Source organism: Acomys russatus, chromosome 17 (genome assembly GCF_903995435.1).
Source record: "Acomys russatus chromosome 17, mAcoRus1.1, whole genome shotgun sequence".
In the NCBI taxonomy this organism is placed as follows: domain Eukaryota; kingdom Metazoa; phylum Chordata; class Mammalia; order Rodentia; family Muridae; genus Acomys; species Acomys russatus.
This window is the reverse complement of record NC_067153.1, coordinates 53,708,191-53,996,548: the sequence shown is the minus strand read 5'-3', so window position 1 is coordinate 53,996,548 and position 288,358 is coordinate 53,708,191. Positions and strand designations below refer to the sequence as shown.

At 40.0% G+C, this 288,358-nt stretch overlaps 2 protein-coding genes across 2 annotated transcripts; both read right to left on the bottom strand.

Moving 5' to 3' along the window:
• Positions 1–48,491: 48,491 nt before the first annotated feature.
• On the bottom strand, positions 48,492–124,973 carry Muc19 (mucin 19, oligomeric). The gene is made up of 37 exons (XM_051159378.1): positions 124,922–124,973; positions 113,600–113,779; positions 109,886–110,065; positions 106,176–106,355; positions 102,467–102,646; positions 98,759–98,938; positions 95,049–95,228; positions 82,825–82,875; positions 81,757–81,816; positions 81,441–81,669; positions 80,521–80,635; positions 79,492–79,552; positions 79,186–79,283; positions 76,396–76,609; positions 75,609–75,731; positions 75,084–75,207; positions 73,590–73,725; positions 71,017–71,109; positions 69,738–69,822; positions 69,499–69,636; positions 68,206–68,355; positions 66,199–66,293; positions 65,662–65,788; positions 64,074–64,320; positions 62,701–62,753; positions 61,809–61,909; positions 61,431–61,582; positions 60,987–61,125; positions 59,860–59,964; positions 59,576–59,770; positions 55,601–55,840; positions 55,366–55,522; positions 54,030–54,155; positions 52,903–53,044; positions 52,309–52,340; positions 50,395–50,436; positions 48,492–48,580 (listed from the first exon to the last, which is right to left on the bottom strand). Exons 1-37 carry the CDS (start codon positions 124,971–124,973, stop codon positions 48,492–48,494), a joined length of 4,851 nt encoding a protein of 1,616 aa, XP_051015335.1.
• Positions 124,974–146,409: 21,436 nt separating this feature from the next.
• Lrrk2 (leucine rich repeat kinase 2) lies at positions 146,410–276,216 on the bottom strand. Its single transcript, XM_051160232.1, has 51 exons — positions 275,875–276,216; positions 275,591–275,676; positions 269,481–269,590; positions 265,967–266,055; positions 263,125–263,259; positions 260,876–261,010; positions 251,565–251,696; positions 247,539–247,658; positions 247,028–247,170; positions 246,855–246,934; positions 244,858–244,964; positions 242,737–242,866; positions 240,194–240,318; positions 236,514–236,620; positions 230,893–231,037; positions 230,637–230,776; positions 228,511–228,639; positions 228,267–228,437; positions 227,334–227,592; positions 224,562–224,750; positions 223,605–223,723; positions 220,996–221,065; positions 220,312–220,529; positions 218,557–218,807; positions 218,129–218,277; positions 216,297–216,390; positions 213,912–214,098; positions 212,330–212,511; positions 210,772–211,001; positions 210,292–210,419; positions 207,753–207,971; positions 205,401–205,602; positions 203,684–203,772; positions 197,051–197,238; positions 196,009–196,163; positions 194,903–195,049; positions 186,668–186,859; positions 185,490–185,636; positions 182,188–182,288; positions 178,117–178,307; positions 172,243–172,403; positions 165,982–166,152; positions 164,625–164,725; positions 161,521–161,715; positions 160,136–160,329; positions 158,778–158,850; positions 157,547–157,731; positions 151,486–151,638; positions 149,741–149,953; positions 147,905–147,972; positions 146,410–147,094 (listed from the first exon to the last, which is right to left on the bottom strand). The coding sequence occupies exons 1-51, from the start codon at positions 276,029–276,031 to the stop codon at positions 146,973–146,975; spliced, it is 7,584 nt and encodes a 2,527-aa protein (XP_051016189.1). The 5' UTR covers positions 276,032–276,216; the 3' UTR covers positions 146,410–146,972.
• Between the last annotated feature and the right edge of the window lie 12,142 nt (positions 276,217–288,358).

Genomic DNA, 288,358 nt, shown 5'->3' with positions numbered 1-288,358 from the left:
AAATTTGCTCAACCATGTTCACAGCAGCCTTATTCATAATAGCCAGAACATGGAAACAGCCTAAGTGTCCCTCAGTAGAAGAATGGATAAAGAAACTGTGGTACATATACACTATGGAATACTACTCAGCTATTAAAAACAAGGAATTCCCGAAATTTGTGGATAAATAAATTGAGCTAGAAATGATCATAATGAGTGAGTTAACCCAGAAGCAGAAAGAGAAAGCCTCTTAAAATGCCATTATTCTCCCTTTTCATTTGATTCATGTAAGTGCACTCACATGTGCTTAGATTTAAATATGTACATGGGAAAGTGAAGGTAACCCAGTTGCCAAAACCCATGGCTTCCTCACAACAGCCTGTACTCACGTGACTCGTCTGAAGGCTGGGTCGAATCAGTGCTTGGGGCTCCAGATGTTTTCCCAGCTGATGGTTCAGTCATCCCTGTCATGGTGAACAGTAACTGTCTGTCAGAATGTTTGGAACAGGGGTACAGATTGGCTTATCAATGCTTTCAATTCTTGCATTATCCTCTATTTCCTGCTTTTCAAACAGCAATCATGGAATCCTCCGTGACTGAGTCATCCTGCAGAGCACTGCTTGACTTGTTGGATGCAAGGGACCTTGTGCATACTAATGTGATTTAAATTAAGACACAGGAGTTGAGCGTCAGGGCCCAGCATCCTCATCGGAGTCTCCTGAATGGCTCTGATGAGATGCATCTCCCCAGATCACAATCCTATTTTCTCTGTGCATCTTGATTTGGGTCAACAACAAGGCCTACATATATTTTTATTAATATGTCTGTTTCAATGGTTGCTTTTTATAGTAAATGAGGTGTAAAATATCACTCTAATTTACCAACAGCCTTAGCTTCCACAGAACACAGCCTCAAATTACCTGCTTTATTTTCAGGTGAGGTCATCTCACTGCCTGTGGATCTAGTTGTTTCATCAAATGATCCTGTAGTTCCTTACACACACACACACACACACACACACACACACACACACACACACACACACACGTGCGTGTGTGCGTACATGCGCATGCACATGAGCATACACATGCTGCCATGATAGTCATGGAACAATAGACCTCACAGCTCTCTGATGTGTGGTATCTATTTATTTTTGGATGCTCCCTATTGTTGATTCAGTTTTTCTAAATTTTATATGATATGTGGAATCCTTTGAGCTTATTTGATTCTGCATGGAATCAGAATTGTCAGTCTTCTTTATATTTATCTATTTGAATCCTGTACTCAGATGCGTATTGAAACCAACTGGCTCTTCCAGATATATTTTGGTCTTGGTCCTTCATACAACAAAAAAACCCACATTTAATAATCCTGATAAACAAGACTCTCAAAATTTTTCTAATCCATGTGTGTTTTCAGTCAGAATAGTTAGCCTTGGCCATCATAAATCAATGTCTTAAGCTTCAAGGAAGGAATCGGGATCAATGCCCCCAAAGCACACACAAAGACACTAACTACAGCATAAGGTAAGAAAAGCATCAACTAATATAGTCCTCTTCCTGCTGCTAACTTTATGTCTCTAAATATATAAGGAACTCAACATTCCCCTGTGAACTAATAAAAAGATAACCAGCCCCTCACTTGACATCCTGAGGACTCGTAGCCTTGTAATGTACATGTCATTCTTACATTTATTAATAAATGGAGATACACTCAGCCCCTCATCTGATACATGAGGACTCAGAGCCTTTCACTTTGCATGCATTCTTCCTCTCCCATATATAGAAATGGTGATATACTCAGCTTACCATTCAACAACTGAGCACTCATACCTTCCCCTCTTACACTTACCTGGTTTACTGCTGGCAGAGGCTGGGGACAAACTAGAGGCTGTGGGGCTGGTAGTGTGGGCTGTGGATGTCACCGTGCTCCCTAGGACAGGAAAACATGCATGTTGGAGACTAATGTGATCGCAGACATCGTTAGATGTCTGAATGCACTTGCAGGATGAAACGTGAGAAGACACAGCCCTGCACTGCTTCCTGTGCCGTGAATCTTACCCACACACACAGGTCAACTCCTAGAGAATCACCTGAGACAGCAAAGAATGCATGCTCTGCTGAGGCCTCACCAAAGACCAACGAGTCTCACCTGACCCTGGGGCTCCAGTACTTGCAGGTGCTGTGGTGCTGCTCCCTGCTCTGCCAGAGGTAGCTGCAGATGATGCCGCTGGGGTGCCTGGTATTTAGCATGGTTTAAAAAAAAAATAAGTAAGAAATTTGAAAGTAGATTTTCCTTTAAAATATTAAAATAGTGTGTTTCCCCTCCTGTGAAATGAAATTGCCCACCGTTATAAAATTCAAGGACATCTTCTTTCTCAAGGAAATCGTGTATTTTGACAACATACTGTTTTGATTAAGTATTCGCTATTTAGAAAACACACTGCCTATGGAAGTAAGGCAATTTGTCATGGAGGAATGACGACAGTTTTAGGAATGACATGAGACCCTTTGAGACTCTCCGCTCACGTGTTTGCAGCTTCCATATCGCATGGCTGTTAGTTTTACACAAAACACAAAGGTGCATGAGGTCATGGTTCCCCCTATTTAGGAAATGCTGCGTGACTAAAGTGGTGCTGGACAAACAGCTGTACTTGTCCACATGAACCTCATGTCATGGAAGCTTGGTGTGGGACTGTTTAGCATTTGGAGCACCTCTCTGGCATATCTCTGAGGATATTCACGGAGAGGGAAAGCCCAGTGTGCAGGCAGTGGCAACCAATGAGTCATATACTTGTAGACAGGATGTGAAAGGGAAATAGAAGGAACGTGAGCACACCAAATTTTGTCACTATGCTTAGAGTGTGAGCATCTGCCTTGTGACCTCATTTTTACGTGTGCATCATGCATCTGCATGATTTCACTGTCATGAGGAATGAACCTCAAGCAGAGCAAAGTAAACCATTCCTAATTTTTTGAGTCAGAGATTTGTTCACAGGAAAAAAAAAAGTATCTAATATTACATGATTTTGTGATGGTCACCCCTTCCCCTGTACCAGAAATGTATCTCCTTCCATGTTGCACGAAATGCTCACATATCTGCTGCTTTGGTGGCCCATGCTGAGCTCATGCAGTACCTGCTGTTCCAGATGTGTTTCCACCAGTAGCTCCAGTGCTGGCTGCATGTGGACTTCTACTTGTTCCTGTGGTTATAAAAAGTGTGATTAAGGTCACAGAGAGTGATGGCCACAGCAGCCTCCCAAGGCATTTCAAAGTTACACTTCTGCCATTAAGTTCTGCAGCGTGGTCCCTGGTCCCTTTTCCTTGAGCTCATTGTCTCACACTGTTGTGGACATCACTATGATTACTCCCCTCCCCAGTCCACCATGGCGCTCTTGTCTTGCCTGCTGGGCTTCCAGTGCTGGCTTCTATGCCTGGGACCTCAGGAGTGGCCTCCTGCTCTGCTCCTGTGGTAACTGCCACAGACTGTGCTGTTGTGCCTGAAAAGGAAAAGACCCTTGCTGGAACATGCACTAGTCCTCAGGGGGCAGACGTGGAGAGGTTCTATTGTAAATCTCGCTCTGTGCACATGTCCATCCTTCCCTGCAGTGCACATGGGTCACCTCTACCCACCGAGCTACTCCCACTGAGATGTCGGCTCTCACTTACTTGAGACTCCCTGGCTTGTGGCACTGCTGCTGGGTTCCCTGGCTGTGCTGACTCCCTTGTCCCTTGATGTGGGCTCAGTAGTGACTGCAGTTCCTAGACACAAAAAGCATCACAGTTTCTCTTAGAAAGAAACATGCCATCAGAGAAAGGTCTGGCCATTGATATTTATCCTGCCCATTTGTTGGAAATGTTTGCTTGACTTGTTTTATAGACCCTTTAAGCTCACAACAGATTTGAGACCCAACCTCAACGTCTCCAGCCCCAGAGTTTATCCTCTAATTTGCACTCAATAATTTCTGACAAAACAGTTACTTGATTAATTTTCTTTTTTCTTTTCCATTTATTTATTAATTCAATCTTTTTATATACTGATCCTAGCCCCATTCCTCTTCTCCTCCCAGTCTGACCATCATGTCTCTTTCTACCCCATTTCTTCTTCTCCTTTTTCTCAGAAAAGGGAGGTCCCAAGGGGCATGAACCCATTTAGGAACCTCAAGTCACATCAGGACTAAGCACTTATTCTCCCATTGGGGCCTGACAAGGCAGTAGCAGGCAACAGGCTAATTTTCAATGTGTGTTGGCCAAATACTTTTCAAAACACCAGAATCTTTCTCTATCCTGGGATAGAGCATTTGATCCATCTCTGCCTCATTTCTAAGGTCTATCTGTCTGTCTACTTAAAAAGTGACTTTCGCACTGCTGGTTCACTCAGGAATTTAAGTTTTATTCCTTCTCAAGTCTCTGAGGGGGCATTGAAGACAAGATAGTATAGTTTTACAACCAAGTTTAGTTGGTTAGGGGACAAGATCATTTTAGATCAAGATAAAGAAATTAAGCTATCAGAGTTGAGATAGGATAGACATTGAATCTCATTTGGAAATTTAGACCCAACAAGACAGGAAAGACACTTACTTCAAACAGGTCGAATGCAGATGGCCAAGTCACTATGAATGTAACATGTATAGAACCCATTATTCTCATGATTGTCACATGGTTCCCTGCTGTATGTAGTTTGTTTTATACATGTGTAATAAAATAAAAGTACTAAAACAATAAAAATAAAAGATGACTTTCTGCTCAATAACGTCTACCCTTTGAAAGTAGTGTCATGTTTTCAAAAGCCTTGTCTTATTGCTGTGTGGAGGAGAAAGCCTCTTGAAATGTCATAGTTCTCCCTTTTTCTTTAGTTCTCATATGTCCATCTAAATGTTCTTATATTTGAAATGAGCAACGGAGGGACTGGAGAGATGGCTCAGAGGTTCAGAACATTGTCTATTCTTCCAAAGTCCCTGAGTCCAATTCCCAGTGCCTACATAGCAGTTCATAATCATCTATACATGAGATCTGATGCCCTCTTCCGGCATGCACGCAGAATTCTGAATATATAATAAATAAACAAACTAACTAACAAATAAGACGAGTAAGGAACAGAGAAGGTTGCCCACTTGCCAAAGCCCATGACTTCCTCACATCAGCCTGTACTCACGTGACTTGTCAGAAGGCTGGGTCAATTCAGTGCTTGGGGCTCCAGATGTTCCCCCAGCTGATGGTTTAGTTGTCCCTGTCAAAGTGAACAGTAACTGTCTATCAGGATGTTTGGCACAGGGGTGCAGATCAGCCTACCAATGCTTTCAACTATCTTCCTTATATTCCAGCATTGTCCTTTATTTATCTCTTTTCAAGCAGGAATCATAGACTCTTCCATGACCTAGATCATCTTGCAGCGCAATGATTGACTTGTTGGATACAAGGGACCTTGTGCACACTGATTTCTCTCAAATTAAGCCACAGGAGTTGAGTGTCAGGGCTCAACATCCTCATCAGAGCCAACATTAGGGCTTTTATATGAGATGCTTCTCCCCAGGCCATACTTTTATTTTATTTTTAAAAAATGCTTCTCTGCATCTTTATTTGGGTCAACAATGAGGCCTCCATATACTTTTATTAATATGTCTATCTCAATGGCATTTATTTGAAATAAATGAGGCATAAAAATTACACTCAATTTTACCAACAGCCTCAGCCTCTTTGGAAGACAGCCTCAACTTACCTTCTTTGCTTTCAGGTGACGTCACCCCACTGCTTGTGGATCTAGTTGTTTCAGCAGATGATCCTGTAGTTCCTTAAACACACACACACACACAATGTCACGACAATGATAGAGCAGTAGCCTACACAGCTCTGACATGGGTTTCTATTTATTTGTGGATAGTTCCAATTGTTGATTCTATCTTTCTAAATTTTATATAATCTGAGGGAATCATTTGGGCTTATTTTTCTTTCTGCAAAGAATCAGAATTGTTCACCATTTTTATATTCCTTTATTTGTATTCAGCACTCAAATGCTTATTGAAACCAATTGTATTTTCACAAATAATTTTGTCTTGGTCCTTCATACAAGAAAGCACATTTAATAATCCTGATAAAGAGGAATTTCAGGATTTTTCTATCTGATGTGAGCTCGTGGTCAGAATATAAACTTTAGGCCTCATGAATTAGTGATTTTAGCTCCAAGAAAGAATCAACGCCCCAAAGTACATATGAGGACATTAACTATAGCATAATATAATAAAAAACATAAACTAATTCAGTCCTTTTCCTGATGCTATCTCTACCTCTCTAAATGTATAAGAAATTTCACATTCCCATGTGAATTAATGGAGACAGGAACCAGCCTCTCATTTGACATCTGAGGATTCATGCTTTGTAATTTACACATCATTCTTACATTTCCATATTAATAAACAGACATATAGTCAGTCCTCAGTTTGACATGAAGACTCAGAGACTTTAATATGCATGCTATTCATACTTTCTTAAACATAATGAAATGTGGACACTCTCAGCTCTCCATTTGACACCTAAGCACTCATAGCCTCCCTTATAATACTTACCTGGTTTGCTGCTGGCAGAAACTGGGGACAAAGTGGAGCCTGGAAGGTTGGTAGTGTGGCCTGAGGATGTCACTGTGCTTTCTAGGGCAGGAAAACATGGATGTTGGAGATTAACATGATTGCCTTGTGTATATGAGTGGATTTGCAGGAAGAAACACGAAGTCACATTAGTGCAATACTTCCTATGCCATGAATTTGAATCACGCACATAGGACAAATTTCCAGACCATCATCAGAGGCGTCAAGGGAACTCATGAGCTGCTGAGGCATTATCAAAGGCTAATGAGTGTCTCACCTGACCCTGGGGCTCCAGTACTTGCAGGTACAGTGGTCCTGATCCCTTCCCTTCCAGAGGTGGCTTCAGATGATGCTGCAGGGGTGCCTGGCATTTATCACAGTTAAAATATTGTGTAAGAACGTTGAATTGGAGATTTTCTTTAGAACAAGAATTGAAATAGTCTTTCTTTTTCTCTTGCAAAATGTGTCTACCCACATAATAGTTAATGACAACTTCTTTCTCAATGGATATTGAATCGAATAATCTGACATATACTGATTTGGTTAAATATTGACTTATTACAAAACACTCTACTTATGGAAGTAAGTCAAATTCCTTATAAAGAAATGTTCATAATTCAGAACTGACTCAAGAACATATGAGGATCTTGGCCCATCTGACGGAAACCCACCATACTTTTATGCTTCCGTAAGTCGTGATGATATACATGAGGGCACACCTCAGAGGATATGTATAGAGAGTAAAAGGCCACTTTCAAGGTAGATGACAACCACTGAGTTATCCTTCTAGACTGACTGTGAAAGGGAGATTCAGGAAGCACTAGAACAACGGAATTATCACTTCGCTTCCTCAGTGTTTTCAGTGTGAGCATCTTTCTCGTGATCCCACTTTTACATGCGTACCGCTCCCATGTGTATGGTTTCCCTGTCAGGAGTGAAACTCAAACTGTGAGCAAAACAAACCACTTTCAACTTGATTTGCCTTGGTGGCATATTACTCACAGAAAGAAAGTAAATATACTAAAGGTCATTTGTGAAAATTGTCACTTCCCAATAGAATATCATCTTAATGTGTTTCATGAAATGCTCATATATCTCCTGCCTGGGTGACCCCTGTTGAGCTCACTCAGTACCGGTTATTCCAGATGTGCCTTCACCAGGCGCTCCAGTGCTGGCTGCAGGTGGACCTCCACTTGTTCCTGTGGGAATAAGAATGATGCTTAAGAGCAAATATAGTGCCGGTCACAGGCAGCCACTGAACTCATTGCAAAGTTATACTTCTGCCATTATATCCTACACTGTCGTTTTCGTACTCATCCTTGAACTCATTATCTCACACTGCTCTGGACAAAACTATTGCTATGCCACTTCCCAGTCCAGCATGACAATGTGGATTGCCTGCTGGGCTTTCAGTGCTGGCTCCTGTGCCTGCGACCCCAGGAGTGGCCTCTTGACCTGCTCCTGTGGCAACTCCCACAGACTGTGCTGTTGTTCCTGAAAACAAAGGAATTCATGCTAGATGCATGAACTAGTACTCTGAAGGGACGCTTGGAGAAGTTCCACGGAGAGCTCCCATTCTGTACCTCACTCTGTGTGCATGTCTAAGCTTCCCTCGAAGCCCATACGTTTCCCTTCTATCCACACCATTGCTTCTAGTGAGGTGCTTCACTCACCTGAGACCCCCTGGCTTGTGGCACTGCTGGTGGGTTCCCTGGCTGTGCTGACTCCCTTGTCCCTTGATGTGGGCTCAGTAGTGACAGCAGTTTCTGAGACACAAACAGCACTGTAAATTTTCTTAGCAATGACAATCCATCAGAAATAGGTCTTGCCAAGGAAAATTATCCTGTCCACTTGGTGGATAAGTTTGTCTAACTTGTTTCATAGACCATTTTAGTTCACAGCAGACCTAGGACCCTAACCTCATCCACTCCATCCCCAGAGCTTAACCCTAAATTTTCACTCAACAATTTCTGACAAAACAGTTACTTGACTGATTTTCAAAGTGTGTTGGATGAACACTTTGCAAAAACAACAGGATCTTCCTCCATGCTGTGACATTATCAGGGTCCAGACATTTCCTTTAGAGACTAACAACTCTGGGAATGCTCCTGGGATAGAACATCTGATCCACCACTGTGTGCTCTCTGAAGTCTGTCTGTCTGTCTGTCTACTAAAAAGGTGGAATATCATCTCAGTGTCTTATCACCAGAAGAAATGAGTCTAGTCCTTTTCTGTTTAACCAAGGCTACTCTTTGATCTTAGTATCATGTTATCTACAGCCTTGGTTTATTGTTTTGTAGCAGATAAAGCCCCCTTAAATGGTATTGTTCTTCCCTTCCATTTGGTCCATATAAGGACATCCAAATGTTGCGCCTTGATTTCAAATGAGCAAGGGGAGGAAAAGGTAATAAATACCCTTGTCCAAACCCATGACTTCCTCTCATCAGCCTGTACTCACTTGACTTTTCAGAAGGCTGGGTCGGTTCAGTGCTTGGGGCTCCAGATGTTCCCCCAGCTGATGGTTCAGTAGTCCCTTTGAAAATAAACAGCAATTGTTTATCAGGACATTTGGTATAGAAGTACAGATTAGCTTACCAATGCTTTCTATTATCTCCTTTACATTCTTACACTATCCTCTATTTCCTTCTTTTCAAGCAGCAATCATAAGAGCTTCCGTGACCCAGATCATCCTGCAGAGCACTCATTGACTTATTGGAAACAGTGAACCTTGTTACAGATTTATTTGATTCAAATTAAGACATAGGAGTTGGGTTTCAGGCCTCAACATCCTCATCAGAGCCTATTGTAGGGCTTTTAGGAGGTACATCTCCCCAGACCATAATTTTATGTTATTTGTTAAAAAGGCCTCTGTGCATTATTTTTTGGCAAAAAGAACCATCCTTTTTAACTAGGCACTCAATCCATTTGGTGTATTTCAAAAGGTGCAATACATTTTTTCATTTATCAATGAAACTAGTTAGAAATTATCCCTCCTCCCCAAATCAGGAAGTGTCAAACAAATACCCTTGAAAGTCACAGTCACATGGAGAGTGCATCCTAGAAAGAGAAGCAAGACAGCTTCCATCCAGCTTCCTGAGTTTCATTCAAAGACTGGATCCACTTATGAGTGGAGAGAAAAGGCAACTTTCCAAAAGGAGCATGGTGTTAAATGAGGCATTACTATACTCCTTCCAAAGAGCACCAAGTGGGGACAGATTTGCTACATCTCTGTGCATCTTGATTTGCATCAACAATGAGTCCACCATATACTTTGTTTATACATCTGTCTCAATGGCAGTTCTTGAAAATAAATAAGGCATTAAAAAATCACTCTCAAATTTTACCAACAGCTCAGCCTCTTTGAAACACAGCCTCAACTTACCTTCTTTGCTTTCAGGTGATGTCACCCCATTGCTTGTGGATCTAGTTGTTTCAGCAGATGATCCTGTAGTTCCTTAAACACACACACACACACACACACACACACACACACACACACACACACACAATGTCATGACAGTGAAGGAGCAGTAGACCACACAGCTCTCTGAGGTAGGGAGTCTATTTATTTATGGATTCTTCCTATTGTTGAGTCAAGATTATATGATATGGGGGCATCTTTACTGGGCTTACTTGATTCTGTATGGACACAAGATTGTCTATCTCCCTTATATTCCTCTATTTGAACCCAGTACTCAGATGCTTATTGAGACCAACTAGATCTTTCACAAGAATTTCTGTCATGATCCTTAGTACAAGAACACACATGTGGCACCAGAGTACGTGTGGAAGTTATACCCCACTCTCCACTCAACTGTGGAGAATGTTCTGACCATTGGCTAGATCTGGGTAGGGGTTTAACGTTTACCACCTGTATTGTCCTTGGCTGGTGCCTTAGTTTGAGCGGGACCCCTGGGCCCAAATCTGCCTATCATAATGTTCTACTTGTAGGTTTCTAGGACCCTCTGGATCTTTCTACTTTGCTATTCTCCCATGCTTCTCTCATCTAGAGTCCCAATAGGATGTCCTCCCCTCCGTCCCAGTTTCCTGGTAAGTGAAGGCTTTCATGGGACATGCTCCTTGGGCTAGTATGCAGATATAAGTGAGGGGGAGACCTGGTGACACTCAGAGGAAGGACAGCAGGTTACCAAGAAGAGACTTGATACCCTATGAGCATATACAGGGGGAGAAAATCCCCTTCAGGAACAGTCATAGGGGAGGAGAAAAGGAGAAAATGGGAGGGATGGAAGAATGGGAGGATACAAGGGATGGGATAACCATTGAGATGTAACAAGAATAAATTAATAAAAAATTTAAAAAAAAAGAACCCCCATGTACTAGCCTTGATAAAAAAGAATTTCAGAATTTTTCTATTCAACATGAGTTTATTGTCAGAAGAATAAGTCTTGGCCCTCAAGCATCAATGTTCTTAAGCTCCAAGTAAAAAATTGGGGTTATCAAGGCCCTCAAGAACGTATAAGGACACTAACTGACAGGACGAAAGAAAAATGTCAACTAATGCAGTTCTTCCCCTGATTCCAGTTTTATTCCTCTAAATATATTAGAAATTACATACCCCCCATGTGAATTAATGGAAATATAATGAGCTCCTTATTTGACACATTCTTAACATTCACATATTAATAAATGGAGATACTCCATTTTGATATGGAGTCTCTAATTTGATAGGAGGACTCAGAGCCTTTTAATATGCATGAGTGCTTGTATATTCCCATATGTAGAAATGGGGATATGCATATTCATCCCTCCATTTGATAACTGAGCACTCATAGCCTCACTCTTACACTTACCTGGTTTACTAGTGGTAGAGGGTGTGGACAGACTGGAGCCTTGACGGTTGGTAGTGTGGCCTGATGATGTTACTGTGCTCCCTGGGACAGGAAAACGTGGGTGTTGGATTGTAATGTGATTTCAGGTGTACTTGGTTATATGATTGGACTTTCATGGTATAACATGAGAAGACACACTACTGCACTGCTTCCTGTGCCATGAATATTACTCACACGCACAGGCTAAATTTGCAGACCATTGCCTGAGGCATCAAGGGAAAGAATGCATGAGCGGCTGAAGTCTGAACAAATGCCAGTGAGTCTCACCTGACCCTGGGGCTCCAGTACTTGCAGGTGCAGTGGTGCTGATCCCTGCCCTTCCAGAGGTGGCTGCAGATGATGCTGTGGGAATGCCTAGTATTTACCACAGTTAAAAAGACAAGCAAGAAAATTGAATTGGAGACTTTGCTTGAGAAGGGGAGTTGAAATACTCTTTCTTTTCTTTGTACAAAATATAAGTGTCCACACTCATAATAATTAATGACAAATGCTTTCTCAAGGGATAGTGAATAATTTGACAACATACTGACTTTGTTAAATGTTCATTAATTATAAAACAGCCCAGTTATGAAAGTACATTAAAACCCTTATTTAAAAATGCCAATGATTTTAGAACTGAGTCAAAAACAGAAAGATTTTTGCCCACTTGTCTTAACTCCACTATAGTTTTATCATTCATGACTTATGACAATTAATTATATACAAGAAGCTTTAAGATGTCTGATACTGTGGCATTATCATATTAATTAGTAATTACTGTGTACCAAAATAATATTAAAAGAAAACAAATACTTAATATTATCCATCTAATATTCTGGATTTTGGTATGGACTATTTATCATTAGAAACATGTCTCTGGGCAAATCTCAGAGGATATTCAGAGAGAGGGAAAGCCCAGGAGGTGGCAGCCACTGCGTCATCCTTCTAGACTGCATGTGAGAGGGAGATGCAGGGAGCATGAGAACAGCATAGTTATCCCTCTGCTTCCTCAGTGCTGACAGTGTGAGCATCTTTCTCATGATCCCACTTTTACATGTGCACCGCTCTCATGTGTGTGGTTTCCCTGTCATGAAGAGTGAACCTCAAACTGTGAGCAAAACAAACCCATTCTAACTTGCTTTGATTTCGTGGCATATTATTCACAGAAATAAAGTAAATATACTAAAGGTCATTGGTGAATATTATCACTTTCCCAACAGTAAACACATCTCGTTATGTGTTTTATGAAATGCTCACGTATCTGCTGCCTGGGTGACCCCGGCTGAGATCACTCAGTACCTGTTGTTCCAGATGTGCCTTCCCCAGGAGCTCCAGTGCTGGCTGCAGGTGGACTTCCACTTGTTCCTATGGGAATAAGGATGAGGCTGAGGGTCACAGAGAGTGCCAGCCACAGCAGCCTAAAGGCATTTCACAGTTACACTTCTCCCATATAGTTCCACAGTGTGGCTAGTGATACTCATCCTTCAGCTCATTGTCTCACACTGTTGTGGACATCACTATGATTACTCCCCTCCCCAGTCCACCATGGCGCTCTTGTCTTGCCTGCTGGGCTTCCAGTGCTGGCTCCTGTGCCTGGGACCCCAGTAGTAGCCTCCTGCTCTGCTCCTGTAGTAACTGCCACAGACTGTGCTGTTGTGCCTGAAAAGGAAAAGGCCCTTGCTGGAACATGCACTAGTCCTCAGAGGGCAGACATGGAGAGCTTCCTTCCTAAACCTCCCTCAGTGCACAAGTGCATCCTTCCCTGCAGCCCACATGGGTCACCTCTACCCACTGAGCTGCTACTAATGAGGTGCCTGCTCTCACTCACCTGAGACTCCCTGGCTTGTAGCACTGCTGCTGGGTTCTCTGGCTGTGCTCACTCCCTTGTCCCTTGATGTGGATTCAGTAGTGACTGTACTTCCTGAGACACAAACAGCATTGTAATTTTCTTAGAAATAACATGCCAGCAGAAGTAGGTTTGGCCAGGGAAATTAATCGTGTGCACTTAGCAGGTATGTTTGCTTGACTTGTTCTATAGACGACTGGGACTCACAACAAACCAAGGACCCAACCTTAACCTCTCCAGCCTCAGAGTTTATAGTTTATCTTCTGATAGGTACTCACCAATTACTGACAAACAGTCACTTGACTGATTTTCTTTTTTTTTTTTTTCTTTTATTCATTAATTAAATCTCATAAATTTTGGTAACAACCCCATCACTCCCCTTTTCCCAGTCCCACCATCATTCCATTCCCCTCCTTCCCCCTCCTATTTCTCAGAGAACAACGAGACCCCCAAAGGGTACCACACTGTCCAGACACCACAAGTCACTTTAGGACTAAGCACATTCTCTCCCATTGGGACCTGACAAGGCAGTGGCAGGCAATAGGCTAATTTTTAATGTGTGTTGGAAAACTACTTTCCCAAACCCAAGAATCTTTCTCTATCCTAGGACCCCCATGAGTGTCCAGGCATTCTTTTAGTGACTGACTACTCTGGAAATGCTCCTGGCATGGAGCATTTGATGCATCTCTACTCCTCTCTTAAACCTATCTGTCTGTTTACTCAAAGGTAGAAAGATTCCCATTGTAATATAAGCAGAGGAAATGAGTCCACTGATTTTCTGTTCAGTCACTTCTATCCTATGAACGTAGTATCATCTTATCAAAAGCCTTGTTTTGTTGCTTTGTGGGGAAGAAAAATCTCTTGAAATGTCAAAGTGCTCACTGTGGTCTGTTCCTCAGGTGTCCATCTAAACATGCTTATATTCAAAATGAGCAAGTGAAAGAGAAGGTAACACACATGTCAAAACCAGAGTTTTTTCCTCATCAGCCTGTACTCACTTGACTTCTCTGAAGGCTGGGTGGATTCAGTGCTTGGGACTCCAGATGTTGCCCCAGTTGATGGTTCAGTCACCCCTTTCAAATTGTACAGTAATTGTCTATCAGGATGTTTTGCACTGGAGTACAGATCAGCCTACCAATGCTTTCAACTATCTTCCTTAAATTCCAGCATTGTCCTCTATCTTTTTTCAAGCAGGAATCATAGATTCTTCCATGACCCAGATCATCCTGTAGAACAGTGACTGAATTTCTGGAAACAAGGGACCTTGTGTACACTGATTTCTTTCAAGTTGAGCCACAGGAGCTTACCATCAGGGCTCAATATCCTTTTATGAGATGCTTCCCCCAGGCCATAATTTTATCTTATTTTTTAAAAAAGTATTCTACATCTTGATTTGAGTCAGCAACAAGGCCTCCATATACTTTTACTAATATGTCTGTCTCAATGGCATGTCTTTGAAATAATAGGGCATACAAATCACACTTTTACAAACAGCTCAGCCTCTTTGAAACACAGCCTCAACTTACCTTCTTTGATTTCAGGTGACGTCACCCCACTGCTTGTGGATCTAGTTGTTTTAGGAGATGATCCTGTAGTTCCTTAAACACACACAGGGTCGGAACGGTGATGGAGCAGTAGACCATACTGCACTCTGACATGGGGTGTCTATTTATTTATGGATACTCCCTATTGTTGAGAACTCACAGCCTCCCTCTTACACTTACCAGGTTTACTGGTGGCAGATGGTGGGGACACATTGGAGCCTTGAAGGTTGGTAGTGTGGCCAGAGGATGTCACTGTGCTCCCTAGGACAGGAAAACATGGATGTTGGAGACTAATGTGATAGCAGGCATCCATATCTATTTCAATGCACTTGCACAATGCAACATGGGAAGACACAGTCCTGCACTGCTTCCTGTGCTGTAAATCTTACTGATGCACACAGGCCAAATGTCCAGAGCATCACCTCAGGCAGCCAAGAATGCATGCTCTGCTGAGGCCTCACCAATGCTCAATGAGTCTCACCTGATCCTGGGGCTCCAGTGCTTGCAGGTGCAGTGGTGCTGATATCTGCCCTTCCAGAGGTGGCTGCAGATGATGCTGTGAGGGTGCCTAGGATTTAACATAATCAAAAAGACAAGCAAGAAAATTGATTTGGAGACTTCTTGAGAAGGAGAGTTGAAATAGTCTTTCCTTTCTTTGTACAAATTATAAGCGTTGACCCTCATAATAATTAATGACAAATGCTTTCTCAAGGGATAGCAAACAATTTGACAGTATACTGACTTTGTTAAATGTTATTAATTAGAAAACAGCCTAGTTATGGAAGTACGTCAAATTCCTTATTTAAAAATGCTGATGATTTCAGAACTGACTCAAAAACAGGAAGATTTTTGCCCACTTTTCTTTCTTTCTTTCTTTCTTTTTTTTTTTTCCAGACAAGGTTTCTCTGTGTAACCTTGGCCATCCTGGACTCACTTTGTACACCAGGCTGCCCTTGGACTCACAGCTATCTGCCTGCCTCTGCCTCCCGAGTGCTGGGATTAAAGGCGTGCGCCACCATGGCCAGCTTGCCCACTTTTCTTAACTCCACTAGAATATTAGCATTCATAACTTATGACACTTAATTATATACATAAAGCTTTAAGATGTCTGATACCATGGCATAGTCGTATTAATTAACAACCACTGTGTGCCTAAATTAATATGAGAAGAAAACAAATACTTGATATTATCCATCTAATTTTCTTGGATTTTGGTGTGGACTATTTGTCATTTGGAGCACATCTCTAGACAAATCCCAGAGGATATTCAGAGAAAGGGAAAACACATTAGGTGTAGGTGGCAACCACTGCCTCATCCTTCTAGACTGCATGTGAGAGGGAGATGCAGGGAGCATGAGAACAGCATAGTTAACCCTCTGCTTCCTCAGTGCTGACAGTGTGAGCATCTTTCTCATGATCCCACTTTTACATGTGCACCGCTCTCATGTGTGTGGTTTCCCTGTCATGAGGAGTGAACCTCAAACTATGAGCAAAACAAACTCATTCTGACTTGATTTGCTTTGGTGGTATATTATTCACAGAAATAGAGTAAATATACTAAAGGTCATTGGTGAATATTATCACTTTCCCAACAGTATTCATCTCGTTATGTGTTTTATGAAATGCTCACGTATCTGCTGCCTGGTGACCCCGGCTGAGATCACTCAGTACCTGTTGTTCCAGATGTGCCTTCCCAGGAGCTCCAGTGCTGGCTGCAGGTGGACTTCCACTTGTTCCTATGGGAATAAGGATGAGGCTGAGGGTCACAGAGAGTGCCGGCCACAGCAGCCTAAAGGCATTTCACAGTTACACTTCTCCCATATAGTTCCACAGTGTGGCTATTGATACTCGTCCTTGAGCTCATTGTCTCACACTGTTATGGACATCACTATGATTACTCCCCTCCCCAGTCCACCATGGCGCTCTTGTCTTGCCTGCTGGGCTTCCAGTGCTGGCTCCTGTGCCTGGGACCCCAGTAGTAGCCTCCTGCTCTGCTCCTGTAGTAACTACCACAGACTGTGCTGTTGTGCCTGAAAAGGAAAAGACCCCTTGCTGGAACATGCACTAGTCCTCAGAGGGCAGACATGGAGAGCTTCCTTCCTAAACCTCCCTCAGTGCATAAGTGCATCCTTCCCTGCAGCCCACATGGGTCACCTCTACCCACTGAGCTGCTACTAATGAGGTGCCTGCTCTCACTCACCTGAGACTCCCTGGCTTGTAGCACTGCTGCTGGGTTCTCTGGCTGTGCTCACTCCCTTGTCCCTTGATGTGGATTCAGTAGTGACTGTAGTTCCTGAGACACAAACAGCATTGTAATTTTCTTAGAAATAACATGCCAGCAGAAGTAGGTTTGGCCAGGGATATTAATCGTGTGCACTTAGCAGGTATGTTTGCTTGACTTGTTCTATAGACGACTGGGACTCACAACAAACCAAGGACCCAACCTTAACCTCTCCAGCCTCAGAGTTTATAGTTTATCTTCTGATAGGTACTCACCAATTACTGACAAAACAGTCACTTGACTGATTTTCTTTTTTTTTTTCATTTATTCATTAATTAAATCTCATAAATTTTGGTAACAACCCCATCACTCCCTTTTCCCAGTCCCACCATCATTCCATTCCCCTCCTTCCCCCTCCTATTTCTCAGAGAACAACGAGACCCCCAAAGGGTACCACACTGTCCAGACACCACAAGTCACTTTAGGACTAAGCACATCTCTCCCATTGGGACCTGACAGGCAGTGGCAGGCAATAGGCTAATTTTAATGTGTGTTGGAAAACTACTTTCCCAAACCCAAGAATCTTTCTCTATCCTAGGACCCCCATGAGTGTCCAGGCATTCTTTTAGTGACTGACAACTGTGGAAATGCTCCTGGCATGGAGCATTTGATGCATCTCTACTCCTCTCTTAAACCTATCTGTCTGTTTACTCAAAGGTAGAAAGATTCCCATTGTAATATAAGCAGAGGAAATGAGTCCACTGATTTTCTGTTCAGTCACTTCTATCCTATGAACGTAGTATCACCTTATCAAAAGCCTTGTTTTGTTGCTTTGTGGGGAAGAAAAATCTCTTGAAATGTCAAAGTGCTCACTGTGGTCTGTTCCTCAGGTGTCCATCTAAACATGCTATATTCAAAATGAGCAAGTGAAAGAGAAGGTAACACACATGTCAAAACCAGAGTTTTTTCCTCATCAGCCTGTACTCACTTGACTTCTCTGAAGGCTGGGTGGATTCAGTGCTTGGGACTCCAGATGTTGCCCCAGTTGATGGTTCAGTCACCCCTTTCAAATTGTACAGTAATTGTCTATCAGGATGTTTGGCACTGGAGTACAGATCAGCCTACCAATGCTTTCAACTATCTTCCTTAAATTCCAGCATTGTCCTCTATCTTTTTTCAAGCAGGAATCATAGATTCTTCCATGACCCAGATCATCCTGTAGAACAGTGACTGAATTTCTGGAAACAAGGGACCTTGTGTACACTGATTTCTTTCAAGTTGAGCCACAGGAGCTTATCATCAGGGCTCAATATCCTTTTATGAGATGCTTCCCCCAGGCCATAATTTTATCTTATTTTTTAAAAAAGTGTTCTACATCTTGATTTGAGTCAGCAACAAGGCCTCCATATACTTTTACAATATGTCTGTCTCAATGGCATGTCTTTGAATAATAGGGCATACAAATCACACTTTTACAAACAGCTCAGCCTCTTTGAAACACAGCCTCAACTTACCTTCTTTGATTTCAGGTGACGTCACCCCACTGCTTGTGGATCTAGTTGTTTTAGGAGATGATCCTGTAGTTCCTTAAAACACACACAGGGTCGGAACGGTGATGGAGCAGTAGACCATACTGCACTCTGACATGGGTGTCTATTTATTTATGGATACTCCCTATTGTTGAGAACTCACAGATTCCCTCTTACACTTACCAGGTTTACTGGTGGCAGATGGTGGGACACATTGGAGCCTTGAAGGTTGGTAGTGTGGCCAGAGGATGTCACTGTGCTCCCTAGGACAGGAAACATGGATGTTGGAGACTAATGTGATAGCAGGCATCCTATCTATTTCAATGCACTTGCACAATGCAACATGGGAAGACACAGTCCTGCACTGCTTCCTGTGCTGTAAATCTTACTGATGCACACAGGCCAAATGTCCAGAGCATCACCTCAGGCAGCCAAGAATGCATGCTCTGCTGAGGCCTCACCAATGCTCAATGAGTCTCACCTGATCCTGGGGCTCCAGTGCTTGCAGGTGCAGTGGTGCTGATATCTGCCCTTCCAGAGGTGGCTGCAGATGATGCTGTGAGGGTGCCTAGGATTTAACATAATCAAAAAGACAAGCAAGAAAATTGATTTGGAGACTTCTTGAGAAGGAGAGTTGAAATAGTCTTTCCTTTCTTTGTACAAATTATAAGTGTTGACCCTCATAATAATTAATGACAAATGCTTTCTCAAGGGATAGCAAACAATTGACAGTATACTGACTTTGTTAAATGTTATTAATTAGAAAACAGCCTAGTTATGGAAGTACGTCAAATTCCTTATTTAAAAATGCTGATGATTTCAGAACTGACTCAAAACAGGAAGATTTTTGCCCACTTTTCTTTCTTTCTTTCTTTCTTTCTTTTTTTTTTTCCAGACAAGGTTTCTCTGTGTAGCCTTGGCCATCCTGGACTCACTTTGTACACCAGGCTGCCCCTTGAACTCACAGCTATCTGCCTGCCTCTGCCTCCCGAGTGCTGGGATTAAAGGCGTGCGCCACCATGCCCAGCTTGCCCACTTTTCTTAACTCCACTAGAATATTAGCATTCATAACTTATGACACTTAATTATATACATAAAGCTTTAAGATGTCTGATACCATGGCATAGTCGTATTAATTAACAACCACTGTGTGCCTAAATTAATATGAGAAGAAAACAAATACTTGATATATCCATCTAATTTTCTTGGATTTTGGTGTGGACTATTTGTCATTTGGAGCACATCTCTAGACAAATCCCAGAGGATATTCAGAGAAAGGGAAAACACATTAGGTGTAGGTGGCAACCACTGCCTCATCCTTCTAGACTGCATGTGAGAGGGAGATGCAGGGAGCATGAGAACAGCATAGTTAACCCTCTGCTTCCTCAGTGCTGACAGTGTGAGCATCTTTCTCATGATCCCACTTTTACATGTGCACCGCTCTCATGTGTGTGGTTTCCCTGTCATGAGGAGTGAACCTCAAACTATGAGCAAAACAAACTCATTCTGACTTGATTTGCTTTGGTGGTATATTATTCACAGAAATAGAGTAAATATACTAAAGGTCATTGGTGAATATTATCACTTTCCCAACAGTATTCATCTCGTTATGTGTTTTATGAAATGCTCACGTATCTGCTGCCTGGGTGACCCCGGCTGAGATCACTCAGTACCTGTTGTTCCAGATGTGCCTTCACCAGGAGCTCCAGTGCTGGCTGCAGGTGGACTTCCACTTGTTCCTATGGGAATAAGGATGAGGCTGAGGGTGACAGAGAGTGCCGGCCACAGCAGCCTAAAGGCATTTCACAGTTACACTTCTCCCATATAGTTCCACAGTGTGGCTATTGATACTCGTCCTTGAGCTCATTGTCTCACACTGTTGTGGACATCACTATGATTACTCCCCTCCCCAGTCCACCATGGCGCTCTTGTCTTGCCTGCTGGGCTTCCAGTGCTGGCTCCTGTGCCTGGGACCCCAGTAGTAGCCTCCTGCTTTGCTCCTGTAGTAACTACCACAGACTGTGCTGTTGTGCCTGAAAAGGAAAAGACCCTTGCTGGAACATGCACTAGTCCTCAGAGGGCAGACATGGAGAGCTTCCTTCCTAAACCTCCCTCAGTGCATAAGTGCATCCTTCCCTGCAGCCACATGGGTCACCTCTACCCACTGAGCTGCTACTAATGAGGTGCCTGCTCTCACTCACCTGAGACTCCCTGGCTTGTAGCACTGCTGCTGGGTTCTCTGGCTGTGCTCACTCCCTTGTCCCTTGATGTGGATTCAGTAGTGACTGTAGTTCCTGAGACACAAACAGCATTGTAATTTTCTTAGAAATAACATGGCAGCAGAAGTAGGTTTGGCCAGGGAAATTAATCGTGTGCACTTAGCAGGTATGTTTGCTTGACTTGTTCTATAGACGACTGGGACTCACAACAAACCAAGGACCCAACCTTAACCTCTCCAGCCTCAGAGTTTATAGTTTATCTTCTGATAGGTACTCACCAATACTGACAAAACAGTCACTTGACTGATTTTCTTTTTTTTTTTTTCATTTATTCATTAATTAAATCTCATAAATTTTGGTAACAACCCCATCACTCCCTTTCCCAGTCCCACCATCATTCCATTCCCCTCCTTCCCCCTCCTATTTCTCAGAGAACAACGAGACCCCCAAAGGGTACCACACTATCCAGACACCACAAGTCACTTCAGGACTAAGCACATTCTCTCCCATTGGGACCTGACAAGGCAGTGGCAGGCATAGGCTAATTTTCAATGTGTGTTGGAAAACTACTTTCCCAAACCCAAGAATCTTTCTCTATCCTAGGACCCCCATGAGTGTCCAGGCATTCTTTTAGTGACTGACAACTCTGGAAATGGTCCTGGCATGGAGCATTTGATGCATCTCTACTCCTCTCTTAAACCTATCTGTCTGTTTACTCAAAGGTAGAAAGATTCCCATTGTAATATAAGCAGAGGAAATGAGTCCACTGATTTTCTGTTCAGTCACTTCTATCCTATGAACGTAGTATCATCTTATCAAAAGCCTTGTTTTGTTGCTTTGTGGGGAAGAAAAATCTCTTGAAATGTCAGAGTGCTCACTGTGGTCTGTTCCTCAGGTGTCCATCTAAACATGCTTATATTCAAAATGAGCAAGTGAAAGAGAAGGTAACACACATGTCAAAACCAGAGTTTTTTTCCTCATCAGCCTGTACTCACTTGACTTCTCTGAAGGCTGGGTGGATTCAGTGCTTGGGACTCCAGATGTTGCCCCAGTTGATGGTTCAGTCACCCCTTTCAAATTGTACAGTAATTGTCTATCAGGATGTTGGCACTGGAGTACAGATCAGCCTACCAATGCTTTCAACTATCTTCCTTAAATTCCAGCATTGTCCTCTATCTCTTTTCAAGCAGGAATCATAGATTCTTCCATGACCCAGATCATCCTGTAGAACAGTGACTGAATTTCTGGAAACAGGGACCTTGTGTACACTGATTTCTTTCAAGTGAGCCACAGGAGCTTACCATCAGGGCTCAATATCCTTTTATGAGATGCTTCCCCAGGCCATAATTTTATCTTATTTTTTAAAAAAGTGTTCTACATCTTGATTTGAGTCAGCAACAAGGCCTCCATATACTTTTACTAATATGTCTGTCTCAATGGCATGTCTTTGAAATAATAGGGCATACAAATCACACTTTTACAAACAGCTCAGCCTCTTTGAAACACAGCCTCAACTTACCTTCTTTGATTTCAGGTGACGTCACCCCACTGCTTGTGGATCTAGTTGTTTTAGGAGATGATCCTGTAGTTCCTTAAACACACACAGGGTCGGAACGGTGATGGAGCAGTAGACCATACTGCACTCTGACATGGGGTGTCTATTTATTTATGGATACTCCCTATTGTTGAGAACTCACAGATTCCCTCTTACACTTACCAGGTTTACTGGTGGCAGATGGTGGGGACACATTGGAGCCTTGAAGGTTGGTAGTGTGGCCAGAGGATGTCACTGTGCTCCCTAGGACAGGAAAACATGGATGTTGGAGACTAATGTGATAGCAGGCATCCATATCTATTTCAATGCACTTGCACAATGCAACATGGGAAGACACAGTCCTGCACTGCTTCCTGTGCTGTAAATCTTACTGATGCACACAGGCCAAATGTCCAGAGCATCACCTCAGGCAGCCAAGAATGCATGCTCTGCTGAGGCCTCACCAATGCTCAATGAGTCTCACCTGATCCTGGGGCTCCAGTGCTTGCAGGTGCAGTGGTGCTGATATCTGCCCTTCCAGAGGTGGCTGCAGATGATGCTGTGAGGGTGCCTAGGATTTAACATAATCAAAAAGACAAGCAAGAAAATTGATTTGGAGACTTCTTGAGAAGGAGAGTTGAAATAGTCTTTCCTTTCTTTGTACAAATTATAAGTGTTGACCCTCATAATATTAATGACAATGCTTTCTCAAGGGATAGCAAACAATTTGACAGTATACTGACTTTGTTAAATGTTATTAATTAGAAAACAGCCTAGTTATGGAAGTACGTCAAATTCCTTATTTAAAAATGCTGATGATTTCAGAACTGACTCAAAAACAGGAAGATTTTTGCCACTTTTCTTTCTTTCTTTCTTTCTTTCTTTTTTTTTTTTTTTTTTCCAGACAAGGTTTCTCTGTGTAGCCTTGGCCATCCTGGACTCACTTTGTACACCAGGCTGCCCCTTGAACTCACAGCTATCTGCCTGCCTCTGCCTCCCGAGTGCTGGGATTAAAGGCGTGCGCCACCATGCCCAGCTTGCCCACTTTTCTTAACTCCACTAGAATATTAGCATTCATAACTTATGACACTTAATTATATACATAAAGCTTTAAGATGTCTGATACCATGGCATAGTCGTATTAATTAACAACCACTGTGTGCCTAAATTAATATGAGAAGAAAACAAATACTTGATATTATCCATCTAATTTCTTGGATTTTGGTGTGGACTATTTGTCATTTGGAGCACATCTCTAGACAAATCCCAGAGGATATTCAGAGAAAGGGAAAACACATTAGGTGTAGGTGGCAACCACTGCCTCATCCTTCTAGACTGCATGTGAGAGGAGATGCAGGGAGCATGAGAACAGCATAGTTAACCCTCTGCTTCCTCAGTGCTGACAGTGTGAGCATCTTTCTCATGATCCCACTTTTACATGTGCACCGCTCTCATGTGTGTGGTTTCCCTGTCATGAGGAGTGAACCTCAAACTATGAGCAAAACAAACTCATTCTGACTTGATTTGCTTTGGTGGTATATTATTCACAGAAATAGAGTAAATATACTAAAGGTCATTGGTGAATATTATCACTTTCCCAACAGTATTCATCTCGTTATGTGTTTTATGAAATGCTCACGTATCTGCTGCCTGGGTGACCCCGGCTGAGATCACTCAGTACCTGTTGTTCCAGATGTGCCTTCCCCAGGAGCTCCAGTGCTGGCTGCAGGTGGACTTCCACTTGTTCCTATGGGAATAAGGATGAGGCTGAGGGTCACAGAGAGTGCCGGCCACAGCAGCCTAAAGGCATTTCACAGTTACACTTCTCCCATATAGTTCCACAGTGTGGCTATTGATACTCGTCCTTGAGCTCATTGTCTCACACTGTTGTGGACATCACTATGATTACTCCCCTCCCCAGTCCACCATGGCGCTCTTGTCTTGCCTGCTGGGCTTCCAGTGCTGGCTCCTGTGCCTGGGACCCCAGTAGTAGCCTCCTGCTTTGCTCCTGTAGTAACTACCACAGACTGTGCTGTTGTGCCTGAAAAGGAAAAGACCCTTGCTGGAACATGCACTAGTCCTCAGAGGGCAGACATGGAGAGCTTCCTTCCTAAACCTCCCTCAGTGCATAAGTGCATCCTTCCCTGCAGCCCACATGGGTCACCTCTACCCACTGAGCTGCTACTAATGAGGTGCCTGCTCTCACTCACCTGAGACTCCCTGGCTTGTAGCACTGCTGCTGGGTTCTCTGGCTGTGCTCACTCCCTTGTCCCTTGATGTGGATTCAGTAGTGACTGTACTTCCTGAGACACAACAGCATTGTAATTTTCTTAGAAATAACATGGCAGCAGAAGTAGGTTTGGCCAGGGAAATTAATCGTGTGCACTTAGCAGGTATGTTTGCTTGACTTGTTCTATAGACGACTGGGACTCACAACAAACCAAGGACCCAACCTTAACCTCTCAGCCTCAGAGTTTATAGTTTATCTTCTGATAGGTACTCACCAATTACTGACAAAACAGTCACTTGACTGATTTTCTTTTTTTTTTTTTCATTTATTCATTAATTAAATCTCATAAATTTTGGTAACAACCCCATCACTCCCTTTTCCCAGTCCCACCATCATTCCATTCCCCTCCTTCCCCCTCCTATTTCTCAGAGAACAACGAGACCCCCAAAGGGTACCACACTATCCAGACACCACAAGTCACTTCAGGACTAAGCACATTCTCTCCCATTGGGACCTGACAAGGCAGTGGCAGGCAATAGGCTAATTTTCAATGTGTGTTGGAAAACTACTTTCCAAACCCAAGAATCTTTCTCTATCCTAGGACCCCCATGAGTGTCCAGGCATTCTTTTAGTGACTGACAACTCTGGAAATGGTCCTGGCATGGAGCATTTGATGCATCTCTACTCCTCTCTTAAACCTATCTGTCTGTTTACTCAAAGGTAGAAAGATTCCCATTGTAATATAAGCAGAGGAAATGAGTCCACTGATTTTCTGTTCAGTCACTTCTATCCTATGAACGTAGTATCATCTTATCAAAAGCCTTGTTTTGTTGCTTTGTGGGGAAGAAAAATCTCTTAAAATGTCAGAGTGCTCACTGTGGTCTGTTCCTCAGGTGTCCATCTAAACATGCTTATATTCAAAATGAGCAAGTGAAAGAGAAGGTAACACACATGTCAAAACCAGAGTTTTTTCCTCATCAGCCTGTACTCACTTGACTTCTCTGAAGGCTGGGTGGATTCAGTGCTTGGGACTCCAGATGTTGCCCCAGTTGATGGTTCAGTCACCCCTTTCAAATTGTACAGTAATTGTCTATCAGGATGTTTGGCACTGGAGTACAGATCAGCCTACCAATGCTTTCAACTATCTTCCTTAAATTCCAGCATTGTCCTCTATCTCTTTTCAAGCAGGAATCATAGATTCTTCCATGACCCAGATCATCCTGTAGAACAGTGACTGAATTTCTGGAAACAAGGGACCTTGTGTACACTGATTTCTTTCAAGTTGAGCCACAGGAGCTTACCATCAGGGCTCAATATCCTTTTATGAGATGCTTCCCCAGGCCATAATTTTTATCTTATTTTTAAAAAAGTGTTCTACATCTTGATTTGAGTCAGCAACAAGGCCTCCATATACTTTTACTAATATGTCTGTCTCAATGGCATGTCTTTGAAATAATAGGGCATACAAATCACACTTTTACAAACAGCTCAGCCTCTTTGAAACACAGCCTCAACTTACCTTCTTTTGATTTCAGGTGACGTCACCCCACTGCTTGTGGATCTAGTTGTTTTAGGAGATGATCCTGTAGTTCCTTAACACACACAGGGTCGGAACGGTGATGGAGCAGTAGACCATACTGCACTCTGACATGGGGTGTCTATTTATTTATGGATACTCCCTATTGTTGAGAACTCACAGATTCCCTCTTACACTTACCAGGTTTACTGGTGGCAGATGGTGGGGACACATTGGAGCCTTGAAGGTTGGTAGTGTGGCCAGAGGATGTCACTGTGCTCCCTAGGACAGGAAAACATGGATGTTGGAGACTAATGTGATAGCAGGCATCCATATCTATTTCAATGCACTTGCACAATGCAACATGGGAAGACACAGTCCTGCACTGCTTCCTGTGCTGTAAATCTTACTGATGCACACAGGCCAAATGTCCAGAGCATCACCTCAGGCAGCCAAGAATGCATGCTCTGCTGAGGCCTCACCAATGCTCAATGAGTCTCACCTGATCCTGGGGCTCCAGTGCTTGCAGGTGCAGTGGTGCTGATATCTGCCCTTCCAGAGGTGGCTGCAGATGATGCTGTGAGGGTGCCTAGGATTTAACATAATCAAAAAGACAAGCAAGAAAATTGATTTGGAGACTTCTTGAGAAGGAGAGTTGAAATAGTCTTTCCTTTCTTTGTACAAATTATAAGTGTTGACCCTCATAATAATTAATGACAAATGCTTTCTCAAGGGATAGCAAACAATTTGACAGTATACTGACTTTGTTAAATGTTATTAATTAGAAAACAGCCTAGTTATGGAAGTACGTCAAATTCCTTATTTAAAAATGCTGATGATTTCAGAACTGACTCAAAAACAGGAAGATTTTTGCCCACTTTTCTTTCTTTCTTTCTTTCTTTCTTTCTTCTTTCTTTTTTTTTTTTTCCAGACAAGGTTTCTCTGTGTAGCCTTGGCCATCCTGGACTCACTTTGTACACCAGGCTGCCCTTGGACTCACAGCTATCTGCCTGCCTCTGCCTCCCGAGTGCTGGGATTAAAGGCGTGCGCCACCATGCCCAGCTTGCCCACTTTTCTTAACTCACTAGAATATTAGCATTCATAACTTATGACACTTAATTATATACATAAAGCTTTAAGATGTCTGATACCATGGCATAGTCGTATTAATTAACAACCACTGTGTGCCTAAATTAATATGAGAAGAAAACAAATACTTGATATTATCCATCTAATTTTCTTGGATTTGGTGTGGACTATTTGTCATTTGGAGCACATCTCTAGACAAATCCCAGAGGATATTCAGAGAAAGGGAAAACACATTAGGTGTAGGTGGCAACCACTGCCTCATCCTTCTAGACTGCATGTGAGAGGGAGATGCAGGGAGCATGAGAACAGCATAGTTAACCCTCTGCTTCCTCAGTGCTGACAGTGTGAGCATCTTTCTCATGATCCCACTTTTACATGTGCACCGCTCTCATGTGTGTGGTTTCCCTGTCCATGAGGAGTGAACCTCAAACTATGAGCAAAACAAACTCATTCTGACTTGATTTGCTTTGGTGGTATATTATTCACAGAAATAGAGTAAATATTCTAAAGGTCATTGGTGAATATTATCACTTTCCCAACAGTATTCATCTCGTTATGTGTTTTATGAAATGCTCACGTATCTGCTGCCTGGGTGACCCCGGCTGAGATCACTCAGTACCTGTTGTTCCAGATGTGCCTTCCCCAGGAGCTCCAGTGCTGGCTGCAGGTGGACTTCCACTTGTTCCTATGGGAATAAGGATGAGGCTGAGGGTCACAGAGAGTGCCGGCCACAGCAGCCTAAAGGCATTTCACAGTTACACTTCTCCCATATAGTTCCACAGTGTGGCTATTGATACTCGTCCTTGAGCTCATTGTCTCACACTGTTGTGGACATCACTATGATTACTCCCCTCCCCAGTCCACCATGGCGCTCTTGTCTTGCCTGCTGGCTTCCAGTGCTGGCTCCTGTGCCTGGGACCCCAGTAGTAGCCTCCTGCTTTGCTCCTGTAGTAACTACCACAGACTGTGCTGTTGTGCCTGAAAAGGAAAAGACCCTTGCTGGAACATGCACTAGTCCTCAGAGGGCAGACATGGAGAGCTTCCTTCCTAAACCTCCCTCAGTGCATAAGTGCATCCTTCCCTGCAGCCCACATGGGTCACCTCTACCCACTGAGCTGCTACTAATGAGGTGCCTGCTCTCACTCACCTGAGACTCCCTGGCTTGTAGCACTGCTGCTGGGTTCTCTGGCTGTGCTCACTCCCTTGTCCCTTGATGTGGATTCAGTAGTGACTGTAGTTCCTGAGACACAAACAGCATTGTAATTTTCTTAGAAATAACATGGCAGCAGAAGTAGGTTTGGCCAGGGAAATTAATCGTGTGCACTTAGCAGGTATGTTTGCTTGACTTGTTCTATAGACGACTGGGACTCACAACAAACCAAGGACCCAACCTTAACCTCTCCAGCCTCAGAGTTTATAGTTTATCTTCTGATAGGTACTCACCAATTACTGACAAAACAGTCACTTGACTGATTTTCTTTTTTTTTCATTTATTCATTAATTAAATCTCATAAATTTTGGTAACAACCCCATCACTCCCTTTTCCCAGTCCCACCATCATTCCATTCCCCTCCTTCCCCTCCTATTTCTCAGAGAACAACGAGACCCCCAAAGGGTACCACACTGTCCAGACACCACAAGTCACTTCAGGACTAAGCACATTCTCTCCCATTGGGACCTGACAAGGCAGTGGCAGGCAATAGGCTAATTTTCAATGTGTGTTGGAAAACTACTTTCCCAAACCCAAGAATCTTTCTCTATCCTAGGACCCCCATGAGTGTCCAGGCATTCTTTTAGTGACTGACAACTCTGGAAATGGTCCTGGCATGGAGCATTTGATGCATCTCTACTCCTCTCTTAAACCTATCTGTCTGTTTACTCAAAGGTAGAAAGATTCCCATTGTAATATAAGCAGAGGAAATGAGTCCACTGATTTTCTGTTCAGTCACTTCTATCCTATGAACGTAGTATCATCTTATCAAAAGCCTTGTTTTGTTGCTTTGTGGAGAAGAAAAATCTCTTGAAATGTCAGAGTGCTCACTGTGGTCTGTTCCTCAGGTGTCCATCTAAACATGCTTATATTCAAAATGAGCAAGTGAAAGAGAAGGTAACACACATGTCAAAACCAGAGTTTTTTCCTCATCAGCCTGTACTCACTTGACTTCTCTGAAGGCTGGGTGGATTCAGTGCTTGGGACTCCAGATGTTGCCCCAGTTGATGGTTCAGTCACCCCTTTCAAATTGTACAGTAATTGTCTATCAGGATGTTTGGCACTGGAGTACAGATCAGCCTACCAATGCTTTCAACTATCTTCCTTAAATTCCAGCATTGTCCTCTATCTTTTTTCAAGCAGGAATCATAGATTCTTCCATGACCCAGATCATCCTGTAGAACAGTGACTGAATTTCTGGAAACAAGGGACCTTGTGTACACTGATTTCTTTCAAGTTGAGCCACAGGAGCTTACCATCAGGGCTCAATATCCTTTTATGAGATGCTTCCCCCAGGCCATAATTTTATCTTATTTTTTAAAAAAGTGTTCTACATCTTGATTTGAGTCAGCAACAAGGCCTCCATATACTTTTACTAATATGTCTGTCTCAATGGCATGTCTTTGAAATAATAGGGCATACAAATCACACTTTTACAAACAGCTCAGCCTCTTTGAAACACAGCCTCAACTTACCTTCTTTGATTTCAGGTGACGTCACCCCACTGCTTGTGGATCTAGTTGTTTTAGGAGATGATCCTGTAGTTCCTTAAACACACACAGGGTCGGAACGGTGATGGAGCAGTAGACCATACTGCACTCTGACATGGGGTGTCTATTTATTTATGGATACTCCCTATTGTTGAGAACTCACAGATTCCCTCTTACACTTACCAGGTTTACTGGTGGCAGATGGTGGGGACACATTGGAGCCTTGAAGGTTGGTAGTGTGGCCAGAGGATGTCACTGTGCTCCCTAGGACAGGAAAACATGGATGTTGGAGACTAATGTGATAGCAGGCATCCATATCTATTTCAATGCACTTGCACAATGCAACATGGGAAGACACAGTCCTGCACTGCTTCCTGTGCTGTAAATCTTACTGATGCACACAGGCCAAATGTCCAGAGCATCACCTCAGGCAGCCAAGAATGCATGCTCTGCTGAGGCCTCACCAATGCTCAATGAGTCTCACCTGATCCTGGGGCTCCAGTGCTTGCAGGTGCAGTGGTGCTGATATCTGCCCTTCCAGAGGTGGCTGCAGATGATGCTGTGAGGGTGCCTAGGATTTAACATAATCAAAAAGACAAGCAAGAAAATTGATTTGGAGACTTCTTGAGAAGGAGAGTTGAAATAGTCTTTCCTTTCTTTGTACAAATTATAAGTGTTGACCCTCATAATAATTAATGACAAATGCTTTCTCAAGGGATAGCAAACAATTTGACAGTATACTGACTTTGTTAAATGTTATTAATTAGAAAACAGCCTAGTTATGGAAGTACGTCAAATTCCTTATTTAAAAATGCTGATGATTTCAGAACTGACTCAAAAACAGGAAGATTTTTGCCCACTTTTCTTTCTTTCTTTCTTTCTTTCTTTCTTTCTTTCTTTTTTTTTTCCAGACAAGGTTTCTCTGTGTAGCCTTGGCCATCCTGGACTCACTTTGTACACCAGGCTGCCCTTGGACTCACAGCTATCTGCCTGCCTCTGCCTCCCGAGTGCTGGGATTAAAGGCGTGCGCCACCATGCCCAGCTTGCCCACTTTTCTTAACTCCACTAGAATATTAGCATTCATAACTTATGACACTTAATTATATACATAAAGCTTTAAGATGTCTGATACCATGGCATAATCGTATTAACAACCACTGTGTGCCTAAATTAATATGAGAAGAAAACAAATACTTGATATTATCCATCTAATTTTCTTGGATTTTGGTGTGGACTATTTGTCATTTGGAGCACATCTCTAGACAAATCCCAGAGGATATTCAGAGAAAGGGAAAACACATTAGGTGTAGGTGGCAACCACTGCCTCATCCTTCTAGACTGCATGTGAGAGGGAGATGCAGGGAGCATGAGAACAGCATAGTTAACCCTCTGCTTCCTCAGTGCTGACAGTGTGAGCATCTTTCTCATGATCCCACTTTTACATGTGCACCGCTCTCATGTGTGTGGTTTCCCTGTCATGAGGAGTGAACCTCAAACTGTGAGCAAAGCAAACTCATTCTGACTTGATTTGCTTTGGTGGTATATTATTCACAGAATAAAGTAAATATACTAAAGGTCATTGGTGAATATTATCACTTTCCCAACAGTATTCATCTCGTTATGTGTTTTATGAAATGCTCACGTATCTGCTGCCTGGGTGACCCCGGCTGAGATCACTCAGTACCTGTTGTTCCAGATGTGCCTTCACCAGGAGCTCCAGTGCTGGCTGCAGGTGGACTTCCACTTGTTCCTATGGGAATAAGGATGAGGCTGAGGGTCACAGAGAGTGCCGGCCACAGCAGCCTAAAGGCATTTCACAGTTACACTTCTCCCATATAGTTCCACAGTGTAGCTATTGATACTCGTCCTTGAGCTCATTGTCTCACACTGTTGTGGACATTACTATGATTATTCCCCTCCCCAGTCCACCATGGCGCTCTTGTCTTGCCTGCTGGGCTTCCAGTGCTGGCTCCTGTGCCTGTGACCCCAGGAGTGGCCTCCTGTTCTGCTCCTGTGGTGACTGCCACAGACTGTGCTGTTGTGCCTGAAAAGAAAAAGAACCTTTCTGGAACATGCTCTAGTCCTCAGAGGGCAGACATAGAGAGCTTCCTTCCTAAACCTCATTCTACGCATGTCCACCCTTCCCTGCAGCCCATGGGTCACCTCTACCCACTGAGCTTCTGCTAGTGAGGTGTCTGCACTGACTCACCTGAGACTCCCTGGCTTGTGGCACTGCTGCTGGTTTCCCTGGCTGTGGTGACTCCCTTGTCACTTGATGTGGGTTCAGTAGTGACTGCAGTTCCTGAGACACAAACAGCATTGTAATTTTTCTTAGAAATAACAATCCATGGAGCTGGAGAGATGGCTCAGGGCTTAAGAGCACTGTCTGCTCTTCCAAAGTTCCTAAGTTCAATTCCCAGGAACCACATGGTGCCTCTCAACCATCTATAATGAGATCTGGTGCCCTCTTCTGGCCTGCAGATGTACAAGCAGGCAAAGCACTGTATATACTAAATAAATAAATAAATAAATAAATAAATAAATAAATAAATCTTTGAAATAACAATCCATCTGAAATAGGTCTGGACCAGGGAATTTATCCTGTCCATGGGTGGTTAAGTTTGCCTGACTTGTCTCATAGACCATTTTAGCTCACAGCTGACCCAGGACCTAACCTCAAACTCTCCAGCCTCAGAGCTTAACCCTACATTTTTACTCAACAATTTCTGACAAAACAGTTACTTGATTGATTTTCAAAGTGTGTTGGATGACTTCTTTGCAATACAACAGAATCTTTTTTTATCCTGTGATGTTATCAGGGTCCAGACATTCCTTTAGAGACTGACAACTCTGGGAATGCTGCTGGGATGGAACATCTGATCCATCACTGTGTGCTCTCTGAAGTCTGTCTGTCTGTCTGTCTGCTAGAAATGTGGAATACCATCTCAGTGTCTTATCACCAGAAGAAATGAGTCTAGTTGTTTTCTACTCAGTATGTCTACTCTGGAACCTAATGTCATGTTACCAACAGCCTCGGATGATTGCTCTGTGGAGGAGAACACCTCTTAAAGTGGCATTGTTCTCCCTTTTCATGCGGTTCATATAAGTCCATCCAAATGTTGGACTTTGATGTAGAATGAGCAAGTGAAAGAGAGTTTAAGCCCTAAGGCTCTTGTCTAAACCCATGGCTCCCTCACATCAGTCTGTACTCACTCGACTTGTCTGAAGGCTGGGTCGATCCAGTGCTTGGGGCTCCAGATGTTTCCCCAGCTGATGTTTCAGTAGTCCCTTTCAAAGTGAACAGTAATTTATAGGATGTTTGGCACAAGGGTACAGTTCATCCTGCCAATGCTTTCAATTATCTTCCTTATATCCTTGCATTATCCTGTATTTCACTCTTTAAAGCAGCAATCATAAAATCGTCTATTCCTCAGATCATCCTGCAGAGCACTGATTGACTTGTTGGAAACTAGAGACAGTGAGCATACTGATTTCTTTCAAACTAAGTCATAGTAATAGAGCTCAGAGCTCAACATCTGCATCAGAGCTTACTGTAGGGCTTTTATTAGATGTGTCTCCCCAGACCTTAATTTTATTGAAATTTCTTAACTATGCCTCTCTGCATCTTGATTTATGTCTACAATAAAGGCTCCATATACTTTTATTAATACATATATGTCTCAATAGCAGTTCTTTAAAATGAATAAAGCATAAAATATTACCCTCAATTTTATCAACAGCCTCAGCCTCTTCAGAGACAGCCTCAAATTACCTGGTTTGGTTTCAGGTGAAGTCATCTTGTTGCTTGTGGATGTAGTTGTTTCAGCAGATGATCCTGTAGTTCCTTCAACACACACACACACACAATGTCATGACAGTAATGGAGCAGTAGACCACACAGATCTCTGAGGTGGGGTGTCTGTTTACTTATAGATACTTTCTAATGTTGATTACTGAATTATTAATTTATATGATATGGGGTAATCCTTGCTGGGGTTATTTAATTTCGCATGAAAATAGCATGGCCAGTCTTCTTGATATTCATCGATTTGAATCCAGTATTCAGATGCTTATTGAAACCAATTGGGTCTTTCACATCTATTTCTGCCTTGGTGATTCATACAAGAAATCACATTTAGTAGCTCTGATGACAAAGAATTTCTGAATTTTTCTTCTTGAGGTAAGTTTTCAGTCAGAAGAGTAAGCCTTGGGCCTCATAAATCAGTGTCCTTAAGCTCCAAGGAAGGAATCAGGGTCATCAATGCCCCAAAGTACACATAAGCACACTAACTATGGAAGAACAGAACACAGGAGACACATCGACTCACACAGTCCATTTCCTCATGGTCTTTTTATATCTCTGAATACATAAGGGATCCCACCCTCCCATGTGAATTCATGGAAATGTAGCCATCACCTCATTTGACATCTTGAGGACTCACAGTCTTGTGATGTACACATCATTCTCACATTTCCATATTAATAAATGGAAATACACTCAGTCACCTATCTGATGCAGGAGGATCCAGAGCCTTTTCATAGCATGCAATTCTCATTTCCCCGTATGGAAAAAAATGGAGATATACTCAGTCCTCCACTTGATACCTGAGCACTCATAGCCTTGCTCTGATACTTACCTGGCTTACTGGTGGTAGAAGCTGGGGACAGACTGGAGCCTTGAAAATTGGTAGTGTGGTCTGAGGACAGGAAAATATGGATGTTGGAGACTAATATGATTTCAGACATCCTCATTTATGTTAATGGACTTGCAGAATGAAACATGAGAAGGCACATTCCTGACCTGCTTCTTGTGCTATGAATTTGACTCACATACAGGACAAATTGCCAGACCATCACTTTAGGCAGCAGGGGAATGCATGAGCTGCTGAGGCCTCACCAAAGACCAATGAGCCTCACCTGACCCTGGGGCTCCAGTACTTGCAGGTGCAGTGGTGCTGATCCCTGCCCTTCCAGAGGTGGCTGCAGATGATGCTGTGGGGGTGCCTGGCATTTATCATAGCAAAAAAAGATGTGTAAGAAAATCGAATTGGAGATTTTTCCCCAAATATTAGAAAAACCTTATTTCCTCTTACAAAATGTGTCTACTCTCATAATAGCTAATGACAGCTTCTCTCTCAAGGGATATAGAATAACCTGACAATATACTGGTTTGATTAAAAAAATTCATTTATTGTAAAAAAACTCTAATTACGGAAGTAAGTCAAATTCCTTATAAAGGAATACTGATGATTTTATAATTTACTCAAGATCGCATGAGGATCTTTGCCCACCTAGTTGCACTCCACCATACTTTTGGGCTCCAATAACTCATGAGCATTAATTATATATGATATATATATATACATATATACACACACACACACACACACACACACACACAAAGATGTATGAGACTATGGCAGCCTCTATTATTTAACAACTACTTTGTGCTTAAAATAATATTAGAACAAAACAAATATTTGACAATATACATCTAATCTTTTGGACATTTGGTGTGGCATTGTTTATCATTTGGAACATGTATCTGTACCTATCTCTGAGGACGTTAATTGAGAGGGAAAGCCAATGTATAGGTAGATGGCAACCACTGCGTCATCCTTCTAGACTGCATGTGAGAGGGAGATGCAGGGAGCATGAGAACAGCATAGTTATCCCTCTGCTTCCTCAGTGCTGACAGTGTGAGCATCTTTCTCGTGATCCCACTTTTACATGTGCACCGCTCTCATGTGTGTGGTTTCCCTGTCATGAGGAGTGAACCTCAAACTGTGAGCAAAACAAACCTCTTCTGACTTGATTTGCTTTGGTGGCGTATTATTCACAGAAATAAAAGTAACTAATAGAACAGGACAGGTGACAGTATTGTATTGGCTTCTTCAGAGACTCAAAATAAATTAGGTAAATTGATAGCAAACTAAATCTATTAAGATATTCATTGATTATGAAGGAACAGGGTCATTTGAAATTCCTTATAGTGATGCTGGTGATTTTATGTTTATCATAGCACCCTGTGAATACCCGTGCACAGAAGACTGAATACATCCTTATCTTTAAGCTTCAGAATCCCATGATTGGTAATTTTCCACAACATGACATTTGTGAGATTGTAACATCCCTCTATTTGTTCACAATATACCACTGTATACTTAAAATAATATTACACACAAGACAAATACTTGAAGCTGTGATTCTAATCTCGTAGACACTTGGTACCTGTGATGACTAATCTTCGTTGTCTACTAGAAAGTATTAAAAACCCTCTAGGTACACGTCTCAGGCTATCTCTGAGTATGTTTACGGAGATGTGTGTCAAAAGTGAGAAAACCTATTATGCATGTAGTTGAGACCAAGACTGATTGACAGCCAACCCCTGACACTCTGCTACGTTTGCTACAAGAGCCTAGCATACCTGTCCTCTGAAAGGCTCCACCAACACTGGATTGAAACAGATGCTGAGACTCACAGCCAAACATTGGATGAAGCATAGGGAGTCTTGTGGAAAAGTAGGGGAAAGAATAGAAGGATCTGGAGGCAAGAGGAGCTCCACAAGAAGACCAACAGAGCCAACTAACCAGGGCCCAGAGGGGCTTGCGGAGACTGAAGCACTAACCAAGGACCATGCATGGGCTGAACCTAGGCCCTTTCACAGATGTAGCTAATGGGCAGCTCAGGCTTCATGTGGGTCCACTAGTAAGGGAAGCTGGGACTGTCTCTGACATGGATTCTGTTGCTTGCTATTTGATCACTTCTCCCTGACAGTGCTGCCTCACCAGATAACAGGGGAAAAGGATGCAGAGGATATGCTCAGGCTTGATGAAACTTGATGTACTGGGGTGGGTTTGTATATGGGGCTCCCCTTTTCTCAGGGGTAGGGGAGGATGGATAGGAGGAAGAGGGAGAGAGGAGAGGACTGGAAGGAGAGGAGGGAGGTAGCTATGATCAGGATGTAAAAGAGAAAGGAAGGAAGGAAGGAAGGAAGGAAGGAAGGAAGGAAGGAAGGCAACACCAGCATTCTTCACTGTTTCCTCACTGCTCACAGTATGACCAGCCATCTCCTGCTCCTAATGCCACAGATAGAACAGTGTCACTTATATACTTTCTCTGCTATGAAAGACTTTATCCTCAGGCTGCGAGCAGAAGAAACACTTTCTTCCTTAACCAGTCAGGGATTATTCATAGAAGTAAAAGCAATGCATGTATTACATCATGCAGGATGTCAGCAATGGTCAGCTTCCCCCACAGAACCTCATCTTATTACATGTTGAATGAAATGCTCGCTTATCTGCTGCCTGGGCGACCCCTGCTAAGTTTACTTCATACCTGTGATTTCAGATGTGCTTCCACTGGGAGCTCCAGTGGTAGCTGCATGTGGACCTCCACTTGTACCTATAGCAAGAAGAACGGTGGTTAAGGTCACAGTGATGAGCACAGAAGCCTCCCAAGGTATTTGCTTCACAGTTACACTGCTGCTGTTCATTCCTACAGTGCGGTTCTTGGCCACTTTGGTTTTCTTTCATTGTCACACTCAGTTCTGGACACCACTGGTGTTAGTCCACACCACAGTCCCAAAGGACCCTCTGCCTTGAATATTGAGATTCCAGGGGTGACTCCTGTTCTTGGGACTCTAGAAGTGGCTTCTCTTGTCTTCTCATAAAATAACTTGCACAGACTCTCCAGTTGTACCTGATACACAAGGACTAGTGCTTACAATATATACCATGTCCTTTCGAAAGAAGACATTATGTTCACACCCACACTTCGCTCTGCAAATATCAGCATTCCTCTCCTGGAGCTTTGCTTTTCTTTCTAGCCACTTAGTTGGCAGGAAGATATGCCTGTCCTGAATTACCTGAGGTTCCTTGGCTTGTTGCACTGCTGATGTGTCCTCTAGAAGTTCCGGTTTCTTTGTCAGTAGGTGTGGGTGTGGGTGTAGAATTCACTCCACCTAATTAATAAACAGTGTTCAAAAATGTCATAGAGAAGTCAAATGATTAAACCTCTTAAGACATCCTCCAATGTTGGCAACATGTTGGCAACATGAATTCCTCCCATTCGCCAAATTCAGCAAAGTCACTTGCTCCACGCCCTCTGTTGGAGAACCATAGAACAATCCAAATTCAGTTGTCTCCCTGGAATGTATTCTTTAATCTGTTTTCATTTTGAGATGGGGTTTCTCTGTGTAACAGAGCGCAGGCTGTCATGGATTTGCTTTGTGGACCAGGCTAACCTTGAACTCAAGGCGATCTGCCTCGTTCTGCCTCCCAAATGCTGGGATTAAAGGCATACACCACCACATTGGGCTCTTAATTTACTTTTTATATAGTATATTTTCATCATGTTTTCCTGTACACATAAAGTTATTAGTTATTCAAATGCTGGTTTCTGTACCTGCCCCTATCTGGTTGCAATCCTTGTTCTGAGCATCTTCTGTCTCATTTTGTCTAAACACTACTGCTCAGTTGTCCCCTGATATGCCAATAACGCAGCTTATAGCTAAGCAGGAAGAGAACAGAGCTAGACTTCCTGCTAGCCAGGGGAGGAAGAGTTCAAGGAAGAAGACGGGGATTCAGTCATGGGAGAGGTCAAGGTGACATCAGGAAAGGAGGTGGATCAGGGAAAGCTACAAAGAGCAAATATCTCTGCAATGTAGGCTAGGAGGAAACAGATTGACTTAGAGGATTAAGACTAGAGTAATAAGGGCTCAGTTCTTGTGTTGTGAAGCTTATTTTTAAACAAATATAAAAGAGTCTCAATTTAGCCAGGTTAAAAGACAAACTGAGAGGCAAATCCAATTTAATAAAAATAACTGTAAAAATAAAAATCAGAACAAGCGAAAAACCAGTAAGACCACAAAAAAAAAATCAGAATAAAACAAATAGTTCATTAAACAAACAAACAAAAAACACCACTGAGCTCATTTTATGTTGGCCCACTACTTCTGGGCATGGGCCCTGCCCTGTAGTCTGGTTGATATACCCAATGAGACTCCAGTGGAGAAAACTGATTTTCCCTTTGCCAACAGATAGCAACTACAAGTAGATTCTTGGTTATAGACTTTTTGTCCACTTTCTCTTCGCAGTCATGTGACACCATCTGACTTGGGCATGTGTAACCCCTATGCATGCTGTTACAATCTGGGTGAGTTCATATATACATGAGTCCTGTGGTGTTTGGGAGATGCTTGTTCACTGGAGTCATTCATCCACTCTGGCTCTTGCAATCTTCCCTCTCCTCTTCTGCATAGCTCCCTGAGTCCTAAGGGGAGGACTGACATGATTTTTAAATAAAGTGTGGACAAATACCATACTTTATAGTTGCTCTGAAAAAGAGCCAGAGAAACGGCCCGTTGTAATATTTGACCAATTATTATACAAGCCTGTATCTAAAACATGTTAACAGTAATCTAAAAATGCTAAATACCCCCATGTTATGTTTGCTCTTTGTTTTTGATGGCACAGGGTTGCTTTCAGTATGAGCAATCTGTTGCACTAGGAGCCCTGGCATGGAAGGACTGTTCGCTCTACTTTCTGATTTCAAAGCATATCTTTGATTTTCTTGCTCTTCAGTGTCTCCTAATTCCAATTAGTGATCCAGAACCTTCTGTGTTCCAAAGAATCCCAATATGTGCCTTGTTGAATGCGGATAAGTCTGTTCATGTTTACTTGTTTAATAGTAGGATACTGAGATTTAATATTCCACAACCTAGGACACACACAGAAACCAACTGTGGGGCTTTAATGAAATCCTTACCTGAGCCCTTCTGTCTGAGGTTCAGATTCTGTGAGTCTGTGAAGGCCCAAAATATACATGCCAAATTTTCTCTACTTGGTGGCAAGGATGTTAGTTGTTGGGGCCACCTACCAACTCAGAGCATCAGCTTTATGCCTGAAGTCTCCACCATCTCAAGCACAAGGCCCTCCAGAAGACTGACCCCAAGTACATGAACTCTAGCTAACCCATACCCCCTATGCTCCTTGCAATATGTGTATGAGGGGTAATGCTCTCTACCCCGGCTCTTGCTGCTCCTCTTCCACAGAGCAGAGCTATGCTACATAGGAGCCAGAGCCTTGCATACTCACAGGAGTCTCTTGTGTACTCACCTGATTGGCTACCAGCAGAGACTGAGGATGACATAGTGGAGGCTCTGGGGCTAGTAATGGTGAATCCCGAAGACACTCCTGTGGTCCCTGAAACTAAGAAGAGGTTTGGACTTGGGTCATTATGTGTTACTCTTGCCAATACTATGAGTACTTGGTAATGTCAGAAAAGGAAGTTCCAGGCACCACGCTTCAGATATCCTCAGACTTGTGTCCAATCCCAGTCAGAGGCTGTTCATATACACAGCACATTAAGCAGGAGAGTGAGCTTCTGTGGCAACATGTTCAGCCTAATTGAGTTGTTCGAACCCAGGGTTACACTGCCTGCAGCTCCAGGTTTTGCTCCTGGTGCCTGATGTGTATCCAAGAGCTAAACATAAAACTGCCATGTGCTCCCTTGCTGTGCCCAGAACAGTGTGTTCAGTTTAAGTTTATGTCTCCTGCTGGGATAGACAAAAACAGAGACAGACACAGACAGACACCAAGACTGTTAATGAAAGCAGCACAAGAGAAGGAAGTAGAACTGGTACAAATCCTTTTGTAGATGCTATGATAGGAGACACTAGAGACTGCACTAAAAGCTCTTGAAGCAGATACATAGATTCATCAAATGTCAGGATACAAAACTAACATAGGAAAATCAATAGCCTTCCTATGTATCAGTAATAAACATACTAAAAAGGAAATCAGGGAAATATTTCTGCCACAATAACTATAAAAAGTAAAACAAAATTCCCGGCAAAAACAAAACTAAAAAACAAAACAAAAAACATAACTAAGGAAACCAATAACGCCTAAATTAAAATTTTAAGACAATTGTTAGAAGCATAGTTGAAAACATCTTGTGTAACTCAGATCCATTTTATGTGACTTTGAAACGTTATTATGCCTGAGCTTACCACTGCTTTGATAAGCTCTAGGCCTCAGAAGCCAGGCCCTGGAAGGCTGCTGGAAACTCAGTCAGGAGCCTAGCTACAGACCAGCCTTGACATTACTAATGGACTAACGCCAAGATGGTGTAGATATGCTAGTGGCCTCAAAGGGAACTCAAAGCTATGGCCAAATGAAATGATACAAACTTGGAACTTTGGGTCTCTATGATTATCTTGTATGCTCTCTCTCTACACAGGACATGTCTAACCTCTGTAGTGATGCTAGGCATTGCAAAGGAGACTAAAGACTCTATGCGTGATCCTGCTTTTAGTAACTGTTGAGCTTCTGGAACTGTTGCTGGGCTCATACAGGCATGTGCATCAGTGTCAGCTGCTATCCTGTACTGTCAAGTGCTTCCTACGACATCTCCTAACCTGCTACATCTGAAGGGCTTTGACAGATGTGGGTCAGGCCTGCAAGCTTCCCAAGCATCTTCAGCAGAGATGATTTGCCAGTGGAACCCTGCAGCAGCAATTCTACCCAAACAACTGTTCCCTGTTTGGTGAGACATTGACTTAACTTTTATACTAGCAGGATATTATAAGGAATGTTTGCATGAATAAACTGAGCATACTTGAAAGACACAGCTTGTGTGGGCATCGTTATGGCTGAGAGCCTTACAGTTAATAGGCTGTGCTAACTGCAACATGGAGAGATTGAAGAAGACACTAGAAGGCAGAAAGACCTTTCATCTTTGTAAATGAGATTCAGTCTTGTTTAAATGGTCATCCTACAAAAAGTAAACTAGAAATTCAACGTGTCCATAACCAAAATCCAATGCTTCTCCTGAGAAATATGAAAAAAAAAAATCAATCTGAAACTTCATGTGGAAGCACAAAAGACCAAGAAGGGGCAGAATAATCCTCGACAAAAATGCTAGAAGAGCTGTTATCATGCTTGATTTCAGACTATACTGCAGAGGCACAGTAATAACAACACCTTGATATTGTCACAGAAGGAGACACATAGGCCAATGGGATAGGATGAGGGACACATATATAAATCCACAAAGCTACATATTTTTTGACAGAGACACCAAAAATATACATTGGAGAAAAATAACATCTTCAGCAAATGTTGGAAAAACTGAATTTCATAATGCAGAAAAAGGAAACCAGATATCTATCTCTCAGTGTCACAGTTGATTTTGTCACCTTGAGAGGAACCTAACATACTGGGAAGCATGACCTTAAATGAGGAATTACATCATAGATTTTCCCATAGACAAGACTGAGGGGGCATTTTCTTGAATAGGAGAAAATATTTACCAGCTACTATTTCAAGAGAGGATTCATAGGTAGAACATTCAAAAAACTCAATATATAGGTAGGTAGATAGGCAGGTAGGTAGATGGATGGATAGATGATAGATAGATAGATAGATAGATAGATAGATAGATAGATACATACATACATACATACATACATACATACATACATACATATCAAGAAAACAAACAACCAAGTTAAAAATAGACTATGGAGTTAGCAGAAAGTTCTGAAAAGAAATTCGAATAGCTAGGAAATGCTTTAACGTTGTGTTCCGTGTTCTTAGCTGACAGAGCGATGCAGATGGGAATGCCTTTAAGGTCTATCTCAGTCTACTCAGAAACTCGATTCTCTTGGGAGAGTGACTTGAAGTTTTCCTATTCTCTCTTGTGACAAAGTAGATCTGTCAGTCAAGCAAACTTCACTTGTTTCTTTACTTCTTGCGACTTCTCTAACAGTAACCGCATGCCAGTTCCATTAAAGTACTCTTTACTAGTACAATATGGCAGGCCTGTAAAGTTCCATTCACCTTCTCTTCTGAGTATGTACGACCACCAGCTTCTCCTTTTGTAGAGTGAAGCCAGAATGAGAGGTTGTAGCTGCCAGACTGTCACTGTATCCCTTACAACTCATATACAATAACTATCTTACTTTCCTCCCAATCTCTGGACACTTGCCACCATCCAAATAACCTTTCCCAGATAACTTTGGATACATTTTGAGCACTAACCCTGTATGTATGTCTAGAGTCTCCTGTTACCCTTGTGCTCCAAGAGTACCTGTTCCTCCAGATGTGTTTTCACGAGCAGCTCCGGTCATGGCTGAATCTGTTCTGCCACTTGTTCCGGGGGAAAGAACAGTGCTTCATGCGCTCAGGTAGTTATGTAGAAAACACTCCCAGGCATGCTATTACCATCACTCGAGTCACTATTGCCTACATTGTATCCATGATTAGCAGAGTATCTCATTACAATACTCTGAGATATAGGCAAGGGTTATACTGACCCCACAGCTCTACTGTGGACCTCTAAGGAGTCCTTGCCTTGCTTTTGGGGTCTGGAGTGCTAGTGGCCTCAACACCTGATGCGATAGGAGTATTCATTCTGCCTGACCCTGAGGTTGGCCTCATGGACTCTTCCCTTGTACTTAATAAATGCAATAGAAGTGCTTTACCATTTGCCAGCTTTTTAGAAGTGTGAGATGAGAGACCCAAATCAAGTTCTAATCTCCTGGCATATCTTTTATGCGACAGCCAACGTTTGGTGATTTTGCGCTCACTTAATAGGCACTAATAATGTGCATGTTCTGACTCACCAGTGTTTCCTGGGCTTGTGGCTCCAGTGCCTGGGCCCCTCGTGGTGCTGCCTGTCTCACTGCTAGAAGGTGGTGCAGAAGTACTGGCTGTTCCTACTGATAAAAATAACATGATGCTCAAGATATGAGCCAATTCACCTTACCTTCTAAAAATCCACCAGTATTAATCTCGTTTCATTTATCAGATGGGTTTAAGTGACTTGGTCCTGATAACCCAATTGGCTGACAGAGGATCAACAAGACACACTCACGCTTTCTACTGCACCTATTGCTTCTCAGATAATTGTTGAAATTATTTTTATAAAACAGTGTTTATTCGTTTTACCTTATTTCTTTACATATATTTTTTTATTTTATTCATTTATTTATATTACATCTCAATAGTTATCCCCTCCCTTGTATCCTCCCATTCCTCCCTCCCTCCCATTTTCCCCTAACTCCCTTCCCCTATAACTGTGACTGAGGGGACCTCTTCCCCCTGTATATGATCATAGGGTATCAAGTCTCAGTAGCCTGCTATCCTTCCTCTGAGTGCCAGCAGAAGGATATGCTATTGGGACTCTAGGTGAGAGAAGCACGGGAGGATGGGGAAATAGAAGGATGCAGAGGGCCCTAGAAACCTATAAGAAGAACATTATGATGGGCGGATGTGGGCCCAGGGGTCCTGCTCAAACAAGGACAAATAGTGCACTAAACTTCGAACCCCTACCCAGATCTAGCCAATGTACAGGACATTCTTCACAGATGAGTGGAGAGTGGGGTCTGACTTTCACACGAACTCTGGTGTCCTTTTACCTTATTTCTTAACCCGGCTATCACACAAATAATTGAGGCTCTTTTATTATAACAAGGCTTCACAACACAATCTGAGCAGTTTAAGTCTGTTCTTAACCCTCTGTGTTATTTTGTCTTACTCCCAGCAAACATCCCAGTGATACTTGCACTTTTGTAGCTTTCTTCTGTACTAGCTCCTTCCTCCTTTTTCCTGGACCTCTCCTGGTGGCCTACTCCTCTGGCTTCTCCCCTTGACTACTCCTCCCCTGGCTGGCAGGAAGTCCAGCCCTATTCTCTCCCCTGCTCATTGATTGGCTATAAGTTGCTTTATTGACATAACAGGGGGACAATTGGGGAGCAGAGTTTACACAACATTTAAACAGGAAATTAGAATTTAAACTATGCAGTAATCTTATGCCTACAGATAGTCTGTACCCAAAGATAAATACTAGAAAATTTCCAATCTGGCTTCCTACATTGGTAATTTAAAAGTTGCTGGAATAGACAAATGAAATTAAAAAATAAAATAAAATCATATAAAACATAAGCTTTTATTCCATAGAAATAATGTCATCACATCAAGTTTCTTTGTGTCTAAATATGTATTTTGTTTTGATTACTATCACATCATGAGTCAGTAGCAAACATATTTGAATGTTGCCTCCCACCTAAGGCATACATAAATTATGAGACAGCCCTCAGTGTACTCATAACCAGAAGGGACACAGCTGATTGACTCACCATTCTCACCCAAGTATTTCTGACTTGGATCTCAGCGAATACAATCTAAATGGTCATCATTCTAAAATGCCAATCAATTTTAATAGCTACTTAGAATGAGCCAGTTACTTATTATTTTTGCTGTTCTGTTTATTTTGATATGAAATATGCCTTGTTTCAAGAATACTTGTTATAAACTTAAATCCACAAATCCAGTCTACATGAATATTATGAATAGAACCAACCTATGAGTTAGCTAATCAACACATTAGAGTAAGCCTCATGCTTACACTAAAAGAAACACTTTTAAGAACATGTAAAGGGTGAGGGTGATTGACCTTAAAAGCTGTTACAAGAATTACACAATTTTAAGTAACATGACGGCATGATGGGAGTTAAGCATGGGAAATTCATTTAGGGTGGGTTTTACTGATAAGTGTGAATCAGGAGTGAATTCAGGAAAGAGGGATGGCAGAGCAGTTGGCTCTCTGTTTGATGGATATAAACTGCTTAAAGAACTCATTACCACACTCTCTGGGGGGGGGGGTCCACTCAACAGCTCCCCATTGTAAGCTTATGTGCTCCTTTGCTTTTCTCACAAATCCCAAAATCATGCTCTATTGCCCCAGGAACCACACCGTAAGCACTTTTGTGTTCTTAGGTGGTGAGTTAGGCAGCCTGGAAAGTCTGGACAGACTGTGGATCCACAGGCAAGGCCAACAGAGGAACGAACACACTGAAGTTCATAAAACTACTGACTGAGCAAGGGCCAGAGGACACTTAAAGCTCTGCTCATAATAAAAAATACCTCTGCTTAAAGCATAGCAATATCTTGTTCATGAAAGTTATGGATATAGTTCAGATTCAGTCATTAATGTACAAGCACAAGAATTTTCTCTTGGCCTTTCATTGCATGTGAGATCTTTTGCAGAGACCACAAAGCCCAGGCCTTACATATAAGGTGTGGGATTCTATATTACAGTCTGTCTTTGCCAGCTTGAATCTCCCTACTCGTTTCTTTCTCGTCTCATTTGAATAATGATATAGAAATTCTGTTGAGATTATGACTATTAAGAGCATATTATGCTAGTATGCATATTAGACACTATAGTATGGGATAGAAAGTACCATTTATATAGTTTGAATATGGCTTGAGTATTCTCAGTGGTTTATGTTTTAAAGGCTGATTCCCTAAGGTGGCAGTACTGGGAGTTGATAAAGTGTGGTCCTCAGTACGAGGAAGGTGATATCATTGGAGAAGGACCAGTGTGGTCCTCAGGAAGGGACCTCTGTGAAAGGCTCAGCCTGGCTTTATGCAGGTCTCCCATCTAGATGCAGACACAGTCCTTTGCATCTGTGTGTCACCATCTACCACACACACTCAAATGGGTGGGCTGTCACTAGAACAGAGACCTAGAAACATCCCAAGTGAGTTAGCCTAGGCCCCAGGCACGTATTCTCCTGTATTCTCCTCAGGGTAAACTTACAGTTGAGCAGAGAGAGGTCTACCTATCTGCAAATGTATTGCAAAGCAAAGCTTTGGATGTTCTTGGCTTACCTGTTGAGGAGATGGTTTCATTTGCACTTTGACTTTCAGCCTCTGTGGTTATACCTTGAGAACTACCGGTTGACCCTGATAAAGGATTTAAAAAAAAAAAAAAAAAAAAAAAAAAACAATTATCTGTTGGGGTTGGTCTAATGTATTTTGATGGTAACTAATAAAAGGCTGTTACACCTGGGCAGGACAAATGATATAGGTGTGGATAAGGCTCCTGGGCTTGAGGAAACAGAGAGAATCTTGGGAAGAAGGGAGACCTGAGGAGAAGAGACGAGATGAAGGTTGTGCCATCATGAGTTAGGTGGAGAAGAAGCACAGGGCTGGCGTGGATGGAGGATTTGGCCCAGATGAAGAACATTAGCAAGTATATGGGATTATGGATGGGAGGTAGCTTGATAGAAATTATTAGGAGCAGATGGCATGGGATTGGGACAGGGATGCCATACCTGCCCCACTATGAGAAGTAGTTTAGGGGATTGATATCTGCCCTGGCCGAGGTTAACTAAGGCTATTTTAAAATATAACAGTTGTCTGTGTCTTGATTGATTGTTAGGGGGTTAGAAAATACTACCACAATAATAAGTATAGGCCTAATAATAAACATTATTAGGCCACATTTATAATTTAACAAAAACAGTTAGACTAATGTGCTTTAGAGCTCCCACACACCAGGAAGTAGAAGTATGTAATTGTAACAAAATGCACACAAGTTGCTGAAAGGCTAAGATACATGGAAAAATCTATGTGAAAACTATTATGTGGGTAGCATCTCTAATAACAATTCCTTGGCTGGGACCAGGATCCTTTACCTGTTGTTGTGAGGGCAGGACTACTGAAGATCGAGCTTGGAACTGTTGAGGTACCCTCACTTCCAGCTGTGGAGACAGCAGGAGTTGAAGTTCCAGCTGAGCCTGAGAAAACAGGGAAGGACTTGTTCATTTAATCTCTACATGGACTTCCATAACAATGGGCAATCTAACTCTCTAATTTTCCTACTATGGAAAAATAAAATAAATAAATGGGGTAAATTCCTGTCCATACTTTCTTGAGAAACTGCTTATAGCATTTCAGTATTATCTTTCAAAATTTTGATCTATTTAACGCTCCTTTTAAAAATTTTTGTTGTTGCTCTTGCAAAGACATTTCCCAGCAACTTTATTGACTTAACATATTTGTCTTGATACTTTGTTTAAAAGAAGAGCCTTTTAAGCTTAGTTATGTAGGGGTTAAGACTTCTTTTGGTCTGATAGATGTTTTAAGTTGATAGAGATTAGACAGGATAAATATTGATTTACATTCAGAATTTTAGACTCACCAAGATAGAAAACATGTTTTCTTCAAGTTTGCCAAATACAAATAGCCAAAACACTATGGATGTAACATTTACATAATTCCTGATTGTTTTGTCATTCTTCTTGCTATATGTTGTTTACTGTATATATGTGTAATAATATAAGTTAATTAATTAAAAAATAAATGCCTGTTGCCTGGCCACTGCTATGCTGCTATGTTGCCCTTCCATTCAAGTTTTTAAGATACGTTTTATTTAAACTATTTAGTGTGAGTTTTATTATTTTAAAATAAGCTGACTGAAGGGGTATTTTAAAATGTTAGCTTAAGTTCCAGTATGAAATTGAAGCCACAGTTTGAATGTGGGTACTTCAGTAAATGATTTAGGTTGTTCGGGATCAATCTTTCTCTTAAACATCATCACACAGAGACACCACAACTAGAATATGAACAAATTCTACATTGTAATTCTTTGTTTGGAACTCTCCAGCAAATACCTTTAGGCACATTCCTCTCTGTGCTGTGCTCACTTGCAAATAAGAAGGAATAAATGATACTACCTCATTAGTTTTAGGCATTTAAAGGGTTGCAAGACTCAGAGCTGTCATAGATAATTAACTAAAACGGAACGTTGGGTCTGATCCAGCTTGACCGTCTCAGAAGCAATGCTAAGCTAAGCATTAGACACATGGTGGTTCACCGCTCAGGGCCCAGTTAATGCTGCATAGAGTCCTTCCTTCAGCACTAACATGAAAACATGCAGAAAACACACCGGTTCAAACTGCAGTTGCCCTGGGGACATGAAATAATGAGTACATGACGCAGAGAAAACATCTTGAAATAAGCTGGCCTGCCTAAGATTTCTAATTCTTGGGTGTTGCTGATGAAAAGCCAACAGGATATGAAGTTAGCAAGAATGACGATACAGCTGTAAGCTATGGTTTCAATAATATCTCAGCCATTTTTAACAGTTGTTATTAATTGGCGGGGAACATGCCTCATCAAGCTTGTGGTGGTCAAAGGATGACAACTGGTAATAGCTGACTCTTTCCTTCTACCACGTGGATACCAGGGATCAACCTCAGATCCTCAAGCTTGGTGGCAAGCCCCTCTACCAGCTGAGCCATCTTGCAGACCTGATGGCTGATACAGGTAACTGCTTTCATTTATTTATTTTTGTCCAATTTCATTTATTTGTATGTAAAGGATAGTGGTTATCAAATAAATAACACTAAGCATTATAAAATATTTTGAATTATATTCATGATTCCATACTATATGACTTTATAATCTAAAAGTCACCTTAGTCACAGAAAGTCAGAGGACAAGAAAAAATCAAGAAGGCTGGTGGGAGAAGGCCCTGATCATAGGAAAAGGAGGCGTTTCTGTAATAGTGTGGATTTGGAAGGGCAAATCCCTTTATGATTTCCTTAATACTGTCTGTGTGGGGAAGTGGGAGCATAAAGGTGTAAAGTTGTAGTGACACATTGGTTAGTCGCTTTCTTTCAACAATGTCTTCTCGGGTTTTCATTTGTCTAAGGCACTGAAGCCTACACAGTGATTGTACTGGCTAAACTAGGAACATTGGATGGGAGAGTTTAGACCTTAGTTGTTCAAATACACAATCACATCAATATTTATACTATATATGTTACCCTGTGTTTATACCTGAAAAGTCTTTAGATTTAATTTTTTAATTATTGATAATTTTTATAAACTTTCTGATTAAACTTCCTATCTCTTCACTTCCTAGTGCTATAATCCCTAGAATGGAAGCTGCTGAATGTGAGAAATCGATGGAAAAATGAAACTTTGTGTGGAGAAATATTAAAATATTATGCTTCTGAGAGCCGCTATGGTTATCCATAAAATAGTTTAACTCAAAACTAATACTTCAGAAAACTTTGATCGAAAAGACAAAGTAAAATGTAGAAATGACATTCTAACAATTAAAAATCATAAACAAACATCAGGAAACTGTGATTTTTTTTCAGAAGACAAATTCTATCACATTTTTTTTTTCAAAGACAGAAGCACCTGTACTTCCAAGCACACCATCACTGTAAAGGCACAAACCTTGGAAGGAAAGACAGATAGGTCTGATGTTCCCAGCTGACAAACACTTACCTGAGCTGGAGCTGCTGGGCACTAGTGTCACTGCTATGCAGAGGAGACAAATGGTTTGAAAAATGTAGGTTAAAATTACATCGGTGGACAAAGCTTAAAATGTATTCATCTAGATAAGGTGCCCCCACTCCAAATGTACATAAGGCTGATTTATCAGACTTTTACATATTTCAACATATCTTTGTAATCTACTAGCCGTGGCTTTAACTTAACTCATGGGAGCTAAGTGAGAATTTAACACAGAATTTGCTAGCATCGTTTCTGCCTCTTAGCCAACAACATGCAAGATGTTTGTTCATGCCATAGGGACCGTGCTCTTCACCTACAGTTCAACCCCCTGCTTAGCATGAACATGTAGGAAGTGAATAAACGAATACTGGCAGATCGGAGGCAGGCCTCATATGCCTCAACTTCACATACACTTTGCTATCTATGTATAAACTAAAAATAATAATATGAAACATTTTGTGCGTATTTACCTGTTGAGGTGCTTAATCCGGAAGTAGCTGTGGTCACAGAAACTGTTTGGGAACACAGTATTTAGGAAAACAAGTTAGATGTGGGATATTTGTTAGGGAATTTCATTCAAGAAGTAGGTTGTCTTCAACTACAATTAAAATTTATGAAACTATCTGTAGATAATTTCTGTTATCTGTAGAAGTGACAAAACACTCATATGTAAATCACCACAAATAGCATAGACATAAAAATAACTAATTCCTTTCTAGTATATTCTAGTGTTTGTAATACATTAAATATCAGCTAGCTGGACCTCTCAGGAACTTTATAAGGACTGCACAGAGAACAAGTGATCCCTCGGCCTCAGGGATGTGGGCAGTCATATCTACAGTGTCATCAGCACATAGACAAGGCCCTCGAACTTTATCACTAGAGTCTAAGGTCCCCAACCTCTGGATTTTTGTGACCTCCAAACAGTGGTCAGCAGGAAATAAAATCCAATCTCTTCCACACAAGGAAGTAGTGTGTTAATAGTAACCCCAAGAGTGTTCAAACTGCCAGTAAACTCAACTCTCAAAAACAAGTTAAGCATATTTGCCCAAGAATTCTCTTACATGAACATTAATCACCTTTATAAAATAATGTAATTATATGATTTAAGACTAGGGAATGAACTATTTCCATTTTCAAAGCACCTCTAAGTGAGATGATAATTTTCAAATATTTATATCATTAAGACACCCACATTTACTTCATTTTACCACTTATTTAATTATCACCTAAAGATGTCAAACTCAGGGTGATGATATTTAACTAAGTAGCAAGAAATATTTCCGGCAAGCTGTAATCACTTTCCTGACTTAATTTTGTAGAAATATGATGGAATAATATTCTGATATTTTCTAGTAACATTTTTAGTTCATATTTATATCATCTAGTTTGCCAACCTATTTTTACTGGCACAAAGCGGTATAAGACTATAAATAAGAGTTATTGACACAAAAATCAGGGCCACACTTGAAACAGAATTGGAACTTTACCTGTTGGTGTTGAATTTGTAGGAGGAGTTTCTGAAATAAACGCAGATGAGTGTTATTGGCAGGAATTGAAAATGTTGACGGAACAGTACGTCTTAAGTCATCTAGAAGGCATAGGTCTTTTGTTTTTATGTCTTAAGGTTGTTAATACTAAGGAAGACTGGTTCATGAGTTCTTTTGATAGGAACTCATTGAGGTTTTCTGTTTGCTTTGCCAAGGTCCTCAAGACTGAACCTAGGACTTTGCCCTGCCCTTGGCAGTGCAAGCGCTTTATCACTATGCCACGTCCCAAGCTTAGGACGCATCTGTAGCATATGCTTTCCCATGAGCCCATCAATCCACTTTTATCCTTTCTGTGCTGTTTCTGCTCCATCCCTTTATTAAACTGCCTTGGCTGGTGGCTCTTCGACCTTTTAATTCCCTAAACAGACAGAGGTCAAGGCATGCATGCAGTAGAGAAAACAGTCATGAGTATCAGGTGTCAGAGACTACATGTAGTAGGGGAGCTGCATGTAATAATCTGGTGTCAGGGCGTGCATGCAGTAGGGGTGGCACTCATGAGTACCATTGTGTCAGGCACACAAGTAGTAGATGCCAGGGCCTGCATGTGGTAGAGGAGACATGAGTATCAGATATCAGGGTACACATGCATTAGAGAAAACACAAGAATCCATGTCAAGGCATCCATGCAGTAAATAGTCATGAGTATTCCTTGTAGCCCTGGTTTTAAAGAGTGATCCTCTATGAACAGTCACACAGGTTGGAATGATGCCAGTCCCAGACAGGCAGTCGAAAGTGTGGCTATGTGCTTCTGGCTTGTTGGTGGTCTACGAAGGATCCCGAGTCCCTTACCTTGTGATTCCTAAAGCAGCCAGAGGAAAGGGAGTCGTTACTCACCATTGCAGTCCAGCTCGCCAGCAGTACAAGAGCTGAAAGCAAAATTGGAGAAGGAAAACAATGAGTTTGAGTTCGACTCCCAGTGTCATGCTTTTCACAAGTTGAGGACAACAGATTGTCAAGTGGTCAACGCGAGACAGAACAGAACCAAGAAGAGCACTAATCGCCTCCCTCAGCGCACACTGAGTTCAGTTGCTTATGTGCTCGACAGCCTGTCTTCCTGCTCATTTCCCCACAGAGTTTGCAGAATGACTTAATGATTCACAGTCGAGTAGCCAAGTTCTTTTTTAAACTGTCAACCTCAATTTCATTACTTAATAAGCATGTCTTCCTAGTAGAGTCTCATCAACATGACTATGTATCCGACAGTCTGCCAAATATGATCAACATCTGTAGAGTCACAGTCTTTGCCCTAAACTACATAATGACTTTTTCTGCTATCTTCTTATAAGATTTAAAGATTTTAAAAACCATGCCATGGTTCATGACTAAAAACAAAACAAAACACACACACACACACACACACACACAAAACCATGTTGTTAACTACTATCAAAGATGGAACTGCTCACAAGAAAATAGCAGAAGACATACCATGTTCTTCCACAGTCATCTACAATGACTCCTCCTGCTGGGATGACATCATTGTAGAAACAGCTGCACTGGGACAACTGGACACATTTCATAGTGTTCTCGTCCAGATAGGGTGCGTTTTCTGGACACTTGGCATAACATCCTGCAAGGACAACAGCTCACAGTTCATCTCTGTTTCTCAAAACTCATCCTACTCCATCAGAAGTCACTACCATGATTCTGTGAACTGAGGTGGAGGACAGCAAAGCATCATTCTTATGGAAATGTGAGAATGGGACGCAGGTGCACCAACCAAAGGTATAATTTTATATAATGTAACAACTATAGTCAACTTAAGTTTTCTTCTCAGTCCTTTTTGTTTTTAAAGATTTAATATGTATACAATGCTCTGCCTGCATGTACACCTGCAGGCCAGAAAACAACATCAGATCACATTATGGATGGCTATGAGCCACGATGTGGTTTCTGGGAATTGAACTCAGGACTTCTGGAAGAATAGTCAGTGCTGTTAACCTCTGAGCCAATTCTCCAGCCCTTAAGATTTCTTCTCAGGTGTATTCTTGTTTTAAGTATATTTAAATTTATTTGTTTTCCTGAATGATTTGCTACTCTAATGATGTGCATGTAAAGCAAGCTTTGGTTAGGTATGTCTCTTGACTGTGGGTGATATGTCCAAATGCCTAATTTTCCCAAGAGAGAGAAGGCACAGGGGTCACAATAAAATATCTCAGTGACTAGGCTTTGTCACAGAGGTGGCTTTAGAAAAGTTATGTCATTCTTTTTCCTGCCATGCTTTTCTCTCTAGGAGATACAATGCTAAGAATAAAGTGTGTTCAAGTGAGGCACAGAGATGCTCAGTCTCACCTCAAACTCTGTTCTTTTGCGAGAGGCATTCTGAGGCTGTTTTTTTTTTTTTTCATGTATGCATATCATCACATGACAAAATAAAGGCCAACAGCAGGGCCACATCACCATCTCCCTCCCAAGAAAGGACATTTGCATCTAAATAAAAGGTTCTATAAAACTACTGCTAAAATAAAAATGACTCAGACATTGAATTGAGAAAAACTAATATTCTTTACTTCTGAAGACAGCGTCATTTTCACAAGCTTTCAAACACGTCTTACCTTCTAAAAGCGAGGAAAACTTTTTGCCAATGACATGATCTTTGCATGTTTTGGCCGTCACTGTACCACAAGGCTCATAGTGCCAGCTGCACTCTCCAGGTGCGTTGTAGTAGTCGCAGTACACAGCTAGGATCGAATTGCAGCAAATTACTTTCTTTCCTAGTATCGCAAGTCCCACCTTCCAATTTCTAAGAATTATTTAAAAGGATACTAGATGACACCAATTATTGACCTAAATATGAGTCATTCAACCTCATCAAGCATCTGTGGCTTTATGTAAATTGTTCTACAGGCCAACAGAACACACACACACACACACACACACACACACACAGAGCTTATAGCCTTAGCAACCTCTTTTCCCTTTGCATCTCATTTGGAGATATTTCAACCCATCACCCAAACCAGTGGTTCTCAGCCTTCCTGATGCTGTGACCCTTTAATATAGTTTCTCATCTTGTGGTGTCCCCCCAACCATAAGACTGTTTTTGGTCGAAACTTCATAGCTTTAATTTTGCTACTGATAAGGATTGTAAGGTAAATATCTGTGTTCTGTGATGGTCTTGGGCTACTCCTGTGAAAAACAAAACTGATGGGCATGACAGTGGCTCACTCTTATAATCTAATCACTGAAGAAGCTTGGCCAGGAGAATTGCTAGAAGACTAAAGCCAGCCTGAGCTACATAGTGAGTTCTGCAGCAGCCTGGTGTACAGTAAAAACACTATCTCACAAAGGCTTTGAGAAAACTAAGCTCTTTTGCTATGTAGTAGTGTTCAAATAAAGTAATTGAAAAGGCTGCTATGTCACTAAACCTTGTAAGTGGAATGCAGTGTTTATTCTGTCGATGCTTCTAATTTATTTGGAACATCTCCCATCATGCCTTGCTTACAGGGGAAACAGCTGACTGATTTCTATTACAGTATGTGGCTCTATGTGTAGAGATTCATTTCATATTCACATGCATTTTCTGTAAGGCTCTATGTCAAGGAAACAATATATGTGAGGATTTTCAAGCAAGAGCAGTACAAGAGGCTGAACCAAACTCATCATTCATCTAGTGGGAGAGAGGTGCACTTCCCATCAGTATTTGATACAGTTTCTCTATGCGCAAAAGGATTTTTTTCTAACTGAAATTAAACAGAAATGTAATTCCTTGTGTTATTTTCAGTTGGATATTTTCACTATCATAAACAAATATATTAAGATGTTCTCAACCTTCTCTAGATGTAAGAAATGTGCTTAATAGAAAATCTGAGGGGAAGAACAATTCTTTACGGAAACAACTCTGTCTATCTACAACTTTTGGGAAGCCGTTAACATCCAGAGTTCACTTACGGCAAAGGTTTGGCTTTCTCCACGAGACACAGACTCCAGCTGCATTGCACGCCTCTGCATACATTGCCACGGCAGTACAGAAGCCGAGGTACTTTCCCTCCATGTCACACGCACAGGCTTCTTCAATACATGCATCGTAGTAAGTAGTGGGGTCCACCTAGACAGAGCATGACACATGAGTGTCTGGGTGTCTGGGAAGGACCCTTGCAAGCAATGGTGCTCAGAGTGGTGCTACCTTGCTGTGGCAGTCTCTGAAGGTGTTATCCCTGATGATCTCACACTTCTTCTCAGCCCAGGCTTTGCAGTATGGGTTTGAGTCACACGGGTAGTTTTGAGTTACTGTATCTGAACATTCCTGACTTGTTTTCCAACTGTTTCCAAATTCCAATGCTCCTGCAGCTATCGAAGAGTGCCTTGTTGTGAAGTCGTCCTTAAGGTCACCATTGTTATTTCCACAAAGACCACAGACTTTGTTCTGTGTTGATCAATAGGGAAAAAAAATATCTCAGTACAAAATCACAAGCAGGATCAAGTCACTCTCATTCTAGAGATGCAGAAATAAAGCAATATGTTCAAGATATTCAAGTCAATAAATATATTTTACATAATATATTATTAAACATAGGATATTAAAATATAAACAAAATATATGGTAAACATAATACATTAAATTATGGACACAAGGACAACTCACATGATCAGCTCTATGGAGAAAAGGCTTTTGAAAAAAACCCAACATCCCTTTATGATAGCAGCCCTGAGAAGACTAAGAGTAGAAGAAATTTATCCCCAAATAACAAACTATATCTATATGGAACCCAAAATAATATATATCCTACAACCATTCCAATAAGTGAGGGAAACTGGATGCATTTTTCACTGTTGTCAGGAGCAAAACAAGTGTGCGCATTTTCCCCATTCTTATTTCATATAGTACTTGAAGCCTCAGCTAGAGCAGTAAGAGAAAGTGAAGAAAATTGAAAGGACATAAATAGTAAAGAAAGAAGTCAATGATGTTTCACCTGTAGATGAAATGATTCTGTACATAAAGACTGACCAAAAAACTGATAAACACCTCCAACAGTGTAGCAAAATGCACAACTAATGTGAAGAAGAATCAGAAGTCGTCCTATATACTAAAGGTCCTAATAAGGGTTTCTATTACTGTGATGAAACATCAGGACTACAAGCAAGATAGGGAAGAAAGAGTTTGTTTGGCTTATACTCCCACACCACTCTTTATTAGTGGGATATGACTTTCTCACGTACTCTGGTGCCTCACATTTGACCATGTCCCCTGGAGGGGGAGACCTGGTGGCACTCAGAGGAAGGACAGCAGGTTGCCAAGAAGAGACTTGATACCCTATGAGCATATACAGGGGGAGGTAATCCCCCTCAGGAACAGTCATAGGGGAGGGGAATAATGGAAAAATGGGGCGGGGGAGGGAAGAATGGGAGGATACAAGGGATGGGATAAACATTGAGATGTAACAAGAATAAATTAAAAAAAAAAAAAAGATGTCAGGACACTAACTGGAACAGGGCAGGAACCTGGATGCAGAAGCTGATGCGGAAGCCATGGAAGAGTGTTTCTTACAGGCTTTCTCCTCATGGCTTGCTCAGTGTGCTCATAGAGCTCAGGACAACCAGCTCAAAGGGCTGAGCCCTTCTCCCCTCCTCCTCTGAGCTTGTGCACAGCCTGATCTTATGGAGGAATTTGTCAATTGAGGCTTCCTCTTCTCTGTTAACTCTAGCTTGTGTCAAGTTGACATAAAACCAGCCAGCACACTGCCTAACATTCTGAGAAGGAAGTTTAAGAAAAAAATAAATAAAAAGATGGAATAAAACCTAAGCGAACAAATAAAAGAACTTCTGCAACTAAGACTTAGAAACACAGAAGAATGTGAGAGTCTACACAATGAAAGGGTTTCCCGTGCTTGTGGATTGGAAGAAACAACAAAATGAAAATGGCCGTCCTACCAAAAGCAATCTGCCGATCCAACGTAATCCTAATAAACATTTAAATAGCATTCTTACAATAAATACAAAACCCTGTCATAATACTCATGTGGAAGCACAGGACACCCTGGGTTGTCAAAAAAAATCCTAAGGGGGTGGGGAAGAGAGCATAATTCTTGGTGGAGGGGGGGGGGGGGGGGAGTCACTGTATCTGATTTCAAGTTGTGACAGAATCGTATCAATAAAAACAAACATGGCCCTGGCAGAACAACAGATATGTGAATCAATGGAAGGGAAGAGAGGACTCAGAAATGAAGCTACACAGCTGCTGTGCAGTTGCCAGCTGTCTCTTTGACAAATGGTGCTGGCAAAACTGAAAAGCTACCTCTGGCAACTGATATACTAGCCATCAAAGAAATGCAAATCAGAACTATTCTGAGATCAGTCTCGCCCCCTGTCAAAACAGTGCTCATCAAGATGACAAGTGGCAGCAAATGCTAAAGAATGTGTTTTGAGAGGGGCAGCGCACACCTGCTGCTGTAATGTAAACTACAGCAGACACTATGGAAGTTAGCTTGGAGATCTGCCAACAAAAAGTAAGTCTAGCCCTGCCACGTGACCCAGCTATTCAGAGATATTTTCACATCAGAGTTTATTGGAACATCATTCACAACAGCTAAGTAATAGAGTCAACGTGGGTTCTAGCAGAGGAATGGATTAAGGAAATGTGCTTCATGTACACAATGAAAATGCTAAATCATTCAAAGAAACAAATAACTGCCTTTACTAGAAAACCAATGCAACTGAAGACTGAGTTACCACCACAGGTTAATCTGTGATAAACATTGATCAAAACCAACTTGAAGCAGAAAGCATTTGTTTATCACACAGGTTACAACCCATCACTGAGGGAGGCCAAGGTAGAAACTCAAAGCAGGAACCTAGAGGCCACAGAGGAATACTACATCCTTGCTTGCTTCCTCTGACTTGCTTAGTGGCTTTGCATATTTAGCTCAGGCCCAGCTGCCCAGGGATGGCAGTCCCACAGCATGTTGGGTCCTCATATTAATAGTAGCAATTAGGAAAATGCTCCACAGACACACCAGAGGCCAGTCTGAGGGAGGCAGCCCCTCAGCTGCAGTTCTTTGTTCCAAGGCAACTCTAGTCTGCATCAAGTTGACACAAGTGAATCAGCACTGAGAACTAAGTCAGTCTCAGAAAGACAGATGCCACGTGCTCTCTTTCAGTTGTAGATTCTAGATGTCAGTGATATGAAATATTACATTTACTGATGTGTGAAAGTGCAGGTGAAGCTATCTGGTAGACATCGCTGAATAAAGAGAGTTAGGAGAGATGAGGAGAGGGAGGGTAAGGGGATATAGGGGAGACTGCGTTCAAACACGTTACGTACTTGCATGAAAATGACCTTATATAAACCTGTATGAAAATAACAAGTGAGAGAATCTGCTGTACCTATTCAAAAGTTGAAAATATAGATGTATAAAGTAGGTAGGTAGTAGACAGAGAATAGCTGGATAGATAGGTAGATAGGTAGATAGATAGATGGTAGACAGAAAGACGTCAACATCGCAATCATAAATGCTGTTTCATATTGAATTTAAATTTTCAGGAGAATCAGATTTTGTGAGCAAAATGCTCCCATTTTATTCAAGGCATCCAATATAATAAAATGATCTAGCATCACACAAAATAAATAGATCTGGGGGGTTTCTATACCAAAACCCTGCATGTCCTGGAACTTACTATCTAGACCAGGGTAGCCTCAAACTCACAGAGACTCACTGGAACTTACTATCTAGACCAGGGTAGCCTCAAACTCACAGAGACTCACCTGCCTCTTCCTCTTGAGTGCTGGGATTAAAGGAATGTATACCACACCTGACCATAATAAATGTTTTTTTAAGAATGAAACTCATTATATATGTAATTTTAATTAATTATGCATGCACATACCCATTCTCAGAATATTTACAGCAAGGAATGTACTTAATTCAAAGCATATAGTTATTTTTAAATCATATCACATAATAACCTCAAGAAAGCAGAGGGAGTTTGACTAGAACACTCCAACTGACTGCACTCACATTGCTACCAGATTGGTCATTTGGTTATATTTAATGATAACTAAGGAGAAATGCTAGGATCATTGCAGACCCTATCTGCACCCCACTCAGCTATGAAGACATGCTTTTAAATTCCAGTTCCCTCAGCTCATGAGAGATATACATACATGCCAGCTTGGGTCCATAATAGCAGATACTTTTGTGTTTTTGTCCCAGATCAGGGTGATTCCATTCAGAAATTTCACAATCAGGTAGAGACCTACAGTGTGGATGGAGTACAAGGTCCCATTGTGCTTACAATCCGTGCTTTCGGCAGTTTGAACTGCTGTCACTTTACCATCTTGTAAGATGATATTCTGATCCTGTAAATTAAAAGGAAGATATTACAAAGTTCATAATCTTAAAGGAAAGCCAAGAGAAGAGGAGTCCTATTCGAAAATAGGAAAAATACCTGAAAAGCCACTATGACTTTTCTGGAGCAGGTAAGCCCATTCTCACAGCAAGGGACGCTCTCGGTTAAGATACGGAAGGTGCCATTTTCTTGGCCACAATAGTCCTGTTAAACATAAGTTATAATATTTTATTAATGTCACTGACATAGATCTCAACTGCAACATCTACAACTCAACCTCAACACTGACGTATTATTATTCCTTAAATTCAACACATGATACACTGTTATAAAGAATTCCTGAATGTAGTAGTTAGCTTGGCTGTTCTTGTGGTGAGGCAGCCTGAAGAGTCCACTCTGATTGGCCTGTTTTGAGGCAAAGCCAATTAATTCTATTGCTCCCATGCAAGCCCAGACTTTACTACAGATGAAGAAGTATTTAAATCATATACATAAATCATTGGCTTGCTCTTGGGTTCTACACATAGCTAAAGGTGGTTCTTTTTCTTCAGTAATTTATATGAGATATGATAGTCAATCATAACTAATCAGCAAATAAAAACACAATCCAAACTTTATCCATTAGGTGACACCTAGGAAGGAGCTAAATTGCCTCTAAAAAGCATAAATTCTGAAACCAGTCATTTCATTCTTTGACTAGAACATTCTCTAATTATCAGTTTAATCTGCGTAATCTACATGAACCTCCCCTTTTCTACCTGCAATATAGGATCAATAATAGTCTTCTAGTGTTGCAGTAATTTAGCAACAATAAATTATCTCAATTTGCTTGGCAAAGAATAACATGCAAAATTGTAGTCACTATTGCTACTGCTACAGCTAGAATAATAAAATCAAACATTCACTAAGCACTCAGTAGGGGCTACGATATGTGTTTCCAGTTGGCTTCAAGTAGGGGCCATTTCCATGTACATTTTATAGATACAGAATCCTAGGCACTGAGATGTTAAGGAGCATGCCCACAGCCATATATCTAATGGAGCCAAGCCAGAAGTCGGCAAAGCTGCCAGAGCCAGCATCACATGGGAAAATACTCCCTGTTATAGAAACATATCAAGAACTATAAAAAAAATTCTTATTTTGAAAATAAAATTCCCCTGTACTCCTGAGCATATAACAAATTATTATGAAGAACATAAAAACTTATAAAACATACACATAATTACCTCAAGGAACGTATACTGGCAGAGCCCATCAAAGCTGTAGCTTTCTCCATCAAAGGTTCTAACATGCCCTTCGCCATAGATGTGGCAAGTTGTTTGACACTCATTTTGGGTACAGTTCCAAGACCCTTTGATGCAAGTGCTAAAAGAAAGAAATGAAGAGTGATAACTATTTTGCCCCGATTCATATATTTTATTGATTTGTAAAGAATTATAAAATGTTTTTTTGCTTTAAATGATGTAGCTATCTTCATTACATTGACGTACGATATTACACAAAGTTTATTTGGCAAAAAAAAAAAAAAAAAAGTACCTTTTGCTAACTTAAGTCAGTCATTGTTATTTCAAACAACCCTACATATGACTTCTTATTCCCATGAAAAATAACAACAAACTGTCCACTTCTAAGTATCCAAAATAATAAACCGTGAATCCTTTATTACACACCACTCATTGCAGCCAACGGATGTAACACTTCCTTGTTCATATTCTCTGTCACCAAAAGAGCAGGGACAGTCATCAGGATGTATACAGATCCCTTTGGAGTTGCGGACCATTCCTACTGGACAGTAGCATCCCCGTTTGCAAGGCAAGTCACTCTACAAGAAGACATACGGAATAAACATTTCTGTTATCATGTCACATCGTGGTCATCAAGTCAAATGCATCCGCATAGCCACTGTACATCTGGAACCCACATTCGACAGGAAAAACAGATCATGTGTGCACACGAATTGTCTCATTATATTCCTTATAAATTGTAGCTTCTCTCTACCCGGAAAATTTTAAAGTTTTAGAAGACTCCACTCTGATATTTTTACTCACTTCAAAATCAGGTATGTTCCTGGTGCTGCATGTTCTTTCAGTCCTTCTCTGTGCCTTGGGATCTTTGCAGTCTACATACTCAGCCCCTCTGGAACAGTTTTCTGCAAGATAAAACATGTACATGTTAATCAAGGGATCCTGATATGTTTTTGTGCATTTCTTTTAACATGTAGGTAAGAAGTGGGAGTTATGACGCATGCCTGTAACTCCAGCACTTAGGATATTGAGGTAGAAGGACTGTTGTCCTTTCAGAGCCAGCCTGGGGTGTTCGGTGAGAATTTGACAAGACAGTATAAATAGAGACAGAGACAGAGATAGAGATATAGTGACAAAGACAGAGATAGAGTGACAAAGACAGAGATAGAAATAGATGAGATAGCCAGGCGTGGTGGCGCACGCCTTTAATCCCAGCACTCGGGAGGCAGAGGCAGGCGGATCGCTGTGAGTTCAAGGCCAGCCTGGTCTACAAAGTGAGTCCAGGATGGCCAAGGCTACACAGAGAAACCCTGTCTCGAAAAACAAACCAAAAAAGAAAGAAAAAGAAATAGATGAGATAGAGGGAGAAGTAGAGACTGAGAGAGATAGAGATTGAGCTAGAGAGATAGAGATAGAAAGATGGAGAGAAAAGGAAACATAGTGAGAGAGATATAGAGAAATGAGATGGAGATAGAAAGATAGAGTGATAAAGATAGAGATAGGGAGAGACATGATGAGAGATAGGTAGATAGATAGATAGATAGATAGATAGATAGACAGACAGACAGACAGATAGATAAAATATAGGAGGAGGAGAGGTGAGAAAAGAAGAGTATCGGGAAAAAGAAATGACTGCAGGGGTGTGAAATCAAACAAACAATCTACAAACTACAACAGCAGCGATAAAACTACTTACGTAGGGTTAAATCAAGGGGAGTTTGGCAAAGAAGCACACCATCCTGACAGACACTGGGAATAAAAACAGACATTTTGTCTCTTTTAAAAATTAATGTTTAACGATAACTAAACAATGTGACTCAGTTACAGGAATATGTTTAATATTTGCCAAAGTATAAGATATAGCCTTGTGAGTATTGTAAGAATTTGCAAGTTCTATGGACGTCTGAGAACTTCACGGGAAATTTAGCTACAGGCTCTAATCTAGTTGAGAATATCAAAAACTGATGCGTGTTTCAAAGGCTCCAACAAATCTCCTATGGATGCAAGAAAGATGACATACAGTGGGGAAAGTAACAGAAATATGTTGGGCCAGATCTTGCACAGCCTTAAACGGCTTGCAGGCGTCTTTCTGTTCTTTTGGCAACTGTCAGTCATTTCGCTAAGAAGACTAGGAGCCAAACCAATAGTTGGCTTTACCTTACACATTCTGATCACAGAATGGGGAATGTGATACAGACACAGAGGGAGTCAAAGTAAAGGGAAGAAATGTTAGCTAGCTCGGTAGTGTTGGCAAGATTTGGTGATGTTCTGGATCACTCACACTGAGAGATACCATAGCTGTGGACAACCAGCCTAGGGTTCATAATCATTTGATTATGCAACTACAGAAGGAAGAAAACTTATCATCAGATCCTAACTAGATGTTTGTGAACATGGAATCTAAGCCACAGCCTGGTCTCTCCCTGTGTTTCTAGCATAATCTTACAGAATATCCCCCATGCACAATATTTTTTAAGCATTTGCTTTCTCATTCTACTCACAGAAATCATTCACCACACATGGGTTTTCTCAGTAACAACAATCAGTTCTTAAGAGAGTTCAAATTCCAGCCTCCTCTGGCAAGTTTTCTCACCTCCTCAGACTTTGCCTGCTACTTCATAGTTGCAAACACCTTGCTTGGTTTGTGTGTACAGTGCAAATGACGACTTTCTTTTTTAACTCTAGCAATCAGTACAAGCCTTAGACATAGACACTTAACAAGATTTACGGAACGCTACATACCAAGACAGTAGTCACTATCTGAGTGTAAAATCATTTTGCATCACCTGTTTATAAAAGCTGCCAGAACACGTTTCTCCTGATATTTAAACAAGAGTAAGGCAAACCCTGTATGTCCATTATGGGGCACTGGGCCCTTGAGAATAGAAAAAGCACCAACCAGCCTCAGTAATAAATGAAAAGTGAAAAATATGATAGATCTGAGGGAGACTTCATACTGGAAAGTGACTTTATCTGAAGAAAACACATTTCCTTGTCATTGTCATAACAGACACGTCTGTAATCTGCTGTGGGGTGTCATAATGAGTGTCTGTATCATCTACCACATACCATTTATTGTCATCAATAAATATGGATTTGCCTGGTTGCACAATCTCATCATTAACATAGCAGTCACACTCGGATTTCTGAACACAGTTTCCTTCACTGTTCTGGTACATTCCATCAGGGCAAGTGCATCCATCAACTGGAATGCCTTTTACATCACAGCTTCTATCTCGTTCTGACAGAGATCGGCAAGAACTGTTGCAGGTTTTCACTTTGTAGTTAAACACAAGGCCACTTGAACAAGACACCTCTGTGGAGAAGAGACAAGAACAGTAGTTACTATGAGCACCCTAAGGAAGAGAACTTCCTTCACACTGGTGTTTATAGAGAACATAATGGCTCATTCATAATATAGATATGAATTAGGAAAAAAAATATTTGCTCATTGGCCTGATTCTCAGTCAATGTCTCAGACAAAGCCCACAGGCAGGCTGGGCAATACACACTGCTCCTGTGTGGCTTATGTTCCTGTTGGAAGGACAACTGTGCCATTTGCCATAAAACACAAGATGCGTACTGTCTCCATGCACAGCTGGGATCTGTGCTGTGGGAAGACAATTACTGGGGCAAGCAAAAAGGGAACTGAAGCCCAGGGAAGGGTTACTCTATATCAGGCCATCAGCCTAACCCTGGAGGCAGAATCATTCTCACAAAGAGCACACCAACAGTTGGAAGCTCTAAGTCCAGGAGGATTGTCTTTATTTATAGGACCCTTTAGACCAGGAGAAACAACTGATGTGTTTTAGGCAATCCAGCATTATGTGATTTTTACTTCAAAGATTATCTGATTTCTACCATAGACTATCGATTAGAAGGAACAGAAGGGAAATACCAAAGAAAGTCACTATAACTAGACGAGATGGGAAATAAAGGCTACTGCCCTGTGCTAAATTGATGGCAGAAGAGAGTTAAGCTGTGAGGAGACCCCAGGGAAGATGTGACAGGCCCTACTGCTCCTTGGACATGGAGTAGGAAGTGCTGAGTGAGCTGAAGGGCTTAGACATCTACGAGTCTGCAGGCTTTGTTTTTGTTTTTTGTTTTTTTTCCAGTTTTGTGAGACAGGATTTTGCTATGTAGCCCAGGTTGACCTACAACACACTACATAGCCTAGGCTGTCCTTAAACTCACAGCAATCCTCCTGCCTCAGCCTTCCAAGTGCTGGTAATTGAGCATCAGCTTCCATGTGACCTTTTGGAGATTTTTTTTTTTTTTTTTTTTGGTTGTTGATAATTTGTTCTCCGGGTAAATCTTTATAGAGTCATATTCAAAAAGTATGATAAATATTTAACCATAATATTTGAGTTCCTAATTCACATATGAAAAATTATTAAAATTTCAGTATATAGTAACTGAACATATCCCTATGAATACCTATCATCATAAAAATATAAATATGTTAAATCAAGGAATGAATCCAAATGCTGAAATCAAAGATTTGCCAATGATCTGAAGAAAAAAAAAAAACAGAAAATAATCTTTGAAAGAATTAGGTGCAAGTTTGTGAATGCCTGTGTCCCCCCACCCCAGAACAGGTGCATGCAGGCAGCTGAGAAGGAAGCAAAGGGGCCACATCACTCAGTCCCCTACTCACCACACAGTCCATCTCTCCAGCCCTCCAGGTATGTTTCCTTCTCCGCACATGCTTTCACATAGTTCCCTAAAACTGTACACAAGCAATCTTTGCTGTTTTCACAGGAACATGTGTACTTTTTGCATTCCTTTGAAATAAGAAACAAATATGTATATTTATTTGAAAGTTAATCAGAAGAACAGGCAACCTCAGTGTAGCACCTTAATATGTAGCCAGGCATTCCTGCCCCCAGAGCCCAATTGTACTTGGAGACATTATAAAAATGTTTGAAAGTATTCAAATAGCTAATTCCACTAGGGAAAAAATAAAAGAAAAACGTGTTCAAGCTTTATATAATTTGAGATTATTTTCCAATATTATACTAATAAAGTTATCTTATCTAATCTTAAGTAAATTACTAGACTAATGCTAATTTTAAGCATATACTTTAATCTATTGACAATACCAGTGATTTGAAAATGATTAAGATGTGAATGTCTTTGTCAAAATCACCAAAATGTTTCTATTCAAATCTGTTAGTTCTAGACCATCACATACCTCATAGTAGAATTTGGGGTTCACAATTTGATGACAGGCAGCAAAAGGCCCACTTGAATCAAGAAGAATCCCACAGTTGCTTTCAGCAAATTTCTCTGGAAGGAAGTGAAAGCAGCCAAAGTTAACCTCGGGCAACATCAAAGTTGGTGTTTTGATTATTTGGGTTTTTTGTTTCTTTGTTTTTGTTTTGTTTGTTTGTTTGTTCTTAGGAAAGCTGTATATATTTCAAAAAGTTCTTCCATGCAAAGTTTTACTTACAAAGTAGTTTGCTGTGATGGATCAATACCACTGTGTTTAAAATAACATACCACAAACAGAGCACACTCAAAGGTAAAACCTTCATTACTCCTGAAACGGTCTATTAATTCAGGTAACATTTCTCTGAGGTACAGTTTCTACATAAAAATGAAAATAAGCGAAGTGCATGATGTCTTAAGTGTCTCTGTCTAACTGAAACTGCTCACTTGCACTTTTTCTGTGTAATACTTATGTCACATGATGTAGCATGTCCAGGATCAATAAACCAAATGCACTTATTTTAGTTTTTGAAAAGTGCTTAACTAATATTTGTTTATTTACAAACATCTACCCTCACATTAAGTTCACACAAAAAAATCCATAAAAAAGAGGTGATAGCAAAATCCTTCCATAATGATTTAAAGCACAAGGGAGTCTGAACTCATGAAGGATACAGAAAGCAACTAGGACTAATATTCTGACAAATCAGCAAAAACTGTCACTACACTTTTCCAGAAACTATTACTATTAATAATATCTTCTCAAAGTTCAGCTGAATTGTGTTGTTAGTAATTCAAATATAATGCGCTGCAATCAGATTTATTTTATATACTACTACAAAATGCTGGCCTCTTTTCTGCTGAACATAAATTAATGTTCCTTACAAGAAATTCACTCTTTCGTGTAATCTCATAGTTCTCCCATGGCAATAACTTCAAACTAAATAATGTGACAAACAGAAATTATAATTTTTTTATCAACTAGTTTTCAATTCAAAATTAGTAGACAGTATATCCATTTGAGACTGCCTTAGTAATTTAAAATAATACAAAATGATCAAGCTTTGTTTCAAATATATATACGTAAGTATATAATTATATATAACTATAATATAGTCTATAGGATATATTTTATATAATTATATATATACTTATATAAAATCATATATAACTTATATGATTATGTTATAACTGTATAATATGTAATTATGTTACCATAATAAATGATTATGTTATATATAATGTTATACATATTCAATTATATATAAATATATATAATCATTTGGATACATCTGGTTAACACACTAACAAATTGTAATCTTGCTTATTTACAAAAAGATTCACATGAAACACTCGTGGAAACTACCACAAGCACAGGAGGACCCTCAGTGTGACTGGTTTCCAAGTGCTTGGATTGTAGCATCATCTGTGACCCCATGGAAGTTCACGGCCTCTCCCCTCCATCATCTATAACCATATTAAAGTAGATGATGACCTCATCATGTTCTCTGTGAGCTTATATAGGAATAAACAACACCGGTATTAGTGAAAGCCTGTATAGGATAAAGCAGGGGTGACGCATGTGTCACGTTGTAGTAAGAACTGTGCTGGGCTTGGTATTATCCACCATGTGTCTATGCAATTTGGACAGGCATCAATAAAATCCAATGATCATTTTCACCATTAAAATAGAGGAAGGAAAATGAATAAATTGAATAATTTCTTACCCTTCTATATAACCCTAATATTCTGTAATTGTGTAAGAAAGAGAGGGTAGAGTAGAAGAAAACAGAGATGAGTCACCAGTGAAAATGCATTGGCTAAGCACACACTCAAACCAGGCTATTTCTCTGTTTCTTCTAAATCTGGATGGGTATAATAAATGCTAGCTAGAGGCAAGGGGATCAGAGGTGTTGCACTGATTATCAGCATACTTCTGCAAGCACTAAGCACACTTTAACAACACAGTTTCACTCTCAGTGACTATCACCTGTTTCGATGCTGACACAGGAAGAAGGACTTCCATCAGGGCAAGGAGTCATCTCCCAGGATTTAGCAAATGCCTGAGCTGAGCTCTCCAGAATTTTCTGGCTTGACATGAAATCATCTTCTGCCTTGTTGTTGTAGGAACCACAAAGACCTGCATGACATTATTGTTAGAACAAAGGTTAGTGTTTTCACCTACTCGGTCTTATGGCTGCTCGACTGAAAATGCTACAAGAAATACTTGAAATGTGTTAGGTTACCATTAGCACACATTGAGTGAAACCTTATGACACCTCAGGCTTCGCTCACTGTTATTTCTCAGAACAAAGAAACCAATGTACCATAAATGTTATTTGTTTGTCATGGTAACTTTAGAGAAATGAATTCCCACAAGGGTATGTCCATAAGTAGAACTTTTTGTCTACATATAAATACATTACCTTTCAAATAAAAAGTGTATCATGAAGTTTATATCATGTGTGCATTTAATCCTTTTGTGGGACTTGTAATTTATCTGTTCAACATATATGATTATATAGAAGAGCTTACTTTTATGATGAGGAACTTCAGTAAAATAAACGAGCATGTGGAGTAGTCTAAAGGCAAATATTAATGTCATTTGTCCTTGAAATAAAAATGTTTAAGTTGCTTATTCTGTATAAATCAAAATTTATTCAACTACATGCCACGGTCTTACCATACATGCTATTAGTAAAAGGACATATAAAACATATTTTCCAAATATCAACTAAATGAAATTCATTAAATATTTTTAGATTTATCTTTAGTTTCATATGCATGAGTATATTGCCTGCATGTATGTAAGTACGCCACAGGAATGCCTGGTACTGGTGGAGTTGGAAGAAAGAGCATCAAATGCTCTGGAAGTGGAGTTACTGACACTTGTGAGGGAGCATGTAGGTGCTGGGAATTGAACCTGGGTCCTTGGCAAGAGCAACAAGTGTCCTAAACCACTAAGCCATTTCCCTAGCCCCCAAATAAAAGTCTTAATTGCAAAAAATTGACGACATCAATTCTTGAATCATCCTTGGGCATTGAGTCTATGATGAACAAATGTTGATTGCTATGCTTTTCTCTTAAATGCAGGTTAAGTAAACAGGCTGAGGACATAGAAGAATGTCAGACCTAAGTCTTAAGTGACCTCAAGGTGGATTATTAATTTTGGCTGAAAGGTCCAGCAAAAGTCTCTTAGAGTGTTAGTGATATTTTTATAATAGTTCATACATTACATGAATGATGTTGGATCCTTGGAAATAAAATTATTTGGAGGACTTACCTACAGTGTCATTGAATGTATTAGGAGCCATGAAGACATACAACTGCATCACGGGAGCAATTTGTATTTGCATCATAACTTTAGAATATACTTCTGCTTGGATGTACAAAGAAGATGTATTTGAGATCTGTACATTATCTGTCGAATAATTAGAGCCATAAAATTAGCATGTCAGCTTTAGAAATTGAGTAAATAAATGCACATTATATGTGTTTTCTAAATGTTGTTGTTAACCTTACCTGAATAGTGAGGATATTTAATTGAAACTCCATCCTTTGTGACTGTTCCATCATGATTGAATACAAATCTATTACCTGAAACACACTAATACATAAAAGACTTCTATAGCGCAGAATAGCTCTAATGTGCTACATGAAGCTGAATTTTATACTATTAAAACTTATTGAATTCAGTAGGATTTATTTATAAATAGCGATAAAGCCTTTCTTACATTATGATTCATGCTTCCTATATCAAGCCTGGAAAGGAACCCTTTGTCTCCAATTTACAGACAAGGAAGGGTTAACCAAGATGGTAGCCACTTGTAAGCACCAGCACCCAGTCTGTAGCACAGCCCTTAAAAGTCCTGTGAATATGATCTGAACATCCATGGCCCTCCTGCCATTCCCATACAACTGTGTAATTTATGCTTATTATGGTTATACTTCAGGAACTTGGCTCTTTCCAACTATTCTAGAAATTGTTTTTTCTGGAGCCTTAATCAGCCATTCAATATACATAGCAAAGTCATTCTTCAAAATTTAGACTCCTTGCATGCGCATGAGTATGGGCATGTGTTCTTGAGTGTGTGTGTGTGTGTGTGTGTGTGTGTGTGTGTGTGTGTGTGTGTGTGTGTGCATGAGTGTGTGGTGGTACATGCTTGTGTGTATGTGTGCAGGGGAGGGTGACTGGGGAGAGCACATAGTTGTACCACGCGTCTTCCTGAGTTGCCATAACTGAATCTGGAACTTGCCAATTTGTTAAGAGTGGCTAGTCAGCAAGGCCCCAGGCTCGACTCTGCCTTTTCCCTATCCTGCTTTGCAATTATTGACAATGCAGGTAGGATGAACCCTCTTTTTCTTCATACATAAACACTAGAGATTAGCCCCAGAACAAAGATCAGCTGAGCCATCTCTCCAGTCCCTCCTAAAAAAAGAAAAACCATTTAATTTTCATGTGTGTGCCTATGGGGATGCGTGTGCCTATGCACTTTGCATGAGAAGCCTGAGTAGGGCATTGGCTTTCTTGCTCTATCACTCTTGACTTATCCAAATGAAACAGGGTCTCTTGTTGAACCTGGATCTCACTGAGTTTTGACTGGGATAGATGGGTAGCAAGCCTCATTGGTTCTTCTTCCTTTGACCCAGGGGCCTGAGGTTATAGGCAAATGTAGTTATGCCTAGCTGCTCCAAGGACCTTGACATTGGGGCTCAGATCCCCAGGCCTCTCCAGATTTTAGTTTGTGAAACCATTGATCCTATTTTACTCTGGCTAAACCTTAGAAAGGCAAATACTTACAGAATTACAGAGAAGAATAACACTGTTTAAGCAGGATCCTGTCTGACCATTCCCACAGTTTTGAAGCTTAACAATAATAGAAATATCTTCATTCTGTAAAACAATTGGGTTTTGTTTAAGATTATTTTTTTCATAAGTTACTGCTATGTTATTTATCCACAGTCAACTTAAATCCACACAGTTTCTCCATGCAATCGGCTCAGAATCTAGAAACTTCATCCAGCACCCCCAACTTCACCCCCACCCCCAAGCACACACAGGAGCAGACAGGCATTTTATAAATGGTCTAGGCATCATGTGGAATCTATGCTCTGTGCAACATATGGACACTTTTACTGCAATGTCTTTGCTTTTGTTTTCACTCTTGCAAACAACATTGTGGTGCTTTGTGGGGACTATCAGGATTTAAACTTAAAATGGCTTTTGAATCCCTAGGTAGTCTGCAGATTCTGCATATATACAATGCAAAATGTTTGTAAGTTGGAAAACTATAAATTTGGATGTGAAATGTCATGAAGCCTCTAGCTGTAACTTAAAGGCCTCTGAGCCACTGATCTGGAAGCAGCACACATTCTATACGTCTTAGTGCATTTTTCTTTCTCTTCCCCTACCCCTAGTCCTAGTCCTTACAGAGTAAAGAAGAGCATAAAAGGAAAGAAAAGAGATTTTTTCTTTCTTTTTTTTTTTTTTTTTTTTTTTTTTTTTGCTACATGGGAATCTTCCCTGTGGAAAGCATATCTTCATTAGTAGAAATTACATTTTGAGAACTGCCCAATAATAATCTTCCTCTCTATTTGCCATTTACAGGTTCAATTTTCTTGTTTCCACTGAAGAGGCAGGAGCTACAAAATGGAACTGCCCTTTTATTGGAATTTGTACCAATTAAAATTTTAATATTAAGAAGAGTCTAGGTGTAAACCCAGCAATTTTCATACAATGGGTACCCATTGTATAATAAAGACTAAAAACATGTTTCAGGGTATAGTAAAGAAAGAAGAAGATGTTTCTGGGACATGAAGGACCAGATTATGTGCAGCACTGTTGAGCATACACAGACAAGCAGAGAGTGCAATGGCTTTCCTGTGTACTTTGAGGGTTGTTAGTAAATTAAGACTTCAGATGGACATGATATAATGTTAATAGGTGATAGTACCAATGTCAATTTGTGAGAAAAATACACTGAAATGTATAATTAAAAATCCGAAGCCTGTCTGCTTCTCATTTCTTTACCCAGTGCTCTGTACCACTGAGCGATACTTAATATAAAATGTGAATTTTTCTTCCTCCCTGCCAGCTAGCTCTCCTGGTGTGAGAAGGGACTATACACACTGCTGGAAGAGTAAAGTGATCAACAGTCTTATAAAATTTTGAACCCCGGTGAGCTACAATCAGCAAGGCATGAAACGCCTATTAGTGCAAATGTGGCATGAATGTTATAGAGGCAAATTACATCTTTCTAGCTTGCTCCACTGGAGGGAAGTCAATCCTGTTACTCTCACTCTGACCAAGAATGTGTGCTGGGGAGACCATACACCCTTGGAGAGAACTGACTACTATTATAGTTAAACACAATAACAAACTTCATTCTAAGTATCTATTCTTTTTTTTTTAATTTTTTTATTAATTTATTCTTGTTACATCTCAATGTTTATCCCATCCCTTGTATCCTCCCATTCTTCCCCCCTCCCATTTTCCCATTATTCCCCTCCCCTATGACTGTTCCTGAGGGGGATTACCTCCCCCTGTATATATCCAAATATTACACCAGTTTTCACCTTTCATTGAAGAAGCCTGTTTTTTTTTTTTTTCTTTGTTTGCTTATTTGTTTTGTTTTGTTTTTGGTAGATAGTAGTTAATACAGAGATTCAAACTTGTAAAAGTACAAAAAGTAACTACTATTTATTATCTCTAAAGGAAACACTCATGTCAAAACTTTTCCCCAAAGTGGCTCAAAGAACACCACAGAAGAGGGGGAAGAAAAGCTGTAAAATCCAGAAGATGTGAAGGACTGATACAAACTAATGTCTTCTGGGCATGCCAGAGTCAATTCACAAATGAACGCATAGCAACCATGGCTCTCTACACAAGTCCCATGCAACATCAAGCTGTCAACACTCCAGTATAGATAGGGGAGGAGCTGACAGGGCCCTATTCTAGCTGAGGGGCTACTGAAAGGTAATGGATGCTGGGAGAGGAGCAGCCAGTTTTCTTTATAGGATGTAGTGCCCAGTAGGTTGCTCCTGCTCCAGTGGATAATCCACAGGCCATATGCATAATGGCATCAGTAATTGGACTCAGTTGGTTATAAAAAGGAGAAGAAGAAGAAGAAGAAGAAGAAGAAGAAGAAGAAGAAGAAGAGAAGAAGAAGAAGAAGAAGAAGAAGAAGAGAAGGAGGAGGAAATGAAGTTGACTTGGGGGTGGGCATCTGGGAGGGGAAATGAGAATTAGACATGCTATAAATACATCGCACACATGCCTAGATTTACCAAAAATAAATAGTGTAGAATGAATTATGATTTCAATTATTTGAGAATTTGCTCAGTTTTTCACAGATGTGCTAAGCAAGTACTTACATGGACTGCCAAGAAGTGACAGTTTCCATGGTGGCTAAATTTGTTGTCATCAAAAGTGGTAAATAAGCTCCCTTCCACTCTACAGCTCCCAGGACACAGAGCTTCGGTACAGGACCACTTAGCTTCTTGGCATGTGCTGTTGAATAAAGGTGAGTCAGAGGTGAACCTTCTGTATGCTGAACTGACACCACAACACCAGAACATCTCATCAGAAGCCAACACGTAATCCATCAGGTCATGTCCCGCCCAGCAACAGCCCTGATTGGTGGCTTGTAGATGAGGTGGCTATCATGATATTGTAAACTACTTCCGTTTTTTTTTTCTTTTTACTAAAACTGTAATTTCATGAGTCAAACATATATAAAAGCTTGTAAACTGGATTTAATTGTTTGTTTCTGTGCTGTAATATTAGCAGGAAGGCAACAAGAAAAAAAATACACCGTGTATGTGTACTGTGCAATGTCCTACAGAGGAATAGAGAGACTGACGCTTGAAGAAGACACTGCTCAAAACACCAAAAGTAGACCTGCCATATGACACAGCATTTGGACTACCTGACATAGGCTCAGAGAGCTCAGTTCCCTTCACTGTAGATATTTGATCCGCCATTGCTCATTGTGGTTCTATTCACCACAGCATGGAAGTAGAACCAACCTAGCTGTCAATCAATGGATGAGTGGATAACAACAATCTGGAACACTCTAGAGAAAAACATACACATATAACTTGCAAGAAAATGGAGGGACTTCGAATGTCTACTAATCAGGTTACCAAATCTCAGAAAGAAAGAAAAATCTGCACATGTTTACCCTCATAGTCAGCTCTCAGCCCATAGTGGATACATAAATTGCTGGAAACAAGTGCAATGTAGTAAAAATACGACATTAAGGGAAACAAGAAAGTCAAAACAAAAACAAAATGCTTACTAATGAGTCCATGTACACTGTACTTTGTGTCAGTCCCTTGTATGGCTTCTCAAGAGCTAATTCATTCTCAATACAAAGTAACCCTTCAGTGAGCAGTGTCCACAAGTCATTACTTGAGGGGCTTTTACCTTCCCGGACACCTTAACTTCATGGTTTTAACTGTTTGAATGTTCCTGTCATCCTTCATAAGCACTATTAATCTTAGTGCATTTACGCTTCAGAAAGAAGTTTAGTTATCTTAAATAATAGAGTGTGAAGATTAGTAGGAGTATGTCCAAAATCATCATAATTTAAAAATTTGTGAGAATTCCTAGAAAACTGATTTATTGTTCCGAAACTGTAAGAATAGCATTCCAGAAATTTAAACAAAACAAAAACACTGACGAACTGATTTTCTGTTTGTTTGCTTGCTTGCTTGCTTGCTTGTATCTTCTCCCTTGCCCCTGCCATGGACTGTTATAATTCTAAGAAGCATCATTTTTGCTGAATAAAATTTAAATAACTTTAAACATTAAACCTTGATCTCATCTTAATGTCCATAAAATGTAGGTGAAAAGCACACACATACCATTGAGAGCCACAGGGGCCTTCTCGGACTTCTCCTGGCTTATACACTTTTCCATTAGATTCACAGGGACATTTTTCTTTTAATACACACTTTCCTTTCTCCATGATATCATCCACCAGATAACCTAGAATACACATATAAATGTAGTTTCAAAATTATATGAACATCAGTGAAGTATCTCACAACTGTAGTCCCTCCTGAACTCTTTCTAAAGCAAGTGTTAGCGTGCCCTGAAGTAGTAATTTCTTGTGTAAGTGATTGCTTTTCATTTTGACTGACAAGAATGTAATGAAAATCTTCTGAGCCTCAGTTATTGCCCCATAGAGACAGGACCTATTCAGGTCCATGTGGAGGATGGGACCACTGCGGACTCAGATGAAAGCACATTGCAGCTTTGAAAGTGTCTGGCTTTCCTCCATGGATTGCTGGAGGATAAGGATAACTCCCCTGCCTTTTGGAGCTATGACTTGCTGTGCCTTGTCCAGTTTTGTTATGTTGGTGTGAATATGCTCATAAGTAAATTACCTTCTGGGCAGATGCAGCCACTCACGCATTCACTGTCCTGAAAAGGAGCCACATTAGAGCAAGTTGGAGGATTTGAAGGTCCACATTCTTTGTAGATGTGCTTTCCTGGACACTGTTGTTTTGCTGAAGATATACAGAAATATGTATACTTGTAAATTAGAGGAAAACACACAGAGTACATATACAGTTCTCTCATGATCCTTTTCAATGTAATTCTTTGATTCTGATTTTTAATATACAAATCCATCATCATAGATACTCCATAGAACTAGGTGATGCCAATTTCTCAGGCATTAGTTCACTGAGCAGTTTGTAATTTACAAGGAATATAAGTGACATCATTTAATTTCACTACATGTTAAGTTTGGTATTCAGTTCTATAAAGACTAACCTAATCTTAATGTACAAATTGTATTTATATTTGTGTAAAGCTGATATTTATATTGTCCTAATCTTTTAAAGCAAAATAGTACTTTAAGAGTAGACTATTAAAAATATTCAGTTACTTTTTATAGGATTTACATTTCTCCCCTTACTTTTTGCTGTTGACTGTACTAATTAAAACCTCAACACAAAGTTCTGTAACAAGGCCAGTCACATGACAAAATGAGCCTCAATCTTTTCATAAACACATACTAGAGACAAGACTTCCTTGTTGGTTAGCCCCTTCCTGGGCCCTAGAATCATTCAAGAAAAATTGTTCTGAGACGTACATTAACTTAGAGAGTTCTTTAAGAAGGCATTTGTTCACAACCAATAACTACTTAAGAAAACAAAATTAACCTACCACAAACCACACCAGGATCTTCTCGCCAGCGTTCAAAGTCACCAGGACCATCGTAGGCGCACAGGCGGGCCAGTTCTGAGTAGGTGTCACATGTCACGTTCTTGCCTCCTCTGGTTCTACAGTACTCGTCAACACACACTTTCTTGTACTCATTGGATAAAATGGAAACCTTCTCACACTTTTCAAAGTAAGTCCCAATAATTTTGTCACAATACTGCAAAGCAAAGCACAATTGATTAAAACACAGGGGGCAACGGGGCAAGGGTGAATGTTGTTTGTTGTAACATAACATTCTGCAACCCCTGTGGAGTGGGGCTGGTGAGCTTGGACTGAAACTTTAAACTTAGGTAGTAGAGTTGTTAAAGACAGTACCAGAAGGAAGCTTCAGCCCTGACATTTCAGATTTCTGGGACAGCCTCAAGTATTATCTACGTATTCTTATGTATCAATCGCCTACATTACAGTGAGGCTTAGCGCTAGAGAAAATGAGAGGAGTGAGAGGAACTTATCAGTGCAAGGGAATGGCGCAGCCACTGAGGGAAACTAAATTATGCGCAAAAGAGATGCTGTCCCCTAACTGTTGATCTGCTTGTGTTTTGTAAGTAGACAAGTGAACAGGTGACTATAAAATACAGTGTCCTTTTTAGTGGAAATCATGTGATTTTTCTCCACAAATACTGCATTTGTTCTCTCTCAGCAAACAAAATAAAAGACATATATTGTTGTACCACATTTAATTTTCAACATATTTCAACTCCCACATGGTAATTTCTGTGATTAAAAAATGTTTTTAGAAACATGAAAAAAAAATCTCCTGTTTCACAGTTGTTTAGTTTGTCCTAATTTCAGCCAAGGAAGACTGACAATATCATCAAAATAAGGTGAGAATTGAAAAATGAGAATTTTTTTTGTCATAAATGACTCCTGGGATTTTCTCTTATTTTTCAATGGTTGTTTATAAACACCTAGGCAGAATTGTTATTCTGTGCAACTTATTAAAAATGGAAGTCAGGAGCATTTCAAACAGCATGCTCTGGTCAGAAATTAGGGAACCACATAGAGCAAATTTTCTGGAGCAGAAGTTACCCTGCCTTTCCAGAGACAGTGCACAGGAAGCACATCTCTCAGACAAATGAAAACAGCATGCAAAGAAAATTAATGGTGTTACACTAAAGCAGAGTACATACTGTGATGCTTTGGGGCAGCGGGGGGCTGTTGGGATCTCCTTGGCATTCATAGATGGACTGAATTGGAAGGACAGAGTACAAGCACACTAGGAGAAAGCCACGACAGAATTTGAGCATTGGGGTAGGAGTGGCCAGGAGGTGGGAGCATCTAAACGTAAACTTTTGGCTCCCTCGCTGCAGCATTAAAATAGTGCACAGTTCAGCAGATAAGAAGGCGGTCCCAGGGTTAAATCTAATTCATATGGCCAACTGATTTCTGATAAAGCACCTAGACGGCATAATGGGAGACTATGGGACCGTGAACAACAGGTGCTTGGAAAACAGGATTGGCACACACAAAAAGGAAAGACGCTGAGTCCTGACCTCACACCAGAAACAGAAATCAAGCCAAAATGGATGAAAGGCATAAGTGTAACACCTGAAAATATAAAAACCTAAGGTCAAAGAAAGAAAACACTCCTAGCCACTGGCTTGGCACTCCAAGTGAACTTTTAGATGCCATGCTAAAAGCACAGGCCACCACAGCAAACATTAATAATTTTGTTGCATGTACTTTTATTCTCAGAAAAAGAAACAGTGCCTATTTTGAGAGAAAAAATTAAATGGAAACCTAGAGATTAGGAAAATATTTTCAAGTCATCTGATAAAGAGCTGATTATAAAGTTTACTAAGAGCTCATATAGCTCAGTAATGCAGAAACAACCCAATCAGACCATGGACAATAGCTTGAGTGTAAGCATTTCCCCCAAAATAAACGAGTGCTGACAGGAATATGAGAAAGTGTTCAATGCTAGGTAAATATAAACCAAAGCCAACGGAATGGCTACCAATAGAAAGTCATAAAAAATAAACATGAGGGCAGATATGAGGAAGAAGCTCTTTAAAGCTATTGCCCCAAAACAGCATAGAAGTTTTGAACAGGGCTCTAACACAGTGCAAATCAGCCCTCAAATATATATATTTGTGTTCCACATTCATACAGCAGAGCTCTCAGCAGCCAGAGTAGGATAACAACCTTAATATCTATAGTGAGGAAAATGGACAAAAGAATCTGTGGTTACACAGTAGGACATTACTTGGCTGTATAATTAAGAATAAAATTTTACAGGCTGTTACAAGATATATGAGCCGGGGTAATGCTATGCTGTGTGAAATAACTTTTTAAAATGTATAATCTCATTTATATGAAGAATCATTAAAGGCCATCAGACATATGGTGAATAAGAAAGCAGTGGGTGTAGGTTGGGTGAGAGGAAATAAGGAGACGTATGCCAGAAGATGTAACAGAGACATACAAGGGATGAGCCAATCCTGAGCGCGAATGCACATTGTGAGGATTACAGTACTGCAAATACAACGTGCAACACACTCATGTTACATGAGTAGATTTCAACTCTTCTTGCCCCAAGTACCAATAAATAAATAAATAAATAAATAAATAACTATGTGATACAATGGATATAGACATCTTCTTCATTACAATAGTCTTCATTATTCTTTTTATATATCACATAGAATCAAGCTATGTGCCTTAAAATACACATTAATTTTATTTTAATCATTTGGGAGGAATAGTGCTAAAACTTGCTGCCACGTTTCCTACCTGTACTCCATCCTCACAAACTTCATAGTTCTTATTCAAAGCACTGGGACAGTCGTTGGAAATTTTACTACTGGCGATGTGCCCGTTAATATCATCACCTGCAAATCACAGCATTATTTCAAGATATTCATTTGTCTGTACTTTATTTCTAAGCTACATATATCATGGCAAGATAAATATGTGTTAGTTCTAAGAGTTTCTCATTCTTTAAAGAGGTGCACATTGTTAGTAAATTTATCTAAATGTGAAAGTTTTAAATTTTCTTTGAGAAAGTAATTTTCTTAGGAACAGTCCGCCCAATCTCACCTGGAGTGCTGCTGAAGTTGCCACAGAGACCACAGGTTGTGTATTGACTATAAAGGGTGAGCTTCAAAAAACAAATAACATTAACATTGGTATATTCATAAAATATTGAAAATATCTCAAGGCAATTTTTTTTTTTTTTTTTTTTTTTTTTTTGGTTTTTCGAGACAGGGTTTCCCTGTGTAGCCTTAGCTGTCCTAGACTCATTTTGTAGACCAGGCTGGCCTCGAACTCACAGAGATCCACTTGCCTCTGCCTCCCGAGTCCTGGGATTAAAGGCATGTGCCACCACGCCTGGCTTCAAGACAAGTTTCACCCAAACCCAATGGCAGGGTCTCCTCCTGTGCAGTCCTGTATGCACCAGTCAGCTAGGGGATGGGTGCCTTTCTAAAAGAAACTGTGACCCACCTTGGAACAAGTCTAATTACACTGCTAATTGTGTCCTCAGGCAGATGATTTGTTCTCTCTTATTGAAAATACATTTTCAACACAATTACAGTTTTCCCTCCCTCTATTCCCTCCCTTTCCTTCCCAATTTCCTCTCCTATCTGGGTTTATACTCTTTCTGTGTCTCATTAGAAAACCAAGAGACTTCTATGGAAATAGTATATTATGGTCTGGCATGGTATGACTATAGTATAGTATAGTATGAAGTTAAAATCAAAAACCAAACACATTGAAATAAGACAAAAGAAACAAATAAACGAGCCCAAGAAAATGTACAAGAAACAGTCACAGGTACAGGGACCCACTGCTTCATACACTCAGGAAGCCATTAAACACGTCTGGTTTTTGTTGTTGTTGTTGTTTTTTTGGTTCTTTTGCCTACATATTCTGCTCCGTCGTAAGCCGTCTTAAGAGGGCTGCATATTGAGGCGCTTTAACTCTCAGGCAAGATCGTTTTCAGCACAGTGATCATATAAAGATTTCTCAACCAGTATTACTTCAGCTTTCCTTATGTGTTTATTTTTATGATGAAAACCAAAGACCAAAACCCAAAAACCTTCAAAGAAAAATCACTTGTCGACTTACTGAGAGTGTGTTATGGCTCCACCGTAAAGACAGGGTACCTTTCCGGCTTCTCAGATGGTTGCTATTGCCTTGTTTTTTAATGTGAATCATCTTACTGTTGTGTGGCACCTCTACTCTGAAAAGGTATAAAAAGCAAATGTGTGCCAGTGATGAAAACAGTTCCGCTGCTGTAACCAGGGCTGTGGGGGAGTAAGTACTATAGGTAGCCCTGGTATTTTGGAAAATAAACAGGTAGAACATTGGTTGGGTATCAGAAAAAAAAAATTGAAATATTTCCAAGTAGAATATCAACCAGACCTCAAATTCTCTCTCTCTCTCTCTCTCTCTCTCTCTCTCTCTCTCTCTCTCTCTCTCTCTCTCTTCTCTCTCTCTCTCTCTTTCTCTTGTTTTGTTTTTGTTTTTTGAGACAGGGTGTCTCTGTATAGCCCTGGCTTCCCTGAACTCACTTTGTAGACCAGGCTGGCCTTGAACTCACAGAGATCCACCAGCCTCTGCCTCCCAAGTGCTAGGATTAAAGGTGTGCACCACCACTGCCCGGCTTCAGGCCTCAATTTCTTATCCTTAGAAAACAAAGAGTCTGAATCTTTGAAATCTGAGTTTTTACTTCTGAAAAATAATGGTCTAGGAATTTTTATATCTTCAATTTTTTAATTTGTGAGACTTTAGTTTTGTCTTTAGCATTCAGTATGACAATGGAAGTGGCAATGTTCTGTTATTTGTTTTATGGGATCCACATTTTACACGAAATCTAGAGACTCTAAATTATCATGCAGCAGAGTCACTGGGCGTGTTCTGATTTGCCATAAATAAGCATCGACACGGGGTAGTGTCACCCACTCCTTACTTGGTTTTTTAGTCTTGTTTTTGGCTCATACTACAAACCATTCTGTAATTCTTAGACAGTGCATTCTGTTATTTACCTTTTGTCATTAACAAAAATATCATTATGCAAAACTAAGATGCCAACGCCATCGATCTGAGCTTTTATTTCTTCGATGTCACCATTCTTGTCCCTTTTGAGCTCAATGTTGAAGTCTCCTCCAGATTCGGCACAGTCACGACAGAAAGTGTAAGTGCACGAAGACTCAAAGGAAAAGATGTGGCCATCGAGAGCTCTGAATTTGCCATTGCCCCATGTGGCTGTTTCACCTACACAGCAGCCAGAGAAGAAATTCACGGTTGTTGACACCGCTAAGCAACGGGTTAGATCTAAGCATCTGAGCTATGTTTACTTACCAAAGACTTTGTTGGCTTCTGAGTATGTGGGAGTTGCTTCTGGAACATGGGATCGCTTTTCTACTCAACACAAAGCATAGATAACGTTTAAGCTTGAACTTACATCCATTCAACATGTATTTAAAGGGGTACAGGAGTGGAGAGTGAAATGTTGTTGTCCACTAGTGAAGTTCTTCAACTTGAATATGTAAAAATTGCTCTTGAGAGCTAGGATTTGCCAAATCCATATGCATGATTATCTCTGAAATCCATTCTTGTTCCTGGGCCCAATCAGTCATTGTGTGTCTGAAATTCTTAAGGATGACTCACTGAGATCACGCAGAACCACTAACATGCTATGTCTATTATATTATTATATTGCTGTCTACTCTTCTTGAAACAACAAAATATTATAGCAAATCCTTATCAGAAGCCATAAACAAGCAAGCCCAGAGTGTAGCTCAGTCTACCAGCCTGTTATCTAATACTAACATGGCAATTATGTATGTACATGGAAAATGAAAATTTTCCTAGATCAAAGGGGAATACTGGATACCTTAAAATGTCAAAGCCAGTTGGGTATTTCTAATGACCTTCTGAGATAGATAAGTAATTTGATATGAAATCTCAGGGTCAGTCAGGCTTGAAAATCATGATAACAACAATAACAAAAGTAGGCATTTCTGGGAAATGCTAAATACATTCCACAATACTGTTGTTATCTGCTTATGAATTGTTTCACCACACACTGTACCATGGATTAGCTTTACTCAGATTGAAAGGACATAGGTTATATGCCTAACTTGTTTAGAACACCCTATAAATATGTCTAAAAATGATAAAGGAAAAGTGATGTGCTTTATTAAAATTACCATAAAAACTATTTTTCTCTTAGTCATGAAATTTCTTTAAATAGCTCATTGGTCCCCTGAACCTTTTACTCAGGAAGCACCAAGAGGTTCAATCTTGTTAATACAGTGACACAGAGATATAATTTCCCAGCAAATTAGTGGCTCACAGAACTTTTCAAACTTATATTTGCATGTGTCTATTTTTTTAAAAAATATCCAAAGCCACAAATCAAATTACCTGGAGTACTGGGTGGTCCAGATGTACTGTACTCGGATGAGCTTCTGGCACCTGTTTTAACACAGAATCAGACTTAGTAAAATACAGTTTTTAAAATCTGGTGGATAAACCATGGATACAAGCTCATCGATCCTAATGCTTGGACCACGAGACGCTGTATACAAAACAAAACAAAATTACATGTCAGATAAAAGTCAACTTACTCCAGGAACATCACATTAGAATTTGTTAAGAGAGAGAGCAAAGAATTATGCACACAGGGATGAAAAAAAATCTTATCTCAATGTCAGTGAGAACTGCTTTCACAAAGACCTGTATTACATTCAGATATCAATCCAAGATGTCAGTTGAACAGTGAATTCTTGGCCATAGGAACTGTGTATATGAAAAACACTAATTAAATGAGCGATGTTTTTACTGTGGGTATCAAGAAAACTAGAACCAGTGTCCAAGATATATGCCCCATCTCTAACCCAGCAGCTATTTCCAACTAATAATCAGCTGCAAAGAAAAACTTAAGTTTTCTCCAAGGTAGTCTCACTGGGGAAACTAACCATTCTTTTTTTTTTAAATATATTTTATTAATTTATTCATATTACATCTCAGTTGTTATAACATACCTCGTATCCTCCCATTCCTCCCTCCCTCCCGTTTTCCCCCTATTTCCCTTCCCTATGTCTGTGACTGAGGGGGACCTCCTCCCCCTGTATATGCTGATAGGGTATCAAGTCTCTTCTTGGTAGCCTGCTATTCTTCCTCTGAGTGCCACCAGGCCTCCCCATCCAGGGAACATGGCCAAATATGGGGCACCAGACTACGTGTGAAAGTCAGTCCCCACTCTCCACTCAGCTGTGGGGAATGTCCTGTCCATTGGCTAGATCTGGGTAGGGATTTGATGTTTACTGCACATATTGTCCTTGGCTGGTGCCATAGTTTGAGCAGGATCCCTGGGCCCAGATCTGCCCATCATAATGTTCTACTTGTAGGTTTCCAGGACCCTCTGCATCCTTCAATTTCCCCATTCTCCCATGCTCCTCTCACCTAGAGTCCCAATAGGAAGTTTTCCCCTCTGATTCACTTTCCTAGTAAGTGAAGACTTTCATGGGACATGCCCCTTGGGCTAGTGTCCAGATATAAGTGAGTATATACCATTTGACTCTTGCTGTTTCTGGGTTAACTCACTCATTATGATCATTTCTAGTTCAATCCATTCATCTACAAATTTCGGGAATTCCTTGTTTTTAATAGCTGAGTAGTATTCCATAGTGTAAATGTACCACAGTTTCTTTATCCATTCTTCTACTTAGGGACACTTAGGCTGTTTCCATATTCTGGCTATTATTAATAAGGCTGCTATGAACATGGTTGAGCAAATGTTCTTGTGTGCTGGAGCATCTTCTGGGTATATTCCAAGGAGTGTAATAGCTGGGTCTAACCATTCTCAAAGGCAGGCACCATAACCAACACAGACATGAACCCAATTACATCTTCTAAAGTTCTTTGTCTCATAATACTAAGTCATGACATTTTTTTAACCTTACAAATCCGTTTGTATGTATTATGGCTTCTAGTTCTTCTGTGTTTTTATGGAATTCCTGTGTGTCTACACATCTATATTTATTTAATGTGTTTTTTCTTTCAATCTTTTTCTTCTTTACTTGTTTTGTCCTATTATGTGTTTGTTTTTATTTTATCTCAGTTTATGATTTTTTAAAAATATCTGTTTGCTTTCTAATTAGAGACTTAGAAAGGCTTTGGATCTGGTTGAGAGGGAAGTGGGGAGGAACTTGCAGGAGTAAGGGGGTGAAAATTGCAATCACATTATATATATTCATTAAAGATCTATTTTCAATAATAGGAAAAAGGCCTAAACTTTGGAAAAGCAACAACAACAAAAGAAATACAGTACCTTTCATTGCTACTAGACTTATTGCCATTGGTACACCATAAAATAATAAATAAATAAATCATAATTCTATTTACTAAATCTCTCCTTGTTGGGAAAATCAAAGCAGTCATATTTCAACATACAAATGGAAGAAAAGTCTCTGATTGGTAATTTTCCCACAGCAGAAACATGAGGTAATTAATTCTGGTTATATTACCTTGACAAATCTATCAACAAGTAGTCTTATCAGTAAGAGAAGACTGCATAGGTCTAGGCTTTGCCTGTATTTATACCTGTTAGATGCTAAAGATGAAATGTCAGTGTTCTTTCTGTTTAACTGTAGTTTCTCGTGTTTCCATTAAAATAGCATCACTTTTTCTAAAAACTGTCTCTGTCATCTTCTCATTTGGAAAGCTACTAACCTGCACTCCGGGCATACTCCTTTTCAAGTCTCTGATGGAGTTGAAGACCAAGTAGCTTAGTTTTACAATGAAGCTTAGTTGTGTAGGTCTTATGATGTTTTTTAGGTCTAGATAAAATTTTTAAGTTGATAATGACAAGACGTGATGGAAATTGATTTACATTCAGAATTTTCGATGCACCAAAATAGGAAAGATGTTTTCTTCAAGACTGCCAAATACAAATGGCCAAAACACTAAGAATGTAACATTTATATAATTCCTGATTGTGTCACCATTGTTCTTGCTATAGGTAGCTTATTGTATATATGTGTGATAGTATAAATGTATATGTAAAAATAAATGTTTAATTAATAAAAAATAACATGTAGAGAAAATTTCTAAAATGTATGCTAGAATTAAAGGCATTGCTGATATGATTTAAAGTTGATTGTAATATGTGTACTATATATATATATATATATGTATATATATATATATATATATATATATATAAGAAATTTTATAAATAGTAAATCAAGAAGGAAGCATCAAGTAATATAAAGATAGGAAAACTTTTAGGTACAGAAATATATTTTTGAATGGTTTTAAAGAGAAAGTGGTTGAACAAGGAATTTAAGAGATGTAAAAGGTTTTGTTTAAAAGTAAAACAGAAATGGACAGATGATGAAAAAACCATAGTGTGGGCAACAAAGGTTTATGAAGGATGAAACATGTTTTTTAATCCATAAAATATACTGTGTGTGTGTTTTTAAGTTGGCAATATTTCAAAATCTTTTTATTATTAATTTATTCATATTACATCTCCTCTGATCCACTTTCTTGGTAAGTAAAGATTTTCATGGTACCTATCCCTTGGACTAGTGTTTTGATATAAGTGAGTATATACCGTTTGTCTCTTTTTGCTTCTGGGTGAACTCACTCATTATAATAATTTCTAGATCAATCCATTTGTCCACAAATTTCAGGAATTCCTCGTTTTTAATAGCTGAGTAGTATCCCATCGTGTAAATGTACCACAGTTTCTTAGTCCATTCTTCTACTGAGGGACACGTAGGCTGTTTCCATGTTCTGGCTATTATGAATAAGGCTGCTATTACATCTCAATGGTTATCCCATCCCTTGTATCCTCCCATTCTTCCCTCCCTCCCATTTTCCCCTTATTCCCCTCCCCTATGACTGTGACTGAGGGGGACTTCCTCCCCCTTTATATGCTCATAGGGTATCAAGTCTCTTCTTATTTTTTAAATTGTCATAAGCTCAGATATTGGTAGAACTTATTTTATCAGTCAATAGTCTTTAGACATTAAGAAGGAGCCTCAAACACGAACATTATAGTGACTTGCTACACCTGTATCAATTTTTAAACTTGGTCTCTGTAGTGTCAGCAACAGTGACAAAACATAAACAAAGTGCCAGTGGAAAATGGTCACAGACACAAGAATAAGCCCCAATGGTGAGAGCCCCATCCCTGGAACAGGAGTATTTCCCCAAGCAAAACCACAGGCCCTTCACAGAAACCCTAGGGAAGTAAAGGGGGTTGTTTTGTTTTGTTTTGTTTTGTTTTGTTTTGTTTTGTTTTTAAAGGAACAGTGCTTGGCACTGCTATGAAAAAGTTGCCCGATATTTCCTGTGGACGCCAGCCTCAAGCAGCTGTAGCTGTCATTGCGTAGCCGCTAAAAACCTTTATGGAGGAATTGTTTTCTTCCATAACTGATAGATAATCCAGGACTCTTTTCTAAATGAATTGATGTAGTGACCGCTGTTAAGGGAGAGCATCCTAAACCAAAAGAATTGCTGAACCCTTGATGTACAGATGTTAAAAGGAGTTAATGTTATCAGCCCGGGGTTGATTTATACAAAGAAAACTTTTTGCCTTCTATATGACAAAATGATAAAGGCATGACTTTAACAGTTGTCACTCATAACTGAAGGGACAGTCCCAGGCCAACTTCTTGATTTGATGAAAAATGGCTGTCGGGATCAAGGCAAACTATTAAATTCTGTGGCACAAAGTGTTCAAAGGACCCCATGACTCGAGTCACCTGGAAAAAGGTTCACAAGGCAAACTAATCTCATCACGTGTTGTGTTCACTATAATAACTTGGTAGTTGTGACCAAACCACTGGCTATGCAGTGGGGAGCATGGGATGCTGACAGCTTGATTTTTCTCTAACACCTCTTAAAGAATGTAAATATTTCTGGGCAGACAGAAGCATTAGCGTACTGGAACTAAAATAATTCAGGAAGGTGTTCTCTATAACAAAACCATCACTTTCTGAATCTTAAGAGCCTCGGAAACTTTCTAAGGGTAAAATGGTAATCATAGGAAACTGTTGGAAGACTTGAAGTTTTTCTTCAAATAAGAGGAAGGACATGTGAACTTCATAAAAACAATGCTAAGCATCACTTATAAATCTGAGCAGCTATAGTGTAAGTTACTTCAATGCTTTCTTTCAGGAATTGTTCTTATGGTGATGTTACAGTCATGTCCACTGTCCCCATTCCAGGCTTATCACCCACTGGATTATTTCCTGAAATGGTTCTTCCCTGTCTAACTGCATTCTCAATACATAGTCAATGTTTAGGTTTTAAGCTTTTAATTTCTTTTTAACTGATTCCAATAAGCCAGATTTACCTTGAAATTAACTCTCCTTTAGACCAGGCATAGCAGTATTTGATGGATACATGGAAGAAGCCTGTAGGGTGTATGGATTTCTACTGTCCAGGGGGTATCTGCTTTATACAAAGTATGACTGGAAATAGTACTAGCAACTTAACTTACAAAAATATTTCATCTTTTTAAATTTTTTTTATTAATTTATTCTTGTTGCATCTCAATGTTTATCCCATCCCTTATATCCTCCCATTCTTCCCTCCCTCCCATTTTCCCATTATTCCCCTCCCCTATGACTGTTCCTGAGGGGGATTACCTCCCCCTGTATATGCTCATAGGGTATCAAGTCTCTTCTTGGCAACCTGCTGTCCTTCCTCTGAGTGCCACCAGGTGTCCCTGTCCAGGGGACATGGTCAAATGTGAGGCACCAGAGTACGTGAGAAAGTCATATCCCACTCTCCACTCAACTGTGGAGACTGTTCTGACCATTGGCTAGATCTGGGTAGGGGTTTAAAGTTTACCGCCTGTATTGTGCTTGGCTGGTGCCTTAGTTTGAGCAGGACCCCTGGGCCCAAATCTGCCTATCATAATGTTCTAACCTGAACAGAACACCAACGGCCCAGGCCTTAATGTCAACCATTAATAAATGGGACCTCATGAGGCTGAGAAGCTTCTGTAAGACAGGAGACACTGTCAAGAGAACAAGCGACAGCCTACAGACTGGGAAAAGATCTTCACCAACCCTACATCTGACAAAGGTCTAATATCCAAAATATATAAAGAACTCAAAAAATTAAACACCACCAAACCAAATAACCCAATTGAGAAATGGGGCTTGGAACTAAACAGAGAATTCTCAACAGAGGAATATTAAATGGCTGAGAAACACTTAAAGAAATGCTCAACCTCCTTAGTCATCAGGGAAATGCAAATCTTTCATCTTTTAAACAGCTCCAAAGCTTAATGTTTATGGCCCTAAATGTTACGTCTCCAAATCAGGCATGAGGACATTTTTCTTTAGCAGAGAATCAGCCCAAACAGGGGTTGTGCCTAAGCCCCAATAAAATTAGTCTCCTACATACAGTACGTCAAGTTTTACCAGATGATCAGGAAGGACCACTTCAGATTTAGGATGATGGCATGTGGGTCACCCCTGTGAAAGAGCAGCTCTGTCAACTGGCTCCTCTTTAGTTAGTATGGAACCTTTGTCTATGAGGATGGATCCCTATTCACAAACAGGAATTCACCATAATTGTAAAGAAAATGGTTTTCTGTTGTTATTTTTGTTTTTGTTTGGTTTGGTTTGGGGGGGGGTTGTTTATTTGATCAGACATGGAGATCCAGAATCATGTGGATTGCATCTGTTCACACTAAATGGTTTTGTGGAAGCAAAGATTTTCCCCAGGGTGGATTAGTGAGAGTTGTACTTTAGGATCTCTTGGGGTATAAGGAAAGGTCACTGGGGGAAGATGACAAAGCATCCTGAAGGTCTTCTCATTTTTCAACATAGTTGGACAATATCTGCTTATTCAATGATATGAACATTTAGCTTCCATTTTTATTGATTAACAAGAGTTTGAGGGTACTACATGAGAAAGGACCTCTAACAGCAGCAGGAAAAATGAGCAAACAAAAGTTCCCTAACTTCAGAATCCAGGGGCTCTCACTCCTACACTGAAAAGTTACAGTGATGAGCACAGCCTCCAACAAGCAAGTAGCCTTGATCTTCTGACCACAGCTCAAGGGAAGCCCTGCCATTATTAAGGTGGAGTCCTATCTGTGCACACCTGGCACCTTCGGCAATGTGCCTTCTATCCTCTAAAGACAACCTATGCAATGTTTCCTTAAATTTTAATAGTTAATAGCAATATATTGAACTCATAGCAGATAAGGATCTTTTTATTTTTAGTGCTAATTTCAGAATGAGACACAATGATCAATTTTATATATATATATATATGTTGTTGTATATTCCCTAGATCAGAAATGTCACAACTTTTTACCTTTGTAGCCTATACAATGATATTCAACCTTAGAAAGCTTCAGAAAATTGAACTTCAGTCATCAGCAACACATAAGGGAAAATAGAAAAGTTGAAAGAAATGAAGATAGGATAGAGTCACAAGGAAAGTTAAGGGACATTGAAAAAAGAAGCCAAGCTCCCCTGTTTCCTGAAAATTGAGATAGTCTCAGAAACAAGATTATAAACCATGTTGTAGCCCAACATAGAGAGAGAATTCTTTAGGCACTGCTAAGAGTTTCATCAGTCTGAAATCCTGCCAGTGCACTTCTACATCACATTATGCCTCTGCTAAAGAAAAATTTCATAGACAAAAATGAGTTTCCAAGGTACTTTGCATAATCTCTAGTTTTTGAACAGGGTAATTTCAAAAGCACAAAAATCATACAGATAGGCGGGAGTGCTGCCACACACTTTAATCACAGCACTCAGGGAGGTAGGGGCAGGTGGATCTCTGTGAGTTTGAAGCCAGCCTGGTCTACAAAGGGAGTCCAGAATGGCCAAGGCTATACAGGGAAACCCTATCTCAAAAAACCAAATTTAAAAAAAATCATAGCACTATAGAGAAATATTGATAGATTGATCAGTAGACAGATAGAAGGTGGGTAAATAGATAGATGATTGATAGATAGATAGATAGATAGATAGATAGATAGATAGATAGCTGCATGCATGTATGCATACATACATGCTTAGATAGACAGACATACTTAAATGTCATTCTCTCTTGAGAGGCAACACCCTGCTATCAAATGTGTTCTTTCCCTAAGCATCATCCTCTTTCCCTTAATGACTACATTAAAAATTGTGTTAAAAACCTGTCTCTAATTAACTTCAACATTGCTTGTAAAGAGATGCTAATTCTGAATACATTTTTCGACAGAAAAAAAAAATGAGGCTTGGGTATCTGAACTCATGCCAACAAATACGGGATGCAAAGACTCAGTGTCTCTTGACTGCCTCCATCAAATAACAATTGAATAAAATCAGCAACAAAGGATGATTATTTAAATTTTATTAGTTTAACATATGTGGTGACTATAAATTTTTATATCCAAAGATGGAGCACAACTAAAATACAATTTTATTGCTGTATGACAAAGCCATTTTTCGCAAATTCATTAATAGTCAATCCTGAGCTAAAGCCAGCATTATAACAAAATGACACATCACCTGAATTTTAGGTTTCTCACAGTAACCAGATAGTAAACCTAATACCCTGTTCTAATGAATACTGGATATTTTCTGAATACTCATTTCATTCAAGAGTCTCAGGCTAACACTGGTGTGAGTGGCCATTTCCTGTACTAATTCCAAAGAGTTAACACTACCAAAGTGGATGGCCCACCAGTCACGAATATCATCCTATATCCTACAATTTACAGAATTTTCTACGATATCACACAAAAAGGATCAATTTGGCTATGCATCTCCAAAACACATCTGCAAAAATTACCTAGCCAGTCAACTCCACATCCAGGATATAAAGATTAAGCCAAACATAAGCACAATGACACTAACTACTACAGCAGAATCCAAATCACCTTAGAACAAAGGTAAGGAAGAGGACAGACAAGCCCTGACTCTTCACGTTAATAACTAAATAGATCAGCAAAAATCTGACTTGATTGTAAATTATGAATGTGAATGTTAATCATTTTCACTGCTTTAAAATTAGATTTCAAGAATCATGATTTTTTTTTTCAAATAAGAAATTGTTCTAAATATCTAAACCACAGAGGAAGATCCAGGTTCGGGAGTGTCAGGAGAGCATGCACCTCTGGCACTAACAGCAGTGCCAGCAAGTTCATTTTCTGCAGAGGGAGCAGTGCGGGTTGAAACATGACTTCTTGTATTATTTCCAGACACAGAGGACAAATTATTGTTTCCTGATGGAAGATCAAACATGGTTAAGAATAATTAGGAAGGAGGCCACTTGCTGGAATAGTTTAGGAATGACATGTAGATCGATCAAGATGCCTGAGCCACTCTTATTTCCAGTGTTCAAGCTTCCAACACCAGAAGAGTCACTGCTGTCTTCTCCATTCCTTCCTCTGCCCCCCCCCCCCGCATTTCCATTAAACACAGGATCTTGGATATGATGCTTTCCTAAACCTGTGGAGGCTCCAACTGATGAGCATTGCCTACTTATTTCATTTGAGTCACCAGGCAAAGCTAAAATTGTAATCACTAGGATGCCTTTGGCTATGCATTTGTCTTATTATCTGCACTCTGTGGGGACGAAGATGTTCACAGCTAGAGTACCGGAGACCCTAGGGTATCTAGAGCTCTCAGAAATATGTCCACTTTTCCTTCAAAGCCTACATTACTATAACCATGACCACAAAGTATATTCAAATCAGAAAAACTCCAAACAAACAGACAAATGAACAAAAACACTTACTCTTCCTTTTTTCTGTTGATGAATCTGGAAAAACCAGTTCTCTCCCTTTGTTGGAAAGAGAAATGCAAGTTACAAAAGAGTAGCATTTGGAACCATTTAAAATTCTTAAATTGACCCAGCAAAGTAAAAGAGGAGAGAAATAAAATCACCACAGACACTCATGGGTCCAAATTCAGAAGAATTCTGCTCTTTCCATCACACATGACCCCAAAATTCTTTTTAGTAAATACTGTACACAAAATCCCATCCTTTCCATGCTTTTCCTAAACCTCTTCCATTCAGTCATCAAGGTTAGTAGAAAGTCTTCTTTGTATTATACAAAGACAATAAAAATATACCTAATGATCACATAACTGGCAGGTAACACCTCCAGATTCAGAATTGTCAGAGAAATCTTCTGCCATGATCAGTAAGATCACTGTCAGCAAAGGGCTTTGACCCAGATCCATGACTGACCAGAATTCTGCCCTTCATTTTACTAGTCCTCTACCAAGAAACCCAGACTTTAGAATTGGCAAATATCACAAATGCAAATAAAACAGGGGTTTGGAAGCTCAGCACAAGGCAGATGTGATTGTCAAACACTAAGACTTGACTAACAGAGCCTTAATATCAGTCCTTTGGCTTCCAAATTTGTCTGTTAAATCCCTTGTTAACCCTTGTATACCATTTTGAATAGACATACCAACTGTAGGAGGTAAAGTGATCTCATCAGAAAGAAAGCCAAACATTTATTATTCATACTTTGTATTCATAAACCTTAAACTATCTGGCCCTAACCACGGACCATACATAATCTACCACCTTTTAGTTCATTTTGCTCTGTTCTCACAAACACTGAACTGACACAAAGTACAGCTTCCAAACTACATCCACCCTTGCTTCCATGTGCTTTCTTGAATCAACGCCGTGAGGATAGATTCCCAAGCAACTGTGAGAAAATGAATATCAACCAGAAATTTCAAGTTCAAATTTCTCTGTGCCATTCCTTCACCAAGGGCCATCTGAAATAACTCAAACTCCAAAACATTCAGAGAAATGAAATGCTCTAAACTCTTGGCTAGATTTATATCTCACTTAGGCTGACTGGCTGATATTCCTCCAATATCTCTCCTTCTTTCCATCCTACCTTCTCTTATTCTCTTATCACAATTTTAGTCTTTTTTTTTCCCCCCCTTCGGTTTATCGAGACAGGGTTTTTCTGTGTAGCCTTGGCCGTCCTGGACTCACTTTGTAGACCAGGCTGGCCTCGAACTCACAGCGATCCGCCTGCCTCTGCCTCCCGAGTGCTTGGATTAAAGGCGTGCGCCACCACGCCCAGCCACAATTTTAGTCTTAATGTTGCCAAAGAGCAATGTCAGGTTAGACATTAGAAGACAGCAAGACATCTGATCGTTAACCGTCTAACGGGAAACACAACAGAACTCTAACTTGTCAGTGAAATCTTCCTCCATGTTCACTAATATCATTGTCAGGAAAGTGCTTGGACCCAGCTCCTTAACAATCACAGCTGTGCCCTTTACTTTACCAGTCCTCTACCAGAGCACCTAGACATCACAACTGGCAAATATTGCATGCCTAAAAAAAAAGAGGGCTTTGCAAGCTTAGCTTACTTCAGCTTCCATTGCTGCACTGAAAGGTGACTATATGAGACCCCACCAGCAATTCCTTCGTTGGGTAATAGGTCTTTCAATTCTTCTATTAACACCATAGTGGTATTACCCTTATGTGGTTCAGCTGTAGAAGTGAAATCTTCCACAGTCACTAAGATCATTGTCAGCAACAGGATTTGACCCAGGTCCATGACTACACACAACACTTCCATACACTATTTCAGTCCTCTACCAAGACCCCTCGACTTTACAAAAGGCAAACATCTCAACTACCAACCAAACTATTATTGGCAACTTCAATATGATTCAGATTATGCTGTCACAGACTGATATTTTGAATGCCTGGGACAATGGCACCAACCACATTATTTTCAACATCACTTGTTGAGCCTGTTATGAATTGAGTTCCCTTTGGAACAGATGTGCCAACTGTGGGAAGTAAAATGATATCATCAGACACCAAGTCACACATTTAATATCCATGTGTTGTATACAAACAGCTCAAAACATCTGCCCCATCCACCTGATACTATGTAATTGGACACCTTTGAGTTGATATCTTTGTTCTCACAAACATTGATTGGACAGAAAGGACAGCAGCATCCAACTAGATCCACAGTTGTTTCTAGGCCTTTTCTTGCATCTATGCCCTGAGCATGGATTCCCAAGCAGCTTTTAGCATAGGTTATACTCAGGAAATGTATTTCAATAAGAAATTTGAGGTTCAAATTTCTCTCTACCGTGCCTTCAGCAATGACCAATTAAAATAACTTGAATTCTTTCACATTCAGAGAAATGAAATACAATGAACTATTACTGCACATAGATGCCCCTGGCTCACTCTGCATGGGCTGACTGCCTGATCCACTGCATGCATCTCTCCTTCTTGCAAGCCTACTTTGCCTTGTTCCCTGGTGGCTGCCTTCCTCTGAGGATGGCGCCCTGACAAATGTCAGGAGTGACATCTTAAGACAGAAAACCGTCCCAACACATCAACACAAATAACTTGTTCTGAAGAAGGAGGCATCGCCACACTAAGTGCTGGAGCTGAATTATTCAGGGCCCTTTCTCCTTTTGGTAGTTCATCCTCACCTAAACAATGAGATTCAAAGACCAAATCTGAACTTAATTTTAACTTTCCCTTCCTTCTTAAACACATCCATAACCATATGAGAGCAAGTATTTCCTCCTTATAAATTTTTTTTAAAACAAAAGTACATGTTATAAATAGGTTGTCCCTGTGATGGGAGCAGGTAAGGATACCTGAGGTACCCTCATTTTCATCATTTCTGGGTCCAGCCCCTATGGATGGAGTGGTAGGCTCTAGAGTTGCCTGATCACTACCAGATGCAGCTGTTGGATTTTCCTGGTGTGGGGACTGGGCTCCCAAGTGTGTGGAGACTCCAGCTGATGACTCCAGCCCATTCTTTTCACTTGAGCCACCTGGAAAAATTAAAATCATAACCATAACAATGATTTGCTTATGCCTCAATATTCATAACTACACTGTGTGGAGACAAGCAGTGTTCATAGCTTGATTTCTGGAGATCATGGGGTATCAAGAGCCCTAGAAATCATAAGGCCCATTTTCACCAAGGTCTATACAAACCAAGCCAACAGGTCCTCTCTGACCTTCTCTAGTGAAGACTGGACACTAGTTCTCTCTCATTGATACAAATAAAAAGGCAAGTTGCAAAACAATGAGTTTTTAATGCACTTAATATTCTCAGCAGGACCCAGCTTATTTCAGTGGGCAAGACATGGCACCACCTCTGAGACTCTGGGGTCCAGTTCCAGATGGCATCGGATCTTTCCCTCAGTCCTTGCCTCAAGCTCTTTCCAGTAAACAGTCTACACCAAATCCTTCTTCCACTCACAGTTCAACTATATAATTTGAAGGCCATTGGCATACTGTGTTATGCAACCGGAATAACAAAACATCTGATAATAAACTATCTGAAACAAAAGACAACCAGCATTTGCAATGTCACAGCAATATTCCATGTTCATTAAGATCATTGAAAGCAAATGGATTTGACTCAGGTCCGTGACCAACCACAAGACTACCCTGCACTCTTTTCACCCTCTACCAAGTCACCTAGACTTTATAACTGGCAAACATCTCAACGTCCTAGAAAACAAGTGTCTGTAAGTTCAACATAACTCAGATTATACTGCCACAGACTGACATGTTGAATACCTGAGACACTGGCACCTTTATCTCCCATTTTTAATGATTGTATCAAGTCTTCTATAAGTTGATCAAGTTTATTTGCCGTATGTTGGCCAACTGTAGGAGGTAAAGTAATATCATCAGAAAACAAATCAAACATTTAATACCTGTATACTGTATAGAAATGGATCAAACCATCTGCCCCTATCCACCTGACACTACGTAATTGGCCACCTTTGAATTGATATCTTTTTTCTCACAAACAATGATTGGACAGAAAGGACAGCAGCATCCACTAGATCCAAAGTGCTTTCTAGGCCTTTTCTTGCATCTATGGCCTGAGCATGGATTCCCAAGCAGCTTTTAGCATAGGTTATGCTCAGGGGATGAGAAATTTGAGGTACAACTTTCTCTCTACCTGTTCTTCAGCAATAAGCAATTAATATAACATGAATTATTTCACATTCAGAGAAACGAAATACAATGAACTATTACTAGACCTAGATGCCCCTGGCTCACTCAGCATAGGCGGACTGCCTGATCCACTGCATGCATCTCTCCTTCTTGCAAGCCTACTTTGCCTTGTTCCCTGGTGGCTCTCTTCCTCTGAGGATGGCGCCCTGAAAAATGTCAGGAGTGACATTTTAAGACAGAAACCCTTCATAACACATCAACACAAATAACTTGTTCTGAAGAAGGAGACATCACCATGCGAAGTGGTGGAGCTGAATTATTCAGGACCGGAACTATCCTTTTGGTAGTTCATCCTCGCCTAACCAATGAGATTCAAAGACCAAATCTGAACTTAATTTTAACTTTCCCTACCTTCTTAAACACATCCATAACCATATGATCAGAGCAAGTGTTTACTCCTTAGAAATTTGAAAACAAAAGTACATGTTATAAACAGGTTGTCCCTATGATGGGAGCAGGTAAAGATATCTGAGGTACCTTCATTTTGGTCATTGCTGTGTCCAGCCCCCATAGATGGAGTGGTAGGTTCTACCATTTTCTCACTACTACCAGATGCAGCTGCTTGGTTTTCCTGGGATGTGGACTGTGCTCCCAAGTTTGTGGAGATTCCAGGTGATGGCTGCAGCCCACCCTCTTCACTTGAGACACCTGGCAGAGGTAAAATTATAACTATAACGATGGTTTGCTTACGCATCCCTATGTATAACCACACTGTGTGAAGACTGGCAGTGTTCATAGTTGGATTCCTGGAGATCATGAAGTATCAAGAGCCCTAGAAATCATAAGGTCCATGTTCATCAAGGTCTATACAAACCAAGCCAACAGGTCCTCTCTGACCTTCTCTAGTGGCAAGACTGGACACTAGTTCCCTCTCATTGACAGAAATAAAAAGGCAAGTTGCAAAACAATGAGTTTTTAATGCACTTAATATTCTCAGCAGGACCCAGCTTATTTCAGTGGGGATGACAAGGCACCACCTCTGAGACTCTGAGGTCCAGTTCCAGAAGCCATCTGATCTTTCCCTCAATCCTTCCCTCAAGCTCTTTCCAGTAAACAGTCTACACCAAATCCTTCTTCCACTCACGATTCAGCCAGATAATTTGAAGACTGTTGCCATACTGTGTTATGCAACTGAAATAACAAAACATCTGATAATAAACTATCTGACACAAAAGACAACTAGCATTTCCAAAGTCACAGCAATATTCCATGTTCATTAAGATCATTGAAAGCAAATGGATTTGATGCAGGTCCATGACCAACCACCAAACTTCCCTATACTTTCTCAGTCCTCTTTCAAGGCACCTAGACTTTACAACAGGCAAACATCTCAACTGCCAAGAAAACTATTATCAGCAAGCTCAACATAACTCAGATTATGTTGTCACAGACTGATATTTGAATACCTGAGACAGTGGCACCATCCACATTATTCTCAACATCACCTGCTGAGCCTGTTATGATTTGAGTTCCCTTTGGAATAGATGTGTCAACTGTAGGAAGTAACGTGATATCATCAGAAACCAAGTCACACATTTAATATCCATGTGTTGTATACAAACAGCTCAAACCATCTGCCACATTCACCTGATACTATGTAATTAGCCACAATTGAGTTGATATCTTTGTTCTCACAAACATTGATTGGACAGAAAGGACAGCAGCATCCAACTAGATCCACAGTTGTTTCTAGGCCTTTCCTTGCATCTATGCCCTGAGCATGGATTCCCAAGCAGCTTTTAGCATAGGTTATGCTCAGGGGATGAATTTCAATGACAAATTTGAAGTTCAAGTTCCTCTCTACCCTGCCTTCAGCAATGACCAATTAAAATAACTTGAATTCTTTCACATTCAGAGAAATGAAATACAATGAACTATTACTGCACATAGATGCCCCTGGCTCACTCTGCATGGGCTGACTGCCTGATCCACTGCATGCATCTCTCCTTCTTGCAAGCCTACTTTGCCTTGTTCCCTGGTGGCTGTCTTCCTCTGAGGATGGCGCCCTGACAAATGTCAGGAGTGACGTTTTAAGACAGAAAACCGTCCCAACACATCAACACAAATAACTTGTTCTGAAGAAGGAGAGACATCGCCACACTAAGTGCTGGAGCTGAATTATTCAGGGCCCTTTCTCTCCTTTTGGTAGTTCATCCTCACCTAAACAATGAGATTCAAGACCAAATCTGAACTTAATTTTAACTTTCCCTTCCTTCTTAAACACATCCATAACCATATGAGAGCAAGTATTTCCTCCCTATAAATTTTAAAACAAAAGTACATGTTATAAATAGGTTGTCCCTGTGATGGGAGCAGGTAAGGATACCTGAGGTACCCTCATTTTCGTCATTTCTGGGTCCAGCCCCTATGGATGGAGTGGTAGGCTCTAGAGTTGTCTGATCACTACCAGATGCAGCTGTTGGATTTTCCTGGTGTGGGGACTGGGCTCCCAAGTGTGTGGAGACTCCAGCTGATGGTTCCAGCCCATTCTTTTCACTTGAGCCACCTGGAAATATTAAAATCATAACCATAACAATGATTTGCTTATACCTCAATATTCATAACTACACTGTGTGGAGACAGGCATGTTCGGCTTGATTTCTGGAGATCATGGGGTATCAAGAGCCCTAGAAATCATAAGGCCCATTTTCACCAAGGTCTATACAAACCAAGCCAACAGGTCCTCTCTGACCTTCTCTAGTGAAGACTGGACACTAGTTCTCTCTCATTGATACAAATAAAAAGGCAAGTTGCAAAACAATGAGTTTTTAATGCACTTAATATTCTCAGCAGGACCCAGCTTATTTTAGTGGGCAAGATATGGCACCACCTCTGAGACTCTGGGGTCCAGTTCCAGACGGCATCGGATCTTTCCCTCAGGCCTTGCCTCAAGCTTTTTCCAGTAAATAGTCTACACCAGATCCTTCTTCCACTCACAGTTCAACTAGATAATTTGAAGGCTGTTGGCATACTGTGTTATGCAACTGGAATAACAAAACATCTGATAACAAACTACCTGACACAAAAAACAACTAGAATTTCCTAAGTCACAGCAATATTCCATGTTCACTAAGATCATTGTCAGCAAATGGATTTGACTCAGGTCTGTGACCAACCACAAGACTACCCTACACTCTTTTCATCCTCTACCAAGTCATCTAGACTTTATAACTGGCAAACATCTCAACTTCCAAAAAAACAAGTGTCTGTAAGTTCAACATAACTCAGATTATACTGCCACAGACTGACATGTTGAATACCTGAGACACTGGCACCTTTCTTCGTCCTTTGAGATGATTCTTTAAAGGCATTTAAAAGTTGAGCAAGTTTATTTGCCATAGATTGGGCAACTGTAGGAGGTAAAGTAATATCATCAGAAAACAAGTCAAACATCTAATACCCATATAGCGTATTGAAATGGATCAAACCATCTGTCCCTATCCTTCTGTTACAACATAATTGACCACATTTCAGTTCATAATCTTTGTTTTCACATTATCTTAACAGCAAGTATAGCATCCAATTAGATCCAACATAGCTTCTATGCCTTATATTGAATCTCTGTCCTCAGCATAGGTACGCAAGCAGCTTTTAGCATAGGTTATGCTCTAAGGAAGCCTTTCAGTGAGAAAATTCAAGTTCAAAGTTCTCTCTACCCTTCCTTCAGCAATAGGCAATTAATATAACATGAATTCTTTCACATTCCGAGAAATGAAATGCTTTGAACTATTACTGGACTTAGGTCTTCTTGGCTCATTCTGCATGGGCTGACTGCCTGATCCACTGCATGCATCTCTCCTTCTTGCAAGCCTACTTTGCCTTGTTCCCTGGTGGCTCTCTTCCTCTGAGGATGGCGCCCTGACAAATGTCAGGAGTGACATTTTAAGACAGAAAACCTTCCCAGCACATCAACACAAATAACTTATTCTGAAGAAGGACACATCGCCATGCGAAGTGCTGGAGCTGAGTTATTCAGGACCCGTACTCTCCTTTTGGTAGTTCATCCTCACCTAACCAATGAGATTCAAAGACCAAGTCTGAACTTAGTTTTAATTTTCCCTACCTTCTTGAACACAACCATAACCATATGATGAGTGCAAGTATTTCCTCCTTAGAAATTTGAAAACAAAAGTACATGTTATAAACAGGTTGTCCCTGTGATGGGAGCAGGTAAAGATATCTGAGGTACCTTCATTTTGGTCATTGCTGTGTCCAGCCCCCATAGATGGAGTGGTAGGTTCTACCATTTTCTCACTACTACAGATGCAGCTGCTTGGTTTTCCTGGGATGTGGACTGTGCTCCCAAGTTTGTGGAGATTCCAGGTGATGGCTGCAGCCCACCCTCTTCACTTGAGCCACCTGGCAGAGGTAAAATTATAACTATAACGATGGTTTGCTTACGCATCCCTATGTATAACCACACTGTGTGAAGACAGGCAGTGTTCATAGTTGGATTCCTGGAGATCATGAAGTATCAAGAGCCCTAGAAATCATAAGGTCCATGTTCATCAAGGTCTATACAAACCAAGCCAACAGGTCCTCTCTGACCTTCTCTAGTGGCAAGACTGGGCACTAGTTCCCTCTCATTGACAGAAATAAAAAGGCAAGTTGCAAAACAATGAGTTTTTAATGCACTTAATATTCTCAGCAGGACCCAGCTTATTTCAGTGGGGATGACACAGCACCACCTCTGAGACTCTGTGGTCCTGTTCCAGAAGCCATCTGATCTTTTCCTCAATCCTTCCCTCAAGCTCTTTCCAGTAAACAGTCTACACCAAATCCTTCTTCCACTCTCGGTTCAGCCAGATAATTTGAAGACTTTTGCCATACTGTGTTATGCAACCGGAATAACAAAACATCTGATAATAAACTATCTGACACAAAAGACAACTAGCATTTCCAAAGTCACAGCAATATTCCATGTTCATCAAGATCATTGAAAGCAAATGGATTTGATGCAGGTCCATGACCAACCACCAAACTTCCCTATACTTTCTCAGTCCTCTTTCAAGGCACCTAGACTTTACAACAGGCAAACATCTCAACTGCCAAGAAAACTATTATCAGCAAGCTCAACATAACTCAGATTATGTTGTCACAGACTGATATTTGAATACCTGAGACAGTGGCACCATCCACATTATTCTCAACATCACCTGCTGAGCCTGTTATGATTTGAGTTCCCTTTGGAATAGATGTGTCAACTGTAGGAAGTAAAGTGATATCATCAGAAACCAAGTTACACATTTAATATCCATGTGTTGTATACAAACAGCTCAAACCATTAGCCCCATTCACCTGATACTACGTAATTAGCCACAATTGAGTTCATATCTTTGTTCTCACAAACATTGATTAGACAGAAAGGACAGCAGCATCCAACTAGATCCACAGTTGTTTCTACGCCTATCCTTGCATCTATGCCCTGAGCATGGATTCCCAAGCAGCATTTAGCATAGGTTATGCTCAGGGGATGAATTTCAATGACAAATTTGAAGTTCAAATTTCTCTCTACCCTGCCTTCAGCATTGACCAATTAAAATAACTTGAATTCTTCACATTCAGAGAAATGAAATACAATGAACTATTACTGCACATAGATGCCCCTGGCTCACTCTGCATGGGCTGACTGCCTGATCCACTGCATGCATCTCTCCTTCTTGCAAGCCTACTTTGCCTTGTTCCCTGGTGGCTGCCTTCCTCTGAGGATGGCGCCCTGACAAATGTCAGGAGTGACGTTTTAAGACAGAAAACCGTCCCAACACATCAACACAAATAACTTGTTCTGAAGAAGGAGACATCGCCACACTAAGTGCTGGAGCTGAATTATTCAGCGCCCTTTCTCTCCTTTTGGTAGGTCATCCTCACCTAAACAATGAGATTCAAGACCAAATCTGAACTTAATTTTAACTTTCCCTTCCCTCTTAAACACATCCATAACCATATGAGAGCAAATATTTCCTCCTTATAAATTTTAAAACAAAAGTACATGTTATAAATAGGTTGTCCCTGTGATGGGAGCAGGTAAGGATACCTGAGGTACCCTCATTTTCGTCATTTCTGGGTCCAGCCCCTATGGATGGAGTGGTAGGCTCTAGAGTTGTCTGGTCACTACCAGATGCAGCTGTTGGATTTTCCTGGTGTGGGGACTGGGCTCCCAAGTGTGTGGAGACTCCAGCTGATGGCTCCAGCCCATTCTTTTCACTTGAGCCACCTGGAAAAATTAAAATCATAACCATAACAATGATTTGCTCATACCTCAATATTCATAACTACACTGTGTGGAGACAGGCAGTGTTCATAGCTTGATTTCTGGAGATCAAGGGGGTATCAAGAGCCCTAGAAATCATAAGGCCCATTTTCACCAAGGTCTATACAAACCAAGCCAACAGGTCCTCTCTGACCTTCTCTAGTGAAGACTGGACACTAGTTCTCTCTCATTGATACAAATAAAAAGGCAAGTTGCAAAACAATGAGTCTTTAATGCACTTAATATTCTCAGCAGGACCCAGCTTATTTCAGTGGGCAAGACATGGCACCACCTCTGAGACTCTGGGGTCCAGTTCCAGACGGCATCGGATCTTTCCCTCAGGCCTTGCCTCAAGCTCTTTTCAGTAAATAGTCTACACCAGATCCTTCTTCCACTCACAGTTCAACTAGATAATTTGAAGGCTGTTGGCATACTGTGTTATGCAACTGGAATAACAAAACATCTGATAATAAACTACCTGAGACAAAAAACAACTAGAATTTCCTAAGTCACAGCAATATTCCATGTTCACTAAGATCATTGTCAGCAAATGGATTTGACTCAGGCCCGTGACCAACCACAAGACTACCCTACACTCTTTTCATCCTCTACCAAGTCATCTAGACTTTATAACTGGCAAACATCTCAACTTCCAAAAAAACAAGTGTCTGTAAGTTCAACATAACTCAGATTATACTGCCACAGACTAACATGTTGAATACCTGAGACACTGGCACCTTTCTTCGTCCTTTGAGATGATTCTTTAAAGGCATTTAAAAGTTGAGCAAGTTTATTTGCCATAGATTGGGCAACTGTAGGAGGTAAAGTAATATCATCAGAAAACAAGTCAAACATCTAATACCCATATAGCGTATTGAAATGGATCAAACCATCTGTCCCTATCCTTCTGTTACAACATAATTGACCACATTTCAGTTCATAATCTTTGTTTTCACAATATCTCAACAGCAAGTATAGCATCCAATTAGATCCAACATAGCGTCTATGCCTTATATTGAATATCTGTCCTCAGCATAGGTACCCAAGCAGCTTTTAGCATAGGTTATGCTCTAAGGAAGCCTTTCAGTGAGAAATTTCAAGTTCAAAGTTCTCTCTACCCTTCCTTCAGCAATAGGCAATTAATATAACATGAATTCTTTCACATTCCGAGAAATGAAATGCTTTGAACTATTACTGGACTTAGGTCTTCTTGGCTCATTCTGCATGGGCTGACTGCCTGATCCACTGCATGCATCTCTCCTTCTTGCAAGCCTACTTTGCCTTGTTCCCTGGTGGCTCTCTTCCTCTGAGGATGGCGCCCTGACAAATGTCAGGAGTGACATTTAAGACAGAAAACCTTCCCAACACATCAACACAAATAACTTATTCTGAAGAAGGACACATCGCCATGCGAAGTGCTGGAGCTGAATTATTCAGGACCCGTACTCTCCTTTTGGTAGTTCATCCTCATCTAACCAATGAGATTCAAAGACCAAGTCTGAACTTAGTTTTAATTTTCCCTACCTTCTTGAACACAACCATAACCATATGATGAGTGCAAGTATTTCCTCATTAGAAATTTGAAAACAAAAGTACATGTTATAAACAGGTTGTCCCTATGATGGGAGCAGGTAAGGATATCTGAGGTACCTTCATTTTGGTCATTGCTGTGTCCAGCCCCCATAGATGGAGTGGTAGGTTCTACCATTTTCTCACTACTACCAGATGCAGCTGCTTGGTTTTCCTGGGATGTGGACTGTGCTCCCAAGTTTGTGGAGATTCCAGGAGATGGCTGCAGCCCACCCTCTTCACTTGAGCCACCTGGCAGAGGTAAAATTATAACTATAACGATGGTTTGCTTACGCATCCCTATGTATAACCACACTGTGTGAAGACAAGCAGTGTTCATAGTTGGATTCCTGGAGATCATGAAGTATCAAGAGCCCTAGAAATCATAAGGTCCATGTTCATCAAGGTCTATACAAACCAAGCCAACAGGTCCTCTCTGACCTTCTCTAGTGGCAAGACTGGACACTAGTTCCCTCTCATTGACAGAAATAAAAAGGCAAGTTGCAAAACAATGAGTTTTTAATGCACTTAATATTCTCAGCAGGACCCAGCTTATTTCAGTGGGGATGACAAGGCACCACCTCTGAGACTCTGGGTCAAGTTCCAGAAGCCATCTGATCTTTCCCTCAATCCTTCCCTCAAGCTCTTTCCAGTAAACAGTCTACACCAAATCCTTCTTCCACTCATGGTTCAGCCAGATAATTTGAAGACTGTTGCCATACTGTGTTATGCAACTGGAATAACAAAACATCTGATAATAAACTATCTGACACAAAAGACAACTAGCATTTCCAAAGTCACAGCAATATTCCATGTTCATTAAGATCATTGAAAGCAAATGGATTTGATGCAGGTCCATGACCAACCACCAAACTTCCCTATACTTTCTCAGTCCTCTTTCAAGGCACCTAGACTTTACAACAGGCAAACATCTCAACTGCCAAGAAAACTATTATCAGCAAGCTCTACATAACTCAGATTATGTTGTCACAGACTGATATTTGAATACCTGAGACAGTGGCACCATCCACATTATTCTCAACATCACCTGCTGAGCCTGTTATGATTTGAGTTCCCTTTGGAATAGATGTGTCAACTGTAGGAAGTAACGTGATATCATCAGAAACCAAGTCACACATTTAATATCCATGTGTTGTATACAAACAGCTCAAACCATCTGCCACATTCACCTGATACTATGTAATTAGCCACAATTGAGTTGATATCTTTGTTCTCACAACATTGATTGGACAGAAAGGACAGCAGCATCCAACTAGATCCACAGTTGTTTCTAGGCCTTTCCTTGCATCTATGCCCTGAGCATGGATTCCCAAGCAGCTTTTAGCATAGGTTATGCCCAGGGGATGAATTTCAATGACAAATTTGAAGTTCAAATTTCTCTCTACCCTGCCTTCTGCAATGACCAATTAAAATAACTTGAATTCTTTCACATTCAGAGAAATGAAATACAATGAACTATTACTGCACATAGATGCCCCTGGCTCACTCTGCATGGGCTGACTGCCTGATCCACTGCATGCATCTCTCCTTCTTGCAAGCCTACTTGCCTTGTTCCCTGGTGGCTGTCTTCCTCTGAGGATGGCGCCCTGACAAATGTCAGGAGTGACGTTTTAAGACAGAAAACCGTCCCAACACATCAACACAAATAACTTGTTCTGAAGAAGGAGACATCGCCACACTAAGTGCTGGAGCTGAATTATTCAGCGCCCTTTCTCTCCTTTGGTAGTTCATCCTCACCTAAACAATGAGATTCAAGACCAAATCTGAACTTAATTTTAACTTTCCCTTCCTTCTTAAACACATCCATAACCATATGAGAGCAAGTATTTCCTCCCTATAAATTTTAAAACAAAAGTACATGTTATAAATAGGTTGTCCCTGTGATGGGAGCAGGTAAGGATACCTGAGGTACCCTCATTTTCGTCATTTCTGGGTCCAGCCCCTATGGATGGAGTGGTAGGCTCTAGAGTTGTCTGGTCACTACCAGATGCAGCTGTTGGATTTTCCTGGTGTGGGGACTGGGCTCCCAAGTGTGTGGAGACTCCAGCTGATGGTTCCAGCCCATTCTTTTCACTTGAGCCACCTGGAAAAATTAAAATCATAACCATAACAATGATTTGCTTATACCTCAATATTCATAACTACACTGTGTGGAGACAGGCATGTTCAGCTTGATTTCTGGAGATCATGGGGTATCAAGAGCCCTAGAAATCATAAGGCCCATTTTCACCAAGGTCTATACAAACCAAGCCAACAGGTCCTCTCTGACCTTCTCTAGTGAAGACTGGACACTAGTTCTCTCTCATTGATACAAATAAAAAGGCAAGTTGCAAAACAATGAGTTTTTAATGCACTTAATATTCTCAGCAGGACCCAGCTTATTTCAGTGGGCAAGACATGGCACCACCTCTGAGACTCTGGGGTCCAGTTCCAGACCGCATCGGATCTTTCCCTCAGGCCTTGCCTCAAGCTCTTTCCAGTAAATAGTCTACACCAAATCCTTCTTCCACTCACAGTTCAACTAGATAATTTGAAGGCTGTTGGCATACTGTGTTATGCAACTGGAATAACAAAACATCTGATAATAAACTACCTGAGACAAAAAACAACTAGAATTTCCTAAGTCACAGCAATATTCCATGTTCACTAAGATCATTGTCAGCAAATGGATTTGACTCAGGTCCGTGACCAACCACAAGACTACCCTACACTCTTTTCATCCTCTACCAAGTCATCTAGACTTTATAACTGGCAAACATCTCAACTTCCAAAAAAACAAGTGTCTGTAAGTTCAACATAACTCAGATTATACTGCCACAGACTAACATGTTGAATACCTGAGACACTGGCACCTTTCTTCGTCCTTTGAGATGATTCTTTAAAGGCATTTAAAAGTTGAGCAAGTTTATTTGCCATAGATTGGGCAACTGTAGGAGGTAAAGTAATATCATCAGAAAACAAGTCAAACATCTAATACCCATATAGCGTATTGAAATGGATCAAACCATCTGTCCCTATCCTTCTGTTACAACATAATTGACCACATTTCAGTTCATAATCTTTGTTTTCACATTATCTTAACAGCAAGTATAGCATCCAATTAGATCCAACATAGCGTCTATGCCTTATATTGAATCTATGTCCTCAGCATAGGTACCCAAGCAGCTTTTAGCATAGGTTATGCTCTAAGGAAGCCTTTCAGTGAGAAATTTCAAGTTCAAAGTTCTCTCTACCCTTCCTTCAGCAATAGGCAATTAATATAACATGAATTCTTTCACATTCCGAGAAATGAAATGCTTTGAACTATTACTGGACTTAGGTCTTCTTGGCTCATTCTGCATGGGCTGACTGCCTGATCCACTGCATGCATCTCTCCTTCTTGCAAGCCTACTTTGCCTTGTTCCCTGGTGGCTCTCTTCCTCTGAGGATGGCGCCCTGACAAATGTCAGGAGTGACATTTTAAGACAGAAAACCTTCCCAGCACATCAACACAAATAACTTATTCTGAAGAAGGACACATCGCCATGCGAAGTGCTGGAGCTGAGTTATTCAGGACCCGTACTCTCCTTTTGGTAGTTCATCCTCACCTAACCAATGAGATTCAAAGACCAAGTCTGAACTTAGTTTTAATTTTCCCTACCTTCTTGAACACAACCATAACTATATGATGAGTGCAAGTATTTCCTCCTTAGAAATTTGAAAACAAAAGTACATGTTATAAACAGGTTGTCCCTGTGATGGGAGCAGGTAAAGATATCTGAGGTACCTTCATTTTGGTCATTGCTGTGTCCAGCCCCCATAGATGGAGTGGTAGGTTCTACCATTTTCTCACTACTACCAGATGCAGCTGCTTGGTTTTCCTGGGATGTGGACTGTGCTCCCAAGTTTGTGGAGATTCCAGGTGATGGCTGCAGCCCACCCTCTTCACTTGAGCCACCTGGCAGAGGTAAAATTATAACTATAACGATGGTTTGCTTACGCATCCCTATGTATAACCACACTGTGTGAAGACAGGCAGTGTTCATAGTTGGATTCCTGGAGATCATGAAGTATCAAGAGCCCTAGAAATCATAAGGTCCATGTTCATCAAGGTCTATACAAACCAAGCCAACAGGTCCTCTCTGACCTTCTCTAGTGGCAAGACTGGGCACTAGTTCCCTCTCATTGACAGAAATAAAAAGGCAAGTTGCAAAACAATGAGTTTTTAATGCACTTAATATTCTCAGCAGGACCCAGCTTATTTCAGTGGGGATGACACAGCACCACCTCTGAGACTCTGGGGTCCTGTTCCAGAAGCCATCTGATCTTTTCCTCAATCCTTCCCTCAAGCTCTTTCCAGTAAACAGTCTACACCAAATCCTTCTTCCACTCTCGGTTCAGCCAGATAATTTGAAGACTTTTGCCATACTGTGTTATGCAACCGGAATAACAAAACATCTGATAATAAACTATCTGACACAAAAGACAACTAGCATTTCCAAAGTCACAGCAATATTCCATGTTCATCAAGATCATTGAAAGCAAATGGATTTGATGCAGGTCCATGACCAACCACCAAACTTCCCTATACTTTCTCAGTCCTCTTTCAAGGCACCTAGACTTTACAACAGGCAAACATCTCAACTGCCAAGAAAACTATTATCAGCAAGCTCAACATAACTCAGATTATGTTGTCACAGACTGATATTTGAATACCTGAGACAGTGGCACCATCCACATTATTCTCAACATCACCTGCTGAGCCTGTTATGAATTGAGTTCCCTTTGGAATAGATGTGTCAACTGTAGGAAGTAAAGTGATATCATCAGAAACCAAGTTACACATTTAATATCCATGTGTTGTATACAAACAGCTCAAACCATTAGCCCCATTCACCTGATACTACGTAATTAGCCACAATTGAGTTCATATCTTTGTTCTCACAAACATTGATTAGACAGAAAGGACAGCAGCATTCAACTAGATCCACAGTTGTTTCTACGCCTTTCCTTGCATCTATGCCCTGAGCATGGATTCCCAAGCAGCATTTAGCATAGGTTATGCTCAGGGGATGAATTTCAATGACAAATTTGAAGTTCAAATTTCTCTCTACCCTGCCTTCAGCATTGACCAATTAAAATAACTTGAATTCTTTCACATTCAGAGAAATGAAATACAATGAACTATTACTGCACATAGATGCCCCTGGCTCACTCTGCATGGGCTGACTGCCTGATCCACTGCATGCATCTCTCCTTCTTGCAAGCCTACTTTGCCTTGTTCCCTGGTGGCTGCCTTCCTCTGAGGATGGCGCCCTGACAAATGTCAGGAGTGACGTCTTAAGACAGAAAACCATCCCAACACATCAACACAAATAACTTGTTCTGAAGAAGGAGACATCGCCACACTAAGTGCTGGAGCTGAATTATTCAGGGCCCTTTCTCTCCTTTTGGTAGTTCATCCTCACCTAAACAATGAGATTCAAGACCAAATCTGAACTTAATTTTAACTTTCCCTTCCTTCTTAAACACATCCATAACCATATGAGAGCAAATATTTCCTCCTTATAAATTTTAAAACAAAAGTACATGTTATAAATAGGTTGTCCCTGTGATGGGAGCAGGTAAGGATACCTGAGGTACCCTCATTTTCATCATTTCTGGGTCCAGCCCCTATGGATGGAGTGGTAGGCTCTAGAGTTGCCTGATCACTACCAGATGCAGCTGTTGGATTTTCCTGGTGTGGGGACTGGGCTCCCAAGTGTGTGGAGACTCCAGCTGATGGCTCCAGCCCATTCTTTTCACTTGAGCCACCTGGAAAAATTAAAATCATAACCATAACAATGATTTGCTCATACCTCAATATTTATAACTACACTGTGTGGAGACAGGCAGTGTTCATAGCTTGATTTCCTGAGATCATGGGGTATCAAGAGCCCTAGAAATCATAAGGCCCATTTTCACCAAGGTCTATACAAACCAAGCCAACAGGTCCTCTCTGACCTTCTCTAGTGAAGACTGGACACTAGTTCTCTCTCATTGATACAAATAAAAAGGCAAGTTGCAAAACAATGAGTCTTTAATGCACTTAATATTCTCAGCAGGACCCAGCTTATTTCAGTGGGCAAGACATGGCACCACCTCTGAGACTCTGGGGTCCAGTTCCAGACGGCATCGGATCTTTCCCTCAGGCCTTGCCTCAAGCTCTTTTCAGTAAATAGTCTACACCAGATCCTTCTTCCACTCACAGTTCAACTAGATAATTTGAAGGCTGTTGGCATACTGTGTTATGCAACTGGAATAACAAAACATCTGATAATAAACTACCTGACACAAAAAACAACTAGAATTTCCTAAGTCACAGCAATATTCCATGTTCACTAAGATCATTGTCAGCAAATGGATTTGACTCAGGCCCGTGACCAACCACAAGACTACCCTACACTCTTTTCATCCTCTACCAAGTCATCTAGACTTTATAACTGGCAAACATCTCAACTTCCAAAAAAAACAAGTGTCTGTAAGTTCAACATAACTCAGATTATACTGCCACAGACTGACATGTTGAATACCTGAGACACTGGCACCTTTCTTCGTCCTTTGAGATGATTCTTTAAAGGCATTTAAAAGTTGAGCAAGTTTATTTGCCATAGATTGGGCAACTGTAGGAGGTAAAGTAATATCATCAGAAAACAAGTCAAACATCTAATACCAATATAGCGTATTGAAATGGATCAAACCATCTGTCCCTATCCTTCTGTTACAACATAATTGACCACATTTCAGTTCATATTCTTTGTTTTCACAATATCTCAACAGCAAGTATAGCATCCAATTAGATCCAACATAGCTTCTATGCCTTATATTGAATATCTGTCCTCAGCATAGGTACCCAAGCAGCTTTTAGCATAGGTTATGCTCTAAGGAAGCCTTTCAGTGAGAAAATTCAAGTTCAAAGTTCTCTCTACCCTTCCTTCAGCAATAAGCAGTTAATATAACATGAATTCTTTCACATTCCGAGAAATGAAATGCTTTGAACTATTACTGGACTTAGGTCTTCTTGGCTCATTCTGCATGGGCTGACTGCCTGATCCACTGCATGCATCTCTCCTACTTGCAAGCCTACTTTGCCTTGTTCCCTGGTGGCTCTCTTCCTCTGAGCATGGCCCGCTGACAAATGTCAGGAGTGACATTTTAAGACAGAAAACCTTCCCAACACATCAACACAAATAACTTGTTCTGAAGAAGGAGACATCACCATGCGAAGTGCTGGAGCTGAATTATTCAGGACCCGTACTCTCCTTTTGGTAGTTCATCCTCACCTAACCAATGAGATTCAAAGACCAAGTCTGAACTTAGTTTTAACTTTCCCTACCTTCTTAAACACATCCATAACCATATGATCAGAGCAAGTGTTTCCTCCTTAGAAATTTGAAAACAAAAGTACATGTTATAAACAGGTTGTCCCTATGATGGGAGCAGGTAAGGATATCTGAGGTACCTTCATTTTGGTCATTGCTGTGTCCAGCCCCCATAGATGGAGTGGTAGGTTCTACCATTTTCTCACTACTACCAGATGCAGCTGCTTGGTTTTCCTGGGATGTGGACTGTGCTCCCAAGTTTGTGGAGATTCCAGGAGATGGCTGCAGCCCACCCTCTTCACTTGAGCCACCTGGCAGAGGTAAAATTATAACTATAACGATGGTTTGCTTACGCATCCCTATGTATAACCACACTGTGTGAAGACAGGCAGTGTTCATAGTTGGATTCCTGGAGATCATGAAGTATCAAGAGCCCTAGAAATCATAAGGTCCATGTTCATCAAGGTCTATACAAACCAAGCCAACAGGTCCTCTCTGACCTTCTCTAGTGGCAAGACTGGACACTAGTTCCCTCTCATTGACAGAAATAAAAAGGCAAGTTGCAAAACAATGAGTTTTTAATGCACTTAATATTCTCAGCAGGACCCAGCTTATTTCAGTGGGGATGACAAGGCACCACCTCTGAGACTCTGGGGTCAAGTTCCAGAAGCCATCTGATCTTTCCCTCAATCCTTCCCTCAAGCTCTTTCCAGTAAACAGTCTACACCAAATCCTTCTTCCACTCACGGTTCAGCCAGATAATTTGAAGACTGTTGCCATACTGTGTTATGCAACCGGAATAACAAAACATCTGATAATAAACTATCTGACACAAAAGACAACTAGCATTTCCAAAGTCACAGCAATATTCCATGTTCATTAAGATCATTGAAAGCAAATAGATTTGATGCAGGTCCATGACCAACCACCAAACTTCCCTATACTTTCTCAGTCCTCTTTCAAGGCACCTAGACTTTACAACAGGCAAACATCTCAACTGCCAAGAAAACTATTATCAGCAAGCTCTACATAACTCAGATTACGTTGTCACAGACTGATATTTGAATACCTGAGACAGTGGCACCATCCACATTATTCTCAACATCACCTGCTGAGCCTGTTATGATTTGAGTTCCCTTTGGAATAGATGTGTCAACTGTAGGAAGTAACGTGATATCATCAGAAACCAAGTCACACATTTAATATCCATGTGTTGTATACAAACAGCTCAAAACATCTGCCACATTCACCTGATACTATGTAATTAGCCACAATTGAGTTGATATCTTTGTTCTCACAAACATTGATTGGACAGAAAGGACAGCAGCATCCAACTAGATCCACAGTTGTTTCTAGGCCTTTCCTTGCATCTATGCCCTGAGCATGGATTCCCAAGCAGCTTTTAGCATAGGTTATGCTCAGGGGATGAATTTCAATGACAAATTTGAAGTTCAAATTTCTCTCTACCCTGCCTTCTGCAATGACCAATTAAAATAACTTGAATTCTTTCACATTCAGAGAAATGAAATACAATGAACTATTACTGCACATAGATGCCCCTGGCTCACTCTGCATGGGCTGACTGCCTGATCCACTGCATGCATCTCTCCTTCTTGCAAGCCTACTTTGCCTTGTTCCCTGGTGGCTGTCTTCCTCTGAGGATGGCGCCCTGACAAATGTCAGGAGTGACTTTTTAAGACAGAAAACCATCCCAACACATCAACACAAATAACTTGTTCTGAAGAAGGAGACATCGCCACACTAAGTGCTGGAGCTGAATTATTCAGGGCCCTTTCTCTCCTTTTGGTAGTTCATCCTCACCTAAACAATGAGATTCAAGACCAAATCTGAACTTAATTTTAACTTTCCCTTCCTTCTTAAACACATCCATAACCATATGAGAGCAAGTATTTCCTCCCTATAAATTTTAAAACAAAAGTACATGTTATAAATAGGTTGTCCCTGTGATGGGAGCAGGTAAGGATACCTGAGGTACCCTCATTTTCGTCATTTCTGGGTCCAGCCCCTATGGATGGAGTGGTAGGCTCTAGAGTTGTCTGGTCACTACCAGATGCAGCTGTTGGATTTTCCTGGTGTGGGGACTGGGCTCCCAAGTGTGTGGAGACTTCAGCTGATGGTTCCAGCCCATTCTTTTCACTTGAGCCACCTGGAAAAATTAAAATCATAACCATAACAATGATTTGCTTATACCTCAATATTCATAACTACACTGTGTGGAGACAGGCATGTTCAGCTTGATTTCTGGAGATCATGGGGTCTCAAGAGCCCTAGAAATCATAAGGCCCATTTTCACCAAGGTCTATACAAACCAAGCCAACAGGTCCTCTCTGACCTTCTCTAGTGAAGACTGGACACTAGTTCTCTCTCATTGATACAAATAAAAAGGCAAGTTGCAAAACAATGAGTTTTTAATGCACTTAATATTCTCAGCAGGACCCAGCTTATTTCAGTGGGCAAGACATGGCACCACCTCTGAGACTCTGGGGTCCAGTTCCAGATGGCATCGGATCTTTCCCTCAGGCCTTGCCTCAAGCTCTTTCCAGTAAATAGTCTACACCAAATCCTTCTTCCACTCACAGTTCAACTAGATAATTTGAAGGCTGTTGGCATACTGTGTTATGCAACTGAAATAACAAAACATCTGATAATAAACTACCTGACACAAAAAACAACTAGAATTTCCTAAGTCACAGCAATATTCCATGTTCACTAAGATCATTGTCAGCAAATGGATTTGACTCAGGTCCGTGACCAACCACAAGACTACCCTACACTCTTTTCACCCTCTACGAAGTCACCTAGACTTTATAACTGGCAAACATCTCAACTTCCAAAAAAACAAGTGTCTGTAAGTTCAACATAACTCAGATTATACTGCCACAGACTGACATGTTGAATACCTGAGACACTGGCACCTTTCTTCGTCCTTTGAGATGATTCTTTAAAGGCATTTAAAAGTTGAGCAAGTTTATTTGCCATAGATTGGGCAACTGTAGGAGGTAAAGTAATATCATCAGAAAACAAGTCAAACATCTAATACCCATATAGCGTATTGAAATGGATCAAACCATCTGTCCCTATCCTTCTGTTACAACATAATTGACCACATTTCAGTTCATATTCTTTGTTTTCACAATGTCTCAACAGCAAGTATAGCATCCAACTAGATCCAACATAGCGTCTATGCCTTATATTGAATCTCTGTCCTCAGCATAGGTACCCAAGCAGCTTTTAGCATAGGTTATGTTCTGAGGAAGCCTTTCAGTGAGAAATTTCAAGTTCAAAGTTCTCTCTACCCTTCCTTCAGCAATAAGCAGTTAATATAACATGAATTCTTTCACATTCAGAGAAATAAAATGCTTGGAACTATTACTGGACTTAGATCTTCTTGGCTCACTCTGCATGGGTTGACTGCCTGATCCACTGCTGCCATCTCTCTTTCTTCCAATCTTACTTTGACCACTTCCCTTGTTACTTAGTTCATGTTAGTAGTGTGTCCTGGAAAATGTCAGGATATACCTCCTAAGATAGCAAAATTTTATTTCACATCAACTGAAATAGTATGATCTGAGGAAGAAATCATTAACAATCTAACATCTAAAACTGAATTATTCACAGCCTGTGACTCTAACTTTACCACTTCCTCTTCTCCAAACCAAGTGATTCACAGATCATGTCTGAATTCAATTTTAGCCACCCCTTCTCTCTTGAACACATCCAAAACCAGATGATGAGAGCAAGTGTTTCAAAAATGAAACACTGAGAAGGAGAGCACATGCTAGAGCATGATATCCATGGAATGGAAAGCAGGTCAGGATACTCGAGTCTGCTCACTTCCACCATGGCAAGTCCAGACCCTGCCTCTCTACAGTCTGCTCGTTTCCACCAGATCCAGCTACTTATTTCCCTGGAGGCTCAGAGGGTCTCCTGACTCTATGGAGATTTCAACTGAGGATTGCAGCCCACTATTTTATATGAGTCACTTAGAAAAGTTAAATCCAGAAACATAAGGATGACTTTGGCTATGAGTCAGTTCTCAGATCAGCACTGTGCAGAAACAACTGGATTCACGGCTTGATTTTTTTGGATACCAGTTGCCATGAAGGTCCCTGGGAATCATATGGTCTACTTTCATGAAGGTCTATACAAACGAATCTAACACATCTACTCTGGCCTTCTCTAATGGCAAAACTGGATAAACTAGTTCTCCCATGTTTATAGAAAAAGAAAATGCAAGAGACAAAACAATGAATTTTGAAGCCCCTCAAAATTCTCAGGAGAACCCAGATTAATCTTGTGGATATGCCTATGCCAAAGCATCATCTCTGAGAATTTTATATGCATCCCCAGAATGATCCCAGTCTTTCCCTCAGTTGTTACTACAAAGTTCTTTTCAGTAAATGCTCCACACCAAATCCCTTCTTCCGCTCACATTTCTACCATATTATTAGAACGTTGGAGGCAGATTGCGTAATGCAATGGTGAACCAAAGACAATTGGTCATGAAGTATCCACACTCAGACTCTACCCTGCCAAAGAAATGTTCTCTCATGTTCTCTAAGATCAGCAGCAGCAAAGGGTTTGGACCCAGATCTATGACCAACCACAACTGTGCCCTTCACTTAACAGTCCTCTGCCAAGGCACCAAGAGTTTACAATTGACAGACATCTCAACTGCCAACAAACCAAGGGTTTGCAAAGCTCATTATAATTCAGTTTTGACTGCCATGCACTGACACTTGACTACCTGAGCCACTGGGATGACTCTTTAAAGTTGCCTTTATTTCTTTCTTCAATGCAACAAATAATTTCTTCAATGCATCATTAGCTTTGCCATCTGTAGAAGTGAAAATGATTGTCATCAGAATATATGTCAGAAGTGCAATATTCCTATTTAGTATTCAGACATACTTAAAGTTATCACTTGACTCCCTGACGCTGTGTAAATTACCACTTTTTAGACAAATGTTTCTTTGAACTCACAATCACAGACTTCATAGGAAGTACAGCATCTAAACTAGATACATCCTTGCTTTTTTCCACCCAAAACAGAACAGTGTGATGTAACCATGGAAAATAAAATGAGATTAATTGAGCCAGCAGACTATATTCATTATAAATCAAAAGGTCAGCACAAGCACTGAGTTTAGATTTCCTAAGAACTGGCAATTGTCACAAGATGAATTTGAACAGGAAATTTCAAGTACAAATTTAGCTTTACCCTTCCTTCAGAGATGACTAATAAAAATAATCTGAATGCCTCAACTTTTTGAGAAATGAAATGCTCTAAAGTATTGACTGGATTTAGATCTCCTTGGTTCATACTGCCTAGGTAAACTGCCTGATCCTCTGCAGGCATCTCTTCTTCCAGTCCTACACGGCTCTACTGACTTGGCAATCTCTTCATTTTAGTGTTGTCCCCGAAGAATGTCAGGATTGAGCCTTAAAGGCAGATATTTTCAATACACATCAACTCAAAGGTTTGATCTGAGGAAACAAACATCACCACTCAGCAGGGTATAGCTGAATTATTCAGGGACCTTTGTTCTAATTTTCCTAATTCATCCTTATCTAACCTATGTGATTCAAATTCAATTTGAATTTAATCACAACTTTCTGCTCTTTCTTAAACACATCCAGAACCAGATGATGAGAGCAAGTGTTTCCTCATAGGAAACTGAAATTAGAGTATATGCTATAAGCAGTGCATCCCTGGGATGGAGTGCAGGTCAGGATACCTGAGGCACTCTCATTCCCACCATGGAAGGTCCAGACCCTCCAGACTGACTGCTAGCCTCTACAGTCTCCTCACTTCCACCAGATCCAGCTACTTGTTTCCCTGGAGGCTCAGAGGGCCGCCCGACTCTGACTCCTGATGATTGTAGCCCATTTTATATGAATCACTTGGAAAAGGTAAGCCCAGAAACATAAGGATGACATTGGTCATAAATCAGTCTTCAGAACTGCACTGTTTGTGGATAAGTGGGTTCATAGCTTGATTACTGGAGATCATGGGATATCAAGATCCCTGGGAATCATATGGTCTATTTTCATGAAGGTCTATACAAACAAATCTAACATATCTACTCTGACCTTTGCTAATGGCAAAACTGGAGAACCTAGTTCTCTCCCATGAAAATGCAAGATACAAATCAATAAGTTTTGAACCCAAGTAAAACTCTCAGGAGGATCTAGCATAGTAGAGGGGTATGCCATGGCATCATCTCTTATGCTCCTGGGCCCAGATCCAGAAGGCTTTGGGTCTTTCCCTTAGTCCTTTCCCCAAAGCTCTTTCTAGTAAATGCTCTACACCCAATCCTTCTTCCTTTCACAGTTCAGCCAGATTATTTTAAGGTTGTTGGCATACTGTACTATGGAATTTTATCTTTTTTTTTTATTAATTTATTCTTGTTACATCTCAATGTTTATCCCATCCCTTGTATCCTCCCATTCCCCCCCCCCATTTTCCCATTATTCCCCTCCCCTATGACTGTTCCTGAGGGGGATTACGTCCCCCTGTATATTCTCATAGGGTATCAAGTCTCTTCTTGGCTACTTGCTGTCCTTCCTTTGAGTGCCACCAGGTCTCCCAATTTTATCTTAAAAAAAAAATATCTGACAGAAAACACAACTAGAATCCCATGTCAAAGCGATCTTCCATGATCACTAAGATCATTATCAGCAAGGACTTTGACCTATGTCCATGACCAACCACAACACTTCCCTTCATTTTACTGCTCCACTATGAAGGCACCTAGGCTTTCCAGTTTGCAAACATCTCAACTACAAATGAAACAAGGGTTTGCCAATTCAGCATAGTTCAGATTTGACTGCCACATACTGACACTTGACTGCCTGGTCCACTGGTATTAGTAATGTTGTTTCCAAATATATTTGCTAAGGTCTGTTTCAAATTGTGCAGTTCCTTTCCATTAGACATGGTGACTGTAGGAGGTAAAATGATGTCATCAGAAAACAAGCCAAACATTTAATATTCATAGTTTGTATTCACACAAATTAAACAATCTGCCCCTAAACACCTGTCACTATTTAAGCTACCACCTTTTAGTTCCTATTTCTTTTTCTCAGAAACCCTTGACTTGATAGAAAGTATAGCATCTAAACTAGATTCATCCTTTTTCTTCTTTCCTCTCTCCCAAAACAGAACAGTGTGGTCTGTCCATGGAAAACTAATAGATCTGTCTGTTTCTATCCTTTCTCCCAAAAGAGACCATCAATGTGATCACTCCAAAGAAAATCAAAATGAAATTAATTCATCCTTTGACCGTATTTAGTAACATTTAAGGTTTAAGAAATCCTAGACAAGGCAACACCTATTATTAACACTAGCCCTGAACGTACATACCCCAAAAGCTTTCATCATTATCTATTGTCAGTGGATGAACTTCAACAAAATTTTTCAAGCTCAAGTTTGGCTCTACCCTTCTTTCTGCAATGGCCATATTAAATAACTTAGAACGCTTCGCTTTCAAAAAAAAAAACCGAAATGCTCTCAAATGTTTGAGTGTATGTAAGTCTCACTGGTCCATACTGCTGACATTCTTATTGCCAGTACTTTAGTTTCTAGTCCCTGAAGACTCACTGCAATCTCCTGTATTCCTGTATTCCCACCAGATCAAGATGCCTGTTTATCCTTAGGTTATCAATGGGCTCCTGAATCTATGGAAACTCCAACTAGAGATGCAGCCCACTCTTCAACTTATTTACCTGGTAAAATAAAATCATAAAAGCAAGTGCGACTTTGGCTATGAGTTTGTCTCCATTACTACACTGTATCGGGGTGAGGATGTTCATAGCTATATTACTGGGGATCTTGAGTCCTCAGAACCATGCCATACACTTTCCTTAATGCCTACACCACTACAGTCATGGTCAAAGTAGATTTGAAACAGAAGAAAAAAAAAAACATATACTCTTTCTTTTTCCATTGACATATCTGTAGCAAATGGTTCCCTTAATTTGGTAGAAAATGGAAATTTAAATTTAGAAAATAATTTTTAACATTTGGAGCCCATTTAAAATCCTCAGAAGGACTCAGCTTAATAAATGGGTGAGAGATAACATTGCAGCTCAGACTCATGTGTCCAATCCCAGTACATCTTCTACTCATTACGGCAATACTAGAACCTAAAGTAATTTTCATTAAATAATATATGCCAAACCAGTTTTCCCTGGTTACACTCATATCTCATCCTAAAATTCTACTAGATTATAAGAACCTATTGCCAGATGATATTAGCAAACATTATCATCCAAAAAACAATCTCTCCTCTTCATGAAATAATCTGGCAGACAACAGACTTCTGGACTTACATTCTCTGTGGGGACCTGAATAAATTCCCAGGTGAATGTGTATTCTTGACATGAGCACAGTCATGTTAAGAACCTCACTCAGTGCCTCACATCTTTCGGAGTAAGAAAGCCTTCCACTGCTCTGGTGATTGGTTTGAGTGAAAGCTTCTTGACCTTTAGCTAAAAATCAGTGTTTGCAGATGGTATTGCTCACAGCTCCATACTCCCAGACGGATGACTGCAACCTGAGCTGTGAATTAGATCTCACTCTCCAGGCATCTGAAGTAGCCTACCCAATCCACTGCCAGAGAACTGCTGCTGCTTCCAGTTCCTGCTTTGATCTGACTAATGAGATCATCTGCTGGAAGGACGTTAGGTGAGGCATTGTCGTGTGAAGACCATAGTGCTTCCATACATGTAAATGTGAAGAGAATAGAAACACCTAAAGTACTTTATTCACCTGCAGCTTCTGTTCTGTGTTTACTAAAACCATCATCAAAAAGCTTATTTGTACTAGAAATTGCCAGGTCAAGTTTCAACTCCAACCTTCTTTCTCCATCTTTTCCAGAATAGAGTACCAAGTGTTAACTCCTTCCCCCCCCCAAAAAAAAATCAGAATAAAAGAAATAAAGAAGCCTAAAGTTAAAGCCCCTGATTTTCTTAGTCATATTAAATTAAATTGTCATTACCTATAATATAAAGAAGCATTTGAAGTTCTTTGTGACCCCTGGAGCTGAGGTCTGATAGAATATTTATATTTTTGGCCAGAGGATAAAAGCTTTCTATAATAGATGACAAAATATTATTTTTTCCTATCAATGTCTTTTTTCTGCCATTTCCGTTGATTTCACCAGAAACATGCACATTTAAGCTTGCAGAGCCAAGACCAAGAGTACTTGTTAAGTTAGCTTTACCTGAAGAATATAAAAAGAATGTCACAGAGGCTATTGAAACATTCCTGAATCCCATTGCTTTATGTACAAATATTGGATAGCAATACCCAAGTCACTGACAATATCTCCTCCACAACAAATTATCTGACTTTAAAGTATTTTGCTAGTAAAAGCATTAACAACAAAAGAATTCAAGCTACAAACTCCAAAACCAACAGCAAGATCTTTCTTCCCCCTTTTCAACTACAGACCAGTAGTTACATTGCGAGCAAAAGAAAATCAGAACATTATTAAAAATTGCTCTATGATTATTTGTTGCTTATAATATAGTAATTGAAAAAATGTATTTTTTACAAGTTACTTAATTTAAATAATTCAAGTATAAGTCTTTCTGGGAAATAGACAGACACAGTCACCAGGTCCGATGACTACAGTTACCTCCAGCAGACATTCTGTGATGTTTAATCTGATCATAATTCTTGGTTACCATAGACTTTGAATTATATATGTTGGGAATTGTTCTTCTCCTCAAAGCTTGAAGCCCATCTAGAAAACCTTCAGCTGTTTGAAACAACAACATTGTCACCAGAGAATAGACACATCTCAACTCTTCATTTTCTACACAAAGCCTAAATATAATATTTAGATCACCAAAACATATTTTCCTTGATCCTTGTTTCATTTTCTTCTTATTTAATCTATCATTGTGGACTCAACCTGTGATAGAACACTTATACCACATCTTAGTTGCCCCACACACTTTTGTACCACCAATAAAAATAAGACAGATATGGAAAATTAAAGTGTTTGGATGATCAATAAACAATGAACAAAGAAAGAAACAAACAAAAAAAGGAACAAAGACATGCTCTTTGCTTTGTACTCATAACCTGCATTAGCGTTCTCAGTGCGATGACATATATGTCTTGCTATAGCTTTATCAGGCTTCCTCATGTTTCACTAGTTTCCCCCAACATCCACATCTTCTAGACTCTCAAAAATACCCAGAGTAAAAGAATTTTATTAGCCTGCATTTTCTTCACTGGCTTTAATTTCTGAATGTGAAGAATCTATGTATCTACCCTTTGGAAAATTTACCTTCTTTTAGCTTTCTTTTTCTACCTCAAAAAAATAAATAAATAAATAAATAAAAACTTCAATGAGAGTAATATAAACCCAACTATTAGCAATGTAACTGTCATGGAGAAACATGAGCTGCAAAGTTTTCTGTTTTGCTTGACGAAACAGACAAACAAACACAACACTTAAATGATTTTCCAAAGCCTACAACAGATCAAAGACGCAACCTCTTTCTCCCAGACACAGACCCTTTCGGAACAATAGTATGCCTTTAATACTGAACGTCCAGATTAGAAATCTTTCCCATAAATACATTTGACACTAAATCCACATCCACTGAAAATTTTGTACCAACCACCAACCACTATTTTGCTCATAAATATGATTTTTCTAGGCCCAAATTGACTATGTTCTTCAAACTGAAATTTCAGGCATATGATCTGATACTAACTAAACTTCTGGAAATTGAAACAGTTGCTAGAAAGCATACAACTCAATGTGAGCAGATCTCCTCTGACCTACTGACAGGTATACATTACCACAAACAGCAAAGAGAGCCTATTAAACAGAAAGCGTTTCTGGTGTGTCCCGATACAATTTGTATTGTTTGGAACCTGAAAATACACTCAAGCATATTCAACCAAAGGCCAGGAAGAAATGGCTTACATCCATGATTCCAATACAACATAAATACTTTTAAAGAAAATTTGCTTGTATATTCCTGAGTTTCTTCCTAAAAACCTACAAGAAGAACATTATGATGGGTGGACCTGGGCCCAGGGGTCCTGCTCAAACTATGGCAGCAGCCAAGGAAAATACATGCAGTAAACTTCGAACCCCTACCCAGATCTAGCCAATGGACAGGACATTCTTCACAGTTGAGTGGAGAGTGGGGACTGACTTTCACACAAACTCTGGTGCCCCATGTTTGACGATGTCCCCTGCATGGGGAGGCCTGGTGTCACTCAGAGGAAGGATAGCAGGCTACCAAGAAGAGACTTGATACCCTATGAGCATATACAGGGGGAAGTGGTCCCCCTCAGTTACAGACATAGGGGAAGGGAGTCATGGGAGGGAGGGAGGAATGGGAGGATACTAGGGATGGGATAACAATTGAGATGTAATATGAATAAATTACTAAAATATATTTGAAAAAGAAAATTTGCACTCTCATATTTTCTGTGTCATATAATTTCTGGCAATCATGAAGTATCAGAAATGTAGTTTGCAGTCAAGAATCTGTCCCTGGGACCCCCCCCCCCAAGTCATACGGAGATGCCCTAAATCCCATGCTTGAGTTCTAGCTCATTTGACTTGCCTACCAGTTAGAACTCTCACAGCCTCATCTGAGATACACATTCCTGTCACACATTCTAGTTTATGCAGCCTGGGTCAATAGTGTCCCCATGTGAGTATCTGAAAGCAGTATGAAGGGGAACTGGGAGGTGACCGCAGACAAAGCCCTTCCTGCATATGGAAACTCCATTTTAAACTGAAGCAAGAAGAGAGAGAACGTCATTCCAAGGCAGGCATGGAGCCTCAGAAACCATCGCTAGAGAAGAGACATGCATGCTCAAGCTGAAAAATCAGTGCGAACTGAGCACCTGCTCTCCCTCCATCACCACTTCGGCATTAGGAAAACAAGAGTAAAAGCTCGGAACAAGCAGCCTTGAGGACGTTTGTGTCAGAGGTGGGCGTATGAATGAGGAGGCAGGGGAGGTCAGCACAAAACGAAGCGGCGGGGGGAAGGGTGTGAATGGGGTGGGGTTCCATTTCCTTGGGTAGGCTTCAACATCACCGTGATGTCATAAATTAAAAATCGATTCTTCAGAGATACTGACCTTTTGGTATACTGAAAAACAGTCTCCCCAACTTAAAAAAGTAAGAAGAGACATAGTATAATAATATCATGCTTTAAGACAATAAAATAATTTTACATCAAATCATCCTTAAAATTTAATATGAGCAAACACTTTTTATATATGATGACAGATATTTCAATACTAATTTATCAATTTGGAGCTTTCTAATTTAATAAGATTCTTCCACATGTTTTAAGAAATACATTGGTCTGCTATACCTAAAAATCACACTATCCCAGGGTACCCCAGTCTTGAAAACACAAAGGCAAGCAAAACTCCCCAGTTAAAATTGGTCAGTATGATACATCTTTTTCCCAAGACAGCCTTGATCTAAAAATTTCCAATCTAAATTTTAACTAATGCTACTTTCCCTAATATTTTTTCAGTAATGTAATAGATTAAAATTAAAACTAAAATGACCTAATAAATCTTATGAATATTACTTTAGTGAGAATAAAAATAGCCTAAGAAAACTTATTAAAAATTTATGCACATAGTGTCAAAGCTGTATTTTATTATATTTTATGTATTTAGTCATAACTAGTATTTTTCTATACATCTAGGACCTTTAAATTTTTTTCTTTCTATACAGCCATGACTGGTGAAACTATAAATTTTATTTTGATTGACTATAAAACTTCTGCATACTATTTTTATTCTGTTCAATATTTAAATTTTCCAGAATGTTTTCAATAAACCTGGCTTTTTGAAATATTCAAGAAACTAGTTAGTTTACAAAATGATTCCCCAATGAAATTTTGTTTCAGTGATGGAGTGATCCTTTCAGAATTGGTACTTTTGAGATTTGTGAACACTGCAAGTCTCAGTGTAGCTTTCTAGATATAATGGAAATGTATATTCAAAACATTATTATCAAAGCATAAACTGGGCTGAGAATGAGCAGTGAGTGACACTTAACTCTAACACACATACACACACACACACACACACACACACACACACACACACACACACACACACACACACCCTTGAAGCTGCCCCTGAAAGTGTAAGTAACATCTGTCGTATAAAATGTGGTATTCCCATATTATCCTACTTTGAAGCACAAGAAAGAAGTGGAGAACACTTAACATTAAATATGCATGCACTTTTCAACTTAAAAAGACTCAGGTTCTTTACCTTCGCAAAAGATGCAGAGCATCACAGCCAGGTGCAGGAGACTTGGCTTCATGGTGATGCTTCGGGACCTAAGCGTAAAGACTGTTCATGCCGGAGAGTCAGGCCCACAGTGGCACCTCTAGCCTGCATATTTATAGGCCATCTCAGCACTGGCTCTCGTCAGCAGTTGGGTTGACATTCCTGGTGGGGACAGCACAGGTAAACATTGTAGCAAGACAAAGACAATCTAGTGTACATGAAGTTATTGTCCAGTTTCTCTGACATCTTCTATGTTGGTCCAAGTCCACTTCATGCCAAACAGAGAATTGCCTTCTTGCCATCCTGTACAAACAGCAAGACCGGGAACTGGAAGCCTGAGGATTAAGCCTCAAATATGTTGATGGCATGCCTTGATCCATGCCCATCAGTCATCACAGAGATGTCTTAATGCCTCAAGGAACTCAAATATTATGATATATTAAAGTTGTCTTTCTTTTGATAATAAAATATATTTTAAACTTTAACTTACTTTGAAACAAAGAACTCTTTGCATTTGCTTATAAATATGGTCATAGTTATTTCCTTAGATAGACATAGACATAGATATATAGTTATTATCTAGGCACAGACACACTAAAATACAGGAAAGTATCACTGTCACAGTCCTAGCTTTATTTTCTAAAAAGTCCTTAAATTCTTTTTTTTGTTTTGTTTTTGTTTTGTTCTGTTTTTCAAGACAGGATTTCTCTGTGTATCCCGGACTCGCTTTGTAGACCAGGCTGGCCTCAAACTCACATCCATCCACCTGCCTCTGGCTCCCAAGTGCTGGGATTAAAGGCGTGTGCCACCATGCCCAGCTAAATCCTTATATTCTAATGACACGTCTTTCCTATGTACATCAAAATCTGACACATGCACACATAAGCAGAAATATATGAAAACATTGACATGAGAAAAGTGTGTTAGGGAGAAAATAAGATTAAATAAAAAACCTGCTTAAGCGTTATATATCGGTACAAAATTCAAGTTTGAGTGCAGGGTAAGAGCTGTTTCATGCTTAACAGCATAGGGAAAGAAAATAAAAATATCTTTTGTGTTACCAAATGGATGTGCACTGTAGAAGGCCAGATATGCAGCTCCAATGCAGCTATTTGCTTCTCATTGATACCCATTTGCTACCAAGAAAAGCCAAAGAAGCCCAAGTGTAAAGAATACTTTATTATTCATAAAGAAGCAGCAAATGTGTGAGAGATGAGAAAAACTAGACCAACTTCCCTTCTCTCTCTACTTCTGTTCTCTTCTCTCAATTCCATACTTGCTTCTCACACCACCAAAGATTAAAGAATTTTCAATCTTTTTATCTGTTTTGGGTAAACCACCTACTGAATGCCATGTGATTTTTCACTCTGGATTAGAAATGTGGGGACTCTGTGGACATGGACACATTAATGTTAGAGGAATGTTCAGACCAGTGGAGAACACCTACTCCAGAACTGTAGAAATGGCTTTAGTGGGTAACATGTTGGACATGAAAGTGTGAGAACAGGACTTTAGATACCCAAAATCCAAGCAAATACCAGGTGGGCATGACCCAACCTCTAATTGCTGTGCTTGGAAGATACAGACAGAGGATGCCAAGAGCAAGGTTCCATGTTCAACAAAGAGACCATATTCAGATGAATTAGATAAATGCATTCAAGGAAGACAGCTGACAACAGCCTTCGCACACATGGATATATGCATAAACACACACATAGCACAGCACGCATACAGACGCACAAAGGAAAACAATATGACTTCATAAGGATTACAAACAACAGTTTCGATTTTGTTTTTTCAGTAATTAACAACTAAATGCAAACTTTAAATATGGGGAGGGGGATTCCCAATAAAGGAAAAACGCATCTAAAAGGGAACATTGCTCATTGATGTGCAAGGCTCAGAATAGCCATTGTCATTTCTTCTGCCTTTTTTGTCATTATACGCAAGTCCTTTAAAGGAGATGTGATGCCAGAATGCTCACTTTGACATCATTGCTATGATGGGACTATTCTGCTATGAGCCTAACAAGTGGCTGAGAGAGCATGAAGCACAGTTGCGTGGAACCCCTGGGGACTGAGAGGAGATATGAGGCATAAATTGTAAGTTGGACTCACTGAAATGCTAAGAGCAGTCCAAGAGAGCTTAGATTTCCTGAGTATGTGAGGCCCTAGAGAAATCAGGGAGCAGGCTCTAATTCCTGGACAGTAAGAAAGTAAGAATTGTGCCTGTCAACTGGGGAAGGATTCTAGTGGTAAACACACCATGGACCAAGTCAAACGCAATTTCAAATATTCTGCCTTACAGAATCTTGCTCCCTGCCTTTCTACTCCTGTGGCCCTATGCTCTCCAGAAGCCTTCATCCTTCCTCATACCCTCAGCAACACCAGCACACCTGCTTCCATTGTGTGGCTAGTCGCCGCCATTATTAGCTCTCCTTAACCCTCACCTAAGCTCTTCATATCTGTTTATAAGCTCCAAACCAAGGATTTAATTAAATTCTTTCCTTTCACAAATGACCCTGGTTGGATAAAGTCATATACTCAGACTAAACTTTCTCACCACACATGACCATGTAAGAAAACCAAACAATTCTAGCTCTTACACAGTTGGCTCTGGTGCTCTTCTATTTTATATCTACTGCCAGCATCCATAGTTCCTCAGAGTTAATGACATTACTTTCAATTTTTTCTGAGAAAATAAATATTATCAAATAAGCCACAAGTTTCCATCCTCCATTTTCTCATCTGCTGGCATTTGTGCCCAAACTTTACCTGCCTTCTTATTAATTCCCATAAACTCCTGTATCAGCATCTGAGATTCCTGTCAGATACATTTTGCCACCAGTTCTCTCATCTCCTACTCTGACATCAAGATAGTCCTCTTTTGGATTATTATCAACACATTCCCTCAATCGATGCAAGATTTTTGTTTGTTCATTTGTTTGTTTGTTTGTTTGTTTGTGTTTTACTTAATCAGATTTCAAGATATCTGTGATAGAGATCGTTGTAAGAATAAAGATATCTACGGATGAGACGTCACTGTTAATTTCTGTGAAATATTAGTAACCTCACTAAAATGTTTTGTGTAGGATGTAGACTTATTTTGTTCAAGAATTTGTAATGAGATATGCCAGTTTTGCAAGGATCTTTAAGCACTCTCAACTGTTTCACAATACTGTAACAGTAAAATAAAGGTCTCATATGAAACTATGGTACATATCTTAAGGAATGCCAATCAAAAAAGAACAGTAGGCAAATGTTGCTTTCATGAGTCAAAAGGACGTGGCTTAAGTCTATACACTCAGCACTGTGCTGCCAGAGAAAGTCAACTATTGGAAGGACAATAGCATCACTGTGGGCAAGAGAGTGTGTTTACGTAACAAGGCTTGTGCCAGGAGGAAGCATGGGACATATTAAACAATATCTACTGGGGCCGTGGAACAAGAAGTGCTCTATCGCCATTCACATTATGACCTAACATCTTAAAGGTGAATTTCTCATACTTAGAAATGTGTTGCTATATGAAAATTTTTATTCCAGGAGAAATTAAAGATAAATTCAAAATTTGAGAAACTATCCATCCAACTTGTGCAATTATGCGAAACCCACATAATATTTAACATTCTGTATTTATTCTTGATAGTGATACAGCACCTCGAATTCAATTTCAACATTTTCTTAGACTGATATTTAGAAGGCAGCAGAGACTGGGGTGGTGGGGGATGGACTTCTGTTCACAGAACAGAACAGAAGAACAGAACTTCTGTTCACTACTAATTTTGACCTCTGAATATCTTCACCAGTGGCAACGTTCCTTACTCACCTCACTCAGACTTTCACTCCCACTCTGTTGTTACTTACATAGCCCAGGAAAGCCCTTCACCGAATGTGCTGTCGTTTCTACATTTACTAATCATCTTAAAGCTAGCCCACGCTCTGCTCAGTCAGTCCGCCTTTCTTCAGAATAACAATCTTTTCTCAGCCATGTCTTCTCAATGTGGTCCTGCGTGTTAGTGTCGCCACCACCAAAACAAACAGAAAACAACAACAGGATATGGAGATCAACACCCTCAGACCTGTCAGAATGTGGCCCAAGATGGAGGTAGTAGTATTATTAAGAAGGAATTAAATCCAAATGAGGGTGCTAGGCTCTGTGCTTACACAATTTTCTGGCCATGCTAATAAGCTCGCCATGGAATAAGATCGCCATTTACAGACCCAGGAGGGAGACGATGGGATGGCAGAGTTCCCTCACAGGCTTGGAAGGGATGAACCCTGCCAAGCACCTGGGCCTGGACTTCTCCCTGCAGAATTTTGTGAAAACAGATTATATTGGTTAAGTCACCCAGTCTGTGGTTGTAACACTCTTAAAGAATAAATACAGGCAGCTTCTCAAGATATGACCCATACAAACCCACTTCTGACCCCACAATCTCTCTCTCTGTCTCTGTCATCTCTGTCTCTGACTCTGTCTCTTTCTCTCTCTGTCTCTGTATGTCCCTCTTTTATTTATTTATATTTATTATTCTCTCGTGCAATCCATCTCAATTGCAGCCTCCCCTCCCTCCACTGCTCCTCAGTTTCCCTTTAGAGGCCTCACAGAGGAGCTCAGGGTGCCAGAAGAGGGAGAAGAAGGATTGTAGGGGCAAGAGGGCTTGAGGACACCAGACAACCATGGCCCACAGAATCTACTAAACCCACAATGTCTTTTTGAGGTTTGGATCTGCATTCAAAAGTGCCATGACTTTCACAGGAACTCTGGTGCCCCATATTTGGCCATGTCCCCTAGATGAGGAGGCCCGATGGCACTTGGAGGAAAGACAGCAGACTACCAATAAGAAACCTGATACCCTAGCATCATATTCAGGGGGAGGAGGTCCCCCTCAGTCACAGTCATAGGGAAGGGGAATGGGGTGAAAGCGGGAGGGAGGGAGGAATGGGAGGATGCATAGGATGGGATAGCAAATGAGATGTAATATGAATTATTTTATTTTTCAATAATAAATGTGTTTAAAAAATGCCATGAAGTATTTCCACCTGCACGCTTTACACAAGGCTGAAACAAACATGGCAAAAATTAAAGTTTTCTGAGCCCCACTCACCATGCTTCTTGGTGTTTCTCACTGGGCAACACACGATAGTTTGCACTTCGAATTTCAATTCTCTTCATTTGCAATCTTAGTCTTTTAAACCCATTTAAGACATGCTATAGTGACATAACAATGGCTTATTTCATTACCTCGGAACCTTTTACACATGAACAATATACCCTATAACCTCTGACAGGCTAAATGAAAACTAGAGACCAAAACTGACAGGGACTACTTTTGGGAAATTTTTATCACAGAACAAGTATATTAGGATATTTTTTTTTCTTAATCTGGAGGTATATGTGAATAAGGATATTTCTAAAAAGTGTAGAACCATAAGAATTATTTCACAGCAAATATTCATATAATGGAAGGTTGTAGGCCACAGGACAGCATGTTACCATTACCAGGCTTTTTTGGAGATGGTGTCAGAACCAGGATCAGTGGAGAAGGCTCTGAAGTTTAGCCGTAAACAGAGGCTTGAAGAATTCCTATGTTCAGAGAAAGGAGCTAGAGGAAAGGAAAGAATCAAAGAGCATAGCCAAATGTTACACTATAGTATCACTACACAGGGAGGGGAAGAGACAAGTTTAATAAGGCAGGAGAAAGTCTTCCTTGAACCCAATCTGACACCTTCAATCAGCAGGGCTGGCCCTTACAGTGAATCTCACCTCCTTACTGTGAATGTCTCTTTCCTTTCCATGAATAATCACAGGGAAGTGTCAGGAAACTCTACAAAGCAACAGCCTACAGACTGGGAAAAGATCTTCACCAACCCTGCATCTGACAAAAGGATAATATCCAAAATATATAAAGAACTCAAGAAATTAAACACCACCAAACCAAGTAACCCAATCAAGAAATGGGATTCAGAGCTAAACAGAGAATTCTCAACAGAGGAATGTCTAATGACTGGGAAACACTTAAAGAAATGCTCAATGTACCTAGTCATCAGGGAAATGCAAATTAAAACAACTCTGAATTCTGTCTTACACTCACCAGAATGGCTAAAATAAAAAACTCAAGTGACTGCACATGCTGGCAAGGATGTGGAGAGAGGGCAAGACTCCTTCATTGCTGGTGGGAATGCAAACTGGTACAACCACTCTGGAAATCTAGCTGGTGCTTTCTCAGAAAGCTGGGAAAAGGGCTTCCTCAAGACCCAGCTATTCCACTCCTTGGAATATACCCAGAAGATGCTCCACCACACAACAAGGACATTTGCTCAACTATGTTCATAGCAGCCTCATTTGTAATAGCCAGAATCTGGAAACAACCTAGATGTCCCTCAGTTGAAGAATGGCTAAAGAAACTGTGGTACATTTACACTATGAAATACTACTCAGCTATTAAAAACAAGGAAATCTTGAAATTTGCAGGCAAATGGATGGAACTGGAAATGATCATTCTGAGTGAGTTAACCCAGACTCAAAAAAACATATATGGTGTATACTCATTTATAATTGCATACTAGGCTGACAGGTATGTCCTCTAACAGTCTTCACTCAGTGGGGGACTGGACAGATGCTGGCACTCACTATCGGGACTCCAGGTGAGAGTGGTATGGGAGAATGGGGAGATGGAGATAGAACTACCCAGAGGGTCCAGGAACCCTACAAGAAGACCATCAAGGCTGGCCAATCTGGACCCAAGGGGGCCTGTACAAATTCCTGTACCAACCTAGGACAATGCATGCATTAAACCTAGACCCCTCCCCCTTTTCAGATCTATCCAATGAAGAACAGGAACTGACTCTAACGTGAACTCTGGTGCCCCCTGTTTGACCACTTCCCCTTAGAGGGGAGCCCTGGTGGCACTCAGAAGAAGGGTAAGCAGGCTACACGCATGAGACCTCATAGGCTGTGATCATATGGTGGGGAAAGTCCTCTTCTTTCACATGTCTAGGAGAGGGTAATAAGTTGAAAGAGGGAGGGAGGGGGAACAAGACAATACAAGTGAAAGATAGCAATTGGGATATAATCTGAATAAATTATTTAAAAATTAAAAAAAAAAAAAAAAAAAAAAAAAAAAAAAAAAAAAGAACCTTGCATTTAACTTTGGAAGACTGGATCAAAAGTGCTGAGAGCTCCCCCTGGTGGAAAGCTAGTCTGAGCCACAATTAGGAAGAGCCTCAGGGGAGCCCTGGCACGTGCTGGCTGAAAAAGAGAGAGAAATAACTACTTGCAGGATTTATTACTGTTGCTCTATATTGCAGTCTAAAATCAGGGGTATTGATATATCCAGAAGTTATTTTAGTGTATAGGATTGTTTTGGCTACCCTGGGTTTTTTTGTTTTGTTTTGTTTTTTGTTTTTTGCTTTTCCATATAAAGTTGAAAATTGTTCTTTTAAGGTCTGTAAAGAATTTTATTGGAATTTTGCTGGGAATTGTATTGAACCTGTAGATTGCTTTTGGTAAGATGACCATTTTTACTATGTTAATCCTACTGATCCGTGAGCATGGGAAATCTTGCCATGTTCTGGTATCTTCTTCAGTTTCTTTCTTTAGAGATTTGAAGCTCTTGTCATGCAAGTCTTTCACTTGCTTGTTTAGAGTTACATCAAGATGTTTTATATTATTTGTGGCTATTGTAAAAAGTGTTGCTTTCCTAATTTCTTTCTCAGCCCATTTTTCATTTGTATATAGGAGGGCTACTGATTTTTTTTAGTTAATTCTGTATCCAGCTACTTTGATAGAGGTGTTTATCAGCTATAAAAGTTCTCTGGTGGAGTTTTGGGATCACTTACGTATGCTATCAAATGATCTGTGAATAGCTATGTGTTGACTTCTTCCTTTCCAATTTGTATTTCCTTGATTTCCTTTTGCTGTCTTATTGCTGTAGCTAAGACTTCTAGTACTATATTGAAGACATACAGAGACAATGGGTAGCCTTGTCTGAAGCACTTAAAGAAATGTTTAACATCCCTGGTCATCAGAGAAATTCAAATCAAAACAACTCTGAGATTCCATCTTACACCTGCCCAAATTGCTAAGATAAAAAACTCAAGTGACAGCACATGCGAAGAGGTGAAAAAGGAGAACACTCCTCTGTTGCTGGTGGGAGTGCAGACTTTTACAACCACTTTGGAAATCAATCCAGTACTTTCTCGGAAAATTGGAAATACTTCTGCCTCAAGACTCAGCTATAGAATTCTGGGCGTATACCCAGATGTCCCACCATACCGCAAGGACATTTGCTCAATTTTTCATAGCAGATTTATTCATAATAGCCAGAAATTAGATGTCCCTCACCCTAAGAATGGATAAAGAGAATGTGATACATTTGCCCAACTGAATACTACTCGGGTACTAAAAACATGAAAATTGCAGGCAAATGGATGGAACTAGAAGAGATGATCCCGAGTGAGGTAACCCAGATCCCGAAAGTTACACCAGTATAACAGCCCTCTGAGAGGCTCCACCCAACAGGGAATTAAAACATATGCTGAGACTCACAGCTGAACATTAGGCAGAGCTCAGGAAATCCTGTGGAAGCTTGGGGGGAAAGAAAGAAGGATCCAGAAGGGACAAGAATTCCACAAGAAGACCAACAGAGTCAACTAACATAGCCTCATGGGTCCTTACAGAGACAGAAGCACCCACCAGAGAACATACATGAATTGGACAAGGCATCCATGCACTAATATAACTATTGGGGAGCTTGATCTATATGTGGGTTCCTTAGTACATGGAGTAAGTACTGTCTCTGACAAGGACTCTGTCCAGCTTTTGCATCACTGCCCCCTAGCCGGGCTGCTTTGCTTGGCCTCATTGGATGAGGGTAAGCTGAGTCCTGAATAGATTTGATGTGCTGATGTGGGTTGGTGGAGGAGGCTCCCCTTTCATAATAAGAAGGAGAGGGGGACAAGGAACGTGGTGGGTAGAACCGGGAGGAAGAGAGGGAGGGGGCTATGATTGGGATGTAAAGTGAATAGATAAATGAACGTAAAATTAAAAAAAGAAATAATTACTTTCTCGTGGGAGTAAACCAGAGGGTTGCAATGCAGACTATGCACCCATTCTGCTCACTCCATCACCTTCACCTCCTCCTAGAGAAAATACCACAGAAAGAACTCAGAGACACAACCTAAGGTACCAGGTACCCAGACTGGCACACACGGGACAGAAGCATTCTGGTCTGCACCTACCCGTCAATGGTCAGTGGGATGAACAAAAGCAGTGGCAGCTGGTGCTGCCTCTTCATTGATAGACAGCCCAAAGGGGAAGAGAACAAGGCAGATAACACACACTCTAAGTTCTCTGCTGTTCTTCCTGTTTCCAGAAGGCTTCACCACCAAGGCTGAGAGCTTTCACGCCTGTGTCAGAGCTGACCACTTCAAAGGAGCCCTGGTCTGTATTTGTTTGAGTTGGGTGGGTTAGTTTTGTAAAGACCATGTTTCGTTTTGGTTTTTGCTTGTTTTTTTTTTTTAATACACATTAATGCTTCTTTTCTGTTATCTTCATGCCCTTTTTCATCTACTCTCTTTTTAAATATATTTTATTAATTTATTCATATTACATCTCTATTGTTATCCCATCCCTTGTATCCTCCCATTCCTCCCTCCCTCCCATTTTCCTCTTACTCCCCTCCCCTATGACTGTGACTGAGGGGTCCTCCTCCCCCTGCATATGCTCATAAGGTATCAAGTCTCTTAGTAACCTGCTATCCTTCCTCTGAGTGCCACCAGGTCTCCTCCTCCAGGGGACGTGGTCAAATATGGGGCACCAGAGTTCGTGTGAAAGTCAGACCCCACTCTCCACTCAATTGTGGAGAATGTCCTGTCCATTGGCTAGATCTGTTTGGGCCCAGAGAACTTAGCTGGACTTGGCGGGAAGCTCATCTACTCTCTTTAATGTTTCATTTTTTTTCTTTCTTCCTTTCTTTGTCCCTTGCTTTAAACTTTTATTGGATCACATCTCCCTCTTGTTTCTTCTTCTTCCACTTTTTAAAATTTTCCTTTTCTCTGATTTTTTTCACTATTTAATTCTTTAATTAGGTTGTCTTTTCCTCTTCTCTTAGTTCTCGTTTCCCGCATTTATTTATTGTTCTTATTTTTTCTATCTTTTGTATCACTTTAAAAACCATTTTTCTTAGTATTACTTTTACTTAGTACCATCTTTTCATATTACTGATTCTGCACCCTTTGTGGCTACTAGTATTGTGGTAGTCAGTGTTCTTAAATGGCTACTTTATTCTGTTTGGCTTGTTTACATATTTCAGACTGTTAATACAGTTTTCTTCTCTGTGGGTGGTGCTGAAAATTGACCCCAGTGCCTACAGCATAGCAGGCAAGTGCTAATCTACTGAGACATACCACTATCCACATTTTTAGAAACTGTATAATCTAGCCACAACACAGTCAGGGCCTCAGTAAAGGCCCTAAGGTAAATAGGAGAGACTATAACCTCTAGCTAGTATCTTAACCATCCTAATTTAGAAACAGTAAATATAAGAAAATGGAGCAACATGAGTTCTCCAAATGTCACGAATGCTAATATAAACCGGGGCCAGTGATAATAAAGTAGAGGAAATGCCACAGAAAGAACACAAAGATTATTATAAAAATGGTAGTAAACAAATTAGTAAAGCATAAAAGAATATGCTGGATGTAAGAGAGCAACTCAGTTTTTAAAAAGTGGGTATTCTGAAAACATGAGGCATAATTTTTGATAATGAAAAGTCTGTAAGTAAAAGTAAAAGCCAGTCGAATCCAAAACAAGTCTAAGGAACCAAAGAGAAGACGGTACATGGGAACTCAAAGACGAAACACCACAATGAACTTGCTGAGAAATTGATATAACAGTATCACCCACATGTCCTTTAAAATCATATGCCTATCAATTAATCTAGCCAAAGAAGTGGGTGACTTCCAAAACTGAAAGCTATAAAATATCAGCAAAATTTGACTAAAACATAAAAACAGGAATATGTTCACATTCATAGATTAACAGAATTAATATTGTGAAAATGGCAATATTACAGTGGCTGGCTTCTTACAGATTGAATGCATTCTAATGATATTCTTGACCAAAACAAGAGGAGAGCCCTATAATTCATAGGGAATGATAAAAGACCCTGAATAGCCAAGTCAATCCTGAGCAAAATATGGTCATCTCACAAAGTCGTGCAGGGCTGCAGACTTGCTTGCTCTCCTATCACTGCTAAGCCCTTACTCCCAGTCCAGGAGCTCAGCCTGTCACTCAAGTAACTCAGCACAACATTAGCCCTGAGGGTGAGCTTCAAGGTTTGAAACTCTTTTTTTCTCATCAACAAATATAAAGCTCCAAAGTCACTTTGCAAGGGTAAGCAGGCTACCAGCATGACACCTGATAGGCTGTGATCATATGGTGGGGGAGGAGGTCCCCTTCTGTCACAGGCCTAGGGCAGGGAAATGGGGTGAAAGAGGGAGGGAGGGAGGAACAGGAAGATACAAGTGAGGGGATAACAATTGAGATGGAATCTAAATAAATTATTTAAGTAATAGAAAAGCAAAGTCACTTTGGGACTGAGAAAAGAGTTCCTCTCTATGTCACCTGTAAATATGTGTATTTGCATTTTCAACTCTAACTTTGCATATTTAGTATTTACAGAGATCTCAAAACCCAGAGCCTAACTAAACAATTATTTTTAAAATCCTGACATGCTGAAGGAAAAGAAGAAACATTAATTCTTTTCGCCAGTTTAGACTTACTAGGGTGGTCTTTTTCCCAGTGATTTTATCTTTTTTTTTTTTTAGATTTACTTTTATTGTATATTTGCATGTGCTTGCAGATGTGTGTGACTTCCGTTCCCATGGAGGTTAGAGGCAAAGAATTCCAGAGCTGAAATTAGAGGAGATTGTGAGTAGACCAGTATATATCCTGGGAATGAAACTCCAATTGTCTGAAAAAACACGGAGACCTCTTAGGTATATCTCCAGGGGCGGAGCCACCTGAGATTTCCCCTTCAACCCTTGTACATGAACATATCTATTGGTGTTGTTGTCTTATGGCCTTGGTTAGGCAACCGAGTCTCTGCCCTCTGCAGTATCATATGTCTAGATTCCCTATCCTTTCTATAAGGCGCTGCCATACAGCCGACTTCATGAACCTTTGGTCTTAAAATGATTCCGCTTTTCCATAATGTTCCCTGTACTAATTTTCTCAACTAGTGATCAGTGGGGGAGGGCCCAGCCCATTGTAGGTGGTGCCATCCCTGGGCAGGTGGTCCTGGGTTCTAAGAGAAATCAGGCTGCATAAGCCAGAGGAACCAAGCTACTAGGCAGCACCTCTCCGCGTCCTCTGCACCAGCTCCTACCTCTGGGTTCCTGCCCTGTTTTAACTTCCTTTGGAGATGAATAGCAATGTTGAAATGTATGCTGAATAAACTCTTTCCCCCCTCCCCCGACCTGTTTTGGGTCATGATATTTTTGTTACAGCAAAAGTAACCTAAGGCATTCCCTGAACCATTGGTGTAGGCTTGTGTTGCATCTGTATGGGGTGAGCTTAGGCACCCCATGATCAATTATTTTTTGCATTTTTTAACCAGTTGTAGCTTTCTGTAATGGTCCTCAACCTTTGCAAAGAAAGCTTCTCTTATGAGGGTTGAGAGCTACATTAATCTGTAGGTATACACATTTAAGTATTTAGAACAGAGGTAGGAATTGTACTGGCTTACTAAACTTTCGCTATTAGGTTCTCCTTAGAGATCCAAGACCTCACTAGTCCCAGGTAGTTGTCTGGGTTGCCAGAATGAGATCTTCCCCTCCTGTTGAGTTGGCCTTAAGTCCAATTAGATATGTACTGGTTACTGACCATATAAGTGCCTCTGCATCTATATAGAATGCTAGACTACCATGCAATGTGTGAGCTCTGATGCAAGGCAAGAGGTTGAGGACAGTGTGGCTGGGGTTCACCTGACTACTTTGGCAACTTGATATGGGACCCAGGCCGGTTCTGAAGATTGGGGAATGTGAAAGCAGGTAGGATGGGATGGGCCTTGGTGCAAGGTTTAAGAGTTGGCCTGGGCCTGAAAGTTGGATAAGATACAGGCAGGATCCTACTCAGTGTCTTTTGACATATACGGCTCTAACTTCTAGTTAAAACATTATATTCTTACATTTCCTGCAGCATAAATTTGTGCCCTAAAAATTCTAGCATCACAAATATCATTGTTCTATTTACATTATTTTTAAAGCATAAAGTTATTTGAAATAATGGTATAGATCAACTTATAAGGAGACAGAAACTAAGAACACCTGGGAAGCCATTTTTCTTTAATGAAAAGTCAATATTCCATAAAGAAGTGGAAAAACGTAGACTTCCAGGAGCCAGTGGGTGGGCAGCTCATTTCTCTGTTGTTGACTCCTAGTAATTATCTTTGTAGAAACCAGAGTACATAAAATAATTCAGAGAAGCAACATAAGCTGTGACTGAATTGTCTAAAAAGCATAATAACTTAGAGTATTGGTAGCATGTGTGTTTACTTTTGAATATATGTATATGTAAGTAAAGGCATCCTATTGTAAGTGGATACAGCTGGTATTTATCTTTGATATAAAATACTTCTTGCTAAACACAGGTTGTTAAATGTCAAAGAGACACCGAGCTTTACTCAAGCACAGAAGCACATAAAAATGAAATGTGATCTAATTTATTTCATAATTTCTTACTACAAGAAGAAAGGACTATCAAGAAATTTATACAAAGCTTTGTATGTGAAACTTCACATATAAAACCTTGTGTTCTGGGTTTGGGGCCAGACACCAGACACAGAGAACAGGAAACAAATGGAATGAAAGTTGCTTATTGAAGGGTGAGGCAGAACACGTAAAGGAAGCTTCATGGTCATACATGTGATGTGTGGAATTTTCATAGAGAAAAACTCATTGTCTTGTGCTGAAGCAGTGCCACTCAATGACCTTAAACACAGATGCCATTCTCCTCTGCTGTTATAAACAGCAGACTTTATACTTTAAAAATAATGTAAGTAGAAAAATCATATTTGTGATGCTAGAATTTTTAGGACACAATTTTACACTGCAGGAAATATAAGAATATAATGTTTTAACTACGATTTAGAGCCCTCCATGTCAAAAGACACTGAGTAGGATCCTGCCTATATCATATCCAACTTTCAGGCCCAGGCCAACTCTCACAACTGGCATCAGGGCCCATCCATCAGCCAAAACCAAAATGCCCAAAATAGAACTCATCCCTCTGCTGCAGGCACTATTATCCTGCTCACAGCAGAGCACCCATCTTGGGAATGCAGTTCACTTAGTTTAGTGCTTCTTAGCTAGCATACATGAGGTCCTGAATTTGATGCCCAGCACCACATAAAACTGTAGTAGTCATACCAACACTCAGGAGGAGGAGTATCAGAAGTGCCATATCATCCTTGCCTAGATAGTGAGTTCGAGGCCACTGTGGGCTACAAGAGGTCCTCTCACAACAAAAAGAGAAAGGAATTCCTCAGTGGTTAAAACCGTCTGTGGCACAAGTATGCTGACCTGAGTTTAGCTCCCAAACATTCACATAAATGCTGTTGGGGGCAGGGGAGCACAATTCTATAACCACAGCACTAGAGCTGGTGACAGGGAGATCCACGATGCTTTAGGGGCAGTGCTGCCATCCTAAATGGTGAATTTAAGTTCAGTGAGAGACGCTGTCTCAAATAAATAAATAATAAATAAATAAAGCAGAGAATAGAAGAATTTATTGAGGAAGACACCCAATGTCATCCTCCAGTGTGTACATGCACCTGGACAAGTGAGCACACACATGCACACATCCTGTGCATGCACACACATGCACACACACACACATGCACACACACACATGCACACACACACATGCACACACACACATACACACACACACACATGCACACACACACACATGCACACACACATACACACACAAACAGGGAAGTGATAAGGAGGGAGGGATGGACAGAGGGTTGGAGGGAGAGGAAAGAAAGAAGGGAGGGAGAGAGAGGGAAAAGATGCATATTTTATTCACCAGAATAGAAAACATTGTAAATGTATCAACTGCACTGATCTTTATCATATCAAGTTAAACAGGTTTTGTCCTTTATGCCTCATACAAATGACAGGGTCACACTTAGTGTGTACAGTCAAGTAACTGAAGACCAAACAAAATAGATAAACTTCCATTTTGGTACAAAGAAATCCTCCTCTTGTAACACAGTAGCATGAAATTTTGGCCAGAGTAGGATAGAAAAACAGGTAAGTGCGTAGTAAAGAAACAGACAGAAAGGTGACGACCTGGCATGAACCTTGAGCTCAGTTTCCCAATTATACTTGGTAACTGATTTCAGTGAATGAAACAAAACTAATATCTTGGTAGCAGAGTCTTTCCAAGGTTTATAGCAGTGGCTAGGAAAAAAAAAAATAATGTTAAGGAAACAAAAGGCCACCACAGCAACTCAAGAATCATCATAGACGTCTCACATAGCAATTGCCAAGGATCACAGCATGGAACCCTGTGAAAATTATATAGAAATCCTTTATGGTGAAGTGGGTGCCAAACATTAGATCCCTATGGGATGGTACTTGTGTACAACTTGTGACCTGGACCACCAGGGTCTTATTCAGTGACAGAGTACTAAGTGAATGGTGACCAGTAGATAAGAAGACAAAGAAGAGAGAGAGGAGAGCAGGCATTGGTGGGGGGCTTGTACAAGGTACACCTTATGCCAAGCAAGCTTATTAAGAACAGAGCTTCATATATACTATTTCTATGGGTGGGGGAATGGGACAAAGTCAACAGAAACTATCAAACAACAGGACTAAGTCAGTGGGAAGCTAATCAAACAATATTGCACAAGGGGAAACACAGAGTATATGTCAACAATATTACAGAAGAGAAGGAAAAGGTTGGATTCTCAGCTTCTAAAGCCAAAGGTCTCTCAAGGCCCCATCTCTAGGCCTTCGCTACCTCTACCGAGCATGTTCCTGATACCAGCCATGTTCCTGGTTTGGAGAAGAAACTGTGTTCCTTCTGTACAACAGGGCTTCAGAAGAAAACAAAACAAACAACCCTCAAGACCTTGACCACAGCCTATGGCTGCCTCTGCCAAGCATGTTCCTGGTTTTAGACAAGGAACTACATTTCCTCTACAGACATCAGGGCCTGAGAGAAAACCGTGGTGCAGCCCAGGCCTTAGCAGACATGCCTGAGAAGGAATCACAGTTTGTATCCATGGCTAGGGACTGGACGCAGGCCTAGCAATTTACCATATGCCAATCCAAGTGAGGCAAGAAAAAGTTGAGGCAAGAAAATTGACTTTTTCTCTTCAAGTAAACTAACTGAGAAGATAGACTTTTGTCAAGTTCTTCCTCAGAGACTGATCTAGGGGTAGTTTGTAGAGACTGTCAGTGATGGCCGCCTGGCAAGCACTTTTTCTCAAGTCAGAGTCTGTGACCAGATGCTGCCCATGTGATCCTAATGTCTAGTTATGAAGATGTTTAGGTTCCGTGGATCTGAAGATAAAGTGTCATTCCTTCCTCGGCCTATTCTTCTGTCTGGTTATTTTGCCCACGTACACAATGTAGTTCCTGACATGTTACACGGAAACTGAAAGGCAAGTGTCATCTGTGAAATAGAGAGTACGGTGGTTTGACTACAAATGCCCCCATAGTGGCGCTATTAGAAGGTGTGACCTTGCCGGAGCAGGTGTAGCGTCGTTGGAGGGGGTGTGTCACTAGAAGGTGGGCTTTGAGGTCTCAGGAGTCAGGCCAAGTGTGGCACTTTCTTTCTGTTGCCTGTGAATAAAAATGTCTAAGTCTCATATAACTCTCCGTCACTATGTCTGCCCTCATGAGACCATGCTTCCCCCCTTGACAATAATGGACTAAACCTCTGAACTGTAACTCACCCCTTACTCATAGTTTTCCTTTATAAGAGCCATGGTCATGCTGTCTCCTTACAGCAACAGGAACCCTAACCAAGATAGGGACTCAGCATAAAACATGGTCCCAACACTTGCCTTCTCTCTCAGTCTGCACTCTTCCTTCCAAAAGCATTGCTCTTGACATTGTACAGGCCTGGAAAAAATGAGAAAGACCTTTGCACGGCTTACTCCAGTCTTATGAGACTATAAATGATTACTCCAGGACATAGATGAGGGCTTTTCCAAATTATAGTCTCTTTTTCTTTCCCTTCCTTTCTTCCTTCCTTTCTTCTTTCCTTCCTTCCTGTCTTCCTGCCTTCCTGCCTTCCTTTCTACGTTGCTTTTAAAGTAACATCGAAGGTCATTTTAGTATATTGATTTCATACCATGTATGTTTAAAAAATGATAATAGGAAATGCTTTGAATTAACTTTCAGGGTACATTTTGCAATTAAATGGGGTAAAATAGTTCATCATTTCCATAAAGTTCTAGGTTCATTTTATGCTTTTTAACATGTAAGATAAACTTAGTATGTGAAATATCTTTCCTTTCTTCCTAACACCTCATAGTTTAATTAATTAATTAATTAATTTTTGGTTTTTTGAGACAGGGTTTCTCTGTGTAGACTTGGCTGCCCAGGACTAGCTTTGTAGACCAAGTTGGCCTCGAACTCACAAAGATACACCTGCTTCTGCCTCCTGAGTGCTGGGATTAAAGGCATGCACCACCGTGTGCTAGTATATAACTATATTTACTCAAATGTTTCTCATATGTTAGAATAGAGTTGTCAAGGAATGGGAAATTATCACAAATGTCAGTATTTGGCAGTATACATTTTAAAAAGATATACGCTCCAAAGGCAATGCACATGGGTCCATCTGCTAGCGTGCAATCTCACTGTGGAGCCCGTGTCTGTTCCTCCCTAGGGTCTCTCCACCTGAAGACTAATTTTAATCACACTCTTCTATCTTCAGATATAAATGGGAACCACATCATCTTAAAGTGTTAAGGTACACAAATTCAATGACAGTGGATTGGAGTAACTTATATGGGGTATGGTGTAGAGTTTCGGTTTCTGGCTCAAGTTTCATGGCATAGCACATTTGCATGAAAAGCAATACCTCAGCGTGCAGACACAGATATCCTTTATCTCTCTTTAAGCCAAGTCTTTGGTGCCCAAGGTGTCTCTGAGTAAGATGGAGCATCAGACGTCAAGGGAAGAATAGACCAGGAAGCTCACCTTGTCCCTGTTTCTGCTTAGGACTCTGTGTTCACACAACAAGCCCTTGGTTCTGAAGCCTTCTGCCTATGTGGCATAGCACAAGAGTAAGCACACTCCAAATACCTTGAAAGATCAGAAGAGCCATGTGTGGCATCTGAAAAGCACATCTCATGTTGTTATGGAAACAACGGCTAGGCAAATGAAAACAGTGGCAAACAAGGTTTCCACTCAGTCTGAGGTGGAAATTTTTAATTTTAATTGTATGGCTTCTGTCTCTAGGAAAAGCATTTGTTCTCATATTCATTCTCAAACTATACATGGCTGAGGCAGGAAAGCATGACAGATAGCATCTTGGAAATATGATAGTGGGTAAAGAGGACCCTCGGTGTCAATCACAAGTCCTTGATGGTAATAAAACAAGAATTTCATCCAGCACAACTAACAACAGCTTGAGGGCATTCTCCCTTCCCTGGCCAAATCCAATGGTTTTCTAGGAATCTTAGTAGAGTCCCCATCCACAGGAAAAGGATATGGACTAAAAGCCCTTCTGGTTTTAACTTATCAGACCCAAATTCCCTCCACAGCGCCTCTGGAGCTGCCTCGCATTGGTTTCTTGAAGAAAGAAAGAAAGAAAGAAAGAAAGAAGAAGAAAGAAAGAAAGAGAAAAGAAAGGAAACAAACAAAAGAAAAGGTTTCTTAACAATCTGTTGAGCTGTAACTTGAGTCACTGAAAGGGCAAAGCAGTGAATGCTGAGACAATTAATCACTTACTCTCCCTTGAGCTGTCAGGACTGTGGAGTACTCCCGCTGTAGTGGGGTGGGGAGCTTGGTGTCCCTGGTTAAGAATTCCATGCAATTCCCTGAATCGTTTACTGGAGCTTCTAAACATGGTCCACACTGCTCGCCGCCATCTTGGAGTCCTTCAGTTTTCCTGATGAGAAATAATTGGGGTTGCGTGCACATGGGCACGTGTGAAGGGCAAAGGCCAACCTTGGGTATCATTCTTCAGGTGAATTCACTCTTCTGTTTTTTGAGGCAGGATCGCTCCTTGGCCTGGAGCACTTCGGGAACTGAGTGAACCATAGGGACTCATCTACTTTCCCATCAGCAGGGCTGGGATCACAAGCAAGTGACACTATGTTCAGCATTTTTTTAATTCGAATTCTGGGTTTCCTGTGGAACTCAGGTCTTCCTGCTTGCAAGAGAATCACTCTTAGCCCCCACTCTCAGCCTTCTGGCTATAAAGTAGTTTATACACAATCAAGATAATATTGGCCAAAATTAGATTCAGAGATACCATTTTTCTTTTTTTTTTTTTAATTCAAATTTTCTACATGAAAAGGACATTTTATATTAGATAAGTCATTATTTTTAATGTTTTGATAATGATTAGCATTTTTCTTTAAGCTCTATATTGGTCCCTGAAAAACATTATCTTTGTTTTAGTATTACAGCAACTATTTGTGTTATAGAAAATGGAATTTAAGTATCTCCTTAAATTTTCGATAAAAATCTCTGCTTATACTTTCCTATATGTATTATCCACACATGGCTGAACACAACACTCCATATGAGCTACATGGAGACTTGTCTGTGAGAAGCAGCACTGTTTCATGATCTCATGTTTGTACTTAATTGCACAACGTTCTTTTACATATTTTTGTATCTACCTCATTAAAAATTTACACACAGAGAAAAAATGAGAGAAATTATAAAAGGGTAGTCTCATCCTGAAAAATTCATCATGACTGAATTTGTAGCTAATTATGTAATGAAGCTAGTATGTATCTTAGGATTTCTATTGCTGCTGTGACAAAACACCATGACCAAATGTAAGTTGGGGAGGAAAGAGTTTATTTGTCTACATCCGTGTTCATCATCAAAGGAAGTCAGGGCAGGAACTCAAGCAAGCCAGGAACCTGGAGGCAGGAGCTGATACAGAGGCCATGAAAGGAGAGGGGTGCTGCTTACTTGCTTGCTCCCCAAGCCTTGTTCAGCCTACTATCTTATAGAACCCAGGACCACCAACCCAGGGTTGGTCTCACCCACAATATGTTGGGCCCTCCCCCATTGATCACTAATTGAGAAAATGCCTTACAGCTGGATCTCATGGAGGCCTTTCCTCAACTGAGACTCCTTTCTCTCTGATGACTCTGAGTGTGTCAAGCTGTCAGACAAAAACCAGCCAGTGCAGTACGTCACCATGAAAAGTAAAACTTCTTTCCAGGTAAGGAATTTGATTAACCATAACAGAAAGAATTATAAAGTATTCATCCCTAAAACTCTACGCTAAATCTCCTTGTTATTCTGTAATGGGGAGCAGCTTGAAATGATAACTGCTAGTTATGGTCAGTAGCCTTATCACAAGTAGTTTTCCTACAGCGCAAATGTTTCTCAAGTTATTACACAAGTAATACATATATAACAATACCCATTGTGGAAACTCATCTAACCAGGATGGGTCTAATTTAAATGATCGCATGAGCAGTTACTTTTTGCACAGCTGAGCTAAAATTCCTTCTTCAACAAACTGATGAATAAGCCGTATATTTGTCTCCATGGCTTGGTGGTAATTGTAGAATTATGTAATTCTGATAGCAAGGTTATAATTATATATATATAGGGTCACAGATTTAGGGCAAATATAAGTAGATGCATTAGGGTAAAATCAAGTAAGGAAGAGAGAGGCGAGTACCTGGAGGTGTTCCTTACTACTGAGAATCACACACATCACCTGGGCCAGAGTCAACAAGTAAGTTGAGTCTCAGTAAGTAAGGTCACTCTGAGCCTGACGGATTGAGTCCAGTCTGTGGCGTCCACATGGCATAAGAACACAAAGTTTGCAAGCAGTTCTGACCTCTATGTGAGTGCATGGCAGCTACATCTATGACACACATCAGTAAATAAGTATAAAAGGCAGAAATATACCACACAAAGAAATGAGTATGATATTTACGTTAATCATATATATTTTAGGGTATCTACATTTAAAGGTGGAGGAGAGAGAGAGAGAGAGAGAGAGAGAGAGAGAGAGAGAGAGAGAGAGAGAGACAGAGACAGAGACAGAGACAGAGACAGAGACAGAGACAGAGACAGAGAGGACTTTCATTCTCAGACACGAGTCTTCTGTGTCCACGTTATGTCTCCTTTTAGGCAGTTTTCGTGAGGTTTCCTATTAAGTCTTAGACACAAGGCCTTTGCTCACAAACTGTGTTGCATCTTCTGGGCTATTTACATGAAATTGACTTTTAGATGAAATTGTCATAGATACAGCTTGTATCAGCACCCAAGATAATTCCTGTCCTAACAAAAATCTTTATTAGTGAAAATATAGCAGTTTACAATTATGATGATAATGTATTTAAAAACAAGATATGACAGAATATATTACATAGGAAGATGCCCAAATGTTTTTATTCTACTCTGCATAATCCATCAATAGTTTAAAAAAGCAACATCTGTGTCTTAAGCAACAATTTAAAATCCATTTTGTCTTCATAATGCATAGCAAAACAAACATGATTGCCTTATCAAATTTAATATAAATACTGAAACTTAATGCTTGTAGGTTGCTTTTGATTATCCCATCAAATTAGTTAAGGAATACAGAAAATATAGTACTAAATTAAATAGTTCTTTTAAATATGTTTGCTGATAAATACTTTTACATATATTAAATTACACACAAAACATACACATTCCTTCATATACATATGAGCTTTTCAGAGAATAGGCATATTCTTTTTAATGTAAACATTTAAAAATATATTTTAAAAAGCAGAAGACCACTTTCCAATGCAATGGCGAGGATGTCTGGTGTCTTTCTATTCAACAGGAGTTTGCCTCATTTTATCAGCCAATTCTGTCCTCACTTCAATATGCTTTTCTAAATTTTGCACTTCATGTGGAAGATTGATGTCCCAAATAGACAAGCAAGATTGTATCTCTGTAATGAAAAAAAAATATATTTCAAAGATCCACATGAAACATTTTTATGAATTTATATTGATATGTTTTGAACAAATGTATAAGCATAAATTCAGCCTAAGTAATGTACTAAGTTATTGATATTATGAAAAAAAGTTCCCCTTGGAAATGTTAATAACACATTAAGGAACTCTTAAATTTCAAGAAGAGCATTTTATAATGTAGTACTTCATTTGATGAAAGAAATAGTTATTTCAAATATTGTTCAGTGTTGGACATCATAGAAATGTCCCTATGAAAATACATCATAAGGAAAAGTGTTGCACTTAACTGAAATTTGACTGGGTTCTCACTTTATAGTAGCTGTTATCACTACCACTTCAGAAAGAAGAAGAAGAAATAACTAACACTCCTAATGCTAAAATTTAATTTTGAATATGTCTGAGTTATTTACATTTTGGAGCATGAGTTGAAATTTTTGATGGGAGCCAATGAGGAGTCTCAGCAGTTGAAGGTATTTGCTGCAAAGTCTGAAGATCCAAGTTTGAACCCTGGGACACACAGGGTGGAAGAATAGAGCCAACTCTTTCCTGCTCTCCTCTGACATGTCTTCACATGTGCACTGCAACACGCATACACCCAAACATGTAGTGCACACAGGTGCATGCATACACACACACACACATGCACACACACGTGCACATGCACACACACATTCACACACACACAAATAATTAAATAAACAAATAAATAAATGTAATAAAAATTTGAAGAAGACATTGCTGAATGTAGAACCATTCTTCGGCGCAGAACATGACATCACATTTACCTTTGTGTTCCTGGGCATCTTCTGTACTCTTCCGCTTGTACCCCAACACCAGCATGACATTTTTGAGGCTTCCTTTACCAAAATAAAATATAGAAAAATTCTGTTAAAACGATACATTAAACTCATTTTTTTTAAAGTTCAGCTGCCCACATCTTTAACACAAATACACAGGACCTGCATTTGACACTGCTGTAGTTACAGAAAAACTTCTCTAACGGAGCAGTAATTTTAAAGGAAAACCTATCATGATTCTGTGAATGTGAGGCAACTGTTTAACCCTTTTTACATACTAGGTTTGATATTTAGTGTTAATTCCCTCCCCAAAGTTACAACATTAGATGAGATGAAGCCTGGGGAACTGTGTTCATCAAATCAAGACACACACATGAGGTACTTGCAAAGCAAGGTGGGTGAATACATTGAAAACCTATGATGATTTGCTAGTTGATTTGGCAACTATCCATCAAAAGTGCTATATATACTGCGTCTTTGGCAGGGCCATAAAAATATGAGACAGATGAAGACATACAGACCCACCTAATCTATGTGGAGCCTATGCTCTAATAAAGATGTGGTCAGTAATGGGGAAAATCATAGCTGCCTAATGCTATGTCAATAGTTGCATTTCAAAGCCAAACGAAGATCTCAAATGAATCATCACCAGCTCCTTTGAGCCTTTGAGGTTTAACACGTGAGCTAGTACATCACAAAGCAGGATGGGACAGGCTGATTTAACTAATTAAGCAAAGAACGAACCACATATGCAAATGTTTCAGGCAGGATAGAGCCCCGTGGGAGACTCCACTCATGGCGACAGAGCAAGAGTGTTCTTCAACTCACCTTGACTTTAAAATCAACCATAACCCACTGAACTGACTACTATGTCTTTAGTAAGAACCAACCACTTAGACACCAAAGTGCGTACACACCAAATGTGAGAAGTCAACACAGTTGGTAGGAATTGGCTGGGAATCAATCCCATAATATCTCCCTCCCTGCTTGTTTGACACATAGACAACAGTTACAGATCTCAAACACACCAAATTCCAGCTCATACAGGCATCTCTGATAGCCACAGATGGAACATCTGCACAGGGCAGGGGAAACTCTTGTTGGTGCTGTTTATTCCTCATATGTCAAGTGCTTCTTTCCCCATTTGCTAATGTCCCATAAACCTGGCTTTGGGAGCCTAAACCCTACTGTAATATTTTATCATTGGGTCTGCATACAAGGGGCTATTATTGTTTTCTAAAAAAAAAAATTATTCATCAAAGGAACACAGTGAAAATTTTCTTTGTGAAAAATATATTCCACATGGTATCTTTATTTATTCCCATTTAAGTGAAACAAATACTAACACAAATATAAACAAAAGCTTGGATAAAACTTAAAGTTATTGAAGTGTGCGGACTGTGGAGCTAGCTCACTGTGCATCGCTCCAAGAACATACATTTATTTAAAGAATAAAACCCAAGCAGGAACCTAACAAGGGTGGGAAACTTAGACCAAACTCAAAATAAACATTTGTTTGACTTATTTGGTGAAAAGTGAAATAAACACAGTGTGCACTTTCCCTTTTGCCTTAGACATAAAGACAAAAGCTCATAGCAACTAAACAATTGTTCCTCTGAAGCTGCCCATCCCTCCTATGTGTGAAAGTGTCTCTCCTCTCCAGTGTTGACCGGCCCTGTGGTTAACTGCTTATCCCACTGCTGGCTGCACTGTGTGACCTTCTGAAGCACTACAAGTGGCATCAGGAAGTCTCATCAAAGAGATCTTATTTTGTAAATGTCACATTTTGTCATCATAAAAGACATGGAAGTATCTAAAGGAGACTTGCCTAATGGTGCCGAGGCCATGGCTCTCACAGAATCACAGAAGTTATGAATGGTGCGTATGACTCGCCGAGTTGAAAGATCCAGAAGCAAGATGTGGCCTCCTCCAGTCCCAATCCAGAGAGCCGTGTTCTTCTGCAGGCAGAGTGCTTTCACCCTCCCAGAGTAGCACAGGTTGTGCTTGGATTCCTTGTTGATTTTTACCATCACCTCCCTAGAACCAGAAGGAATGTATTTATTCATAGCTTTATCAGCCCTTGAGAGACTTCCTATGTTTGCTACACGTGCGCAGCAGATGTCAACAGATCTCTTGGAATTCTGGACACAAGTTACCTGCCTTTATTTACCAGAATGACAGGCATTCTAATTCTTTCTTTAAACAACACGGCAATTCCATGAGGCTTACATACCTTTTCCCTCCAACTACAAATGATCTCCACATGACTCATTGCATGTATGCAATGTAAATTCTGTAAATAGCTGCTATGCCACATTGTTTAGGGACTAATGATGGGAATGGAGCCTGCCCCTGCTTATTCAGTAAACATGCATGTATCAGGGCTCTCTGTTGAAAGCAAAACCAAGGGAAATGAAGGGCTGGCTACCATTTTCTGAGTACCATTAAAGACTGCAGAGAGAAACTGTTTGGCACAGAAAGCCAAAGTGTACAACTTCTTTACAAATTCTCAAGGATAAGGACTATTGTGTTAACCTCTCAACTCTAAGAAATACTCAGATAGAATCGATAGTCATTTTTTGTAATGAATATTATAAATGATAAATATTTACTATAAATATAGGGAATTTTCCAAGTAATTACATAAAGGAGTTAGCATCAATGCTCTCTTTGAAGTCCAAGGATTACAAAGGAAAAACAAGCCACTTATTATTTTTGATACAGATTACTGGACTATTCACATATAAATGAATATATACATACACATATATATCTGAATTTTTGCCCAGTATGTGAATAGCCTAAAAATCCATATCAAAAAGTCATTCAGATAAAACAGAACACTAAAACTTCTGGAACTTCAATAACTAAGGGATTCTATCAGAGAGAATTGTCATCCCAACTCAAAATCCAGATGGAAAGCTGCAGAAGGGACTGAGGAAGGAAAACTGTGAAGCTCTGTCTCAGGGGCATGATGTGTCATCTACCACACTCTCCATATGTTCATAGAAGAATGAAGCCAACTGAAGTGACTGGACATGGGTTTGGCCATGGCTCTGCTTTCCCACAGTGGTAGGTGAGTGTACCTGCTGACCTGCCTGCTCGCAGTCTGCATCCTGCCCCGTCCTCCAAGTACAGGGGTCAGCACCTGCATCCTCATCTATCTTATGGATATTTTTTCTTCATGGTGCTGTAGTTTCACCTCTAAATTAATTATAAGTAACACTATTTGGTACTGTGTCATGAATCTCAAGGCAGCAGTGAATGTGGTATGCATTTATTTTTTTATTTATTCTTCTCTCATATATTATATTTGACCACAGCCTATCTTTGCATTAGAAGGTATTCTATATAATTCCATGAAGAGATAACAGTGGTCAATCCCTGCCCTTCTATTTTCCTAAAATTAAAAGTAAAGAACACTAAATGAAGTGCTAACAAAGAAGTAATAACTTTTCACCATTAAAAAATTTTCCCCTAGAAGACAGGAATAAAAGAAATAAAGGCACAGTTCCTTTCTCTGCGACCCTGACTTATGAAAACAGGGATAACATAACCAATGCACTTACTTTAAGAAGTGCACACAGTCTATTAATTCACAGAGCTTTTCAGTTTTCTTGTCCCACACCTCTACCACAGGGCTGTTCTTCTTGGCAACATAGAGAGCCGTATCCACTGCCACAGCTATGATGTTAGAATCGCTGAAGGCTGCATAAGAAAACCTAGGAAAGAGAAAGGGTGTGTATACACACACTCACACACACACACACACACACACACACACACACACACAGAGAGTTAACACTATTTTCAAATCAAACAAGCTGCACTTGTGTAATGACCACATCTTCTCCCTTAGCCATTTTGAATGGCTTTGCTACCTAATCTATTTTGGTTGTCTGATTGGATGTCCTTGACTATAGAATAAAGGCTACAGCTCATGTTCATTTCTGGGTTGCTTTTGAGGAATTTTATATTCTCTAATTCTGTATGGAACTTTATATTACCTCTTAAATTCTATAAGTAATATATTCTCTGTAAATTTTAGACATTTCAACAGAACCTTGTTTCCATGAGTATTTGGAAAATTGAGAATTAGCCATTTATACCTATAATTTAAAAGATGTGGAAATAAATTTTAGTAGCAAGGTCTCTAAACATAATAGAGGCCCATAACTAACTTATAAATATAAGTCAATCAAATACAACAAAAGACAAGCAAACAAAAAAATAACCTTCCACATACATTCAGGTGAGTACAATGTTTATAGAGCCTTGGAGTTTGAACACTTGCTATTTATTGTTTTTGAAAATAGAAGAAAATAGGAAGCATTTTCAAATATTTCTCTTCTATCCTGAGACATTGGTGCCATATATAGCTCACAGACAGATTGTAGGTTGTATTATCCACCGACACAGCAAGCTGCTTTCAGCTAAATGTCAGCTTCTTTGGAATTCTTCCCTGACCTCTGGGAAAGACTAGGCCAGCTGCTCCCTTCCCCCTACTGGCATAGATGCAATCTTGTAGTCTTATTAAAGACAAAGTCTTTCTTATTGGTGTGTCCCTCACATGAAACTGTCAATAGAACTTCCTAAACCAAATACATCTTTCCAATATGGCCACTGTTCAGCACAGCCTTATCACACATAGCTAAGTATCTTTGCTGTGCTGGGCAACTTGTTCATTGAATGGACCGAAGGATGAATCAACACAGAGCCAATTATCAGGGTGAATGGACATGTAGAAAAAAAGTGAAAAACTGTAAATTTGCAATAGACTTGGACAGACTATGTAAAATGCCATGGTCATTGAAAAACCATCAATATTACTTGAAATAGGCAGAGTTTTCCCTCCATTTTCTTTATTATTTATAGAAGATGAAATATATTCATTGTCAGAGCCATTGTTTTCAGGGGTTTGCTGAGGGGTTTGCTTCATCTAATTCAAAACTAATTTCATGAGCTTTAAAATAATAAAAAAACTTTTAAAATGCCATATTCTGTATGTCTCTGAGGTTTTTGAAGACTTTAACTATTTTACCTAATTTTCCTATAAAATCATATCTACCTGTTACACCTAAGATGCATATTCTTGTGATAAAAAATAGACTAGTAATTGATAAGACCGTGATTTGATCAACTAATTTGTATAACTTATTTATCCTAAACTGCCTGCAATAGTATGTTCAGAGGATTGGAAGTAAACGTTGTATTATAATTGAAATATATAGGTACAATGCCGCATATTAGAGTAGAAATATGTATAATATGTGCAAAGAATAATCTTATATTTGAATTCTATACCAGTGTATCAAAAGTTAAACTTATTTTGCATCTGTACACAAAATTCTATACCAGTGAATTAAAAATAACCTTGTGAGTGACAATTAAGGCATTAAGTTGATGAGTAGATACACTAATCTACTTTTTGTTCTATCTTCCCTATATATTTCTATATTCCCCATTCTTTCTTTTCAACCCCTATCCCCAAACCTAGGAATGGAAGATAAAGGAAAAGAGAGACATCCCTGAGTCCAACCTTGTTTTCTCTCTAAATAATATCCATTGACAATGAGACAGGTTATCTCCTGGTAACACCCAGCCTACCTCAAAGAGAATGATGAGCATCAAAGAACCTCCTTATGGAGATGGCTTCAAATGGGACAAACAAGCCACTGGACAAATGTCCTCATTTCTACCACAGACAGAATTCTGCCTAAAAAAGGGCAGGCTTGGATGCAGACAGAATTGATGGCCAAACTCTGCCAAGACAGGGTAAGCAAGTCCTCAATAGTTCCTGCCTCACAAATATGTCTGTCAGATATATTGGGCCAGAAGGCTGAAGATGATGCTCCAACATTATAGAGAGTTTTGGGTGACTGTTTGGGTAGCAAACTGCCTCTGTCATCTTCTCATCTGGGAAGCTACTAACCTGCACTCCCTTTATACTCAGGTAATTAATTTTTTTCCTTCTCAAGTCTCTGAATGGGTTGAAGACTAGATAGTTCAGTTTTACAATTAAGCTTAGTTGTTTAGGGGTTAAGATGTTTTTAGGTCTAGATAGATGGTTTAGGTTGATAACAAGAAGATATGATAGATATTGATTTACATTCAGAATTTTAGATGCACCAAGATAGGAAAGATGTTTTCTTCAAGGCTGCCAAATACAAGTAGTCAAAACACTAAGAATGTAACATTTATATAATTCCTGATTGTTTCATGGTTCTTCTTGTTGTAGGTAGTTTATGGTGTGTGTGTGTGTGTGTGTGTGTGTGTGTGTGTGTGTGTGTGTGTAATAATATGAATGTATATGTAAAAATATATTTAATTAAAAAATAGTTTCATGAGCATGAACATTTACACATGGTGTTAGAACTATGAACCAGTTTTGTGTGGTGTGCTTTTTGATCCTTTACCATAAAATTACAGACCTACAGACATAATTTAATGATACAGAAGTTGCCTAGCATTCATAAGGGTTCATGTTCTGTCCCAGCACAATAAATACAAATAAATTTATAAAAATTGATAAATTTCAATGCATAGCAATACAAAACCAAAGTCTTACAAATGGTAAATAATTCACCCCAGGCCACATGACTGACATGTTACAGAATCAAAACACAAAACAAGTTCATTAGGCCCTTAAAGGAAAACATCTTTTAGAACTAAATATACCTTTCAGTCAGCTGCTGCTGAGGCTGTGCCTGGTTCGTATTCTGACCTCTGGCTATGACAAAGAGGCCAGTGTAGCGGTAAATATTCTTTCAGAATAAGGTAATTGCTTCCCTGTGACTTATGTGATGTGATTCTCCATTGCTCTGGGAAAATGAACCCCTGGGTAAGACTGATCTTCATGGGTGTTTTCCAGTAAATGTTGGGGGACGTTCTAATGTATTTTGAAGCTAATTACTGCTTGTTGTCTCGATGACCCACATTTTAATTAATAAAACGCCATGCCACCTGGGCAGTACAGAGGAGATAGAGGTGTGGCTAAGGTTCCAGGGGGTGGAGAGGAGGAATCCAGGGAAGAAGAAAAGGAGGAAGAGAAGAGGGTCCTGAGGAGAAGAAAGGAAGGCCACCATTGGTTAGCTGGAGGAGAAGCAGAAGGCCGATGTGGATGGAGAATCCAGCCTAGATGAAGAACATTAGCAAGTATATGGGATTATGGATGGGAGGTAGTTTGTTAGAAACCATTAGGAGCAGATGACATGGGATTGAGGCAGGGATCCCAGACCTGACACACGATAGGAAGTAGTTTAGAGGATTATTGTCTGCCCTGTCCCAGGTTAACTAAAACTATTTTAAAATATAACAAGCATCATTATCTTAATTGATTGCTAGCCAGGCCTACTGATAATACTAATAATACAGATAATTTTAAAACAATAAGTAAACCATCCACACAAGGTAGCAATATATACCCATGATGCTATCAAGTGCTCTATATCAAATGGATGTCTCTGCTTCTAAAATAGTTAAGGACTGTATAGTTGTATTTTTTTTAAGTGAATATTGCAGAAAAGGAGGCTATCCGGCCAGGAAACACATCTGTAAATACAGAAAACATATCCCTCTTCTATACTGACTTGTAATATACTATGGTGTATCTTAATATTGATTCCCTTTTAGAATCATCTGATAGCTTCACAAAATAAAACATAGAAACTGAATCCAGAACCTTCTTAGTCACCCTGATTTCATAGGCATGAAGCATTGCCTGGGCATGAGACACACTTATCTACCTAGCAGTTTTTTATTTCAGCTCATGAGAACCACTGTGAACAACTGGGTTGAGATTTTACATAAAAAATACAATAGGGGAGGCACTGCAAAGGAAAATGCCACTGAAAGCCCAAATTGAAGACATCTAACTTACATGGGTGGAGTCAGGGCGGCCACTTTGGACTGAAGCAGACAGAACAAGGTGCTCAGCAGGGATGCAGACAGAGCTCAAGCATAGAGAAAGGCTGGGATGAGTGGTGGATGCTATCTTTGAGACTGGAGGTGATTTCAGTTCATCCAAAGCACACGGGCAGCTGTAAAATTTGAATCTAGAGAGTTGAGCTGCACTGAAGGATAAACAGGGCTTTCGGCAGGAGAACCTAGCTTGCATTCTGCAATGTTCTGAATTCCAAGTGGAGGCAGACTACAGAACCAAGAATGGCCAGAAGCTGAGAACTGGATGGAAACCAGCTGCTATCAACACAACTATAGACACTCTGGGCCATTGTAGCAACAGAGAAGTTCAACGGTTTGAGAAACAATTAGGAAAGTAGAGAGCAAAGGATAGTGACATAAAAAGTTAGCCCCAGTTTCTACAATGAAGAACCAAACAGATACAAAACTAGCAAATCCCCCAAAAAAATAAAAAGAAGAGATCTATTAATGACCAAGAGAGGGTAGCTATCATAATCATAGTTAATGTCTTTAAGAGCTCACCAGAGACTAAGCACACATTAACATTCTTACACTAATTTTATTTAACCTTCTAAACTTCTCTTTGGGATGAAGAATATGACAATATTTGAGTAAGAGTGAAATGGGTATTGGTAGATTATTGCCCAAATCAACAAAAAACCAACACACAGCAAAGCCAATTATCTGAGTTGTAGTTTTTGCCTCCATCGTACACTGCCTGATAATACTAAAGAAAACAACAAAAATCCCGTAGTTCAGTGGGTGAGGACTGGGTCCCATGGACCTCTTCCTAATCCAGGGTGGACTGTTGATGGGACCAGTCATGTGTAGACTCACTGTAGGCAGAGTTGCTATGAGGTTGTGACTATATTGCTTCGTCTTTGCTTTGCTTAGTAGTCAGCATTTCAGCTATGACCCCAGAGAGTAAATGTCTTGTTTAGGACTGAGCACTTAACCATCACTTATTCTCAGAACCCCATGATCACACAGATGATCCTGGTTAAACTCAGGGGAGGGGGGGAGCGAAGGACAGTGAAAGTAAGAGAGAGCAAGAACAAAAGCAAAAGCAAGAGAGAGAGAGAGAGAGAGACAGACAGACAGAGAGACAGAGAGACAGGGGGCCTGGGGGATACTTGATAGGGAATTGTAGGGAAGAGGGAATGACCTGGGCTGAGAGGAAGATTTGAGAGCATAGAGTGACCGTAATCAGAATTTAGTTTATACATGAATAAAACTGTCAAAGAAAGATTAAAAACATAAGATTTTAAAAATCTAAGCAACAAACTAGTTCAACACATGTATTTTATTCTCTTCTAAAACTAATTTGTTCATCATTTTGATAACCAATTATTAGATCTATAAATTATCATTCCTAAAATCTAAGTTTTCTATAATTAACACTTAAGATGATTGTAAATAATCAAATACATAAAATCCACATCTTTGAGGAAATACACATTGCTTGCATCCTAATTACAAATTTCTAATTTTAACAATAATTAAATAATATTTTAGTGCCACTGTGATGGTTAGAACTTGCTAAATGTTCTATCAAGAATGTTTCAGTTTATGAGAGACAAATACTGCATTTCAAATGATATTTAGTTTCAATTTGGTCCATGAGTAGTTTTGCTAGTTCTATTAATATGATTCTAAAGAGAAAAACGTGAGTAAATGGTAGATTGGTTGCATAGAATGAAAATAACTTACAGCTGGTTGGTTCTTGTCTCAATGAGTTTCTGAATGGTGAAATCGCTGGAGAAGGAGAAGACCTTTGTGCCACACCCTCCCCATGTGATGTGCCTTTCGGATGAACTCAGGGACTCACTCAAGCACATCAGAGGCGTACTGACATCGCCTATGTGTAGTGTCTTCAAGGGGGCAGCTCCTTTGCACTGTGGAGGGAGTAAGAAGGCAGACTAAGTGTGAAATGCGATGCAGGGAAATTTTTCACTCTACTGAAATGCTTTCCACTTCAAATGACATTAAGGTAAGAATTTTGACACCCTTTCCAAAGTTTCCAGCAAGACAGAGTTTAGCTAACCTGTCATTCAAGTTATAATCCTCATGATCAATTCTGTTTAGGAAATGGCTTGCTCATCAGAGGTGCTTTTGTTTCTCTCTGGATCAGTGGTTCTCAACCTTCCTAATGCTGCGGCCCATTAATACAGTTCCTCATGTTGTACTGACCCCAACAATTAGTTTGTTCCTACTTCATAAATGTTACTTTGCTGCTGTTAGGAATTGTAATATACATGTCTGAAATGCAAACCCCAAGGGCTTACAACCCACAGATTGAGAAGCACTGCTTTAGATATGTTGTTGTCAAGAGGTGGGAGCTGGTTGAATAGATGGCACCGGGAGGGACTGATGAGGGAATGAATAATGTAATGGCCGAAGGAGTCTCAAGAACAAGAAGTTGAATGCTGTCTTCAGTGACGAAAAAATGGTGTGTGTGTGGGGGGGGGGGAGCTAAGAAAAAGGAGGGAAGGGAGTCAGGCTGGGGAATAAAACCCAGGCCTCTTGGATGTTTATTGCTTTGCAAACTCAACTGTGCCACCAGCTGCCACCCAGCAAGTCAACTTCAGCGTCTGGATTCCGCCTCCTCCAGCCGCCCCCCCACATCCCCCGCTGAAATGGTTTTATAAGAAAGATCTTCATACATACAGGTTGAATTGTCTCCATTTCTATCATTCAGATAGGATTTAATTTCTCCTGAGTCCATTTCATTCACACTCAAGCAGCAAGTGCTTTCAGAGAATCTATTATATGCTAAATGTATGGAACAATAAATAGATAGCAGGTGAAATATATGATGCTTGCTGGTAACAGGCATCATATATTATATGATTATATATGATACTTATATGTGATAATCACATATGGGAAGAGATATGTAAAACAAAGCCTTTAAATTATGTAAAATAGATTCAACATTTACCTTAATGGTCTTATCTTCAAATATCATTAAGTTACCATCAGCAGTTCCCACCAAAAGAAAATTATTTTGCTTGCTAAAAGGAAAAAAATGTCAAAATTATTACAAAATAATAATGTTTTAAGGATCCTGGCTTCTAAGTTCCCCCCTATTGGCTAAACTTGTGGCAGGTGTCTTTCTGTGGACCCACTTCCCAGTCTCTAGGAGAGAGCAGGGACCCACCTTCAGTAAAGGACAATTAGCAATGACAGTGTTCACCTTAAGAACACTCTGCCTCCGTCCCACAGCTGTAACCCATCCCTGTGCCTAAAGTTCTCCCACATTTCTTTCCAGTCAAATTGAGTTGGATATCGTCCTCCTGCTATCATAGCTCCAGATAAAATCTTCTTGGCCTTCTTAACTCAATCTAATGAAACTTTCCTTCCACAATATCCAAATAATTTCAACTTCAAAATTTACAGTGCAGTTCATCCTTCAGGCACCCAAACTTCATATTTCACATTACTTTTTCCAATGTTTGGCTTAAATCAAAGAATCACGTCAAATATAATCCTAATTGCTCATGCAAATTATCCCGACTTCCATAAAACAGCTCCCAACCTATGACTCATACCTAAAATTCTGCTACTTGGATGTATTGATTATGGTCTATAAACAGCTCAATGCTAGAGCAATTGCCTAGGCAATTCCTTTTCTTTGGGGTATAATCCCTGTGAGTAATCAAAACTAAGAGATTTTTTTTACATATACTGCTTATTAACAGATTAAACATTTATTACAATTTATTTTAGCTTGGGGTGCACAGGAGCCATGGTATGGGCAAGGTAGACAGAGGACAACTTTCAAGACTGCATTCTCTCCACTCGTGTGGGTCGCAGGTATTGAACTCATGACTTCACCTCACAAGCACTTTTAAAGACTGTTTTACATTTTTTAGACACTGTAGATTATTTTGCAAAGCAGTATTAGATAACCCTTTTTCAATGTTGCCCATATTAAGTTGGTGTTATATTGTCTGCATTCAAGGAAAAAGAAATAAACATTCAGCACACACACACACACACACACACACACACACACACACACACACACCAAGGCAAGCTGACCAGAGGACATTCAGAGGTAATAGTACAGCTACAGCTGAGCATGAAAAATAATTGACATATTTTTAACTGCCACAGCTTTATCTCTATATAGAAAAGTGATAAGAATCATTATGGTCCCTCAAGATTCTCTTTAAAAATAAGTAAACCAATGGCAAGCACCAAAGGTCAAGCAATCTTTACTGATATAATAATTTTGAAAAATGATGAAAGCACCTAAAATTTCTATAATTTCCTTCAACTAATTGATAATCATACCTCTGCTTGGCAAAGGAATTACAATACAAACAAGTAACAGAGTCAGACATCTTTTCCAGGGTGTGCCTCTTTGTCTCGTCTTCAGCATTGATGACCAAGAGAGCCCCAGACTGTGTCCCACACACGATCCAACTCTCTTTCTCAGCAGCAAGATGCACCAAAGCCAAGCACAGTATTCTGCTATCACTAACTTCCTGTTAAGAAAAGAAAGCAGAGCCTAGAAGACATGGTCTTACTTAAGTTACCAGATTTTGTATAGAATGAAAATACCCTGCTATCAACGTACTTAAGTCCGGCTACCTTTGTACACTTGCTTTTACAATCAGTGCCTATTTTATGTAGTTTTCAACAATAGTTGATAAAAACCAGTGATGATTTTTTTCCAACATAGTTTCAAAATATATCTGAATCTGAAATTAAAAATTGAAAATAATTTTTCTCAGAATCAATTCTTACTTCGTCAAGATCATATGAAAGGGTTCTTTAACCTTGAGCATAACTTTTGACACAATATTTCAAGGAAATACTCTAAATATCAAGATACTTTTTAACTCTATTAATTAATCTGTTTGCCAATCTATTGTTCTATCTTCTGGGAGTAATATGCAAATCTCTTTTGCTCACTCCTCTACTACTGGGAGTCTTGGCTGCCAACAGACCCAGAAACGTGTGATTACACAGACACACTACTAAGCAGATGGCCACTAATGGCCAACTGACATTGGAGAATGAATGTCTCATCTCACATATAGACACCCCATGACTGAGTAACCTTAGTGTAGCCATGTTTATGACCATATAATCCCCATTGGGTAGACAGACACATAAAGACCACACGGCAAGACATTCAGTGAACATTTGGCTTTTGTGGAAAAGAACTTGATGACGATCTGATTCCTTATGAATGGACACCTGATGGTAGTCTGGCACTCATATGTGGAAACTTGGACATCTAGACACTCCATAGTGCTGGTCATACTCAGAGCTCCAGCGAGAAGAGACTGAAGGCTCAGCTTTCTTAGAAACCACATCTTTTGGGGGGGGGTGCTGCTTATCCTATTTTGGCTTTGTTTATCTCCTGCCAAACTTGTTACTCCTTAAGTCATATTAACAAAAAGGCTGTTATCTTGACAAATGTGTGTATGTGTGTTTGTGTACGTATACACACAATGTATATGTAAATATACATACATGTATGTGTGTGTGTGTGTATGTTAAAAGAAAATGACACGATTCCACAGGCACTCTGTTGTTCTAAAAGAAAGTTAACTCCACTTCTTCATTGGCTATTTTTTAAATTTCTTCCAAAGTAATTTTTATGTTATTGAGATACTTTAAGTTATTTTAAAGCACTACTTCTAATTTAAAAAAGAATTCACATTTACCTCATAGCTGTATCTTTCCATGTTTAAGTCAAAGACGGAGAGCTGTCCCTTTTCAGTGTTCCCACAACCCAACCAAAGAGTTGCACTCTTGCTGTTGGGATTTGAAGCAACCATGCATTCAACAACAATGTTCTTGGGTATTAAAATGTGACGCATGAGACAAATCAATTCAGCTGAATTCAAAATGTCAAAGACCTGAGAAAGTTTAAAAGTGACAGAACAGTGTTCATCAAATTAACAATTCCTCCGTATAGATAAAATGTGTCCTAAGGTTGTATCAAGCAGAATCTATGGTTTTCAGTTAAAAACTCACTAATCTAGATCATCAAGTACAATATTCCAAATTACAGATTAAATTACACTTAAAAACAAACACAATTTCTACTTTTTTGTATGTATATGCTATGGCATTTTTTTAAACCAATGTGGCAACTGAATCAAATTTATATACTGAATTCTATTTTTCAGAGACACATCAATTGGGAAAAAAAAAAAAAAGGTCATGCCAGAAACAGAATACAACATCTGTCAGTTGAAGGAAGTAAAAATCAAGTATTTGTCAACAACTTAGAAAGCATCTCTAGATCCTGCATTTGAGTTTTTCTTCAAGCACTAGAGAACAGAGGGCCAATGAACACACTATAAGCAAAATGAACCATGATCTAGGATGCTAGAAAGAGAACTGCGAAAGCCTCCTGATTTATCACACACAAAACCTCAAGACAGTTCCTTATTCTCTCTAAATTGATGAATTATCCATCTTGCTTAGCACCAACCCACTGTGCTTAAGGACATATTAGGTAAGTCTAAGTTTCTCAATGCTACCCTTCATTTTAGAATCTCAGGGTTGCTATGGAGCCCATAAAACACAGGTGAAGGGAAACAGTAGTTACGTTATGGAGATAATGTATAAGAAATGAAATAAGTTAGCCACATGGTTGAAACAACTGTGCAATGTTTGTCATGTTCAGTGATTTTTGTACTGAGCTACTTTTGATCAGGGCATTGAGAGTTGAATAAATCTTCAAATGTTAACAACAATTCAAAATCAACACGTAACAACAGGACTGCTTTCATTGTGATCCATAAAAATTCACACCAGCCTAAATATATCAAGGGTGTCCATTAAGATATGATGTCAGAAGATATCACTTGGCACAAACTTCCAAATACAAGCTAACTTAGAACGTTGGATGGATTTTTAAAACATATTTAAACCAATCTGTTATTCTGTTTCTTTTTATTGGGAGAACTGAGACTATTATTATTGAGAGTTAGTCAAGAGCAGTGCTTATTAATCTCATTCTATGGTGGTGAAGTAATCTCCCCTGACTCTTTGACTAATTGTTCTGGGATTATTAATTCATTGTATCATTTTATATGTAGTTAATCTTCTTTTAAGGCTGAATTTTACTTTGTAGTGCCTTCTGTAAAGTTGGATTCTTTAACTGAGCTTTCCATTTCTTCTACTTTGCATTCAAAACTTGAAATTCTCTCTTCCCCATCTTTTAATCCATTGGTTAATCTATCCTCAGTTGTCCATTTCCAGTTTTATTTCAGCTTGGGATTTCATTAGTGGTTTGATTTCTTTGTTAAATTCTATGTTCATTTCTTGAATTAACTTTTATTGTCTCATTCAACTGTTTGTATTTTCACAGTGTTCATTGAAATATTTATCCATATCTTATATAAGGTTCTTGAATATATTTCTAATGGCTATTTTGAAGTCCTTGTCTTATGCCTCAGCTAAACTATTTTTCTTGGGGCCTAACATAATATAGTTGCTGGCCTCTGGAGAAGGCATATTGTCTTAGTTACTCATATCTGTTTGTTTGTTTGTTTGTTTGTTTGTTTTGTACTGGGATCTAGGCACCTGGAGTTAGGATGTTTGAGGTATTTCTGGCTATAGATATCTTATCTCATCTTTGTTGAGTGGGTGTTTTATTCTTTGGTTGCTGTTGCCCAATCTGAGTTGAGCTAACTATGGTAACTACAGGGTCCTCAAGTTCCAGCCAACTGTGCTGGGTGTGGGTTCCCTGGTACAGGGCTGGTTCACATGTCTACAAGAGTTCACAAAACAAAGGTGCTGGGCTATAAAGGAATAGTGAGCAAGGAAGCATGGGAGAATTACGGGACCGTGGTACCACAAGGCAAGTCCCTAAGGCATAGGGATGGAAATAGAGGAGAGACTTCTCAGGCAATCTGCAGTAGGGCTAAGGGTAAGTCTGGCAAGACAAGAAAAGAGGGCCATAAGGAAGATGAAAGTCCTTTAGCTGACCCCTCCCCCAGCCTAGTGCGGCAGCTTTGGATCCCTGATAGACAGTATGTGGGTCAAAGGAGACACAAAGAACTGGACAGAGGCAAAATGAAAGACAGGAGGGAGGTTTCTGGGAAGATTTAGGAAATCCTTTGCGCCTCACAAAAAGGCTAAATCCTCGTGAGATGGGACAGAGCTGAAACTTTAATTACAGAAAGAGTAGGTAAGAATTTTTATAACCTTGTGGGAAAGGATCCCTTAAAATGTGACCTGAAAAGAAACAAGCATTAAAAGAAGATGTTAAGCATGTCCCTGTTAAAAAAAATGGGGACATTATGTTCATGAAGATGCCCAAAGAAAAATGATAAAGCAAGCCACATAAAATCAAAAAAGAAATCATTGCTTTAGATATCCAAGATAGAATTAATAACATATATGGAAAATGTCCTTCTCACATGCAATTTGCAGGCAGATCATTGAATAGGAAAAATGGGCACAACAACCAAAGGTGTTTCTTTTAAAAATATGTGCATGTATGTTGTGTGTAACTATATGTATCAGCAATGATAGATACACACACACAAATGTATGTATATCTGTATGGATAATCAATGATGGTACCTCCTGAGGTGTTGGGATTAGTATGACAGAGAATATAGAAATTATAGATTTACAATTAACATTATAAATATACTATGTAATATAACATTATAAAATTTTAACTCTATGTGTATATGTTAATTTATGTGTTTGAATATATATCTGAAATAATATGTATATGTATATAAGTGTATACAAATATATGATATTTGACACAAAATGTTAAAACTTTTTAACATCAGCATACCTGGGCAGAAGTGGGCCTTTCTTGAGGATTTTCTTTCAAACACTTTTTAATTAACTTCTCAACCATAGGCCAAGGGGCACAGCCATATTCTTTAATTGGATCTGAAACATAAAGAAGATCATTCTGGCATACCAAGTGAATCAAAATCATGTGCTTGTTATCAACATATATGTGAGTTAAAACACTGTAATGGGAACTCTTATCTCCATAATTCTATAATGTCTATGATATAATTGGTTTTGCTAACACTGGTAGAGCTGTCACGAATGTGTCATTCTTGCAATTCCACCAGTTAGGAAGCAGAAGAAGGATGATGGAAAATCCAAGGCTAGTCTTAGCTACAGAACAAGAATATGATCAGCCTGGGCTTTGTGAGATTCTCTCACAACTACTACCCCAAAACAAATAAAAGATGTCTTGGCTTTCTAAGGAAGAAAAAGAGATACAAAAAAAAATCAAATGAATGAATAAAGACATTTTATTTTATATTTGTACATAAATAGACTTTGAATACACTTTTGCTCATATAATAAATAGCTACTGTGAAAATATTTTTACTTTAATACTCAGAGTGTGCAAGTATTTAGAGCTCACATTTCTGCAGTTTGTTTAATTTTTCCTCTAGGAGAGCCATTTTTTTTGGTGGGTGCAGAGCAGTGACCAGGTCAACTGCACTGGCAAGCTAACAGGTAAGATAACTGAAGATGGACCAGCGGCATCTGAATTTGGTTTGACAATAATAAATTTCCTTTCCCTAGACTCTTTAAAGGTCCCCCAAGGGTATTTGATGCCACAGTGTCCCTAGTAGCCATGAGTACATACTCAGAAGTACATTTTGAAGAAATGTATAGTAATAGCTACATAATTCCCTATTAGCCGATGAAATAATAATCAAGAATGGATAATAGGCCACAGAGTTTCTTGGAGCCACAAGACATGCATGCAAAATGAGGCTTCTCTCATTAAGTAATTATTTACCAATTTCTGTTAACATTTATAGAAAAGAATGTTATAAATAATTTAAAACTTCTTCATGGATATGAATTATTTTGCCACAAGGAAATGAGTACATCCCAGGCTTCCATGCATTCCGCAACTGCTATCAGAATTATAAGCACAAGTCTGATTCTAATGGCAATTTTTTTCCTTTCCCAAGTGTCCTCCCAATGTAATACCAAATATACCAATACTTACTTTGGATTTCATTTAACTTAAAATAGCTAGCCTTTTTGTGTGATCTTTATTATTGTATCACAAAATTTAAGAATATCTATGCCTTAAGCCAAAGTCATCAAACTGGGAATGGCACTGACATTAAGGGAAAAAAAATACTTCTTGTAGATCAAACAGAACTTACCTGGCAATTTCCCTTGTATTGCTAATTCATCGAACTCATTTGGAAACCTCAAGCCCTCTACGATTCTACCCCCAGTTGTCCAAATGTCATACAGCAGTAAGCCGAATGAATAAACATCAGCCTGTTGGTTATAAATGACATTTCCTCTGGCAACTTCAGGTGCCCGGAACCCTAAAAGGAAGCAGATACAGCAATAAATATAGCTAATACCAGAGCCAACCATTGGGCCAACTGCTAAGAAACAGGCCAAAGAGATGAGGTCTGAGACAGGCCATATCATCTATGAGACACCTGGGGTGGAAAAAATCAGTGAGTGGGCCTGTCCAAGGTGCCATGCCACCACAGATCTTCAAGGGCAGATCTTTGATCATTACTATAAAATCTTATATTACTACCATGATTTCTTAATCTTAAAAGATGGCCCTGAAGGATAGACATACACTGAATAATAAATTATTAAGCAAAGGCTAACAAGAGAAATAAAACCCCACAGGAAAACAAAAACTCTTTATTTTTTCCTCTTTCTTTAATACAACTGTTACTAGCAAAGAGATTTATATAGAAGGCGGAGGAAAGCAATTACTAGGTTCAAAGTCACTTTAACTCATCTAAAATTCCAGTGATTTCATTAGTTCCAGAACTTAGGATTCCGTTCCACCTAATGAAATTAAAAACTAAATTTGTTTTCCTAAAATAACAGCCAAAGAGGAAGCCCAGCTTGAAAAATGCAAGCTACCCTGGATTTTACTTTTCTTACCACAAAAATCATTAGTTAGTATGATAAAAGTCTTTCAGTTTATACTGAAATCCTCCTTCCTCTCTTCTGTCTCTCTCTCTGTCTCTCTCTCTGTCTCTCTCTCTCTCTCTCTCTGTCTCTCTCTCCTCTCTGTCTCTCTCTCCTCTTCTCTCTCTCTCTCCTCTTCTTCTTCTTCTTTTCTCTCTCTCTCTCTCTGTCTCTCTCCCCCCCCACGCATGTGCATGTGTGTGTGTGTGTGTGTGTGTGTGTGTGTGTGTGTGTGTGTGTGTGTTTGTGTGTGTAACTCAGAGTCAATTTTGGGTACTTTAATGCCCTTCTATTGTGTTTTGGCCCAGGATCTCTCATGGAGCTTGCTGTTTCAGCCAGGTGCATCTTTCCGGTGCTGAGGTTGGAGATGCATGTTGTAACATGAGTGCTGGGAATCCATTCTTAGATCTCCTTGCTTCAGCATCAAGCACACAGAGAAATCCCCAAGCTTTTGAATTATTTTTAAAAAGATTAAACCTTTTATTCCATAAGGAAGATAAATTCATCAAAATAAAAATGAATATTTCAACACTGTTGATAGTGGTAAAATCATTAACAAACTAAAGAAAGGTAACTGTAGGTATAAAATGTTCAATAATAAATACTACACGGTACATTTTTAAAATGGTATTCTGTAGCGAAAATGTTTGGTGGCCAGCTAGCAATTATGTAGAAAATAAAATTAATTTTCTTAACTATGATAATGCCCCTGTTGCTATATAAGTAGCCGCCTTACAGGGAGATGTGTATGAGTATACATAGTGGCTAGAGCAGGCTGTCTGCAGCTCCATTTCAAAACTTTGGACTAAGAAAAAGGAAAACAAGAAAGGAAACAAGTTACCATCATTGAATATGTAGAGTAGATGGGGCTAGAACGCGACTATTTTTTCACCTCTCTGTAGACTTAAATATTTTCGGAATGAAACTCGATGAAAACCACGTCATAACACGGTAATGGCACACATGCCATTTCCTCTTTTATACTGGAAGGTTTTTAGTAACACATATGAATCTTACATTATGAAAATACGCTGCCACAGGAATTCAACACTGTACAAGCCCACAGTCCTCAAGGGACGGTTCTAAAATGCTGACTGGGAGGCTCAGCAGTTTTTCGGTAGGCTGAAATTGCATGAAGAATACAAACGAAGGAAACACCATATGTGAGCATGAAGGCTCGTTCTTCACTAATGACTAAGACTTGGCCCCTGTCACGTAAACTTATTAAACTGTGGGTCACAACCCTATGTGGGTTTGTGGAACTCAAGGCAGAGGTCATGAAAAGTATAAAAATGAGAAAAGGGAACTCTTTTTGTACATGTGTGTGTGTGTGTGAGAGAGAGAGAGAGAGGAAGAGAGAGAGAGAGAGAGAGAGAGAGAGAGAGAGAGAGAGAGAGAGAGAGAGAGAGCACATGTGCGTGCACTTATGGACACCAGGAGTCTATGTGTGGTGGTGTTTTTCATAACATTTTGTTTTGTTTTTGTTTTCTGAGACAGGTTTGATGAGACCACAAATCCCAGGTATATCTCTGGCTCTGCCCCTCTGGCCCTGAGATTACAGGTGTGCAGCAGCACACCCAGCTTATGTGTGTGTTGGGATCTAAGCTCAGATCCTGGTGTTGTGTGGCAAGCACTTTACTGCAGGAGCCATCATCATAATCCCCACTAAAAGACCTCTGAGCTCGCAAAGACCAAAACTGATTTTGAAAGCAGCATGGAGCTGATTGTGTCTATGGAGGTGTTAAACGGTGTTGCATTATGGAACTTTATGGCCCTCGTCTGAACACACAACATGCAAGTCTCACTGCACATGCCACACAATGTCAGCATGCACTGGTGTCTCAAACACCCTGCTCCATTCAACAAGAGTATAGGCTATGAACTGTGCTGCTGTGGAATACATGCAAAGGCTTCCACTATTCTGAAAGCACAATGGTTTAATTGAAAAAGACAGAGATGTCCTATTTTCTACCTCCATTTTCCAGCATGTATGAGGTTACTATCTTAGGACTTGTTTGTGCTAGATAAACAAGCAAACATTCATCTCATTAGTATGCAAGTATGTTATCATCTGTAATAAATTATACTATTGTAATTTTGTTATGATTATAAATGGTTGTTGAAATTTCAATTAATATTTATTATCAGTACCCATTCAATTTCTATAACTCTTTTATGTGCCTATATGTCGTGGGTCACATAAAAATCTCTACAAAAAAGGAGTCATGAGTGAAAAAAGTTTAAAAATCATTGCTTTTGATATTATATATACCATAGATATTTTGATATGTTATATTATATGTAATATACATTTCTAAAATGTTATGTATTTTTTAAACACAAGGGTAATTTTTATTGTTATTGTTTGGCTGTGAATTACTTCTCAAAGGTTCATGAGTTGACAGCCTGGCTCTCAATGCAACACTGTTTAGAAGTAAATGGAATACGAGGGTTCCTACTTCATTGATGGATTACTGAATTGATGGGTTTATATTAGAACGGACTGTTGGAAAGTGATGGAATCTGTAAGTGTTATTTTTATTTCCTCTGATGTTGGGATGAGATGAGAGCTAGACCCCAGCTTGGTTTGGGCTAAGCAGAGAACGTTTCTATCTATCCTTAGGCCCAGGCCTGGAAGCTTCTAGAACCTACAATATAAGCTTCAAGAACCTAATCTTTTGCAAGCCCAGACATTGAAGGCTTCAGCTTCTAAGTTGCATCTTCTCACCTAGGCCTATCATGTTTTCAGCCTCAAAGACTGTTGAATAAACTCACTGTTTCTAGTTCTTTGTGAACTCTGGGTGGCTGGTTCAACTCAGCTGTTCTGACCTAAACTCCTCTCCAAGCTGACTGATTTGAATTGGCTTCTCTTGGCATCTCACTGAATTGCTCTGCCTAGAAAAGTTACCTCTGAACTCCATGAACTGGACTGCACTGACTGCAAGAACTGAACAGAACTGCCTGCACAGAACTCAACCAAACTGCACCAATCTGTACTGTATTTCTGTATTATACACTGTTATCTCTACAAATTATCTCTGTCTCTTCCTAAGTAGCTTCTCTTTCCTGTCTGTTCTCTGACTCCTTTTGTTAAATCTCATCACTTTGTCAGCCCCTCAAATAGATGTTATTGTTTGGGATTAATGATGTGTACTAAATTTCAGTCAGAGGGATTAAGGGTATGTATTCCAGCCAGAGGGATTAAGGGTGTGTACTAAGGATGTGTCTGTATTCCAGGGGTATCACACAGACCTAGATTTTTGGGTCTTGCCAGAGTAGCCATGTTGCTAGATTACAATTTCTCTACAGGAATCTAGAGGTATATCCTTCCTCCATCCTCTCTTCCTCCCAACTCTCCTTGCTTCCTAGCTGCCAAGAAAGTGAGCAGCCTCTTCCACCACATGTAACTCATATCTATTTTATGTAACTTCAACCTAAAACAATGGAGTCAGTGAAACGTCCACAACTGGGAGCCAAGATGCTTCCTCCTTGACAGATTTTGTGAGGAATCTTATCATGGGGAGTGAAAGCTAACTTCTACGTCTGTTTAACTGTAACAGCATAGTAACACCCCTGAGCTAACGGACATGATGCAGGTAAATCTCCTAAGCACAGTATTAATAAAATGTACATACTACGAGAGGAAGTTTAAAAGGTTCACGGTAGATCTAACTCAGATCTGTACGTAGCATTTTGCAGATTCTTTCTGGAACATTTCATTTGACCTATGCATGTGCCCCCAGTTGACAGACTTCACAAACAGCACAAGCATGGTAGCACATTATGCTCCCTTCTTCTATTTTGGTGGGTTTTTATTATTTGTTTGTTTTCTTGAGGGGGCTCATGCACATGCCATGACATGTGTACAGAGGTCAGGGGACAACTTGCAGGAAACAGTTCTCTGTTTCCACCATATGAGTTCCAGGAATCAAACTTAAGTTTTCAGAATTGGTGGCAAGCACCTGAGCCCTCTCACTGGCCCCTGTGCCATGTGCTTTCTTAAACCCACGGACACAATCAGAGACAAGAGTCTTTAAAATGAGAAGCTACCCACAAAGCTAATTCACTAGCAATCCTTATGCTTACCTTGTTAGAATTTAGAAGGGATTTGGGAGAGTGTTTAAAATATGTTATTATTCCCTTAGCACAGCAATTGGATATTTATTACATCAACCTTTCATCTATTAAACTGTCCATTATTAAACTATTAAACACTATTTTCTGTATATTTATTTTCTTGGGAAATCCTCTAATATAACTTTCAACCACAAGATCATAAATCAGGAAGAGACTTAAAACACTTATTAGGCTCATGTATACCTTCTCATCAAGTGTGCACTTGATGCTCAGAACTTTGGAAGTTTTTGCAATTATTGATGATGACAATCAAGCAGGGAATATTGATAACTTTTAAGAGTTCTTGGATAGCACTCATAAAGCCCTGTATTTGATCTCCGTCACCCAGCACTGGACTTGAAGCAGGAGGATCAGAAGTTCAAGGTCATGTTCAGCTATAGAGTTCCTGTCCAGCTCGGGCTACATGATATGAGAGCCCCTCTCAATCAAGAAAGAAGTAAAGATAAAGATGGAGGGAGGAAATAAGGAAAGGAGGGATAAAGAGAGGGAAGCAAAAGGAAAGAAAGGAAGGAAGGTTTAGAAAATCATGAGTATAAAAAAATAAAAAAGAAATGTTTCTGGAAATGTTCTTCACTTTTATTTTCACCACTCCAGAATTAATATCTTTAGTAACATAATACCAGTATAGTAACATACTACCATTTTTTTCTATTTAGAAGACATCTAAGCTATGATACTGTTGAAATGCTTCTTGAAAATCTCCAGCGAGTTCCTAGTGACCTTGCAACGTGATATCTACCTATCATGTAACGTTGAATAGTTAGAGGATACTTAATTTGCCCAGTGACTGCTTTATTTGTATAGATGTTGACAGACTTAAAGCCAATCAGTCACCATTCACTTCAGCCAATTCTGTAATTGTCATAGAACACAGCATTAATTGTCATCCTCAACAGGAAGTCCATGATGGAGTTAAGGGTGGAACCATCTCATATTTCCTCTTTCCAAAGTAGACAATGGCACACGGTAATGCTGTCCTTGTCCATAAAGGAGCTGTTTCTCTCTGACCTTGGGTTGAACTAGTGCTGGGCTGGTGGTGCTTTTGGTCTTAGGCTGCCTGGCTTTGCACATGTTCTGTCCTATAGTCATTTTTAGCATTCTCTCATAACTCAGTCCCTGAGCTGTAGATTAGAAATAGCAATGAGACTTATATGGAATCATCTTTGTTGTTGTTTTTGTTCTGGAAAATAGGATGATAAAAGTGGCAATGCCATGGTCATCACTCTCTAGGCAATAAGTATCTATTCCTACTGTGATAGGCCACCTGTGCTGGAGCTCTCGCACACGCACATGTGAGGCCCCTGGTGACCCACCGACAAGAGCTAGGTTTCACCTCCTACCTGGGGTGCCCTCTGATGTCTTTATCCCCATTCTACAGCAGTACTGGGCGATCCCGTAGTCTGCAATCTTCGCAATGATGGCAGCATTGGGATAGAGGGTAAAAAGCAGCACATTGTGGGGTTTCAGGTCACGGTAGATAATCATGGCTGAGTGGAGATATCTGCCAGAAAAGACAGAGGAAGTCTTATCAAAGGGTGGCCATGTTATATTAGTTGGGTCATTTTTTTTTTCCAGTAGGTTATGTTACTTATGCAAAACATCAGAAATGCTATGTTAACTTTGTCCTCGGTAGTTGAAACACATAGCGGGAAACAGACCTAAAACAGGCAGATCAAATACTAAAAGCAAAGTGATGCTTCTTCCACAAAACGAAAACATCAAGCCTAGCAGGCAACTTGACCTCTTACACACAGCCACGTCCCCAGCAAGGGCTGGCCACTTTCTCATTATAACTTAGCAGCTGCTGACTGAGCGTGAATTCCAAATTCCCTCACCAATCAAAGGGGATTTGGGGCTAATTTTAAAGCTGGACTACATTAACTGGTCTGGTGATGCCTGTAATCCCAACACCTCGGAGATAGCTGCAGCAAGACCGCCCAGTGCTCAGGCCCAGCCAGGCCTGCCCAAAGGACAGAAACGACAGAGTTAAATAAGAGCAAATGGAGTTTAGCTACGTGCTTAATGTTTATTATAACTTTTATTCATCTGCTTTGATCATCTTAAAATTATGTGGAAATTGGTTTCTTTAGCTTTTAGAATTACATCATTCATCTTTGCTATTTACCTTCTTTTTTCTGATTACTTTTCTTCCTACTGCTTTTAAGAATATTTTCTTCTTTTTCAAAAAAAAAAAAAAAATCAAGTAATAAGCTTTTCCCCAGCTATTATCTCCAGCTCTGAGGCGATGCAACCCACACTGTTGTGTGTTAAGATTGACAAGGACCATCCGGACAGAGACGATGGCAAGACCTGTCCCAGGTAGTACAATACCTGGGTGTGAAATAGAGCCAGAAAGTACCCGGATGTAGGCATTTTGAGCAAATAATACAATTTACCTTATATAAAGCACAACATTTTTTAAGTTGTGAATCATTTATTTCTTTTTTTTTTTCATTTATACTCCTGAATGTTTCTTTTTTTTTATTATTAATTTATTCTTGTTACATCTCAATGGTTATCCCATCCCTTGTATCCTCCCATTCTTCCCTCCCTCCCCTTTTCCCCTTATTCCCCTCCCCTATGACCGTGACTGAGGGGCACTTCCTCCCCCTGTATATGCTCATAGGGTATCAAGTCTCTTCTTGGTAACCTGCTGCCTTCCTCTGAGTGCCACCAGGTCCCCCCCTCCAGGGGACATGGTCAAATGAAGTACAACATTTTAATCTCAACCAAGTATTACTATTGATTCTGCAAACACAGTGGAGGAGGTTGGGGTTTCCCAAACACTGAAATAGCTATTATTTCCTCTCATTAGAGCTCTTTAAATTTCTGTTTCTCCCCGTCCACTAACATCAGGGGTATATTATGACCTTTTCTGAAAGGATTTTTTTTCCAGGACTTAATGGAGAATTGTTTTTTTTTAATTCTTTATTTATTTGTGGTTTGGAATTTGATTAAGGTTATATTTAAAAAATATTTACTTCATTGCCTCTTACCAATCATTAAGAACAGAGAGTGATGGCATCTGGACCTTTCTATTGTGAAATAGCCTAGAAAAGACATGTCTTTTGACTCCATTAACTAACTACTGAGTTGATTCTTTCTTCCAGGATGTACTTAAGCCATGACATTGGATCTGTTCATTTCAGGATATAAAGTCTTAGCTGATCAATAACATAAATGCAGTAATGAAGTTGACCTTAACAATAATAATTGGCTTGAAAGGAAAATTGACTAAGGACTTACTGGAAGGCCATTAGCTGTTCTTGAGAAAAGCCAAGGGATTAAGAATTAAAAAGTCAAACAGGTAAAATATATGTCACCAAATATCATTCCAAACCTCCATAGCACATCCTTCTCTGAGTAACAAATAGAATACAAGCTCCCTCAGAATACTTTTCTAGGAGTAAAAGATAGTCCTCTTAAAATTATGTCACATGGAGATCAAAATTATTTGGTTTAATTACAATATTTAATTATAGAATTTAATCTTAAAAGTGCAATTATAATACACTGTAATAGAAAAGAAAAAAAGCTTTTGAAATTGTAATAAGCACAAATCATTTCTCAGTGACAATAATTCAGAGAAATGAATTGAATCATTGTATGGGAATAAATATTGTCAAATATTTCATTAACATAGACTATACTCAGTTAACCTGTCTTTAATCACCATTAATACAAGAATCACTAAGAGGCCCCTGTCTTTTATAATTTAAAGTCAACTTTATCTTATACTGAATATATTATGCTAAAAATAGAATACATTCATTCCTTGAACAAATAATTCATTAGGCATCTCTGAGGGTCACTCACGAGTGGACACAAAGCCATCTTTATACCTCTGCTGTTAAGAGAGTCACAGTCTAGGAAAAGGCGGGTGCTCAGCTAATAATAACCTGACAGAAGTGTGTGGGTATCAAATGCTGGGGAAGCAGTAAGAGAAAACGCACGGAGGTGCAAGCAGCACAGCTGTCTCTTCCTCCACACAGGCTCTCTAACCTTAGCCACACCACAATCTCTCCCTGTCTTTCTTCAGTGCCTGATAGGAAGTCGTGCATGTGGCAAGTGTAAGTGTCACAAGTGAACTGAGGATGCCGAGGCAGAGAAATGAAGAGCTTAAGGAAAGCCCAGCAACAACACGAATCTGTGGCTCATAAAGATACAACCAAACAATCAAGTACAAATACATGTAAGAAAGGCCCAGGCTCCTTGAAGAACTTGAGCTTTAAGGTAGAGGTGGCATGCTAATAAATCCATAGAAAAACAAGTTCTCACCGAGAGAACTTTGTGAGGGAAAAGATAAACATAAGGAAGTCTGCATGGTTAGACTATGGACCAGAGAAGTAGCAGAGTGAGGCTGCAAACTAAGAAGTGCTCTCAGGAAGAGCGTCCATGCTGTGCCACCACAGAGCTGAGAAGTGCCTGGCAGGTAACTGGAAACATCAGGGGATCTCAAGGCTAATTAGATTTTTATTTCCAGGAAAATATTCTGATAATTCCCTATAGATACTGAGTCAGAATCGAAGTAGTAGTATAAAAATAAAAACAAATCGATAAAAACTATAGAATAAAATCAATTCAATGATCTAGTAGGCACATGGAAATAGAGATAGGCAGATAAGTAGACGACAGATGACAGAGAGATGATACAAAATAGACAGATACAGATAGGTAGATATGGCTAGGTAGGTAGGTAGATAGATAGATAGATAGATAGATAGATAGATAGATAGATAGATAGATAGACAGACAGATAGACAGATAGATAGATGATAGATAGATAGACAGATAGATAGATAGACAGACAGATAGATGGATGATAGATAGATAGACATAGATAGATGATAGATATAAATAGATAGATGAATACATATATATGAATAGGTAGATTAGATTATATAGTTTATAGATAATGATATACAGATATATAAGCATCTATATTGATTAGCAGTCTGATATTGAGATTAAGTTTCACTGTGTAACCCAGGCTAGCTGGGAACATATGAAAGAATACCAGCTGTAGACGGGGAAGGAGGCGGGTTTCCTAAGAGTGTACTGATCCAATCCTAACAAATAGGGAACACAGGAGAAAACACATGCTCATCAGGGGACACAATAGCAGGGAAAATGAATTCAAGTTTGAACATCCAGAAACAGAGGAAGTTTTAGAAACTAGTGAGAATTCTGAGGAATTTTTTACATGTCATTATAAATGGCTTAGATCCTAAGAAGCCCTAATGAGAGTGTTTTTATTATTATTTTCTACCTCATAGTTATAACCACATGTTAACAATTATTTGGAATAATTTTTAGTATGTATAGATTTATTTTTCATTTATCAAAGAGGTTTTTTTCATACAATTTTTAATATTGAATTTTAGGATTACATTTAGTCCTAGTAGAAAACTAACAGCTACTGGTACCTACTACCGTCCTGCGGAACCAGATCTAGAATTCCTTCCTGACTTTATAGGAATAACAAATGAAGCAAAGGATTGGAGCATATGCTGAACTTCCATTTGATTCATGAAAATAGATTTGTTATTTGAAATAAAGACCAGAGAGATGGAGGCTACAGTGGTGTAGATATAAAATTTAAATGATAAATACACACAACAAGTCTTCAGTTTATAAACGAACACTTCAAAATTACACGACATTTTTAAGGAAAATCTGGGGCCCAGGGATCAGTTAAATTTAAAAAATGGTTGTGATGGTTTGGAATATAAGGAGCCTAAAGGGCCCTTTACTGAGCTCAGATTATTTGAAGCGCCCCCTGGTGTTCAAAAGCAGACATACCAACCCAAATCCAAATGCTTGTATGTTAGTCCATTTCAAAATCTTCATGGCTTTCAGTAGTTCTGGAGAAGATGGTTGCCCATTTTCCTTCCTGCCCATGCACTTTCTCAATGTTTACTGGTGAAAATCTATTCACAGGCATTCAGAGCAGGGGGATAATTTGCATCTACTGCTTGGAAAAATGGTGCAAGCTGTGGTGTCCCGTCTCACCATTCCCTTCCCCTCCCCCACACCCATCCCCATCCCCATCCCCTGTCCCTGTGTCCTTATCTGTTCCCACGCACCAACCCTCTACTCCCAACATGCATTTCCAAGGACTCCCTGTTCTGGAGACTGGACAGAGAGATAGGTAACAGGATAAACCTACATAAAGTGACAAGGCAAAAGAATACTCAGGAGTTAGCCACTGCTGGGTAGGCTGGCAGTGGGTATAAAACCTAGCCCCATTCAGGAACCTCAGAAAGGTCTGTGGATGAGTACAGAACTTGGGAGGTGAGGGAAGAATATGTCCCCAACAGGAGAAACCCTGGCCCAATGGCTTTGTTCTTCTAGGGCCGTTTAATGGGACACAGGCCATGCAAGGGTGATGAGAAATAATGGGGGATAAAAGAGGCTGAGGGAGAGAATCTATGAGAGTATCTGATTGAAAGTCTAGATGTGTTTGTTAATGATTAGGTGTGAGATCAGAAAGGCCGAAGAAATGAAGCATGGCTGCAAAGCAAGACCATGGGATGAAAGAAAATGGAAAGCAGTGAGAAGGATGTCAACCGTTGAATACAGGACCCTACAATTACCACAAGAGCCTTCAGTAGTAGTCATCCTAGTTTGCAGGCTAAAACAGGGTGTGGGTTAGAAAGACAAAGATTGTAGTTACTAACATATATGCAAAAGCGGTTTATCGAGCTCTTTGTTTTCAAGGATAGCCTTTCTACTCTGCGCTACTGGCCCCGCCCCCCCCCCCCCCACACACACACACAAGGTGCATCCAGCTTCAGGCCTGAGTCTAAGTTACATGACATATTCATGTAGAATCCAACAATTATTATTATTGTGATCTGCTGCAGGAGTGTGGAATAATTTTTAGGATTCGAGTTTCTCTCCTTCATACTTTCCTTGATGTCTGGTGGCTTAACATAGTTGTCATCACAAGGGGGTAGATATTTATGATTCAGGTCATGAGATCAAGAACACAAATACTTGGTTTAAGTGCTACTTCATATCACGAACTATGAAGTTCTGGGATCTTTTACCATTACGATATAAAGTTACAAAGCTGTATCACAGAACTTAATATTTGCATCAAAGTTGCTAGCAGAGTAGAAAGGGAGTGGTGTTACAGGGAGCCTGGGAGCGAACTCGTGGTTGTAATATTCATGCGTTAAGTAGAAAACAGTGCAGTGCCAGCCCATTACCTCAGGCCGTCAGCTACGTGCAATGCAATCCTGTGTTGGAGGGTTCTGGTGAGGCTGCCTTTGTCCTGCTGCAGCAGCCGATCCAAGGAACCCTTGGGGGCCAACTCCATCACCAACATCCGAGGACGAATCCCAGCTGCCAGCAAAGATATCAAGCTGGGGTGATGGAGGTGGCAAAGTACCACCAACTCCTGCAAGAGTTCAGAACCATGTGAGTGTCACATCATCAAGGCTCCATCATCTGCCTCCCTGTAGCTCTACAGCCGTGACCAGCTTTCTCTCAATGACTGGGTTGTTGGAACTGGTGCCTTGTTCCCTACTTCTATTTAGAAAGAAATTCTAACCATTTCCAACAGGAAGCAGCTAATTCTGAGCTAATGTTCAACTTGCATCTTTGAATTCTATTCTTCATTTTAATCTGCCTTTATGAGACCATTTAATGTGGGAACGGCGCGCATAGGTGGTCACACTAACAGGTAGTGTTATCCTAGCCTCTTAACTATAGTGAGTCACAGAATCTATCTCAGCCCTGGGCCCTAAGCAGACACTGGTGAATTAACATCAACTGACATAAAGGGTAAACTGTAGCCTCTAGTTTCAAAACAACAAAGTTTGCTAAGGACACACAGTCAAATCCATAGGAATAGATGGCGTCTCCTGCCTGAAAGTTTGAATAACTGCCTACTACTCTGTAATTAAAATCCCATGTTTGAGGGTGGAGAGATGACTTAGTGGTTAACAGTTTGTACTGTTCTTCCTGAGGACCCAAGTTCAGTATCCAACACCTATATCACATCAGATGACTCACAATCATCTGTAACTCCAGATCCAAGCGATCCTATACACTTTCATGTACCCATGGGCATACACACACACACACACACACACACACACACACACACACACATACACACACACCATACAGAAACATTTATACAAATAAATAAAAATAAATATTTTTAAACCTCATTTATTTCCATGTCCCCATAGCCTGACTTGTTCTAAGTCCATATCGCCTCATGCATCCTACTTCCTTTCATCCTCTTCTTTTTTCACCATCCTTCATCCACCTGAAGATCTTTCAGTCCCAAGCACGTGCCATCTCCTCTCAGCCTGGATCTTTGCCTATGCTAATACTTCGGCTTTGAGAATCCCCCCACCCACCCTTCACAGGGCTGAGAGCCTTTTCACACTCACGTATCAGCCAAACACTACTACCTCCTTAAATGCTCATCTTCCTTAAATACTGCCTTGGCCCACCTTCTTAAAACCATCTCCAAACTGCAACAACGAGCCGAGATGTTACTGCAGCTTTGGCAGTCCCTTTCCTAGATCACATTCCAGGTAGCTCAATACTCTCCTTGGTGACGTCACTGTGAGTGAAGTCAATAATCAATGGTATTCTCCATGTGCATTTATTCCCAAAGTGTAACTTAGCTGAGGTTTATTCTTTCTACACTCAAATCCTTCTAGACTACTTCTATGCCTTAGAGGACTACTCTCCAACTTCTTGGGGGGGGGGGTGTTTCTAAATTCCATTCTCTCTTTTCTCCTTATAGTCTTTATTCTGATGTCATACTTAGTTGAAATTTTCATTGGGTATGATGTTAAACTGACTTGTAGTTTACGCTGTGATAACAGAAGCTCTGCTCGCTAACAGGGGGCTTCAAAACTGTGGAGTAGCCATGCTTACTTCTTTTTCCAGGAAGATGAAGCCTGCAGAGTTCTGAACGCTAACAGAGAGGGACTGTCTATCTCAAGAGAATATTTTTCCAAGAAACCAAGCTTGACACTGCAGTCTTATTTGCTCAGTAGATAAACCTTTTCTCATCATATCTGAGTAGCTCAGCTTGTTAATCCTGACATACGTAAGGTCTGTTATTTCTCCTTAGCTTCCGGGCACAGTCAGAAGACTAAGACAGACTTTCTATATTGGGGAAGAACAGTGTCTATGATGAGAAAGAAGAAAGAATGGGTGATGGCAATCTCCCCAGTTTCCAGGGAGGAGACATAGCAGGCAACAGGTCATTCCCAGCTTGAGAACAAGGGCAGAGTAACCCTCAAAAAAGAAGACCACTATGTACACTCCACGTTCTGTGTTTCTTCCATCATACCCCCAGTGCACCTCAGTGCTGATACACTGACCATCTCTGTATGTATTCATAGTGTTTTGGTATGTCCAACATATTCTAGAAAAGTTGAAACATGTACATATTCAATGAAGAAGCCTAAAAAGTTAATGGATTTGACAAATTACCCTTCAACTGAAAGCAATTTGCTAGACTTAGTTCAAAGACTAGCTTCAGTTTAGAATAGGTTTAATTTCATTTCTGTGACTACAGTGTGACTTTTGGTGCTACCAACAATAAAATTCCTCAGCATGCTTTGCATGAATAGGGGTTTTTTTTGTTTTTGTTCATTATTCAGGCTAAAATCTTGTATGTGATGGTTAAAGGTTGCCAAATTTATTTGGATTCAGTCACAAACAATAGTTTAAATAAACCAAGTAAAGCTGTGAGGATAGATTCTAAATTTGAGTTCTACTAAAAGACAGCAGAATCACCAGTAAGCTTACTTTTCTTATAGTCCTGTCTCTCCTTGTTCTATATGTGAGCAGAAAAGAAGAGTAGCTACTACCAGTACCCAAGCAGGCACTAGAGCAACTGCTGTTGGTTCCATGGTCCCTCTTTCTTTTGTTAACAGTATGTGAACTTCTGCTCAGGTAACTAATCTTCACCTACACAGCTCAGTGACTTCAAGGAAACCTGACCTCAGTCCTAACCTCAAATTAAATTGCTGAGACTATTCTAAACAACCTAGCCCTCGTTGCCACAGTGACTGGCTCATTGACACTGCACTCCACCAATGAGCACACAGCATTGCCTGGAACAAAAGTGCTTATCAAGATAATGACAGTGACTTGGTCAAGACCAAGAGCTGCCCTTCTCTTTACTTAAAAGCTGTTGCTTAGGTAGGGATTTTTTTTTTTTTTTGGCTCTTTTGAAACACAAGACTTCACATGTCTAAACCCACATGTCTGTGGAATGTGCCTACCCAGGCTGGAACTAGTTCATCACGCTAAGAAAGGCCACCTTGAGAAAATGAAACCAGCTAGAAAGCTCAAGGGAATTATACAGAGTGACTAGACTGAATCAGCAATATAGTGAGAAAGTCCTGTAGGTTTACTTTTCAAGGCTGGAAGTGAAGGAATTTATCTGTTAAAGCTGACTGGAGAAAGCTTCTGAGCCAGGAAGAAACTCAAAACAGAGGGCTAAGTATCCATCTCCAACAAATTAAGAAGGAAAAAATGGTGCAGTGTGGAGCAGAAAGAGTGAAGTATAGTAACACCAGAGAAAAGCTTTCCTGACTATGGGAATCAGTATAACCTTGGTTCTCCTAGTGTCCTGGCCATGTAACCTAACTGGAAAAGCACACACAGCAGTGCCCAGCCTATAAAAGGTCCCACTGAGAGGGTAGAAACTTGAGCAAACAACCTTATAAAATGCAAAAGATGTGTTTTCTCTTCTTTAATCACCGATTTCATCCTTTAATAGGTAAGACATTCTATGTTCACTGAAATGTCAATATCTCTGTGGCACAGAAAATGAAGAAAAAAATACTCTGTAGAAAACATAGACTCGGGGGCTTTCCAGGCTTCGAGTGCTGATGCAAACAGAAGCAAGGGAGGGTCTAATGACTGCGTTGCACAAAGGACAAAACACATCCCTGACAGTCCTCAGGATCCTACATTCAGACAGCATTGACGAATGTCCTCCCCTTGGCCAATGATGTGCCCTCTCAGTGCCTAGGCTAAGCAGTGAAAGAGGAAATGTGAATCTTCTGCTAGTTTTACCTCAGACTTAAGTACCGATGTTACAAGAGTTTTCACAACACTTTCTTTGCCATTTATCAGAAGAAAGAAAAGTTTTAGCTCCTTAACGAAAGGAAGTAGTAGGAATTCAAACTTTTGAGCATCTTAATTTTACATTTTGATACATGTATGCAAAATAAAAATTTCCAAGAAAAAGGTAGATATATGGCTTAATTTAATAACACCGTGGTATTTCTTACTTGTCTTAACAGCCTAAGTGATGTATGTTTATTGAAAATCTTCACAGCCACTTCCTCTCCTTCATAGGCAGCTCGATAAACTGATCCAAAACTTCCATCACCTTTTGAAAAGAACGTAGAAAGCATTTTATTGTCCCAAGCAGAGAAATCAAATCCATTCTATTTGCTATAATTGTACCTGCCGTATATTCAGAAAAATCTGAGCCCTTGTTTATAGACTCAGCCTCTTTGGATGCTTTCCCTTTCTTTCAGTCATTAAATAAGCCACGGTCCAGTTCACCCATGGATCCAGTTCCCAGCCTTCCTGCCTTCCCTCTGGATAGAATGTATGAAAACATTTCACCACTCCTCTGACTTCGTCTCCTCATATGTGGATAGAGTTTGCCCACTTTCACCATCAGCACAAGGCACTGTCTAAACATTGTCCTATGGGCTGCCCCAAATCTCAATCACAGACCACTAAAAACTATGCTGTTATTTTTTTTGCCCAAAACTTATTTTTACTTCATTTTCTATATACCTGATGAAAATAAAATGAGATGTTTTTAATATCAATCTAAAGTTTTAAAAAAGAAAGAGAGAGGAAATGCATGCTTGGATGATAAATCCACATTTCAGGTGGGTGTAGTGATGTCTGAATTTGTGAAGTATTCCTCTATTTGAGAATCATTGTCATAAAAATGTGGAGTATAAGCCATCATGCTCCATGAATGACTAACTAAAATAAAGCTGAGGACTGCCATTATGTGTACTTATGATACCTAGGAAGGAAAGAAAGTTGGAAGCAAGGTGTGTTCTCTACTCACAAAAAACCAGATGACTGAAGTACTATTTATGCTGCTTTTCCAGAAGAATAATCTTTTGAGGTTGATGTTGGGGAGCCCAGGCCACTGTGGCTGCTGCTACCCCTGGGCAGGTGGTCCTGGGCTGTGTTACAAAGCAGGCTTAGAACGCCATGAAAAGAAAGTCAGTAAGCAGTGTCCCTCAATGGCTTCTGCTCCAGTTCCTGCCTCTAGGTTGTTGGCTTGAGTTCTTGCTCTGACCTCCCTTCAAGACGGACTGTATGCTATAAACTGGAATAAAACCTTTTTTCCTGAGTTTCTTTTGGACATAGTTTCTATAGAACACGCATAGTGTAATATAGTCAAACCACTCGCTAGGAAGAAAAAGGTGAAGAGAAACCTCAAATTCACTCATGAAAAAGCAAACAGTTATTCAAAACCTTTGGGGTAAGGATCAACATTTTGCCCTAATTATTCAAGTATCAATATGACAGGAATCTCTATCTGTAAGAAGGTTTTTAATAGATTTCTTTTTGATGTGCTTTTTGATGTGCCTCAACTCCTGGGGTTGAGCAACTTCAAGAGTTGCTCTGCTTGTCACACGTGATAGGGAAGAAATAAGACAGCCATCATATGGTGGTGACAAGGGATTCTGATAAATAGCCTACCAGACAAGTCAGACTGCAAATGATCCCCAAACAACAATGACAATGGCACAAGCACTGAGAAGATTTGATTTAAACAGCTGTCTATAATGACACACGGAGTGCACTAGCTTTTAGGCACTAGGGAAGAGACAAGAGCAAGGGAAACATTTTCTATTTAATTAATGGAATATAAACATGGGTGCTTTAAAGTAGCCTTTGGAAACATTCCTAATAAACTGCTCAAAACCTTTCCACTAATCTTAAAAACACTGTAATCGGATGAATGCTGTAGCCTACTTTATCTGGAAACTTAAGACCCTTCAGAGAAAGGGCACTCTGTGTCTACTGCTTGCCTATACCCAGATGCTTGCCTATACCCAGATGCTTACCTATACCCAGATGCTTGCCTATACCCAGATGCTTGCCTATACCCAGATGCTTGCCTATACCCAGATGCTTGCCTATACCCAGATACAAGCAATTTGGCTCTTTCCCAACTACAAGTGTATTTGCTGCCATAGTTCCAAGGCATTAACATGTATACTAAACTTCCCATCACTGTGAACAACAAAGAGCTAAAGAGATTTGTTTAGCATCTTATGTCATATCCTAGATTTTGAATATACAAATATCAAGTCATAGGAATATAAATAATAATATATCCTGTCATTTTCCTCCTACTAGATTAAACTATTATATCATATCAGATCCTAGGCAATACTTAATGGCAGCTAAATTAAAACTAAATGCATCACACACAGTAGTAACAAACACCTCATCCAGCATAACCAAATGGTCTTTAAATATTTCAGATTAAATCCAGCCAATGTTTTTATGTCTTCCTAATGACTTTCAGAGAGGTTTTGAACTTGAGAACATCACCCTACTGTTAGCAGTATGCATCTAGAAAACTGCTAAAAGACCAAGTTTTAAGTATTCTCAAAACACACAAAAAATGATTATCATAGACCACACACATATTTCAAATAATTCCATTGAATTTCACAATGTATGCACATAGCAGGGTGTGTTTATTCCACTAATATATGCTGTTTTCACATGTCAGTTAAAAATTCAAACTTAATAAAGCATGCTGAGCATGTCTTTCAGGAAGTTCTTACAAGTTGTAAGCTTTGTCAATTTTAGTTTATAAATCATAGCTCAAAACATCTTTGATGCCTCAAGATGAGTATACAAAGTTACGATAGCAATTAGAATATTTTAGTAAGAGCTAATTATGTTATGTGAATCTGGTGATTTTCATCAGGGCCCTGTTGAAAGCCTTTGATTGAATTCACGGGCTCGGCCAATAACCAGGAACTGTGCAGCACACTCAAAACAGAACAACCACAAGATGTCAGAAGTAGAGCACTTCCAATTTAATGCTTCTGATTACTAATCCCCAAGTCTTGTGACTACTGGATAGAGTTCCATATTGCTCCCCGAGCTTCACTGCAGTGACTGCACAAACATGTTCGCCCTCTGCTTAACCTCCCTGGGGTTAGAAGTGACTATTCCATGTCAATCATCCGAAGCCTTCCTTCCTGCCACATCGTTGCTCATGATCAGAGCAAGCTTAAGGACAGGTCCCAAAAGCACCTGTGCTTCCTGCTAGGCCTATCTTCATCGCCTGGTCTACAAGCCTTATACAAAGAAAAGTCCAGATCTGCAATATAACACAATGTTAAGATATATCATTCCAAGTGAAAACTATTATATCAGATATATAAAGCCAGTAGAGATTAATAAAGATATGATTATAAGAAACCAAGCAGAAAAAAAAATTGCATTTTACTTGTTTGTTTTTGTTTTGTTTGTTTGTTTGGTAGGTTTTTGTTTTGTCTTGTTTTCAATACACCAAAGAGATAGTTACCTAAGAGAAACTCGGGTGCTTCCTCAAATTCCAACTCATCATTGTTCAACATAATGTTTCTAGGCAGGTCAGCCAGAATCAAGTCAGGAGCAATCTGAGATATTGGAACAGTGAGCCTTGGTTGATCTGGATTTATTAGCAGGTCTCCTAAGAAGTATGTAGAAGATTATTTTTAAAATGTTAGAGAATATAAAATTTGTGGTCCTGGCTTATAGAAAACACATCTTAAGATTTTCCAACCAACCTTAGATTTTTCTTTAAAAAAAAAACTGACAAACATAAAATATTAATATCAATGTGCTTAGAACTTTAAACACATATGCCTATGTGTATTCACTATGAAGTGGAATGCCAGCATTATCACAGATGGCCTCTGATTAGCAAGCACCCAGTCTCTGCTTCTGCCACGTCTATGAGGAGACGCATGGCAAGGATGCTGCTATCTAAGATGCACGGCAAGGATGCTGCTATCTAAGATGCATGGCAAGGATGCTGCTATCTAAGACACAGGGCAAGGATGCTGCTATCTATCTACCAATGATGAGCTTCCATCTTCCGAGCAGTTCTGTAACATGAGCTCAGTTAGTATTTCTACTTAAAAGATTAGACTATTGTGGTGTTTTGAAGGCAGTTGAATATTTGGTCAGCAGCTGTTCATGGCTGTTTTGGACATATTAGAGGTGTGCCTTACTGGGAGGATATTGTGTCGACTGGGACAGGAGTTGAGTTTTCAAAGGCCAAATTCCATTCCCTGTGAACCTCCTCTGCTGCCTATCTGAAACTTGAGACTTGAGATCTCAGCTTCCAGCTTTAGCAGCCCTGTCTGCTGCCTGTCGTCCATACTACTATAGACCCTGACCTTCCAGAACCTAAAGCCCAAACAGGTTTTTCTATAATTTGCCTGTCCATGGTATTTTATTAGAGCTATTTAAAAAAAAAACCAGCATAGATGTGATACTCAAGCATTCAGCACTTAAACTTGAAATCAATGTTTTTAAAAAACAGAACACAAGCTCTTACTGACAGGGAGTGAACTTTACTTTTCTGAGCCGTCTCTATAATAGAATGTAGCATCATTCAATTCAACCCCATGGGTGGGAATAATTTTTATATATTAAAGTCATTTTAAAAATAGTGAGGGTACCATAAAAACATCGGTAAATTGTGTCAACATGTACCTTCTTCAGCTTTCTTCATCAAGTCATCAAGTAAGATCTTCTGATGTTCTTCGCCATCATTAAAACTGTACAGTGCCCATTTTTTCAGCAGAGTTTCTCCTTCCCCACAAATGTCAATCTCCAGCAAGCCAGGAAACCATTCTTCCATGAGTGAGTCAATGTGATCCACAACTTGACCCAACAGAATACAACCTGCATAATTCAAACAGAGACTTTGAGGTACCAGGGCAGATTAGAAGCTATCCCTGTGCTACGTGAAGAAGGTTCAGAATAAGAAAATATAGAGTGTATTCCATACAGACAAAGAAGAAGGGCCTCATAAATCTGTATAAGTGCAGATGGTGAGGCATGGTGGATAGCCAAGGGAAACCAGGGGACACGGGAAGGAAGAGGAATCCCTCACCCTGGAATCTGGTCCAAGCCTCTCATCATCAGGTGGAAGCTAAGAATGTCACCAGAATTAACATTTCCCTTATACAGAAAATATTTCTTTGACATGAAAAGAGTTTAAGGCACTGGGGCAACATCATTGTGACAAGAGCGTGAGTTCATAGTCCCAACACCCATGTAAGAGTCAGGCATGCCAGCACATAGAAAACAGAGGAGTGAAGACACACAGATCCCTGGGGCCCACTGGCCTACCTAATCTAAGCTGAAATGTGAGTTGAGGGTTTAATTAAATCCTACCTTAAAAAAAAATAAGGCGTGGATAGATAGAAAGCCTCCAATTCTGACTTCTAGCCTGTCCATACCCAAGCATGAACAAAAGAAGTTGCACACACAAACACATACACACACACACACACACACACACACACACACACACACACACATAAAAGAAGATAAAAATAAATATTTCCAAATAAGAATGTTAACATAGCAATAGTCTGACTTATAGCCTTGGTGTCTGCGAGTTTAACAGGGCCTCCATCCTTCCTCAGGTATTTTCTGGGTCTCTCACGGACAAAACTTTGTTGACAGTAGACATATTCTAACTTCCTCTGTTCCATGGGCTCTAGAGTGTTCCTTTATCACCCGTCATGCTGTCAAGCACACTGCAGGAACCACCGATGATCCTACATGACTATTGTAAAGTAATTGTAATTTCTTTTTAAGAAGGCCACACCCAAACTCTTTGTATGCCTCATTTTCTTCCTCTAAGGCCTCTAATGTTTAAGACTGATGTTAAAAAATGACTTTCAAACCTCACTATAATTTGATATTCCTATTTTTATCCTCCATATATTTACCGATTTTTGCTTGTGAAGAATTCATCATTATCTAATGTTTAATTTTCTTTCTTGCCACTTGCGTCTCTTCTTTTTAGCATTATGCATTAATTTAATGGTAGTTTGATGGTGTGTGTGTGTGTGTGTGTGTGTGTGTGTGTGTGTGTGTTTAGTAAAACTTTTAAAATGTTTATTCCCTTCTTACATTTGTATAATTTTTACAAGTGTTTTCATTATTGGACAATCATTTGTCTTTTAGTTTTAATCTTATTTTTCTCGTCTCGTTCACAACACTCTATTCTTGGTCATTTCCACTACTTATTGAAGTTTGTTTCTCTCCGAGTCTTTCTCTTTCCCATCTTCTTCCTTCACTTTCTTCATTCACAATCTCGGCATTTGCCCGCACAGTCTTTATATTCATGTGGTAATTTTTATCTAAAGTTATCTGTGATATATTAGTGGTCTTTCCTCAAATTTAAATGTGTTTCTATATTTTGTTGGCTTATTGTTAGAGCTTTAAGTTTGTTACAGTTTGGGTTTTGCTCAATGAGAAAGTAAAAGATATATCTAAACCAACAGATTAGAAAATTCAAAAAACATTATAGAGAAAGGCAATAAGACTTTCAAAATATAATAATTCCTTAGGGAAGGCATGGGTGAATTCCCAGCTGCAGATATGTAGTGGTTTACTAGCAACAATGATTGATAACTCCAGAGAGAATTATTAAATTGAAAAAAGAAATCCTTAATTGGAAGAAGAAAGATATAAGACAAGGAAGTCAACAAGATAGATGTGAAAAATCTGGAAAGAAAATGAGATTTTGATTAAAAAACAGAAGTGTTGAAATAACTCAATGATTCAAATAAAAACAAAGGGGACAAGACATCACTGGTAGATGCAACTGTGCAAAAGAAGGAATATCAGGAATTCAGGATAAGTCTACTTTCATACACCAATCATTCAATCTCTAAGCCCGCCCACAATGTGTTAAAAACTCTGGATCAAGAGGTCAAACTTATGAATTCATGGATAATTTCTACCATAAGCAAGTGAGCAAAAAACTAATGAGTTAGAGCACGTATTTAATGAAAGCAAATCAGAAAAATCCCCAATATCTATAGAAAGACCTGACCATGAAAACACTGAGATGCTTAGAACCCCAATAGACCAGAGAAGATCTTCCCCATGATGTACTTTGGTCAGGAATTCAAAGATATAAACCAAAGTAACAATACTAAAATCGATAAAGAAAAAAATTCAACTCATTTACCAGACAAAACCATGAGAATAACGTCAGGCCTCTCCTAGCAAACATAAAACCAGGAAAGCACATAATAACACATTTCAGCAAAGCTATTAATTAAAATGGGCTGAGAACTAAGAAGACATGAGGCTGAACAAAACTAGGGCATTTTATGACCACCAAGCCAGGACCACAGTAGAAACCTGTAGTCATATTATATGTAAAGGGACAGGGGGTTCAATTGCAAGAGACAAATCCCTCATGCCGAGTACAATCAACATAAAACCCTAATAATAACAGTTGAGAAGGAAAAGAAGGAGAATAAAAACCATCCAACCAGAACAAGAATAGGCAAAACCATACGAATTAGCAAACATCTGTTAATGTAAACTTTAAGTATAAAGGGCCTCAAATAACCAAGAAAATGCAAACAAATTGAATGGATTAAAACCTAAGATCCCAGTGTCTGTCATCTCCAAGATACAGATCTCCTTAGCAAACATACACACAGACTGGGGTCAAATAATAGACTTAAGTGAAAGCAAACAAACAGGCTGATAAGTTTTGATAGGTAATAAATTAGACTTCAACCAGACTGTAGTCAGAAGATAGCAAAGGGACTATAAAATTTAAAAGAGACCAATTCATTAAAAATATATAGCGATTGTAAATATACCTGCACCAAATATTGACATCCTCAATTTCACAAAACAAACATTAACAGGCATAAAGGACACAGAAGTCCTGATACAATAATTGTAAGTGACTTTGTTACCCCTGTCTCTCCTCTTTAGATAGGTTCACCCGAACTAAAAAAGGAAACAACAAAGTTAAACTACAGCACAGATCAAATGGACTTACAGTTATCTGAAGGGCATTCCACCCAACAGATAAGAGCTAGATTCTCCTTAGCACCAATAACGTTTAACAAATATGAAAAAGGAAAATAATTTCTTGTATCCCATCAGATAATAGTTTAATTAGAGAAATTAGGACAAAATAAAACCCTACAGATTCTATGTAAATACTTGGAAATAAAATAAGGCACTTTGAATGAACAATAAAATAAAACACTTTGAATAGACAGTAGTTCTTACACAGATGAGGAAATTTAAAATGTGTAGCATCAGATGAAAATGAATACATAACACCAGAGTGCCTGGTGCACTGCAAATGTTGTTGTAAGAGAAATGGTTACAGTGGGGAGGGTTTACACAAGAAATGAAGGGACCCCAAATACCTCAACAAGGCACTTCAAAGTATCAGAAAAACAAGATCAAGTTAAATCCCAAAACAATAGGCTGGGAAAAATAAATAAATGAAGGCTAAAGTTTAAGAAATAGAGATGAAGAGACCAACACAGAGAATCAAACAGTTGGTTCTTTGGGAAGAAAATGCAAAGATGACAAAAAAAAAAAAAAAAGTACTCTAAACAAAAGAACCCCTCACACTGACGAAGCGGACCGTGAATTGAGTGTTGAGCTATGTGACCGTGAAATGAAGTAAAAGACTTTAGCTAATACATTCAGAGATTAAGGGAGGCTGCTAAAATACATGACAGTGAAACTGAGGGGATCTTCAGGAAATATCTTCAAAACATACTCCCCCAAAACTAGAAAACAGAACAATTGGATGAGTTCAACAGTCTATCAGAATTAAGTCAAGAGGATAGTGATAGCTCTAACAGATTACATAAGCAACAACTTTTAGCAATGATAAAAAAAAAAGTGTCTCCACAAAGAAATGCTAGTGACCAGACAGATTCACTATCTAAATCCTCCAGGCATTTAAAAGAAGCTAACATCTACTCTCCTCACACTGTCCCATAAAATAGGAAATGAATACTACCAAAGTCACACCACACAGCAGCATGGCCCTGGTACTACAAGCAAGCAAGCAAGCAAGCAAACCCCAAGGGGCTGAGGTATAGCTCAGCTGATAGAGTGCTTCCTTTGCATGTATGATATGAAGAGCTGGTATCCCTGAACACTGGCTCAGCCAGGAATGGCAGTACATGCTTGTAATTCTAGCACACAGGAGCTAGACCATGAAGGATGACAAGACCAAGGGCACGGTTCTCAGGAACACAGCAACTTTGAAGTCACCCTGGTCTAGATGAGAGTCTTAAAGAAAGAGAGATAAAGGAAGGAAAGAAGGAAGGAAGGAAGGAAAGAAACAAGAGAGGAAACTATAGGTCAATGTACCTCATGAACGTAGATGCAAAAGTAAAATGCTTTCAAAGTGAATTCAAGACACATTATAAAGTCCATGCTCTGTAACTAAGTGGGCTTTATTGCAGAGATTCAAGAGTGGCTCATGGGCTGGAGAGATGGCTCAATGGTTGGGAGCACCGACTGTTCTTCCAAAGGACCCAGATTCAGTTCCCAGCACCCACATGGCAGCTCACAACTGTCTGTAACTCCAAAATCTGACACCCCGTAGACAAACAATGCACATAAAATAAAAATAAAAGAGTGGCTCATTACACACAATTCAATAAATGTCATATATCACACACACTTAAGAACACAAATCATATACTATCGTCTGAATGAATTGTGGAAAGAACTTTTGGCAAGTCCCAACATTTCTCAGAATAAAAGCGCTGAATAAACTTGGACTAGAAGAAAAATATCTCAATATCAAAAAGTGTATGTACATTAATGTCAACGTACCAAATCAAAAAATGCAAAAAGCGCCTTCTCTAAAATCAGGAACAAGATAAGGGTGCCCACTCTTTGCATTTTTATTCAATATAATACTTGAATGCTTAGCTATAGTAATAAGAAAAGAAAAAGTAAGTAAAAAAAAAAAAAAAAGGTGAATTTAGGAAAGGAAAATTTGCATGTGGGAGAAATTTGTGCTCAAAAGACCATAAATAGTTTCATAAAATTCTTATAACTTTCATCACTTTCAGGAAATTTTTGGATTCAAACTGAACACACACAAACCAGTAGATACTCTGAACCAATAATAAACTTTGTAAGAAAGAACAGGGGAAAATCCAATACATAATAGCTTCCAAGATGAAAAAGGTAACCTAGGTATAAAATTAACAAAGGAAATGAAAAACGTCTTTGAAATGTTATAGAAAGAAATTGAAAAAGAGGGGGAGAAAGGAAGTGATCAGCTAAACAAAACGAGGGAGAGCAGTGCAGCTGGCCACATATGTGCATATATTCATGTACATGAAAATGGCAAATGCATGCTTCCTTATCAGACTTAAAAGGGAGCTGAAGATGACATTAGAAGAAAGATGCAAAGACCTCATGTCATGTTATTTAGTGTCAATACTATGAAAGCTGCTGTTACTCAAAGCAATATGCTAATTCACTGTTATCAGTACTAAAATTTCCAGCTCTTTACAGGCCTAGAAAAAAAAAAATTGTTCCCTGTACAAAATTCAGTTCAAACTGGATCAAAGGCCCTAATGCAAGATTTCAAACCCTAAAACTGTCAAAAAAAAAAAAAAAAAAAAAAAAAAAAACCATAAGGAAAACACTTGAAAATACAGGCATGGGAAAGGATTTCCTGAAAAGGACTCTAATAGTACAGAAAATAATATCAATATGATAGTATAAAAAATTTAAAGGTTTTGTAAATCAAAGAAAAGTCAGCCAAGGTAAGAGACAGCCTATACTAATCATTTAAAAAAAAAACCCTAATTAATTCAATAAGTGGGAAAATAAATGGAATATACAGTTACCAAAATAAGAAATATAAATCACTAATAAGGATTTAAAAACTGTTTCAAAATCCTTAGCCACTAATTAAAGCTTCTTTGGGGACTTCATCATATCCCAGTCAAAATGACTAACATCAAGAAAAAAAAATGGAAAAAAGAAATAATACTAACAAGATGTGGGAAAGAGGAACCCTTATTCCTTGCTGGTGGGCATGAAAACTGGTGCACCCACTTTGGAAATCGGCTTGAAGGTTCCAGAACAGCACTAAAAATACAGCTATCTAATGATCACACAGCATCTGTGTAAATGCCTGAAGACATCTGAGCCCACCACCAACACACCTGCACATCGCATTTACTGCTGCGCTGTTCCCAATGGCTAAGATATGGAGCTAACATAAATATCCATCATCCGATGGATGAATAGGGAAAATATGACAAATATTCTTAATGCACACACATATATTTTATACATATACATATTATAGTTTTAGTCATCCATAAAAAAATAAAATAAAGTTATCTCATTTGCTGGAAAACCGATGGAACCGGAGATCATTACGCTAGGTCAAATAAAGTAGATTCAGAATGACATATACCATCATTTTTCTTTCATTTGCATAACCTATATTTAGATCCTTTATGGATAAATACATACATGGATGCATATGAGGACACAGGGGAAGAAGGGAGGGAAGTAGAAACAGGAGTAACAGGTGAATGTAAAACAGTAATTTCTCTCATATTCAGAATATAGAGATAGATAGAAGACAGATAGATACATGTGTGTACATACACATGCATGTGTACACTCACACACAGATATAGATACATGTGTGTACATGCATATGCATGTGTATACTCACACACACACAGATATAGATAGATTCATGTGTGTGTACATGCATATGCATGTGTATACTCACACACACAGATATAAGTAGATACATGTGTGCATACATACATATGCATGTGTATACTCACACCCAGATATAGATAGATGCATGTGTGTGTACATGCATATGCATGTGTATACTCACACACACCGATATAGATAGATGCATGTGTGTGTACATGCATATGCATGTGTACACTCACACACACAGATATAAGTAGATACATGTGTGCGTACATACATATGCATGTGTATACTCACACACAGATATAGATAAATGCATGTGTGCGATACATACATATGCATGTGTATACACACACACAGATATAGATAAATGCATGTGTGCGTACATACATATGCATGTGTATACTCACACACACATACAGATATAGATAGATTCATGTGTGTGTACATACATACACATGTGTATACTCACACACACACATACCTGCACATTTGTGATATGAAAGCAGGAGGGAACTACTTGGGGGGAAGCAGCAATGACGTGCAGAAGAGAGATACATGAGGACGGTAGGGGAGGGCAGAAATACATATGTGTGTGGAAATGTCAAAGTGAAACCCATTATTTTTTTTTACGAAAATATTGCTGCCTGCTCTCCCAGAAGAGCCAGATTCCATTCCCACATCACAAAGATTTGTAATTCCAGTTCCAGCAGAACATCCAATGCCCTCCTCCAGCCTCTGCAGGCACCCGGTTTGCAAGTGGTACACAGGCAGCAACGCATGCAGGCAAAACACCCATACTTATGAAAGGAAAAATGCATCTAGGGACAGTGGTTCACAGTTCTAGTCCCAGCACTCGAGAGGCAGAGATAGGCAGAAGAGCTCTGTGAGTTCAAGACCACCCTAGGTTATATAACAAGTCTGGATGAACCAGAGTGAGACCTTGTCTTCCCCAACCCCCCCCAAAATCTATTTAATATAATCCCTTAAAATGTTCAAAATAAAATGACAACAACAAAAGGCACATACTCCTGTTATGACTGTCACAAAGGTGGAGAAGAGGTACTGGAAATTATCTGGGTTTGAGGAGGTGGAGTTGTTTTGAACTCCTGGACTGGATGTCCTCCCACAGCCTCCCAAGTAGCTGGGACAGCAGATGATCACCACATCTGTTGGTCTGGGGCAGGGGGGGTGGGTACATTTAATTACAAGCCTCACCTTTCCTACAAGACGGAACTGTAATTTTCAAGAAACTGTCTGTGCGATTGTCTAAGACTTCAGATCCTACCAGACAGTACGCTTCCGGAGACCAGTTCAAGTAGATGCCTTGTCGCCAGTACATTCTGTTTGGGCGTAGTGCTCTCTCTGAAAGTTTGAAGAGATCCGTGTACAAGCAGTAGTTATTAACTATGTCATTAACTAAAGGAGAAAACTACCATTTATACCATAAGTGGCAGCGATATGTATTTGTTTTGAAATGAGCATTGATTTAATTATGAAACTTTCTTCAAATGAATATAATTTTTTTTCTTTAAGATTTCAATCACATAAGTTAAATGCTTTGTATGCTATGCAATACCTAGACCAAGCTGAGGATACAGAGTTTGACATGGCTAACCGATAACACTTGCAGTTATCTTTTGCCCCAGCCCACCTGATATTCCCTTGTATTGTTACATGCCTCTTACTTTGGAATGAAAGCCTACCATATAAACATGGTTTTGTCACCTTCTCTAAGTCCCTGGAGGATGAGCAGAGGAAGAGAGTGATAGGAGTCCCTCTCTCAGAGGCCAAGAGCTTGCTGAGCAAAATTCCCTCACTACAAGTTGGTTATTTCCATACTATTCTTTGTTGATGTGTGTGTGTGTGTGTGTGTGTGTGTGCACGTGTGCGTGCATGTGTGTATTTGTGTATATGTGTCTATGTATGTGAGCACATATGTGCATGTCTGTGAGTGTGTGTACCTGTGTGCATGTATGTATGCATGTGAGTATGTGCACTTGTGTGTGTATATGTGTGTGAGTGTGTGTAAAAGAGAATGTGTGTATGTGTGTACTCTCAAACTGGTGGATCCCACTAAACCCCATCTTTTAAAGCTATTGCTTCGTGCTTCCTGAGTCTTGGGAAATACAGTACTCACAGTTGATAGAAATGTATCTAATGTGAGAGCAGAGGCATTTCCCACCCAGCAAATTGCATAAGTTGGCACATGTTCGTGTGTTGAGCACTCCTGCCTTCCAAACACGCTAACTCTTGGAAATGCCATGTTACTTTTAACACTTCTTTCTAGTCTGTCTATACAGTAAGCTTTGTTTAACACATACCTCTTCCAGAGAGCATAAAAGGTGAGATTTCAAGTAATCGATTAATCAGTCTTGACCAAAAGCCCATTGGAAAGTAGGGCATTTCATACAGCCGGATAATGATCTCAGAGTTCTCACAGTGGGGGAGTTCTATCACAGGCCTGTGGTCAGATAAGCTGCAAAAGGGAGAATCTGTCAGAAACCCAGAGTGGCAGCCTCACCATGGCAGCTGAGCATACCGCCTGAGCACAGTGGCCTGAGGACGGTGCCCTGAGCATGGTGGCCTCAACCTGGCAGGCTGACTATGGTGGCCTGGGCTTTTCACTCTTTCAAACCCAGGGAAATAACTACTCCAAAGAATTGCATTTTTTAATAGTCTCTTGTCACATGGGTCCATATCGAGAATTTGGAGGTCACTTAATCAGTTCAAATGCATGCTTAAATGAAGTAGATGCATAAAAAATTTCAACACTCCTAAATGCACTAATAAATTAGTACAGCTAGTACAAAGGCAGATATTAAGATTACAGGAAATTTGAAAAGGCGCATGTCCTGGAAACAAGCACACATCTATGTTAGCGTTGGCTCCATCTATTACTCAGTCTAATTTGCGCTCTCAGCAAATGTGAGAGTTTCCTCCTGACGTTCAAAGCAATAAGAGAATTTTCTACAAATAGGCTTAGATTATGGCCCTCCACCATGATGTTCTATTCTTTTTAAACTTTCTTGGAAATTCACTATCTCCCTTAAACCTAATAACTTAATGTAACCATTAAATTGCAAGTAAAGATGGACACACACACTGCTTCGCTATAAATCTTCCTTAATTATTTGAGTGTTGTTAAGCCAAATAGCAATTATATTCATAAAATAATTCCTTTCTTTAATAGATTAATCAACTACATCTTTTCTTTCAAAATATACACTACACATTGCCAGAAACTTTATGAAAGAAGTAAAAACAAAAATGTAGTGTATCTATTACAGAAAAAAAAAATGTTACTTTATCAATCAAAATACTGTATCTGGTAAATCCCTGTACAATTTTTAAGGTTGGTCTTACCTGCTTGGAACCAGCAGATATTCTTCTCCTATTGGCAAGGCAATCTGAAATTTTTCTAATAGTTTAAAGTACTGTGCCATGTAGTTCTTTGGGAATCGCTTTTTCTTTGAAAGGAATTTTTCCACATCTCTCCGGGAAATGATGCCTTTAGGATGTTTCAGACATCCCTCCACCTTCACTGTCAAAATCTGAAAGAGTCCAACTCGTAATCACTAGGTTCATTTTCACGTTTCTAACTTAAACCACCTCTTGTCCTTTTGCTAGGTGCAAATAAGGAGAGAAGTTACAACAATAGGGCAAGATCAAATTTCCGCAGCAGCCAGATGGCCTGGAAGGCCAGTAGGGTGTCCAGTTTAGAAGCATCTGGGAAGCTAAAGAAGAAGGGCTCAGATCCTCAGAATTTCCCCAGCCCCAATCCCCAGCATCCATTCTGAAGACTCATCACAGACATATTCCTAGGTATTCCCTCAAAGTATCTTCTAAATACTAATCCTTCAGGTTGGCTCTAGAGATTGACATCTCCATGATAGGAGGCAACTTCCACCAATGACAAAGCAGTAGTGTGGCAACTCCTCGTTACAGGATCGTACTGATCAAGCATGGGTCAGTAAATCTGGAGAGAGTCAGGGGAATCTGCCCTTTAACATGCTACCGGGGCGATGCTAACATACTTGGGGCGTTAGATAGCATCATGCCAGTCAAGAATAGAAATATGGGTCTGAAGAACCTAACTCCAAATTCAGGCTCTGCTACTCGCCGTGGAACTTTGGGAAAGGTATCTGGTTTTGGTTGTTTGGTGTTTTTGTTTTAAGATGATTTTCTTCTCTGAAAATGAGATAAGAAAGATGACTATGTCTTAAATTGCTGTAGAAATGAAGACTTTATATGTAAGGCTTAAAAAGTGTGTATGATAATCTTAAGCATCAGCTAAGCCCCTGTGTCAGCCATACGACATATTCAGGGGACTTCAGACAAATTTCTTTAAAAAAAAAAAAAAAAAAAAAAGATGTTTAAGCTTACTCTCCCCCCATACCTCTGTAATGTGTAAAGGGTTCCTAAAATGCAAACATTATTTTTGTTATCCATTCAATGAGGTACAGAACTCTCAGGCTCATGGACTTGTTTTCCCACCTCTGTATTTCTATTTCATATGTGCGATTTTACTAAAGCAAGGAAGGGACCATCTATTCAACCAGCTAGTGGGTATGACTGTGGCCAATGGGCTCTTGAATAGGGAAGTGTGTTGATAAGCGCTTTTCCCACCCCGCGTCCTTCACTGCAGGGCCCAACTACGCTCCCAACACTAGGAACTTCACACTGCCCATGAGTTGCTGAGACCTTCTGACAATGCCCTGTGCCCAGCCATACCACCGCTCTCTTCACAGAATGCTGTACCATCTATGATCTCACATGCCCATGCATTAGCTATTTTTCCCCTTTTTATGTCAGCTTGGTGAGTGGACAAACCCAAGCAGCAGGACATCTAGAACATAGCAGACACTGATTGAATTTTATTGAGTTCGTGAAATCTGAAAAACTGATTTGGAGAATTTAGAATAGTCCAGCTACTCATGTGGAAGTCCTGTCCTTTTCTGAACCTGTACCTTTAGCTCCTGCCCATCAACCTGAGCTAAGAAGGTTCCAATTAGAACTCATTGGAATTAAAAGAGATCATCCTTGAAAAAGCACATAGTAATGTTGACTTAGCCTGGCTTATTTTATTCATGTAAACTACATTTTAAAAGGTGTCTATGATTAATTCTTCTAATTTACACATAGCTTCTTCCTTGTATTTATATTAGATATTTCCAAAAAAGCTTTTTCCCTACAAGAATATAGTAATAGTTTCAAAACCTGTACTCCACTAACCCGGAAAACATAAAATAAATGGTTGCCACATTCAGCCAAACCATCAAAATGAAACCAAGAAGAATTCAGTAACCTAAACAAACCCATAACAGACGAGGAGGTTGAAATGGTGATTAAAAAAAATAAAAAAAACTTCCAGCTTGAAAAATAGTAGTTGTCTAGGAACAGTTGCATTCACAGAAGAATTCTACCAGACTTTCAAAGATCTACAGACAGTTCTTCTCAAACTATTCAAAAAATAATAATAATAAAGAAGGAGGGGAGTGGCACTCCTGAATCCTTTCTGCAAAGCCAGAGCACTCTAACATCCAAACAAAGTAAACATGCGCACAAGTCTACAGGACGGATAAGCAGTATCTTGATAAATGTGGCCTCAAAAGTGCTCAAAAAAATACGTAAAAGCCACAAGAATCCCTTTTTTGAATTGTTGGTCAGTCTTCTCTAAGAGACTCACAAGCGTTATAGACTATTAGAACTGTCCTTAGTCCCCCATAGTGGTAGAAATTCTTATTACTGAAAACACAGTGTGCATCAGAGGCAAGGTCTAGAGATATATGTTTTGTTTCCATTCCACTGATTTCTGTTTTGATTCTTATTATTTAATAATGTTAACTGGGTTTGGATTTGGTTTATTTTTGTTGTTAAAATGCATTGAGTTGCATCATTAGGTCATTTATTTGTGATCTTTCTGATTTTTTTTTTTTTTTTTTTTTTTTTAATGTACCACTTGAACTGACTTGAACGCCTCATTTCTGAGGACTAGCTTTCATGGTACCAAAACAAATGCATCATGCAATCTTCCACGGAAAAGAAGCAACCAACAGTCCTATCCAGCTATGATGCCTACGAACCATAACAATGACCAATATAGCACCTCACCTAAAGGATGCGCACACATCATGGAGGTAACCCTGGACTTAAGATCTCATCAACAAAATGGAAACTGTGCCTGGTACCAGAAACCTACCCATCTGCTCGGGGCTAGTGAACTCATATTTCTTGAAGGAGAACATATAACCACCACTGTACTGAAACAGCACAACCCCAAACTACATTCTAAACATTTGTCCCATATCAACAGGTAAGTATAGTCCTCACCCCTCATCAAGGAATCATCCTCTTGCAACAGATGGAAACCATTACAGAAGCCTACAACCAATGAAATTGCAGAGCTGTGAAGCCCAGTCTCCATGGATACATTAAAACCAACTTCTATACCCAAGCCTCAGGTAGCATTACAGAGGAGGGGACGGACGGGGAGGCTGTAAACTCCAAAGGATCAGGGAGTTTTCTGTAAGATTGTGTCTTCAAGGAATGTCAGAAGCTACAACCATGAAGTCTCACAAACATGGCTGCCCAAACATTAGCCAAACAAGCAGAACACCAATAGACATGTTGAACGGGACAGAACAAAGTCCAGGAGACTTAAACCCTACATAGAGAAGAACAGGCAAGCAAGAGATGCTGAGAGGCAGGAGGACATTAACTGGTTATCCAGGACCAAAAGGTCAGAAGCATACATACAAGTAACATTATACAGACTTGAGCAGGATACATTTAGATAGATAGATAGATAGATAGATAGATAGATAGATAGATAAAGGTATACATGTGTATCCAACAATAATTAATAAAAACAGGCCATGAGTGTGAAAGAGTGCAAAGTGAGGTATATGGAAGTGGCTTAGAGGTGCTAAAGGGAATGGGGAATTATGTTATTATAATTTCAAAAATAAAAGAAGTATTTTTTAAAAAAATAAGTAAACAGTGAATATAAGAAACAGAATTTCCAGTTCCAAAGTTTGGGAGTGGCTCTTTATTCAATGATACAATCTGAAATATTATCTTAGTTTTACCACTTTTCAAAATCCTATAATTTCTTTTATCTATCAATGAATATGCTTAAATTATAGACTGTTTCAATCAAATAGAAGTCTGTATCTCCAATGTTTTGTACCAAGATAATTCACCACATCGCTTGTTAATGACCCGTCTGATTAGTCCAATAGATCTCTTTCATATCCCTTTATTGTATAGCTAAATGAGTTTTACAAACATACCCATATCTTGGCTGAAGATTCTCTAATAATTTTAGTGGCAAAACAGCTCAGGGTACAACGTGTGGGGTTCATTAGACCTTCTGCACCATGAAATGAAGTCATTCCTGGCCTGCCTTGCTGAATCACAAAAGTGAATGTCCCTGTTTATTTTTGCTGATTGGTATAACACAAAATTGCTCTTATTCTTACTTGGTTAATTATAGCTTTATTCCCTTTATTTCAATGTATCAGGAAATTTAAATCATCATTTTACTGAAATGTTAAAGCTTCTGTAGTATATTAGAATTGTTTAAATTCTTGATTTCATTTTCACTTAAAAGCCAAGCATGAGGACTCACACCTATAATCGCAGCACTTGGAGTGCTAAGACATGACTATTTGCTGTGGGTTCAAATCCAGGCTGGGCTACGCAGTAAGTTCTAGGCATGGATAGTTCTCTAGGCTAGCCTGGACAAAGTGAGACCCTATCTCCCTGACCCCAAATTCACTTAAACTAGCATCATAACACTATATCTAGGGTAATAAGAATCCCCATGAATGTTCAAATTAATTACTCCATAGAGTCTTCAGAAGCCTTCCTGTAGTCATAGAAAGAACCTCCTTTGGTTTAGGGGAATCGATTCTGCTAGTCTGCCTGTCACCCCCCTGTAACCCCCCTCCTGCCCCCAACAGCCTCCCAGCCATGGGGTATTTTGTTTGTCTTCCTTTGCTTTTGTTTTGTTGTTGTTAAAAAAAGGGAAAGTGATACAAACCTCTTCCTTACTCTGTAAGACACAGCTACCCTCTAATAACATGACCTCTGTGTGTTAAGCCATATAAACACTTATCACTGTGGGGGCAACTTTATCCTTCTCCTGTTTATTTAGAGTTTCTTTCTGACATGACGCTCCACTTACAAAGCAAAATCAATAGGGTAAAATTGACGCTTTCCTAAATAACGCATTTGCCTACACGTATTTTTATTTGATTTCATATTTGGCATACTTCTCTGTACTTCTTGTATTATCTTGAAGCTAGTTTTAAATTTCCAAAAATAGCATGCTTGAAATCATCAGGCAGGTCAAATCAGTACTAAATATAAAGGTATCATTTACCTCTCACTTACATTAAATTAGGGAGCAGCACACAAGAAAACACAATTGTCCTTTCTTGGGTGGAGACATAAAAGGCTTAAAGAAAGAAGAAACAAGAGGAAACTGCCCATGTGGACAAGAGATATGAAGTCATATGACACCTAACCCTGAGAATGTGCCCATAAACACAGGATACCACTGACTCCATCACCATTTCATACGCAGCAAATTCATGCCATCGGTGGCATTTGGGCAGGAATGTGGAAAGCAATTTGAATACATCTATTATTCAAACAGACACTGCCATTAAATGCTAATTACACTGATGTTGAAATGTCCTCTCTAATGCCAAGGTATAGGATTTAGCCTCAACTGATTTTCCTCTCCAAAATAACTCCCTTTTTATCTTTAAATAGATCAGAGCAGTACTATTCAAGATTGCTCAAAGAAATTCAATTAGCCTGATGGTTTAATTGAGAGAGAGAGAGATTTGCAACATGAAAATGGATAATCATGTTAGAGACTTGCTGAGCCACATGCAAAGCTATGAATTGTGTTCATAAATGAAATAACTGCCGTTGAATGTGAGTGCTAGAAACACCATCCCTGAGTTATTCTCAGCTATGAATAAGGGAAGCACAGTGGTCCTTAGCTATGGCAGCCCTGTACTCCTCAGAACTATTTACAAATATCCAGACTCATTTTTACTTGCCAATGCTGAGATGATACTATAATCTAGAAAGTGGCAAGTGGCGGGGGGAGGGGGGAGTGCAAGATGACGCTATCAAATCTACAAAAATGATACACAACAATTAAATTAGTGACTTGTGTGCTCTTGAGTAGTTTCCTATGGAAGACCTCCAGGTGGTTTTTGTAATTGCCTTACATAAACTCATTGGTAATGTACTATTATTGGGAGAAGAAATCATTTTCTATGTGAAACATGAATAGAAAAATGATAATTACCAACATAGTTTTCAGATACATATATATATTTCAAATATATAATACATATATATATTTCAAATATAATATATATATATATATATATATATATATATATATATATATATATGGAACTCCAAAAGAATACCCTCCATGGCCTCTAGTTTTTTTTTATTTTGTTGCTGAAGATAGAGCTGCATGTGTTCCAGGTTGCTCTGGAACTCTCTACACAGCTTAGGATGACCTTGAATGTCTGTTGATCATCCTGCCTCCATCTTCCAACTACTGATACTATAGGCATAAAGTTCCGTGTCTGCCTTTCCTGCATACTTTCTAGATAGATAGATAGCTTCATCAACCCAGTTTTCCTCACATGGATTTACCCTAAAGATTTTCACAATGCTTGTATTCATTCTGTAAAGTCAGTAACCAACTTACCATTGAGGCTTAGATAGTTAGCTGTGACTTGGAAACAAAGACTTGTGAACTTTAAGATGCCTGTCCGTTTCAGGAAGCTCTTTTAGCAGTCTTCCCTGTCAAGTGGTCTATAGTTCTCTAGGCCCCAGGCTTCTCTGAACACAAGCACCAAAATGCTAAATGCGCTTGGTGGGCCCCCAACTCTCCTTTTCAATCACAGCCTCTATCCTCCCCACCCACCCCCCGCACCCCAAATATAAAACACCTACCTGAGCCATGACTTTACAAAGCCACTTGGGTTCCACAAAATACAGGTCGCTCAGCTGCAGCGCAGGGTCTTGAAAATGCAGAAGGACTCCTGCAGTAAAAATCAATCAAAAGATTGGTAGAGAATAATACAGAGCCACAGAGACTCCAGTGTAGCTGTGGCTGCACTGAGAGTCTCACAGTGAAGGACCCTGGGGTCCTGTACACGCTGCTCCTCAGCTCTAAAGTCCCAACAGCCCCAAAAGCAAGTATATTTGAGCCAGGTGACTTGTCCATATGTAAGTATATTTGAAACACCAGCATGCATTGGAAAGTATATATTAATAAGTGCAAATGTGTAGTGTTCCTTTGGACCTGCTACATGCATAGTATGAATGCTTTGGTCTCCGTATAGATAATAAACAACACACAGCTCAGCATATCCGAATTGAGGATCATGGAGAAAGGCAATCATGGAGGGTATTTTCCATACAACAGAGTAGAAGGGTCAAAACAGTTTCCCGGTCATTTGCTCTGGGACTACAAACCAACCCACAAGTTCTGCAAGCTAACAACATGGTGTGGGGTTGCAGTGGGCTGAGATAATCGCTGTGAGATCAAAGTCTAAGCAACAGGGGCACCCTACAGCCCATAATTCTCCTATTGGCAAAAGTGGCCCAGTGAATCACAGCAGTAATAATTCTTCTTCTTATTATTTTACAGAAAAATGTGATACTATGAAAGGACATGGTTCCTTTGAGGGTTCCAAAATAGCAAAACCAAGTCCCAGAATCCATATGTTTTCTTTGATTCCTGCTCAGGGGTTCTTTCTTACTTTATCCTCAAATAACGTCTAAGTATAGTCTTAGAATACGTGCGTGATTTATGTTCATTCATGTGGTGGCCTTGAAAAAGATAAAATCCATCCGTGACTTGTTCAAAACTTTGCTAGCACAACTGTCCTCTTAGTGGCTCCACCCAGCAGTGGATGGAAACAGATGATGATACCCACAGCCAAACATTAGATGGAGTTCGGGGAGTCCTGTGGAAGAGTTGGAGAAAGGACAGAGGGACCTGGAGGGGAAAGAACTCTACCAACAGAGTCAACTAACCTAGACCCACGGGAGCTTACAGAGACTGAACCACCAACCAAAGAACATGCATGGACTTGACCTAGGCTTCCAACATATATGTAGCCGATGGGCAGCTTGGTCTTCATGCGGGTCCCCTATCAATTAGAGGACAGGGTGTCTCTGACATGGATCCAGTTGCCTGCTTTTGGATCACTCCCCCCTGGCATGATGGCCATGTCAGGCCTCAGTGGAAGAGGATGTGCTTAGTCCTGATGCAACTTGATGTATTGGGGTGGGTTGGTACTCGGGGAGTGGGGGGAGGGGAGTGAACCTCCCCTTTTGAGGAGTAGAGGAAGGGGATAGAGGAAAAGGATGGGAGGGTGGGACCAGGAGGAGAGAAGGGAAGGAGGCTGTGATCAGTACGTAAAGCGAATAAATAAATACGTAAATAATGGTAAAAAATTTCCAGAAGAAGTACATTGGCTACAAATTCTTTCCAAATATGCAAATCTTTCCAAAAACGATAAAAGCAAAATAACAAACAAAAATAAAAGTCTTATTGACATTTTCTTAAATTTTGAATATTGATTATATACAAGATTTAGACATCTCTTCAAGTTACCATGACTTAAAACTGAAAGCCAGAATCCAGAGCCAACGCACAGACCTGACTCATCTAGGAAGTGAACAGCATGCGGGAGCTCGGTCTCGTCCAGCTGCAGCTGATGCTCTTTCACGAGTTGCAATAAACGCTTCCGGTTAATTACAGGAAACTCAATTGGCACAGCTTTACGCTCTGACAAAATGATTTTCTCCAGTTCTACGTAGCAATCTGGAATTAGCTGCCCAACCACAGGCTGATCTCGGATCTATGAAATTACAAACGACAAGGTGTAAACATCTATTTAAATCCATTAAATCTATTTAAATTCAGATGCGTTGTATGGCAACTTCAGCCATAACAGCTTTTACACAGTGACTGGGTTTTTACATAAAATTTAAACATGATGCAAACCCTATCTAAATGGTAATGGATGAAGATGAAATTAAAGTAAGAAAATTATGGACACAGTGCCTTTGGAGAAAAACTGCAAATTAAAACAGCATGGAAGTAGTTATCTGGTAATATGGTAATTATATTTCAAAAACAAAGGCAAATAACTGGCCAAGAAAGAATGATCTCCTTTTCTAATGCACCAGCGTGATGTGCAATACACAAGTGGTTAGGGCAAGACAGTCTGTTATGCGACCCTTGGGGATATGTCTTTATGAGATAAACATACCCACAATTACTGGACTAGTGGACGGTGGACATGGAGAGTTAGACTTGGAGACATGAAACCTCCTCATGCAGTTACGTTTTCTTGTGGAACCTTAAACTCTGGAAAATGAGATTTGTTTAAATGTCGATGATCCAGGCCTAAGAGAAAACTCATTGTCTGCAGCAGTCGCTGAGACACAGAGAGTGGGATTTCCAAATAAGGGTCTGGAGATAATAGTTTCTATAAAAGGTATCTTTTAACGGTATTTCCCCCTTGGAAAACCCTAATTTTAAAGAGAAATGCAACTCTAAAAAATAGCAACAAAATGCCTCTAAGCACCACCAGGGGGCAACCTCTCCCCGTGTCTGGATTCATAAGATGTTACACCCATCAGAAATTCTACTTAAACTCTTAGGCTCTAGAAACTGGGTTTTTCCCATGCATTAAAACACAAAACTGTGTCTCGCTCCTCCCTAATTGTGTGAAGAGCTTTAGTTTCCAGCACCCAGAACTACTACTTCCATATTTTTCTTTAGTCATTCAGGAATATATAACCCTTGACCTAGAAAACAACATATAACCCTACTAACCATCATATGTTTTTATTACTCACAAATCAAGACAACACAAAACTTTAATTTCAAGGTGACGTTTTAAGCTAATGAAGGAAACAGACCTATAGAAGTGAGTGGATGTCTCACAAGAAGCAGATCAAGCAAGGGGGAGAGTACTGAAGGGCAGGTCCAGGGCAGCAAGCAGATGCCTGCTCTGTAATGGGCTGGAGAGAATTGAAAGAGTTGTGGTTCATACTGACTGAGGTTTTGTCCTTTATTTTCTTTCACCTTTCACCTTGGTGATGGAATCACTACCAGGCCAAAGTAGGAAGGAAAACAACAGCCTTTCTAAAGATCACCGGGTTGCATTTATAAATACAAGGAAAGGGCTGGGAATGAGTCAAGGCGAAAGGGAAAAAACAAATGGGACGGGGTGGGTGCTCTCTTCTAATAGACTCACAGCTACCTAGCCGGGCATCCTCAAACCAACATGCCAGAATCAGGTAGCCATTAGCAACGTGCATTCCTTTTTTTTTCTTTTTTTAATAATAATACTGCCATTTTAGGGAAGCATGTTTCTTCATATAGAGTTGTCCCGAAGGCTCATTTGTAAGTATAAGAAGCATCTCGTCTCAATGATTGACACTGATAACTTGCAGGTGTCTCACTGACCAGTCCCTTCCCTACAGCGGCAGCCACAGCCCAGACTGCTGACCACACCCCGTTTCTTACAGGCTCCTTCTAGCAAATTTAGGAAGCTTGAGAGCCGCTGTGCCAGAGGAACAGGTGCCACAGAGGAGAGGGGGCCCAAGCTCAACTCTCACATTTAGTCTCTGGATGAGGCCCCTGTAGAGGAAAGCTGGGAGAGCAGGTGCCTGCCTCGGTGTCCAGGTAACAATCTTCTTCTCGAGGTCATCTAGTTATTTGCATCCCCACTTCTATGAATTATAAATGAAGTGTGGTATAAATAAATACTTGTAAAAATGAAAGTGCTCATGAAAGTGCTCTCATAGTTTTGAGCTATGAAAAAGCCTACAATTTCCAGGTAATTAATTGCTCTCTCCCCAAGGTTTCTGACATTTCTGAGCAGCAGCACAATGTGACAAAGAGCAGTAAGGCGTATTTTATCCAGCAGCCTGCAGGAGGCACACACCCTCCCACCTTGACCACTCAGCTGCCTGCAGGGGGCGCACATCCTCCCACCTTGAAATTCAGACTCTCATTTATGATGGTTTTCCGAAGCTTTGCCAAGGCATCTGATTCCTCCGTGGCATTCACAAAGTGGTAGTCCCGGATGGTGGGGAATCCTCTCTTATTTAGGAGTTCCTTGGTGATTTTACTTATGCAGGCTTTGCGCTGCTTCTCATCAGAAACATCCAAATGTGTGCCCACCAGTATCACCGGAGAAGAAGAGGCACGAGCCTAAAGGAACAGAGACAAGACACTTGCTGTTTACGTAAAAAGGCTTTCCTGGTTACGGATGTTTTGAAATCTGCTATGTATGAAACTTGGCGCTGCAGTGCTGAAGACTCATGGGCTTCAGAACCAGTGGTAATAACTTGTCTTATCCTTCCTAGAAGTGTGTGCATATTCCTCCAAAGGACACGTCTTGAAACGCAATCCTGTGACACTGCATAGCTCCCTTCTTAAAATGGGAGCTATGTAAGATGCTTAACTCATAAGGGTAGAGCCCAAGGAACAGAATGATTCTGTCATTACAGGAGAGGATACCTCGGAACGAATAAGTTGGATCTCCTCCCCTTCCCTTTGCTACTAGGCATGCGCACTCTTGCCTTTCCACTTCGCACTATAAAATGACACATCGAGAACAGCCTCGCAGATGCATATTCCAGCCCCATGGTCCTAGACTTCCCTCCCTCCAAAACTGTGAGAGAGAAATCTCCATAGTTTGTAAACCACTCAGGCTACAGTATGCTGTCATAACAGCAAATGGCACCTGAGACATTTCCTTAAACCTAAAACAAAATGATAATCATAAAACAATTTTAAAGTTATTTTTATGTCTTTTTTGCTCCAATTCTTACTGTGTTTTTAGTTCCTACATAGCTATGGTAGTGTACTTTTCCTTTTATTTTAACATTTGCTTAAAGCAGTTTTGTTTTGTTTTGCAAGCTCTGTTTCTAAATAAAATGAGCTTTGGTAAATCCCAAGACCCATCAAAGCAGCACAAGCCATTTCTATTTCCCTTCTTTAGCTGTGAATTTCATAGCCTGGATTTCACTTTAAAGTCATTTGGTTTGTAGGATGAAAGACAAAAGCCACAGAAGTGAGCCTTGTTGTCACTATTTGCCCAAGTTGCTGTGCAAAGCATAATAACATCAAGAAAAGAGATGCTTAAGAAAGATCCAGATTTCAAATGTGAGGCACCAGAGTATGTGAGAAAGTCATATCCCACTCTCCACTCAAGTGTGGAGACTGTTCTGACCATTGGCTAGATCTGAATAGGGGTTTAAAGTTTACCGCCTGTATTGTCCTTGGCTGGTGCCTTAGTTTGAGTGGGACCCCTGGGCCCAAATCTGCCCTGGAGGGGGAGACCTGGTGGCACTCAGAGGAAGGACAGCAGGTTACTGAGAAGAGACTTGATACCCTATGAGCATATACAGGGGGAGGTAATCTCCCTCAGGAACAGTCATAGGGGAGGGGAATAAGGGGAAAATGGGAGGGAGGGAAGAATGGGAGGATACAAGGGATGGGATAACCATTGAGATGTAACAAGAATAAATTAATAATAAAAAATTTTAAAAAAAAGATCCAGATTACCAGCTACACCCAGGAGCTACCAAATCCTGTACCCATATGTCCTGGTGCAAACCTTCCTGAAGATCTGACTCCCAGAAGGGCTCCCTGTGGCAACAAATAGCTAGCATGGAAACCCTTACTACAACCTCAATTCAAAAGCTACAGTAGATAAAGGAACAGCCATCCACGGGGCAGCAGGTAAACAACAGGGAAATATCAAAAATAGAGATGCCAGAGGTAGGCACCAGAGAGCCTGAGGCTGTTTGCAGGGCAGAATCTAAAGGCTTCATACTGAAAGTTCACTGCAAATTCACCAGCAGTGAGAACCTGTCTTTTTTAGGTTGAGAACATTGGTATGTCACTTAACAAAACAAAGTGGTCAAAATCAGTTGTTTAACCGTGCTTCCAGATATTACAGCACAACACACCTTCAGAGACTGGTGACATGCAGCAATGTGGGGTGTCTCACTTCCATATCATCACTCAAAACCTGAGTGCTTCTAACTTAAAAATAAAAGAGAAAGAAAGAAAGCGACGAAAGAAAGAGATTGAGAGGGGAGAGAGAAGGAAGATGGAGAAGGAGAGGGAAAGAGAGAGAATAAGAAAGAGGGAGTAAGAAAGAAAAAGGAAATTCAAAGCAATTGGAAAAACTTGTTTTTTTCTTTTTAAGTAAATCACCTCATAAACACATTTTTAAAAAGACAGAATGTGGCTGGGCATGGGAGTGCACACCTTTAATCTCAACTCTCAGAAAATTAGAATTTGAATTGAAATCTGAATTCAAGGCTACCCTGTTCCTTCATAGCAAGTTCCCAGCCACCCAGGGCTACACAATGAGACTCAGCCTCATAAAAAAAAAAATAAAAAATAAAAAACCAAAAAAACAAAAAAACAACCTAACAAACAAAAGACAAAGCCAGGCACAAAGTGCATGCTAGAAGCTGAGGGCAAACTCTAGTCCTGTGTGATTAGAAAAAAGCACCTTGATATTGAAGAGCCAAGGCTTCATGCCATCCACCTCCGCCTGCCCCTTGCTGAGGTCATAGACAGCAAGGTACAGCGCTCTCTGCGTCATGAAGTGGGGGTGCGTGCTGTAGAACTCTTCATGACCTAGAAGGAGAAGTCAGACGTTTTAGTCCTCCACATAATAGGCAAGAATCATCATGAAAGTTAAATAAAGGGGAACAGCAAGCGATTGAGAGCAAAGCAATTAATGGACAAATTCACATGGCAGCTTTAACAATGATGTCTGTTAGAGGCCAACCAAGCAATTACTTTAGACTCTGTTGGGTCCTGGCATGGCTCTCCACATAATGTCCATTCTGGTGGCCGGGGAAAAATTTGTAGCTAATGGGCATGGAATAAGCTCATAGAATCTACCAGTTCTTTTCCTACTGGACCAGGAAACATGGTTTCAAAAGTCTTACTCAAAATGGAAGCTAAAGTGATATGCCTTCAGTACCTGCAAAGTCCCACACATTTAGAACAAGGTCCTTTTTCCTTTTGCCTCGTATTTGGATAGGCCAGTCTCTCACGTCTATGCCAACCGTGGCACCCTGCATGCCAAGGTCTGACTTCTTCATTTTCATGAGTTGCTGCAGCAAAGTGGTCTTACCGCTCCCGGTATTTCCCACAACCATGAGCTTCATCCGGTTGTAGGGCACAGCCTTTTTCAGACGTTGTTGTAGAAACCTGATATTGTAAGGAAAAGCAATGTAACAGCCTGCTAAGCAGTGTGCTGGGCCCGGGCCCTGCCTTAGTTGTTCCACGGTGAATGCGTAAACATAAGCATGCAAAACCGTAAAGGTCGCAGAACCAACAAGATACATGCCATCTGGCTTGCGGTCAGTGCGTGTATTCTGCAGGGCGTATTTCAAAGCAGTCAATGATATGTTCTAGTGTTGATAATTGCAATGTCATGTTATCCCAGCACGAGAAATAGCCAAAATGCCAAAGCCCATTTTTCAATACCTATTGAATTGCAATGCGTACATACGTATCTGCCGGATGTTGTTTAAACCGTATAAGTAAAGTCTTAACCATTATAAAGTTTCAGCTTTACAATTGCATAGAATCAAGAGAGTTTATAAACAAAGGCTGTTTTAATGGAAGTTTAATAATAAGGCCACCTTGGTTATGTTATATGTGCATATATGTGTGTGTTTATATATTGTAAATATAATACAAAATTGACATTTACATATGGCATGAGTGATACAGAGATATATTTTCATTAGCTGTGTATAATGGAAATAGAAAAATACATTTTCATCTATCCTATGTGTAGCTACATTTTTAATGTATTCATTTTTGAGATTATAATATAATTACAGGATTTCCTCCTTCCTTTTCCAAACCTTCCCATACACCTCTCCTTGCACTCGTCCAAATCCATAGCCTTTTTTAAAATTAGAAACTAAACTGTGTCATAAGGAAACTGTAGGGAATACTGGCTAATCCATGCCAACAGCAGGCGTCTGAACAGTTCCCCTGGCGATGTGATCAAAAGGAAACACTAGGGACCAGGGAGATGCTCGGTGGATAAGTGCATGTCTCTATGAGCACCAGAGCTCAGGAGAACAGTACCCACCCAGAAGTCAGGCCAGATGTGGCAGCCAGCTTGCAATCCCAGTCCTTTGGAGACAGGGTGGGGAGATCTCCAGAGAAAGCTGGCTAGATCCAGGATCAGAAAGAGACCCTGGCTCAGCAAATGAAGTGAAGCATAAAAAAAGGATAATAGTGATCACGGGTGGGGCATGATGGAGGAAGGCACCTGACATTAACCTCTGGGTGCTAAGCAAGATCAGGCATTCTTTCACCATTACCTGGACCACAAGGAATTACAAGACCCTTTGCAGTGGGTGCATAGAAACTCATTCATTAAATAAAAAGCACGTGGAACATACATGTTAGATAGTTCTGTTCGCTATCCTTATAATATCACCAAACAGCCATCAAAATCACAGACAATAAAAGTGAGATAGATTTGCCAAAGAGCAAAAAGAATAAAGTCACCTGACCTTATGATGTCTTTGGCTTTGCATCCTACATGCTTAAAGTCAAAATTCAGATGCAGTCCGTCCAAGGGAAGATCCCATATTTTGTTTAATTTCCCCATTTCATTCGGAAAGGACCTCAGTTCCAAGTTGTAACTGACATCAAGAGATGTCAGATTTTCAAGACACCCAATTTCAGGAGGAATCTTAACAAAATAGAAGAGGATGTTGGTGAGAAGAAACTAGTATGCATAGCCAGGACACAAAACAATAGTGATCAGGAAAGTTTCTTTTGCTCCCACCTTGCACAGCCTTAACCCAAAGTTAAATGTTCTTGAAAACTTTGCCATTAGTCCGCAGTATGCATGCTTTTAAAAAAGCAAAAGCAAAAAACAAAACAAAACAAAAAAACAAAAACAGACAAACAAAAACAAAAAATTACTCCTATTTATATGAGTTATTTACCATTTCATTATATTTTAAATTTTATTGGGGGGTGTGCATACAAGCATGTCTGTGCATACATGTGTGTGCACATGCATGTGTGTGTAACCTGCATGAACTGGTTCTCTCCTTTCACTGTGTGAGACCTGAGGAGGACCCTCAGGTTGTCAGACAAGGCAGCTAGCAACCCATAAGCCAGCTATCTGCCCCTATTTATAATTTTAAAAATCAAATCTCCCTTAACAACAAACTTCATCATACACAATACTAAAGAATAAGTCGTTTGTATCTATACAGATCTGTTACTTGTGGTTCCATTCTGTTTTCTCACACTGCCTATGCTCCTTAGTAAATCACAAAGCTCTAACACCAGCCTAACGAGACTGGTTTCACTTTCTGTTCTAATTATTATTTTTTTAGTAGGATGCCTTGAACCTTGTGGATGCGAGGTAAGTGTCCTAATCCCAACACCACTATTGAAAGCTTTTTAACCCAACTACAGTACACTTATAACATAAAGCATTCATTTGCTGGGCAAAAAAAAAAAAAAAAAAAAAAAAAAAAAAATGTACAGGTACCAAAAATATCCAGGTATCTTGAACATTGAACGATCAGACCTTTAGTCGCTCTTTACATAGGCAACAGCTTAAATTTGACAAGAAAACATTTTTTCTTACATGTGTAAATAAAAGGAGGCTGACTCATTTAGATGGGGGGTCATGCAGAGGAAGAATGGAGAGATGTCAGCATGTAGGAAAGAAAAAGGCCAGCTGTCATCCAGTCAAAATGAGAGACTTAAATCATGTCAGGCTGTGTGGAGATCAGAGGTCACAGACAGTGACACCCTTATAAGATCATACATTCAAGATTAGATATGTACACTTCTGTGCAGCAGCTCTTTAAAAAAGAAAATATATATATATATATAAATAAAACAACAGCGTATGGGGTTTGCTTGTTGGAAATGGAGCTTTATCTATACCCACTTACCACAGAGTTGAATCACATCTTATTTACAAAGTAAGAAATATGAACACATTTTAAAATAATCCGTAACACAATTGTGGTAACACACATACACACACACAAAAAAAAATTGTGATAGCAAATTGAAAATCCATTTTCAAGTATCTGATAACATAAAACAAAGACGACCTCTCACCTCTTTCAGGTTATTATGAGAGAGATGTAGTTTCTCTACTCTCGACCACACGTGGGGCTTTTCACTCAGATCCAGGGTGCCGATCTGATTGTTGCTAAAAAAGAGTTCCCTTAAGTTCAGAGACTTCCAGTGCGCGGGCCCTGGCAGATAGTCAATGTGGTTGTGGCTCATGTCCAAGGACCGCAAGCTGCAATGACATGATGCCCCATTGAGAGCAAAGTGGGAGTTAACGCTCCATCACCTACATGTGAGCCTGAACCTGAGCTTGTGTGTTCATACAGTGCTTAGAAGAAAAGGCGATTTTTCTCTACAGTGCAGGTGGAAGAGAATAAGCACCCTGGGAAACAAAATCGGCCACATTGCCTGTTGTGATGACAGAGACGGTAGCAATGAGTCACATATGGTTTTAATCGTGAGAAAGGATGGTGGATGCTTTCACCAAGAAAAGGAAACTGCTTGAAGTGGTAGACATATTAGCTCTTATATTACATGATGTTCGTGTGTAAAAGCATCACATTTTACCAATTTATGTATGTTCATGAAAGTTTTTTTTTTAAAGAAAGAAAACAATCGAGATTCATTTTCCTTTAGCACCACAAGACTGTCTCTCTCAAAACAAAGAAAAGATTGGTGTTTTTTAAAAATGTTCCTGGGGCATGAGGAATTATGACTAAGAAATACACAAATTGTCATTGAGATCCTGTGGCCTCTCCAGGGCTTATGACTGTGCAGTTCCCACTAGCTGCCCATAGGGGGCGGTCACTCATCTTCAGGGTGTGCCGGCGGCTAGTCTCAATGAGGGTGGGACACGGCATGAGTAAGCCTGCCGTGAAACCCACTTGCTCTCACAAGCCTCAAGTTTTCTGAAAACCTCAATATTCATCAGTAAATGTGTGTGGAGCAAACAAAGGCAGGCAGCAATCAAGGTGGACTTTCACACACATGTTGACCCCTCCCCCTCAGTGTATTTGAAGCTTAATGAAGCAATTCTAAGTTTACATAGCAGTAGCATCCATCTAAAAGAGTTTGGGTCTACCAAGCAATGTTTGTGTTCTTAAAAAAAAAAAAAAAAAAAACCTATATATTGTTCTCATTGTCATTAAAAAGTACATGAAAATTAGAAAAAGAATGTGGCTGTGTTAGAGACTATATTCATCAGTCTAACCAGCAATGCTTTTGAGACGAGCAGCAATCACCAGTGTTTTCACCCAAAGCAGTGTCTCTTTGGGTGCAGTCAGGACTCTATCTGGACAACAACTATGTGTACTGTCCACTTGTGAATCAAGAGGGGATTTAAAACAGGAGCACAAAGACTGAAGATGTGTGCCTGAGGATGGTGCTGATAAAATCAAGGGCTGGGTTATAGGGTTAGTTCTATAGGAAGGAGTAATCTTTAGGTCACATTGTTTCCTTGTAAATTATATTAAATGATTTGCCTTCATATATTTTCATTAATATATTTGAAATATGAACAGTGTTTATTTTATAGAAGCCACTATGTACAAATTAAGTCTGAAGCTCAGCCCATCAACACAGATGAATTATGACTTCAGAGAGATATTTAATTTCTCTAGTAAGATTATAAATAGGAAATAATCGCAGAACTTATTCTATAAAATAATTAGAAAGGCTAAAGAGAAGGACTATGTGGAGTAATTAGGACAGGGACTGGGGTTTTGCAAAATTAGATTTGCCCTAATGGGTTTATGTTTGTCTAACATTCTCTGTAGCTAGGTGGTCGTTACTATTTTCCTAGGGAATGCATACATGCATATACTAACTATGGTTGTTTTACAATATGTGCACAGAATAGTTCTTAAAATAATGACACACTTGACACTGAACTATTGCCTGAAGTTTTGGTCTTTGATAAAATTAAGAAATCCCCAAACCACAGCCCCCTCACTTTGGCCAGATGGAAAACTACCCATATTCTCCTAATCTTCACAGCACATGTTACTGAAACAAATAAACTTCAAAGTTAGTAATGTTCAGGCAACAAATAAACCCATGTGGGGAACTAAATCCCCCCAAAATATCAACAATCATCTGAAAAACATCCAGCCAATGTCATCTTATTTGGTTACAGAATACAATAAATAATTAATTATTCAGATTATTCCTATACAAAAGCACAAGTTACTGCAAAGGTTACGGAGATGTATCTTTTGTCTAGTAAAAGTATGAAAACCTCATATAATAAAAATGTTGAGGTTTTTTATATGAAGTGGTTTTATAAATGAAATATATATATATATATATATATATATATATATATATACATATATATATATATATGCTCACATCTGCTCACATCAAACCGTTGCTTTGCGTCTAAAAGCTGTACCACAGCTCGCTCGGCTTTAGAAGTAACAATGAACTTACTGGGGAAGAATGAAAATTGCTTCTGGAATGCATGTGAAACTGTTCTGAGATAATTTTAGGCTTGTTATGGAAGACGGTAAGGCAGGCACTGCCGCTGAGGAAACAAAACAGGAGAATGGACATTTACAATCGTCTAAGTTAGACTTCTGATAAACTCGGTAAGAACTGTTTTCAGCAACATATCACTTCTGCAGTTCACATTTTCACAGTAACAGTATAAAACATTTTTACTTTATAAGATAATAGTATGTCCACTAAATAATAATATAAAATTGCCCATGCTCATGGGCAGGCAAAATTAATGTTGTGGCAATGGCCTTTCTACCAAAAGCAATTATAGATTCAATGCAATCATAAGCAAGATCCCTGCAATGTTCTTTGCAGAAATAAAAAAAGAAATACTACTATTCATATGGACTCAAAAAAAACTTCAGAAAGCCAAAACAATCCTAAGGGGGAAAATACAGGAACGGTTACTATTCTAGAAAAAAATGTATGACAGAGCTATGGTTATATAAACTGCATTGTATTGGCACAAAAGCAGGCATGTAGTTCAACAGAACAAAATAGAAAACCCAAACATGAGTACACATCACCATTGCCATCTAATATTTGGTGAAAATCCAAAACATTCAAAATGGTGAACAAGTGTTGCTGGAATAACAGGGCATGTGTATAAGAATGAAATTATCTACTACCTTGAACAATATAAAGATATAGTTATCATAGACATATACATATAGAGATATATAGGTAGGTAATTAGACAGACAGACAGACAGACAAAGACAGAGAGTTTAAATGAAGTCACTTGGGATGATCACATTTCCGCAACAGCCGTAAACTATCTAACCTCCTTTCAAGTTGTTGGTTAAGATAGTTAAAAAGGCTCCCAAAGCAAATACAAGCCATTACTGTTGCCTTCCTGCTGCTGAAGACACAAAAGTTCTTTGAACACATGACTTGGAGGATTCTAGCTGGATCTGACACAAAAGTATCCTCCTTGGGAACCAGATTTCGTAGTAGCAGAAGAAGAAATGCAGTCATTCAAGGGAGGAATCAGCAGTCTTACCTAGACATGAAGTCCACAGACAACCATGAGCAGCACGCCAAGGTATACCTCAATGTGCAACACTGGCACTGATATCAGTGGATATCAGTGGTAACTACAAGCTGTTTAACTACATGTAAGGCATGTCCAACAGAAGGAAAATCAAGCCCGATCTTGTAAGCCTAGCCAACCACTTACGACTAATGGAATTATGGATCTTAGGGTTAAGATCGCTGCCATTTTCCCAAACCAGTATAATTCCTAACTACATTCTACATCCGGGTACCCCACAGATAAGGGCTTCCCCACACACCTTTCACCTGGTGTCAAGTCAGCATTAGTTCAGCTGTAATGAGAGGCCAATACTGACAGCAGTGTCAGCAGTCACAGTTCACTTTAAGGTCATTCCCTGTGTTTTGACAAACATGACATCTGTCCATCCTCACTGTGTCATACAGTCATTGCTTATTCTTCACATTTTCTTCCCTAGCCCATGGTAGCTATGGCTCTCTTGACTGACCCCACAGTTTCACCTTTTCCAGACCGTCTTACAAGTGGGACCAAACTAGTGTGAGCTTCTTTCACTTAAATATGTGTCTAGAGTCTTTCCTCCACGCCTTTCCTTGGCTCAATGGCTCAGTTTGTTATTGATCTGCCAATTCTCTCTGTAGAACTGGGGCATATTTTAACTGATATGTCGCATGTAACTTCCCTCCTGAAAGGTCTACCCATGACTCTTCCTTGAAGACCTGGCGCAGATGAGACCCGTGCACAATACTTACTAAGACAATTCATCCGGGCACTGAAACTCTCCACTTTCGGGCAAGCCTCAAGAAAGTCTTCAGGTAGGGACGAAATGTGGTTTTTACTAAGGTTTAAAATCTTCAGTTCTTTCAGGCTCAAGGCAGAGCAAATTCCAGATATTTTATTTCTAGTCATAAAACAGAAAACTAAGGATGAAAATGTGAGTGCTAGTATAATTCAAAAGCACGAAATCAATCCACCCTCCGAGTACAGCTTCAAGGCACATTTAAGCCTCTTAAAGTTTGATGTGAAGATTCCAACTGACAAAATTGCCTTGGTTATTTATTGCCTCCACCATTTGCTATGATTGTTTCAAACTCGTTGCTATGGAAATACCACCATGTTTTCTCATCTATGCTCAGTTCAGCAGAACACAAGCTTGCTGTCTTAATGAGTCATCTCTTACCCTTCCAGTAGGAGCTGCTCCAGTTTCTCCACCACTTGGGTGAGGTTCTCAGGGATGGAAGAGAGCTGGTTGTATGATAGGTTAAACTGTTTGAGGCTCGGACACTTCACCACGGGGTCTAAAACTATTGTCGGTCCAATGTCATTGCGCGAGGCATCTAGGTTGGTGATACACGGCATTTTCAACAAGGAGGGGGGAAACGATGTGAGTTTGTTACTGTGCAAATCCAAATGTGTCAAACACTTCAGAGTCTGGGAAGACAGAATTTAAATATTCCACACTGAGTACTTGAGAAATAAGTTCAGCACCACTTCTGTTTTTCATACCATGGCTAACTAGAGCCATCTGGGATTTTGAGGTTTTTTTGTTTGTTTGTTTGTTTGTTTGTTTTCATTTTGTTTTGTTTTTTTTTTATTGAAAGCACAATCCCAAATATGACTTCAGTATACTTACTTACTGGCAACAATTCCTGCTATGGCATGAGTTAAAAAGGGGGGGAGGGAAATTCCATGAGACCATCAGAAACAAGTTTGCAAATATAAATTGAGACCTCAGTCCAGCTTACTTTTAGAAATTACTTCTTCAAATTACAAGATGGGATCAGGGCTACTGCCATGCTATCCAACATGTGTGGTTAAGCCAATCAAAAGCAGGTTGTCCTATTTGGGTAATTTATATTAAAATGTGCAACAATTTCTGAAATCCACACTAATGGGGTGATTGCTACCCCAAACCTAAAAAGCAGAGTTAACTGTGGTAATACACCCTTATGAAAAACTCTCTTACAGTCCAAGAGCTGGGGACTTTTGCTGGACCTCACAGCCAGAGTTAATAATACATCTAGAAGCCACTTAAAACACTTAAGACTACTATTCTATTGTGCACTTGGCCTTTTTGATATCAACCTTGCTAGTTGTATGACCCTTTAATAGAGTTCCTCATATTGTGGTGACCCTCAATTTTCATTGCTACTTCATAACTGTAATTTTGCTATTGTTATGAATCATAATATATATTTCTGATATGTAGGATATCTGATGTGACCCCCCCCCCCACTCAAGGGGTCACAACCTCCAGGTTTAAGAACTGGTGCTTTAAGAGACCAACAGTTTAGTAAGCAACTTTACTTGCCTTAGATTTCCCATGAAGCCAGCCTTTGCAGCCTAAGCTAACACATAGCCATAATCTTAAATTATGTATGCTCCCATACCCCTAACCCAAGAGTAATGCATGTGTATTTGTATATTGTGGCAATAAATGCCAAAGATGGAAAACATGCTAAAATTGATTTTATAAAACAAATATCTACCATAGAAGTTGCAAGTTGCATGGATAAAGGCTGATGAGACCGTTTGCAATGATGGTTACAATGCCCTTTGATCGCTGAGTCAGTGCGGTCATTGGAGTCAGTAAAGTTTCATTCCTTGTAAAACTCTTAAAGATTTTTGAAAGGTATCCCTCAATCCTTTATCTATATGATGCATCCTATGCTGGTTACTAAATATAGAGCAAATGCTCTTTGTGAGTCAGACTACAGAAGACATGGGGAGAGTAGAGAATTCAAATCTGAGGTTGCTCTTGGGAAAAACAGTCCAAGAGGAAAATTTTAATTTTGTCCTTAGTGCAAAAAGAACACACTCCAGGTACCCTGAGGTTATTAAGAATGTGTTTAAACAAATGCCCTTAACCACGCAAATTGGATGGCCATGCAGTGCCCCACAGGGTCTTGGAAGTTACAAGGCAAATGGACCTTACCTCGCACAGCTGCTGTGGGAAGCCCGTGAGAGCATTCTGATGAAGTTCCAGCCTGGTGAGATGCTCCAAGTGGCTACTGAGGCAACACTTCGGGCTCAGGGCATCAATATCTTTCAGGTCATTGGCGGAAAGGTCCAGTGATGTAATGTACTCTCTCTCAGAAGACAGGGAAGAAGAGCTATCTGAATGCCGCATATGGGGCTGAAGCTTTGATGATCCTTTTCCAAACAAAAAAGGGTGGAAATGTCAGCACACAACTGAACTCGCCTGCTGGAGATGGAGTGAGTGCCTCTTCATGTTGGGAGGCAGGCTCTGCAAGAGAACCAAGCTGTGGAGTGTGCACTCTAGTTAATGAACATGAAGAGCAAACAAAGGTATTTTATCAGGTGGTGTGAAAACAAAAGAGCATCCAATGAAAATCAGGAATGGGACTGGAGGAAATATCATTCGGATTTCAGAAAACTCATAAAAGATATGAGTCTGAAACTAGTTATAAAGAGTAAGTCTTTAGATTGACAGGACTCTAATTTTTCTGTAGCCTCTGTGATCGTTAGGTAAATACATATGAAAATTGTGTAAGCTCAAATAGGCAGCAAGAAAACTTAAATAATCAAAGCAAATTAAACAAAACAACCGATTGTGCCTCAAAAATCTATGTAACTGAAGTTGCTTGCTAATACTCACTGAGAGACTCATCTGAAGACAGCATCTTTCTTTTCTGTCTCAGTAAATCTTCATGATCAAAAATGGGACCCTATAAAATAAACAATGACATAAATAAAATTGCATTTTATGTCATTTTTATTTTGAGAAGAGAACATTTTATATAGAAGCAACTAAGAAATAAAAGTAGAAAAATGGAGTTCACAACTATTGAGGAAATAGGCAGGAACAGTGAGCTAAAAAAATGAAGAGAAAATAAAACTGTTGATTTTACTGCTCAAATAGCCCATGTATCGATACGTTCTCTTTTGTTTCATGTACTTATAAAAGGGTTATAGTCTATGATCCAGATTTTCCCAGCACCTGGGACCCTCCAGACTTGGCCTTTTGAGTGCTGGGACTTTAGAAGAGTCGCCAGACTCTGTCCCTAAGGTTTAAGTATAAGGAAATGGAAAGGCTGAATTTGAGGCAGAAAGCTTTACACATTAAACTCTGTCAGCTAACTGAAGTGTATTTGTAACTACTAATGGAAATTATTATTGCCAAATACAAAACACCGTGACCTAATTTATCTTATTTGGCTACAGTGTCTCACTGTACTTATCTTCATAAATAAACTTTAAAAAATAACTTGGGTTTTTTTTTTGTTGTTGTTGTTTAATTTTATTTTTAGTTGGTACATTATTTACTGGGCACAATAAGATAATACGCACATATTAAACACTGAGCAAATCTCTTGGGGGATCTCAAAGGCTGATCTTATAGAAATAAAGAATAGGCATGTTTATATCCATAGATATCTCAGCTTTCTTCAGACAACCTTCTTTTTCTACTTATTAATTTTGTGTGATATATGTAAGGTGGGAGTTCACATGCCCTGACATGTGTGTGGAGGTCAGAGTACAGCTGCACGGAGCTGGCTCTCTCCTTCCATCTTTGTTTGAGTCTCAAAGACTGTAGTCAGCAGGATGGTATGCAGTCTTTTTATCCGCTGGACATCTCGGACCTGAGATGTGGCAGGTGATGGCTTACAATACAGCACTGAGACTACGAGTTGGTGGAGTTCCCTGTCCTAAACAGGGCTTCTACGCTTGCCCTCTCCATGGCTGGGGGCACACTTTGGAAGGGGGTGTAGGTAGGCAGAAAGAACAAAGGAGTTGGAGAATGGGGAAGTTTGTTTCAAAAGAATACCTTCTTGGCCTGATGCAGCCATTGCATTTGTGAACACACTGTGCTGTGGTTGACCACATAAGACATACACAAAACAGGGCCTGCCAACATTTCATCATTGAAGGGCTCATGAGGCACAACCCATCCCCGAGGGACTACTGGTGGTTAATGGTGACTAGAGGAAGGGGTGTAGGTTCCTTAAGTGGTGTAGTCACTACTAGGTTGCCCATGTTCCGGTACATAAGTTCATAAACAAGCTCCTGTAAGCAGCCATAATTAAACTCAGTGGGAAACACACACACACACACACACACACACACACACACACACACACACACACACACGTTCATGCACACACATAGGCATGACATACATACACAAGACACGAAAGGAGGAGAGGGGTTTGTTGGGAAGAATTTTAGCAGGAGGGAGTTGGGAGAAGGAAACAAGGGTTAAAATGACTTAAGTTCATTTTATTTATGTTACAACTGTCAGAAAAAGAAAAACAATAAGGAAATAAGTAAAGAGTAAAACAGAGGCTTCCAGAATGTGGGCACAGAATAGGAAGGCAAGTGTGGCTGTGCTAACTAACACCCCATTGTATGCTTTTGGGGAGGATCTTTGAAAATACATAGCCTCTAGCACCATATTAATAATTACTTCTAAATTAGTTATGCAACTTTTCATCTTCATAAACCAAAATAAAATTCTCAGAAGGATTAAATCTGAAAATATAGTACATTTAAAAATTCTTGGGGGCTGGAGAGACGGCTCGGAGGTTAAGAGCACAGTCTGTTCTTCCAAAGGTCCTGAGTTCAATTCCCAGCAACCACATGGTGGCTCACAACCATCTACAATGAGATCTGGTGCCCTCTTCTGGCCTACTGGCTCACATGCAGGCAGAATATGTATAAACAATAATTAAATAAATCTTTAAAAATTTTTAAGAATATTTCAAACAAGACTTTGCGTTTAAACTGTTCAGAGAAAGGGAGGCTACTGTGCCTCTGTCCCAGCTAGTAGTATGCCCAATTATGTAAGACGGACATGTTTATTTTACTATGATTTAATATGCCGTGTATATTATATACAATTAAGGTAAGCTAAGGACTATTTCCGTAAAAAATGATTTTTAAAGTTCAATACTGCATTATGATCAAAATTCAGGCACAAGTTAGCATTAATCATTCAAAGTAAACCTAAAAATAGTGTAACTGTCAATAATCAAGTGTCTCATGAAATGTGAATCTCTCTACTTTTCATAAAAAATACCAGTGGTGTGTGTGTGTGTGTGTGTGTGTGTGTGTGTGTGTGTGTGTGTGTAAATCTAAGATAAGCTATACATTAATATGTTTTTAATATGTATTCATCTGTATATCAATCACACCAAGCTTTGCTGGAGTTCAGTTATCAAGAGAATGTCAGGACCAAACATTTATCATAGCCACCATGTCACTTACCACGGAACTTGGATGCCTCTGCGCATTTGGCGAGCTACGCTGCAAAGCCGAATCTCTGTGAAATTCTCCTACGCTGATTGAATTCGACTTCCTTTTCACGAGAAACGAGCTCCCACTGCCTATTTTGAAATGAAAGAACAACAATAGAGCGCGGAAGAAGAGTTGAGTGCCGTAACTTGGTCACAAAAGGTTAAATATTTTCATCAATAGAAACTCCACCGGCACAAGGGTGAAGACTGCTTTTCACACAGACAGGAGGGCCAGAGCTTGAAACCTGGTGGCCCCTAAGTCATGTGATCCTGAACACATGTGTAACCCCAGCACTGACCGGCAGGGGGCAGACACAAGAGGGTGTGGTGGGGCTCACTGGCTGCCAGCTTACTGCAAAAACTAAACTCCAAGCTCAGGGATGCGATATCCTGCTTCCAAGAACTAAGGCAAAACTGTGTCCTCTTGGAACCACACACCCATGCATACAACATACACACATGCACACACACACAAGAAACCTTTGAACCTGAGAATAAAAATTGTAAGCTATGTTGGCTTTTCAGTTAAAAATCAGCGAGTGCTTTCTTCCTTGGTGTATATTGATTGTATGGATACACGTGGCAAACTCAACAAGGAACACTGAATAAACAGTAAGCAAACCCATGTCTCGGAGTTGAAGAAAAAGCCAAGAAAACCAACAGTCACACATATAACAATAAACAGTGCAGGAATCAAAGAAAGAAAGAACAAAAGTAAGGTCAATTTTTTTTTTTTTTTCCATTTCTACACCGAGTCCTCTGGCTCACAACGGGAGGCACAGGACAGTTTGTTGCGCCATTGCTTTAAATGCAGCACATTTTTTCCCATTCCCCCAAATGAGTTAAAGCAGGTTTCGTGTGAGTTCTCAGTGTTCGGGGACAGTGTGCAGATGGGAGCAAGAGTGAATCTTTTGTTTAAAACGGGTACCTTCACTGTCCAGGTCATCACTTTGGCCAAACACACTGTCCATAGAGGAGTCGGGAATGAAGGTCCATTCACCAAATTTCGCCAATGCATCTTCAGAAAAGTTGCCGTCGTTGCCCGAGGCCACTCCCTCTTGCAGAGTACTTTTCATCTGATATCGGAGGACTTTTCTCGCTAGCACAGCTCCCGTGTCTAAAATTAAGGCAACCGGCCACTTGGAAATCAATAATTACACAACCTAAACATGCCTTACCCATGATCCTTATAGACATCTCAAGCTTTTAGAGATTTTTTTTTTCTTCCAGAATGACTTCACTGCATACAATTATAGCGCATATTGTGCAAGGCCCATGATAATCTTCTCTGTATCGTTCCAAGTTTTGTTATTTATGCTGCTGCTATATGAAGCCTGGGCATAAATGATCTCTTTCGGCCACTATAAAACTGACTTTATTCAGGGAAGGGTTGGGACTGTAAAGCCAGACAGGGATGTGCGATGGCACTTGCAAGCTGGGTAAGTTTTCTAAGGACCAAAACCAGCTCACCTGGAACTTGCTGGTGGCATGTTCAGCAAAGGATAATAGAAAAAAAAATTAAATAACATTATGCTTACAAAAAGTATTAATGAGTCAAATTTGTCCAGTGGCTTGTATGATATAATTTTTAAATTAATACATGCTGGCTAATTTTATGCCAACTTGACACAAGTTAGAGTCATCTGAGGGGAGTGAACCTCAAATGAAATATCACCTCAGTAAGACTGAGCTGTAAGAAAGCCTTTTAAGGTGCTTTGGGGTTTTGTTCTTTTTTTTTTTTTTTTTTTTACTACTTTCACTTTTTTATAATTTATTCACATTATATCCCGGTTGTCACCCCTCCTTCATGTCCTGTTCCCATCCTCCCTCTCTCATCCTCCCATCCCCCTTCTCTATTCCTCTGAAAGGGAGAGCCCTCCTCCCCTACCATCTGACCCCAGCCTATCAGGTCTCATTAGGAATGCCTGCATCCTCTTCCTCTGTGGCCCAGCAAGGCCACCTCCCCCAACTAGAGGAAGTGAACAAATAGTTGGGCACCAGAGTCCATGTCAAAGATAGCCCCTAGGGACACTTTCTTAATCAGTGATTGATATGGGGGCAGCCTATTCTGGGAAGTACCATCCCTGGCCTGGTTGGTGGTCCTACATGCTATACAAAAGCAAGCTGAAAGGCGTGAGGAATAAGCCATTAAAGGGCACTACTCCTCCATGGCCTTTGAATCAGCTCCTGCCTACAGGTTCCTGCCTTGGCAGGCTTCAGTGGAAATAAACCCTTTCCTCCCTGGGCTGTTCTCAATGAATTTCATCAGAAAAATATTAACCCTAACACAACACTCTTCTCAAATTTTCATTACATCTTATTTTCATTTTACATTAAGAAGAAATATGCTGGCAGTCACCACTGAGCTACAGATACACCTAGAAGGTTTCTTCAGATATTACTCCCATGACTCACATAATAAATACAATGTGTGAGTCAGTCTAATAGAACGTAATATTTCAATGTTATGAATCCAAAATTTTCCTTTAGACAAACCACCAATGAAATCACGATTGTCATCTTCCAGTGAAATAACATTTACACTTTTTAAATCAAGACTTGCCAATGTAAGATCTTCATACAGAATTAAAGGAGCACAAAATCTCTAGCCAGGGTCACAGCCCCATTATGTCAGAAACCGGAGAACAAAGATGGATACAGTGGCTTATCCCAGAGCTTAGAAGGTGAGTTTGCTGCAAGTTCAAGTCCTACTTGCTGTACTTAGAGACTTTGAGTCATCCAGGGCTACAAAGAGAGACCCTGAAGAGAAGGACATAAAGAATTGGGCAGAAGAAAATAGAAGATAGAAGAAAAGAAATGAAGAGAGAAGAGGAGGAGACAGAGGAAGGGAGGGTAGCTGTGGGGAGGGAAGAGGAGAGGAGAGGCAACAGTTGTAAAACTATTTTCTGATGCAGTGTTTTCTTTTCACATACGTGTGATTCACACAACTCAACAGAATTTTCAGCAATCAAAACACTGTTGGACTGCACAGTTTTTAATGCTTTATTGACAGGTTCACACTCTACCGCCCTGGCTGGCCTCATGATCACCCTGTCTGGGCCTGTTGGGTGCGTTTCTACCCACATTTAAGTTTGCTGCCTGCAAAGGATTCACCAAATGGGTTTCTTATGGTTTGTTTTGTTTCTCTCTCTTCCCCCTAATCTTTTGCTTTTATTAATCCTTCTAATGTACATCTTCATGCATCAAACAATCTGTACCCTGGATCTCTAATAACACACCATGAGTAAAAGCGTATTTTCCTATACAAATAGAAAATTGTATATATTAGATTTACAAAAAAATCCAAACGTATGTACATTAACTCAAAATGCCAACAGACAAAGCAGAATGTCCTCAGAAAGAACAATTTTAATTACTGTTAATATGTGAGGTGCTTTCTATAATATATCCTCTCAATATCATTTACTACCAAGTTATCATGGCAAATTTATGAATAGCCGGTGATCATATATTTTATGCAAAGCAGCCCAACAGTGGACAAAACTAACTTTGACTTCAGCATGGGTATAATCTACTAAAAAGATTGTAAAGAGAACTAATACAAAGACTGCCATGATGAGTGAGTACAGTAGACCGTGGCATGGTGCTTGCCTACCATGTACCGTCCTAGGTTCAGAATAATATACTATTAATTGTACTTAGAAGAAGAGTTACATTAAACATTCTTATTGATACTTACTTGTTTGTTTCCTTAAATTAGATGACTTGTCTGGAAATAAAGGGCCAAGCCAAGAAGGATCAACTTTCCCTATGCCAAAGCCTCCAAGGCAAATGCTGTTGTTGGCCAGGTCCAGGGCGAGCCTCCTCAGGAGCAAGCTGATGACCTGGCTGTCACCCTTTTGGATGCTTACTGTCAGTGCTTTCCGTGCATCCTGCTCACGGCATCCACCATTAAGCAATAGTTCCACCAGTTTTGGACTGCTCTCTTTCTCGCATACCTAGTTTTTACCAAAAAAAAAAAAAAAAAGTGGGGGGGGGGAGTGGGGGAGGCAGAGGGAGTGAACACAAAGCTTGCATTTCTTCTCTTTGGCCAGACAAAATAATGGAGCTTGCTATGGTTATTCTTCATACCTCAGATTTAGGTTGAAATTTTATGAGGCAACTCAAAACTCATTCTTGCCATAGACCAGTGACATAAAATGAAATTATGGCCTCAGATATAAGACTAGCCTAAATCAAACCCTCTGGAAGTGGCCAGTGAGAGGTCTGAAGAGACGTCATCACACCCTTCCCATCCCATCAGGGGCTGGATAATGAACGTTGCTCACGCTGACTGGCCACGTGCCTTCATGACCACCATCAGCCTTTCATATTTTCCTCCGGCATCATCAAGTTCTCAAAAAGTATAGTACTGTCAATGTCCTCTTTAGTCTGGGGGATGCAACCTCTTGGTAAATGAATAAACCCATTTTGCATCAGCACAACATAAGGTGCGTTCAGAAAGTCTATGTATGGTGTCATTATCTGCTATGCAATAAATATTGCCGTAATGTGAATTGTACAATAGATAATTTTTTTCAATAAATCTGTTATTTTAAAGAGGGGACAAGTTGCAAGAGGAGCAAGAAGAGTAATACTGAAGATGATCAGAAGTGAGGCCTGGAATAGTTACCTGATGGATTAAAGAAGTGGCCCCCTTCACTTGATTGACATCCGCTCCCAACAGAAGCAAACATTCAACCATAATGCTGTTATTCTGATCGCAGGCTCTCTCTAGCAACATGGTTTTCAACTCATCGTCCACAGCCAGTTTTGCGAAGCATTTGCAGCACAGGTTGAGGAACTGGGAAGAATGGAAATGAGAATGAGAGGCAGCTGGAGGGCTAAAGCTTAGCCCACAGGCAGCAAAGCCATACCTGCTCATCCTTCTGTTCCACGATGCTGGACGACATCTGATGAAATATCACCAGGTCAAAGGAATAGTGCACTAGAAGCTTGGAGAAGGATGCTGACAATTCAAATATTGCCAAGATTGTCCGCAGTCCCTGAAAGTGCGAGCAAAAATAATAGTGAATAATATAAGCAATTATATAGCATCTATCAATCACATATCATATATGATACCGAATACCTAGCTTGCTCATTTAACTAAGTAGAGAGGCTTGGATTTGTACCTGACAGCTGTAAACCTTGAAACAATCATAAACGTCTCCCTCTCTTGGCACTAAGAAATACATTAAGAACGAAGAGAACAAAAGCTAGCTAGCAAACTGTCCTCAAACAAATCAGGAAAAACAATTATTACCCTCAAATTGGGTCACTAAAGATTCCTTTCTGAAACCGCACCCACAGGATGAAAGCTCAGGATTAAAACAGCCGGTGGACCTGGATCCAAACCAGCCCATCTTTATTTAAGGAGTGGACATTAGTCATTAAATTGAGCACTTCTCCTACCTTTCTGTGCCAGCTCCTACACATCTACCTCAGAACCAACCAAGGTCTCCTGATCTCACTGCTAGTTCGTGCATTTGTCTGAAGCTCCAGAGGCAGAATAAGGGGTGTGTTCTTGTGGCAGATTTTGTACAGACAGAAGCTGTGCTTCTTAGAAGCATCTCAAGCTTGTCAAAGCCGGCCGGATCGCTCTGCCCGCACAGTACTTCAAGGAAGGGTCCTTTCCTTGGACAGCTTTAGTGCTGGTGACTGTTATCCGAATCACAAAAGATCGGCCTAATGTCTACAGTATGAACAATCTGTCTACACAGTAAGGTGATTTTACTCTCTTAAGATGTTGAGTTCTACAACTGTGAATACTTGATAAGAAAAGTACATTCTGTTTGTGAGGTTCAGAGATACACGTGGCCCAATGCCTCAAGAGAGGTTCTAAATGTGCCAGTGAGACAGCAGACCTAGGGATGGACATTTGCAGGAAACACTTTCCACTCTGCACACACCAGATAACATAGGGTGGGAAGCCTTTATTGAGCCTCCTAGTTGGACCTTTATAGCCTCTGCTGTGTAGATCTGAAAACTCACATGCAAAGAATTAATCCATAGTAACTAGACCTCAAACCATACAGTCATGTCCTTCCCGTAGATGACTTTTAACCAGTTCTGCAAGGGCTTTAACCGGTTTAGAGTAAAGCGCTTCCCAAAGCACAGCTTTTACAATACATTCCTGCTCAGATCAAAGAAGGAAGCATCCTTGGTACTTTACAATGAAGAAAATGCTTTGCCTGCATACGTGACTTACTGAGAATATCTGTGCAATGCTTACAGCCTAGATATTTTTATTGGTCAACTTGGTACTGTCAATTTTGTCTTCACTGACAAAATGAGATTCATTAAAGATGCAAAATTGATTACCAGAAATCTGAAACCAAGACAGAAGTTTTGACGTATTCACTTGGCTAAGATTTACAAAAAGAAATGACATGATTCATTTCTGTAGCCGAAAACGGTCTCACCACTTTATGAGTCGCAAACTCGAGTGCTGAAATAACTTTCTCTCCTCAGCTTCCAGAATAGCTAGAGCTATGTGTACATATACACCCAGTAACAATTTATTTCTTACTCCATGCTGAATCAACCTTACATCCTCTTTCAAGCTTTGTAACGACAATTATTATACATTTGCTTTAAATATAGCTTGGTGAAGATTATATAAAATCTTCAATTTAGGGGAAAAATCAAGAAGCAAACTGACTAGATGTAAAAGCATTTCATCATAAGTCACAGAGGGCAGCTATCTTTAGAATAATAATAACTTGTATTTGTCCAAAATCTAAGCAAAAACAACACAAATATCAGCTACTGGCATTTCTTTGGCATTTTTATGGGATGGTCAGAAGGCAAGCAAATGCACTGACTTTTGAGATCTAATAATAAACACTGAATCTTTATAGTCAATACAATTTTCTGCACCTTCTATAATTAAAATGCTACAAAATGAGAAATGGTTTTAATTAGCTAGACTATCATGTTGGTGTACAGGAACACAGTCGGGGATTCTGCTTAAGCTCCCAGTTCCCTCAAGTATACTCACTGTAGTCTGCACTTCAGAAATATCTTTAAATCGCTGTAAACTGGAAACCAGAATTTTTGCCAGGAGATGCCCTGTCCCTATGCAGAAATTCTTCTTTGTAATCAAGCATCCCATAAGATGTAAGCCGAGACACTGAATTTCTAAAATAAAATTTAAAAAAAATAACAACAGTAGTTCGTTGAAGCACCTAACTGCAGGAAGGAATCAAAGAGAACTAACTCACAGCCAATGGGTCTAAAGCTCCATCTGTACCAACCTTGGTCGTCTGGATACATCTGCAAAGTGTGAAGAACCGAGTCAACGGCACCATGCAGGGACAACATCTCTAAGGCATCAGGAAGATGTACTACAGAAGAAATAACTCTCAATCCACATTTCTGAATCCCAGGATTGCCAATGAACTAAAATCAAAAGGAGTTTAAGGACAGTTACTGTTTGCAAATAAGGTGTTAATACATGCCTCAATCAAAACAAGCTACAGACTGGTAAAGCCTAATTGCAAGTCTGGGCATGCAGCCTATGTGGTAGAGTGGTTGCCTACCATGAAAAGACTTACATTTGAACCCCAGTAAAGAAAACTAGGCATGCGGTACACACCTGTAAACTCAGCACTTGGGAGATAGAGGCAGGAGGACCAGAAATTCAATGTCATCTCCAGTTAAATAATATCAGGACAGTCATGGGATTCATGAGACCCAACCTCAAGAACAAAACATAACTGATGGGGTCAAATACAAATTCCTATCCTTATTTCTGTCTTCTAGGCTATTAATTATTTGTATGTATCAAGAGTAAACCTTTTAACCTTTAAGTGCTTATTCTGGGTCAAGTACCACACTAAATACACACATCCCAGAATAATCAGATTAAGTCCATGTTAGCAGCGTTCTCAAACATGCACTGGAGAAATGAAAGCTTCGGTGGTCCATGCTGATATAGAAAACTTGAGATATATATATATATATATATATATATATATATATGTGCATAAGATGGCAAGTTGGCACTTGTATCTCATCCTCTGCACTTCTAATAGAGCCTGAGTTCACTGGGGTTAGAAAGATCAAGCCCTACAGAGGGCATGTCACAGGATGAGACCAAGCCAGGGCTATTCCTGCTGCCAAGCAATAAGTAAGTTTAACCAGTTTGCAGTCCTGTCTCTCACCACTGGCAGCTCTAAGAGAGCTTGACTCCAAGGGTCTCATGGACTTTATTTCCTTTCTTCCTTTCAAAGTATGGGGAGCAATAGATGTCAAACTTCAAAGGTGTGTGTTTAAGCTTAAATCACACGGCTTCTGTATCAGGCATAGGCCTGGAATATTAATATGCCTGTCTTAGAGACTTAGATTTTAATCACCACATTTCTTCCTTCATCAAGGTTTCCACCAATAATTTGAGATATATGGGTATCTTGATGGAATATAGTTCTTTTTCAAGGACAAGCAATCCTTTCAGAGGAAAGAGACAGCATGCATACTGACAGCCACATCCCTACATGCCCACTTTCAGTGCCAGTGGTATGTATCTAGCCATGGCTCTCTCTGGCTCTTCCCACTTGGACATTGCTGTCCCACCTCTACAACAATGTGACTATTCAACTTACAGCATTTCTTTCTAAGATGACCACAATGTCTTTCTCAGGAGTGTATTTCCCACAGGTACGTCACGCAAATACTTGTTTTTGGTATCTCCATCTTCAAATCTAGTTCCCCCCACCACTGCTACAGGTCAACGCTGAGATAGCTACAAGCCAGATCACAAACTCTGGTGCAGCCTCCATGGTCACAGGCTTCTACCTCCAGCCTCAGCTTGTCTGTAATCAGTCAATAGATTTTCACCCTTCCCTCCACGATCTCTCAGTTGTCTTTACTTAGCATTTTGTTCCCCACAGAGAACGGAGACACAGTCAGCTTCTTTTTCTCTTCCATATCCTCTACCACAAGCTGCTCAGTTTGTCATCGCTTCCTGTATCATTTAATCAAAACACTTTCACCGTGTCTCCTTGGGAATCTTGTTTTTGACAGTTATGAGCATCTCATTCTTTCTCTGCGTAGTAATAACCACATTATCTTTGCAGCCTATCAGGTGTGTGTTATATTAGGTGAATCTGAAGACCACAAATAAAGAATGGAATGATATCAACTCCAAGTGGTAAAGGATCATTGCAGGAATATAAGTGCGATCTTGCCATGTGAATGAGGAGAGATGTTTGGTGCTGAATTTGCATACTGCGCTCTAGTACAACCTTACAATGTAGAACTTTAGGATCATGGATAACTCTGCCCATGCAATCACCATGGACTGACAGTGCAAGCCAGGCTAAAATGCTCATCAGAAAGAAAGCATGAGTTAAGGCAAAGGAAAGTTTCCTTTTTCACTCACTCCTAAATCTATTAATAGGAAAGTCTACACCCACTACCTCCATATTCTTGCTACCCTTTAATTTTATATAATCAGACTTCTCTCTTAACTACTCTAAATTAAAAGCATTTAAAGAAAAAAAGTTCCCTAACAACTTAATTGCGGCCTTCCCACACTCGCTGATTTCCAAAGACATGGTAGTCTATGCCATGCTCAAACTTTAAAGCCACCCAGTTATGCGTCTTCTTTATCTCTTCCTGAAACTCCAAGTGGCACAAAATCCCATTCTGCACACTGTGTTCACAGGTGAAATCAGTACATTAGCACAGCTGCACCACACATCAACAACTACCACTCTGGAAGGACAAAAGCTTTAGGTACAAAATTCTTGCTTCTGAGGATTCTGCATATAATTAAGGAATGTTAGGGGGGGTGGTCTTTGCCAGGGAAGAGCACAACAATTGGTCATCCAATACTAAATGGTCATTCTTGAAAGCATACATTACAGACTAAGCAGGATACACACATACATACATATACATACATATATATATATATATATATATATATATATACACACATACACACACACACGTAATAACAATTAATGAAAAAAGAGGCCATTGATTTGGAATAGAACAAGGAGGAATATATTGGAAGATCTGGAAGATGGAAAAGAAAAAGAAATGCTATAACTATATTATAATCTCAAGAAATAGAAATAATTTTAAATTTGAAAAGAAGTAATATATAATACGATTATCATATATCATATCATATTTCTATGATATTTATAAACCCACAGTGGGCTTGCATTCATTTACCTAATTCTGCATCTTGAAAACAGTATTTATTGCATTACTGTTCAAATGTGAGTCAAGATTAACTTATTAGTTTCTACTTAGCAAGCGTTTTCCAAACATAAGCTTTGGAGGTGTAACTGAAAGGGTGCCAGCAGACATTAATTAGAAACACGCTCTTAACTACACTCTGCAACATTCAGTCTTCTCAGAGAACTCACAAGTCACTAGCACGGCTTTTCTTAGAAGTCGCAAGCTAGCTCAAGCTAAAGTTGCCTACACCGGACCTTTCTCACTAGCAACTAAGCTGACTCCACAGGGACAGGAGAGCAATTCCTCACAGGATCATGTATGGCTTTGTTTTCATTTCCCATTCTCCATATTCTCTTTTATTTCTCATGTCCTAGCTTTTGATAGAAAAGGTTGCATGTCTGGATTTGTGCCCGCATGCAAACAAGGAGAGCTGATAAATGGAGTGTACCTCACACTATTCTCTTAAACAGCAGAGGATGAAAGCAGAAGAGGCCCACCATAGTATGGCTTCAAGGAAGAGAGCTAAACTGATGAAACAAAACCCATGTTCATAAAGATGCAATTCAAGAAAATTTCCCAGGAAAATAAGGCTGTGCGTGTGGCTAGCTGGTATCAGAATTAGCACTGAGCTGTTCCTTAACAACATGACTGGGCTTCAAGGGAAAGAGTACTTCTGGCATCCAAGAGATACTATCAATTCATGTAAAAGTAAGGGGAAAATTAAGTCTGACTCAGACTTCTCCACTAAGACACCCAGTGTCAGAGCAATGCCTGCAGGCACTCAGCCAAAGAAAAGAAACCCTACATATATCACATTCAGTTAACGTGGTCTTTTCAGGAATTCAAAGATAGGGGGAGGGGATGGCTCAGTAGTTAAGACCACTCACTGCTCTTGCAGAACACCAGAGTTCAGTTCCCAGCACCACAAGGCATCAGGTAGCTTACTCCAGCTTTAGGGAATCTGATACTTTCTTCTGGTCTCCTAGGCCCTTGAGCACAGTTACAGACACACATGAATATACATAAGTAAAAATAAATAAGACATATAAATCTTAAGAGTTCACATATAAAGGTACAAACAAAAATGCAAAACATCAAGGGGACAGAATGTTTGTTAATTTGCTTATTTGTAGCCTTGGCTATCCTCAACTTGCTTTGTAGAACAGGCTGGCCTTGAACTCACTGTGATCCACCTGCCTCTGCCTGGGATCAAAGGCATGCATCACCATACCCAGCTCAGGGGACAAAATTTTTACAAAAATAAGTTCTGTGTAAAGATAAATAGAAAACTTAAATCAAAAGACTTGAGGAAAACAATAAAAATGGAATCAACCTTAGAAAGCATGGGTTTAAAGTTGAATGTGAATACTCTATATTCTGCAAATGTAGAATTAATTAACTTCACAAAACTTGATAAGAAAACAGGTAGAGACAATATAGAAGTGACCACTCCAATCCCTAGACCTTTGTACCCAAGAGGTCAAAAGGCACTGTAAAATCTGATGCTAACATTTAGGGGGCTCGTCCGTTTGCTATCTAAACTCCAGAGGTTAACTGAAGCATGGTAAATAGAGTTGGATTCAGACAAGAAAGCATTGTATGTTGAAAGGAAAGAGAACATGTATAAACTACAATTGAGTGATAGAAAGGAGAAGACATATGGAACAAGAAAAATACCAGCTCCACCAAAACATACACATAGAATGAAAACATAAATTTAAGAAAAACTGACCACTAGAGAATGTCATGGAAAAATCTGTATTTTGACCTGTCAGCGCATTATAGATGCTACCGTGCTACCTTTTAACCTCTACACAGAATTGCCCAATTTGGAAGTAGTATAATTCATTTGTTTGTCATCTGTTGATGGCCACTTTATTATCAACTCAGATTAAATTGAGCCACAGTAAAACTCCTCACATTTTACTGGCTTCTACTTCACTGGGTTCCCTGGGCAAAGAAGCAGGTGTGTCTCTGCAGACACATACATATAGACACAGCCAAGATGTTGAGAGTCTACTTTGTTCCCAGAAGTGACAGTAGACAAACAGACACCTGTGGGATAGATAGATGATCTGTGTACAACTCTGGAGATCCATCATCAAGGGAAGGCCAATGATCCGAGAAAAGGTTACCTTCAGCTTGAATTGTAACATTCTGTTTTTTATATCAAAGCCTCAGCTCACTTTAATAAATACTTTCCTTATCCTCCACTTTGATCAACAGTAGTTGAATCTCAAGTCATAATTATTGATAGTTCTGTTGAGTCACACTAATGATAACTCATCTTAAGAGTAATGAAAATTTACATGGGCATCAGAAATGGCGATGTTCTGTCTGGTGTGTCTCTGCTAGATGGATCTTTTCTCATCTTACCATAAAGGGAGAGTGACTCACTAGAGAGAAAATGGCAGCCAGGTCTAACATCCCAGACCTGGCTCTTTGGTTGACCTTCTGATTGAGCAAAGTCATGTGGCCTTAGTTAGTTGTGTACTTATCTTTCTCTTAATGCATATTTTCTCCACCCCACAATCCCTACTCTAACCCCAGTTCTAACTGCACGACTTCTACCTAGCATGGTAAACAGAGAAAAAGAAAGTAAAACTCAAAGCCCCACCCCTAGGTCTCCAAATATAATAGTCTTACTCATGGCGTGAGGACAGAAAACCCATGTTCAACATACCCTGTTCAGAGCAGCTAGAACCAGCTTGTGGATGTCAGTCCTGAAACACTGTTTTTTGAGCACACTTAGTTTGCATTGAGTGTCATCCATAGATTCGTCTGGTATCCCTAAATTCAAGAACAAATAAGTGACAAACACAGGCAACCCCTTCTCAAATCTATTTAGGCTAAACAAACTGCCACTTGCTCAAAACTAGGATAGTTGGGGTTGGGCTAAGTCCCCAACTTCATGGATCTTTTCATATTCACTTAAAATGTATTTGCATCTCTGCTGCCTTTGCAGCGTCTATGACTGCACAGATTCCTGAAGCTTCTCATCACTCCACAAGCAGAGGTGCCAACCAGAGGCAGTCAAGCTCAGTAGTGAAGTCTTCTGGCCACAGTAACGAGTTGTCACCAGCATCTTCCTGTCATCATGACCAAGGGAACATTGCTGAACTTTCATTTCTGCTCACTGCTTCCTAGAATGGAGATAATTTCCTTTCCATCTAACAGTCTTCACGTTGTGTGCACTGTCAACGACTTAGTGGCCAGACCATAAACTCATCTCTCCATATCTCAAGGGTCCAAGCACTGAGTTTTGGTGTTAACAGTGGATTGGAAGACACTGTTACACCAACATGTGGTAGAGTCAGGCAACATCAGTTGAAATCTTAAAAAAAAATCTCTGTGTCTGTGTACTTTAGTTTCATCATCAGTGTATTACAAAGAAGAATGGTAGAAGCATAGAACAGAGGAGCCAGACAGTAATGCCATGCACATTAATGTGCACATGTGTACTGTGTTTATTAATACATATTTACATGTATACAGTGGGGCCTTAAACCCATCACTTAGAAAGCATCAGTAGCCATCTAGCTGAATATTAACTGGCTATACTGCTCCAGGGTCAGTTTACAATCACACTAAGAGAAAGTACAGCCCTGGAGGAGGGGCAGCTCAGAGGCTGGGAGCACTGCCGCTTCCAGAGGACATGAGCTCAGTGCCCAGGCCCCATGCCAGGCACCTCACAACTGCGTGCCTCTTCTGGTGTCCACAGCCTTGCATGTATATGGTACATTTACACAAACTTGGGGGGCACATGCATACACAGCAAATTTCTAACAGAAAGAATAAACTACATATTCAAAGCATGGTTTTGGAATAAAAGATTGTTGCTATAACAAACGGGCATGGTTCTGAATGGCTTTTGCTGCTTCTTTAAGAGTTTATCCACCCTCAAAAAAAAAACCAAATAAAATAAAATAAAATAAACTGTGAGCACTGAAGACTCCAAGAAAATAATTGGTTAATCTGAGCAGGGTGGCACGGACCTTTAATCCAATCCAAGCACTCTGGAGGCAGAGGCAGTTGAGTTTTTCTGAATTTGAGGCTAGCCTGTTCTACACACTGAGTTCCAAGACAGCCAGGGCTACATAGTGAGATCCTGTCTCAAAAAATTAAAGAGGCAGGAGGCTTATTGTTGTTTTATTTTACTAAATCTACAAAACCCAAAAATTAATAATAAAACTTTAATCAGAATTATATCTTAGCAGTAAGTGATGAACGGGAAATGATAAATTAATTTAAAACATGTAGATAAATCATTGTTTTAATTCAAAAATTCAGGTTTAAAAAATAAAATTAATAAGCAGAGCTCCTTCTTTGAAAACACTTGTTTGACAGAAAAAAAAAAAAAAATCCTGTGAATTCTGAAACAGAAAATACCTACATTACATTACAGAAAATAAAAATACTTGATTTAGTAAACTTTTATTTTATGAGGAATAAATATGAATTTCAAAGAATGTTGGAGCTTTATATAAGAACAACAAAAATATTATTGATCCTTTGCTTATCTCCCAAATTCATTCTCTCTGCATCTGCCCCATCCACTACACCTCACAAGACTGTTATCAACTCCTTATCCAACTTTCCTACATCTAGTTCTTCACCCAGTCACCCTAGATAACACCACCACTGATATGAATTGCGAATGTGGTCACAACATTACAGGCTAGTGGTCTCAATTCTTGATCCATATAAGTAATGTTGTTCATATCGCTCCAAAGTTATTTGCATTATTTCTTGCTTTCAGAGCTGTATGGAATAAGCTCTTGACAAGCGAGTGTGTGTCTGTATATGGTATATATGCACATATATGTATATGAATGCATATATGTGTACATGTTTATGTATATGTATATGTATACGTAAGTATAATTTTAGAGCTATAAAAACAAAAACAAAAGTTTCAAATTAGACTATTCAGAAATCTAAAAGAACTTAAATTCATGGAAATATATACAATCAAAAGGAGAAAATGCACATATATATGAAAATATTTAAAAGCACCAGCTAATCTGGCTCAAACTTACATAATGTGCTTTCTTGATTCAACACAAACGCATTGCTACCAGACTGAAAGTGAATGAGTAGGTTAAACACGGCCCTCTAATTCTTAGTCCTAGTGTGTTCTACTCAAACACGGCCCTCTAATTCTTAGTCCCAGTGTGTTCTACATGTCAGTGGGATGTTAAATACATGCTCACCTCCAATTGCACTACTTCACTTTTCTTCCTCCACATACCTCAGAAACATATCAATTCTATAATTTTATTAGACTTCGGTGGAGGGGACATTTTTCTTTGAAAAAAAAAAAACTTAAAAGTGATACTTCCAAAGTTTTTATGTAAGATTTGGCAAAGAGTAGCAATTCAGGTCAGGCCATTATTAATCTTTCAGAACATCTTAGAGTCTTTAATGTGCTCTAATTGCCTCCCAGGCAAGAGCACCATCATCCAGCGTTACACTTGAGGCCCTTTATTTTCTGCCTCTGTCTGTCCTCCCACTCTCATCCCGTACCATACTCTACCCTTTTTATCCTCACTTACCGCAGACTATGTGAGCACATTTGTTCCTTCTGCCTGAAAACTATTCTTAGCCTCTGACTTGCCCTTCGATTGCAGACACCAAACCCCTGACCTATGTATCACTGAAGACATTAGGTCCGTCAGTGTTCTCATCCTTGTCCTACATTTGTCATAGAAGGTTCTCTCCCTGTGTGGTAATTAGCAGTTAACCTGGCTACAGGACACCAGAAATCCCAGTTTTACTCCCCTTTCATTTATCAATCAACCCATCAAAGCGTCTCGGTGTTCAGAACAGGAAGCGTTTAATAAGCACGTGTTGAAAGAATGTGGGGGCAGGTACGTTAGTGGGAACTGAAGGACAAACAAGGGGACAGCTGGTGAAAGCAGTCATAAGGGTGGTGACAGAAGGAGGTCATGAACGTCAATGAGTAAGGGCAGTGTGGCAATGCCAGAGGAAAGCTAAGTTAACCACAGAGGCAAAGGATGGAAATGAAGCAACAGGGAAGGACGGAAAGAGAGCACTCTGTATTAGCTTAAACTTGGTGGATGGGAAGAGAAATAGCAAAGAAACATCAGAGATGAATTGTCCTTCAAGACAGAAGGCCCACTGTTTACACTGTTTATTTTTTATGTAAATTAAGTGCTAAATAATCTTATGAAGTCATCTCCATCATCCTTTCTCAAGACTTTTATTTCTGGTTTGGCAAAAAGACCTGCATGTGGTTTTCGGAATCTGGTTCTTTAGGCTTTGCCTAGAAAACAATGTTTCGCGAAAATGTAAAACTCCACTGAAGAGGGGATAGGTACAATCAGCAGTTCTGCGACTCACCTGGCACTACAAAATGCAAGAGAGCCCGCAGTGCCTCCAGCTGCACTGACAGAGATGTCTCGTGGGTTTTCATCACACTTAGAATTTTAGGGACCACTGCTGCCATTGTATCCAGGGAAGTGTTACTAGGGATGAAAATTGATGTGTCTATTAGAAAATACAAGCTGGCTTATTTCTACAAACTCCAAACTGAAACGAATGTGGGAAAACAGAGCCAATGTCTTTTTTTACCAGGAAACGCCATAAGGAAATGCATTTGAACCCAACCAAGATTTTGAATGTTTTTAAATTCTGACCTCAAGAACTAGATTTGCAAAAGCCTAGAAATATTTTGATTGAGTTTTATGAAACTAAGACCTTCCTTCTGATCTGTATTTGGATCACTGATAACAGCCTAGAAAGATGGGTGATACATCCCCATTTTCCAGATAAAGAACTTGTTTTTTTGAAGGAGCAAATATTAAAATTCTTTAACTAGAAAGAAGCAAGGCCAGGATTCCTGCATCATACCAAAGTGCTTCTTCTACACTAGCATCTAGATTTCTTATACAGAATTCATTAGCTTTCATTCAACTCTTGGCTTCTTCAAGACATGTGTGCCTCTCTTCTTTCACAGGTGACTAAGCATGCCACTCTGGAAGGCAGTATGGCCTCTTTGCTCATGCAGTGCCTTGCTAACTGAAACTTGTTCACACGTTTCCAATACCATCAAAACTAACACTTAAATATTTCAATTGATTTTTCAAAACAACATTCAAAAAGCAGAAACCTGACAGATACGTTGCATAGGGATAGATTAGCTGCATGTGTGTTGAAGACAACGTAACGCCAGTCTTTACAAGGCTGTAGATACACTGTGCACAATTCCTGTTATTCACAGAGAATAACAGTATTGCTGAGAGCTAGGATGCAAAAAAAAATAAAAAATAAAAGACCTAGGATATATTGACAACTTAAAATGCAACAGGCATTAACCTGATCCTTCATAAACATGAATGTACTTAGTCATTATGTCATAAACTCCTATCTTCTGAAACTGTTATTTGATTGTTTTATTTTATTTCTTTAGAGGAATCCTGAAGCCTACCCATTTGATTGTTGGCTCATATCAGCAATAAAGCCATTAAACTTTCTCTGAGATAAAAATCTCCATTCTAAGAAGAGGCAAAACATCCCATCCTAAAGGAAAGCTCATTAAACCCAGGGAGTAACTCAACTCAAAAGCCTCAAGGTCCCTGAAACTGAGCAGATTCACAGGGCTCCTCCTTCCCCAAGCCTAGAGAAGCTGTAAGGACTGACGAGGGAAGGATCCCTTAAGGCCGCCAAGACCTGGAAAAGACAGGTACCAGCTGAACTGTCCAGAAGACTCTCAGACTAGAACAGCTGCCTAGAAAGGGAATCACATCATCTGAGCTGCCTGAAAAATGTACTTTCCACCCTGCTGATCTGACCTCAGCCTAAGCCGCGTGTCCCAGGTTGCCAGCTTTCCTGAACTGTCACCTGTGCTGGGGTGGGCCTTGGTGATGCAGCTATCTTTGAGTCATTTCTGCTACAGGAAGTAGCTCTTCCCCAATATTCCTGTAAGTAACCCAGTAAAATTTATTGGGTCACCAAGTTAGACTTTGGTTGTATTCTTACTTGGTCTGCTGTAGATTCCCTATCAGGGGCATGCAGACATTTGTTAATTTCTCCCTAGGGATCATGTCCAACAACAGGCCAAGAAAGAAAATCCATTTACTCTTCAGCATCTGTACACTGGATGATTTTTTTATTCATATCTGTTTCCTGTGTGACGGCTTTCCACTTTATATCAATCAAACAACGCCACAGTTACCATACTTTTTTGGTTAATAGAATGAGAAACTATACTAAGTATATACTGCTGGAAGGGCACCTGCCTAGATTTCAATTTTCAGCAGGATTTCCAAGTCTCTAGTCCCCTTTCAGTGTTTCTACCACTGATAATAATGACTGGCCTCTGTGTATCTCTAGCCAGACACACAGTGTCAACAAGGCTGGCCGTGAACTGCATGTGGAAAAAAGCACCATTGAGAAAGGAATAAGAGGAAAAGAGAAGCAAAAGTTAATTCAAATGGAAAACAGTAATGAACAATAAATAATAATAATTAAAAAGTGCTATGATCCTGAAAAGCAGTAATTGCAAAGTGCACAGTTTTGTAGTTTTTGGATATTTACATATAGGGTGATCCAGAAAGCTGTTATCAGTTTTGCTTCATAAATATCATCTTCAAAAACAGGTAACACCATGCATGAAGCACAGAGGCAAACTCTTATCATATTTCTGCAGTCTCTGGTACACTTTTTAATGCTTGGATAAAATAAGTCCAGAATATCAATGACAGATGACAAAAGGTCTATCTTTAAATGACATATTTAGCTTCCCATTCATACAGATGCTTTGAATAACATCCCACCTGGTTCACTATATACACATATATATGGCATATATGAACATGAACATATCTGTGTATATATACACACACACATATATATACATATATATGCTCATAAATGTGCAGTACCTTCCTTCAAACAGATGACTCAGCATCTTGCAGCCACTCTCTGCCACCTCAGGAACAAGGGCATGCCTCTGCATCAACTCCAAGACATTCAGGTACACTCCCTTTGCCAGCAGGATTTTCCTGAAATTAACTATAAGGTATTCTTCACGTTACTTACAGAATGGAAGCACACATCGCAAGAACACATATAACGTATTTCGCTAACTACTTAAACATCATTAATAGCTGCCTATATCTTACAAATATATGATAACCTCTGTTTTTTTGTAATTTATTCTTTATTGAAGTTTCTATTTAAATTTTTTGCTTACAAAAAACAAAAAACAAAAACCTAAGCCTTCAATTCTCCATGGTTCTAAGACCCTAGTTTTTCTTCTACCCTTTTCTCCCCCTCCTTCCTCTTCTTCTTTTCTTTGCCTTTGAGATACACAATCCTCCTGCCTTAGCTTACCGAGAGCTGGATTGATGACCTGTGTTACCTTTCTTGCCTAAGAGCCCAGTTCTTCTGTCTTCCAATCCAGTCCTGTCAAATAACCCTGCACACCCGGTCACATTCAGTGTACCAAGTAAGCTAGGAGTGTGAGTTCAGTGGTGGAGCTGAGTAAGCAGGTAGCGCAAGATCTTCCTACTCTCTTACATCAGAAAGGCCAGGATGAGCAAGGGCATCTAAGAGCACCTCCTTCAGTGAGAGGCCAGGAGCAAAGGGCATTGGGAAGCAGGAAGGGCAGGAACTGATTCCAAACAGATGCCAAGCTGACTCACGGGGTCATTGTCACTTAGAGGCCATAACAAAAGGAACCTCTCGAGCAAGTCACAAAATCCTTGATGGCTGCTTGAGGGACCCAACAGAGTTTCCAGATAGGTAGGAGACATAGCCCCACCACACTATTGTTCTAGGGAGCTAGACACAGTGCACAGCGGCTGAGATGCAATCCCTGCTCAGACCTCCATAGCTGTATGAGAGCCTGCTGTAGTGACTCAGCCGTGAGACAAGCCCTGTCATCGTGCAGGGCCTGGCTACGTCAATCATCTTTGTAATGTGTGAAATTTATTTTAACTAGTTAACTTTGTTCTTCAGTAGTTACACACATAGATGCAATACATTTGATTATGCTCTCCTTTTATTAAAAGGCCACCAGAGAAATGGGGAAGAATGGATAATAAAACAGAAAGGAGATGCTTTTCCTCTTGACTTAGCCACAATGGTAACAGCAAGCAGCATGCAGGAGGCCTGGTCTCCATGGCTTTTACTCACGTGGCTTTGCCACTAAAATCTGCTTACATTGTGTATCTCATATGAATCTTCTTCTTTTTTTTTTTTTTTTTTTTTTTTTTTTTTCTGTTTCACTGCCTAAAAATATCCTGTAAGAGCTGCCAAGTCCCACTATGTGATGCCAGATGAATTTCCCTGGAAAAATTTCCTGTTGATGGGGTCAGGAATCTGAAGCAGGTTTAGCTAGAACCTTAATGCTTAATGACCCTTCTGAGGTATATGAGCCACTTCTCTCTCCAAAAGTATGCGAAGCTCTAATACTCACAATGGTTACGCCATTTTCAAAAAAAAAAAATCATAAACATAAAACATTTTATTCTGGACACTTTTACCAGTTTTTGAAACAAATAGCTCATCAAACAGTTGCACTCCTATAAATTTTATTTAAGAAAATAACATGAATAAATAAAAAGAAAAACATGAGCAATCATTTTTAGAGGGGGGAAAAAGGCCCTATAAAGGGCTCCAAAAATTCCCATAGTTTATAAGTTAGAATTCAATCAACAGAAATTGGTTCCTAAAATAAGCCATAGATACATACTGGAAAGCTACACAAATATTAAAATGTAATGATAGTAACAATAAATACATTTGTTGATATAAGGAAGAAAAAATTTTTAAATGTATTTAAAACGGATATGTGTTCCAATTTCTGTGTTATTAATGAGTACATTTGTAGAAGTCCTGAAGAATATGTATCTAAAAGCTTTGTTCCTCCTTTATCCTTTATATAGCAGCACCTCAGCTAGCTACATCTACATATTTGAATATTTCCTAATTTAAAGCTTTTAGAAGATGACGGCATAAAGTTGCTCCTCTGTATTAAAAAGCATAGTGTGCTCCCTTACCATTTTGTTCCAAGAGAGTGGACAGCGCATGCGCAGCTGCTTGGAAGACGTCTTTGGAAGAAGAATGCATCAGCATGGACAGCATCACTTCCCTGTGCGCGGGGAACCTTTCAAAAAGCCAAGCGCATCTCAGTTTGTGGCCTGCCGCTCCAGTGCTCACCCTGCCTATGCGCTCCAACAGTGTCCGCCTGGAAGCCGAGCCACCTCTACTTACAATAGAAGCATAAGCTCAGCAGCTCTATATGTAAATGTTAGAATCGAGTGTATCAAGCACTAACGTTTCTGCTTCTTCAGACGGCTGAACCCCTTATAGAGGGCACACGGTGTTGTAGACATGTAACTCGGGGCAGTCCGCCGCAGAGATGCAACGGTGGGAATCACTCATAAAAACACAGATAAGTTACATCCCAGGAAGGATGGCCACAGGACTCCCTCTCAGTTCTCAGAGCAAGAGAGAAGCATTGCTCGCTTTGGAGTTTTCCGTTTAGTGTTTCGGACTACATTTTACTATGAGTGAATAAAAAAAGCACAAGAAATTGTGGCTAGGATGGCACTGAAGACTACTATGACCAAACCACGACTCTCGCAAGCCTTGTAAATGCCATCCAAATTTTAATATGGTAGTAGGTTGTACTGGCTGGTTTCGTGTGTCAACTTGGCACAAGTGAGAGTCATCAGAAAGGAGCCTCAGTTGAGGAAATACCTCCAGGAGATGCAGCCGTAAGGCATTTTCTCAATTAGTGATCAGTGGGGGAGGGCCCAGGCCATGGTGAGTGGTGCCATCCCTGGGCTGGTAGGCCTGGGGTCTATAAGAAAGCAGGCTGAACAAACTGGGGGAAACAAGCCAGTAAGCAGCACCCCTCCATAGCCTCTGCATCAGCTCCTGCCTCCAGGATCCTGCCCTGTTTGAGTTCTTGTCCTGACTTCCTCCAGTGATGGATAATGATCTGGAAACCTAAGCCAAAAGAACCCTTCCTCCCTGACTGGCTTTGTGGTCATGGTGTTTTGCCACCGGAATAGAAACCCTGACTAAGACACAGGTGCACAGAATATACAGAAAATAGTTAAAGCACACAGTGGGGGTTGTCAATCACAAAGCAGCTGACAGGAAAGAATCCTAAACTAAAAGAAGACAGTCTTTAAGGGGGGTGGGGCTCACCAGGAAGAAAAAGCCAAACCGATTAAATAAAGACAATGGAAAAAAATGGGGGGATTAAATGCAGCAAAGAAACAGAGACAGTTTAAAGAGACAGAGAAAATAAAAGTGGTTTTCTTTTAATAATTTCCTGGAAAGATCTCCCGAGTGTTGAGGACTGTGTGTGCTGTTGAACTTAGATGGATAAATTGCAGCCTGAATCTGGCTAAACATAAGCTCTTGAAAGGCTCGCTCACTAGGCATCATTCGAATCCTGGCTTATTAGAGTTTTCAAAAAAATCACCATCTCGGCTCCAAAGGGAAGAATTTAAGTAGCATCTGCTTCATTCATTCTCTCTTTCCCAGCAGTGGGCTATTATGCAAATAGGCCTCTCAGAAGGCAGGTCCATCCTGCTGTGTCTGGTGGGGGACCTGCCAGTGGAGGTTTCTAACCCGACACAGACGACCTGCTGGCTCCTGGTGGTACAGAATCCCAGGTGCTCTGCCAGTGTTCTCAGCTGAAGTGAATTAACATGCATGAGTACCTAGTCAGCCAGAGCATTGAGGCATCCTTCCTCCAGGACTCACAAATAATTGAATGAGCCATGATGCCAAATCCCTCAGTAGAAATTATAACTCTGTACACCACCCCAGGCGTGGAAGCACAAGCCTATAGTTCTAGCATGGGCTACACGGTGAGACCCTGTCTTGTGGGGAAAACTAGATAGAGTTATATACCCACCACTAACATGCACCAATGCTAATGCCTAAATGCCAACATGAAAAACTAGCAATGACTGTTTCTGTGCACTGGTTGAAACCGACCCGGGGGATTTCTATAGCATCAAGTGGAGGTACTGACTGGCCATCTTCATCTCCAATCTTCTCATGTAAGCTGTTCTGGTACATAAGGAGATTATTTAGTGCCCAGCATGCAGCCTCCTAGATCAGGAAGGAAGAAGAAGAAAAATGTATCAAAACAGAAACGACCGGAAAGCCTGCTTGTAAGGCAGCACAGTTAAGTATGTGTCGGACCTGCACATGTTTGTCCTTTCGATGGCGCATCAGGGCTTTGTAGCAGGGGACCAGCCAGAAGAGCTTCTCATTGTCCACCTCGTCGTTGTGCTCCTGAGTCTCGCTGCTTTCCTCCAAGTCTTGGTTTAAGAAAATGGTCTCAGCTTAAAAGAAAAACAATTAAGTATATACGTCTTTAGTATGCTTACCATTACCGGCACCCTAAGTACAGGGTTTGAATGTCTTCAACAGAAGCTAATCATTTCAACCTCAGCTAATCACTAAAAATCAGCTAACTTTTAAAATATTTTACACGTGCCTAGCTCTGCTATCTCATAGCATGAGGAGGCAGTGGCCCACCACCCACACAAACTAGAGCAGGCTCATCTGAAGTGATCGGCTGGTTCATGAGAGCCCTCGTGAACAGGGATGCCCATACTTGTTGGTGCCAGGAGAGCATCCTCCTGGCAGGAAGAAGGCCCTTGAGCTCTCAGCACTAGAAACTGAGGAAGGAGCTAGTAAAGTGACTTACTGAGAAGCGCTAAACAGCTGAGTGCAGAGATCTGTAAGGCTGCGTTCTCTGGGTACTGCTGGACAGCTTTCACCACAAATTCATGCACTTCATTCAATACCAGGATGTTGAAAAAATTACCTAGAGTGAGACATTAGGTAAATTCTTACCCATACAACTTAAAATTCATTTACTTACACAGCAGCATTTAAATCAACAAGTCTATCTAATGGCATAACAGCAAGTCTATCTTTACAACATAGTTAAATAGGTTAAGTCAAAGCAACTTTTTGAAACATTGTTTCCTCCTCTTGTCTGTCTTATTGGACGGTGCTAGTTGACCAACGATGCCTCTACTTGGGTCAGTTCTGACTCTGACTCTCAAGCCTTCATACAGAAACAACTGGGCATCTCCTGTACATGGCACTCTACCCGTCTAAGTTATCACGATGTTCTCAGGATCAGCCAGTGTACACAGTTTGTGCTTTTTGAACCCTAACCTGCGAACATCTCACCCTATAAAGGCTTGGGCCAATATATGGCCTCCATATTTCACAGGAAACCCTTTGTTGCTTTGTTATTGTTTTAATTTTTAATTTAAGGCGAATTCTAGTAAACATATTTTCAACTGAGACTAAAGCCAAAAACTTGCACACCCCCTTGGGGTATATCTGTTGTCTTGATATGATACAGTGCTTAAATCAGGGCCCACATCCATCCATACCTCCTCACATTTATGGTCTCCTGCCAGTGGAAATGACATACTCCTTTTCTTCTAAGTTCTTGACCTCGCCATCATTCCTGTCTAACTCATCCCACTGCACAACAGCACAGCTCAGATCTTCCTCCCACAGAGCTCAGTACCCACTGACCGACTCCTCTTTCCTTCTATCCCCGGTCTCTGATAACCACAGAGGGGTGCAGAAATGTGTATTGAAACCCTGAGTTCTCCCTTCACTGGTTACACGATCCAGGATGAGACACACACATTGCTGAGCCACAGACCCTCATGACAGTGTGGAGGGGACAACAGTTTCCCACCACTCGAGATCAAGCCATGGATCAAAAGCCTCTATGTCCAAATATTTATTTCTATGAAATAACTTTGTGATATGTTAAAGGAGTATATGTGATTATACAATCATATCTAACAGAATATATATGTGTATATATACATATTTAAATAATATGTATGAAAGGAAAAAAATCAACTGAAGTGTTGTGTAGAAAAATATAACTCAGATTTTAGAAACCCTTTTTTAACTGAATCCACCAAGGAGCCTTCCTAAAGTTAAACTAATTTAAAGATTATACAGGGACATCATGGTAAATGTGGACATGAAGAAACAGCTTCGTTATAATGAAATGATAAGCGCGAATGTTCTCAAATGGCTAACTTCTCAGCGTTAAAATGATGAAAAGCTAAACATCTGTTATAGTCACCTAAATTGGCATAAGATGTTGTTGGTGATTCTCTAGAGAAAAGGCCCTCAGCGCGGGTCTCCAACAGTCATCTGCCTTGTTATTTACCCATGCTTTAGTTCATTATTCTGTTCACAAAAAAATGTTGAGAAAATCCTCAAGCTGTGTATCTTAGAGGTGAGGTGATGTCTACAGGGAGTCACAACAGGAGCTGAGAAGCAAGAGAAAGTGAGCCTGCAAGTACAGCCTTGTGGGAAAGCAAGAGGTCTCTGCACTCTCTCCAAGGCCGACGGTCTGAACTTTCATCCGTCAAGCACTCCCCATCGGTCCTGTGTTCTGACTACCGGCAAATGTCCCTGGAGAGACATCTGCAATGTGGGGCTTTAGAAGACTCAGATCTTTTTTTTAAAATATATTTTATTAATTTATTCATATTACATCTCAATTGTTATCCCATCCCTTGTATCCTCCCATTCCTCCCTCCCTCCTATTTTCCCCTTACTCCCCTCCCCTATGACTGTGACTGAGGGGGACCTCCTCCCCCTGTATATGCTCATAGGGTATCCAGTCTCTTCTTGGTAGCCTGCTATTCTTCCTCTGAGTGCAACCTGGCCTCCCCATTAAGGGGATGTGGTCAAATATGGGGCACCAGAGTTCGTGTGATGATGGGCAGATCTGGGCCCAGGGGTCCTGCTCAAACTATGGCACCAGCGAAGGACAATACGTGCAGTAAACTTCGAACCCCTACCCAGATCTTGCCAATGGACAGGACATTCTCCATAGTTGAGTGGAAAGTGGGGTCTGACTTTCACAAGACTCAGAGCTTGAGCTCCACAGAGCAGCAACTCAGGGAAATGCAAGCTAATGAGCCTCAGTGACTGTCATTCTATAAGCATGCAAGCTGAGATGTCCACACATCTCATGTATAAGAGATATCAGATACAGAATGCAAAATAACTGCACCAATGATTAAATAAATAACTATGATTTAATATGTAAAGGAGAGGAGGGTAAAACAAAAGCAAACCAAAAAGGTAGTAAGGGTACCTGGCAGATCCAAAAATAAGAAGTTTGTCAGAAATATATTTTGAAAATTAAATAAATCACCAAATTAAATTTACCCTCAGAATATCAAAATAATGGCTTATAGTTTGAAAATATAAAGGCATAATTCCACAGTATCAAAAAAAAAAAAAAAGAAAGAAAGAAAGAAAGAAAATCTTTACATACATTGTTTGGTATTTAAGGAAATTCAATGCTTATTTGTAGCTTTCTTTCTTGAAAGAAGGTCAGATGTAAAAGTAGAAGTAAACAAGAAACAGAAAAAAAATTTTTTTTACTTGATAAAAAGTGTCATGAAACTAAGCTATATTTTGAAACTATAAAAATCACATGACATATTATTCTGGATGAGAGACTTTTCAAAGTTTTATCTCTAAAATCACAAAGAGGACAAGGATAGTGCCAAAAAAAAAAAAAAAAAGTTTCCATTTAGCACTGACTAATGATTCTGGGTCATGCAAGAAGACAGGCCATGGCGTGACTGACACAGTGAGTGGGAAGGGTGGGCTCAGATGGCCACTGTTCACAAGCCACTAGCTTACATAGTCAGTATATAGATCCAAATAAGAAGTTGAAAATAAATAAAAGATAGACGTATAAAATCATTTTCATTTCTTTATGCAGGCACATTTCAGAGACATAATTTCAAAACAGATGCCAATTACAATTATCACGAAAATAAAGCACCTAAAAAAAATAAATACTGGAGCTATGTAAAGCCTGTACAGACAGTATAAAAGAAATGATGGTGCAAAGACATCAGCTCTCCCTAGCACAACCCACATGTTTTACATCATTTCTGTACAAGTTCCACTTGACTTTTGAACTGGACATTTTAATTCTCAAATTTGTATGGAAGAGTGAACGGTCAATGAAAGCTAAGACAGAAGACACAGAAGGAAGAGTGTGTGGGCACATGACCTACTAATGTCTCAGGTAATGGATCTTAAACAGCAATAGTAACTTAAATCGTAGGATATTGATTCAGATAAATCTAATTAACTAATGCAACAGAAAATCATAGGGAAGCTCATATCCTCATCCTGTATTTTAATGGGCTCCCAAGAGGATTACATAGTCTGCTTTCTATGATTAAAGGTTTCTAGGGTGCACTGATTTGATTTTTTAGAGTATATACTCAAAGCAGCAGAGCCTGATATATATATATATATATATATATACATATATATATATATATATACACACACACACACACACACACATATGTATATATATGTGTGTGTATGAGGTAATATATAATATGATATATATGATATAAACATATATATACATATATACACACACACACACACATATATATGTGTATATATATATATATATATATATATATATATATATATATATATCAGTTCAGGATAAACTCTTCCTCAAGAAACCCAACAAACAAACAAAAACAAAAAACAAGAAAACACCTGTCTGGTTTTTATGTTTCTTTCCTAAGCATTTGCTACTCACAGTATTTCTACCCAGTATTTATCAAGAGGGCAGCCACACATGTGTATATAATATAGCTCTGAGAAGAAATGAAGAAGTATAACTCACCTAACGTAAGCCTATGGAGCAAGGAACAGCTCACTTCTTGAATTTTTTCACTGGTAGGAAATGTTTTCATGGCTTCCACGACAATATTGTAACACCTGACATTCCCACTCATGAGGACTTCAACATTGCTGCCTGAATTTCAAAAAAAAAAATTATAATTACCTAAAAGGGAGCAATTTTCTCCTTTCAACTATGCATGCAAATGAGTCCTGCAAATAGACAACACTGTAATGGGTAGAGATCCACAGGCAAACAGCACATTCTATCAAGTAACTCTAAAGATCCTATGTTGTTAGTTGCTAATACAACAGGGTGTGGAAATTATCTTTGACACGAAGACAAAGTATTTTCATCTGATTCCTTGATTTCAAAATATAAGACATCTGTAGAATTAATATTGTAAAAATCATCCTACCAAAAGAAATATACAGATTCAATGCAATCTACATCAAAACTCCAACATCATTATTCATAAAATTGAAATACTCTTCAACTTTATATAGATACACACACACACACACACACACACACACACACACACACACACACACACACACACACGGATAGCTAACAATCTTTAATAATAAAAGAACCTCTAGAGTTATCACCATCCAATATTTTAAGCTTTATTACATAGCTATAGTAATAAAACTAGCATGGTATTTATATTATTATAAAAACAGACACATTGGTCAACAGAATTAAATTGAAGACATAGGCATGAGTTCATACACATACGGACCTGACTTTTGACAAACAAACCAAAAATAGACACTGAATAAAAACAAAAACCAAAACATCATTTTCAGCAATTAGTGGAGATCAAAATAGATGGCTGACTATAGAAGGATTAAAACAGATCCATACTTGCACCCTGCATAGAACTCAACTCCAAATGACTCAAGCATTTCAACATAAGACGAGATGCTTTGAATGGTAAAAGAAAATGTTGGAAATAGTTTTGAACTCATTGGTACAGGAAAGGACCTTTTGAAGAGGACACCAATAGGACAGGCACCACCAACAATAATTAATAATAAATAGAACTTCATAAAACTGAAAGGCTTCTGTATAGCAAAGGGCACCATCATCTAGACAAAGTGACAGGCTACAGAATGAGAAAAGATCTTTAGCAATTACACACTACATCCAATACAGGGTTAACATCTAAAAGAACTAAAAATACTTGATCATCAAATAAACAAACCAATGTAAAAATGGGGCACAGACCTAAGCAGAGAGTTCTCAAAAGATGAAATACAAATGTCTGAGAAACACTCAAAAGAAATGCTTAACACCCTTGATCATCATGGAAAAGCAAACTGAAACTACACTGAGATTTTATCTTTCCCCAGGCAGAATGTCTAAGATCAATTAAACAGTGACACCTCATGCTGGCAAGAATGTGGAGTAGGGGGGAACCTTTACATATTGGTCCTGGGCATGCAAACTTGTATGGCCACTGTGGAGATCAGTATGGTAAATCCTCAAAAATCTATAAATAAATGTACCACAAGATCAAGCTATGGCACTCTTAGGAATATACCCAAGTGATTTTTAATCCTACTACGGAGATACTTGCTCATCCATGTTCATATGTTCTAATCATAATAGCCAAAAAAATGGAAATAGCCTTGAAATCCATCAAATTATGAATGAATAATGAAAATTCAGAATATTGAAAATACTGGAATTGAAAATAATGGAATATTATTTAGCTGTTTAGAAAGTCAGATTAGGAAAGCTTCAGGCAAGTGGATGGATAAATCATCTTCGACTGAGATAACTCAGACCCCCAAAGACAAATACTGCATGTTTAATCTTATTTGTAGCTGATAACTTTTAAGCTTTTGATATGTGTGCTATAATCAGTGCAAGAGGTTAGGTACCTTGTAAGAGAGTACTGAGCAGAACAGGAACTATGAAGCAAGGAAAATATAATACAGTGTTATGTAGCCATGAAGTAGAAACCAAAATGGAGGGTTAAAAACGGAAGGGGATGGAAGAGAAGAGTAAAAGAGGGAATATGAAAAGGGACAATTTACATTAAGAGACTTTTTAAAAAATCATAATAAAACCTACTAATGTAAAATCTTCTTATATACCTTACTGCCACCAAGTAAAACCCCCCAGTGCTGGAAATGGATTGTGTATAGTTGAATCACTGATCAAAGGGAGTAGGGGAGTCTCATGGAACATGCTCCCCCCCGCCCCCAGACATCCTAGGCTATTGTCAAGGCTGTTGGTTGCTGTCAACAATCTATGGTAAGGTCCTTTGGCTGAAGACATCCCTCACTTATGTCATCAAATATGGAGAAGTGGAGCGGGTTCCTAAATAGAAATTTTACCACTACTGACTAGCATTCACGATACTGGAAGAGACTCTGTAAGCCACCAGAGGAGAAAGGTAACCATCCAAATCACCCCAGCTACAAACCCTGCAACCTACACTTCGTGACCCATCTGCAAGATATACTCATTCAATAGGGGCATGTTATGGAAACAACCAATCACATTTTTTAATTGAATTTAAGGCTCGCTCCATGAGATAGAACCTGCTAGAGGCAAGCTTCAGCATGCAGGTGAACCCAGGTGGGTAGCAAAGCTGGCGAATGACCAGCTGGTGTATGGTGTTTCTTTATATACTTTAACTCTTCATCTTTCAGGCTGGTGGCCTTGCTATTTACACTGTAACTTTTTTTTTTAATTTTTTTATTAATTTATTCTTGTTACATCTCAATGGTTATCCCAACCCTTGTATCCTCCCATTCTTCCCTCCCTCCCATTTTCCCCTTATTCCCCTCCCCTATGACTGTTCCTGAGGGGGATTGCCTCCCCCTGTATATGCTTATAGGGTATCAAGTCTCTTCTTGGTAACCTGCTGTCCTTCCTCTGAGTGCCACCAGGTCTCCCCCTCCAGGGGACATGGTCAAATGTGAGGCACCAGAGTTCGTGTGAAAATCATACCCCACTCTCCACTCAACTGTGGAGAATGTTCTGACCATTGGCTAGATCTGGGTAGGGGTTTAAAGTTTACCGCCTGTATTGGCCTTGGCTGGGGCCTTAGTTTGAGCGGGACCCCTGGGCCCAAATCTGCCTATCATAATGTTCTACTTGTAGGTTTCTAGGACCCTCTGGATCCTTCTACTTTGCTATTCTCCCATGCTTCTCTCTTAAGGGAAAGAGGCCCTCTGGCTTCTTTGCTGCCACAAGAGCTCTCTAGCCAAGAACCTTTGTTATTTAACAACAGGGGGCCTTAATTGGCTCATCAGGGTGGTGATAGATGAAGGGATGTAAAAGGGACAACCTCAGTTCCTTTTGACTTGATGGTTTAGCAGTAAACAGCGGCATGCTGGGAGCTAGAGGCCTAATTAAGAATGCTTGATAAATGAGAAGCACTTTAATCTCAGCACTTGAGAGGCAGGCTGGTCTCTGTGAATGCCAAGCAAGCCTGGTCTGCAAAAGCTAGTTCAGGACAGCCAAGGCTACACAGAGAAACCCTGCCTTTAAAACAAACGAAAGAGGAGGAGGAAGAGGAGGAGGAGGAGGAGAAGAAGGCTAATAAAACACCCCTGACCATTTTATCACTTACTAAATTTACTAAACTTAAAAGCACACATTTGGCAGAGAAAGCAAGCAGACTTTTATGAACCTCACACACACACACACACACACACACACACACACACACACACGCACATGCACACGCACATGTACAATTAATAGACAAAACAAGAGAGCTCCCCAAAATATAATTCATTCACATATATGTAAACATACAGATACATACAATACACACACACATACACACATTATATATATACAGATAGACAATATATATAGACAATTAGACATATAAATAGACAGATAGACACGCTTTTGGATGAAACACATAGCTTTAACAACTGTTTAATTCTGTCTTACCTTTTTTTAATACAAAGGTTCTCTATGTTTGGAAAAAATAATTGCCTCATTCAAAAGTAGATACAACCGTTACATAAAAAGGGAGTTACAGTAGGACTATTGGTCTTATTTCTAACTTGATACTTAGTTTATTTCTACCTAGATACTTAGTTTATTCTAAGTTTAAAGCAGTGGTTTTATCTCTATGCCCATTATGAGTTCAAAGCAAAAGTCTTATCATTTTATTTCAAGTGTACATTATGTGTTCAAGGCAAGTTTTGTTTTGGTTTGGTTTTTGGTTTTTTGGTGGTGGTGGCTTTTTTTTTTGTTGTTGCTTATTTGTTTGTTTTTGTTTTTTGTTTTTTTTTTTTGAGACGGGGTTTCTCTGTGTAGCCTTGGCTGTCCTAGACTCACTTTGTAGACCAGGCTGGCCTCGAACTCACAGCGATCTGCCTGCCTCTGCCTCCCCAGTGCTGGGATTAAAGGCGTGAGCCACCACGCCCGGCTTCAAGGCAAGTTTTTTATGTCAAGGTTTTTCTAAGAAACAAGTGTCTATCTTGTCTTGTATAGATAACCATGTATTTTTTGTTTCTATATTCATGTGGTCTTTCTTCTCATAGTGTACACCTGGGCCTTATCCTTGGACTAAACATAGAATGAATGCATTTCCTTGATTATTAATTTATTTTAATGTTGTTTTCCTTCTTGTTGTAATTCACATGGAGGTTCATAGAGCTCCTAACAGTTTTTGCTATCTTGCAGGAGGCTTAAAATTATTTGAATCAATTAGAAACCATTGTCAGGAATTATAAAATCATCTGTAGAAAATCTGTTCAATGGAGAGAGTAGTGCCCATGGAGAATATTATTATCCTATAGGTAGTGAGGGTCTCTGCGAAGCCAGATAGATGAGACAAGCATGGAAGACAGTATAACAACAAGAAGCAATCCTGAGGCAAAATCCTTGGGGCTTTGCCTAGACCAGGGATACACCCATTTGTCAGCAGTGCAAGAACTAGTAGGCTGCTTCCAGGGAGCACCCTTGCTTGCTTTTGCCAATCCAGCGTGTGATTGCTCCTAGCAAGAACCCACGCCTGACACTGCTAAAATGTCCAAGAATCTAGGATTAGATAGGTCATGGTCTTAAGGGAAAACTAATACTACTTTCTGGTAAGGAACCCAGCAAGAAAACGATGCCTAATAGCACAACACTGCTACACCTACAGATTAATGTCTCAGTCAACCCTTATCAGAGAAGCTCCTGCTTGCAAGAGAAAGCACATTAGAAGGAGACCTACAACTGAATAACGTACAAATTATAAAAGACTTTGGAGCACTCTATCTGCCTTAGTTAGGGCAGATAGTTAGTTACTACTGCTAAGATGAAACACCATGACGAAAAGCAAGTTGGGGAGGAGAGGGTTTAATTTTGGCTTACACCTTCACTGTGTTGTCCATCACTGCAGGAATTCAGGATGGGAACTCAAGAAGAGCTAGAACCTGGAGGCAGGAGCTGATGCAGAGGCCGTGAAGGGATGCTGCTTACTGGCATGCACTCCATAGATTTTCAGTCTGCATTCTTATAGAAGTCAAAATCATCAGTCCAGAGATGACACCATCCACAATGGGCTGAGCCCTCCCCCATTAATCACTAATCTAAAAATTGCAAGATTTTTATAACCACTTTATCAACTGAGGTTTCCTCCTTTTTTATGACTCTAGCTTGTATCAAGTTGACATAAAGCTAGCCAGCACAATTGACCCCTTGTCAACTTCACATACAGACACACCATTATCAAGCCCTAACTTTCCCTTTTTGGTCATCCCCAAGATCACACATAAATACCAACTTTACAATGTGAACATTTTAAATGTTACAAGTCCCACAGTCTTTAAAATCTAAAACATTTAAAATTTCAGTCTCTTAAAATCTAAAGCCTTTGTAAAGACCTAAAGTCTCTTTAAAGGTTCAAAGTCTCTCAACTGTGGGCTCCTGTAAAATAAAAAATAAGTCAAATACTTCTTTACTTCCAGATGGAAAAACCAGGGCAGAGTCACAATCAAACAAAAGCAAAACCAAACCACAACTGTGTGAATAACTCAGGGTCTAATGTATCTTTCAGAAACAACAGGATTAATATATATAAATGAACTCACAGAGACTGTTGCAACATGTACACAGCATGTATATGTTCAATCCAGAAGGGTTCCCAGTACTGAAAAGGAAATTGGATACAGGCTTGTGTCCTTACAAAAAAGCTATCAGCAATTGATCCACTGACAAAAAGAAGACAGTGTTCTCAGTGGCATATCACTGGGTGTATGGACCACACTTGAGAGCATACCTCATTCCCAGTAATAGTGGGCCAACACAAAAGAAACTCAATGGGTGTTTTTTGTTTTTTATTTCTTTGTTTGTTTGTTTGTTTGGTGTGTGTGTGTGTGCGTGCATGTGCATATGTGTGCTCATCCATGGGTGTTTGTGTACTTTTTGTCTCATTTTGTTTTGGCATCTTTGGTCTTATTGGTCTTTTGCTTGTTTGTTTTGATTTTTGTTTTTATGTGTTTTGTTTTATGTTTTTTGTTTTGAAAGAGGGAGAGAAAGGCCATAAAGCTGGGGGTGGAGAGGCTCTGGTAGGAGTTGGGGAGTGGGAAACATGGTCAAAATATATTAGATGTAAAAATTATTTGTATATGTAATCGAAGACCAAAAAAGTAACATTAAGTGCTTTATACAAATCTAAAAAGAGTCACATAAGATTTCAAATGAATGAGCCCAGAGGTCTATTTTCCTGTCAAGCTACTGATTCTGATTTTTACAATGTCTTTTCTTCACCCAAGGAAAAAAAATAAAGATTGTGTCATATATTAGAACTGTGAAAATATAGTTGGATCTATTTCCTCCATCATAGAACAGCCAGAAATCTTGAGCTTCCTGGAGAAAGCAGATGGGAGGGGACAAAGAAATACAACAATGAAATACATGAGCAAGGTACTGACGCTAGTCAGACAAAGAGGAAAGAAAAAAGCCTTGGGAGAAAACTGCTGTGAACTTGTGGAGGAAACGCTTCCGTTTCTGAATGTAGTGTTGACTACTCACCAAACAGAAAAGTATCTGTCTGTGAAAGGTTTATCCTAACATAGCTAAAACTAATCAACTATTTACAAAAACTGCATTTTAATGTTTAAATGAAATTGTAAAAGACTAAATTAAAAAAAAATAAAAATAAAGACTAAATTATTTTTTAGAATCCTAAGAATGAAAGGGAATAGTTTGGTAAACAGCCTTTGCTGTAGAGCTGGCTCGCCACTGTTGTCTGCTGCTTGCTTTGACCTTTGGGTTATGAATCAACACATTTTAACTGGATTATGTCAGAAGTGGGCAGAGACAATGGATCCCAAAAGCAACTGGCCCGAAATAAATGAGTAATGAACCGAGCCCAGGAAAAAACAGGGTAGAATATAGCCATCTTGCTGGCAGTGATGACTCAGAGAGATGTAAAATATCTCACCCTGCTTTTGGATTATTTATTATTCATTTTCATCCTCCATTGACTGATTTTTCTGTAGATAAGATAATGCTGTGTTTTTACGAACATATTAAAGAAGCACTTTTTCCAAGTGTATTTGTTTTTTGGCCTTGCTGCAATGAAGCCTCAGGTTGTTGTAACTGAACTCATACATGCATAGCATATGTGTATTATGTGTGTTATATGTAACATAATATATATATGTTATGAACATGCACAGAAAGTTCATATTGTACCACAGTGTTAATGATTTTATAATGCCTATCACATACCAAGTATTAGTATATATTCTTCACACTAAGTTACTAATACAATCCAAAAGGACTTTGCATATGTGAAGATGAAAACTGTACTATTACATGCATGTTTATAACCTGAAGAAATGTAACAGAATCTGAAGCAGACTGCACTCTGCTAGCAATCACTAGTAGCATGCACAGCAAATTATTTCCTTTGATTTCTGTCTTTTGAAGAAGTGGCTAAATTTCAAAGCCTTAATAAATGCTAACAAAGAATCAAGATGGAGTTCAAAGCCTTCTAGGTGTTGTTTTCAGGCCACTCGAAACCTCTTACCATGTCTGGAGCCTCACCCGCTAACCCTTACCACGCTCTTTCTCCATCTCCATCAGGTAAATTCCTGCAGACACTCAGAGATACGCACAACTGCACGTGCACACACACACAAACACACACACACCTGTATACACACACATGCCTGTACACACACACACAATAGCATCTGTGTGCAAACATATGTCCATTTGTGCACATATCCACGCTCATACAGTACACACTCACACTCACGTACATACGCATGTACCCACTCACATGCATGCATTCACATTTATACACACAGGTACACTCACATATATACACTCACATCAGGTACACATCCATGCACATACACACATGCTAGCTCATATGTGTATGACCTAGCACACAAAATACACACAAATTTACACATGTATAAACACACATGTATATACACAAAATCTACACTGACAAGTATGCATGCACACATTCATATAAGTTCTCACACTCACACATACATTATACACACACACACACACACACACACACACACACACACACACATGCACACCAGAGTTTTCTGAATGGCTTTCCACTCTCCTGTTCCACATCTTTCTGGTTTTTTGGGTTTTTTTGGGGTTTTTTTTTTTTTTTTGGGGAGCGGGGGAGGGGACAGTTTTTTTTTTCAGTACTGAATATTAGACTTCAGGCCTCATACAAGCGCTTGGCCAATTAGCTGCACCTCCAGTATTTATTTTTTATTTCGTTTTATCTAGAGGCATGTTCCTCAGAAGGTTTTCAGGCAGGCCCTGAATGAAGCCTCCCAAGTAGCTGAGATTTCGGGCTTGATCTGTGAGCCAGCTGCCCCCACATCACTATGGTCCTAGTGTACAGCTCCTAAACAGTTCCCCGTCAGTCCCACTGGGCACCTCCCCACTGCGCACCTCCCGGAATGCTACGTTCTCAGCGTTCAAGACTCATTGAGAGCTCTGCCCTTGCTTTCTGTTTGTTCTCACAACCGCAGGAATTTCTGCCTTGTGGTCCCTGGCATCCATCTCTGTATCTGTATTTCCTATCTGTATTTCCTATTGTACGATGAACTCAGAAGAGGCAAGGCCCACATTTAGGCTGTCCGCTATTGTTTCCCCTGTGCTAAGCCTAGAACCGGATGCAGCATAATCCAAACAAATAGGAATTAATTAAATGAATCCATAAATGAAGAAGTTTAGCATCCATGGGATTCTACCAAAAAAAAAAAAAAAATCAAAATGCATTTAGAAAAGAGACACATCACATGTCTCTTTCTTACAAACATGCACAGCAGGAATCATGAAGAGAGGGTACTCACAAGGAACTGCCAGGGAATGCAAGCAGCAGAGGACGTGATATACAATCTCCTCGTCCTCTTTGAAGTTGCCTAGTGTACTCAACAGTATTGTGTAATCTTTGTTCTCGACAAACTCGATCAGTTGTTCCTCGGAAACTAAACCAAGAAGGGGGAAAAAAAAACAGGAATGTTTTAAAACCACGTGAAATTTTAATTTCTGAACAATATATCTATAAATACAAAATATCACAAATTCAGTGTAATTAAATGAAAATGTGTTTCTGCAAAAGTGACATAGAAGTTGAAAACATCAAATTTGAAACATTAAAATAGTTCTTTTTTGAACTGGTTATATCATCTTTTGAAATGAAAAAGTATTAGCAACCCCAATAATTCTCAGGGAAAAAAAAGAAGTATTTACAATTTCTTTGGGGGGAGTCTATAGCAACCCAGCCAGTACAATAAACATGATGTCCTGGAGGGAATATTATATGATTCTGGCCTTTGATACTAAAGATGGTCCATTGTGATGACTACCCTATGTGCATCACCCATTGATAATAAAGATGACCCTATGGGATAAGCTACTATGACTTAGGCTACTGATGATGAAGATGACTAGTTACAGATGACTATTCTACAATACTGACCTGCTGATTATGACTAGTGTATGTGTATTGTGTGTGCCTGTTTGTCAAAATGTACAGCATATGCCCAAAGCATCCAAGGAGGCCAGAAGAGGTGCTCCGATCCCCCAGAACTGGAGTTCCAGGTGGAAGGAAGAAACACAGGGTGGTCCTAGAATTGAACCAGGATCCTCCGCATGAGCAGAAAGTGTCACCTCTCCAGTCCCTAATTTTGATAAAGCCAGGGGTTTATGGTAGACTGCTGGAGAAAAACTCAACAAAACATGTCAGTTGACAGTTGTTAGCTGCGGCAAGTGCCAAGTGATTGGACTTTCAAATACTCTGTCTTAATGGTTTTCCATGAGAGATCAAATCCTGTTAGTGACTTAGAGTATGTGAAGCTTCATTTTGAGCTCCATTTGGAGTCATTTTTTAAAGTGAAAACTTCAAACAAAACTGTTTAAAAACTCAGCCTGTTAGGTTGAGAATGGTGCCAACCAAATGTTAGACAATACAGCTCTTTGTGAGCAACCTTAATTGTTTTCAGCTGTATACAGCAGGTCCACATAACATAATGTGAAACTGCTCAGATTCATTTAATTAATGATAGATTCCGTGGAGCCTTTACATGTAATAGTATATGTCCACAATATAGTTTTAAAATTTTTGATAACTGTCTTTATTTGCTAACTTTCCAAGGTTAACTTTATTAACCAAATTACTGTCCCAGGGAACTTGATTCTCCTGAAATTTTTCTCATATTTATAAATATATAATATGCCCTAAGCACTCATGGTCTTTGAATTATGATTCTTTTGTTTAATAATTGCTAGTCTACATCAATCTGTCCTGGATTGTCACAGCACTGTGAGAGCATAGTGACAGCCCTCCATCATGAGTAAGAACTTGCCCAAATGGAAACACAAAGTTACAAGTCCTGTGAGATAACAATTTTCAAATTTTATCCTGCTTGTAACAGGGAGAACACTGCCTGAAAGAAATGAAGTTCCCTCACTCCTCACTGGTATTCTCCTCCACAAAGCCTGACCAAAGAAGAACTTGGGTCCCCAAACCAGTGGCAACCACTGGGTGCTATCTAGCTGCTCACCTCAGACAACCTGCTCACCTCTCTGACCCTTCTCATCACGTCATTAAGAGGACTGGACAAAACTCGCTCGCACCGTGTGCGATAATTTGTTATCAGTTTCTGAGCCTGGGGTGAAATGCCTATCAACCTTGTTCCTCAGGGACACTCTGCAATCTCCCAGTTCTCTATACAGAGTCTGTAATAATTTCAAGTTTGACAAGATTCAAAATCATAGCTGATTTTAAGATGTACCTGACGTCATAGTTTTTTTTTTCTTTCTTCTTTTTAATGCCCATACAGGCCACTTGGCAAAGTGAACTCATGCCCTGTTATGCAGTGGGAAAAAGGTGACTGAAACTGCATGGTTTATAGCCTGTGAGTGAAATTCACACCACAGAAGGAAGCAACGTTACCAAGCTAATTAACTAAGTCCGTTTTGCTTTGTAAATAGTGTGATTTTACATAATTTTTTTCTCATCAGTTTTGTACAACTTTTTACAGTACAAGCCATTCTTCTTATGTGTACCTCAAAATAAAGAATTTACACCTTTCAATACCTCTTTCAAACAGCACATGTAGAGCCTTGCATCCAAGTTTCTGGACTTCACCATTGGCTGAGTATGTGTTCATAGCGTCAAAAATCAACAAGAAGATATCACATTCTTCGTCCAGTATCAGCAGAGTGATTTTACCTGATTTGAGGGGAACAACATGCTATAAGGAAACAGTTGTCCTTGGCAGTTTCTATGCTAATGTTTGCAGGAGGGCTATGAATGTTTTCTGGATTTTATTTTTGATAAACCATTTCATTGTCCCAAAAGTTATGAATTCTCTTCAAGTGAGATAAGTCACCAGTCACTTTACTACTTTTGGCAGAACACCCATATGTGCAAGCACATGTGTACACACACACACACACACACACACACACACACACACACGCACGCACACACGCATGCCTACCCCTCCTATCTTACACTCTTGAAATGCATCCCTATCTGTCTCTTTCCCGTTACCATCTAAATTGAGCCTGCCCTTGCTCCTGTTCTTCATCTACGAGACCGTCGTCTAACAACTACCCAAAGGAAGTTTTCCAGGATGATGATCCTTCCAAACTCCCTCTCTCTTCCATTTTGTCTGACTAATGAGCCAGTTCATTTCATTAAGAGCCAAGCCATTCAAGCGTTAGCCCCAAAGCTCTCTCTGAATAAGTTAGTTCAGCTTTCCTATTCTACTCAGGGTTTCTTCCCATCTCACCAAAAACTCAGAAATACTTGAGTAATTGCTCTGCATACTCTAAACTTCCATCCAACTACTGATAGTTCATGCCTTGCACTGTATACCTAAAACCAAAATGTGATCCTGTATATCTTTTGTTGAAGTCTTTTCACACTGCTAAGTACACCAGATGAGATCCTCCACAAAACAACTACAACAGTGTCATGGACCCAAGCCTGACTCAAATTTAGATATGTTATGCCCCCTGCTCCTCTTAAAGCCTTCCTCCAATTCCTCTTTGAACTTGCATTAGACCAACATTTTCCTGCATAATCAAATAAATAGCATGTATAACATCCATGGCCTCAAAAAAAAAAAAAAAAAAAAGTAACCGTCAAGGAATAGGGATGTAGCAGTAAACACTTAAATTTTTGCCAGGCATGTGTGTGTGTGTTTGTGATATTGGAGGTTGAACCTCATACCTGCAAAGTAGGGGCTTGACTAATAAGCTAAATTCCTAGCCTCGTGGTGATTGGGTTTTGTTTTGTTTTGTTTTGTTTTGTTTTTTGGTTTTTTTTTTTTTTTTTTTTTTGGTGCTGATGTGCTGACCACTAATTGACTCTCTTCATTACAACACATTTAATCAATACTAGAACCTCGCAAGATAGGTTCAAACCCCACATTAAAGACAAAAACTGAGCCATGAAGACGTTAAGTAACTCAATGGCCTTGCCAAGTACTCAATTCACAATTAATAGGAGGCCTAGCTGGATTAAGATGAAGCAAATCAGCCAGGTGAAGTGGTGTACAGTGGTAATCCCAGCACTTGGGGCATGACAAGCTGAGACAAAGATCTTGAGTTTCAAACAAGCATGGGCCACAGAGAGAGTTCAAGGTCAGCCTGCACTATAAAGCGTGACCCTATCTCAGAAGCAAAATAGCACTCAAACAACTTTAGACTGGTCACATACACTTGTAACCCCCACAAGGGAATTTGGCTGCTATCACCTGTGGCAAGTTTCAACATAGTTGTCTTATCCTGCTTTTTCCTACACATCAACCATTTCTCTAAATGCATTAGCCATCTACCTGAGCAGCTCCGTTCCCTAGCCCCACATGCCTATTTAAATTCAAGTTTAAAATAAATAAAACTGAAGTCCAGTTTTTCATATCCCAACATGTTCAGCAGTCACGTAGAGCTGCTTGCTGTGACCATGGGCAACCCATGGGCGATTTTCACCACTGCAGAGAGGCCATTGCTTGAGTGAGTGCTCAGTTGTGACAGATGAGAAATGAACCAAGGAAAAATTGAAGTCTCCAAGGATGAGGGTTAAAACTAGTTAGCACATGCCATTAAATAACTGAATTAAAGGCTCTTTAGGAGTCCCCTGTCTATTGTCCTCTGTGCCCTGGTCCTTAGACTCTTTCTTGTTCCTTCTTGCTCCTGTGGGTCTCCATTAGCAGACCCAATTAGGACATTAGTATCTCCCACTCACCTGTCTAGTCTCTCTTCCATTTTTTCAGGCTTCTGTAGCTCTGCATACAAGATTCTTTTGACCTCAAAGTGACCTCCCATTCATTGAACAAAACTCCCAATTGTTTGGGAGTATGTCTTCCTGACAGCCATGGCTCTCTATCACAGCAATGACCACAAGTATTACACTATCTCAAAATCTCAGCTTGGGTTTATTACCCTCTTGGCAGAAGTCACTTTAGGCAAAGAGCCTGGTGTGGAACCGGACCCTGATTGTGTCACCTCTCAGCTCATCAGCGTTTCTCACCCAGAAAGATAAGGAAAATGCCTATCTGGGGTGAAAATGGTTTTGAAAGCGTGTAAAAATGTTACCCATGAGGCCAGAATCTAGCAAGTACTCAAGAAGTGATGCCACATGCTTTATCAAAGGCAAACTACTGAAAAGACTTCGAAGGTATTTACGGAGAAAGCTACCAGGGATGTGAATGACAGGAAGAAATTTTAGAAGCTATGACGCAACTAGAAATAGGGACAGCGACAGGGGAGGAACTGCACAAGCAACATTTAGAACCAAGGTGGGGGATGAGATCTGAGAGAAACGGGAGGCATGGAGAAGGCAGACATGGACTCTCTAGAAACCTCTGGTGCGTACTTCACACTGCGGCCCTGACAACTGTGAGCAGTAAGCACTTTTAGTCAACACTCACCCGAGTCTAGGAGGAGATCTAAGGCTTTTAGGCCAACTGTTGACAGGTTTACATTGGCGTGATGGACGGTTAACATCTTAAGAATCAGTCTGCAATAGAAAGCAAAATCACATGACAATGGAAGGTTATATACCAAAGCACTGTAGGCAGCGGCTATATAGCGTATACAGGATATAGAGTGTGCGAGGCACTTGCTGCCACACCTGACAACTTGATGTCGAGCCCTGGAGGTCACATGGTGGAGGAAGGACTGATTTCCACAAGCTGTCCTCTGACTCTCACCTGTGTGACATGGCATGCAGGTGTTCCCCTGACACAAGCATGCAAATGCACATAATCAGTCAACCAATAAATAAATGCATTTTTGACACAAGCCCTTACTATATGTAGCCCCAGGAGCATGAAACATATTACATAGATCATGCTGGCCATGAACTCATAGAGATCCTCCTCCTTCTTCCTCTCCAGAGCTGAGATTAAAGGTGCGTACCACCATGCTGACCGGAACGTATGTTGTTGTTGTTGTTAATGAAAATTTGGACTCAGAGGTTCTGTAACATCTAAAATATTTAGGTACTGTGTTTTCACTCACCTATACATTTGCTATATTTTGTACTGATCAGCAGAGCTCAGATGATACATTTCCCCTTTGTATAAACTTAAACCAATCTTATAAAATTAATAGCATGGCATGGGGTGTAGCTCAGTGGCAAAACACTTGGCTAGCATGCCCAAGTCCCCAGGTTCAGTGTCTGCCACAGCACAACAAATAGACATAAGGAACAGGAATAGGCATGATATCTACCTGGCTCACTATGGCAAATACTCCACAGGATTCTGTGTGTCAAATTAATAAGTTGATCACATTAAATTATACGTTTTTTCCTAATTTTCAACCATATATCAGTAAAGGTGGAAGGAAACAGAAAGAGAAACCTAAACATTTATTGATACATGTACCTCACTAACAGAGTACTTGCCTACTATATATAAGACCTATGGTTTGACACACAATGCTGGAAAATTTTAGGAGACCTTCCTGTATTTCACCAAATGCCCCTGCTCAGTCATTAACTATTTCATCTAGGTCTACACACAAGGAACTATGAGAAATATCCCACATCCAGGGGAGATACCTTCATCATGTGGTAAGAATGTATGAATTATATGCCATACATATTGATATATTAATGTATGGAAAGATTGAATAAAGATGTTTATTTCTATGTAACCTTAATAATACACTTAAATATTAATATCATTGATTGCCACTATCTTTGACAGAGAAACTAATATTCCATACTAGACAATGAACTCTTATGACAACAATCCCTGCTCTCAAATTCACTAGATTTTAATCTCACTGTTAGCAGTTCCAAATGTAACCTTTAGCCATTTCCTGCCTGGTAGTGTTTGGATTTATGTCATTGGAAAACCACAGAGCTGATCCCACCCACAGCCTCTTCTATATTCGAGAAACATGTTTCTTGGTATGCTAGCAAGGTGAAAGGCTGTTGATATTTGACCAACCACCCACCTACCCACTCTGCCGCTAACCCTTCCTGGTTCATTTTGTCAGAACACAGTCCAAGAGTAGAGTCGTGCAAGGGGAATTCTGGTTGCTTGTAAGAAAACAAGAGTCTTGTGACCCCAGCTCCTTTAAAAACATGGAATTGTTCTTAGAAAGAGCTTCCGTGAGAATATATAGGGGGATGTAATCCCCCTCAGGAACAGTCATAGGGGAGGGGAATAATGGGAAAATGGGGGGGGAGGAATGGGAGGATACAAGGGATGGGATAAACATTGAGATGTAACAAGAATAAATTAATAAAAAAATAAATAAATAAAAATAAAAAAAAAAAGAAAAAAGAAAGAGCTTCCGTGCTCCTCCTAGGTATATGGGAGAAGAGTGGGTTCACTTCAGATAACTTATTACAACTCGCTAGTGTTATTTATTTCTATGCCGCCAGGGAAAAACATATTTTTGCCGTGTGCAGCATGTCCTTGTGACTGACTGACTGTACACTTTACTGATGGGACTCTGCTTAACTCTTAGGGTATAAATTATCTGACGCTTTGAATAAAGTTGATTATTGCATCTCTTCTTTAGGCTCCACTCTCCCAGGGTCACACCGCCAAACCAGCGAGCAGTAAACACATTATCCCTACCCCTCATATTACTGCTGCCGAAGGGATTTCCTCTTTGATATTGGTCAACGTTGGAGGGGAACAGTTTGGCAACAGGGAAAAATGCATTACAAAAACTTTGCCACAGTGCTCTAATGCAGAGGGCAGAGTTTCTTCTCCCTTGGTCACAGACCCCGGTGCTGACGTAGTAGAGTCAACAAAAGAAGTTGGGTGGATGGGCTTGAGTGGGTAAGCAAGAGGGAACCATACTTCCTATAAAGATAGTATCAGAATCACCCCCAAACACTTGGTTTGTTCTGGAATATGAGGAGGTGAGGTTTCCAGCACGCTGTAATATTGTAGATTAACTAAGCTTGGCGAAATCTTAAACACTACAAAACTGACACAAGGAATTTCAGAAAATTGGTTTGAAAGTGGCTGTTTTTCTCAAACCATACTCTTGAGACAGTAGAAACTAAAACCTAGCAAAACCTACACATTAGAAGTAGAGAAATGCAAACACGAAGGTCTATAATAACTCACATAGGAACAGACACACTGTTATACACCATATATGTTTTATGATAAACATTATAGAATTCAATTTTTCATAAAACCTATTTTCTCAAGCAAAGTAGTAGTGAAGGTAAGATATCTTCATAACTATAGCCCTAGGTATGAGATTACCCAATGGCACAGAGTACTTTTTATAAATGTCCAGAAACTATGATACTTCTTAAAAAAGGATTTTTCTAGAAACAAATTTTTCTTCAAGTTTCTTACCTAATTATGGCTATAAATGTTGTCCTATTAACGCCACTGTGCTGAGAGCTGTATCCAAATGAACAGTCACCTAGACAAGGCTGCAGAGAGCTGAGGGGAAAAATGTATTTCCTCTTTCCTCTTCCTCTTGCAAACCTCAATCTACCTTCTTCACTGAGATATGTGCACAGACACATGCAAATGAGCACATGAAGGCAGCAGAGCCTAACTACTTCTACTGTAATAGTTATGAGTAGTTATAGCGAGAGCTTGCAGAATTAGTTTCTTGGTTGTCCTGTTTTTTAAAAAAAAAAATCTATGGACTATGTTGGTTCCACTACTAACAGTAAAAAGCTTGTTTCACTTCATCAAAAATCCACACCTTGACCATTTATTTGCACAGTTGTAGAATTGTGTTATTAAATTTGTCTCATCTGATGTTTTACCATCAACTTTAGTTTTCACACTCACAAATCCAGTTTAAATATCTTTATGAATATAAATCATTGATTTAAGAAAAAAAACTATCTGCTTTGAAGACATTGACAGGAATGGTTTTGGATGGCAAAGGATGTCTTATGTCATTTCTCAATGCAGTTTATTCCCACACATCTGCCATACTTACTGGTGAATACCAAGAACTTCCCAATCATGTCCAATATCCTGTGGTCCTATTAAGCTTTGTAATGTCCCTGGACAGACTTCTATTAATTTGCACAGAAGTGACCAACCCACCTGAAAGCAAGAAAGATAAATATTTACATTTTGTTTTAAATACAGTCTTTCATATACCCCAGGCTAGCCTTAAACTCATTTTGTAGCCAAGAATGACCTTGACCTCCTGATCCTCTTTTCTCCACATCTAAAAATGCCAGAATTGAGATCAAGAACCACCACACCCACTTTACATGATGCTAAGAATGGCTTCATGTGTGGTATACACACATTCTACCAAATGAGCCTTAGACCCACTTTTTTAAAGGCTGCTACTAGATGAGCCAATTATGAACCTCTGTTTTTAGCAGAGTAGATAATTATACCATTTTTAATAATCATTTAAGACAAGACCCTAAAATGCTTTCTGAGAAATGAAAATAAGATGTCTGCTTAGATTGCACATTGGTTTAGAACCACACACAAGTGAACACAACAGTATTATGGCATTTTTAAAATAAATACAAACTAGATGTCATTATTACCTAAATTAAACAAAAGTAGAATACTAAAGTATTAGCCATGAATGGCTATACTCACATCATATTAATTTTAACATCTAACTATCTCTAAGATTATCTTTCCCAAGAATTCAAGATTTAGATTACAAAAAGAGAGCAGAGCTTGGAATGGCAAGCTGGAGGGAGCTGGAGATGTTTGGGACAACGGGAAATGACTGGCCTTGGGTAACAGAGGCCTATGAACAGCACTATACAACAAAGGAACCTACATCTGTTACTAGAGACAGAAAAAAGGAGCTATGATAGGAGGCAGAATACCCAAGTGTCCCTTACAGTCCCCTCAACGTCTACCTGTGAACTGTGAGGTCTTGTGGTCACAAGTGCCCTAAAATTCTTCACATTTATGCATGACATGTGAGCTTATTGATGCATTTTAGACACAAGATTAAAAAAAATAGATCTGTTGATTGTATGTGTTTGACTATTTTGCCTGCACATGTGCATCTATACCACCTTTGTGCCTGATGTCTGGAAGCCAGAAGATGGTGTCAGCTCCCCCATGCTCTAGGTAGCTTCTCTAAAGCTGTGGGGACCACTATGACTAAAAGGCAGCCCAGCAAGGAAAGGGTTTACATTATCTTATGGCTTTCAATGTACCATCAAGGGAAGTTGAAGCAAGTCCTCAAGGCGAGAACCCGGAGGGAGGAGCTGAATCAGAGACCATGGAGAAATGCTTCTTAGCAGCTTGCCTAGTTTGCTTTCGTATACAATCCATAACTACCTCCTCCAGGGAAGCCACTGCTCACAGTGCACTGGACCCTCCCACAATTGGTAATCAAGAAAATTCACCCTAGACTTGTCCACAGGCCAGTCCGATGGAGGAGATATCTCAAATAAAGGACCCCCTTCCCAAGGACTCTGGTTTGTGTCATGCTGACAAAAAACTAACAAGGACACCCTGGTACAGGAATTACATGGATGGTTGAAAACCACAACGTGGGTGCTGGGAACCAATCTAGGGTACTCTGAAAGAGCAGCAAGTGCTCCTCATCACTAAGTCATCCCTTTACCCCCTTTTAAACAGACCTTGATATGTGATTCCAACATCAACAAATCACTCTTTACCTCTAGAAAAAAAAATGCCAACTCCTGATTCCAACTCAGAGATTATTTCACTCTTCCTACTACCTCTGTAAGTCTGAAGTTTTCTTCTATTCTTACTACATACACTTGATAGGGCCAGACGGCAGGAAGAGAGAGAAAATCTCTATAAAAGTAGCATTTGCAATTAATGAGAGGGCATCTGGGAATGACTTATGATAAATACTAAAATGATATGAATCCTGGAAGTGAGAGTCACTGTGAGCCAGAACTACTCAAAGAAAGATAAAACATGGCAGAGGTAAGACTCCAGCCACATTCCAAATTTCATGAGCTGTAAGATGAGTCGGGGTATCCAGGTGTACAGGCAGAGCACACCTGTTATACCAGTGCTCTGGGAGGCAGAGGCAGGTGGTCTCTGTGATTTCGAGGCCAGCCTGGTCTACAGTGCAAGTCCACAAGAGCCAGGGCTACACAGAGAAACCCTGTGTTGAAAAAACAAAAACAAAGAAAGAAAGGAAGGAAGGAAGGAAGGAAGGAAGAAAGAAAGAAAGAAAGAAAGAAAGAAAGAAAGATGAGTGAGGTGTTAAGGTACTGATGACAAGAATAGTGTGTGGGGCCAGGGAGAGATGATACCTGGATAAGGCTGGAGATCAGAGAGCAGGGTAAAAAGAAAAGATGCAAAGAGCTGAATGGCAAGGTAGGAAATCTGTATGCATTTGCTATTGTGACAGTGGCAATATTTGTATGTTCACACAAGTAGGTAGGAGGCATCTCACAAAGATAAAAATCTGTGTATGATCGCTCTACAGTCTCATCTCTTTCCAGTACTCTTCATTCTAAGATCTCTTTACTATGCTACTTTTGAAGCAAACATGAATTGTCCCATACTGCCACTACTTCCACTTAAATAATAATACCTTTCTTTTAAAGACAGACCTCTCTAATAGTCATTTTACCTATATTTACATTGGATGCCTTCCTCCCTGTAATCAGAACAGACATTAATAATCTCACTGTCATAGAAAGCAACTGTTTCTGAGATTTTACAAACTCCATGAAGCCTTTTCCACAGGCATGTCAGAGAGTTTCATTTCTGATGAGCTTCTAGTGGGCAAATACACTACAGGATGTTAAACTCATGCCCATACCTGTGTGGCTGACTCACTGAGAAAACCTGCTTTGTTCGAGTTGCTAAAGCCACAGCATCAATAACTTCTGGCAAAAAAGATCCACTGGAGAGTAGTTGAGCCTGCAATCAAATGTGTGGAGCTTGAGTGACTCAGAGAAATCCCCAGCAACAAAGCAGGGGTAACAACTGGTGCTTTAAGCTTTCAATTAGGAGATAAAGTGTTTACCCTTCACAGTTGTGATCAGTGCAGCTTTTCTACTGCTCTCTAAGCCCAAGCATTGTGCTCCTAAGTGTGTGGAAAAAGTCAAGGAATTGTAGAACATCTGACTCACTTTCATTTGTTTTGCTCTCCATCTTCAAAAGTTGGAGATACTTGGAAAAAAAAAAAAAAAAAGACCGTCACGAAGAGGAATGCTCAGGGCAATCCTGACAGAATTCTCCAAGATCTGCATTTACAAAGAAGCACGAATGAAAAAAGTGTAAAAACCCAGAATCTGGAATAAAATTTTGGGAGATTCTAGGGAAAAAAAACGTCACTTAATATACATTCCTGAAGACTAACTCACCAAACTCCTCACATTCACCAAGGCATTTCCATCTGGTACTTCTCAGCTAATTGGATGCAAGAAATATGAAAGGACACTCATACTAGATGCGCTAATCATGTGGAGAAATGTAAAAGAAAACATTACTTCCCCATAGACCGTTGAAAACCTCCACAGAAAGAGAACCCTGTTCTACATCCCTTTGCCAAGACCCATGACGATGTGGCCATTGTACGTGCTCATAGCACCAGTATCCAGCCACTGCGCTTTGGCTGGCTTATGCAAAATCCTCTGAACTCAGCAGCAGCTGATTGAGAGTTTGAAGGTGCAAACAAATTAGAGTCTTCGCTCTCGCAAGCTCCCCCAGGGCTACTCACTGTAATGAACCAATATAAAAGTAGGACATTGGCTAGCCACCTTCCAGGGCAGTGAGAGTCCAGTAAGAATTAACTAATGTAATGTACATAAAGCCCTTTGCAGATAGATACATATAGAATGCTAAAGTTCCTGACTTTATTCTGCCAAATTGTAAAGCTGAAGGCTGTTCCGTTGCCACAGATTTTGCCACTGTGACCCCTATCCCCGAAACAACACCACAGTCTTGCAGACAAGTATACCCACACTTGTGCATTTTCTGTCTATTTTCTTTTCTTTCTTTCTTCCTTTCTTCCTTCCTTCCTTTCTTTTTTGTTTTTTGCTTCTTTGAGACAGGGTTTCACTGTGTAGCCTTGGGCGTTGTAGACTTGCTTTGTAGACCAGGCTGGCCTTGAACTCACAGAGATCCACCTGCCTCTGCCTCCCCAAGTGCTGGGATTCCGTGCATATACCACCACATCATGCTATATTTGGGCATTTTCTATAACCAAGAATTCCAATATCTTGGTTGGGTGGGTAGCTCACTGGAAGAGTGCATGTCTAGTCCAGGCAAAGCCTTGTGATTAATTTCTAGACCCAAAATGCAGAGGAGGAGAAGGAAAACTAGGGAAAGAATAAGGAGAGAATGGGAACAAAGAAAGAAAAAAGGATGATACAAGAAGGGGGAGGGGTAGAAACAAGGGAGAGGAGAAGAGACTGGGAATGGGAGGACAGGGAGGAGAAAATTAGAGTGTTTGGGGATATAGGTCAGTAATTCAAATAACTGCTTCAACGCTTTCAAAGGCCTAGATTCTGATCGCCAGCACAGAGAAAGGAGGAGAGAGAGAGAGAGACAGACAGAGCAGAGGCAGACAGACACAGGAGGAAGAGAAGAAAGGAGAAAGAACTAAGCAATGGATGTGTTCCAGATCCCCCTGGCTTCAAGGCTGCTACTCTCCTCTGGGCTCAGTTGACTGAAAAGCAGGGTCCAGTTTTTCCCAGTGGTACCAAGCAAAGGCGACTCTAGCAAGTATATCACTTGACAGAGCGGAGGCAGCCAGACTCAGACACTTTTGAATGAGAATCAAGGAAGATGGATGTGGGTAGAGAGCAGGGAGTGAGTACCTTAACGATGATTCCTGCCCTGAGTGCTAAAAAGAACAACATACCCCTATCTTTCTCTTGGTTTTGCTTAATAATAACCTGAATATCATTCATCAGAAATATCTTACAATTGGAAAGATTAAAAAGTAAAGATACTTAGTGTGCTTTTATTAAAAAAAAAAAAAAGAAAGAAAGAAAGAAAGAAAGAAAGAAAAACTACAGCCATATGTGGTGGAATAAATGTGTGATCATAGAACCTGGGGCCCATGGCAGGAAGCTGGCAAGTTCCCTGGGCTATTTGGTGGGAAATGGAGGGAGAAAGAGGAGGAAGAGGGAATTTGGAAAGTGAGATAAGCCTTATAAGCCTTACAAGAAAATCTGTCTTGTCACTAGAGTAAATATGAAGGAATATTCTATTTTATTTTATTTTTTGTTTTGTTTTGTTTTTCGAGACAGGGTTTCTCTGTGTAGCCTTGGCTGTCCTGGACTCTCTTTGTAGACCAGGCTGGCCTCAAACTCACAGCGATCCACCTGCTTTTCCCTCCCAAGTGATGGGATTAAAGGCATGCCCCTACCAGGCCCCGGCCTGGTGAAGGAATTTTCTTACTGCACCTCCAGAGTTCCCCTACAAGTCTCAGTATTGGGATGACAAAACTGATTTCAGTTCCCCAAATCGTAAAACTCTAAAAGACGTTAGCACCTTCAACAGTAATTCTGTCTTGACTGAAAGTCATTCTTAGGTATAAAAATCACATTTAACTACTTAGCATACTTCTGGACTTCCTGCAACACGGATGCCAGAAGTTATACTTTTGTATCCATTTCATGTGACAACAGCTGCAAAGTAAAAATGTAAACACAGGGGGGACTCAGGAAACATCACTTTACTAGGTACAGTGCAGGAAGAAGCCTTGAAATCCGCCTTCTTCTATACAGAAATCCTAAAAGCTAGAAGACCCTATGAAAGTTTGCTGTTTATTTGACCGACTTATTACTGTTTTTAATTACACCTTCCCCGCCCCCTGCCCCTTCCCGCCCCTTGCTGGAACTAGTCACAGCAGCACTGCTCTATCAGAAGATTCTTAGAGTAGCTTGAAAAGTTAATGAACTCACCTTACCAATAAGAGAACTGTTTTCATTTTGCTCCTACTACCATCCAGATTCTGTCAGTTAATAAAGTTGCTTCTCCTCTGCTAACAGAGGCTACCGACTGACAAGGCTTCATTCCTCCTCCCCCCCCCTCCCCTTAAAGGAAACCTCAAGAATCCAGAACATAAAGTCTATCAGAGAACGGTCTTCGGAACAGAAGGGAAGGCCCACTTACCTGCTGCACACTGGCCACTCTCATGTAGGAATCCAGGACGATCAGCAGAGGCACGTGGAAATTTTTGCCTTCAAATAACTTGGAGGCTGGAAAAAAAGGGAGGAAGTGAGGAAAGAAAACAAAGTCACAACCCACAGCATCCTTTGGATGTCCCCCACCCCCCCCCCGGGGAGGGGATCCCAGCTCGGCTTCTTCCTCTCTGAAGAAAAGGAGCTGGGTGCCTAAGATTAACACCTCAAGCTCAGGATAAAGTTTGCAGAGGAGGGAGGGGCTGCAGGGGTTACCGCGGTCGGAGTAGGTGAACACCAGCATGTCCTCCAGGAGCTGGAGCAGCGTCTCGATCTGCTTGCCTTCCTGGACATTGTTCAGCCTGACTACCAACTTCTTCAGAGCCTCCTCCTCCTCTTCCTCGTCGCAGCCCAGACAAGCGCCACTAGCCATGGTGCGGCGGGGGACTGCGGGCGAGCTGGGAAGGCTGCTGCTGCTGCTGCTGCTGCTGCTGCTGCTGCTGCTGCTGCTGCTGCTGCTGCTGCTGCTGCTGCTCTCCGAATTGCTCCGCTCCAGGCCCAACCCTCGGCCTCCGCCCAGACCGCGACCGCGACCGCGACAGCAACAGCGACCGCCCCGGCCCGGCCTGCCCAGCCGCACCGCGGCGCACGGAACTCCGCCTGGGGAAAAGCGAAAGCCACCACCGGCGACCTAAGAATAGCAATGGGGCGTTGGAGAAAAAAAAAAAAAAAAGGACACCGCCCAATTGGCCCCTTTCAGGAAAATGGTTTCCTTTAAGAGGTCCCCCTATAGGGAACGGAGTAACGCCCCCCCCCCCAAAAGTGATGCAGCCTTTAACAATCAAAATGGGCCAGTTACACAGGCTTTTTGTTGATTACTGTGGTTTTTGCGGGGGAAGGAATGAGGGTTGTTCGCTTGCTTGCTAGTTATCTGAGCTCTGGTTGCAAAAAGGCCTCTCGGTTGTTTTGAGTTTGTGAGGCAGGACCCTGGAGTTCTGATTCAGCTCTGGGTTCTCATGGCTGGGAACTTAGAGAACACAGGATGGTCAGTGAAAACAAAAGGTTGGAAGAAACAGCCCTTAAATGTCATTCCTGGCCAGAAGTAGTCATTAATACTGATGTGCAGCTCTCTAAAGTTAAAAGGGGGATCTGCAAGTTTTGGACAACTGGTAATTCCAGCACCTGGGAGGTGAAGACCAGCCAGATCCACCGAAGTTCGAGGCCATGCTTGCCTCACAGGAAGTTCAGGGCCAGCCTGGGCTACATGAGCCTATTTCCGAAGGAAGGAAGTGGGGAGAAGGGGGAGGATAAGAGGAGAGGGAGAGTGATAATTGCAAAATGCACGAGAATTCCCCTTCTTTGTGGTGGGAAAGGGAAGGGCTTGCTGGAAGCCCAGAGATGGAGCAAAGCGGGGCAGAGCATTGAGAGGCAAGAGCCAACTGAATCGAGGTTGAAGGTTTCTCCACACTGCACCTGCTTTCAGCAGCACAGGAACACAAGTTTACATCAGCCTGGGTACTGAATGTTTTTCGTTACCCTTTGAGGATTTATTAAAATGTTTTATACTGCAAGGATGGAGCAGTTAGGACTCGCTTCCAAGTCATCCATGGTGGGGGTGGGAGGAGTGTCAAAATAGGAAGTAGACATGAAATAAAAACGTGGGACTGGGAATTGTAGGAGGTAAGAGATGCGTTCCTGAGGTAGTTCATCTCCATGTGTGTGGTTTTCCGTAGCTCCCAACCTATGATCTCCAGGACACCCATAATATTTCCTTTTCTATGTGCTTTCCGAACATGTTTCAACTTCTGGGCACTAAATCAATACCTTAGACTTCCCTTTTCGTTTCTTATTATTCCAGTTATTTCTCATTAAAAACCAAAACACAAACAAAACAGAACAAGTAGAACCTTCCCAAAATTCGAGATTTACTTCCCTTTCAAAAGAAAATTCTGGGTGACACTGTGTTTCCTAAGTCCCTCAGTTCCACCTGTAGGCCTCCACACCCAGCAGGGTGGACTCTGCCTGAGCTCTCTGCTGGAAGCGTTTGCCAGAATCTACTGCACCACAGGGCAAAGTATCTTTGGGTCTTGAACATCTTTAATTGATTGACTAAAATTCCAAGACTCATTAACTTCCTAGTCAACAAGAATGAAAATGGTGGCTATAGACAGAAATTCTCGACTAAGGCAATATTCACGGGGGAATAAAATAACATTAAATATTTGCCCAGCTTCTCATGAAGAAAGAAATAAAATTGGTATGGCTAACAATAGTAAATAGCGAAGCAAACTGCAGGTGGGCTAAAGAGGAAACTCAAAATAATTAGGGGGCAATATATAGTAAACATTATATTTAGTCTTGGATGAAAAGCAAATGCATGGACAGAAAACATAGAAGGTTAACATCCATGATTTATTAAAAATTATATATTCTATAATCAAATTAAAAACAAATAAAGGAAAATGGCAAATTAATTTGAATTTTTTAAATTTAATAAATCACTGGCGAGAGGGTATCCCACAGACATTTCAAAGAAAATATAAATTTACTATGAATGACCAGAAGGTCTAAAAAAAAAGTTCATCTTTATAAAGAACCTGTTCATAAAGATCACTACAATTTTATGTGTGAAATAACAATGAAAAAAGAATGGAAATAAAGTGTGTGTGTGTGTGTGTGTGTGTGTGTGTGTGTGTGTGTGCATAAGTATTTTTTACAAAGAAATTATCAAACCACTAAAACGCATAAAACGGGTATGTCATATCAATAGGAAGATTAAATATAAAAAGATACAAATTCTCTTAACAGCAACAAAAATGTAACATTAACAAAACTCACCTTTATCACAGCAAGACCTAAAGGTTAGAATAGCTCCGGTACTTAGGCTGAGAAAATTGTTCATTTAGGCATGATTTATGGACGTAGTATCCTTTATGTACCTCTTCTCCAGAGGAAAACTATTCAGACTGGGGTCACAGAGGGGACAGGCCCAGGAAGCACAGTTTATCCAGCTCCTTGTGACTTCCTGTGACTTAGGAACAGCTGTTAGATTTGAACTTCAGGTTCCATACATTCCATCCTGAAACTCCCAAACAAGTTACAGTGTGTACAATATATGAAGCATTCTCTTTTCAAATTAATTGGATAAAAGGAACAGAGAAAGAGCAGAGAGAGGTCAGTACTACACAGATGAAAGGATGTGACATCGATATATATACACATATGTACATATATATATGACAGGAATAATTAGGATAATAACATATTAGCTCTCATTATTATTTTGATAATCCTAATAATATATTCTTAAATATAACTTGCTCAGTCTGTGTAATGTTACTTGCGTACATATTTTCATGGCTGACCCATTTGGTAATGGATAACCAATTTTTGTGCTCTTCCCCAAGGAAGACTATATCTCTTGACTTCAGCCTTCCTTATTTGCCTGGAGTTCTTTGTGCAAACTTGATGCCTGTGGTCTTTCCTTCATCCGCTTTGGCATGCCTATCGCTGTCCTTGTTCGGGCAGACATGTCGGTAAGAATCTATGGGTAGCTTCTGAATTTGCTAGGACACAGTCTCTCAGCCAACTCCCTGATCTTCTGGCTCTTAATGTCTTCCCACCATAATGGGCCAAATCTGTTGCAAAGAGAAGTTTCCTTGAGGAGAGGTGAAGACTGTGCGTGTCTGTGGATATTAGAACAGATATGTATAATATAGCTAGGGATTATGAATGTTTAGAAAAGTAGTGGTTATAGGTTCTCCTCCAAGATCCATGACTTTATTTACTCTGGGTAGTTGGCTAGGTGTCCAGTAGCAGGCATGGCTCCCCTCTTGTTGAATGGGCCATATGTCTAAAGTCAGTTAGAGAACTGTTGTTTTCCACAAAGATAACTGATGAAAGTTTTGAAGACTTGGGGGTTATCATGCCATGCTGGTCACTGTTCAGCTCCTAAACATCATAGCTGAGTAGGACTGTTGGCAGCTTCCTTCCGTTGAAATCTTGCATGGCACCTTCTGATACCATAAAGGCTAGTCCCAAGACAGGAGGTATTCAGCTTAGTTCCAGCTTGGGACTCTAGGGCCTGTCTCTGAGGTGCATGCTATCTGCAGCAATAGGGTTTCACCTTCCATATATTAGAAGAAACCAAGGGCAAGAACCAGAGTCTGTATGTCCTTGTAGCCTCTTGGACAACACTATTCAACAATTCTTGTTTTTTACTCTTTTTTGGGGGGGGGGGTTGTTGTTGTTGTTTTGTTGTTGTTGTTGTTAAGTGGTCTTTGGCTCTCAAGGGGAGCATTGTCAGCCCAGAAAAAAATATTTCAATTGAACTATAGATGTGTATCTATACACAAGTTTGCTTTTATAATACTCTTTTTAGGTAAATTGTTAATACGTGTTTTCTTATTGCTTCTCCAGATATCCTTCCTGTTATTTTATGCTCCTTATTATGCATTAATCTCCCCTATCCTTATTAAAGTCTTTATTTTTGTTTCCATTTCTCTGATTCGTTCGCTTGTACCCTGATATTCTCTCCTGTTGCTCCTCCCAAATCCTCACCTCCAATATGGTCCCTTTTCACTTTCCTAATTTCTGCAGTTACTCCAAGACATGTACTTACATCTAAAGATTTGGAGCTAGGAGTCTCTGATCAGAAGGAATACAATCATATTTGTTTTTCTGGGTCCGGGCTACCTTACTTGGTATTATCTTTTCTAGTACCATCCATTTAACCGCAAAGTTCATGACTTCATTTTTCTTTATGCCTAAATAGTATTCCATGGTTTATATGTACCACATTTTTCAAAATCCATTTGTTGGTTGGAGATTTATTTTGTTTCCATTTCCTACCCATTATGAATAGAGTAGCAGTGAATGTGGCTGAATAAGTATCTGTACAGTAGGATGTCAGCTCCTTTAGGCATGTCGCAATGACAAGTATTATAGGTGGGTCCTGTGGTAGATTTGTTTTTAGATTTTTGAGGACTCTTCACAGCAATTTCCATAGTGGCTGCACGAGTTCAAAAACCCACCAACAGTACATGAGGGGCCCTTTCAACCACATCTCTTCCAGCTTTTGTTGTATGTTGTTATGCTAATATTTGCCATTATGACTGGGGGTAGGATGACATGTCAAAGGTGTTTTGATTTGCATTTCCCTAATTGCTAGGGATGATAAATATTTTTTGAGATATTTCTTAGTCACTTTTTTTTCTTCTTTTGTGAACTTTCTGTTCAGGTTCCGATTCCATTTTTCGATTGGGTCATTTTTAAATATGTATGTATGTATGTATGTATGTATAATATCTGTCAGATATATAGCTGGAAAAGATGACCTACCATTCCTTGGGCTTCCTCCTCACCTGGTTGACTGTTCCTTTAGCTGGGAAGAAGCTTTCTGGTTTCATGAATTCTCACTTGTCAATTTTTGATTTTACGTCTTGGGCAAATGGTGTCCTATTCAGAAGTCTTTCCTAACTTTATCATGTCAGGTGCTGCCTATGTTTCCTTCTACCAGTTTCCGTGTTTCAGTTCACTTTTGGGTCTTTGATGAACTTGAAGTTAGGTTTTGTACAATGTGATAGATATCACTCTTCTGCATATGGACAACTAGTTTGCCCACCAGCATTTGTTGAATACACTTCCTTTTCCCCAGATTATGATTTTGACATCTTTATTCAATATGAAATGGCTAAACTTATGTGTGTGCACATTTCAGTCTTGATTTTGTTCCATACTAAAATGTTACAATGAGAAAAATGTCACATGACAGCATTTTACTATAAGAAGACATGTATGGTCTTACCCTGTGATGGGTAGGTGTTTTGTCATCTCAGTCCAGCTAGAGACATCTGGAAAGAGGGAGACTCAGTTGTTTCCAGACCAACAAGAAGATAAACGTTTACCATAAAAGAAAGCTCTTCCAGAGTGTCCATTATTAGACTGACAGCTATTGTATGCCCACTGTGACTCTTCTCTGGCAGCAAGGGCAAAAATCTCAGGTTTTAGCCCAACATATACCACAGTCGACTAGAAAGACTATTACACAGTAATTGTTATAGTAGAAGCAAAGGGAAGAGCTACACCTTCCTGAGAAATACACTAAACACTGAGCGTGCCTGGGGAGTGCCATGTGTCAGTGAGGAAGAGGGACCTGGGAGCGATGGCAAGGTGTGGGTAGAGAGGAAAAAAACCTGAGAAGGTGGCACACACTCAAAGGGGAAGTGTGGTTGAGTGTTTACCAGCAAGGCTAAGAGCAGGAAGGGTTGAAACATGCTCTTGAGGTTATGTAACAGAGGGGTGCTTCACTGAAAACAATGTGCACCAAGGTGACCCCAAAAGGCACAGCAGTAGCATACCCACTTCTACCCACCATGCTGGTGTGGGAATAGCACGTAATTTACAAGTAGGCTGGTCTCTGGATGGCTTTGGTTATTAATGAAGTGTTATGTTTTAAGCTTAAAGTAACTTTGAGAAGTGTTCTGTCTCAATAGCCTCTTACCATTTCTACATTTAATGCCACCCTTTTGCCTCAAATGAGTCACCATCGCACACAACATCCTACTAGAAAGAAAACTAAAAGTATGTTGCTACAAACAGTTAAGAAATATATTCCTTAACTGCACACAGAAAAGAAGTGTTAACCCAGAAGAGAGAAAGAGTCTCTCCATCAAAAGAGAATATTGCTGTTGACATATATAATGTGGAAACTACTGGAGTGGGCTTGATATTCCATAGAACTCAGGGAAAGGTTGAAGGTTAAGACAAACCAAATCAACAGGACAAGACCAAAGGCTCCCACTGAAGTCACTTTGATGAGAAGCAACAGTAGCCAGGCTGAAAAGTTCACTCTTAAAGATTTTATTTTTATCCTATGTATTTTATTGCATATGCGCTGTGTGTCATCTGCATGGCCAGTGCACCAGGAGGGCAGGAGAGGGCATTTGATTCTGCGGAAGTGGAGTTACCGATGACTATGTGCCACCATGTGGGTACTGGGAAATAAATCTGCATCCTCCACAAGAACAGCAAGTGCTCAATTGCTGACCCATCTCTCAAGGCTCCAAAGCACTGTCTTTAATAATTAAATGCACTGACATATCTGAAGAACAAACATGAAAGCACAGAAAATAACAAAATAAACAAACTTGAATAATGCTCACCTAGGAAAACCATTACTAAGACTAACTTAGGTAGAGCCAAACACGAGACCATGCTTTGACATAGATTTTCAACCCTATGACAAAGCCACCCTGTTATTAAGATGGAGGGATAGGTCAATGAATGAATGTTTGTGGCAAATATTTATTAAAATTTTGTATGTCAGGTGTGATGGTGCACCTTTAATCGCAAATCTTGGGAAGCAGAGGCAGGCAAATCTATGAGTTTAAGGCTAGACTAGTCTACATAGTGAGTTCCAGGGCATCAGGACTACATTGTGAGGCCTTGCCTCAAAAAAGAAAAAAACAAAAAAACAAAAAAAAACAAAAAAAGAAATAAATCTTCTATATGCTAGATATTAGCAAAAGTTGACAGGAATTACATGTAGATATATAGGAATGTTTGGTGCTGTGGTGAAGTATAGGCCACTCTGAAAAATACACTAAGCACGAAAGAAAACCTTTTAAATAGAAGAGCAAAATTGGAGAAATTCATCTTCTAATCAATATGCATGGTAAAGCTTGAAGGTGACGGACAGGAAGGATTCCTGAAACTCAGTGTTATTCACTACATCTAGAGCCAGAAAGAAATGTGAACCAGAGAGATGTTATAGGTCCAGGCCCCCCAGGGATCACTCTGAGTCGGGCGGGGACTTTTCTAGGCTCACACTGTGTTAGTTGTATTCTTTATAGAAATGTAACCTGAGTGCTGGTGGCCATCTAAAGGACTGTCAAGCTGGTGGGTGGAATAAGAAATGACTGCTCAGAAGAGACAGAGGACTTAGATGCAGAGGATGCTGAGGCCTTTCAGCCAAGAAGGGCTGGGGAAGGGGGAAGGGGAATAGGTGAATTAGGTAGGGCTTTTGGGGGAGCCAGCCAATAGAATGTGTGTTATTAAAAAGGGGGTTTACTAGAATGGCTTACAACCCTTGGGGGTTGGACAGTCCAACAATGGCCCTCTTCACACTGGAAAGCCTGGGAATAAGGTTGCTGCACGAACTACAAAACTGATGCTCCAGCATCCCCATCTGGTACTGGGGGCCTGGAGGTATCCTAGAGGATCACTGGTATTCAGCCCAAGGTGTTTGTCTCTTAGTTCTTTCTATATATAATATATCGATAATCTATATTAACAAGAAGTATGAGGGACACGCTTAGTTTCAAAAGCATGTCCGTATAATATCCCAACTAATAAATGACTCTACCTGCTGGTCAGGACTAAAAGGCAAAATATGGCTGTAAATGAGTTTTAAGACAACTTAAAAACAATAAATGATATAGAGAGGAAAATATTAAATCTTCCCGAGAAAATTACACAGAATTTAAAGATCAGTACCTAAGACAGTGCTCCAAGACCCACTTTGTCTGTCCACTATGTTTAGGGGCTTAAACTGACTTTCACAGTCCTGTAGGCCAGGAAGTCCAAGATAAAGGGCCAAGCAAATATGGTGTCTGTTGAGGTCTCACTCATGACTGTGCCTTATTGCTGCAACTACACATGGTAGAAGAGACAAATGTGTTCTCACATGGCAGAAGACATGACAGAGCAACAGTTTTTATCCCTATACCACCATGGTATATCATTTCTTTCCGCCCTCTTTTTAGATGCCCAAATATAATTGTGCGATGACTGCCTACACTATCAGTACTGTAACACGCTGTACAGGTTTGCAGCTTTGGAACAAGAGAGAGTATGTAGCATACAGCCTACCTGTGCTGTAGGCCGGACCCTCTGGGTTTTCCTGACTGCGTTAGTCTATGGGTCCAGAGGACACTGACGTGAACATGATGACAAAAATCCCCAGTGACAAATTTCTCTTACAGATCCTTAGTGTTAAGTGATAGATAGCTATAAATAGTTTAAGCAACTTTAGATTTAGTAAAACAGTTTTTCGGGATTTTGCTCATTCTAGTGTCATGGTTCTCAGCCTGTGCGTCATGACCCCTTGGGGATGAACGTCTCTTTCACAGGGGTCGCCTAAGACCATCATAAAACACAGATATTTACATTACATCTCATAACAATAGCAAAATTAATGAAGTAGCAATAAAAATAATTTTATGTTTGGAGGTCAGCCCAACACGAGGAACTGTGAACTGTGTTAAAGGGTCGCAGCATTAGAAGGACGAGAACCACTGTATTACAAAGTAGAAAAGACAGGATGTAAAACTAGAACTCTGTGACTTGGAGATGGTCCTTGCTAGCAAGGACTGTACAGTGTACAGCCATCAGTTCACCAAAAGGCAAGGAGTGCACCAGCTCTCACACAGCTGCAATGGATGTTGAGCCTTTCTTTGGCAGATAGAATTACAGAACTAAGACGTGTCTCTATGACTCACTGTAGGCACCTCCCTTATTCCATAATCAATCTGATTTCTTAATACAGACTCCCTTTCAAAACCAAGAAATTAAGCATTGACGGTGAGCCTAAATTGGAAGCAGAAGTTTCCCCTTCCTTATTTCACACAGAGGTGGACCTGGACTGCCGAAACGGGGCTATTTGGTGTTGCAACAAAGGAAGTGAAGCAGGGTGAACAGAGAATCAGGAAAGGGAGGCTTCTCAAGATAGGGACCAAACCAGGAACTGTGCCCTCCTCCTTAAGAACACACAGGGCTCATAAAACCCTTCACGGCTTACCGAGATACAAGCCAGAAGATGTACAGGCCAGAGATGCTTTTCCCGGTGAGCCACTAGCTGCAGCAATGTATACACAAAACACAGCAGGAGGAAGAAGAGCTCTTCAGAAAGCTAGTGAAGGGAGAGCATTCATTCAGCAGCCCCAAGCAAGCTCCTCAGCATTGCTGTGCAGAGCCTCAGCAGCCTGGACCCTGGTACCTTAGAGATACAGTGTTCCATACTCCCCATCTTGTCCTATATGCTCCTCCTTCCTCCCCTGTCATGTGCAGCCTTCTCTCTTCAGGCCTATCCTGGAGGACCAGGGCCCTGTGTGGCTCCCTCAGCTTGAATGAAACAGTCTCCTCTGCCTCCTTTGGCCTCTCCTTGTCATCATGCCTAGTGTATTGTTTGTTTGGCTGGACTGGTTTGCCTGACTGCAAGCTGCAAGCGCCAGCATCCCTGCCAGGCTAGCATTTTATTCCAAATGCTGGCCATTTAGAAGTTCTTCAGCAGGTTCAATAAACAAGTTTGTCACAGACACTTTAAAGAATTTTCATATCTTTTTACACTTAAAAAAAAATCTTAAAAGCAGGATCAGATCTCAGAGGGCACAGTTATTACAAACACAGCTCTTTTCACTAAATCAACTGAATTCTAATTTCAAACTCCTTCATGGCCAGGCTAGGAGGACATTCAGTCTGATCAGTTCAGGGCTCAGCCTTTCTCTGAAATCACTGATTCTAGCTGAGATACAGGAAATAAAGAACTCTGTGGTCAATCTAGTCTAAGCTGTCCTGCCAATCTGTGTGCTAAGACTGAGCAGTTTGGCAGAAGCCACCCTCCCCACCCTACCCCCGCCCCACAGCCCATCCCACCAACACCCACAAGGACTTGCTTCCTTTGGACAACATTATACACCCTCCTCACCGAAGCAGCTCAACCCCACTTCTGTGTGAAACAAGAAAGGGGAAACTCACTGTGACTTTTAATGTGTGTTTGTGTCACTAGAATTTAGTATTAAGATTCTGAAGTAGGCCGTGTTTAAAATATAGACCTGGTGTCGCACATAACTGTAATCCAGAATGTGGGAGGCTGAGACTGGAACATGGTTACAAGTTCAAGTACAGGCCAGCCAGAACTGCACAGAAGGAGACCTTGTTCCCCTGACCTTACACACACATACACACACACACACACACACACACACACACACACACACACACATACACGCACACATGCCACACACATGCACACACACGCGCACGCACATGCACATGCAGGTGCGTGCACACAACTCAACCAGATTGATTGTTTTACTAGCTGGAACAGAAGACACACAATGCATTCAGAACTATACCACTCAAACAACGTGGGTCCTTGCCTACCTGGAGCCCAACAGCATGAAAAATTAAGTCCTCCTAACTGACGTGGCTATAATTAGGTGGTCTCTCAACTACACCATCAACATTTGGAATTTTAGATGACTTAAACATAACTCATAAGCAAAGACTGCTGCCTTAGGTAGCAGAGCTCCCAGCTGCAAGGGCGAGGCAGGTTCCAAGGAGCGCTTAGCCTATTCAAGGTAGTTGGATGGAAAGTCTATTTTACTCAGCTGGACTGAGAGCCACAGTGTGAAGCAGAGATGAGCCTGGCATTTAGAGAAAGCTAGAAAGTTTTAGGAGAAAGCACTGGGTAGACAAGTCATCTCAAACCCGTGCTTTGTAGTCTTGAGGGGCATGAAGTGTGGTGGTGCATCCCTGTGATCCAGACAAAGGTAATGTGTATACTACCCTTATGTCGGCAAGCTGTGGTGGTACCTGCCAGTGATGCTAGCACTCCGGAGGCTGAGGCAGGAAGTTTGCTGCTAAAGGGCTTCATGGGCTACAATAGTGAGTTCCAGGCCAGCCTAAGATATGAGAACTTGTCTCAAGAAACCAAACAAGAAAGCAGTGATGTCATAATCATGTAGGGAATAAAACTATTGCCCAGGGTGTGTGACTGACTATGGGTATAGCTTAGTGGTGGATACTTGTTTAGGGCATATGGATTTAATAACCAGAACCACAAAGCACAGCAAATTTGAGTTTTGTGAGTTTGTATTCACTTACATTAGCTTACTAATGATCTAATCTTTAGTTATATATGAGCCTTTTCAGCTTCTGTGAATCTACTTCGGAGCAGTAACATGGTGTGATAAAAAGCTCATAAGTACTTCTGAAGGTGGTGGCCGCCCTTGTGATCCAGCACCTGGGAGACCGAGGTGGCAGGAAGTCAAGTTCAAGGCAAGCCTGGGTTACAACATAAGACCCCAGCAAGAAAAAAAAGAAGGAAAGAAAGAAAGAAAGAAAGAAAGAAAGAAAGAAAGAAAGAAAGAAAGAAAGAAAGAGTGTATAAATGCTGTGTGATGGTTGTGTTGCTTATATTTTTGAATAATTGAATTTATAATAATTACAGGCCACATATAAGGAGAGTTACTTGGTAGAGTCAAATTTTTTTTGGCTTTTTTTGTAGCCTTGGCTCTCCTGGACTCATTTTGTAGACCAGGCTGGCCTTGAACTCACAGCCATCCATCTGCCTCTGCCTCCCAAGTGCTAGGATTAAAGGCGTGTACCACCATACCCAGCTGAGTCAAATTTTTAAATTTAATATTTTTTAATTTCATAAATGTATATAATGTATACACATCTTTCCTCCATTTCATCCTCCACCTCCTCTTGGAATACCCAACCCCCTGAATAAGTCTGCCTCTTAGCTTTGTGGTCTTTTGGTTTTTAAACCCATTGAGTCCAGTTAGTGCTGGTTTTGCCATCAACTTTTGTTTGGGCAGCCAAAAACAATGGCAGTAACATTATTGTTTGGGTGGTCTCTGGGACACCTCCAATCAATAACTGGAAGGGAATTATTAGCACCTGGCATGGGGAATTATCTGATACCTGTGGTATCTGGGAGAAGTATTATTTCTCCATTCAGGGTACCTCCATT

Excerpts from the sequence above, each read along its gene's own strand:
- Muc19 (XM_051159378.1), bottom strand. The coding sequence starts at position 124,973 with ATGAAGCCAAGTCTCCTGCACCTGGCTGTGATGCTCTGCATCTTTTGC. Across the intron at positions 110,066-113,599 it reads CGAAAATGAGGGTACCTCAG|GTGGCTCAAGTGAAAAGAAT; the intron begins GTATCCTTACCT and ends TAATTTTTCCAG. Across the intron at positions 48,581-50,394 it reads CGGATTAAGCACCTCAACAG|GGCAACTGCAGTTTGAACCG; the intron begins GTAAATACGCAC and ends TCATGTCCCCAG.
- Lrrk2 (XM_051160232.1), bottom strand. The coding sequence starts at position 276,031 with ATGGCTAGTGGCGCTTGTCTGGGCTGCGACGAGGAAGAGGAGGAGGAG. Across the intron at positions 230,777-230,892 it reads GATGTATCCAGACGACCAAG|AAATTCAGTGTCTCGGCTTA; the intron begins GTTGGTACAGAT and ends ATTTTATTTTAG. Across the intron at positions 211,002-212,329 it reads AAAGCCAAAGACATCATAAG|GTTTCTACAACAACGTCTGA; the intron begins GTCAGGTGACTT and ends TTACAATATCAG.